Source organism: Mauremys reevesii, linkage group 6 (assembly GCF_016161935.1).
Source record: "Mauremys reevesii isolate NIE-2019 linkage group 6, ASM1616193v1, whole genome shotgun sequence".
In the NCBI taxonomy this organism is placed as follows: domain Eukaryota; kingdom Metazoa; phylum Chordata; order Testudines; family Geoemydidae; genus Mauremys; species Mauremys reevesii.
This window is the reverse complement of record NC_052628.1, coordinates 83393927-83682284: the sequence shown is the minus strand read 5'-3', so window position 1 is coordinate 83682284 and position 288358 is coordinate 83393927. Positions and strand designations below refer to the sequence as shown.

Sequence of the window (288358 nt, the reverse complement as noted above, 5' to 3'; positions counted from 1 at the left end):
TAGTCAAGTTCCCAAAATGTTACCCTATACATCGAATACACTTACTAATAAGTTTTACTATCACTACAGCAATATCTGCTATTTGATTACTTATGTACTTGATTAAAATCCTATCTAGGGTGGATCATAGGCTTTGGTCAATTTGCGTTGCTATGAAGGTTTCATTGAAAGATAATATTTCCTTGGCTTGATGTAGTTAAGTCTTCATTATTTTCCTCTGTCCTGGGTTATTTTTGGCGCAAGGATATGATCAACAACAGTTTAACAATGTCCTATCAGGAATTTTAAGTGTAAGTACACATTTTCTTTCTACTTGGGATATCCAACAAGACACTGAGTTTGTTTCTACATCTAAAATTTCTCCGTGGTTTGGCAGGCCCATAGCTTTTGGTGGCTATGAACCATATCTTAATTGGATAACCTTGTGGAAACTACACAGAACTTTCTCTAGATCTCATTTCCAATTTATGACTATCTCGCTTTCAGCAGTTAAGACTATACAAATACAAAAATGCTCTAATTCCTCTCTTTGCAATTCCTCAGTGGTATAAGGTGGAACATACATCCTATCTTTCATTGCTTTTTATGACCTCAATCCAAGTAAAGCACTTAAGTACATGCTTATGTTTAAGCACTTGAATAGTCCCATTGACTGGTCACATGTTTAAAGTTAAGCACTGGGACTCTAAGAACCACCCCAGTGCCAACTGGCAAAGGTTCATTGTTCCCTCAGCAACTCCTAACAGGCCTGACAAACTCACTATACATAAAATATTATGGAAATGGTGTGTTTAGCCAAAAAGTGTCTTATTAAGTACTGCATCACATGAAAGCCAGTGACACACTGGTCACTGATATCATTGTGAAATGTATAGAATCATAGGACTGGAAGACACCTTGAGAGGTCAGCTCATCTAGTCCATTCCCCTGCACTCATGGCAGGACTAAGTATTATCTAGACCATCCCTGACAGGTGTTTGTCTGACCTGCTCTTAAAAATCTCCAGTGATGGAGATTCCACAACCTCCCTAGGCAATTTATTCCAGTGCTTAACTTCCCTGATAGTAAGAAAGTTTTTCCTAATGTCCAACCTAAACAGCCCTTACTGCAATTTAACCCCATTGCTTCTTGTCCTATCCTCAGATGTTAAGGAGAACAATTTTTCTCCCTCCTCCTTGTAAGAACTCTTTATGTACTTGAAAACTGTTATCGTGTGCCCCCTCAGCCTTCTCTTCTTCAGAATAAACAAACCCAATTTTTTCAATCTTCCCTCATAGATCATGGTTTTTTTAGACCTATAATAATTTTTGTTGCTCTTCTCTGGTCTTTCTTCAATTTGTCCACATCTTTCCTGAAACGTGGCACCCAGAACTGGACACAATATTCCAGTTGAGGCCTAATCAGTGGAGAGTAGAGTGGAAGAATTACATCTTGTATCTTGCTTACAACTCTCCTGCTAATACATCCCCAGAATGTTGTTTGCTTTTTTTGCAATAGTGTTACACCTTTGACTCATATTTAGCTTGTGGTCTGCTATGACCCCCCAGATCTCTTTCTGCAGTACTCCTTCAGAGGCAGTCATTTCCCATTTTGTATGTGTGCAACTGATTGTTCCTTCTTAAGTGGAAGTACTTTGCGTTTGTCCATACTGAATTTCATCCTATTTACTTCAGACCATTTCTATTGTTTGTCTAGATCCTTTTGAGTTTTAATGCTATCCTCCAAAGCACTTGCAACCCCTCCCAGGTTGGTATTGTCTGCAAACTTTATGTATACTCTCTATGCCATTATCTAAATCACTGATATTGAACAGATATTGAACAGAACCAGACCCAGAACTGATCCGTGCTGGACCCCACTTGATATGTCCTACCAGCTTGACTGTGAACCACTGATAACTACCTTCTGGGAATGATTTTCCAACCAGGTATGCATCCATGTTGTAGTAGCTCCACCTGGATTGTATTTCCCTAGTTTGTTTACGAGAAGGTCACGTGAGACAGTATCAGAAGCCTTACTAAAGTCAAAATATACAACATCTACTGCTTATTCCCCTATCCACAAGGCTTCTTACCCTGTCAAAGAAAGCTACTAGGTTGGCTTGATACAATTTGTTCTTGACAAATACACATTGACTATTACTTATCACCTTGTCATCTAGGTGTCTGCAAATTATTTGCTCCGTTATCTTTCTGGGTACTGAAGTTAAGCTGAGTGGTCTGTAATTTCCCGGGTTGTCCTTATTTCCCTTTTATAGATTGGCACTATATACAGTATGCCCTTTCCAGTCTTCTGGAATCTCTCCCGTCGTCCATGACTTTTCAAAGATAATCGCTAATGGCTCAGATATTTCCTCAGTCAGCTCCTTGAGTATTCTAGGATGCACTTCATCATTATTTGTTTATATTCATCCTTTGTAATTTGACCTAGTTTCTAGTTTTTGTAGGACTTTTTTTTGAGTTTCAGATCATTGAAGATCTCGCGGTTAAGCCAGGGTGATTTCTTGCCATACTTCATATCTTTCCTACGTATGTATTACCACTGTATGAGGAATTATGTATACATACTGATATTGTGCTTTAAACTCTGTAGCAAAACAAAGGGATAAACGGGTTTCTTCCAGACTGGTGGCAAGGCAGTTATCTCTCTGTCATATATAAATTAAGCATCGTGAGCCAAAAAAGATGGAAGCTACATTTGCAGGTGAAGTAAACAGGAAAAACAAGTTAACACGCAGATGTGAAAGCAACATGGCATCAGCACACTGGAGAACAAATAACAGGCATGCATTTAAAAGGTTTCTTGTACTACAACAGATGGTGCTGTCCATCTCACTGAGGAGCATCTTTGGTGAGGGGTGTGTGATTTGTGAATGAATGCTTCCTGGATTGACCGAAAACTAGCAAACTCTGCAGACAGACTTTGAGGGTGAGAAACTGCTTTAGACAGGGATTGTAGCCTGTTAAGTCTCTAGAAAAGCATGTTATACTTTTGTTTTACTTGTAAGCAGTTCTGTTTCTATTATCCTTACTTAGTATCACTTAAATCTCTATCTTTACTAATAAACTTATTCTCATTTCATGGCGAATATATCTCAGTGTTATATGAGCAAAGTGTGAAACATCATTTGTGTGTATACCAGGGTTTCCCGCTTGTGTAGGGAAAGCCCCTGGCGGGCTGGGCCTGTGTGTTTACCTGCCCCGTCCGCAGGTCCGGCCGATCGCAGCTCCCACTGGCCCAGCTCCAGGCCAATGGGAGCTGCTGGAAGCAGAGGCCAGTAAGTCCCTCTGCCCGCACCGCTTCCAGCAGCTCCCATTGGCCCAGAGCAGTGATCCGCAGCCAGTGGGAGCCGTGATCAGCCGGACCTGCGGAAAGGGCAGGTAAACACACCGGCCCGGCCCGCCAGGGGCTTTCCCTACACAAGCGGCGACCCCTGTTTGAGAAACCCTGGTGTATGCTGTCTCTTTGGGAGGCAGTTTACCTGATCATTTCTCTGACTGTCTAGTGAAAGGGGCTGGATGCTACTGGGAGAACCTCTTCAAAGGGGGTTCAGAGTTTGGAATGCACCTCATGTTAACTTGCAAAGCAAAATAGAACTGGCAGAGTCTTGAGGAGAGTGTTAGAGTGGTTGAAAGGGTGGTGGTGTTCAGGAGCTGACACCCAAGTACAACAAGATAGACTCCCTCATGCTAGAGTCAGGGAGTAATGAAGTGACCCACAGTCCTGGGAGCCCCGAGAAAGCATCACAAGCACATATTGAACTGATTTTCCTGTTTCTGGTCCTGTATGCTCAAATTAGAGCAGTTGGTGCATGGGGAGTTAGATTTCTGAGGTGGAGTGGGGTGAAATGTATGCTTTTGGGAAGCTTATTTCTGCACTCAGATTACCCAGAAGGAATGGAGGTTGTGAAAACAATGCAGATAGACAGATGTTTGGATAAGCAGGATTTTTTAAAATACACATTGCACTTTTCAATGAACATCATCTCACTGTGTGGGTAAGAGTGTTTTTGGACAAACAAAAGTTTCACTGATAATTGTTTTTCCTTTTTAACCCAGTGAATGGTTGGGGTGGACATTTGTGTTGCTTTATTTGTGCATATAGCTGAGAAAATATGGAGCGAAATACTGAAGGAAATAAAGAAAATAATCAAGTTTTGACTCAGATGTCAATGACAATATGTCCTAGTTATCCACTTATTCTTACAGATTAGTTAATAGAGATGAGTAAATAGTGCAAAAATATTTCCACGTTTGCTCTAATGTTTAGACAAATTCATTCTACCATACTCACTCCTTTTTCTATTTTCTTTCTGTGACCGTTCATGCCATTCAGTTACACTGGCCCAAATGAGTGAATTTCAAAGGCTCATACTTCAGCATTCATAGAAACTAAGTCTTGAAATTAGAATTTATGAGGGTTCTTGCCAAAAATATTGTTGCACACTCATCAAATCAGAGAGAAACAATACTCCAGGAATTAGCTGACTGGTCTCAGCTAACCAACATAGCTGTAATAGCACAACTCGAAGAACATGTCATGTTAGTGAATGTCTAATACACTCAGCATTGTTCACAAGCAATCAATACTTGGAAAAAATTGCAGAGATAACTGAAATACTTTGAAATAAAAAAAGTCTGAGGAAATACAACGAATAAATATAACTATCTGGTACAGATATGCCAAAGAGAGACTAAATTAATCAACTAAGTATTCATGATAAATTGACTTGGCTCTAGCAATCAGTAGCAATAGTTCTAAGTTGAAATGTTCAGAAGGCCTCTATTTATTGAATATTTTAACTTTTTTGTTTAGTGTTGTCTAGCACAAGCCAGACATTCATTTACTCTTACTTTCTAATTTGCTGCATCGTTACAGTGTTTCTTAATTACAGTTTCACACTAATATAGTTCAACTACAACTTTTTTACATTTTTTTGCTAAATATTGTATAACATTTTTAGATTATGTTCATTTATTGAAAAATATCAGATTGTCTACAGAAATACATCATTTATCTGGTATTCTGTGTTCAAAGGCTGCTTTTTTTTTTAAACCCTTCTTTTTAATCTCAAATAACTTTTTTGACATATTTTTACCACATTTAAGGTCGATCATCTTGAAAATATCAGATAGCATTTATTAGTCTGCAAAGAGAACAGAAATATAGAAAGATTCATGCATTTGCATATGGATTTAAGTATGATTTTGGTCCTGTATTTTGCTTTTAGGAGTTGGAAGAGGAAAAAGGAGTATCAGTGAAAATTAATATTACAGCTGAACACAAGTAGACAGAATTACAAATAGTGAGTTTGGTATTTCCTGCACAAGTAGGCTTGCAATATTGAGAGACAATAAAATGACCATTTTGATTGCTCTCTTGCTTGCTTTTCCCACGAGCAACTTTGTAAGGGGCAGAATGGAGAAACCACACTTGGGAAGGACTCCATGTCAAAATTTGCAAAGCTATTAAATTATTCTCTTTTAAATTCTTCCTTAAAGTCTACCTTAGCTGTCATGCCCACAAATCACAACCATTGGTCCCTTGCTCAGCTGGCAGCCATTTGTTACTAAAGCTGCGTGACATTTTTCATGTGATCAGTTCTTTTTTGTTCTTTCTGAAAAATGCAAATTCATTCTGACAAACTATTTGTGAATTCAGATAAATTTTTGTGAATAATTTCGGTCAATTTTTTTTTAAATGTCACAATGATTCATTTCAGCATTTCCAAAACAGAATATTTTGACTTTTCATTCTGGAAAAATGTTTTGTTTTCAGAATTTCCCTAAGTTTTATTTTAAAAAACCAAACATTAAAATGTTTAAAAAAACACCACTCAGAACAAAATGAAATGTTTAGGTAGAAACAATTTATTTTTTACATTTTTTTTTGTTGGGGACAGAAAAAAAAATTTGTTTGACCCAAAACTATTTTTTTTTTCAATTTCTTTGGTTCAGCCACCAAACCAAAAAAATGGTTATTGGCCCAGCTCTGTTTAGGATTACTGTGGCCTTTGAGACCATTGTGACTACTAATTTATGCAAACACTCCTCACTTTACTATTATCTTGTTCTCTCACCCTCTTGTCTATTTACCTGTTGTATACTTGCAAAATCACCAGTAGCAAACTCTGTGGGACAGACACGAGGTGTTATTTGTTGGCACAGCCCTTAAAACAGTGGAGCCCTGAGCAGGGACCTCAGGTTCTATTGCATTAGAAATAATAGATTAAATGTATCAATATCATGAGAAAAGGAATCTCACATAATTTTACTTTATAAAACAGTATGGACAGGACCACCTAGTACCCTTTTGTTAAGGGAATTCCAAATGAGGAGTAGTGGTGGTGGGAATATAGCGGTTGTGGGTAGGCAAGAGTTAGAAAAGAAATCAGAAAGAAGATATGACCTGTATTGCCAAACTATTTTTCACCTAAATCAAGAAGAAACCCACCCTCCACTATTGATTAGTCCTCTATATGCTATTTCTTTTAAAAGGAAATGGAGATTTTAACATATTCAAGTTTTCTTCATTCATGTTTGTATTATGCTAAACAAAAGCAGTAGGGTCCCTTGGCAAATGCTAAAAAAGTACATAAAATAAAAGGACTCTAACAGTTACCACAGATAACACTGCCCCAACTGTACCAGAAATGTTAAAAATGATTTAATAACCCCCTGAAACCACATCACAACCAGACTTCCCCTTCAACCAGGCCCTGGTCTTACCAGCTCTCTCCCCCACACCCCAGGCCAGAAATAGATTCAATTCGTGTAATGACCCAGAGTTAATTAACTCTGGCCTAAACAAAGACTGGGAATGGTTGGGTCATTACACTAATTGAATCTATTTCCCTATGTTAAGTTCTCCTCACACCTTCTATTGGCCATCTTAATTACCACTTCAAAAAGTTTTTTTTTCCTCCTGCTGATAAGAGCTCATCTCAATTGATTAGACTTTTCCTGTTGTTATGCATACTTCCACCTTTTCATGTTCTCTGCATGTATAAATATCTCCTGTCTGTGTGTTCCATTCTATGCATCCGAAGAAGTGAGCTGTAGCTCACGAAAGCTCATGCTACAATAAATGTGTTAGTCTTTAAGGTGCCACAAGTACTCCTGTTCTTTTTGCATATATTATATGTATCTCACTCATTAGATTTGCTGTCTCTGCTGAAGAAAGGCTGCTTATTATTTGTAGCGCGGAAAGGTCATGCACTTCAACTGCAGTCTATAGTCCTGAACAGAAATTATGACTTAATGACATTTATTCTATTTACTCTTGACTGAATTTCTTGCATGGCATCTTAGCGTGGAATACCAAGGTTTTTTTCCATGGTTACACACAATTGCATATTTTTAGACTGAGTTAATTTCCTCTAATTGCTAAAATAAAAGGTTAATGAGAGACTATCGATTAGGCTTCAAACTAAAGATGAACTTTTGGGGCTCTTTTTTTTTTTCAAAAGAAGTGATTTCCCTGGTTCCTCTGGGAGTGTCCTGGCTCCCAGAATGTCATAAATGTAATCAAACTGTCATCCTGCTCCTTGTGGTAACAAACACAGAAAGTGAAATAGAGACAGCTTTGAATCACAGATTACTGGGGTCCATTTAGTCTGAAAGGCCATTTGTATAAATCCCAACTGCATGTGGGAAGTGTGTTTACAATGACCCTAGAATCCATTTTTCTGACTTATTGCAAAAAAACCAAATGAACTGTATGCTGTGGTAAATATGCTTCTTTGAAGAAGGGGGAGTTACTCTTCACTCAATCTGAAGAGTGGCATGGAAAGATCACTGTTATTATTTTTAATGTATTGCACATTTATAAGGTGTTTGCAGAGCCATATAGTTGTTGTACCCAGATACCCTATGTATAATTTAAATTAAAAAGGAAAATATTTTGACACAAATTGTAGCTCTGCCTAGGTCCTACTGCTGTGAATGACCACGAGAATAACAGATTAGCCAGACCCAGCTAATTTCCAAGACGATTCCTAGAACTCTGATTTATGGGCAACCTGAACAAAGGTAAATATTTTACATTGTGCTCTGAGCCAAATCCTGGTCTCACTGATGTCATCAGTAAAACTCCCACTGATCTCACTTGGACCAGAATGTGACTATGCTCAGGCTCTGACAGAAGTCAGCTGCAGCTGAATTCCAACATTGAAGGCCTGCTGCTGAAAATGCCTCGCTCTGCCTATCATGCTGGGGACAAGTGGCTAGTGTGTTCCTTCTGAATGCAAACACTATGACTAAACATGAGCGGGGAGCCTGGAACCAAACTGGGATTTTCTAATTGATAACCAGTTCCTTGAATTTCTCTTGGAGGTGAATTGGCAAAAAGTGAGGAGCACAGTTGTAACGTGCTCTTGTTGATCCTTCCTACTGAAATAATGGTTAGATGCATACTACACTAGCTGAAGCTTTGGCGTGTGGCCCAGGGATTTCCCTACACCCCCCCGGGGGGGGGTGTACACCCCCCCTGAATTTTCCCAACACCCCCCCCAAGTTTTGTGAGCTAGTTACATACCAATTTAGTGACTGTTTGGAAATCTGAATGTAAACTGAAACATTAATACACACTTTAAAAGCTTATACAGTGTATGATAAAATATGTCAAGTATCAGAGGGGTAGCCGTGTTAGTCTGGATCTGTAAAAGCAGCAAAGAATCCTGTGGCACCTTATAGACTAACAGACGTTTTGCAGCATGAGCTTTCGTGGGTGAATACCCACTTCTTCGGATCCAAGTAGTGGAAATTTCCAGGGGCAGGTATATATATGCAAGCAAGAAGCAAGCTAGAGATAACGAGGTTAGTTCAATCAGGGAGAATGAGGCTGTGAATGGCTTGCCAACTACAGAACCAGTTTCTCCTCCCTTGGTTTTCACACCTCTACTGCTAGAACAGGGCCTCATCCTCCCTGATTGAACTAACCTCGTTATCTCTAGCTTGCTTCTTGCTTGCTTATATATACCTGCCCCTGGAAATTTCCACTACTTGCATCCGAAGAAGTGGGTATTCACCCACGGAAGCTCATGCTGTAAAACGTCTGTTAGTCTATAAGGTGCCACAGGATTCTTTGCTGATAAAATATGTGTATCTGAAAAAGTATAATATATTTGAAAAGTATGAACATAGACTAGCTTCCTTGCTTCCTTATACAGCTGTTTTTTATGATGTCAGTGCATTCATTTAGTTGATGTTGACCAACCTAATAATTTCAAATGATGATTTGTAAGCAAAGTCTAAATGAGTTCTCCCTGACAGCTAGTGATGAGCTGGGGGCTAAGGCTTCAGGGCCAGATTATATTTACATTCACACCTAATCTACCTAGGTATCCAGCAAACAGAGCTGTGTTGTCCAAGTGATAGATTTTGACTGGGGTTGGGTTACAAATCACTTGAATGTGGGGGAAGGGGGGATGAAATGTTGTTCTTATTGTATGAGTAAAGGGCAGTAGAACTGTACATAGTCTGTGATAATTTGAAGGCATCAAGAGAGAGGGTGGGGACCTGCCCCTCTCCACTGTTTAAAGACAGAGCTGATTAGGCTCCATAGATAGTCTTTTGTTCTGTTAAGTGACCACTGCAGCTGAAATCAATGACAATCAGGTCTATGGGTATGGCTACACTTGCAAATTTGCAGCGCTGCAGCAGGGTGTGAAAAACCACCCTCTCCAGCGCTGCAAATTGCGGCGCTACAAAGCGCCAGTGTGGTCAAAGCCCCAGCGCTGGGAGCGCGGCTCCCAGCGCTGTACGTTATTCCCCACAGGGAGGTGGAGTACGGACAGCGCTGGGAGAGCTCTCTCCCAGCGCTGGCACTTTGACTACACTTAGCGCTTCAAAGCACTGCCGCGGGAGCGCTGCTGCGGCAGCGCTTTGAAGTGCTAATGTAGCCATAGCCTAAGTGCTTAGTCCTGTTGTGGGGACAGTGTTCCTGTGGGTACAGTGTTTTTGTGTAAGAGACATCCCAGACTGCACTAGCAGCGAGGTTCCCGCACTGAGAGCTCAGCTGAAATCACTGAGAGCTGGTGGAACCTCAAGAGACCAACTTGCAGAGGTCACAGTGATAGGTGACAGTAGAAGGTGACTGTGCAGGGCCATTGGCCAGTGGTGGAGTGAACCATGGGACAACAAACAGCCGTGGCCAGAGCGAACTGTGCCTTTTTGTCCCCCACCTGGAAGGTGAACTCACATGAAAGCACCTCTGAACTCTGAGTTTCCACTGACTAAGGACAACACCGGTGAGCGGAGTGCAGTGGAGGAAAAGCGAGGGGCATGTTAAATAAACATTTGTTTGTTGGACTATAATTTAGTCACTTTGCTCCAGAATGCTAGATTTGTGACTGGGAATGGAAACTTATATAAATATGTTTCCCAGTAGGCCAAGATTTTTAAAATGCAGTATTTGCCATGGTTGTTATCTCACATTGCTGCTATCTTGGGAGGTCATTATGTTGGGGAGTTTCTGTACTAAACATTTTTATTATAATTAATTTTTACATAAGAATGGTCATACTGGGTCAGACCCATGCTCCATATAGCCCAGTACCCTGTCTTACAACAGTGGTCAAGGCCAGGTGCTTCAGAGGGAATGAGTAGAACAGGGAATCATCAAGTGATCCATCCCCTGTTGCCCATTCCCAGCTTCTGGCAAACAGGCTAGGGACACTCAGAGCATGGCGTTGCATCCCTCTCGTCCTGGCTAATAGCCACAGATGGACCTGTTATCCAGGAATTTATCTAGTTCTTTTTAAAATCCTGTTATAGGTCTTCACAGCATCCCCTGGCAAAGAGTTCCCTGGGTTGACTTTATATTGTGTGAAGAAATACTTCCTTTTGTTTTTTTAAAATCTGCTGCCTATTAATTTCATTGGGTGACTGCTAGTTCTTGTGTTATGTGAAGGATTAAATAAAATTTCCTTATTCACTTTCTTCGCACCAGTCAAGATTTTGTAGACCTCAATCATATCCCCATTAGTCATCTCTTTTCTAAGCTGAAAATTCCCAGTCACTTTAATCTCTCCTCCTGTTTCATACCCCTCATCATTTTAGTTGCCCATCTCTGTACCTTTTCCAATTCCAATATATATATTTTTAGGATGGGTGACCAGATCTGCACACACTATACAACGTGTGCATGTACCATGGATTTATATAGAGGCAATATGATATTTTCTGTCTTATTATCTATCCCTTTCTTAATGACTCCCAACATGGTTTGCTTTTGTGACTGTTGCTGCACATGGAGTGGATGTTTTCAGAGATCTATCCACAATGACTCCAAGATCTCTTCCTTGAGTGTTAACAGCTAATTCAGATGCCATCATTTTGTATGTATAGTTGAGATTGCTTTCCAATGTGCATTACTTTGCATTTATCAACATTGAATTTAATTTGCCATTTTGTTGCCCAGTCACCCAGTTTTGTGAGATCCCTTTGTAGCTCTTCGCAGTCTGCCTGGGACTTAACTATCTTGAATAGTTTTGTATCATCTGCAAATTTTGCCACCTCACTGTTTACCCATTTTTCCAGATGAATATGTTGAATAGGACTGGTCCCAGTACTGACCCCTCAGGGATACCACTATTTATCTCTCTCTGTTCTGAAAACTGATAATTTATTCCTACCCTTTGTTTCCCATCTTTTAACCAGTTACTGATCCATGAGAGGATCTTCCCTCTTACCCCATGATGGCTTACTTTTCAAAAGTCAATTTAAATTAAATACTTTTTTTTAAAATGTATATTTTTTTTAGAAATCTAGACCTGTTATGTGTTTTGGTGTAACTTGCATTATTCTTATGTTATATTTGCATAATCCTAACAAAACATTTACTTTATTCATATCTCTTTTACATATCTCATTGGTCATGACACCCCCCCTGTAAATTCAAACACCCCCCCTAATTTCAATTCCTGGGGAAACCACTGGTGTGGCCTTTAAGTGTGAACTAAGGAAAAACATCCTGCAGCAGTCTAGCTTTGAGGTGACAAAGACACAAATAACCATGGCAAAGTTCATTGACCTGCAGCGTAATCTTGAACAAGTTGCATCATTTTTGTTTCCCCTCCCACTCTTTGTCTCTCTTGTCTGTTTATAAAGCTCTTCAGGGCAGGGATTTCCTCCGACTAAGAATATGTACAGTGCGGCCTACAACTGGGCCCCAAAATTGAATGGATCCTCTTGGAGCTAGTATAATACAAATAATCAATAATAATATTCTAAATGGTTCATCTGGAGTACAGCAGCTGCCATGTCTTTGGAGATCTGCAAACAATTAGGCCAAATTGAGCACTGATGCAAGTGGGCAGAAGGCCCATTTATTTGAGTTGTGTTTATTCTAGGGCCAAATTTGGTCCAATAATTTGTTCTCATTTTCATAAGAAAAATCAAATAGTTACAGCTTCTAAAGTTGCTGAATTTCATGGAGAAACTTTTTTATCTGAATTTTATATGTACTTCAAGTGTGACACTAGAAAATTACTTTAATAATGTAAATAACAGTAACAACAGCACTATAAGAGATTTATAGCCTCCCCTATTAGAACCTTCAGACTAGGGTTAAATTTCATATTTATGGGAACTTTTGAAATTTCATGATCATTTTCTATAGTTTATATGATGTTTGCACAATGGTTTCTGAAATAGAGATTAACATAAGAATGTAAGAATGGCCATACTGGCTCAGATCAAAGGTCCATCCAATCCAGCCCAGTATACTGTCTGTCGACAGTGGCCAATGCCAGGTACCCAAGAGGGAGTGAACCTAACAGGTAATGATCAAGTGATCTCTCTCCTGCCATCCATCTCCACCCTCTGACAAACAGAGGATAGGGACACCATTCCTTACCCATCCTGGCTAATAGCCATTAATGGACTTGACCTCCATGAATTTATCTAGTTCTCTTTTAAACCCTGTTATAGTCCTAGCCTTCACAACCTCCTCAGGCAAGGAGTTCCACAGGTTGACTGTGCGCTGTGTGAAGAAGAACTTCCTTTTATTTGTTTTAAACCTGCTGCCCATTAATTTCATTTGGTGGCCCCTAGTTCTTATATTATGGGAACAAGTAAATAACTTTTCCTTATTCACTTTCTCTGCATCACTCATGATTTTATATACCTCTATCATATCCCCCCTTAGTCTCCTCTTTTCCGTGCTGAAAATCCTAACCTCTTTAATCTCTCCTCATATGGGACCCGTTCCAAACCCCTAATCATTTTAGTTGCCCTTCTCTGAACCTTTTCTAATCCCAGTATATCTTTTTTGAGATGAGGAGACATCTGTACGCAGTATTCAAATCATTTTGGTCCATAAACATATTAATGAAACCACTCAGAACCAAGAACAATTGGAAGAATTTCTCTCTCAACTGGGCATGATTCCCTTGGATATGGTCAGTGCTCTGGAAGCACATACCATGATGTTATTGTTTGTCAGCCAGACCCATGAGCTTGTTTTGATCAAAATCTTAGGTTCTTTGTTGATTTTAGAATTTTTCAGTACTGATGATTTTGTGAGCAGCATTTGGAGTGGAGCACTTGGAACGAATTTGCTTAGATATGTCAATGGGCCAATGACTTTCCAAAAGGCCCTCGGGTTTTAAAATCTTTATGCCGGTGAAACATCTTTGATGTGAACATGGAAACAAGGAGAGACAGACATCACGATAAAGTTAATTGTGGAAGCTTCAACTTTGTTCAAAATTATTACCTAGCAAGGGTAATCACCCCAAACTACTTGCCAGGGTTGTTCCAGTGTGAACCTCAACTAGCACAAATGACCTGGGGGGACTATTAACCTGAAGGTGGTTGTGAAGGCCATTCTCTCTCTATGCCTTCAGGCCTGTCCAGGGACCCTGACTGGAAACCAGAGTATTCACTTATTCCTCTCCTTCATGCTGGAGGTAGGAGAGATAAGATGAGTGGAGCCACAAGTGGTGAGAGACATAGAGGTAACCCCTCCTCATCATGCATTACCCTGCTCAGGACCAATACCCAAGCAGCCTGCTGAGTAACAAACTTTGGTCTCTTTCAGTCCCTCCAACTGCACTGGAACCCACAAAAATTGCAGCAGTTATAATTTAATCTCCAAAAACCAGACCTCTGGGATGCTGGGTGGATGGTAAAAAACCCCACAAAGCAGTTGACCAATTTTGCTGTATGGAAGGAATCCCTTCCAGAAACCAAAACTAGTTTTCAACCTAGTCCCTGGCACTGCCAGAGATCTAGTCATTAGATTGGAGTGGAAAAGGTAAGACTGAAACACAATGGCTACCCTGCCTAGGCAGAAAACTATATCAATCCCCCTCACATTCACAATGGGAGCCAAATCACCCAGCCTCAGCATCACCCAATAGCAGCAATTGTAATGGAATGCTAAATTTTATTATACTGTTCAGCCACGAGACAGCACTGTGTGTACAATACCTTCTTTCATAGAATATCAGGGTTGGAAGGGACCTCAAGAGGTCATGTAGTCCAACCCCCTGCTCAAAGCAGGACCAATCCCCAGACAGATTTTTGCCCCAAATGGCCCCCTCAAGGATTGAACTCATAACCCTAGGTTTAGCAGGCCCAAACCACTGAGCTAACATCAGCCATACCTGGCAGAGCATTACAGGATCTTATGATAAAGGCATATGATGTGTATATAAGCAAGCCCTGCAGTCTGTTCATATCTGGTACAGAAGCACATGACAGCAGTGGTGGGTGGGAGACTCTCCCAGAGCCCAGGCTTAGAGGCAGCACGTGACCCTTCCTCATGCAGCAGAGCATGGGGAAGGAAGGGAGGTAAGGAAAAAAAGGAGAGGGGACATGTGGAATGCTGCCTTAGCTGAGTCCCCCCTGAGGGTGTCTCCACTTCTCCTGGTTCCACGAAGGCAGCCCTACAGCTAGCAGGGTGGGCATTCTGTATTCTGGGGAGCAAAATGGGTATAGGTGTTTTATTAACACAACTATAGATGTTGACCCTTCTCCTTTACATTCTGTCTTCAGATTATGAGCTCTTGTGGGCAGGAATCATACCTTCTCCCCCAATTTCTTTACACTGCCATCAGTGAGAATATTCTCTTTTCTATATTTAATTGTGACCCAATTATAATGTACTTTGTGGAAAAAGGCAAATTGGGAAAAGAATTAAAAGTGGTAAATTCTTCATGTCCTGACTTCAATGGAGTTGCACTAGGGATCAGTTTGGGCCTGTATATTTGAACATTGCTACTGCAAAGTGTACCTCAAACACGTGTCTGATGGACAATTGGAAAGACAGGCAGAAATGCCAGGGTGTTTTCTAATACCATAACAAGAAGCTCTTTGTACAGTGTGCCATGCACACAGAGTAAAATCCTGGCTCCACTGCAGTCAATGGGAGCTTTTCAATTGATGGCAGGGGGACTGGATTTCACCCATACTATTCACGTCTCAAAAATATAATTCATATTCAGCACTTAAATGATAAAAAGGAGCAGACACTAAAATGAGAAACCATATTTGAAAGACAGAAAGTTAATGAAAACTTCAAGGGCTGTTGATTTGAAACAAAAATGTAAAAGCATCCAAAGCAATATGGTGTTGTTACTTAACTATCTGGAACATTTCTTTGTTTCCCAAATGCATACCGGTACTAAATAATACTGAAGAAGACCGTGAAGGTTTTTTCCCATGGTGAATTGGGAACACCAGTTTCAGTTAGATTGAGTCCAAAGTTAGAATGGTTAGAAATAAACAGTCATTTTAGAAGTTTCTCTTTCAAAAATATATGAAATGTAACAAAGTCCTAACCTTCACCCTCACTGACAGCAGCTCTCTGTGGGAGGTATATTTGTAACCATCTAAAAATAACTCTACTGTTTTCTGTTGAATAGTTTTTGACCATGTGCAAATGCCAGATGCGCGACTTTGTGCACTGCAGAAAGGTCTGGATCATTTTTGTTGCACAGGGGCTTTTAGACATTGATATCATGCACAGAATATGACTCAATATTTCAATGTTTGATAGAAAAATGACCAGTGAAAAAGGAAGAGGCGACAAGGGGATGATGTGGAAGGTCTGCAAAATCATGTTTTATTCTTTATTTTAAAGAAGATTTATAAATGGGGATGGCTGAAAAGAGAGGTGTAGTTTGAATACCCAACTGGAAAACCAGGCATTTCTGAATTCTAATTCTAGCTCTGACACAGAGTTTCCTTGTGGCCTAGGCCAAGTTACTTAATCTCTCTGCTTCACTTTTAAAATGGGGATAATACTTATTTTACAGGATATGGAAGGATTAATTAGTTAATGGTTTAAAAGTGCTTTGAAGGTGAAGTGCTAAGTATTACTTTAAAAAAACTTGGATGTTTATTTCAGGTCAAGTAAGCCCTCAAAATCCTGATACTTTATCTAAATTTACCTCAGTCTTATTAAATCCTTCCTCCTACCCTGGCCCGTCTCCTTCCCAGTACAATTTCATCTGCTTTCTCTCACTTCCATTTTCTTCTCTTTCTTCCAAACTGGATATGGACACTGATCCCTGCTTTCTGGTCTGGGGCCATTTATTCTTTATTCAACCCCTATATATACTTTTATTCCCTGTCTCTCTCTTTCTCCTTCAACAGGCACCCTCTTCATCTCTGGTGATATTTCCATTGCCAAATCTTAGCAGGTTTGGTACTTTATACTTCACTCAGGGTGGATGTGATTTCAGGTTTTCTTCAGATCAGAGGTGGCCCAAATCTTTGTGCAGCCCTGATTCCGGGGAAGCTTTGATAATCCCACAGACAGCAATTGCCCTAGCAAAAACTGCCAGATTGCTTCAATTTCACAGGCACTCAGAAGGGACAGAGGATCTTAGAAGACAGACTTAAAATTGTGTGTGAGTGTGAGTGTGTGTAATAATTACTCCAATCAACATGAACTTTAAAAAAGTCAACTTTGATTTGAGGATAGGACTGAGGCTTGTTCTTGTACTGGTTTAGGAAAATAAGTTCACCTAACTGGACTTGTCAGGAAGGTTCTAGTGATCTGATGGTGTAGTTGCTCCATGAATTTGACTTTGACGGAATTCAGTGGGAGTTTCATAGACTAGAAACTAGATGACATCTTGAGGTCCCTTCCAGCCCTACATATGTGTGATTTCTATGTGCAGTGCCTGCAATACCTTATGAAGACAAATAGGTCAAGTGGCACTAAAGACTGAAAATTACAACATCCTGGTATACATGAATGAGAATGGAAAATGTTATGTATTAATCAGGCTTTCGTACAAGGTATCCTGTACTTCCCTGGAAATATCCTTTCTCAGGTGCAAAGAGTGCAGAAATATATGAACGTTATCAAAATCTACATTCAGGTCATGTCCTTACTACTTCCAAATCAATCGGAGTATCCCTGCTTAGTACTATCCCACCCAGACCTTTTTAACACTGTATAGTACTCCTCCAACTCAAAATGCCTTGAGCCTAAGAGTAGACGTGTAATGGAGAAGGAGATTAATTTTATTATAAACTACAAGGTAAGCACCAATGAATTACAGTAGTTTAAATATACTCAGATAGGGCCCTATTCAAATCAAACTTCCTTTTAACGTCAGTGGGAAGAAGATTTGAGCCACAGTTTCCCTTCTTGGCTAAAGAAAACAAACATTTTGGTTCATTTTTTTAAAATCAGTTTTTCATTTGCTCTTATTGATGTCTTCTTCCTATATAGAAAAATGATGATTCCTGTTTTAACATAGGGCCACATCTCAGTGGAATTCTGTTAAAAAAGGTATCAGCCAGAAATCCTTTCTAAAACATGGGCACAAAAGTTATTCAAGTCTGCTAAAACTTCTAGAGAACAAATTAACAAGTGGAAATGATTAAGACAGAAATGACCTGGTTCTCTAATTGAAGAAGTCATCCAGCATGATGTCATTCAGCGTTAGTATTTAATTGCTTTCAGGAGGGCTCACAGTGTGACACTCTTTCTCCACCCCTCTCCTCACCCCCACCCTCCCAAATTCTCCAAGTATTTAAAATGTATCACATTATAGAAGAATGTAGCTGTTTGCACACAGTTGGTCTGTTTTAGGTTCATTTAATTAAATTAGCTAAAATAAAAAACACAGTTGTTTATAGCCTCAGCTTTGGCTTTTTTATTTCATACACTGAAGTCTGACTCTGGCTGGGTTGGTGAGTGGTCACGTAGCCTACTTAAAGAACATTCATACCACATGACGGCACCTAGTGTCTAAGCTTGATATGGCCAATCAACTGTTTGAATGGCTATGGGCAAGGTGTATGTGGTGAAGTTGTTCTTTTATAATCCTATAAACACTGACTGGTAGGGCACTGTGTCCTTGTTACTTAAATACATGTACCAGGACCTGCGACTTTACTCCCTAGAGCATGAGTTCACTGTTCCTTCTGTTTTTCATGCACTGTTAGTAGTGTTTTGGATGCTCACAAAGGCAAGCCAGTATGTTTTCCTGGGGCTTCTTTAGATGCCTTCTCTTTCTCCTGTAGGACTCACCCTCAGGTGTGCTTATAACACATGATCTTCAGGTGGATGGTATGGCCGAAATAAGGAGTTCACAAGCTAATGAGATGGATACATAAACAAATTGTGCAGCTTCCATAATGAGAGCACAACTTATGTAACAGGGGAACTTAACACTCACCAAACATGGAATTTTCCAATTAGAGGCCACACTCAGGTGCATTTTTGGTTTCTGGATGGTTGGTTGGTTTCTTTTTAAAGAAAAATGGAAGGAAGAAGATATGCTTGTATAAGGTAAATGAAAAATTGTACCAAAAATGTAAGAGGAATTGTTCATCTATGTTGAGATATTATGTACATAAACATTCCGGCTCTCATTCAGCCATTTCCCTATTTGCTTCTTACTTGAGACCCAGGTATTCCATATTCAGCACTCGCTGAGTGTCATCTCTTGCATTTCTGTTGACTGGCATCAGTTCTACAAATCTTGTCTGTAGGAGCCTTGCCATACTTCATTTCCAGGCAAAATGCAGCACATAAAAAAGCCTCAGTGCCGACACATTTGTAATGTTTATAGCAAAAGCATCTATAGTTAATGTTTCAAGAACATTCCCATGCTAAGACTTCTTTTTTTCTTTGAGAAATACTTGTTTTGGCTTGAATTTTTTTAGTGTGAATGTGATACCTTATCCCCCTTTGTTGAGAATGTTTGAAAAAAAGTCAGTTAAATCCTTTTAGTTTAAATATTGATTTCTTCCCTCTGTTCTATAGTGCAGAGGGCTAGGCATAGTCTCTGAGGATTTATTTTTATACAAAGCTGTTTCCAATGGTCTAAAAGTTCACCATACTTAAAGTCTTAAATGGCATAATGGTGCAAATACTGATTTAATTAAGCGCTGCTTGCAGTAGTGAGCCTTATTGATATTTCATGTTTGGCATATGATGGAGACATTCTGTACTCTTTAACAGCAGGACTAAAAAAGATCAGCGCTACATTGGCTGTCCTGTTTCCTATCGCCATGAAAATGGACACTACAGGAACTGACTGAGGATGTGGTGTATCACTATTATGGGGAAGTTTTGTAGCATAATATACTATATATAATGAGAGACTAGAAGAGCTGGGTAAGAATGAGAAAAAGAGAATAGAATAAAAACAGCAGAAAGCATTTGGTTTTTCTTTTATATAGTAAAATGCCATTTTATGCTTTTTGCCACACCCTCGTTAAAAACTGGTTCAACAGTGTGGGAAAGATATATAACTGACAACATGAATTTAGTAGCAGAAGCTGGACATTACAGCCTAAGAAAGGAAGGCTGAAATCAGTGAATTAAGTAACAGTAAACCACTGTTCTCTCTCTTTTTTAAATTTATGAACACAGCAACAGTGCTTTTAGTGTAGTTACTTCAAGAAAAAAACATCTGACAGTCATTAAATTTCTACACAAGTACAGTATATTAACATATTCAGCCTTGATGGAAAAACTCCAGTGTGAGTGGGCATGTCCCAAGTCTTGGAGCCTATGCATAGACAAAGGCATTTTTCCCCCACAGGAGAGAAGCCATATACAGAGACTTCAAGGGACATTAAAACAACTATTTTTTCTGTCAACATTAGCCACTGGGAAACCAGAAATGTTGTGGGGGGAAAAGATGACATCTCTTATAAATACATGGACTAGATAGAGAGGATGTACTGTACACTCATCAAATTGATGATGAATCATGAGACAATAAGTACTTATGCCTGGAGTACAGCATTTAATTTTCTGCCAGTTCAAATGCATGCTCTTGAAGGGATGCCTTCCAACTTTCAGGCCACTAGTTCTTGCAGCTGTTCTTTCAACTTTTCCAGCGATGCGTGACCGTGCCCAAAGGATTGTGCCAACTTGTTGGCAAATGAGCCCATTAAAATTTATGGCAAGAATGAGGCATGAGGGTGTCTTGTATGACTGCATGCATTGCATGAGCCTAAAACCATATCTAGTTACTACATTTCCAAGATTGTGAAGGAAAAACTTGTAGTCCTTTAGGACAGACCAAGGAGACCATAGATCAACTAAATTCCACATACTTGTATATAATCAGTCATCCTAATTTACAACACATTTCCCCACCCCCCAAAAAATGATTAGTCTGCATGTGTAATCTTATGCATAAATGTATATAATAGCAAGGGCTTGCACAGTGATTTTATTTACAAGCATTATTATTTACACTATAAGAGTACTAAGGATTGATATCCACAACAGAACTAATGTCTTCCTCAAACTTATCCATCTTAGCCATTCATTCAGTTCAACATAACAGCCTACCCCTACCAATCCTTTCTGTATCCTGAATTCTCCACCCCTCGCTTCATGACAAACTTATTGCATGCCCTGAAGGTCCATACATCTGGGCTCTATCAGGCCAAGAATGGAGATGAAGTAGGGCCTTAATATCTATGGGCCTGTTGCTGGGACTCCTATGTGCTACCACAATACAAAAAAATAACAATAATATGAATCTAGGAACCCTTTACTTTTGACAGCCCTAAGAATGTAATCACCTGCTACAAAAAAGTGACAGTTTATGGGAACCCACTGAGGGTTAGACCCTAGATCCTAGTGATTGCAGATCCTACAACACTTGCATCCAAGTTCATGGTACACGGAGAAGACTACTAGACATCAGAGGGGGCTGTATCACAGCAGTCAGAGTGACATTCTGCAGTGGTGTTAGTTGAACACCTGCAGCGGGGAGGGAGGTTTGAATGCAGGAGACAGACCTGTCATGGGAATTGGCCCCAGATTATGGAACTCACTCCCACACAAGAGATATATGACAACAGACTTCACCACATTCAGAACTAAAGGTAAAACTCAATTCTTCAACTTGTTTTTCTTTCAGTAAGTTAATGGTACACCCACTTACACTCAAATATATAAACCAACAACAGTAAAGAACCCAGGATCCAACCAATCCTTCCTCCTGCTGGTTCACAAGGTTCCAAATGCAAACAGATGGACATCATACCAAAAGGACTAAAGGTAAAAAATCCATTACAATCTACATATCACACAGACTATGCTGAGAGACTGTGCCACACACTCTCAAAGAAACTGTGTGTGCCACAAGTACTCCTGTTCTTTTGCGGATACAGACTAACACGGCTGCTACTCTGAAAAAAGGAGGAGTGAGAGAGAGATCTTTATTTCTGTTTTTAAATAAACATCTGCCAGTAGATAGATATGTGGACTATTACAGCACACTTGTACTTGGGGAGAAAACTATTGTCAGAAGCTGAACTCAGTGGCCAGGGTTGTTGGCAAGAACAGGCTGATGTAAGCACACCACACAGTACTCCGCACACAGTATACTGGTGCACATTGCACTTACCATCCATTGAATATTAGATCAATTTTTTTCTGGTCTTTACTCTCAGTATCTTAATGGTTAGGCCTGAGCCATCTTTAAGCCAACTGCTCCCTTGTGACCAAGATCTCTTAAGATTCATTTTTGCTAATGAAACTAACAGGAGCTGAAGGTAGACTTAGTGGTAGCGAGCCCACCGCCATGAAACTCCCTCTGTTTCACAAAAGCTGAGGATGACTAAAAAGTTGATTGCTTTTAGGGGAAAAGTGTAAGGCCCATCTCCTTGCCACAGTCTTCCCACGGTATTAATGATAACTTAAAACAAAAATCATACTCAACTCTCACCTCCTCTGCCTGTATTCCCAAATGCTGTTGAGAAAAGCTGAAAGATTGGAGGCATTGCAGAAGGTTCTGCAAAGGGGAAGAGGAAAAAAAGAGTTCAGGTCTACAAATAGGACACCCATGTGGATTAATGTGATTGTGTTAGGTGCTCAGATACGTGACACGTGTGGCATAAATATTTAGCTAGTACTTTTGGCAGAAAATCCTTAGGATATTTATTTGGTATGTGTTCCCAGCATGTGACTGGTAGGAGCTCCCAGAAATTTAGAATTATAGGGATAGCTACTCCCTAAACGAACAGGTGGTAGTGTCAGGACTCCCGCCCAACCTCCACAGGAGTTAGGGTGACCAGATAGCAAATGTGAAAAATCGTGACGGGGGTAATAGGAGCCTATATAAGAAAAAGACCCAAAAATCAGGACTGTCCCTATAAAATCGGGACATCTGGTCACCCTAATAGGAGTACTCATGTGAATAACATTACTCACATGTGTAAATGTTTGTAGGAGCCAATGCATAAGTAGTACAATGAAATACTGAATTTATTTTATAGCCAAGGATTCCAAATTTTTTGAGGAGTAGTGGTTATTCCTTGGGTTATAACTGGTGACAAAAGAGGAGTTTCCACTGACCGCAGTGCTCTTGGTTACAAAATAAATTTAAAAGATGCTAACGTTTCCAGTTCCTCAGGACTTATATTAAATCTATGAACTTGTTCTGTAACCTCGTGTTCTAAAAGTTTAAGGGTGAGGAAAAATGACTTTTTTTATGCTGTCTGAGGCAGCAGATACCTCATGCAGCCTTAAATTACTTTTTCTGTTTTATAATTGTCTCCTGCTTAGCTTAATATTTCTATTCTCTCAGATTCCTTCAGGAATCATCTGAAATGAACAGTCTGTGCTCCACCCTATCACAAAGTCTTGATGTACTTTGTGATTTCTCTTGGTGGCTTACTGCCCAACCCAAGAGTATTCATCCCTGTATCATAGAAAGACTGCATTTTGCGACAGCATAATTAGATCATTCCTACCTTAAGAGAAGGTAGCAGAGTTTTCAGATTGATTGTGTCAGCACTGAATGACTTGCATTCTGACTGTACTATTTGAAGCAGAAGTGTTGGTCAGAGCCAGGTGATGCTTAGAAGCATATGGTCAGCTAGCAGAGCAGACCTCAAACTGAGGTACTGCCGGTGTGGGAACTTCAGGCTATAATGTGTGCACCGGATTCACTTCCCTTGTGGCTGCTTAAGGACAATGGGCAAGTATTTGGTCTGTTTATTGGTGAGGCTTGTCAGTATGGAGGCCAGAATAACATCAACATTAAATGTTGATGGAAATGATCTGACCAGCACTACTGCAACAGAGATTGAGCCACTCTCATACCCCCCAGAAAGCAATGCAAAGACTTAGTTATTGTTTATAGTTTCATTTATTATATAGAATAATGATTAGTTTAAAAAAGAACAGATTATTCTAGGACAAGGCTGCACCTTAATTATCAGATAAAACGATATGGAGCAGGAGTCAAATAACTGGCAGAGTCAAATCCTGGTCCCAGTGAAATAAATGAGCATTTTACGGGCAGATTCCTAGAAAGTGCAAAATTCTGAAAGCCTGTTGAAACTCTGACATTGCACCACAGGATTTGCTACTTAGCTGCCTACTTCCATGCAAAATACCCACTGGTTCAATACGATTCACAGGAGAGTATACTAATCCTCTGTGGACAACAGCAGAGATGTGCTTGATCATTAAAGTAGGTCTGATTTCATGTCAGAAGTGGGATGTCTCCTAATTGTGCCTACCAGCCAAGCATTATGTACAGGTGTTGAGGATGTGTGTTGTGAGCTTAGTTAAGACCCAGCCCACTTGTATCATTATCCTGCCAATGTTTTGTTAAGGACAATCTGCAAGCCCAGAAGATGTAGTATGGGGATTACAAACTGGAGCAGCTACAGAACAAATGGACTATCACAATGCAGGTGGGAGAACATTGCCAGCATATTAACAAGAAAGGATAAGTTTTTGCAGGATTATTGAGGCAGAAAAACATCGTGTCACTTGAGATGAGGTTTATGTCTTAATAAACACACACTGGACACTCAGAAAATACAGACCTAAAGTAAACAAACCACCATAGTGTTTCTAGATCAAGACAACATAGGAATTATAGCATGTTAATTCACCTGAGATAGACAGTGTTAGATTGTATGCTCATGCAGGACAAAGCAAGTAGAGGGAAGAGGGTGCAAAAAATCTTCCAATCTGCCTGCACAGAGTGCAGTTATAAACTTGGTCTTGTATTAGCTAACTGCAAAGACCCAGGTATCTCTGGCACTGTTAGAAATCCCCTTGGGATCGGGCAGGACCACAGCTTCACCTGCTCTTCTGCACAGGCTGGCAATACTGGGTTGGCATGGGAGTAATTCATGCTATACCATGTACACTCAGGACTCCTGGAGACATTGTGATTGCCTAAGGCATAATGCCTGCTGCACTACCTCCCAACGATAGCTGTGTCTTAGGGTGGAGGGTAGTGACATGAAAAGGGTAAATACCAGGGAGCGTGAAGAGCTATTTAAACTAAAGGACAATGTTGGCACAAGAACAAATGGGTGTAAACTAGTCATGAACAAATTCAGGCTGAACACTAAAAGAAGGTTTCTAACCATCAGGGGTGAGGTTCTGGAACAGAACTTCCCAATAGGAATTGTGGGAGCAAACAACTTAATTTTGAGACAGAGCTGGACAAATGTATGAGTGCAATTGCATGATGGGATTGCTTGTGATGGTAGAGGGCAGAGCTCTTATGTCTTTTATGTTCCTAAAGCTCATGTTTCAGGGTTTTAGCTGGCCATCAGCAGGGGTCAGGAAGGGATATTCCCCCATTGTATTCTGTGAGTTTTTTATCACCTTCCTCTGAAGCATCAGTAATGGCCACAGCTGGAGATGGAGTATTGGCCAGTACTCTGAGGTGGCACTGAGCATTCTCATTGTCAGGTGGTTGGCTGGCGGGTTCTTGCTCATGTGCTCAGGGTCTAGCTGATTGCCATATGTGGGGTTGAGAAGGAATTTTCTCCCAGGTTAGATTGGCGGTGACCTTGTGGGGTTTTTGCCTTCCTCTGCAGCATGTGGGTACAGGTTTTTTGCCAGGATTATCTGGGCATATCTCTTAATAATTTTCCTGCCATTGTATGGGGCTCGAGCACTGGTGCACCTGAATTTCTCTTAGCCTCTGCCTGTGACACAAAGAATAGTCTCCCAGGGTCTTATTTACTTTAGTCTCATTTAAGTTGTGGAGTTTAGTGTGTGGGTGCTGGGTGGTATTGGTGGCTTGTGATGCAGAGGAGGTCATACTAGATGATCTAGTGATCCCTTATGCCTCAAACTCTGACTATCAGTTTAGCCCAAAGCAAACCTCAGAACAGTATCTCCATGACTTTGGTGGGAGATTTGCCTGACTAAGGCGTTTGCTAGGAGTGCTGAATGGTGTCCATTTGTGGTTTCCGTTATGTTCTTTATATGTACATAGTAAGGAAAAAATTCTGTGTTTTTGGTATACTGTTGAAGTTTCTGTCTGAGAATATTATTACAAGACATTTTCTTTTTGAGGATTTGGATAGGTATGAGTAATATTTTGCAAGCTTATAAAATCCAACAAAAACAAAGTAAAAAAAAAACCAACAAAAGAAAACCCAACACCTAACCAGATCCCTGAAGAAGCCAAATCTATTTATAAAAATGAAAAAAAAAACCACCCCAATTTTGGGGAATTTTCCTCTGGGTCTCTGGATGCAGGACTGTGACCCTTAAAAAACATAATCTTCTGCTTGTGGTGGCTCTTCCTGCCAATCTCATGGGCCAACAGCCGTTATGGGCTTTCACTGACAGTAAATATTACTTTCCCATACTGTAAAGTCTTGTTCACTGCTTGGCTTTTAAGTGGGTTTAGCTGCTGTTCACCAATAAACAAGAATGTCAGTCTTGAGAAATCAGACCATGTCAGTGGGCATTGTGTGACATTGACCTGGAAAGGAAAATTTCCCTTTTATTAAGGAGTCCTCTGTCAGGAGCCAGAGCATAAAATGTAGATTGGGCAGGGGGAGGGCAGATTAAGTGGTCTGTGTTTGTGGGTGATGTCAGATTTGTGGGCAGAAAGAGACCAGATAATTGCAATAATCTCTGAATCATCTCACTTATATAGTAGAGGGTCAGACAAATTTCCAGTAGGTTATGGCACAAATACATCATATGCTTTTGAATTATATACTGCATGCAGCTTAAGGGTGTACCAGAAATGTATTCCTCTAAATTTTTATATTCCTTGGTCTGCTTCAATATTTCTAGCTAACTATATTCTGTAACTAACTACTGTAGTCTTGTAGTTTAAAATTATTTATTTTTTATGGACCAGACACCCACGTGATGTCTCTTATATCCAGACTGATACTTGTTTCTATCAATATTCATAATATTAATATTCATAATAAAAATAAATTAAACCCAGGCTGATGCTGCCTCCATGGCTCTCAGCACCTTAATGTATTTCTTTGTGACAAACTGAAACCATTGATACAAGGAGAGATCCATGGCTCAGTGCAGCCAATGGGAGTCTTTCCATTCACTTCAGTGGCCTTCGGAGCAGGAAAATAATGCACTTAAAATAATTTTTAAAAATGAGTGTGAAAATAATTAGCCCTGAATATAGACTCTATTGACTTCTATAAATGGGTGTTATAAATAGTACTGTTCAAAAGCTTCAGCACAAAACAATCAGCTCACCTGGCTTAAAGTTTGAGCCTGGTAGTTAAATTAGTCCAGGTTTGCCTAAACGTGCTCCAACTCCCACTTCCATCCTAAAACTTGTGTTGAATTATAAAATAGATTTTCTGAATAGGCATATACATTTTTTGAGAATGAGTCTTTTGAGTTTTTCTTTGGTTTCATAACAACATTTTTGTGACATTTGGCCACATCCTAGATCTTCTGGATTTGTAGCAGGACATGGCACAGATGCAACCTTTCTGGAGATGATGCACAACCTTCTTCTGGCCTTGGTCTGGGCAAAACCTCCGTGCTGAAATTGCTAGATTTCTCTTTGGCCTTTCACACCATTGATCATATGGTGTTGATAGTACATAGGTGATATTATGGGATTGAATGGGGCAGCCATCTGCTAGGTTCATTCATTCCTGCCACATAGATCTTAGACAGAAATGGAGGGTCATTTGCTCTTTATCACTGAAACCTCTATTTTGTGGAGTCTCACAAGGCTTAATACTCTTCTCTTATTATGTACATGAGACTGCATCAGGAGATTGTGAGACATCATAGGCTCTGGTGCCACCAATTTGCCAATGACACCCAGCTGTGCATCCCTTCTTCCACTGGTAGAGTTCTCAGTGGCAAGGGTCCAGCTATAGATCGTCTTGCTAGAACCCAAACTTGACTGTATATAGGTCTACCTTTTCAAAAAACGTAGACCTTTTGGCCCAGAGCAGCAATCTGCAGCCAGTGGGAGCCACGATCGGCTGGACCTGCGGACAGGGCAGGTAAACACACCACCCCAGCCTGCCAGGGGCTTTCCCTACATAAGTGGTGACCCCTGTTTGAGAAACCCTGATCTAGCCAAAGTATTTCCCATTAAATGAAGAAAATTACATTTTCTCTTTGCTGATGTCTATCTTTGAAGCCCATTTTCCTAAAAAACTCCACGAGAAGATTCAAAGAAGTGTCTTCTTTAGGCTTATCAGCTATGAAATTCTGGGTTTCTTTTTTGTTTTTGTTAAGTCTAATTCATCCCTTTTAAATCTCTCAAACAAGAGCCATTCCTTTTAAACACATGGTGGTAAGTTTCCTACAGCAAACCAATAATTGGTTTGGTTTGTCTTTGTTTAGGCAGATAATGTTGTAGTAGACCCCTTTTTGGGGAATCACTGCTAATATAAACAATAGGTTTATCACAGAAATACATACAAATTGCAGCTTTCCATTTAACTGCATCAAAAATTTTTTGTGGCCAATGCCATATGTTCAGACATGCAAAATTATCAGTAAGAAACTGAAAATCATAATTTCAGGGCCCTGATTTCTATTACTTTAATATCACACACATTCTTAGTTCATTGGCAGCTCTTCTACAGTATATGTTTCTGTGGGTGCTCTCCCTATTTTATGTTCTTTTTCTGATGTTTAACGTTGACATAAGGAGATGTGGGCAGGATATCATACCTGAGTAATTAGTAAGCAATTTTCAAATAGGGTCATCTGTTAACATGATCTACAGTATGACAGGTTGTTCATTATCGTGCTCACATGAAGATGATATACATGCATGGGAGAGGCCTGATTCTCCACTACCTTGTACTTTGTCATTTGCACGTATACAATGTGAATCACATCCACTCTGCCCAGGTTTGCAAGGCAATAGAAAGTAATGCCCAACTGAGTCTTAACTCTGAGTTTCATTACATGGTAGTCTTTCCACTGACTTCAGTTAGAGTTAGATAGGGCTCATGAAGAGTATTCAGATAGCATAAGAAAAACCTTCAGTGGTTAAACATTTCTTGTAATGGCCAATACAATCAAGGTTTGAACTCCAAGTATGTTTAATAACTACCTCTTCTGTACCTTGGGCGACTGGTCACTGCTGGACTTTGCAGAACAGTGTACGTGCCGACAAAAAGAAGCTAACATCTATCATTTCCTTATAAATCAAACAACACTTAAGCAACTAAGCATGAATTCAGACATTACAACATATACTGCAGAAATATTTTTTTTTTTTTGCTATAAACTATTTGGGCAACAATCGTGTAAGGTGAATGATAAATGCAGTGCAGTTTCTTTTAATTCTCAAAGCTGTATTAACATAAAATAAAAATCCTAATCATCATTATAGTGTCTGTTTTTGTATAGCCAAGGGTTACTGCAAAGAATAAGGACCCTGGCTTGAAGATGTAGATAGATAATGGAGAACGTGAAAGGCCTTGATTTAATGTCTTTATAATCCTGTCACCTTTGGCCATTCTAAACGGCCAGATTTATATTCTTTCTTCCACTAAACATACACAGAAATTGCATTCTTCTATGACTAAGACTTTATAATAGCATGATATAATTCCCCATGGCAAAGTTATCATAATAAAACTACAGTCTCACAGAATTAATGACAAGCAGCTCAATGCTCCAGGGATGGAGTATAATTTATTCTCATGATAACCCACACCCTCTGTTTGCTTTGTTCCTTCTGTCTCTCATCTAAATTGTATTTTCACTAAGGACTATTCAGTCTATCATTAAAACATGAAGGTTTACAGAAGAACTTTGAAAAGGCTTAAACTTAATTGATGTCCAAAAACACTCAGCCTGCAAATCAAACACAAAAGACATTTTACCTCCTTTTTGCAAACAGAAAGATGTCTAAGTAAAATATCACCTCTGGAACAGAAGCAACTGACTTTTATGTTCTCAACACAAAAATGGAAGATCTCCATTGGTGGCCTTTCTTATTTACACCACACACATGGCAGTCTTTGACATTCAGTTCCCTTAATATAAACAGAAAAGAGAGTCTTTCTCCTGAAGTTAAGAATTGAACGATAAGGCCTTTCTATATACCACCACAATCCAAATGCCTAATGGCTCTACAATAGTTGCACAGATCTGAAGAGTAGATGGATTATAATTTAATTTTAGATTTTAGTCCAAAATAAAAGGTTGCTGAAACACTACAGATCTGCATTTAATAAGATGCCCTGTCTACATGGAGCCTTTGGCCAAATTAGATAAACCAAATTTAATAATGGCTTAAAACTGGATTTAAATTGATTAAAGGCCAATTGTAAATGGGGTTTTGGGGATGGGGTAAATAAAGCTTTTGCAATTGATCTACTATTCCCTTTAGTATTAATAAGATGCCAAACAAAGGAGCATGAATGTTACCAGTCCTTCAACGGGTTTCTAATTAATACTAAAAGGTACTAGATAAAAGCCTTCACAATCTGTATGGCATATCAATTCAGTGGGTTGCTGCTCAGAAGATGCTATTTGATTTGTATAAGTGAATTAGTGATTTTGTGTTTTCCCCTCACTCCCAATATTTGATTTGGCACCTGCTGTAATAAAGATTTGAGAGCTGAAGCAAGAATGCAAACTGAGGGTGTTTTTGCTAAAACAAATATCAGTAACAAACTTAGTGTATTTTATTTTCAGTTTTAATTTGTCATGTGAATATAATGCTTGAGAAAGCATTTCACCCTTAAGGCTGTTGTCTGTTTAGCCACAGAGCAAAGATAAAGTAGGTATGAGTGCAAACTTCTCCATGCTGCCTCATCAGATTGCAAGTCTGTTTTTACATGGGCCACCTAGCGACAGAGCACAGTAGGTCAGTTTCTCAGGCATTCCTTGGCTACTTGCTGAGACTTCCAACAAGGGTGCCAGTTGATTTTTGTAATACTTGTTTGATAGAAACTAGAAAAAGTCCAGCAACTCACTACTCACATATACACACAGTAGTAAGAACTTTCAGTTGCTCCAAGCAATTGGAATTTGAACTTGGGATGGCTCTGTAACCTATTGCCAGTCCCCAGTTAAAGCCATTTCATCCTCCTTACTTACCTATCTTTTTAAAAGAAATTCTAAAATCAATCAAACTTGAATTTCAAAATATCAGAAAATAAAAATCTACCATTGACAATCCTGCCATTTCACATTTCAGGCAAGTTTTCACTTCCAAAAAAAAGTCTGTCTCCAGGCTGCATACAACTTTATCAGATTGTTCAGAAGATGTGGACTTGAAATTCTATGCCCTGTGTTATGCAGGAGGACAGACTGGATGGTCATAAGAATCTCCTCTGGCCTTGAAATGTATAATGCATTGAACTATACAGTGGAACAGGCTGGTCAGGGACTGGAAGCAGACATAGTTTCTGCTGAGTTCCTGTGCACCAGTCAATGAATATCCTTTTCTGGAATATTTATTCAAAAGTCTTAGCACTTTTGCAATGTCTTAACACTTAAAGGTGTGGACTATATACTTATCAATAAGGCCAAAAGAAAGATGAAGAAGCTAGACAAAGTGAACTTCATACAGGCATGTAGTACTCTAGGTCAGGGTTTCTCAAACAGGGGTCGCCGCTTGTGTAGGGAAAGCCTCTGGCGGGCCGGGCCGGTGTGTTTACCTGCCCTGTCTGCAGGTCTGGCCGATCACAGCTCCTACTGGCCACGGATAGCTGCTCTGGGCCAATGGGAGCTGCTAGAAGCGGCGCGGGCTGAGGGACTTACTGGCCGCCGCTTCCAGCAACTCCCATTGGTCCGGAGCAGCGATCTGCGGCCAGTGGGAGCCGCGATCGGCCGGACCTGTGGACGGGGCGGGTAAACACACCAGCCCGGCCCACCAGGGGCTTTCCCTACACAAGCGGCGACCCCTGTTTGAGAAACCCTGCACTAGGTAGTCAGCCAGACAACAAAGAAGAGGCAGTCGCCTTAGTCTCCATGTGTAATCTCTTGGCATGACCAAGCACTGAAAAATCTACCACAGGCACTTAATCAGAAAAATACAAAATAATCTAAATGAAGAATGTCAAGGATTAGAAACAAAAATTGGTTTACTCACTTCCTAGCTAAATAGTTTACATGGGAAAAATGGATAAGGGGCTGAAGCAAGTGGAAAAGAAAGAAGAATCCTAAGATTGAAATAAAAGTCAGTTTTGTGGAACTAGAGCAGGGGTGACCAACCTGTGGCTCTGGAGCCACATGAGGCTCTTCAGAAGTTAATATGCGACTCCTTGTATAGGCACCAACTCCAGGGCTGGAGCTACAGGCCCCAACTTTCCAATGTGCCAGGGAGTGCTCACTGCTCAACCCCTGGCTCTGCCACAGGCCCTACCCCCACTCCATCCCTTCCCGCCCCCTCCCCTGAGCCTGCTGTGCCCTCGCTCCTCCCCCTCTGCCTCCCCGCCCCAGCCTCCTGCATGCCATGAAACGACTGATCAGGAGGTGTGGGGCGGGAGGCGCTGATCAGCGGGGCTGCCGGTGGGTGGGAGGCGCTGGAAGCAGGGTGAGGGAGCTGATGGGGGGCTGCTGACATATTACTATGGCTCTTTGGCGATGTACATTGTTAAATTCTGGCTCCTTCTCAGACTCAGGTTGTCCACCCCTGAACTAGAGAAAGTACTGAGGACACAATACTTGAGAACCAATCAAAGGCTGGAGAACATGGAGACAGGCTATAGGTGGAAATAGTAAGAATATTGGGAATGCCACCAGGTAAAGTATGCTCTAAAGTGAGATAATATTGCATCTCATTTAGAAGAAGCCATAAGCAACCTAATGTTGATGCTGTCTCAGGAACTCAGGACAAAGAATGGGTTTTGTTTTTAGCCTGGAATAAAGATGGATTTTGCTTTTCCTGGACTTCAGTCCAGCAACTCATCTGAGAAGGAAAGAAATTAATGTCAAGGGGGAAAAAGCTTATCAATAGAGAACTGCAATTCTATAATTCATTCAAAATTCAGTGTAATTTTATAGTGACAAAAGAAAGGTTCTTATAAACAAGCTGACAAAATTCAGAGGCAAAAATGAAGTCTGTCTCAAATAATGTGATAATTTGCATTTATCTGAGACACTAATTGTACAAGACACTGCTAAAAATAGATCATTTGCTCCTCCTGATATTTTGTAAAGCTATTGAGTTAACTTCTTACAAATCCTTAGACGTTTAATTGTTCTTTGCAGCTGAGTGCAATTTTCAGCTGTGGCTTGGGGCTTACTGCCCTCTTGACAATATTCTCCTTCTCAGCAATGACAAGATTGGTAATACAGAGAGCTTCCCAATTTATTCCATGGAGCCAGGGTTGTGTGTATTGGATTGTTGTCAATATCTGCACTAGAATTGGGACTTCAGTGAGTTGCATGTTGTAAAATGGGAATTTAATGGGCTTTAAGATCTCAGTGAGGTTGTTAGATTACAGGAGAATGGGAGTGGAGGAAAGAGAGAACAAATAATGAGGTCTTTTGTCATTTTTTAAAATGTTGTCATACTAGTATATAGCAGTAAAAATAATTAGATAAATACCTACCACAATGTAAATTTTCCAGCAATATCTGCCCACCCAACGCACAAAGTGTGAAGTTCATATGATACTTCTCTCTATTTTCCTTTCATATTAACAATCCAAGGATGGAAAATTAAGACTATTGAACCATGTGGTGTTAACAATAGGTTATACCCAAACTTTTAAAAGTGGCCATTGATTTTAGTTACCAAATTTATGACATGTGAATCTGAATCTCAGAATTGCTGAGCACTCGGAGCTCCCATTGACCTCACTTGGAGCTGTGGATTGATGGATCCAGAATCAGTGGCCACTTCTGAAAGTTTTTGGCTTTAAGCTTCATACACAAACAATTTGCAAGCAGCCCTTAACCCTAATTTTACCAGAGACTTCTAGGCAATCTAATGGGTTTTATAAACATTTCTTTTTCAGCTCAGTTGGTGTTTCAGAGAATGTGTGCTTATTAATTTTTTGTACTTAAAAGGAAATGTTTGAGTAATTGAGTTTTCATGTATTTTTATCCTTTACTTGTCAATGTTGTGTAAACTCTTCTCCAGATGGCATTATTTATACAGTTATATACACTATGTCTAGGCTTCATTTCACAAGTAGATGTTCTGATGCAGATGATAAAACTGGCAACAAAAAAAAATCCACCCAACTGGTACAGATCTCTCTTGTGATTTCCTGAATACCATAGAGTATTTTTACTACACTTATAATACAATCTAGGCTCTCCACAGAAAACCACCTCCCTGTCACCACAACCTTCATAGCCTCCTGGCCCCTCTCCTCTTTAAGCCACAGATTTTGCTATGCATTATGGGTTGTGCTCCAAACACCCTCCTGCCTTTCCTATTAGTGGCATCTAATAGATATGTCAACAAAGCATGGATTCTTTATTGCTATGTTTCATGTAATTTGAAAGCCAAGCACCCTTTTAGGAAAATGAAACCAACCATGCTTCCCTGTGTAATGCACCTCTTTTCTATATATCCCACCTCATCAAACCTTCTGTATATAGGATTACCATCTTAAAACAACACGAGTTAGTCCAGGGACAATGCAGGAGAAAGGTCAACTGGAGGTGGGGCCCAATAGCCGCTCGCACTAACACCAATAACCATGTCATATGTCTTTGGATCACCTTGTTTGTCTTCATTTTCTGGAGAAAATTATAAGAGTAATGCGGTTCATTTGGAGAATTTAAAACAGTGCTTTAGTCAGTGTTCAGATTTCTTGAATTGCCAGAAAGTCAGAAAATAGAGACTCTGACTGGACAATTAGAGGGTGCAGTTAAAGAGAAGTGAGTACAAGGCTGGAAAATGAAAAAGGGACGTAGAACAGATATTCAAAACATTAGGCTGTATGTTTGACACTCATTCCTTGTCAGAACTAAAACAGAAGTTTTTCTCCAGGGTACAAAGTCCAACAGCAAGACCAAGGGAAAACACATTGAGACTACATGAGGATTTTTGAGCAATAGAAAAGTTAGAACTGTACGATACCCAAGATACTGATAAAATGCAGAAAGACAAATTCATTGAGGGGTTATATGATGATATTTTACCTAGTGAATTAAGGCTATTGAACATCATAAATAAATGAACATGACAAGAATCAAAGTGCAATGCAACATGGGAAAAACTAAGACCTAACAAAAGGTGTACTATAATAAAACAGCTGGTGCAGATCCTTGGATAGTTGGGGGAAGTATCTTGTTGGAATGCACAAAGAGTGGGAAATTAGATAAAACATGGATTCCTGAGCCTCTGAAAATGTATCTGTGTACAAGATTCAAATGGAATCTGATGAGCAAGTGACTAAAGTCATACACAGGAATCTGTTGATCCCTTGCAGGTTCAAAGCAAATATCCCAGTGAATACTGCAAGTCACAATCCTGATATTGTGAGTGAGAGGTAGGGTCATACTCCTGAAGAAGAGAGATTATCTAGAACAATGGGTTTGATACCAAGGGAGACACCTAGAAGCAAAAATAGGGTGGTATCGGACATGGAGACCCCAGGTGATCTATGAGGTCAAATTGCGGTATCCCTCCCAAAAGATTGATTCAAGAGGTGTTTGGGGTAGAAATGCTGGAGCCATAGGAGTGGTGGAATCAGTTAAACATATTATTATAGAAAAATATAAATAGTTACATTCTTAACCATTGTATATATTTATGGGGCATACATCATAGAATCATAGATTCATAGAATTCAAGATCAGAAGGGACCATTATGATCATCTAGTCTGACCTCCTGCAAGATGCAGGCCACATAAGCCGATCCACCCACTCCTTAAGCAAGCGACCCCTGCCCCATGCTTCGGAGGAAGGCGAAAAACCTCCAGGGCCACTGCCAATCTACCCTGGAGGAAAATTCCTTCCGACCCCAAATATGGCGGTCAGCTGAACCCCGAGCATGTGGGCAAGACTCTCCAGCCATACCCTCTGGAAAAAGGCTAACAATATCCTATCATTGACCCATTGTACTAATTACCAGTGTGGCACTTAATTGACCTATTGACTAAGCCCGTTATCCTATCATACTATCTCCTCCATAAACTTATCTAGCTTAATCTTAAAGTCATGGAGGTCCTTCGCCCCACTGTTTCCCTTCGGAAGGCTGTTCCAGAATTGCACTCCTCTGATGGTTAGAAACCTTCGTCTAATTTCAAGCCTAAATTTCCTGACTGACAATTTATATCCGTTTGTCCTCGTGTCCACATCAGCACTGAGCTGAAATAATTCCTCTCCTTCCCTGGTATTTATCCCTCTGATATATTTAAAGAGTGTAATCATATCTCCTCTTATCCTTCTTTTGGTTAAGGAAAACAAACCGAGCTCCTCAAGTCTCCTTTCATACGACAGGCTTTCCATTCCTCGGATCATTCTAGTGGCCCTTCTTTGTACCCGTTCCAGTTTGAATTCATCCTTCTTAAACATGGGAGACCAAAACTGCACACAATACTCCAAATGAGGTCTTACCAACGCCTTATATAACGGGACTAGCACCTCCTTATCCCTACTAGAAATACCTCGCCTAATGCATCCCAAGACTGCATTAGCTTTTTTAACGGCCACATCACATTGCCTACTCATAGTCATCCTACGATCAACCAGGCCTCCTAGGTCCTTCTCCTCCTCTGTTACTTCCAACTGGTGCGTCCCCAGCTTATAACTAAAGTTCTTGTTAGTCATCCCTAAATGCATAACCTTACACTTCTCACTATTGAATTTCATCCTGTTACTAATACTCCAGTTTACAAGGTCATCCAAATCTCCTGGAGGATATCCCGATTCTTTTCCAAATTTGCAATACCTCCCAACTTGGTGTCATCCGCAAACTTTATCAGCCCACTCCTACTCTTGGTTCCCAGGTCAGCGATAAATAGATTGAATAAAATCGGACCCAAAACCAAACCTTGAGGAACTCCACTGGTAACCCCCCTCCAACCCGACAGTTCCCCCTTCAATACGACCCTCTGCAGTCTCCCCTTTAACCAGCTCCTTATCCACCTCTGGATTTTCATTTCGATCCCCATCTTTTCCAATTTAACCAGTAATTCCTCATGCGGTACCGTATCAAACGCCTTACTGAAATCAAGATATATTAGATCCACCGCATTTCCCTTGTCTAAAAAATCTGTTACTTTCTCAAAGAAGGAGATCAGGTTGGTTTGGCACGATCTACCTTTCGTAAATCCATGCTGTAATTTGTCCCAGTTGCCATCGGCCTCATGCTCCGTAACCACTCTCTCCTTTAAAAATTTTTCCATGACTTTGCATACTACAGATGTTAAACTAACAGGCCTGTAGTTACCTGGGTCACTTTTTTTCCCCTTCTTGAATATAGGAACTATATTAGCTAATCTCCAGTCCAATGGTACAACCCTTGAGTTTAGAGATTTATTAAAAATCATTGCTAATGGGCTTGCAATTTCACTCGCCAATTCCCTTAATATTCTAGGATGTAGATTATCCGGGCCCCCCGATTTACTTCCATTTAGCTGTTCAAGTTTGGCTTCTACCTCAGATACTGTAATGTCTACCCCCATATCTTCATTCCCATCAGTCCCTCTATCACTATTCCTTAGCCCTTCATTAGCCTCATTAAAGACCGAGGCAAATTATTCGTTCAGATATTGTGCCATTCCAAGATTATCCCTAATCTCCACTCCGTTTAAAGTTTTAAGCAGTCCCACTTCTTCCTTCTTGGTTTTCTTCCTATTTATATGGCTAAAAAACCTTTTGCTATTGGTTTTAATCCCCTTCGCTAGGTCCATCTCCACCCGGCTCTTTGCCTTTCTCACTGCTTCCCTACACCCTCTGACCTCAATAAGGTAGGTTTCTTTGCTGATCCCTCCCATTTTCCACTCCTTGTACGCTTTCTGTTTTTTCTTAATCACCCCTCTAAGACGCTTGCTCATCCAGCTCGGTCTAAAACTGCTACGTACGAGCCGTTTTCCCTTTCTCGGGATACATGCCTCTGACAACTCCTGCAACTTCAACCTGAAGTAACCCCAGGCGTCATCTACCTTTAGATCCCTAAATATGTTAGTCCAATCCACTTCCCTAACTAGTCGCCTTAATTTAGTAAAGTTAGCCCTTTTGAAATTGTATACCTTAGTCTCAGATGCAATTTTGATTATCCTCCCATTTATTTTGAAATGAATTAGCTCATGATCACTCGAGCCAAGGTTGTCCCCTACAACTATTTCCTCAACAAGGTCCTCGTGACTCACCAAAATCAGATCTAAAATGGCATCCCCCCTCGTTGGTTCAGCAACTACTTGATGAAGGAATTCATCAGCTATCACGTCTAGGAAAAGCTGAGCCCTATTATTATTACTAGCATTTGTTTCCCAATCTATATCCGGGAAGTTAAAGTCCCCCATGATCAAACAGTTCCTATTAGTATTTACCTCCTTAAAAACATTAAAGAGCTCTCTATCCATATCCAGGCTAGATCCCGGCGGTCTATAGCACACCCCAATCACTATCCCAGGGGAGGCTCTAGTAGTTTTCTTCCCCAATGTCACCATTGCCCAAACAGACTCCGTATTATCCATTGCATTGCTAGTTATTTCGTTACATTTCACCTCATTATTGATATACAATGCTACTCCCACACCTTTACCTTTGCATCGGTCTTTCCTAAACAGCACATACCCTTCCATACCTGTACTCCAGTCATGGCTACCGTTCCACCATGTTTCAGTTATTCCTACGATATCCGGTTTCAATTCCCGGACCAGGAGCTCCAGTTCCTCCATTTTGTAACCTAAGTTTCTCGCATTGGTGAACAAACATCCTAATTTTTGCTGTTTGGCTCCTCTCACCCAACTTGGTAGGGACACAGTACTACCAGTATGACCTGTCGATCTAGTATCCGTCCCCCCCCCCTTCCTTACACCTAACCTTCCCCCTCTGGCTATATCTGTTGTTATCCTGTTGTTCTCACTCCCAATGTATAAATTTGGCATGGAGAGCACCTGGACCCCTCCCAACCGTCTCCCCCCAGTGTCTAGTTTAAAGCTCTTTTAATCAGATGAGCCAGCCTCCCTCCTAGAAGTCTACTTCCTTCCCTACTTAGGTGGAGCCCATCCCGTGAGAACAGTCGTCTGTCCCCAAAAGCCTCCCAGTGCCCATACATCCCAAAGCCCTCCTTGTAACACCACTCTCTCAGCCAACTATTAATCGTCACGATCCTGTCACCCCTTTGGCGCCCTTCCCTAGGGACAGGTAGGATCCCACTGAAGATCACCTGAGCCTCAATTTCCTTGAGCGTCTTACCCAACCTGGCATAGTCTCCCTTGATCCTCTCTAGCGAGAATCTAGCTGTGTCATTCATTCCTACATGAAGGATGATCAACGGGTTCTTACCTGCTCCTCTTAGGATCCTTTTCAACCTCAGGTCCACATCCCGTATTTTAGCGCCCGGTAGACAGCACACCCTTCTGTTCTCCGGATCAGCCCTGGTCACAGGCCTGTCCAACCTTCTCAGTATGGAATCCCCAATCACGTAGACCTGCCTTTGCCTGGGGACAGTGCGGTCCTCTAACCTATCCTCCGTCCCCCCTGGTTGCAAGCTCCTTCCATTCCTATCATTCCTTGTGGTTCCCGTTAAGCCATCCTGTATCCTCCCTTGGCCCACACTTGGTGCTGCCTCCATAGACTCCTCCCCTCTTTCTATTGGACTAGCCGCTTTTCTCTTTTTCCTTGGCCTCCCACCGTCAGCTACCACCTGCTTTACCCCTTCCTCATTCTCCAGACCTTCGAACCTGTTCCTTAGCTCTATTTTTCCCTCACTGGCTCTCCTTTTTCTCGGCCTGCTTCTCACAGTCACATGCTTCCACCGCCCATCTTCCTCATCCGGCGGTCCCCCCTCACTGGCCTTAGCCCCTGCTTCCCCCTGTACCCCTGGGCATTCCCCTTCGGTCACTGCTTGCCATTGCTCCATCAGCTGCTCGAACCCCCTTCTATGCTCTACCAAGGTTTCTACCTGCAGCTCTAGGCCTTGGATCTTTTCCTCCAGCAGCTCATGGGTATATGCATCATTAAGGGAGGATGAGTATAGTAACCCTGGTCCCAGTACTAGCACCGCTGCAGTTGTGAGTTCCTGAGTTGCTATCAGCGCTGTGATGTGGCATCATGGAATGCTGTTCTGGGAAGGGAACAGCCGATGGGAGAATAGCTTGAGCCAGGGAGGGGTTCGGATGATGAAAGGGGAGGCAGGGGTGTGTGTGTGGGGGGAGCTATTGGAGGAGGAGAAGGAGAAGGCTCTAGATGCTGAGGTAGGGGATGAACCCAAGCCAGAATAGGAGGTGAGGTGATAGAATAAAAGAATAGGAGAATGAAAGTAGGGGACTGGAAAATGAGAAGAAAGAAGGAAATTAGGAGAGGTTTTAGGTCAGGAGAAGCAAAGATATTGAACTGGGTATCTGAGTAGATGTTACTGGAGAAGGGAAGTAGAGGGAAATAAAATCTAGAGACATCCTGGAGAGACAGTATCAAGGGAGAAAACTGAAAGGAAATATAACTGGTGAAAAGGAATTGATTGAAAGGCTGTTAGATGAAAATAGGCCCTTAGAACAGTAAATAAGAAGCCGAACTACCAAGGACCTAAAGTAAATGAATAGCTATTGATGGAATACAGTTCAAAGGTACCTAACGGACAAGTGAGGGCCATTAGATGAAGAAACCCTTGTGAATAAACTTGGTAACAAGAAATGCAGTCACAGGAACATCAAATCTAGGACAAACAGTATCAGGAGAGGCAAAGGATAAGCCAGCAAGAGTGGAGCTGGGCTGACAACCAAGGAAAGGAAAGGTTTATCCTCCTCTGAAATGACATGGTATACTCTTGAGTAATTTCTTTTATTCTTGTTAATAACGATGCATTTGGTGTTTACTGTTCCTTACTTTGTGCAGTTGTGTGAACAAGCTCACCAAGGTTAATGTGTTGGTAACTTATCGTTTACCATATAAGTAGCAAGTACTTAATTTAAAAGTTTAAAATGATACTTTTTGTTTTGGGTTGCCTCTGCCTCGCCTCACAGTTAGCATAGCCTAACCTAGCCTGGGTCACTGCATCTACACATCTTATTTTTTACGTCTTCCATGCCCACCTGGCTAGTCCTTTGTGTCCCTTCCTCTCCCAGGCAGAGGGAGATTCTGGTGTAGTTCTTCATGATGATATTTCATTTAATCCTTTCAGAGGTGCTCTGTGCTGTGAAATAATTAATGTTGACATTTAAAAATACCAAAATTGGCTTCTGAGTTATCACCAATTGAAATGAATGAGGGCAGTGCAGACTCCTCAGAGAGATTGTTTCAGGTTCTCTGCAAACTCCAGCAGTTGTCTTTCAGTTGTTCTATTCATTTCATGTTTTCTAAGCAATCTTAACAGAGAGAAACTTAATTTCTTTTTTTTTTAAATGAGATGTTTAGAGAACAAGTGCACTGTTGCTAACTCTCATGATTGCATTGTGTGTCTCGTGATGTTTATTGATTTTTTTTCCTTACAGTCCCTGCTCCTAAAGGCTTGTGATTAGGAGTTAGGCATCCTTAATGTAGGTGCTGTTGTTCCAACTATAATTGCAGATTACATCAATACAATGAAACCATGGTGGTTCTGCTATGCTGGAGGTGGGTAGTGCTTAACTGCTGGCCCAGATAGGGATAATTTCCTGAATCAAGACCTAATATATGTGAGGCATTTGCCTACTGAGATGTCGAGCACCCTAGAAAAGTCCATGAAGAAACACAAATATTCCTATTCAGTGCATGATTTGGATGTCATACGGGAAAGGGCTATTTTGATGAGGCTAAAAAGAAATACTGACAGGTGCTGTGCTCCCTGAGCACTGTCCATCCTGTGCACTGAATGAGTCAGGGATCCAGTGGAAAATAGTGTGTGATCATATCATTTATGCTTAGACACAAGAGGCTAGAACTAAGATTTTACAAGCTACTTTAATTCTGGCATTTACTAATTTGAGCATCTGACTCTGTAATCTTAAGAAAAATATCTGTGTTAAAATATTATGGAATATTGCATAAAATGTTACTACTGACACAGAGTATATGTGTAAGATGAAATTGAAAAATTGTATTTCATTGTAAATGTGTCATGTGAAACTAAAAGATGTTGCTCAAGATGTTAGTAGAGTATATTCTGAAGACATTCTTGGCAAGTATTTAGCCTTAGTAACTTTGTAAATTACATTCCAAGCTTGTGTGTTTTAATAAATAAAATGGGAGACCAGAACGCATAAGGGTAATACTGGGACTGAGGCATAACCTATATGGCATCTACAAATAGGCTTTAGTTTGTGGAAAACTACCCAAACAGCTGTCTATTGACGTTTACAGTAAGTATAAAATATTCAAGTGTGAGCAGTGGAATCCTGCTTTTATGTGGTTTCTGAGGCTAAAAGATTCCTTCTGGCATGCTATTCTAGTCTGCAATTTTAGAAACGTACACAGGCAGGAACACTGAACAATGTTTACTGTCATTTATTCCTCCACTGATGGGGCTGGTTGCAACCAAAAGTGGAAGACTGGAAAATACAGAAGGCCAAATTTGGAAGTGCTGTTTGAAAGTTTTCAATGTACATAAAATGGTAACAGAATATTTAAACAGATTCATGTAATTATTTCAAGTTACAAGAGTGCATTCGAGGATCCCAAATAAATTGTTTTGATTACAGGAAGCTCTGCTTTACTCTATACATTAACCCTTTTGCTGCAGGCTGCTTTCAAAATAAAGAAGGTTCGCCTTTGCTTGCTCTTCTGTACAGAGAGGCTTATTTCTAGCTCAGTCAAATGGCATGTGTGGCCAAAACATTTCCAGAAAAACAATTGGACTTGTGGAATTTACTGAAGTCCTTTTTCATACCTAGATGTCCAGGCATGTAGACAGTCAGTCAGACTCATTCTACTTAAAATGAGGCTCTCATCCTAGGAGTGGTGGCATGACCACTCCTTTCCCATGTTTCTGAATGGAAAGGGAGTCCTGCCTAGAACCTGGCCAGATGGGAGAGGGTGCTGCTATGGAAAAAGTTGATAACCACTGCTGTATAGTCACATATTTTACAGTCTGTAAAATCCTCTATCACTTCACTGTTCATTTCGATTTTAAAAAATGATCTTTACACTTGCTTTGCAGTTTAACATGCATGGTGGTAGTTCTAGCTCTCCTATAAACCTTTGAAAACAAGTTTGTTTGTCTTGTGTAGGCGGAAATGGTGAGTCTTCCCAGACATGGGACATGTTACAACAGTGTGCAGAGCGAAAGGAGATCGAGGAAAGTCGTCACTTGGGCACCTCCTTAAGGGATGCAGTGACTGGGCTTTTTTCCTCAGTCCCTCAGGCCTGCAGAAAAGGCAGCAGAGGAGCTCCCCCAAAATAGAACTGGTTAGAAATTTTCTGACAAAACAGGTTTTCACTGGAAACTGCCAATTTGTCAAAACCCAAATGTTTTATGGAAATATGTCTGCTTCAGTGAACTTCCTGATAAATCACAGGCAGGGTTCTGGCAAGTTCCAGCCAGTTCACCTGGCAGTCTGTGGGAAAGCCCAGATTTCTGGGGTCTGGAGCTCCAGGATAGTCATGCCATGCTGACCACCTTTGAGTTGAGGCCGGAAGGCTCAGGATTTCCAAGTTCTTTGCCACTGTGCAGTGGTAGGCTGCAATGAAATGGACAAGAACATGTCAATTTACAGCAGCTGTCAGGAGCAGTAGAGTAGTTAGGTGAATGGAATTTTATTTGTGGAATATGAAGGTTGCCACTGCCAGGGAGAATATTGCATTTTGGAAACACCATGTTTCAGTGTTTCCAAGACGTATTGTGGAAATTTCAGTTCTGCAAAAATTTGAGATTTTGCTTTTTGTCCTGAATTGGGAGTGAAAGTCTTTCTAAAAACTCCAAAATTGTCCCGGAATAGATAATCATCTATCCAGGAACTCTTGCCATCAGTGCTCCTCTTTTAAGGCAAGTTAATTCCTGGCAGCTATGAGGAAACAAATGAGATCAGAGTGCCACAGACACTGTACAGGGTTTTCTCCTGTGAGCAGTCGTTTGCAAGACTGGACTATTAGGCTTTGTCTACACTGCACTGTAATCCCAGGGTCTGTGGGACTCAAGCCCCCAAACTTGGTGGCGGGGCTTGAGCAGCTACACTGAACATTGACCCTAGGTTTAGAATTTCTGGATTTGGGTATCACCCCTTTGTTCAAGTGCCTACACTGCACTAGGGAGACCAAATCAAACCAGCCGATCCCAGGCTTCCTAGTGCTCTTCCCAGCTGTCGCCACTCTAGCCATTTGTTCATGGTGTACTGTGGGAAAACTTGACTGTCAATCCCATGGCACTTTATGGAACGTTGTCACAGCCCACCAACACATCCTGCCAACCTGTCTTTTGGTTCTGCATATTCCCAGCAACTGGATCAAGCAACATGGAGGAGTCACCGTTTGAAAAACTTGTCCTGCATGGGCTTTCACTCCAGTTTCAGAAAACTGGCAGAGCATCCATGAGACACTGGTGACATTTTGGCAACATTTTATGACCTATCGAAGGCACCTGTCAGAGGAGGATGAGGATGATACCGAAATGGCAGACTCAAACTGGCTGCTGCTGCTGCTGCTCAGTACACTTGGAATAGCAGCTGATGGCCCCTATGTAGCTCAGCATTTCTGGAGCAAGGCCACAAGCCCAGACTGGTGGAATCACATTGTCCTGCAGATCTGGGATGACCAGCAGTGGCTTCAGAACTTTCACATGAAGAAAGCTACATTTCTGGAGCTTTGTGGGCAGCTTACCCCGACCCTCTATCATCATGATGTATGCAGGCAGGCAGCCACACCAGTCCAGAAGCAGGCTTGGGGCGGCAAGCCGCGGGGGGCGCTCTGCCAGTCGCCGCGAGGGCGGCAGGCAGGCTGCCTTTGGTGGCTTGCCTGCGGAGGGTCTGCTGGTCCCGCGGCTTCAGAGGACCCTCTGTAGGCAAGCCGCCGAAGGCAGTCTGCCTGCCGTGCTTGGGGCAGCAAAATTCCTAGAGCCGCCCCTGGTGGAGAGGACTCAGGACATGGTATGAGTGTAGCAGGAGCTCTGAAGTGTTTCAGCTATTAGTGTAAGCAGCATCTCAAACAAGTCTTGCTGCTGTGCTCTGTCTCATCCCTCAAGAAATGTTCCTGTTCCAGAAACTATGCTGGAAGTCTTTCTTTGCATGCTGCAATTCTCTCCTTGAGTTCTGCTGCCTGTCTGTTTCTGTCCACTTGCTGTGAATTCTTTTCCCATTGGTATTGTCCCTACTTGCTGGCCCTGTCCAGGATATCCACCATAATTTCATCGCAGAAATGCTTCCTCTTTTCACCAGTCTGTGACAGTTCAAAATCCCAGGTTCCTGCTGGAGTGTGGCGGGGCTGCTGAAGCAGATGGGTCTGCGGAGTTGGAAGGGCCTGAAAGTAGACAAACAACAGTACATTGTCTCTATACTTCAAAAAGAGTTCAGTGCATCCTCAGAGAAAACATACAGCATTTGTAGACTATTGTGTTTGGGGGCAGCGAAAAGCTGTGTGATTTCCTACTTAAGGATTGTCAGTCCTTTCAGTCATTGCATATTTATGGAGGACATAATGATTTGTGAGGTTCCTGAATGGCAAAGGGACATTCTATTCCAAGCTACTGGTGATAAGCCAGCCATGTATGCCACAGAGGTTTTCAAGCATATGGTGACTGAGCAACACATCTACAAGCGCTGTAGTTGGTCTCCTATAGAGGCGGGCTCAGAAAATACTTATCACTTATCTGGAGTTCCAACTATGGAAAGAGTCTGCAGCTATCAGCACCTGAGACTGGGTCAAAATTCATGCTGGAATCAACAGGATTCTGCATTAGTGTCCACATGAATTACTGTCTCCCTACAGTTAAGATACAGTCAGAGCAGGCTCTATTCTATCTATGGACTACATGCAAACACACACAATAATATAGACTCTCAAAGAACTGCAAAGCCAGACCCCCTTCCCCTGGCACATTTCTGGACTGCCTACAAACCTCCCTGGTCATATTTTGGACATGGATTGTATCACCCATGAACTACATTCCTCTGCCCATCTGGTACAGTTTACTGTTTACAGGTGGCTCGTAATGCTGTGGCATGACAGATTTTTCCGGTGTGGCATACTAAAAAAGGGAAGGCAATATATGGTTCTTACTAGTGACACCCCAGAACATCTTTGTGAGCACGTGTAAGTATCTATTAAAAACAAATAACGTTAAGTGCTTGTTTAACTGTTGTTTGTGCTTCCTGGTCTCCATTTTGGATTCCATCCGGGGGTGTATGACACCAAAGCACTAGTGTGCATTCCACAATTAGTGGATACATGCTGCTATCTGTGGCTTGTAATCAAAATTGCACTGGGTCATACATCAAAAATCCCTCCCCTTTTGTATATTAACAGCAATAAATGTGGACCCAAACACTTACCAGGATCCCAGGGCAACTTCTGCCTCCCCTGTTTCAGGGAGGGAGGGATAGCTCAGTGGTTTGAGCATTGGCCTGCTAAACCCAGGGTTGTGAGCCCAATCCTTGATGGGGCCACATAGGGATCTGGGGCAAAATCAGTACTTAGTCCTGCTAGTGAAGGCAGGGGGCTGGACTTGATGACCTTTCAGGGTTCCTTCCAGTTCTATGAGACAGGACCTATCTGATAGGTAAATCTCCATATTTAAAAAAAAAACCACCATTTTGGCTGACTAGGCTGTTATCATTAACCACTGGGGGTTCAGGACTCTGCACACCACCCAGAAGCTGGTCAAAGTCCTCATAAAAGAAACAGGTTGACAGGGAGTTCCCAGAGGTGTGGTTCTCATCCCTAGCTTTCAAATAGTTATTCCCAAGGTGCTCAATCCATTCCCTGCACTTGTCACCAGTCCATTGAATCCTCAAGACTACTATTTCTTGGTACACATGGTCCTTTTTGATACTCTGAAGTTGAACATATTGCTTGCCTCACACCACAGATTTACCAGAATCTGACTGTGGTTCTGTGACCAGGTAGAAACACCCCTGGCAAAGAGCTTCTTGTCAATGGCCATAGCTAATGCAGGAGACAGTTAACTTTGCATATAAAGTTTCTTCCTAAACCCCATTAGTTAGAGGCAGGTTTATACCTGAAGCATAAGAGTTTAGATCCTTTCCTGCAGCCAGCTAACTCATTTCACTTGTGCACTATACCACACTGAACTTCTGAAGATGAAGGGCAAAAGCAATGAACTAACCACGTCTGCCTATGCCACCCTATCATTCCTGCTGTATATATTATTAAAACCTAATGGTATGTTTGAATTTTGGACAATTCTGGAATGCCCATGTATTTAAACATCTTATGTTTAAAAATACTCCATGAATCACTTTGAGTAAACTGTTCAATTTTTTTAAAATATGGGTTTTGATAATTCTGAACTTTTAACCCTTCCAAATGCTGTTAGCAGTCCAGAAAGACACTCCAGCTGTAACTGGGGTAGAACTTTACACAAACAGACAACACAGGCTGATAATCTAAATTGGAGACTTTTACGATATCTTCGTATGTGGGCACAGGCCTTAAGAACAAGGAGACCACACATGCACAAACAGAGGCTCCCATAATTGCCCAGCATTTTCACCACCTGTTCTAAAGCCATGTTATCAGATGTGAAAGAACCAGTAATGAACAGTTTATAAGCTATAAATGGAAGTAGCTATGTCAGGAAGCTGATAAACATTTTGGTGTAAATTATTTGTGCAGCAGACTCTGTAATTTACACTACACTCAATGCTTTAAAGTATTGGTTTCAAGTTACAGGATGTCAAAATTACTGTTTGGGGTATATGTGTGTGTGGGGGGAGGGGTGGAGAATGCATTTAGGTAATATTTCTGGTTTAACTGATTCTGTCAGAGATAATGATATATTTTCTTTGCACTTTCTGCTTCATCTGTACCACAATCTGCTGCCTGAATAATGTGAATGCTTTCCTTTAGTTTAGAAAAGTTCAATGGAGCCCACCCTGTTGAACAATTTCACAGACTTCAAAAGTCTTCATTTAATCTTGAAATACTGACACCTCAGCTTCATTGCAGTTGTAAGTCAATGAACTCTTAATAAAATTAGCCCCTAATATACCCCATTTGTTTAGATTTCCACAAGCTGAAGGACCAGGACACATTCAAATTAAGGCCCCGCTTCTCCAAACAGTTATGCACATGAACGGTCCCACTGACTTAGAAAATTCTTAATGTAGAACTGTGAGTCTGGAGAAATATGCATATGGAAAACATTTTTGGATGTACAGCTGTAAGGCAATTTTTTTTTCCACATAAGGATCTATCTGAACTACCATTTAAAGGATAACACTGCTGGAAATTATTAACAAATAGGCAAAGTGTAGGTTAAATGAATGAGAGGATTTTCTTAGGTAAGAAGTGCTTGGGATTGACTTTCCCCCACTGTATTGTTAAAATCTTTCTAACGTGGATTTCCGTGTGGGAAATGACCTGACCAATTTTTGGATTATCAATACATTAATCCTAGACTCACATGTTAATAGTGTTTCTTCTTCACATACACTTACCTGAACCAATGTCTGCATTTAGGGTCTGGAAGGAAATTCTGTGGTGACTTGACAATGGTTAGGCTGCTAGTGTGCCAACAGCACTGCCTGTTGTGCTGATCAGTATTGACTCGTTGTCTTGTATGCTCCCATTGATCTGTATTGTATCATATGTTGTTTCATGTTAAAGCTAGATGGTAAGCTATTTGGGGGCAGGGACCATCTCCATAAGATGGAGACCTGGATTCTATTCCCTGGCTCCACCACTGACCAGCAGGTTGACCAATGGCAAATCATGTCACCACATGTGCCTCGGTTTCCCCATCTGTAAAAGGGGAATAAGGACATTGATCTCCTCTTGTAAAGAGCTTTGAGATTCCTGGATGAAAAAAGCTAGGTATTTTTGCTGGCTGTTTGTACAGCACCTAGCATAATCAGGCCATGGTTCATGAATAGGAGCCCCTCGTGCTATGGTAATACAAATATTATTTTTGGAGAGGTGAGTGAGTGGAGCATTAAGAAATGGATCAGCCATTCAGCTCAAGGGTGCATGCCCACATGATTATTTTCAGGAAACATCAGTTATTCTCAATGAAACAAACATAACAATAACTTCACAATATTCCTTAACTGATGGGCCCACTTAGTTTATATTGTACTTTGATAGTGAGAGCGTTGTCATTGGCTTGACAAATACTAAAGGATAGATTTAGTAAAATTCAGTCACCTCTTAAGCTTAGGGATTTTTGAAGGTCTTAAGGTAGGTGAGAGAAAGGCAAGAGGCCAGATCCCACACAGTGCATATGGAATAGCTCCATTGGCACTATATATACTTCTATTCAAGCTCCATTTTTATTGTAATGAATGTAGCTATATCAATTTACACCAGCTGAGGATTTGGCCCTGTGTGTGTGTGTGTGTGTGTGTGTGTCTGGGGGAGGGGAGGAAATCATTCCCACTGTAGTACTAACAATATCTGTTAGGTAGTCCTAGCATGTAGTGTGAAAGTACTGTCTTAAGGTGGTGATTTGGAGATATCACCACATCAATGTAGCAGCGTGTTCCTGGGTGGCAGCTGCTAGGAACAAAACTGCTATATGAGGTGGTGGTCAGATTTATCGGTCCTGAAATCATGCAGTTGATCACCAAAGTACAGTTTAGTTTAATACCCAGTCTCCAGAAATGACCAATACCCTTTTCCTGGGAGAAAGACACATCAAAATGAATGTCCTATTAATGCAATACTGTATCACGTAGGAAAACTCGTGACCTGATCCCACTTGGTGATCAGTTTATTCCCTGAAGCATGAGGACTGTTAGCCTTCATAATGTTATCCTGAAGCACGTAATTGCTGATGCTTTTCTTTATCCTAAGGCCAACAAGTGATTCTCTGCCTCACTAGGACATCAGAGCAAAAACTTTGTCACTTTCTGTTTGGAGCTTTCACCTGATTGAAATGCTGTGGAATTTAAGCATTCTTTTAATCTGTTTGTCGGAGGAAATAATAAAATACATTTATTTGCCAACGAAGACTGACCAAGCGTAAAATATAGTTAAAGCTTTCCCCACCACAAAAAAAGATAAGCCTATCTCTATCCCAAATTAACAGTTTTAAAAGTTTCAGCACTCTGAAAGAAAAAAACTCTAATTATAAACTGGATTGTTAAGAATCCAGACTTCTGTCCAGTTTTACATGTTACTACTGTACTAGAAAAGGAGAAAGAAGAGCTTTCCAGGCTTTTCTCTTGCTTACTTTGTTTGATCACATAAGAACTAGATATCTACAAAGTAGTTTCTCTGCCACTGCCTGCCATGTACCTGTTCTTTGTGGACAGTCTGTCAGTACAAGCATACATGTTCTTATTGAGCCTGATCCCAATGTCCTTAATTAGTTATTACTCACTCAAGCAAAGCTCCCGTTAATTTCAGTGGGAGTTTAGCCTGAGTAAGGACTTCAGGATGGGGCCTTTTGTTTACCTTACAAATAGGAAACCAAAAAAGTCACCAGTTATGGAATTAATACTTAATAATTATTATTAATAATAAAATAATTAATTAGGGCATTTAGCCATTTTCAGAAAGACACACAGAACATAGACTTTTTATAAAATTAAATACACATTTTTAATGTTTCATATATTTTTAAATGAAAGGCAGATCCCATTCACATGGAACACATGCACTTAAGCAAGTGTGAATTTGTTTGCCTAGTTGTTGAACTCAGCCAGCCAGCCAAATGTTATCTTCCACTTGGCAAACTGTAACCTGCCAAGTTTTGGGTAGGTTTGTGCTCTTATATTTTTAAGAACCACTTAGCTGGCTCTGCTATCGCTGAGATGGCACAGGAGAAATACTGTATTAGGGAGTTCCACAGACACTGTGAACACCAGTGCCTTAACCCACAATGCCAGTGACACTGTGAATTCTTTTCTTGTTTCAAGATGTGCTTCCTCTTAGCTTATACGCAGTGAGATGCATAGTTATCCTGTCCGTGTGATTAAATAAGCAAAAAATATAAACATAGTCATTCGTTTGTAATTGGTCTGTTGGTCATACGCTGTGGCCAAGATTTTCAAGTAACTAGTGATTTTTCTGTGCACCCATTCTTTTGAGCACCCAACTTGAGACACCTTCAAGTGGGCTAGATTCTCAAAGTGCTGAGCACCTGCTTTCTGGGAATCAGGGCCCTTTAAAGTGTGTCAAGCTGGATACCCCAAAATTGAGGTCCCCCCAATCATTAGCTACTTTTGGGAATTGTGACCTGTGTACATGTCTAGATTTTTATTTTTAGTATTAATTTGTTTTCTAAATGCATTTCATGGACTATGAAGTGGGTTGTACTATTCTCTTCAGAAAGCATCATAGGATGAATGTTTGTAAGATTAATCTTATGTGTAGTCATAGCAGAGCAAAGAAATTTAAGATTCTGTCACACATGTGCATGCGCTAAATGAACTTGATGGCTCATGACTAGGCATTGTGTTAACTTCCTGTTCAACATCCAGCCAGCAGGGGACTCCATAAGCGACAAGAAAGGGATGGGACCCATATGCAGAGAATGTGACAGCAGGATCAGCAGGCTGGTAGCTGGCTGTGGAGGGAAGGCCAAATAACAGGTAGTCTGGGAGGTGGAGGTAGAAGGCCTGAGAGCTAGATAAAGATGTATACTGCTACTAGCTGGGGCCAGCAAGAGGACAGTATATTTTTTTAAAAATTGGGTTTTATTCTCATTTTTTTGTTTTCGGACTTTTTCCCCCCCATTTTGCTTCTTAAAAGGGAAATGGGGAGGAGGAAAATGAAAAAAAACAAAAGGAAACAGATTGTTCAGTTTTGGGTTTTGTTTAAAAAAAATACTTTTGGTAGAAACTTTCATTTTTGAAAAAGTGTCATTCCTTGATAAAAATAGCTTTCATTTGAAAAATGATGGCCAGCTCTAATTACTGTCATGCCACTTGTTACCTAGCTCTTGATTCATGCTGCAGCACCCACAATGGCAAAACAGCAAAGTCTAGCAACCAAAACTCTATCTTCTTCGAGGAGTGTGCCTGTGAATGCTCTGCTTTAGGTAAATATGTTAACGCTGTGCTTGTAATAGAAGAATTTCAGTAGCAGTGCCAGGCTGGGTCGCACATGCACTGTCCCTGTCTCGCGCCGCTTCTAGCGGTTACATAGTACTGTGCGATCAAACACCACCTCCACCCTCCAAGTTCCTTCTCTACAGCCCTTACCTTGAGATAGAGCAATAAGGCTAAAGATAAAACTCAGAGGTGCTGCCAAGTTTTAACTTTAGAGTACTACATTTAAAACCCAGTTAGTTAGTTCTTGGTAGTCCATCGATCTGAGCAGATCATCTATTGTTGGTCTCATGGTGTGCCCTCTGATGGCTATACAAGACAATTCTAGAGGTGCACATTTTGCTGCAGATGGTGCATGGGAAGTTCACAGTCAATGGGTTGTGCGCTGCTGGTGCTCTGTGATGTCATTCACGTGCCTCTTGTAGATGCCGGCAGTGGTCTTCCTCAAAGGCGATGCAGGTATTTCTGACTGTTGCACACCACTGTGTTCGCCAAGTTTTAACTTTAGAGTACTACATTTAAAACCCAGTTAGTTAGTTGTTAGTTAACTACCTGTAAACGAGCGGTACTCACCCCTGCCGCGCCTCCTGCTGGTCGGTCCCGGAATGTCCCTCGGTCCGGCCCTGGAGCGCCCCCGGCAGGCTGGTGACCCGCCTGTTCTCTGGCCCCGGCGTCCCTCCCTGGACCCGGTGCCCGCTATCTATAATTGGGTCTCCCCCTCCCAGGGGAACCCCACGCTACTATCCCCGCCTTGCCTCAGTAGTGGCTACTGACAGTCATGGTCTAGCCCCACACCCTGGGGCAGACTGCAGTATCAGCCCACTCATCACAGGCAAAGGGGGTTTGGACCTGCTGCTTCGTCCTACCCCTGGGCTGCCCTCTGCGACCCACAGTACCTATGGCCCTTCGCTAGGCCGCAGCCTGGGGCTGTCCTGGCTAGAGCTTCCCCGGCTCCTCAGCCTATTCCCCAGCACTGCTTCCCTCAGGTATCTAGCCTCCAGCTAAGCAGCCAGGCCCATCCCTCTCTGCAGCAGAGAGAGACTCTCTGTGCTCCTAGCTTCCCTGCCTTTTATAAGGCCCTGCTCCTCAGTTTGGGGCGTGGCTCCCAGCTGCAGCCACTTCCCTAATCAGCTCAGCTCTGTCAGGCCACATTTTAAACCCCGGAGCAGGGTCCACCCTGCTACACTACCCTACCTCTTCCCAATTTTTTTCTGTTTCTAAAAAACAAGAACAAACAACAACAACAACAACACACACAGAAAAAAATCCCCACCTCAAACCCTTTTTTCTCCTCTTAGGAATTTGTTTCAATTATTAGTATACCCCTTAATGTAGTATAGGTACCCTCTGTAATGGGGCAGTCACCAGGGGCGGCTCTAGACATTTCGCTGCCCCAAGCACAACGTCATGCTGCGGGGGGTGCTCTGCTGGTCGCTGGTCCCACGGCTCCAGTGGACCTCCCGCAGGCACGCCTGTGGAGGGTTCGCTGGTCCCGTGGCTCCACTCTGCCTGCCTGCTGCCCTCCCGGTGACCGGCAGAGTGCCCCTCGCGGCATGCCGCCCCAAGCATGCGCTTGGCGTGCTGTGGCCTGGAGCCGCCCCGGCAGTCACCCCGCTCCCTGGCTAAGAGGGGTTAAAACAGCCCTGGGAAAAGTCTGCTCCGGTAGCAGGTAGGCTAATTGGGGAAACAGCCACAGCTGGGGCCATGCCCCAATCAGGCCACAGCTGGCCCTATAAAAAGGCTGTGAGACTGCAGCTCAGGCAGGCTCTCTCTAGTGGTGGAGAGAGAAGGACTTGGCTGCCTGGGAGCTGAGCAGGGTGCCTGAGGTAAGGCAGGGCTGGGGAAAGGCAAAGGAGTGGGGGGAGCTCCTGCCTGGCAATTTCCCAGGCTGCAGGCCTGGCTAAAGGCCCAAAGCAGGTACTGGGGTTGCAGAGGTGCAGCCCAGGGTTAGGAAAGGCAGCAGGTCCAAACGCCCCTTGCCAATGATGAGTGGTTTATAGACTGTAGTCTGCCCCAGTGAGCAGGGGCTAGACAATGACTGGCAGTAGCCACTGAGGCAAGGTGGGGATAGAGGGTTGGGGGTTCCCTGGGGACAGGAGACCCAGAGGCCGCAGAGGGTAGACCCCCAAGGTAAGGGGCACCGGGGTCCATGAGGGACATGGCAGGGCGGGGGGGGGGGGGGCTGAGGCAAGCAGGACATTGGCCAGCAGAGGGCTCTCTGGAGCTGGAGCGCTAATTCCCAGGATGACCAGCAGGAGGCGCCACGTGGGTGAGTCCGTCGCCTCGCTACACCCTCTCTCACGGGAGAAACCCTACATAAAAGTGGCAATTCTTCAACAAAAGAACTTTAAAAACAGACTCAAACATGAAACTGCAGAACTGGAATTAATTTGCAAACTGGATACTATCAAATTAGGCCTGAATAAAGACTGGGAGTGGATGGGTCGTTACAAAAAAATAATGTTCCCATACTAATTTCCGCCTACTGTTACTCACACCTTCTTGTCAATTGTTTGAAATGGGCCACCCTCATTATCACTACAAAAATGATTTTTTCCTCCCTTGGTATTCTACTGTTAATTGAATTGTCTCGTTAGACTGACCCCCCACTTGGTAAGGCAACTCCCATCTTTTCATGTACTATGTATTTATACCTGCTACTGTATTTTCCACTCAATGCATCTGATTAAGTGGGCTGTAGCCCATGAAAGCTTATGCTCAGATAAATTTGTTAGTCTCTAAGGTGCCACAAGGACTCCTCGTTGTTTTTGCTGATACAGACTAACACGGCTACCACTCTGAAACCTATTGTAAGGGGCATACCCAGCTCCCCAGGTTTTAAATGGTTGTCAATCCCAGTTTCTGACAGACATTTACGGTGTGTCTGTTGCCTTGGCGAGACACACACCCCTCAAAAGTGCTCCCACTGCTATAATCTGAAGCTTGTGCCAGGAAAGTGAGGGATTTAGTTATAAATCCTCACGTTGGAGAAGTTTCTGCACCAATTCAGATCACTGACTCCTCTTGGGCACCATTCTGCAATTGTGGCATTTGACATAGGTTCCCCATTAACCTCTCAGAGGGAAGAGCACTCCTCCAAAAAGACGACAAAAACAAAGAAACAGGCTCCAACCTCCCCTTCTTGGGAACCTGCCAAAAAGAAGCATTACCCAAGCCATCAGACCTTTTCGGTACCAACTGCACTGAGACTGTCCACCTATCTGAGGCAGTGGGACCATTGGATACCATGTGAGCCAAAGACTGTAAGTGGGTGGACTCAGACAAAGGCACAAAAGGGAAACCTACAATCCCAGTCTCGGTATGGCTGGAGCTACTCAAACATGCGGCACCGAGCAGCTTGGCAGCACTACAACCTATGGCACCACCTCCTGCCTCCACAGTTCATGACCCTTGGGATCGACAATTGTGGTAAAGGCATCAGAACCACCACCAGCACCTTCTTTAATACCAATGCTCTCCATATTGCTGCAGTTTCTCTGGCATAAAGACCTTTGTACTTTTGTCGGCACTGGCATCTCCACTCCTCGGTACCTACATCACTCCAGCGCTCTCGGTACCATGCCAACTCACAATGCCAACAGATCAGTTTCTCCTTTATCCAGCATTGAGGAGGAGGAGGATGAAGTGGAAATCTACTCCTCCCATCACTCCTCACCTATACAGACAGCCACCGGACTGTGTCCACTAGAACTATATTGGTACCACCTCAGACCTGAAACTCAAGGATGGGACAGACCCAAGGATGCTGCCCCCAATACTATTCCCACCACAGTGGTCCTACTGGGAACCATGGGTAGCATACTGTCAACACTACCCTAAGCCTCCCAGCCCACACAGGGAGAAGTTGAGGCACTCTCCATCACCCTCGGTGCCTGGCCCCTCTGAATCCCCAGAAGAGGCAATCGAGGAACTGGAGGAGACTTTGGATCAGAAAAGCACCGCGGCTGCCAATTTTTGATTCTCCTCTCTAGATGAAGCTGTCATGTACCCACCACCCATGATGGGGGATGAATTTAAACAGGTCCAAGAACTTTTAAGGAGGATTGCAGACTTCTAAGGATGATTGAGATACCACTGGAAGAAATTGTGGAGTCCCAACATAAGTTGTTGGACATCCTCCAGATTTCAACCTTTTCCAAGATTGTCCTCCCAGTAAATGAGGATCTCATGGACCCAGACAACACCATCTGGTGGACGCCAGCAACAATTCCACCCACTTGCAAAAGAGCAGATAAAAAATACTAAGTCCCTTCCAAGGGAATGGAATTTTTATTTTCACACCCTATGCCAAACTCTTTGGTGGTAGCTACCGTGAATGAGCAGGGCAGACAACACCACTCCAGATCCACCTTGTACAACAGGGACTGAAAGAGATTGGATCTTTTTGAGCTCACTCCTCAGAGACCTTACAGTTCAGGATCACAAACTATGAAGCATTAATGGCCAAATACAATCACTCTAACTTTTCAAAAATGTTTGAATTTATTGAACATATACCAGAGGACAAAAAAGGAACAATTTAAAGCCATCATATCTGAGGGTGAACTCTTCACCCACACAGCATTACAAGCCTCATTGGACTCTGGAGACACGGTGGCACATTCTGTTGCCATGGCCATAGTCATGCAACAAGCTTATTGGCTCCATCTCTCTGGTTTTCTCAGAGAGGTACAATCTCCTGCAAGGATCTCTTGTCCGAAGGCCCCAAGCTGTTCCCAACCAAAACGGATGAGCTCCTTCACACATTGAAGGACTCTAGGGTGACTCTGAGATCCTTGAGCATATACAAGCCTACACAAAAGAAGAAACAGGGGAAGTATTACTCGGCACAAAGAACAAGATCCGCACCCTACACCCAGCCTCAGAGGCAATAGTACCTGAAAAGGTGGAGGCAGAGACCCACAAGACAGAGACCACTCCCTTTTTAGCCCTCGATGTCCCAACAACCTCCCTCTAAACAACAATTTTGAGGGTTTGGTTGAGGACCAGAGACACTTCCCACACTTTCTGTTGCTGGACTCATCTGACACCCACCATCCATTCTGAGAGCATCTGACTCCATTCTATCCAGCATGGTGAAACATCACATCAGACAGATGTGTATAGCCAGTCATGATGATTTCTAGTACCAACCAATTTACCTCCATCCCCCTACCCACCTTCCCTCCCTGTCCCTCTTCAAGGACCCTTCTCATGAACACCTATTGCAACAGGATTTAAACCATCTTATATGCTTCAGTGCAGTGGAACCAGTATCAACACAACACAGAGGGAAGGGTTTCTACTCCCATTATTTTTTAACCCAGAAAAAACCTGGAGCATGGAGGCCCATTCTTGACCTAAGAAGACTCAACAAATTCACGAAAACCCAATTATTCAGGATGGTCATGCTGATAATGATAATGATGCAATTATAATTCCAGCACTAGAATGAGGGGACTGTTTCTCGGCCCTTGACCTCCAGGATGCATATTTCCACATAATGATTCCTCCCTCACAGAGGAGGTTTCTCAGATTTGTTCTGGGAACAGATCATTTCCAATGCAAAGTACTCCCTTTCGGCTTGTCTATAGCTCCATAGATATTCTCAAAAGTCCTTGTGGTGGTAGTAGCTCACCTCTGCAGACAAGGGGAATATTATAACCCCTTATCTGGACAATTGCTTACTCAAAGCTTCGACTTGAAAAGAGGCACTAGAAGCTACCCAAGAGACAGTAGCTCTCTTCACAGAGCTGGGTCTACAAATAAATGAACAAAAATCAACATTCACACCTGTGCAGAAATTGGAGTTTGTCAGGGCCTGCTTCGAGTGTCTGAAAGCTACAGCCTCTCTGCCTGCTCACAGATTTACCACTCTAGTCAATTGGATCGCTATAACGCAAGCCAGGCCAATGACATCAGCCAGGACCTGCATCCAACTCTTAGGCTATCTGTCAGCAATGACATTTGTCTGGCTGGCTCAGGACAGTGTATAACTTTGGGCATCCTTTTGGGTATTTTTCCAGATGCCAATTCTGAAGGATGTCCTTTGGGATGCGCCCATCATTCATTCGGCACACATGCCCAAGCCAGCGGAGGCCTCTCTGTTTGAGGAGTGTTTTGCATGCTGGGTATGCTGGCCCGTTTGAGAACCTCAGTGCTGGTGACTGTCCCTCTAGGAGATTCCAAAGATTTGACGATGGTGATGCATATGAAAGCTGTTGAGCCTCTTTTCCTGATGAGAGTATAAGGGCCAAAAGTGTGCTGATAACACATGCGCGCTACACACAGATCTTTGTGTGTTCTGTCAATTTGTTGTTTTTCCATACCCTCTTATTCAGTTTAGACATTGTAATGAGAGGACAAAGTCTTTCAGAAAGTCACCAAAGTTATTTCTTTCCATCATGGAATGATCTAAGGGCCCAATGATCAATATCCAATCAAAGACTGTCTAATGGATCTCCGACTGTATTGACCTATGCAGGGGTGGCTCTAGACATTTCACCGCCACAAGCACGGCGGCATGCCGCAGGGGGCGCTCTGCCGGTCGCCGGTCCCGCGGCTCTGGTGGACCTCCCGCAGGCACGCCTGCGGAGGGTCCACTGGTTCCGCAGCTCCACCGAAGCTGCGGGACCAGCGGACCCTCCGCAGACATGCCGCCGAAGGCTGCCTGCCTGCCGCCCTCCCGGCGCCCGGCAGAGCGCCCCCGCGACATGCCGCCCCAAGCACGCGCTTGGCGTGCTGGGGCCTGGAGCCGCCCCTGGACCTATGCCATCAACAGCTGCAATCCCCACTGGGGACATGTGCACACACTCCACCAGAGCACTCTCTGCCTTGATAGCCTTCCTCAACAATGTGCCCATTATGGACATCTGCAAAGCAACAACCTGGGTGTCAGCCCATACGTTCACACAGCATTATGCCATAGAACAGCACTTGTCATCAGATGCTCTGTTTGAACTTATGGTTTTATCATCTGCCATGACTGCAATTCTGAAGCCCCTCCCTTCCACCAAGGCGGGAGTTAGTCCACCATGTCAGTTAGTCCTGTATAACTGTAATCAGACATGCAGATGGCTTTTATGAAGAATTTTTGAAGAAAGAAATCTGATTTGCAAATAAAACTGATGAAGCTTCCAAAGAAAAGCTTGATATGCTCAGCGCAAGCAGGTGCTATGGGATCTTCCTATGTGCAGCTTCTGGTATATACGTAGGGCCCTACCAAATTCACGGCCATGAAAAATGCGTCACGGATCATGAAATCTGGTGTCTCCCTTGGTGAAATCTGGTCTTTTGTGTATTTTTACCCTATACTTTACAGATTTCATGGGGAGACCAGTGTTTCTCAAATTGGGGGTCCTGAGCCAAAGGGAGTTGCATGGGCGATTATTTTAGGGGGGTTGCAGTATTGCCACCCTTACTTCTGCACTTTCTTCAGAGCTGGGTGGCTGAAGAGTGGCGGCTGCTGACTGAGGGCCCAGCTCTGCAGGCAGCAGCACAGAAGAAGTAAGGGTGGCAATATCATACCATGCCATACTTACTTCTGTGCTGCTGCTGGCGGCAGCTCTGCCTTCAGCCTGGGCTCCCAACCAACAGCTGCCGCTCTCCAGCTGCCCAGCTCTGAAGGCAACACCACCGCTAGCAGCAGCTGTGTAGAAGAAAGGTAGAAATACCGCAACCCCTCCACATATGACCCCACACACACACATACAAATTCCTTTTTGGGACAGGATCCCTACAATTACAGCATCATGAAATTTCAGATTTAAATAGCTGAAATAATGATGTTTATGATTTTTAAAATCCTATGACCGTGAAATTGACCAAAATGGATTGTGAATTTGGTAGGGCCCTATATGTAGCTCAACCCTTGTATTCAGTCTAGAGAGCAGATGTTTCCGCTATATTTCATTGTGCAGTTACCAAATGTGTCCAAACAAAGAGATTCTTTTTGCCATATAAAATAGGGTTTGCTGTGTAAACCAGACAGCCAACAAAAAATTATTATACATTCGTTTCTTATAAAGTATGCCAGTCCACTTCCCTCTCTTCTTTCCAAAACATCTGAAAGCCCACCTGTTCACAAAGCATTTCCTGTACAAACATAACCTAGGATATTCTTGCTGTTCATAACACTTCTCCTGTTTGTGCTTTTAGATTTAAAAGATCTTGTTCTTTGTGTTACGTCTATGGTGCTGTCTGAATAAATAATGGAGAAGGTTCTAAAGAATCCTCTGGCACTGTGAGTAAAGCTGAGATATGAGATGTTTGCTGAAAGACAGGCGGCGCAAAGGATTTGTTTTTGCCACTATTTGTGTGTCTGAATGCATGATATCTGTGTGTGGCCTCACTGTGTGAATATAAGTGTCATTTACCCTGAATACTTTCCAAACCACCCTCTTGCTGTGTAAAAAAACCATCTCTCTGTATTGTAACTAAGGAGAAATAGGACAGGCAGAATAATTTTGTCATTTTTTTTCTTCTCTATACTTCCATTCCTGAGACTTTGTAAACATCCTTTCCAGTATCAGTGTATATTTCTCACAGCAGTGCCCCAAAGTCTCCTAATGCAATGGTGTATGCAAGGGAGGGACATTCTTCCTTATCTGTTTTCACCCTCAACTCATGATGCAATAGCCACTTCAAAGACCTTTTTCCTTTTCTCCCATTTTATCCACAGATGGGCTTGGTTGTGTAACAGACACTTGCTGTAGCTGTGTTTACTACTTAGCTGCTATTCTTTCTTGCATCTTCCCCTCAGCTGTATATTATTGTGTCTGCCAGTTGTGGTGCTCTTTACCTGGCACTTTTCAGTGCTTTTGTAAAGGCTCCCTCAAGCCCTGTGTGTGTGAACTTTTCACAGAATCGAATGGGAGCTCAGCATACATGGACATTGCAGGATTGGGCCCAGGCAACATGCTACATTCCATCAAGCTGCTCCTTCTTAAAGACTTTAAATAAAACCATCACACTGCCCTCCTGTGGTCTACTGGATGGAGCAACAGGAGACATGGATTATATTCCCAGTTCTCCCACTGGTATGCTGGGAGACCTTGGGCAAGTTACTTCAACTCCCCGTGCCTCAGTTTCCCCAGGTGCAAAATGGACATAATGATAATGACCTCCTTTGTAAAGCACTACAATACACAGATGATAAGAGCTAGGTAATAGCATCTCACAGATCCTGCCTCTTTGCATAACTGCTATCAGACTATTGAACTGAGTGGTTTCATTTCTCTTTCTTTATCATGAACACTGGTTGCTAGCAAATGAGCCCTCGGATTTAATTAGTGCAGGTGTTGCATTGTACCCCAAACATAGCTGCGCATCCTTTCTTGGGTAAGTGTGTGAAATTATCTTTCTTTCCCTCCAGTTTGTTTGAAAAGTGCTTTGTGAGCTTTTTTTGAATGACAGGGCTATACGACTGCAAGACATTCTCATTATCTAAGCAAGTACTTACAACTGAAGCATAAAAATCAATATACCTATTTTAAAAACTTTTTCAGTTTGCTTTTTGTTAAAACACTTCCCATCCTGTCCTTGCCAGCTCCCCCAAATTGACAGTGCCAGGTCCTGAGACATCTCAGAGCCTATCAGTCACTTGCATAGCATATTTATTGATAGCTTTGAATTCCTGAGCCAGGAATAAACATTAGAGCTCTGATCTTCCTCGTTCTACCCAACTGAATTGGAACATGTGTTCCCAAGTTCTCTTCTGCTTTTTTCCCATTTGAAAAATGTAGACAAACCATTGTCATATTGAGGCCAGTTTATAGTGTTGTCAACGATCTAGCTCTGTTAAACAAACACAAATTAGGAACCCACCCTTGGTTTACTTTGCTGTCAGTTTGAATATAAGTTTATGGGAACTAAATTCTTGTACTGAAACTCTTTTGATTGCCTATGCTCTGACCAACAATAGTAATGCAGCAAAGGCAAAGAAAGATAAATCAGTGTGCTAAGCGGTGCATGTGCAAACTTGGATGGAATTTACACGAAAACTATGCTGGTTTTACCGTAAAATATGGAGAAAATTGGTAACCCTTGTTGGTTTCCAGTGCCATTGCTAGCAGAGGCTGGGTACATCGAAAACATGAAAGGAAGGTGCCAAGTACAGCACGCATCTTCACACTTTGATGTAGGATTCATGCAATAACATGGCTTTCCTTCAAAAAGTAGTACTTAAGTTACTTTTATATTACTGGAATAGAAGCTTCAGTTAATGTTGTTGAGTAAGAATGGAATCTATCACAGAATAATAATTCTGCAAAGTGATGTTATTTCATTATATTAATATCAGATCATATGGAATTGTTCCCTTACTATTTGGTTTGTATAAACTGGAGTGCAAATTCTGTAACTCAGTGGATCTCTAAGTCCCATTTTCATTTGCCATTGACTTAGGAGTTTTACTTTTGAAAAATGGATGTTGGCTCCTAAGTCACTTAAGCCCAAATCCTCAAAGGCAGTTACGCACCTAACTCTCATTGAATTCAATGGGAGTTAGGCACCTAAAAACCTTTGAGATCTGGGCCTTAGGTGCTTTGGAAAATTTTACTGAAAGTTTTTAAAAATGTGTGCCTATGGTAAGCCTTCTAAATCTATATTGTGACCTAAATAAGGCAAAATATTGGGCATAGCTATGGACCTAACTATTCAAATCCAAATCTCTCTCTCAAAATTAGTAGAGTTAGAATCAAGGTTTTGGTTTTGATGCATCTACAGTTATCAAACTGAAGTATAACTAAATGACTCCCCCAGATTTGGGTCTTGTGAGGAGTCATAATTTGACTATGAGTTCAAACTCTCTAACTTGTACTTTTTGGAAGGGGAAAGAGATTTAAAGAATATTTTTAGAAGCAGGTATTTTCTCAGTTTATATGTTAGAAGTATACAGAACACGTGTGTCTCTGATAAGAAGATGAAACTGGTGAGCTCCTACCCAGAGTTACCTTTTAATAAAACTGCAAAGCAATTTGATGCCAATGAGGCTTCTTGCTTAATCATAAAGGCCCTAGTACCATTTAAGTCTATGGCAAAACTTCCATTGCTGATGATGCATGGAGAGTTGGGGCCCCTATTTCATTTATATCTGAGAGCTTGTCCATTAGATACCAGTAAGTACCTCACTGTAGCAGTACAAACTCAGCATTCTCATCAGCACTGAGACTGATCATATTACTGTAAAATCGTGTGCTTTGAAAGCAGTATGTATATACATATCATAGAATCATAGAATCTCAGGGTTGGAAGGGACCTCAGGAGGGATCTAGTCCAACCCCCTGCTCAAAGCAGGACCAAACCCAACTAAATCATCCCAGCCAGGGCTTTGTCAAGCCTGACTTTAAAAACCTCTAAGGAAGGAGATTCCACCACCTCCCTAGGTAACACATTCCAGTTCTTCACCACCCTACTAGTGAAAAAGTTTTTCCTAATGTCCAACCTAAACCTCCCCCTCTGCAACTTGAGACCATTACTCCTTGTTCTGTCATCTTCTACCACTGAGAACAGTCTAGATCCATCCTCTTTGGAACCCCCTTTCAGGTAGTTGAAAGCAGCTATCAAATCCCCCCTCATTCTTCTCTTCTGCAGACTAAACAATCCCAGTTCCCTCAGCCTCTCCTCATAAGTCATGTGCTCCAGCCCCCTAATCATTTTTGTTGCCCTCCGCTGGACTCTCTCCAATTTATCCACATCCTTCTTGTAGTGTGGGGCCCAAAACTGGACACAGTACTCCAAATGAGGCCTTACCAGTGCTGAATAGAGGGGAATGATCACATCCCTCGATCTGCTGGAAATGCCCCTACTTATACAACTTATACAACCCAAAATGCCATTAGCCTTCTTGGCAACAAGGGCACACTGTTGACTCATATTCAGCTTTTCGTCCACCGTAACCCCTAGGTCCTTTTCTGCTGAACTGCTGCCCAGCCATTCGGTCCCTAGTCTGTAGCAGTGCATGGGATTCTTCCGTCCTAAGTGCAGAACTCTGCACTTGTCCTTGTTGAACCTCATCATATTTCTTTTGGCCCAATCCTCTGATATGTCAGATTTGCTTTCTCCGTACAGTACTTTCCACATTAAATTCTCCATCCCATTGGTTCACTGCAAATGAATAGCTTTCTCTTTTCTTTTTTTAACCTGATCATAAAATGAATTGTTTGACTATAAACACAGGGCCACCTTTCTCTCAAAATGTGCAAATTACTACTGTACTGTATTTATTATTGATTGTAGCAATGCAATTAGTTAATTTAGTTTATAGTTAAACTATAAACTTTATATATATAAAAAACCCCATAAAGATATGCAAGTAACTAAAGCAACTACATGGTCTAATTAGTTAACTCTTCCCCTCCTCTGTTTAACACGCATCCTGTTACATGTGTTACATGTGTGTCTTTAGACAAGAGCTACTTTGGGGCAAGGAGTGTTTTATGTATCTCTGAAGTGCCATATAAAAATAATTATTGAATTAGTCTGATTGCTTTAATTTAAACATTAACTAGGTGGTGAATTGTGACTAGAGAACTCATTTTTCACATCTGCCCTTTCCAGTGTGCTTCTGCAATACTGAGGGGAAGGCAGACCAGTGAGCACCAGAAAGTTGCACAAAGTCTCAAGATTTGAGATGTTATCTCAGGAAATTTGGGGCTTATGTGAAACTTTCTGCTCCTCAAAATGGCTGCAAAATCCTCTCCCTTCCCAGTGGGGGGAAAAGACTCTGGAATGGGAGAGTTTTTAGTTTATTTTTCCTTCTCTCATGGGCTTGTCCCTGGGAAATTGAGAGAATATAGTTTGTCTCCGCTTGAAAAAGCATGCCACAGAAAAAGGAATATGAGGACAGAAGATCCAGAAAAAAAATGCAACAAAAGCTGCAAAGTCCCTTTTAATAATACCAAGAATAATTTTATTTTACTCCACAGCTTCAAGGTATTAGAATGTTTAACCTGGGTGGGACACATCCGTCATTTTAAAAAAATGGATGGTGGGTTTTACAGTCAAGAAAGAGATGCTATAATTTCAAGTAAAATCAAACTCCATTTAATGTAGAGGCCAAAAGGAGTGACTATGTGAAGGCTGCATGGTGGACCATAGGAGTGTTTGCAGTCCAATTTCTCATGAACAGTTGTCCAGGTTAGAAAAACCACTACTACTTTTGGCACTCCTGTTGGCAATATGAGCGGAGAACAGCATGGATGATGAGACTGAACTCTCCTCTTGCCAATAGGTTTGGATCCTACAGGCCAGAGTTGAGGCACAGTAGGGGTGCAGAGGAAGCTTGCTCTTGTTCTGCCCCTGCTCTTACCTGCTCAGCATATGGACACGCTCAGTCTCCATGGCTCTCAAGATGGTCTCTTTCACTCATGAATATTAAGTTCATTTTTAAAGAACCACACAAGGTAGTCAGTTAAAACAGAGCAGAGTTCTCTTGAAATGCATTTGCAACAGTATTAACTACCCAAAAGATTTCCATCAGCTTTACCTTACATTGAAGTTTGCCTAATTGAATAGGAACCAATCCTTCTTTGTATACTCAAATTTAATTTCTGAGGGGTCAACAAGAGGTTGTAACCTCTGCTTTAAACTACATAGGAAATTGCCTTATTCCATTCAGATGGATGTCAGATGTTCAGATTATACTGAAAGTCAAGGGAACCCCTACTATGGGAAAGTCAATGCTTTGCTGCAGCAAGGTACTTCGGAAAATTTGTCATTAGTGCTATACAAGCTGGTAGGTGGCTTTTCCAGCCAAGAAATCGAAGCAAAGCTCCAACTTTTACTCCTTTTAAAGCCTGTTCCTCAGGACTTATTTTATTATCCACAAAATGGTCACAGAAGAATTAAAACACTGGGCAGTAAGTCCCAGAGGCTTTCCCCACTTTAGCCAGCCAAGAGGAAAGAATACATACTCGCACTTAGTTCTCCAAGGCCTCCCACCAAGGATGAACTCATCCCAACCCTTGACTTCCTCAGACTGAACCAGGAGAATTATTTTATATAGTCTCCAGTAGGCATTCACATGATGCTTAGTTAGCAGACCCCTCCATTCTGTGCCTCTCTCTGGAGATTACAACTCCCAGCAGTCACTGGACCCCGTAACTGACATTCTGGCTGCACCTGTGCTTACAGGCAAGTTTTCTGTTGCACAATCAATGAAAACCAGAATAAGAGTTTGGCTTGCAGCCATGACATCTTGAGCAATGAACCAGTCAGACTTCACAAGTTAAGCCGGGGTGGACTACATCAGTATGTAGAATGGAGATTAAGGTTACTGCAGGAAGTACTGCTGCAGATTCAGTAGATGCTACTATTCTCTCTGGGTTAATACTGAAACATTCTACCAGAAGGTTGCTACTGTAGGTGCTCTCTTAGAGAGGTTGATTGCTGTATTTTGCCATAGAAGGGTTACTCCTCACTGGTGGCTAAAGTGATTTCTGTATAGTGAAGTTCAATGCCTCCTACTCCTCTGAAAGACTGAGTGGCCTCTGTTTAAAAGTCAACGTTTTACCAACAGAAGTGTAGAAGTGTAGGAAAATAAATGTAGTATGTCTGAGATGTAACAGTTGGTAAATGCTGGCTTAATGGTAACCACTGTACTAAAATATCACATGAAGATGTGTTGATAATTCTTAATTTTACTTTGAACAGGTTCTACATGGAAGCCAATTTCTTAGGAAAAACTTGAAAATGTGTTTACATAAGAAATGCCTACAGTTTTCAGTATTAAAGGGCATATTTCTTTTACAGACTACACATTTAGACTTAGATGAAGTATAGCTAAAACCCTGAAGAAGCACAACCTGAAAAGTGTTTAGAAAGTGTGCACTGATGCAGCAAAATATCCTGTGATACCAAGGAAGGATTTCAGTTCAACTGGATTTGAGCTTTCAGAGGCTGTAACCAGATTAGATGCTAAACATGAGCTCCTGACACTTGCAGCCATCCTGCTCATCATGGTGTGGTCAGACTAGGTAAATCCATTTGCCAGTAGCAAATAAGAAGCCCGCCCAGGTGAGTGAATTCTGCAGAAACTGATGCATAAGCCAACTATTATTGAAAACCAATTCTTAGCACTTGCAAAGGTAACCTCATGAATGTGCAGTCCCAAATGTAAACAGATGCATTGTTCTCTATTGGTATTTATTTGGCCTTTGTTACCATTACATCTGAGTGTTTCTAAATCATTAATGGGTTTTATCCTCCCAAGACCAGGTAGGCATCATCCACAATTTTACAGATGGGCAACTGTGGCAGATTAAGTAATTTTGGCCAGAGTTACATAGGAAGTTTGAGACTGTCAGAAATTGAACCCAGGGTCTCCTGACTCCCACCCAGTGCCCATCCTTCCTAACTTGTTGTCTTATTGAATGTGCTTACAGACAGCCTGAAACAATGAGTGTGGGACTTACTTATGGCCTCAAATGCCCTAATTTATATACTGAGCAGCCATGCTAGACGCTGAGGCATTCTGCTGGGGTTGGAGGAAGGAATTCTTCCTTCCCGCTTCTTCCCTGTATCAGCAGAGCAGCACTATGGCTGTTCTCTAGTCTCAGAACTTGATTAGGTTTAGTGCCCCTTATGTGCTTACTACCTGGAGATATTATCCAGGGGATCCACCTGCCCAGTGCTCAAATAATAGATGTGCAGTGGCTCTCTGAGAGACAATCTCGAAGAGATGGGCTCTGTCATGAAGAGGCGCATACCCCTGAACAGATACTGCATTAGCACCACTTCTGCTAGAAGATGACCTATGGCTGCGGAGATGGGGACAGGATTTTGCCCTTTGCTGTGAACTGCCTCTGTTCTCAACAGATATTAACACTGAAGGCTCTTGTCTTAGGCCTATCCCTAGTTTTGAGGGGTAAAACTGTCTGTTCTCTCACCCATATGAAACTGATGTAGCTCCATTTACTTTAGTAGAGTTAGTCCTGATTTACAGAGTGTGGGTCAGAGCAGAGTCGAGCTCAATGTCTGCAAATTCCAGAGGCTTTAACCATGCATCTCCAACAAATCCAGAGTCCTGGGTGCACTTCGGTCTGTCTGTCTGTCTGTCTGTCACACACACACACACACACACACACACACACACACGTCCCCCTGTAGTTAGGCCCGTCCTTAACTGAAGAAGAGTAGTCTATGTGCTTGCAGAATCAGAGCCTTTGAACATCAGGGAAGTAGAATAAGGTTTCCAGCCCTCTTGTATTTGTCAGTGGCGGGCATAGGTATAGTTAATTTATATTCCAGGAAATTTTAAATGCCCCATTACTTCTTACAACTCTAAAATGTCTTCAGCTGCTATTGTCCACTATGGAGTAACATAGTAAAGAGATTTGGACTTTTCAAAAATGTTCCTTTGGCTGCGGAAATAAACCAGGTATGGTATTCACTGTACTTTCTTTCTGCCCCCTTCCATTACCCAGTGCCAAAAATTAGGGGTGGGAAAGGAGGAGGGGAGCAAAACATTTTGAAATAAACATTTCATGAGCAGTTTTATATTAGCATGACCTCTAGAATAAACTGAACATAGCGTGTCTGAGTCCAGATTCTTGTGAAGGATATTAATTCATATGTATAGAATTCTATCCAGTTTCAACTGCTACTGTAGCTTAGCTGCAGCCAAAAGAGATTCAAAAGCCTTTCATGAAGAGACAGATGAAACAGACAGTTATACTCTCTGGCTGGCATGCTCACTTTGTCTCTGCTGCTAAACAAAAGGTCTCTGTACTAGGTCACTGTATAATGAGCCACAGTTCAGCTGTAAATACATTTTCAATGTTTCCGTCCCAGTGCAGAACAAAGAGAAGTGTCCCAATTCAGGTCAACACTTTGCAACATCATCATTTGATGAGAAAAATAATTTTTGTCATCAGTTGTCTGCTAAGCATCCTAGTTTCATGGGAAGCAGGCTTCCTGAAACATTTGACACTGGCTCTGATGTCAAATGCCTGTCACTGCCCTCTTTAATCTTAATTGGGGATCTCTGCTTTAAGAGTTGTTGCATTTCTGCACCCTCAATATATGTGAATCAATCCTGTTTTGTCTTCCTTTGTCCTTAAAAAAAAAAAAATCCCCAATCTAAGTTCTTTGTTTTTATGGATTTGTTTACCTTGCTTGAGAGAAAGAAAATAACATTTGAGATGCTAAACATCAACAAAAGTTTCCCTGGGTTAGGAACAGAAAGATTGCTTCACTGTCCTGCAGCAAGATGGCCTTCTATGCTAATCAATATACAGAATTTCAGACCCTACCTGTATAGGATCAAGGAACTTTTAACTGTTCCAGTTCTGCAACCTCTTAAGATGGTACATTTTCACTGATGCTGTCTTGGTAGATAATAAATTTTAGATTTTGAAGCTAGCCCAAAGTACTGTATTATGTGTTTTATAATTATTCTCTAGGATGATTTTCAGGTTCAGCTGGATTTGAACTATATAATGCTAACTTTTGCTCAATGGTACCCAATATACAGTATTAAAATAGTGTGTGAGTAATCCAAACACTTAATGGTATCTCTTTTAAAGCATTAGGATGGTGATCACAACACAAGCCTTTTGTGTTCTGTGTTAAGACATGTCTCCACTGTGTTGAAGAGGTCCACATCCTTTTTATTTAGTGGTGTTGGCTCCATAGTAAACCATCTTTACAAGACAATTGAAATAAAGCTGGGTGAAAGAGCGAGGGTAAGAAGGAGAGAGGGAAATAAAATCCCAACTTTCTTTTTCCATCTGTATATTTTTCCTTTCATATACAATGTTGGAGTGAAAGTACATTAGGCTAATATTTGTTCTTAAAGATCTGTGTGTTTGCCAGTTTTGTTTGTTAGTTATGTTTATCCAAGCCTCATTTTCAAGAGATTTCCTACTTTACAGATCTGAATTAACTGGAAAGAAATACTCAAATGGGCAAAACATGGTATTTGAGGCACAACCAAAAAGCTATCGTAGTTCCAAAGTAAACAAACAAAATCAGTACCAAAAGTTTTGCTTTCCATTAAACCTATTTATTTTGTAAGTTGTTTGTGCATGTTGTATATTTTAAAAAAATAGAATTTCTTTTTTAAATAAGAAAACAAAGTAAAGCATTTAGTGCAGGCTTGATTCATCTTACCCTTAAGAACTTAAGAAGTCAACCTTTAGGATAGCTTTTCTTGGGGAAACTGATGATAAGAAAAATGTTCTCTATGCTTTCTCATAATTTAAATTTTTGTTGCAACTCTGTATATGCTTTTCTAGAACTTTACATTTGAGTGAGTGAGTGTGTGTGTGTGTGTTGTACTTGGAGGAAGTATACGTGGGAGAGGGGAAGAAAGAGGGTGAGGATAATTTCATGAACCGATATAGCCATTTGGTGGCATTTATTTATCACTTTAAAATTGTCTTTTTAAATATATATTGAGCCAAATACTGCTCTTGGATATAACTGAGTAAAATGGACTAATTCCATTGATGTCAACGGGTTTCCTATAGATTTACAGGTGTGTTTGCAAGTTGTATTCAGTAGTACTGTATTAAAAAACTTCAAATATATGTTTGTACGATCAGCTTTGTCCCTTCAAATGTAATTTGTATAGGTCTATTACTAACATTTATAAATTACCAACAAGTAAAGAAAAAAATACAACATCCCCTCTGAACAGCTCTATGCTTATTCTTTTTTCCTTATTTTAGCCCTGACTTTATCCTGAGCAAGGCAATTTGTGAGATTCCCTCTTAATATTATTTGTTGTTGAGGCTTTTTGTCTTATGTTGAGGGGATCTTATGTTTCTGCTAAAGCTCTTTTAAAAACTCTTCTTATTTTTCAAAAATCATCCAACCTGTTCTTCATTCCACATGTGACTGTTTTCCTCTACCCTGTAAAAATTCTGGTGCTAACAGTCATCATATATCGAACAGTACACTGAAACTTGGATTATCAATGGTTTCTGTCTAATATTGTGTAAAGTTAGTAGCGAGGCATTAATCATTTCTTAACTGGGGCCTTAACACTTACATGGGGAAAATCTGCTATATTATGTTACACATCTGTTTACTTGGAAAAGGCTTTAAATGTGAACATAAGAACATAAGAACAGCTGTACTGGGTCAGACCAAAGGTGCATCTAGCCCAGTATCCTGTCTACCGACAGTAGCCAATGCCAGGTGCCCCAGAGGGAATGAATCTAACAGGTAATGAGCAAGTGATCTCTCTCCTGCCATCCATCTCCACCCTCTGACAAACAGAGGCTAGGGACACCATTCCTTACCCATCCTGGCTAATAGCCATTAATGGACTTAACCTCCATGAATTTATCTAGTTCTCTTTTTAACCTTGTTATAGTCCTAGCCTTCACAACCTCCTCAGGTAAGGAGTTCCAACAAGTTGACTGTGCGCTGTGTGAAGAAGAACTTCCTTTTATTTGTTTTAAACCCGCTGCCCATTAATTTCATTTGGTGGCCCCTAGTTCTTGTATTATGGGAATAAGTAAATAACTTTTCCTTATCTAATTTCTCCACATCACTCATGATTTTATATACCTGTATCATATCCCCCCTTAGTCTCCTCTTTTCCAAGCTGAAAAGTCCCAGCCTCTTTAATCTCTCCTCATATAGGACCCGTTCCAAACCCCTAATCATTTTAGTTTCACTTCTCTGAACCTTTTCTAGTGCCAGTATATCTTTTTTGAGATGAGGAGACCACATCTGTATGCAGTACTCAAGATGTGGGTGTACCATCGATTTATATAAGGGCAATAATATATTCTCCGTCTTATTCTCTATCCCCTTTTTAATGATTCTTAACATCCTGTTTGCTTTTTTCACTGCCTCTGCACACTGGACGTCTTCAGAGAACTATCCACGATGACTCCAAGATCTTTTTCCTGACTCATTGTAGCTAAATTAGCCCCCATTATATTGTATGTATAGTTGGGGTTAGTTTTTCCAATGTGCATTACTTTACATTTATCCACATTAAATTTAATTTGCCATTTTGTTGCCCAATCACTTCGTTTTGTGAGATCTTTTTGAAGTTCTTCACAGTCTGCTTTGGTCTTAACTATCTTGAACAGTTTAGTATCATCTGCAAACTTTGCCACCTCACTTTTTACCCCTTTCTGCAGATCATTTATGAATAAGTTGAATAGGATTGGTCCTAGGACTGACCCTTGGGGAACACCACTAGTTACCCCTCTCCATTCTGAGAATTTACCATTTATTCCTAACCTCTGTTCCCTGTCTTTTAACCAGCTCTCAATCCATGAAAGGGACCTTCCCTTTTATTCCATGACAACTTAATTTACGTAAAAGCAGCAAAGAGTCTTGTGGCACCATATAGACTAACAGACGTTTGGGAGCATGAACTTTCGTGGGTGAATACCCACTTCGTCGGATGCTCATACTCCCAAACGTCTGTTAGTCTATAAGGTGCCACAAGACTCTCTGCTGCTTTTACAGATCCAGACTAACACGGCTACCCCTCTGATACTTAATTTACGTAATATCCTTTGGTGAGGGACCTTGTCAAAGGCCTTCTGGAAATCTAAGTATACTATGTCTACTGGATCCCCCTTGTCCACATGTTTGTTGACCTTTCAAAGAACTCTAAAAGATTAGTAAGACACAATTTCCCTTTACAGAAACCATGTTGACTTTTGCCCAACAATTTATGTTCTTCTATGTGTCTGACAATTTTATTCTTTACTATTGTTTCAACTAATTTGCCTGGTACTGATGTTAGACTTACCGGTCTGTAATTGCTGGGATCACCTCTAGAGCCCTTTTTAAATATTGGCGTTACATTAGCTATCTTCCAGTCATTGGGTACAGAAGCCTATTTAAATGATAGGTTACAAACCATAGTTAATAGTTCCTCAACTTCACATTTGAGTTCTTTCAGAACTCTTGGGTGAATGCCATCTGGTCCCGGTGACTTGTTAACATTAAGTTTATCAATTAATTCCCAAACCTCCTCTAGTGACACTTCAATCTGTGACAGTTCCTCAGATTTGTCACCTACAAAAGCCAGCTCAGGTTTGGGAATCTCCCTAACATCTTCAGCCCTGAAGACTGAAGCAAAGACTCCATTTAGTTTCTCCGTAATGACTTTATCGTCTTTAAGTGCTCCTTTTGTATCTTGATCATCCAGGGGCCCCAATGGTTGTTTAGCAGGCTTCCTGCTTCTGATGTACTTAAAAACATTTTGTTATTACCTTTTGAGTTTTTGGCTAGCTGTTCTTCAAACTCCTCTTTGGCTTTTCTTATTACATTTTTACACTTAATTTTGCAGTTTTTATTCTCCTTTCTATTTACCTCACTAGGATTTGACTTCCACTTTTTAAAAGATTCCTTTTTATTTGTTACTGCTTCTTTTACATGGTTGTTAAGCCATGGTGGCTCTTTTTTAGTTCTTTTACTGTGTTTCTTAATTTGGGGTATACATTTAAGTTGGGCCTCTATTATGGTGTCTTTGAAAAGCATCCATGCAGCTTGCAGGGATTTCACTTTAGTCACTGTACCTTTTAATTTACATTTAACTAACCCTCTCATTTTTGCATAGTTCCCCTTTTTTAAATTAAATGCCACACTATTGGGCTGTTGAGATGTTCTTCCCACCACCGGGATGTTAAATGTTATTATATTATGGTCACTATTTCCAAGCAGTTCTGTTATAGTTACCTCTTGGACCAGCTCCTGTGCTCCACTCAGGACTAAATCGAGAGTTGCATCTCCCGTTGTGGGTTCCCGTAGCAGTTGCTCCAAGAAGCAGTCATTTAAAGTATCGAGAAATTTTGTTTCTGCATTTTGTCCTGAAGTGACAAAAGTGTTCCCAGTCAATATGAAGATAATTGAAATCCACCACTATTATTGAGTTCTTAATTTTGATAGCCTTTCTAATTTCCCTTAGCATTTCATCATCACTATCGCTGTTCTGGTCAGGTGGTCAGTAATCAATCCCTAATGTTATATTCTTAGTAGAGCATGAAATTACTATCCATAGAGATTCTATGGAACATGTGGATTCACTTAAGATTTTTACTTCATTTGATTCTACATTTTCTTTCACATATAGTGCCACTACCCCCCCTCCCTGCACAACTTGTTCTTTCCTTCCGATATATTTTATACCCCAGAATGATTGTGTCCCATTGATTGTCCTCAGTCCACCAGGTTTCTGTGATGCCTATTATACCAATATCCTCCTTTATCACAAGGCACTCTAGTTCACCCATCTTATTATTTAGACCAGGGCCGCCCGGGGGGTGGTCAAGTGGGGCAATTTGCCCCAGGCCCTGCAGGGGCTCCCACGAGAGTTGTTTGGGGAACGGGGTCCTTCACTTGCTCCGGGGACCCCGGAAAACTCTCGCGGGGCCCGGGCCCCTGGAGCTTCTTCCGCTCCGGGTCTTTGGCGGCAATTTGGTGGCGGGGGGTCCTTCCGCTCCGGGACCCACCGCCAAAGACTGCAGGCCCCCTGAATCCTCTGGGCGGCCCTGATTTAGATTTCTAGCATTTGTGTACAAGCACTTTAAAAACTTGTCTCTATTTATTTGTCTGCCCTTTTCTGATGTGTGATCCGGCCCTTACATTATCCTCTGCTCCTGACTATAACCTAGAGAATCTCTATCAATAGAATCTCCTCTAAGAGAAGTCTCCGTCCGATTCACGTGCTCCTCTGCAGCAGTCGACTTTCCCCCATCTCCTAGTTTAAAAACTGCTCTGCAACCTTTTTAATGTTAAGTGCCTGCAGTCTCACAACAGGGATACCATTACAGATAAGTACATCTGTTGTACAAAGGAAAGACTGAAAGGGAAGATCTACAATGAAGTACTGGCAATGGAGAGAATGGTGGGAAAATTATTTATTAGAATAATTCTCTGCTGTGCTGATATAGAGCCCAGGGGCAGAAGAGAGAGGGAGATGGCAGGAAGACAGCTGCAAGAGCAACAAAGAGTCCTGTGGCACCTTATAGACTAACAAATGTATTGGAGCATAAGCTTTCATGGGTGAATACCCACTTTGTCAGACGCATGTAATGGAAAGTATGGAAAGTATGGCATACTTGCCATGCAAGAGGGCAGCTTTAACTTATACTGCTGGTGGAAGACCTTCTCCCAGCAGCGAATCAGAGGTAGTGATTAGTCCTCCTTTCCTCTTGCCCTTCTCTCTCTCCCCAGCCTCACTTCTCCATCTTCTGCATGCCCCTTCCCACCATTATCTTGGGAGCCATTCTGGTCCAGGAGGGAGCAGCAATTGAGTCACAACTCCCAGCTGTACTCTGCCAGAGATTTCCCCTACCTTTCCTGGCGGTGTAAGTGCCCCTTGTGATGAATTTACTGGGCTGGATTTTCTGGCCCACTGTCTGCTCCAGACCACCTGAGCTGGAGCAGAATGAGAATGAAACATTCTCGGAGTATTTCTTGGGGTACTTGGAACCACAGAATACTATATTCATGGAGCATTTTAACTTCCCAGAAATCAAGAATTTACTAATACACCTCTACTTCAATATAACACTGTCCTTGGGAGCCAAAAAATCTTACCACATTATAGGTGAAACGGTGTTATAGTGAACTTGGTTTGATCCACCGGAGTGCGCAGCCCTGCCCCCACCCCCCGGAGCACTGCTTTACCGCGTTATATCCAAATTCCTGTTATATCGGGTGGCATTATATCGAGGTAGCGGTGTACAGGAAAACAAGCATCACAAAAGAGATTCCCAGTTAAATTTATTATCCAAAAACTAGAAACTCCCACTAGAGGAAAAGCTATTGTTCCCATTCTTATCAACAGAGAGGAACTGAGTGAGAACAAGAGACACACTTGGAACAGTGAAAGTAGCTGATGGTCCATAGATTGTAGCAGTCAGTACAAGTACAGTATGTTAGATTTCAGGAAAGCATATTTTGAGGAATCAAAAATCTCTAGTGAATAATCCTTGTAAAACAGTACAACACTTTTCTGTAATAATGGTCCTGGGCAACATATCTTGCAATAGTGATACTGCAGTATATTGAGTAATTGTGGGTGTATTTACTTGTCAAAGGGCAGAAGTATTAAAAGCACTGGTGTGGAAGAAGGTTGGGGAATCCTAAAAGATTTTGCTTTCCTGACTCTCAGACTGACGTCAGTGCAACTACTTGCGTAGTAAGGTACTACTCAAGATGAGTACAGGTGGCAAAATCTGTCCAATACTAATTATAGTGCAACAGAGTAAAAAGTCTGCATTGAGGGGCCACTTGCTGCCCAGGGAAGCCATATATGTGTTGTATGCCATTCCCCTCAGCAAAACACAGCACAGAAGATATGCACAGTGGTTGTTCCTGAACTTTTTGTAGGAGGTAAAATCCAGGCAGCCAGTTTCCACACTTTGCTGCTGTAGCTGCCCAATTTTTCTAGTCTGTACATATATGCAATAATCTGAATTTGCCTTTAAGGATTTTATCCAGTATCACTAGTTTATTTTCATTGCTGTAAAATATTACAATATAAAGTATTAGTGCCCTAAGAAGAAGATTCCTGTTTCAGAAAGTTGTCCCTAAGGCAGTAAATGGAGTACTTAGTTCAGCATTTGTCATCATCACAAGTTCTGTATATATCTCTTTGCATGTCAGAAACAAGTTAACTGGTAGTTTTATTTCAACTTTATTGCAATCAATATTTTTGACATTCAGCTTGTTTTTAGTTAACTCTTTGCTGATGTTAAATCTAGTCAAATTGGGCTTAGTCAGATTGCTGACATCTAATTTAATATTTTGGTTGTGTCAGTGTGATAGAAAAAAGGGAAGAATTACTTTTACAGTTGTATTATCAAAACCTATGATATTTTTCTTGGCTTACTCCCTTGGAGTATTTTGATAGTTTAGGGAAGAACAAATATTGCTGAACTGGTTGTCAATCACACACTATGCCAGTAGACATAAGACAGATCTGGAAAATTGGCATATAGAGATTTCTAGTGTCATTTGAACAGTTCAGTACTGCACATGTAATCTTTGTATTCTCATGTATTCCTTTAGGGAAATCAAAGTCTGACAGTCTCCTTAGAAGTGTAATTCTGGCAGGCCATTTTGCTATAGGTTTTATTCAAATATAACAGCATCCACAAGTCAACATGATCTCAGTTTTGCCTTAAAAATAGTTTTGCTGTTAGACTAATATAAAAAATGTTTATGCTTGTAAAGGAAAGATTAAAATGTAAACTCTAGCACAATCACTAGTTTGTGCAATATAATGCTTTTTCCAATTTAATTCCAATTTCCTGATAAATGACTTAAGAGCTATTAATGACTAAAATTAAAGAACAAAATCTTCTTAAAAACTGATTATAAGGCTGGTTCCTAAATGAAAGTAGATTTAGAGAAACAGAGAAGCTTTAAGTGATATGCCATTTTATACATGCATCTCTCCTATCCTTATCCCAATCTTCCACTAATCCCACCACCCCAACCCCCACCCCAAAATCCCAATGTACTGTAAATTGCTATGAGCCTTAAACTAACTTGTCATATTTGGCATTAGTTTAATTAGTTTTGGCAAATGCTTTTTAGTGACTCATGGGAGAGTTCCTTTAGTCTCTTTATTAACAGATGTACCATTTCCTGTGCTAAAAGCAATGGCAACAATGTCACATGGCTATAAAATTGTAGGAATTTGCTGCCCATAGTCCAATAAAAACAAACTTACGTAAAAAGGAGATGTGAGCAGATAAAACAAAATATATATTTAGCAGAAATGGTTGGTCGTAAAAGATTTGATCCTTTGTCACTTATTTGAACTACCAGCTGAAATAGAAATCTGTGTTATGTATGATATTAACTTGCTGACTTCTGAGGGGGGAAACTGTTGCATAGGAGCTGTGCTGGTAGGAGGCAGAAAATCAGTCCTCTGTAGCTGTGACCCTTTCTGGATGATGCTGTCGACTCTTGACAATGCTCTGCTCCTTGACAGCCTTCCCACAGCATAAACTGGCATAGGCTCTGGCATGACTATGAGCTGCTTATTATTATTTATATAGCACAAGAAATGTGCACAGCACCCCAAAAAGAAATTGCAAGAATTAATTAGAGGGGCAGTCTGAAGAGAGAAATAAGAATTAGAAATAAGATTGAAGGGTACGTGTATATGGTTATATGCATTTATTTTAAGGTTAAAAAGTAACACTGTTGTTACTGCCCATTTTGGCCTTTTAACCTATTTTTGAACATATTTCCTTTCTTTCCATTACATCCACCACATTTTAACTTGTTCCCACTTCCCCGTTGCCAGTCCTCATACATAACCCTCTTGATAAAATTCATCGCTTGTTTTATTTATTATTTCAAGCAAGTGATCTGATTTAAGGCCCTATCCTGCAATATTTAATCAGGCAAAACTCACATTGACTTATGCATCTCTCTCACTTAAATACATGGGAACACTATTGATGTTGTGTGTCACAATTCACAATACTTTTAGCACATGAGGACACAGTTATACTGGAGGTAAGTCAACCTCAGTAACAAAGGGAAATGTTTTTCAAAAATAGGTAGATGTTCAACAGCTAGATTTCCAAAAGAACATAAATGATTTAGAAACACAAGCCCAATTGATGTCAGAGCACATAAATATGGAGTTAAGGCTCCTTTTTTAACATTTTGGCCATAGTCTGTAACTCCTAGACTGAATTTGTTAATGAAAATGTAAATGGAAAAACTATGCTTTGATAAGTTGTATAGTGTACAAAGAATGATGTTAAGATTAATTTAAACCCATAAATGTTGGGTTGATATAGTAGGTTCTTCCTAGCTGCAAAAACCGGGGGGTGGGAGAGAGAAGAGAGTTCTTTCCAATATGAAAACTCTGCATTTAATGGAAGCAGCAAGTCAAAAATTGACTTCTACTCCATGGAATTTTGGTCTTGTAAATGGCTGTAAATAGGATTCTAATATAATACCTTATAGTTCTACTGTGCCTTATGTCAAGGCTTGCAAAGCACTTTACAAAAAAGTAATGACTAAAGCTTCACAACACTGTATTAGGTAGAGAAATATCTTATCTCCCTCTGAGATGGAGAAATTTATTCAGAGGGAGGTTATGATCCTTATTTTCCAAAGTGCCCACTAGGGTTAGATGCTGTCATAAACAGATAGTTAAGGGTTAATGCCTCTTTTACCTGTAAAGGGTTAAGATGTTCACCTAGCCTAGCTGACACCTGACCAGAGGAACCAATGGGGGCACAAGATGTTTCAAAAGAAAGGAGGGAAGTTTTCCTTTGTTTAGAGTTTCAGTTTCAGCCGGAGTGAAAAAGATCAAGGAACCAGCCTCTTATCAGAGTAGTAAGTTTTAGAAAGGGATAAATAGGTTTATGTTTATTTTCTTTGTAACTTGTCTTGGTACCGTTAAGAAAATTATCAAATTTGGGTATTCTTGTGTGTATTAAGATTTTTGCCCAGGGGAACATCCTCTGTGTTTTGAATCTGTTGTCTGTGAGAGTAGCTGGTATGCTAATCTCTCCCAGAGGGTTTTCTTTTACCTTTCTTTTCTTTAATTAAAAGCCTTCTTTTTAAATACCTGATTGATTTTTTCCTTGTTTTTAGATCCAAGGGGGTTGGATCTGGATCCACCAGGAGTTGGTGGGAGAAAGGAGGGGGGATGGTTAATTTCTCCTTGTTTTAAGATCCAAGGGTTTGGATCTGTGTTCACCAGGAAATTGGTGAAGTCTCTCAAGAGTACCCAGGGAAGAAAAGTAGTGCTTGTGAGGGGTGGCAGCGAAACCAGATCTAAGCTGGTAATTAAGCTTAGAAGTGTCCATGCAGGTCCCCACATCTGTACCCTAAAGTTCAGAGTGGGGAAGGAACCTTGACAGATGCCTCTGGTTTTTTTTTTTCACTTAATTTGGAGCTGTGAATGCTCAGCTCTTCTGAAAAAGAAATTCAAGGTATCTTAAATTGGCAACCCTTAAAATAAGATGCCCCAAAACAGTAGACACTTTGGGAAATGTTGATCTAAATGACTTGTCTCACAGCAAGTCTGTGACCGAGCCAGAAACAGCAATCTCTTGACTCCTACTCTTGTGCTTTAGGCATAAGACCATGTTTCCTCCCTTATAGGGCTGAGCTATGCTTTTTTTTATAAAAAATTGTAATTTTGCCTTAAATAGATTACAAGACATTTGCTTTTTGTGACATGGGAATGCAGAGAGATGTTACTTTTCCCATCATATTTACAAACCACATAACATTACAATAATTCCACTGGAAACGATACCAACCATGCGGTCATTCATTTTACCACTGTCTTTTGATAGCCTGAGAAGATGGCCAATATAGTAACTCTTCTTGCTGTTGTATAGAGAAATGGAATTAAAAGGGGGACTTGATCCAATGGAAAAACTCCCTTTCACTTGAATGATGCAGAATCAAGTCCATAGAGAACAGGTGCATACTTATTTGCCTTAAATAGATTACAAGACATTTGCTTTTTGTGACATGGGAATGCAGAGAGATGTTACTTTTCCCATCATATTTACAAACCACATAACATTACAATAATTCCACTGGAAACGATACCAACCATGCGGTCATTCATTTTACCACTGTCTTTTGATAGCCTGAGAAGATGGCCAATATAGTAACTCTTCTTGCTGTTGTATAGAGAAATGGAATTAAAAGGGGGACTTGATCCAATGGAAAAACTCCCTTTCACTTGAATGATGCAGAATCAAGTCCATAGAGAACAGGTGCATACTTATTTCATCTGCACAGTTTGAATGTACAGTCAGTCTGCTACTTCTTTAGACTATATTCATAGCCTAATCCTAGTGGGAATTTCTTCTCTTTTCTCTTCTGCCTTTACACTTCAAATTCACTCACTGCAAGAGTAGATACTAGTCATACAAAAGGCAGTGTAATCCTAGATTTAGTAGAATAATGTGCCAGCATAATTTGCATGTACGCAAGTATTTTTACCTTGTATATTTATCATAGTGTGTGTGTGTGTATATATATGTGTGTATATCTATATATCTTAAGAGGCTTTATTCCTCAGCAGTTTTCTGGAAGATATGTATAAAATATATAATTTAAATTTTCTTAGATTAGTCTTGTTTACAATGTTATACTGTTGGCAATGTTGAGACATGCTCAGAATGACTGGCTGTAGTTGTGCATAAAATTAAACAAGTTAATACAACCATAACACATGATGGTGGGATTCAAAATTGCCACCCACAGTGCATCATGATTTTTGTTTGCAATGCACTATAATCTTCCTTTCAACTTCAGTTCTTGTATTAAGAATGATCACCCTGTTATCTTATGCATATTGGGCCAAATTCAGTCCTCTGTTACACTAGTGCAATGCTCAGTGAACTTAATGAGAATTACTCTAGTGTAACCGAAAGCAGATCTTATGTATGTTTTCAATCCTATAGGTTCTTTTGTGCCAGTCTACCATTGACTTCCATGGGGGATTGGAACACAGAATGAGAACAGAATAGTATACTATTGATTCTAGAACATACTATTGTTATTCACTTAAGAATATCTTTATTTTAAACTTGAAAGTTCTGGAGAAAAACTATGATATTTGTTCAGTGCAAAGAATAAAAAGATCTACTGTAGACAAAGTTTATTGATCATGATACTTTTTTTTAATTGTTATAGTGGTTTGCTATAGACAGAACAATTTTTAGTGCAATATATGAGCCATAGAAAAGTAACTAGTCTGGCCTTTCTAGATGACCATATAAAGACAGGGCTTTTAATTATATTTTGTAAAGAAGTCAAAAATTGGATATTCCAATATACACATGTATATAAACATGTACAGTAGACAAACATTTTAATTCATCCTGCAGTTGTCCTGCACCCAGATGTCCAGAAGCCTTAATGTTTACCAATTCAATTGCCATTGAAGAAGAGAAAAGAAGTGACACTGAAAATGGAAGTCCACATTTAACCTAACAGTCGTGTTGTGCATTCATTTAGAATGCATATGACTATAATACACAGATAACATTAAGGTGTGGTGCAAAGCTTTTAGTGGTATGAATTTGGGATGTATGAGTAATAAAAGTGGAGTGTTTTATAAAAACCACAACAAAAGAATTAAAACTTTATACCACCATCATGCATTTTGTTTACATCACAGATTTTAATGTTAAACTATTTCAGAAATCAGAGGGGTAGCCGTGTTAGTCTGGATCTGTAAAAATCTATTTCAGAAATGTTTTAGAGAGCTTACAGATTTTATTGGTACTCATTTTGATATCTCCCTGGTGTAAAGCTAATCTGTTGTCGTACCATGAGTCTAATTGTATGGGTGGCGGGGGGGGAGATAAGTGTGTCAGATACTTCATTATGCTGGGAAAGTCCAATGACAGACATGAAGCACTACTAAAATGAATGGTCCTGAGTCTTGATTGTAGTCGAGGAATGTACAGCCCAAATGGGGGGAGAGGGTAAGGGTGTGTGAAGCGGGGAAGGATTTTGTGGGTAGGGCACTTACCTAAGATAAACTAGAGCCAGTGGATTACAGGAGTGTGGGGAAACCCTGACTACAATCCTATCGTGGGGTTGTGGTAGCATAGGACTCTCTAGATGAGCTCTGTTTTACCATAAGATCCACCTACTCTGGAATACCTGTTCCATACCTGGTTAACACTCCTTTAGGGCCACATTGTGCCTGTGGTGTGACACAAAATGCTAAGAGTTCAGCCAAAGATTGAATCCAATGTTTTTAACTGTATAAAACATTGCTTCAAGCTTTCAGTGCTTTCCATACCTCAAGTCACTGGAGCTCCAGCTTCTTATAACATATCACAACAAAAAATCTCCCCGATCTCTATTGTTACGTGTACCCTTTTACTGCTGGTTACTAGCAGAGTTACTAGAGATTGGCTTTGCAAGATGCATTACACATCATAGGAGTATGTCAGTTGATTTTTAAATAGCCTAGGAGTAACTGACTATTGTACATGCTTGTTCCCATTGAGTTATCCACCAATACTGAGATGTACTGGAGCAGGAAGCACTGCTACTGTATGAAAAAGTTCTGAGAAGCCAGGAACATTGTTACTGAAGTTTTTGCCAAGGTATCCTGGTTATCAGCACACAATCAGATGTTTAAGTCATGGCCGTCCAATTCTGATTGGCCACTTGCTACATATGATGTAATTATGGGATTAATTTATAATGGTTTATTTATATTAACATTTTTTTCAATAATTTGACTATGCTACAAAATACAGCAGAAGAAGATACATTGAAAATTATGGACAAACATGTTCATTGAATAAAAGGTCTTCTGAATCCTCAAAATAAGAGTTCATTCCTGCAGAGTTCAGGAGGTGCACTCCAGCTCTCCTCATGGAAAGCCCTGCTACAAGTCATTTGTACAAAATTTGACACATGTATATTGTAAAACAGTGAGTTGCTGGAGATTCCATTTTTCATGTGAGACAAAAACCTGCGAAATGACCACTTATGGTAATTAAAGATCCCATTGCACTTTTTGCAAGAGTTGGGGTGACTGCCCTTGTCTTCTGGCCAAAATCCAATAAAAGGTATTTAATTATGTTGCATCTACTTACATTTTATAGTTCTTACAATGAAAAAAGTATTCTTTACTTCTTGTCCTAGATATTCAGGGAGTATACCGTATACAGCTTAAGAGGAGAATGTGAAAATGTGGCCTTGGTTCTCTGCTGATCCTGGGCTGGTTCCCTGAAAACAGCTGTGTTATGTCACCTGCCAATGGCCTCAGGGGGCCAGTACAGCAACTGGGAATCAGCAGAGAATAAGGAAATCTGTCTGTGTCCCCTTTCTCCAGCCATGCACACATCCTGGAAATAAGGAAAGGAGTGACTTAAATAGCCCATGTACTTTGTGGCAATCTTTCTGTGGCCAGCTATGCTGGATTTATAGCCAAAATCTGCCAGCAGTGCCTCACAAAGCAACTACACTGTACCAAGCAATCTGGACCCCTTTCTCTAAGCTATTGAATGGGGTTAATGGTGAAATTATAATATTTGCCACATCCAACTCCAGTAGTGGCTGGATTTCAGTGGTGGGCAAATTAATTCTTGTATTGTTTTAATTCTGTAAAGCACTTTGAAACTCAGTAAAGGCAATATATAGATTCATAACATTATTAGAGCAAACTCTTCTTGAAAAAGTAGATGTAAGGAAACAATCAGAAGCAGTGGCTGAAATGGAAATTCTGTACAATAGCATAGGTAGAATTTTTCTCTGATTTCCAGAGGGAGCCAAAAAGGAAAATAGAATCTGAGTGATAAGTGGTTGAATTTTCTACTTGTATTTCCCCTTCATACTGTGATTAACCATATTTTAAAATATAAACAATGTGGGATTTCCCTCTTATTTTTTTCATGTGGTAAAACAAAGGTAAACCCATGAGAATATAGTCTTGACCCAAAGATCTCAACATCTTCTTCCTCTGCTATGGTACACAGCTTCTATTTTAGCTATTGCCTCTTCTGATTTATCCCTGTTTTCATCTACCTTTTCTGGCATTTTGCTTTTCTGATAATTTTATTATTTATATGGTACCTTTCACAAGTCTCAAAAGGGCATGGAATAGAGCAGATTGACTAAAGTTCTATTGGAGATTTACAAGACTAAATTCTCTTCATAATTAATTTATATTTCCATGATAATTCACTGGGACTAGGATGCTTCCTTTTTGATCCAAAGCTTGTGCTTGAGATGGCTGTTCTTCCAAAGGGGTGGAGGAAAACTGACTGACCAGAAGGAGCAGACATCTCAAACTGAAATTAAGCAGTTGCTTGACAAAAAACAGAAAGGGACACAGGATCAGATGTGCACATTCTCTCTGGTGGTTCTAGCTAAATGGGGAGCTGCTGTTCCCTCTCACTCGGCACCTAAGTTGTCAGCCCAGTTATTGGTGTTATATGTCTGGCAAGTGCAGAGTGATTTCTTTTGGCTGCTGACTGGGATTCTTCTGGAGGCTGTGTAGCTTGGGATCTACAAGAATCTTTCTTTGTAGAAATAAAACTGTGTGGCTGTAAAGTTCCAGATCCAAAAACATAGCAATAATTACCTGAAATACTCCAGTTGTTTTTCATAATTATAAGTTTATGCAGCCATCTTGATTCTGACCTGACATGTAGGGTATCCCTGGGAAGCTCAGTTCTAGATCCTGATGAGATTCTTGATGATGTGCCAAGAGATCCTAGGGCCTGATCCAAAGTCCTTTGAAGTCAATGGGAATCTGCCCAATGATTTCAATGGCTCTGCATCAGATTCCTAGAATCTACTCTTTTTGGCTATTGCAGAAGCTAAGGGCGGATGGAGCCCATCTGACATTAACTTGGCATTGGATCAGATGGTTTCCAACAATTAGTTGCACTTCTCAGGCTAGCTGCTATTACTGTTAATAGTTTTTGTACTCCAGTAGCACTTGGCATCTTCAGCCCTATTATGCTAGGTGCTCTACACACACATAACAAAAAAGACTGCCCCCCAAAAAGCCTAAAGTCTGAGTCTGAGATGAGAGACCAGAGGATACAACAAACAGACAGGGCGAGCCCAAAGTAACAACGAGACAGTTATCATAAGCTGACTAAGCAAAAGTCACAGTACGCCAGCTATCCAGTCAAGTAGCACAGAACCTGTCAAGTATTTAGTAGGCATCACAGAAAAGATGAGTTTTATGGAGGGATTTGAAAAAGGACAATATGGTGGCATTGCAGATATTTGTAAGACATGCCTTCCATGTGTAAGAGTGACATGGAAGAGGGTGCATTGGTGCTTCTCTGTGCTGTGGGTGATTGCAGAGTGTCTTCATGAAGACTGGCCTTGAAATTGCAAAAGATGGGTGACTGTTGAGGGCATGTTCCAATTATCATGTATACCTCCTCATTACTTTCTAGCATGTCATTACATTACAAATACAATACATGTTGCTATCTTTTCTTTTGCTTTGCTTTTGCCTTTTTATTTATAGCTAGTTTTATGGTGTGATGAGCTGATGATGTGATGTTAAATGTTAGTAAGAAATGGAGATGGGGGATCAGAAATCAGACCAATCCAGCCTCCTGTCTTCCCTGTCCTCCAGCTCAGCCAATGCCCCAGAGAGGAAGAGGGAATGAAGATAATCATCAATCATCCCATCCTCCCATCCCCCCCAGCACCCATTCCCAGCTCAGAGGAACAGAGGCTTCTCATTCTCTCACTCTAAAAAAAAATAAAAAAAAAATCATTGCTATCAGTCACCTCCTTCTGAACCCCATGCTCTGGGATTGGATGGGACCTCCAATGCAGGTTCTTCACTTGGCTGCTGCCGCTTTCCCCACTGTAGTCTGCATGCTCAGGAAAGGATTCTTGAGATGATATGAACCTTCTGCTCAACTGACTACTCTCAGGGTGGAGGATTGTAAGTTCAGCACTTCAGGGCCTGCAGCCCATCACCCCTTCTCCCTTTTCAGTTGCCTCTCTAAAAAATACACCCAGAAAGAGAGGTGTTCTAGAGTAAATTACTGTTATGCGGCAATCTGTCAAGCAAATTGCTTAGCTGCCAAAAGTGGCAGTTTGTAATTTGATCTGCATTAAAATAAAAACCTGCCTCATAATCTGCTAGTTAGACATCAGAAAAAATGGGCCAAATTCTTCCCTTCAGTTACAATGGTTTCAAACCCATTGAAATCGATAATGTTGCTTTGGTGTAAAAGAGATGAGAATGTGTATCTGTTACACATTTTACAGTTTATATATATATAATATAGATAAAGATTTGAAAAGAAACCAAGAGAAGGTCAGTAGAAAATCATTAAGCGCAGAGCAGAAATCACAGAAACTGCATTTGAATTATGCTGTGCTTTTGGGACAGCAAATGTATTCCTGGTCCATTCCATTTCTGAGTAGGAAATTCAAGCCCCCAAATTCCACACAAAGTATGTTTGGATTTTGTTTTGCTAGGGATCCAGAGAGAGGAAGCTGTAGGTATTTATTTAGGTGTGGTCATGGCATGGCACTTCAGGGAGATAAAAGCACTTTTTAGAGTGTCGGGGGAATTTGAACAAAAAGTAAAATTGGGCCGTGTAAGGCCGCAAGCTCTCGGACAATGGTGTCCTTTTTCTGCTAGCTGTTGTTTCAGTGCTCTGTTGTAGACTCAGTCCAGAGGTGCTGGATCATTCATGATTTTGGGAACATGATTAGGAGCGTTTCACTGCTCAGTGGTCAATCTGAGTCTGGCACAAGTTGGTAGTGACAAAAGTTATTACCATCTAAGAGCTGATAAATATCCTGTGGAAATGAGATGGTGACTTTGGGTCACTTTCTAGAAGAGAAGTAACCACACTGAACTAGTTCAATTAAGCTAGTTAAGTAATTTAGGCCACTGGTGTTGTTCGCCAGAATAAAGTTTTGCAGGATTGGGTTCTTTATTTCTGTTGTCTTTGTGTGGCCTCTGTCCATGGTGCCAACTGATGTACAGTACTCTCTTATCCACTGTCTGTGCATGTTGGGTAGGTGACAGAGCACAGGACTGGAAATGTTGAATATTTTTAGGTAAGGCATTTGAACAATTCAACAGTTACAGTTAACTGATTTTTCTTAGAAAATAAAAGTGAATAATCTGACGTTAATCAAATTACAGATAGCTGTTTCTCCAGTGAAACAAATACATCTTAAAATTATTTACTCACCATTTGTCTAATGCCACATGTGCAGAGAAGGGCCTTGGCCCCTAAACCATATAATCTAAACACAATCTGCAGAGCAAAGATGGGGGAAGGGATGCAACAATAACAAAATGACTAAATGGTGAAACTGAACACATCTTGTTCAGCCTATGAGTCTGATAGATCTTTATTCTCTGTTTTCCCCTCTTTGTAGATTAGTTATCACATATTTGAAGGAAGGATTAGGCTAAAGGAGTTAATGCTAAATGGGAAGAAAATGCAACTCAAACCAAAAAGCCATTTTTCTGTATAAAATAAAATGTGACCTGGCAGCAGTTGTACCAACTTCCCTAGAAAATATTTATTAAAATAAAACTGAACTAGATTTAAGAACACAAGTTACGGTATTTCAACAAGAAACTCCTTTGTTGGAGGGCTTCTCCTCCTTTGCTGTGAAAGAAAGCCAATCCGTACAAACTGCATTCTAGCTCCATCTATAGGAAGCAAGGAGACACACTATTTTGCAAGTCAGCAGATGAATACAAGGCTACACTTCCAGCTTCAGTCTATTTTGCCTCCTCTTCTTTGGAAGCTTGGAGTCCATGCCTGAGCTCTCCAGTTCCTCTCGAGCTCTAAATCTTCTTCCTCAAGTTAAAAGGAAGGAAAAGAAAGAGCTGTAAGAAGGAAGATAACAATGAACTTCTTCATTGTATTCAATCAGGTTGTTTTATATTATTAAAATAAATAAGCAACAATAAATTCTGATCTAAATCAGCCTCTGCGGAAATGAATTTGATCTGTGTTCCATTTGTATCAGTAAGACTGTAAGGGAGCTAAGAACCTCTCAGTTTTAGGGACTGAACCCTTACTCCCACCTCTTTCCCCCCTCAGTTAATTTTCTCCTGATTTTGGAGGAAATGTATTCAAATAGTAGCCAACTGAAACCAGGCTGGGACTCAGCTCAGTCGGAATATGCACATTTTCCCAGAAATTGTCACATTTGAGAAAGAAAATGATTAAAATGAGGTGTTCTGGAGGCCTCCCACACTGCCACATTTCTTTGTAACAGCCCGAATGCCCCTGCTCTGACTGACTGAGTGGAGCCATGCCAGTGCTGTGCAGGACATACTAACATGCCCAGTAAGATCACTTAATATAAAGACTAGTCTGGAAAGTGTGCAGGTATAACTATACTGGCAAGCCCTTCTAGAGCTAGTGCAACATAAACTGTCTGTTTAATCCCCCAACCCCAACCTCTAAGAAGTTAAAAACCAAAAAATTCCTCTTTTTTTTTTTTTTTTTTACTTTTTACAGCTAATTGTTGATAAAATGTCACGAAAACCACACAATTTAAGTTTATTTTTCTCTTTAGAATTCCTTTGTCATTAACTTTAGAGCAGCTTTTTTTTATTTTAGCTATTGAGAAGGAATTCAAAGTAGTGAGATCTTTTGCTTTGCCAGTGCAATTTGGCAGCACATTGTCATGCACTCTGATCTTTCAGTATACTGTAATTTTAGACCTAACGTGCAGGAATTGCCCTCTGGTGAGTAAGGTGAAAGCATTTCATTTCTTAGGAACCTTAATTTTTGGTCTTTTAAAAAGTAGGACCGATATGCCAAATATGATAGATGATACAGATTATAGTCCTAGAGGGACTTGCCTGATTTATTTTGCTTAGAACCTTTAAAAGACCTCTGATCACAATTAACTGTATTTGTTGTGGTGAGAGCTAAATGATGGTTCATAGCTGAAAGATTAGTGACATTCATTGAACTGTGCTGACCTTTCCTTTATTTTTATATTGCATTATGTTGTATTATGGATTGGATATCCTTTCATTCAACCCAAATTAGTTTTCCATGTTACCTTGCAAATTGACCAGAGTCAAGTATCGTTTGCTTTAGTGATAAACTTCAGAAACTCAGAAAGTTAAATCAGGCTTGAATTTGCAATTTTATTTTTCTCACTCAAGGAGTGGAGTTTTATTTAATAAAGAACAGCTTCAACAGACAGATATCATCCAAGAAACATGCACACCGCTAGCTCATACTAAAGAGCTTTAATAGCATAACTATATCAATATAAAAAACGATATATTAATAACCTGTAAAGTGTCAAATTTTACTTAGACTAAGCTTCAGTTTATTTCTAAAGGCCAATTTTTACCTCAGATTTTCATGCATGCATTTTCCATGAATTTGGGACCTGCTCCTCAATCCTAACTCACATGAGTAGTCCTTACATGATGGCCACCATCTTGGGTGACATACCATAGAATAAACTGCGGACCTTCAGAGATAAGGTATGAACTGTTACAGCTAAAGCTGCCTAACTGGGGCTGTAACACTCATATTCTGTGGGGATTGGCACAAAGAGGACCTGTAGCATTTACTCACCAGCAGGGACACTGGAACTAGGGAGGCTGGGAGTGCAGCAGCGCTTCCCGGCTTGAAGTAATAATGGCAAACAAATACATGGCTTCCATCATATATAGGGTTTACAGTTTTGTTCCACAGTGTTCAGCATCTCCATTATAAAAATTGTTCCAGAGCCACTGCTCACCAGTGGGTTACACTGGCTCTCTTCAGTGGTAACACAAGTCGGATCCAGTCCATGGAGAGCTACATGTGGCCTGAGGACTCTCTTCTATTCAGGGCTGCATGTACTCGATGACAAGCTGATCTAAATTCTGTAGTAAGACCCTGTATTCCATAGCACACAAGCTATGACAGCTTAAATAAAAATATATATATATTTACATTTCTTTGAACTGAATATGAGAACAGTATTGTTTCTTATTTAATTTAATACTGTATTCAGTTTTACACTGTCCGTATACCTTGAATTGTTCATATACTGCATAATTTTATATGGAAATGCATAATTGTATTACATAGCATTGCAAGGGAGAAGTTAGAGCTATTGACAGCTAGGGCTACAGTTGGGGCTTTTGGCACCTGAGAAAATGTGAGATAAACATGTTTTGGTCGATAATAAAATGAGTAGCAGGGAAATAGTTAATGTTGATACTGAAATTTACATAGCTAATTTTGAATTTAACCCTGCCTTCAACTGACAAACATTTTAAAAAGGCAGAAAATTAATCTCTCCTCAAGTCAATGATTTTAGTGTGAATAAAAAAATGGTATAAATATAATCCATTCTTATTACAGCTTAAAGACTGTAAACTTGTAGACCTCTCTGAGTGTCCCATTATGGCAAGAAAATATATAATGCTTTAATGAGTTGGAAGCAAGTTGTTTAGTACAGGAAAACAAAAACAATTTTGAAACTGTTTAATGTGCATATATTAATGGGGAAAGGTAAACTAATAACTGATTACATCAAGAAGGTTAAGGTGTTTAATGCCTATTTTGCTTCAGCCTTCACTTAGAATGCTAATGGTAACCAGATACTCAACACAGTTAATATTAACAAGAGGCAAGGAACACAAGCCAAAATAGGGAAAGGACAGGTTAAAGAATACATCTAACTTATCTAAATATTCAAGTTGGCAGGGCCTGATGCAATTCATCCTAGGGATACTTAAGGAAGTAGCTGAAGCAATCTCGGAACTGTTAGCTATTATCTTCAAGAACTCATAGAGAATGAGTAAGGTCCTAGAGGACTGGAGAAGGGAAAACATAATACCTATTTTTAAAAAGGGGAATAATGAGGATCTGGGGAATTATAGATCAATTAGCTTAACTTTGATACCTGGAAAGATACTGGAACAAATTATTATTCAATTTGTAAGCACCTAAAGGATAATAGGGTTGCATGGAATAGCCAGCATGGATTTGTCAAGAACAAATCATGCCAAAGTACTTCACTTAGGAAGGAAAAATCAAATGCACAACAACAAAATGGGACTGGGTGATGGTATTGCTGAAAATGATCTGGGGATTATAGCAGATCACAAATTCAATGAGTCAACTCGCAGTTGCAAAAAAAGGCCAATACTATTCTGGGGTGTATTAATGGGAATTTTGTATGCAAGACATGGGAGGTAATTGTCCCACTCTATTTGGCACCGGTGAGGCCTCAGCTGGACTACTACATTCGATTCTGGAGCCACACTTTGGGAAAGATGTGGATAAATTGGAGAGAGTCCAGAGGAGAGTAACAAAAAGGGTGAAAGGTGTAGAAAACCTGACCCTTGAGGAAAGATTGAAACAACTGGGCATGTTTAGTCTTGAGAAATAAAGACTAGTTAAATTCTGGAGCAGGCTTCCAAGGGAATTTGTAGAATCCCCATCACTGGAGGTTTTTAAGAACCACGTGGACAAACTCCTGTCAGGCATAACCTAGGTTTATTTGGTCCTGCCTCAGTGCAGGGGGTTGGACTTGACCTCTTGAGGTACCTTCCAACCCTACATTTCTACGATTGATAAAAGTCTTTGATAGAGTGCAAATCATCAAAAGCCTAAATTAGTGAATGTAGTCTTCTACTCACATTAGGTGCATCAATAGAGTTAAAATAAATGCTTGAGAAAAAAGCAAGGGGATTAGATATAACTTGTTTTACAGCTTGATTTCAACCATATTAAATTGCTTGTAAGCCTGTGAACATAAATGAAAAAAGTCTAACACCCCATAAATAAATCTATTTGTACAGTTAAAAGCTTAGATTTGAACCACTAGGCTAAATCAGTCAGACATAAGTGTGGCAACTATGGTATCTGCATATCCATATGGGGTTCAGTAATACTGAGCAATCCATCTTCAGTGTAAATTCTTGAGGGTGAGCAACATCAAAGCTGCAAACTATTTCAAGGATTCAATAATACAGATTGATTTCTTCTTATTATTATTCAGATTTGGGGGTTTATTTAACTGACAAATTGGATTTTATTTCCTAGTTAACTATATCTTTCAAAGACCGATCATCATCCAACCTTGAAATAAATGTTACCTGATTAAAGTAGTAAAGGTTAAAACATTTAAAACACATGCTGTAGATCTAAAAAATCAAGTCAAGATGTGTGAGGGTAAGAATTATTAGAGGATTTATGAAATCTGCCCTGAACAAATTAATTCATCAGTTTAGCCAAAGGTCTGTCAATGAATTCAAGAGCCTTTCAAAAAAAGGAACATCTGTTGCATATTTAAAGGTTCTGTTTATATGTGAATGTAGTGGATTATTCTTTCTGAGAGAGGATACACAGTTTACATGAATGTATTTGGAAGTTAATTTGGAATTGCTCTTGCATCTTTGAGGATGAGGGGTAATCCATGGGGGATTCCAAACTTGCTCAGTGATTGAGGAGAATTAGATCTTGTTTGAAAATGATAGGTACATTCATAAACCAGGATAATAACATGGTAAGAACAAGCCATTATTGAATAAGACCCAGTACTGGCCTTCCTTCCATTATTTTAATACGAAGAATTAAGACTATATAATATAAAGGCATTTTAGGAAGGAGAAGGTGGAAGTCTCTCTGCCTTCCTTTGGGCTTTCTGGTATGATTTAGTAATTCAGGCCCTAATTCAGCAAAGCAATGCTTACATGCCATTGAAGCCAATAGAATGTAAGCCTGTGTTTAAGTGTCTTGCTCTATAAGGATGGGATTACTCATGTACTTAAGATTCTGCTTAGCTTTAAGTGTTTTGCAAAACTAAGGCCTTAGTTTTGAAGTGACATATTTGTATACTAAAGCACTTCACAACGAACACCCCAGATTCAGTAGAAAACGGACATTTTTGGGCATGCCATCAGGCCACCTGTAGAGAGGGAAGTCATTCTGCCTCACTACAGGCAGATAGCAAGTAACAGTCTATAGGGGACACTCTGGCTCTGGGCGGGGCAGAACACAGTGTATGGCTCCACAGCCTTCTGACTGGGGGTGAGCCTACAACACAGCCCAGGCCTTCTGGCCAAAAACAGGGGCGGCGAGAGGGTCAGTGGTAGGGGACTGGTCACAGCCCAGGGCCCCAACAGTGGTGGATGGGTCTGCCACTGGGTCAGTGGGGATCCTCCCAAAACAAGCTGACTCATTCTCCAGCAGCAGAACTGGACTAAACTCTGGTTCCCCTGGGCTACATCTTACCACAGTCCATGTATAGGGCTCCATAGTCCAAAGGTCCTCTATCTCCTCAGGATACTTGCCTGCTGGCAGTCCCTACAGCTCCTTGTGGCATTCTTCTGACGGCGATCCTGGCAGGTCCTCAGGATACTCGCTCGTATCCTCTGACCACAGGGCACAGCTCCACTCGGGGGCTAGTCTGCCCCCCTTGCTCTCAGTTTGGAGGGAGGCCACTCCACCTCATTATACTGCCATATTGTAGTCACCCAGTTAAGACTTCTTAGAGTTTTGTACCTTAATTAAAGGGTATTTAATCATATATCACATGAAATTAAACTGTAAATACTAATTCATACTATATAGAAGATATTAAAGCCCAAGCTTATACTCTTCCTTCCTAAGCCCTCTGTAGTACCTCCATTTTCCATTAAGGTTGATAACATTCATTTATTTATATGGCTTCTGTTGCTGTTGTACTGAGATTGAAATGCCTCATACACAAACGAAGTTATCCTCACAATAACTTTGTAAAGGTATGGAACAGGGGTTGGCAACCTCTGGCAAACGGCTCACCAGGGTAAGCACCCTGGCAGGCCGGGCCAGTTTGTTTATCTGCCGCATCGGCAGGTTCAGCCGATCGCGGCTCCCACTGGCCACAGTTCACCGTCCCAGGCCAATAGGGGAGGCGGGAAGCCGCAGCCAGCACATCCCTCGGCTTGTGCCGCTTCCCGCCGCCCCCATTGGCTTAGGATGGCGAACCGTGGCCAATGGGAGCCGCGATCGGCCGAACCTGCCGACGCGGCAGATAAACAAACTGGCCCGGCCCGCCAGGGTGCTTACCCTGGTGAGCCGTTTGCCAGAGGTTGCCAACCCCTGGCCTAATTTATCAGAGATGTTGAGCATTCATTGCTCCTACTGACTTCAGCTGGTATAGTGAGTGCTCAGTACCTCTGAAAAATCAAGCTCTAAGTGACTTGCCTATGATCAAACAGGAATTCTCTGGCAGAGTCCCACTTCCAGTACTTTAACCACAGCATCAGTCTTCCTGGTTTATAACCTGAGGATCATCTTTGATTTCTCTCTCTCCTCCCTCAATTCAGGCTTTAACTAAGTCTGGTTGTTTCTTTCTCCACATTTCAAAAATGTACCCATTTTTGAAGGCCAAATTGCTCATCCATTTCCTCATCTCCTGACTCAGTTACTGCAATCTCCTCTTCTCATGTCTTTTTTTTTTTAATATATATACTACCCTGCCTCCTACCCATACTTTCCAATCTATCCCAAATATGAGTCGCTTCACTGGCTTCCCATAAAGTTTATTTTTTTCTCCTCCTCACGTTCAAAGCCCTATATCACACAGCTACTGCCCACTGTACCTCTCTGAACCAGCCTATTTTTTAGTTTCCTTTGCCCTTTCCACTCCAGCAATCATGGTAGTCTCAAATTCTGTCATCTCCTGTCACAAAGATCTCTCTTTCTTTCTCCTTGCTGCCCCATAGTGCTTTAAGCACCCTTCCAAATTTGTTTGCCAAGCCTTCAACTTAAGACCCATTTCTGCACCATTGCCACAAAAACACAAGTGTTTTTACACTTAAAAATAATGGAAGTAAGCCTTGAAGTTTGTTTCCCTGAACTGAACAGTCACTTAATCATATCCATTACTGATTTCACTATTTGCCTGTCCCCTTCCTGGTGTATGTTACATCCTCACCAGGGGCGGCTCCAGACCCCAGCACGCCAAGCGCGTGCTTGGGGCGGCATGCTGCGGGGGCCGCTCTGCCAGTCCCTGGGAGGGCGGCAGGCAGGGCTCCGGTGGACCTCCCGCAGGCGTGCCTGCGGAGGGTCCGCTGGTCCCGCGGCTCCACCGAAGCTGCGGGACCAGTGGACCCTCCGCAGGCACGCCTGCGGGAGGTCCACCAGAGCCGCGGGACTGGGGATCGGTAGAGCGCCCCCTGCGGCATGCCGCCCTGCTTGGGGCGGCAAAATGTCTAGAGCCGCCCCTGATCCTCACATGTCTGTCAAGTCCATCAATTAGATTGTAAACTCTTTGGAGTAAGGACTGGTCTCTTCTGTGCTTTCTTTAAAGCAATTAGCATGTTTGTGGACTCTCTGAAGTAATAAATAATAGTAATAGTTTACTATAAACAGCATTACATTCTGCCCATCAGTGGAGTTTCATCAGTGTAAAAGAGGGCAGAACTAAGCCCATCACCTCTATTTCAAGAGTACAACATCTTTTATAATGGCTATTACTGGAAACAGTCTGGCTACGCTGCATAATTTTGAACTAGTTATAGCAGTGTCTGTTCCAGGATATTAGAAAGACAAGTTGGGTGAGGTGATATCTGTTATTGGACCTACTTCTGTTGGTGAGAGAGACAAGCTTTCAAGCCCCAGAGGTCTGGGAAAGGTACTCCCAGCGTCACAGCAAAATGCAAGATGGAACAGATTATTTAACACAAGTAGTTAGTGCATCTTGTGATGCTCGGAGTATCTTTCTCAGATATGAAGAAGAGCTCTGTGTGGATCAAAAGCTTGTCTTTCTCACCAACATAAGTTAGTCCAATAAAAGATACTACCTCACCCACCTTGTCTTTTTAGTTTAAAATCAGTCTTGCCTCCATTCATTTCCTTTTTAACACACTCTGCATATATTTTGGACTTTTCTCCTTTTGATACCAATCAACTATGGATGATTCTTGGAATTTTATAGGGCTTTACATTCTGTAAAGTGATTGCAGTGACTTACAAGAGCTGCAGGCAGGAATACTGCAGCTGGAAACAATGTCATCTAACTTAAATCATTTTCTTTCCACTGATGACTTTTGTTCAGTTCCTTAAAATTAAAACCATCCCTTCACAAGGTTAATGCTGCTCTTATTACACTGAAGTTCACAGATTGCATCCATCAGTAAAAAGACATTATCACAGCAAATATATTCAAGATCATAATCCTGGAATGCTTGGTGGCTTAACAGACTTGGGACATTGATTAAATTATTGTCTGAAGTGGAGTATTTTGTGAAATGACTGTGGTGGACTTGGATGAACTTTTAGAGGATATATATCACTTAGCAAACTCTACATGTGCTATTTCTACACAGAAATTCATAAAACTGTAGTTTATGACATGGTGAAATGCTGTATGCAGTGTAATGGTACTCCCAGTGCAACAGCAAAATGCAAGGTGGAACAGATTGTTTATTGTAAGTACTTAGCATATATTGTAATGGAGAAAAGTTGTAAGCTGTGATTTTTTGCTGGAAGCTCCAAAACTACTGCACTAGAGCACTGAAATTGAATTGCCATTTTTGAGAGAATGGATTTGGGAGAGATGGGATTATTGCTAGAAAATAAGTTATAGACCTCCACCAAAACTTATAAACATTGAGGATATATACAATATCTTTGTTCTCTCTGTGTAAATATATACAATGTATATTCACACATAATTACCTACATACACTGGAAAATACATACTTGGTAGTTCTTTTCATACATTTGAAAGAGGAATATAGCGTTTAAATGAAATGAAATGTGTACACTTGATCATATTTTCTTGGTATATAATGAGCAGAAATAAATATAGTAAATTGCAATAGTTTAAAATTGAAAAATATGCACTCAGATTCAGATCTGAATTTTGGAATTATTAAATCTTGGTTTTGTTTTATGCTCATCTCTTTTATGCATGCCCCCTAACTACTTTACTTATAAACAAATTCAGACTAGAAATAAGGTGAACATTTTTTACATTGTGGGCAATGAACCATTGGAATAAACTACCTATGGATGTAAGGAGTTCTTCATCACTGAAGTATTTAAATCAAGACTAGATGCCTTCTAAACTTTATTCAGTAGCTCAAGAAGAAGGTATGGATCGAATGCAGAGTAAGTTCTCTGCCCTGTGTTATACTGGTCAGATTAAGTGATCATAATGGCCCTTCTGGTCTTAAAATCTAATTGTAGAAAATATAATTAATAAATACTGAATTATTTTGACATAGAAAATGTTTTAAATTGATATTTTGCATATGTGTAGACACACATCTGATTTAGAGTAAGGGGTTAGGGTGCATTGTGGTTGGTTATATGCTGGAAGTGCAAAGTAGTTTGTGGCCTTGAGGAATCAGAGAGTGTATTTGGCTTGGATAGTATACTTGGGAATTGAGGCATATGAATGAAGATGGTATTACCTGATGATTTCCTTAACTTTTAGTGATTGTGTGATGCTATTTGCATCTGAACAACCTTAATGTCAACTAGCAAAGGGTGTTTGTTGTTTGAGTGACGGTATATAAATTACACCTTTTTTTGAATGAAAACTAAAGTAGCTGTATTTCCCATAATCCTGTTCTTTTTTCATGTATTGATGAAGAGAATGTGTATGGAATATCAACTTCAATCTAATAAAAGGAACCCACAACTTATTTTTTATTAAAATTAATAGAATGTCACTCTGATATGTTTTTGAACTAAATTTCCCTTTACTGTAATTGGTTTAATAATTCCTTTGATTATCTGGAAGATCAGCCTGTATGATATCCTATTATTTCTCTTATTTTCCTTTTTTCTTCATTTTGATCCTATACTGAGGACTTTAAAAGCAAAGCAATTGGCAAGTTTAGTATTATTTTGGACCTACCTACATCTGGTCTCACATTTCATAAATTGGCATTAGGCTTAGAAGTTCAAGTTTTAATCAAAAGTTGTATTTTCAAATGCATTTTACATTTTTCTGGAAAATATCCCTGTGTGTAGTGTTTGTGTTACTGCTTTGATACATTAATTACCCTGATGCATCAGAAATAATCTCTGACCTGGTCCCAGAAGTCTGTGGCTTCTGATTCCATGGAAGTCTTATCATTCTAGTAATAAAGCTCAGCCTGCTAAAAACAAAACAAAATAAACCCTACAAGAACAAAATTATCCCCTTTCCTCCATAAACACATAGTCATCCTGGGCGTTTTGCAGGTCCCAGGTGATGAATTATTTATTTGACTAGCCACTGTTTGACTAGTTCTAGTGTTTATACCCTTAATATATTTTAGATAGTTAGCATGTCTCTCCCGAGCAGACACTTAACCAAGCTACATGTATTTTGTTACATGCATTGTGTGCATAATGGCTCAAAAGAAATACAGTGGAGATATAAATTGTATAAAACATTTTTATTCGAAATGTTTGAGTCAGACTTTGCATTTAAACAACCAAGAAACTTTTAACTAAAATCAGAGGAGGCTATATATTAGTGTGTGTGTGTGGGAGAGGGAGAGAGAAAAGCATTCACATCTTGATTTATTTTAAAATGACACAAGCACATTATGGCTGGCACAGCTAACAAGGTAAACTTTCGAAAAGAAGTAAAAATGAAATGAAAAATATACATCTTGAGGTTGATGATTCTCTCTTTTTAGTGGCATATGTGTTCACTGCAGCAAAAGCCAAATAGCAACAGACCCACACAGAAACAATGCAGCCTTTGGTGGGGTTATCCAATTAGAGTGATGTCTCTCTGGCTGGAATTCTCATTTACAATCTATTTAGATGGCTAGCCATAATAAATAAATAAATAAAATCTGGTACAACTACCGAATTAGATGTCTGTTCAAGATTGGGTGATTTTGAGTGAGGAAGGTATGCAGGAGAATCAAAACATGTCTCCTCCTCCCGTATCAGACCACGTTTGCATCTCATCTGATCTTGGGGAGGCTTTTGAACAGTGTTTTCTACCAGCTAATATAGGCAACTTGACATCAATTAAAAGGGAAGAATTAATATAAATCACAAATTCTTCAGATAGTACTTCTTTTTCTTCTTTTTGCATCAACTTTATTTTTTATTTCCTTTCATGTGTGTTGGTGTCAGTAAAATTCAAATAAGTGGATAGCTGAGAAGAGAGGTAGAAAAAACTTCTTGTCTTTGGTTGCCTGGAATCCTTTTTTGTCCATAAAAAAACAAACTGGGCTGTAATCTCCATAAACCATTTTTAAGACTACTATTCCTGATGGAAAGCTCTGTGCCATTTCTGAAACATTTTGTTTTTGTAAGGTAAAGTGAGTAACACATAATAAAAGATTCAATGAAGAATAATTACATTGATTCAGTTTAACGAGGCCCATAGTACGACTGTGACTGGTCAACCAGTCTTCCGAGTATTCATTTGCCTTTTTGAAACATATAGTACCATTCTACACAAGTATCTGTTTCAAATGTAATAGAAGCAACAAGCCTTATTACCCAGTCCCCACTCTGAGCAACCATGAAAGCAGAGTGTTGCTGACATGATCCATTTATGAACAATATTTATTTAAGGATGAAACTTCAGATTTTCCTCAAATCCTTTAACCAGACACATTGGGGAAATGAATCTACTTCATAACACTTGTGGAATCAGTCTCTCAAGATTAGTCAGGCTAGGCAACCATCATCTGGAAGACTAACTTTAAAGGACAGTTTAGCAACCAGTAATTATAATAATACCATCCTGGCTTCTGAGTGGTTAGGAATATTTGGACTCCAGGAGTGGGTTAGTTCCTTGTTAAGAGAGCATGAGTTGACACAATATGATGGATAGCTATATCTGATTTATTAATATTAATTTAAACTTCTGAAATGTTATATTTTCTGTATGGAAGTCTTGTCTAAACAGCTCCCATGGGGTGCCTAGCTAGTATGTCCAGACTTGTATTTTCAATTCTGTGAATTTGTGGAATTGTACAGAATAAGGTGGATTGTCAGGGCTATTTACTATGCATGTGAGGTTGGAAGTGTATATTTGATAAAGATATTATTTATTGTGCATATCTTTTTTGTGCTGGGCCAAAGGGTGAATCAGACTCAATTTGGCTTTAGGAGATGATTTAACTGGGGTAGCCAGACCTCTGAATTTTTTTCAGAATAGATAATATAGTTGTGTGTTTATACCAGGACTGAGTTTCTACCACAGGCTTCCTGGGAGTTGAGACATACACTTTCGTAAGTGGGGAATGTATGACAATATGCCCATGTGACAAACTACATACTTGAGATACAAAAGGACTTTCTGATATATGAGGTGTTCATTTTGTTTAATTCAGATCCCACAACTAAATTCTGAGCCCAGGTTAGTGACACTTTTTGTGGCGCCAACCCATGCCTAATTTTCATTGTAGTTCCCAGTGACTGGAGTGGGACTTGTGGATGGTCAGCACTTCTGAAAAACAGTCATTTGCTTTTATTTCAAACTGAAATAGAGATGGTCACAATCCTAGCTAGCTCCTCTTTGTAGACACTTACCAGACAGCTGTATTTGGACCTACACACTGGATCTGTGTGATTTTTAAGCTCCTCTGGCTCTGGAAAGGCTCCAGTCACAGGCTCTGGCCTCTCAGGCTCTCTTCCCCTGGCAGACTCTGTCTAATTCCACTCTGAGGGAATGGGGCTTATAGTCTAGATGCCCTCGGCCCCCAGGACCAGTACTGACACTCCAACCACTCAAGCACAGCCTTCCCAGAACTCCACCCTCATTGATGCTCCAGTTCATAGTGTAACCCTGCTGAGACACTTGATAGCTGAAGCAAGGAAGACACAGACTTTGCAGAGGAATGTCTTTTATTTATAAACAAAGCACAGGAGATACTTAGATATAAGCAAAATAAAAACACTTGTACATAATTTCCTCACCACTGGAGAGTGTGCTTTGGGTTTTGGTCTGTACCTTCAGGGGTCTGAGATCCCTTCTCCTGGACTCCTGGCTGCGGCCATGTCTACACTATGAGCACTACAGCAACACAGCTACAGCACCGCAGCTGTGCTGCTGTAGTGTCGTAGCAGAGATGCTTCCTACAGCAAATGAAGGGTTTTTTTGTTGTTGTTTTTTGTCAACGTAGGTAATTCACTTCCTGAAGCAATGGTAGCTAGGTTGATGGCTAGGTTGATGAAATAATTATTTTGTGTCTACATCAGGAGTTAGATTGGTTTAATTACGACTATTGGGGAGCTGAGGGTATGTGAATTTTGTTTTGTTCCCTGAACCTCCCAGAACCTCCCAGAGTCTATTTTTTTAAAAGCCAATTCTAACACCTTGTTTCTTTGTTCCTTCTTTTCTGCTGGGCATTTTCAACTGCTCCAACCCCTGCTCCTACAGACAGTCTGGGTAGAACTGGTTTTCCCCTATGCTGCAGCTATCCCATTGTTCCAAGGTGCCTCTAGACCCTGGACCCAGCCTTATGGCAATGATCTTCTTTCCTGTTGATCTCCTCTCTCTGACTCAGAAGAGTTGACATGAAGTGCAATCATGTTACATGTGAAATGATTTCTGTTGGTAGAATGCATCTGTAAAAGAGCACTTATCCTACCCTTCTCCTCCCTTCGGCTGTAACACTTGTACTGTGTCTTAAGAAATCTAAACCAAAATAAAATTAAATATGAATAGAGTTCATATTTAGGTACAGAATTTGAATAAATATTTGAGTACTGAAGAACTATTAACTGAAAACTGGAAGTCCTTTTACAATATTTTCCAGACAGCAAATATTGTATGAGATGTTTTAGGAAGCATAGCAAATAATTTCTAGCTTGAGCTGGAAAGAGCAGATTTCCGGAAAACTTTTAAAGGTACAAACAAATGGAAATCCACCCATTGGCTTTTCAAAAAATGTTCATTATGGGCCTGATCCTAAAAGGGGTTTGCACAGCAAATTCCTATTCTCAGTGGGCCAGAGTCTCTATTGTGCTCCAGTCCTTTTGCATCATTCAGGTGGTATGGGGACAGGTCATGGTTGTAAATTTCTCTGGCAGAGATGAACTCCTGCATGGAATAAATTTGGCAGAGTCAGCTCCTGTGCCATCCACCATAGTGCAAGGGGGTACTGGAAGAGACAGGTGGCCTGGATGTAAAGGAGAGTTCTGTATTTGGGCTCTAATTCTGCTCCTCTTTAAGATGACAGTTTTTTCATTGACTTAAATGGAAGCAGGCTCAGGCCTTTGGAGTACTTGCAGGATTGGGTCCCCTGTTCACTCATTAACAAAGTTAGTGTATTTAAGCAACAGCTTTAGCATAGTGCGCTTTCTCTTTGTACAAGATTTGGTGCAACTATAGGATCTTGGTTGCAACAATGATCTACATAGTCACAGTCATGTCAATAACGTCACGGAGGCCACTCTTGTTAGCTCAGTAGAGTAGACCTGCATTTCAAATTCCATGAAGTAATTAGTTTAATTGCTTGTTTAGTTCCATAATGTTTTCTAAAAAAAATATGCTTTTAAATCCCCTTTTCACTATTGATTCTTCTACAAATGGCAGCTGCATTGGGAGGAAGTGCAATTACTATACATCCAGCTACCATACCAGCTATCTTTTGCTCCATTCGCAAACAGCCGTCTGTATTTCAGGCTAGAGTACAGATTGGTGTAGAAGAAGAAAAAAAATAAAAAATAATTGGGTAAATTGGAAGCTTAACAAAGAATACGGGCCAAAAAAACTGGCAAGCAACACTACCCAATAAATTAAAAAGGAAGACATGTTTTCTGAGTCAACTCTAATATTTAAGTGGATACTTATCACTAGGATCCTTAAAAAATATGTGGGGGAAAAGGGAGAAGTCTGATCTTGTTGCCAAATACAGAACCAAGGTTAATTTATTTTGGGCACACAGACATTATTTCAAGGGAATAATATTGTATATACCAGTGGTTGGCAACCTTTCAGAAGTGGTGTGCCGAGTCTTCATTTATTCACTATAATTTAAGGTTTCACATGCCAGTAATACATTTCAACATTTTTAGAAGGTCTCTTTCTATAAGTCTATAATATATAACTAAACTATTATTGTATGTAAAGTAAATAAGGTTTTTAAAATGTTTAAGAAGCTTCATTTAAAATTAAATTAAAATGCAGAGCCCCCCCACCCCCAGACCAGTGGCCAGGACCCGGGCATTGTAAGTGCCACTGAAAATCAGCTCATGTGCTGCCTTTGGCATGTGTGCCATAGGTTGCCTACCCCTGGTATATACTTAGATGGTTTCAGTTATTCATGTGCAGGAGAAAAAAGACATCAAGTAGGTTGACAGTGTTATTTCTCAAACTGATTCGAAGTTACAGAAATGATACATAGAGATGTCAATGAAAGAGCTGCAGTCCATAGAAAGCAGTGTATAACAACATTCTCTATTTTTCAGAACCTGAAGCCAGCAGGATCACATTAGTCAATAACCAGGTCAGGATATGGCAGGAGGAAATGTAGACAGTCTAATATATGTAGTTTAGTAATTTAAGCAGGTAAAGGACATTCTATCTATTGTATTATCTTGTAATGATAAAGTTTTCTTGAAAGAAACTACTGATTATTTTAGTTAATGAACTCAACGTTGTTTTGTGGATGGAATAAAGATGGTATTTTGTTTAATTCTCTATTCCTTGGATATGGGTTTGAAATTTGTTTTTTGAGGGTTTGGAGATTTTTGGGTGGGGAGAACTCCACACTATGTCACTTTCATTTCTCACTGTAAAAATTGGAGGAAGAGGTATTGATTTTTTTCCCCAGAGTTATCTTTTAGGATTTGATTGAAGATTTTTAGGACCAAATTCAGAGGTGTGTGTAAATGGTATAAATCAGCCCTCACTAGACTCAGACTCTTTTACATATTGTAGCAATAGCAAGAGAGTCTAAAATGGTGTAATTTCCACATCAAGGAGATTAAAGTAAGAATCATCCAGTCATTAGCTCACTGGAATAGGAGTTAGAAGACCTGGGGTGAAATCCTGATCCCATTGAAGTCAATGAGAATTTTGCCACTGACTTCAGTGCAGCTAGGATTTCAATTCTGTGCTCTATTTCTGCCTCTGCTGCTTACCTGCTTTGTGTCATTAGGCAAGTCATTTATTATTAATTTGTATTACCATAGTGCCTAGGAGTCCAAGTCACGGATCAGGACCCCATCTTACCAGGTGCTGAATAAATGCAGAACAAAAGACTTTCCTTGCCCCCGAAGACCTTACAGTCCACTACTAGGTGCTAACTGCTGGGAAAAGTAATATATATTTAAGATGATTCTGGAAGTCATGAGATGAGACATGATTGTTTCTCTCTTGCTAATTTGGAATTTGCTGTATTAACAAACAGCTCTTCTAACCTCCAGTTCTAGAGAACAATACTTGTATACAGCGTTACACACCTTACATGTAACTTGTCATGGAATCTAATTCTGTGTTCATTAAAAGATGGCATCCTTCTTGACTGACCTTTTGCTTATTTGGTGGGTTTAGGAAGGCCACAGTTCATAAAAGTACACTGACCCCAAAATGCTGGTGATTTAGGGCTAAAATTGGGTTTCACAGTCAATGGAAATTTTGTCATTGACTTTACCAACTTGGCACTTAGGAAACTATTGCACAACTTAATATGTTTAAAATAGACCTGTCATATGATCTTAAAAAATTGCAATTAATCACAAGATTTAAAACTCACTATTAACCACAGTTTAAATTACACTAATAGAATACCAATTTAAATTTATTACAAATATTTTGGATGTTTTTCTGCATTTTCAAATATCTTGATTTAAATTATAACACAGAATACAAAGTGTACAGTGCTCACTTTATATTATTTTTATTACAAATATTTGCACTGTAAAGATAAACAAGAGTATTTTTCAGTTCACCTCAAAAAAGTACTGTAGTGCACTCTATCATGAAAGTGCAACTTACAAACGTAGAAATATTTTTTTTAATATAACTGCACTCAAAACCAAAATAATGTAAAACTGTAGTGCATACAAGTCAAAGCATGAAGGAGCATACAAATGTTTAGCACATCTGGCACATAAATACCTTACAATGCCAACTACAAAAGTGTCATGGGAACTCCTGTTCATGTGACATTGTAAATAGGAAGTGGGCATCATTATCTCCTGTAAATGTAAAACTTGTTTGTCAGAGATTGGCTGAACAAGAAGTAGGCCTGAGTGGACTTGTAGGCCTGAGGTGGATTTAAAAATATTATATTTTTATCTTTACAGTGCAAATATTTGCAATAAAAATATTAGTACTGTACTTTGTATTCTGTGTTGTAACTGAAATCAAGATATTTGAAAATGCAGAAAAACATTGTAAGTGTGATTAAAACTTGTTTAATGGTGACTTTTAAAATTTAATTTGTTTTGCATTAATTGCATGCATTAACTGCGACTGACAGCCCTAGTTTAAAATAATTTGAGGCGGCTTGCTATCCTGGTAGCGATAGTTATATGAAGGTTGTTAATGCTGGAGTCGCCTAGCTAAATTCCAATTTGAGTAGCGCTACCCTGCTTGGGTACATTGCTGCTGTATTCCAGATTCTGTCTTCACTGCCTGTCTTAAATTGTGTAGTAGTACTGTCACATGTGCAGTGCTACTATAATACACTACCTGTCTGGCCGTGAAATCTCCAGCTATCAATGTATTTTTATTCTGTACTTTCAGTGTTACTTTAACTGTAAGTGCTGTGAGCAAATGGGAATACCGGAGTTAATACATTCTTATAGCACTATCCTTTTAGCCACTACCCTAAAATTTACACCGGCCCCCTCCTGCAAAGTGGTGTCTGGGACAGTGCACGTGGCTACTCCCTGATAGAGTCCACCTGGCTGTCAGGGACCCCGCTCAGAGCAGGAGCAACGTGCTTTAGGGTTAGGCCCTGCACGTTAGTAACCTGTCAGTAACAGCCCCTGGCTGGAGGGGGTTCACCGGGCCGGCCGCATCCCTGCAGCGGGAGAGGGACGGACTGGAGGGAGCCCAGCCCTGCGTCGGCACAACAACGCCCCACAGCCCTTCCAGAGAGAGCCGGGCGCATAGCGCGAGAGTTGAAAACATCACGTTATTTGCGCCGGACCCCAACAGCCCATCTACCGGCCTTGCGGCGCCTTTAAGAGAAAATCCCGTAGCGCCTCCTCCACATCTCGCGATATTTGGCTGTAGAGCCTGCCTCTCGGAGGCGCAGGCTGGAGTGGAGCAGCCGCAGCGCCCGGTGCAGCCCAGGCAAGGAGCAGGGAGGCGCGAGGCGGGTGTCTGTCCCCCCGAGCTGGGAGAGGGGAGCTGCCCGGGGTCCAGCCCCCCACCCCCGTCCTGTTCTCATGCAGCGTCCGCCCCCCTCGGGAATCCCGCTGCGGGGACAAGGGAATGGGGGGGATTGCAACTGACCAGCGCCAGCCACACCCCCGCACGGGGCGGGCGGGTACGGGGGTGTTTGCAAACGCTGCCCCTTGAACTATTCCCTCCTCATCAACATATTCCAACCAATCTCCAGTGCCAGGGGTGTTTTAATAGTCTCTGAAACACACTCATGGCAGCGAATATGTGATCTTTTCCGCACCCTCTTTTGCAAGAAAGTGAGAGAGCTTTGGGGCTTAAGCAGAACGTCTCTACTTAGCTGTAAATGGAATCACGATGTACTTTGGAGGATTGGGGTGAGGACTGAGGAGGTGTTACGCTGTCAATGAACATTGTGTTACTTCCTAAACACGTCTGATTTCGTGATAAAAGGTCATGGGGAGGAGTGGGAAGAAGCATGGGATCTTAACTAGGGGAAATACTGAAATAATTTAATAGAATAGATTTATATATAATGTAATAAAAGATCCCAGTCCTGCATTATTTGTGTAACTGGAGTTGTGCATGCACAAGGAGTGCAAGACTTGACCCCCAATGTGTGTCTAGGTTAAGGGAGATATTCCCAGGTCTATTATATTGATTTCCCTTCAAATTTTAAATACAATTGTGACACAAGCTGTTTTATTTTCACCAGATTTTAATACTATCAACGTTTTTATTTTGAAACTGATCATGCTACCTCAGTTAAATTTTAATGGAGGGCAAGGACAAGGTAAGTGTTGGTTAATATGAAGAGATTACTTGTCCAGCTTTTTATTTATTTGGTTTTCTTCAATGTCTCTATTTGCCCTGTTCTCTCTAGTCTTTTTATTTTATCTTATGTTAAAGTCTAGTTAAAACCAGGTATATGGTTTGTAAGAACAATTAGAGGTGAATTGGAAAGTTTGTATATGTTTAATTCACAGTTTGAGTCGCCTATTTGTCAGATAGTCTGTCCAGAAGAGGTGTGTGTAGTCTGTTGGATAACATGAGTTTATTTCCTCTGGTATTTATTAAAAAGTTGGCACTTAAGTATATATTAAAAGATGATTGAAACATTATATTGTGTAAGAAAAAAAACCTGTGAAGTACAAGAGTAGAGGTTTTTAGTAAATTATGTGCTCTGGTATTTGGTATCGTATAGGAAAAGGTGATAAGAGATGATTGGCATGAACATTGTTGATCATTGGTAAGATTTAACTTATTAATGTTAAGCTCTCTAAAAATCTAGCCAGTTACTCAGTATGTTATAGCAGGGTAAAAATGCTTGCCTGGTCAGTGGATGTCATAAATCCATTTCAGCCCATGCATTTTGCTCACCAGGGGCAGCTTATTAGGATCCAAAGCATAGGCCATTGAATGTGTAGGGAGTAAGAACATCACAACAGGCTCTCTGAGTCCCATCTTGATTGGTGTTAACCTTCAAAGTTGAGTGATTGGCTCCTTTTCCTTCCATCTCTGTTAGCATAAGGAATGGGCTCACTGACTTCTCTTGTTATCGTGGATATCTGGATGTATTAATTCATGGATGTTGCAAGTGCATATGTGGTTATAAATTGAAATGTGCGACGATATCAGAGGTAAGTTATTACTTATTTGCTTTTCAAGGGTAGTTTGGATTAATATCTGTACAGTGCTTTGAAGATGTAAAATGTAATACTGTGTTAAGTGACAGTTTCTGTAAGGGGTTGCATAAATGTTCTACTGGTATAGTAAAGTAGTACAACTCCCCAAGTATGGATGCAGTTAAATGGGTATAAAAGTGCTTATAATGGTATCGCTTATTCTCATACAGGAAAGGGATATAAGCACTTTGATATTGATATAGCTGTGCCCACTAGGGAAAGTACCAGTATAACTTTTTAGTGGTTTAAAAAAAATAATCATCACACTCCTCCTGATAGAAATAGTTATATTAGTACATAAACTGTGTGTGGACCAGATATGAGTGAATCTGCAATGATTGTTGCATTTTTTACAACACTGCCACCTTGGATTTTGTCAAGATGATGGTCTCATTGCTGTTACTCTTGGCTTCCATCTCCTTTCTTTATAATGGTTATGTTTGCTTGTTTCATGTTAGATTTGAAGTTCTTTGTGGGAAGGACTGTATCTTCCAGAACATTGCTTTTCACAGCAGAGTGTTGATCCGGACTAGGAACTGGAGTTTTACCACAGTATATATAATGAATATTACTATTAATAAAAAGTAATCCTATTCTGTAGGCAGAATTTCTTCATTCACGCTTGACTACTGACAATCTTCTGGCTTTCCATTCTTTTCCTGTAATTGGAAAAAGTTGATTTGCTGGCTTAAAAGTAAGGGCTGTGTCATCTCAAATCACATTAACAGCAAATTTTTAGATTTATTTTTGTTACATGGTACACCTAAGATTACTGTAACTGAAAGATTACAGGATTTCACACCCCCTCCCTTTTTCAGTTTTTGTGGCTTTTTAACAGCATGTTGTATATAGTGAGTTTCACTTCTTTGTTAGTTAGATTCACTTCTAATTTTGCACACTAGTATGAAGATTCATACATTTTTTTTGTGGGGGAGTTTACCTGCATGCTCTTCCTTAGATATTCCAAGCACATGTATGCAACATTAGTGATGAGATAAAGATTCTAATCTTTCAGAGATTTGATGTATTCTTCTATGTTAATATTTTTCATTTAATTAAACAAACTTGTCATCTATTTCTAATTAAGAATTGTCCTGAAAATATATAGATCTCATAGGAGCCAGGGAGGAGAGCAAGGGAGTGTAGGTAGGAGAGTATTACCTCTCCCATGGATTCCTGCGTTGAACCCTAAGAGGGGACCAGTGGACAGGTTTCTCCCCTCCCTCAGGACCCCTTCATGAAGCCATTTAAGAGAGCGCAGAAGCAAATGGATGGGTGTTTTCATTTCTCTGGAACCTTTGCATTGGAATCAGGATGAGGACAGGTGCCCAGGAAGATGCCTTCCTATTCCTCATTGCTGTACCTCACTGCTAGTCTCTCTACTTTTTGGGTGCTCCTTCCCCACAAATAGTTCAGGTGCCTGTCTCTAGCTCTCATAGCAGCAGTAGAATGACATTTAACATTGTTGTCTACATCTGCATAGTATCAATGAAACTAATCAGTCTTAATTTCACTGCTACTGTTCTGGAGAACTGTGAGCACCAGAGGCACAATATTGTGCAGCAATATTAGCTAAGTTGTGCAGGACTCAGTAATTTGCTTATGCTCTTGACCATGATAGTGTTTCCCCTGGCTTCTGCTGCAGTTTTGTAATACTGTGCAGATTTGTGCTTTAAAAAAAGGCATGTATGGCTGCTGGGCACTATTATGCGTAGGGACTTGACATGTGGAAACCTATTATGTTAGGCACATATAAGCTTACATGCATTTTGGATTCAGAGCAGCAGCAAGGAGGTGGAGATGGGAGAAGAGCCTTTTTGTTTGGATGATGATCAAAATTTGTACCACGTTTCAACACATCTTGTACATAATGGATTGTCTTTGGCATCATAGCCATTTAGGGAAAAATTTTTTTTACAACAAAACATGTTTTTGCTTTGAACCAAGAAATTCAATGTTGATAAGTGCAAAGTAATGCACATTGGAAAAAAAAATCCCAGCTGTACATACAGAATGATGGGGTCTAAATTAGCTGTTACCACTCAAGAAAAGATCTTGGAATCATCATAGAATCATAGAAATGTAGAACTGGAAGGGACCTCGAGAGGTCATCAAGTCCAGTCCCCTGCACTCAAGGCAGGACTACCTAATAGGCCATTCCTGACAAGTGTTTGTCTGACGTGTTCTTAATAACCTCCAATGACAGAGATTCCACAACCTCCCTAGCAAATTTATTCCAGTGCTTAACTACCCTGACAGGAAGCTTTTCCTGATGTCCAACCTAAACCTCCCTTGCTGCAATTTAAGCCCATTGCTTCTTGTCCTACCCACAGAGGTTAATGAGAACAATTTTTCTCCGTCCTCCTTATAACAATATTTTATGTACTTAAACTGTTATGTCCCCCCTCAGTCGTCTCTTCTCCAGACTAAACAAACCCATTTTTTTCCCCAATCTTTCCTAATAGGTCATGTTTTCTAGACCTTTAATAATTTTTGTTGTTCTTCTCTGGACTTTCTCCAATTTGTCCACAACATTCCTGAAATGTGGCACCCGGAACTCGGCACATTACTCCAATTGAGGCCTTATCAGTGCAGAGTAGAATGGAAGAATTACTCCCCGTGTCTTGCTTATAACACTCTTGTGATTGGCTGAACAAGAAGTAGGACTGAGTGGACTTGTAGGCTCTAAAGTTTTACATTGTTTTGTTTTTGAGTGAAGTTACGTAACAAATCTGCATTTGGAGGGTCCACTTTCACAATAAAGAGATTGCACTACAGTACTTGTATGAGGTGAATTGAAAAATATTATTTCTTTTATCATTTTTACAGTGCAAAATATTTGTAATAAAAAAAATTGAGCACTATACACTTCGTATTCTGTTGTAATTGAAATCAACATATTTGAAAATGTAGAAATATTTAAATGGTATTATATTGTTTAACAGTGCAATTAAAACTGATTAATTGTGATTTTTTTTTTAATCTTGTGATTAATCACAATTTTTTTAATTATTTGACAACCATAATTAGAATGAAAGAAGTTACAGAGAAGGGCAACAAAAATGATTAGGGGTATGGAACAGCTTCCATATAAGGAGAGACTAAAAAGACAAGGATTATTGATCTTAGAAAAGAGACAGCTAAAGGGGGATATGATAGAGGTCTATAAAGTTGTGAATAGTATGGAGAAAGTTAATAGGGAAGTGTTATTTACCTCTTTGCATAACACAAGAACTAGGGATCAACTGATTTAAATTATTAGGCAGCAGGTTTAAAACAAACCTGAGGAAATTCTTCAAACATCACACAGTCAATCTATGGAACTCATTGCCAGGTGATGTTGTGAAGACCAAAAGTATAACTGGGTTCAAAAAAGTATTAGATAAGTTCGTGGGGGATAGATCCATTAATGGCTATTAGCCAAGATGGCCAGAGAGGCAAGCTGTGTTCCAGGTGTCCCTAAACCTCCAACTGCCAGAAACTGGGACTGGACGACAGGGGATAGATCACTTAGAATTGTCCTGTTCTGTTCATTCCCTCGGAAGCATTGGCCACTGTCAGAAAACAGACTACTGGGCTACGTGGACCATTGGTCTGATCTGAATATTGAACGTTGATCTGCAGCCGTTCTTATTAGGCAATGAAACTGACTGTCCAAAAATTCAGATTTGTAAAGCTTTCTTTACAATCATGATTGCTAAATATTTCTTTTAAAAAAAAGTTTGAATTCTATGGAAATTGATGGTTTTAGGACTTCTTCTTACCCAATTGGAAGTAGATTCTTCAAGTCCTGCTATACTGTTTCCTTCTGTTCTTTCCACCCTCAATTAACAGTATAGACATTTTAAAAGTTACCTCTGTACATGAAATCTAAAAATGAGTGTCATGGGGCTGATATACCCAGTCATCCTTTGGGTGCAGGGGGACAGATGTGTTACAGCCCCACGGTTGAGTCTGTAGGGCTGCCCCTGGTCTTGGGGCTGCGTGGCCCTGTGGCCTTAGAAGCAGTGCGGCCCAGCTGGCCAGCGTCAATAGTGCTGCTGAGCTGGGCCACTACCCCAGGGCTCCGAGCCCACACTCTACGTTGGGTCCCCACACAGGGCACTGTCGGTGGCAGGGTTGCCCACCACCAAGTTGGCAGAGATCCTACCAAAATATGCCGAGCCTGTCTACAGTTCTACAACCTCTTTCTCACAAAGTTTTCCTGGGTTTCTTCCTACCCAATTCTCTGCAGTTTGATTTCTCCAGGTTTCTGCCTGTGTTTTGGGGTCCATCTCCATCTGGCTGGCCTCCACATCCTGAAGTGCGGGCAGTTCTCCTTTATATCCTGTCTCCAGCTAGAGCATGCCCAGCAGAGTCAAGGGAGCATGGCCTGCTCGGCCCAGAGAGAAGGATTAATCCCCGCTGCACTAGTGCGGGGCTGATACATCCTGTCACAATGAGAGAGCTGAAAATTAGTTAAGTTGAACAGCTCTGTCGACATTGAGGTTGTATGTTGAATATAGAAAGTGGGACACATGCAGTTGTGTAAATGGGCCTTGTATAAATTCATTGAGAACTTGACCAGCGTGGTGACTAAGAAAAGAAAGGTGTCGGCAACACCACACTGCTGTACATTTTTTAAATTCATGCACTGAATTTATTTGCGTTGGTCCTAAACAAGAGCTTCTTTTCCTTTTGACTTCATGTTGAGAAACAAGGTGGGTAAGGTAATACCTCTTATTGGACCAACTTCTGTTGGTGAGAGAGATGAGATTTCTCTCTCACCAACAGAAGTTGGTCCAATAAAATATATTATCTCACCCACCTTGTGTCTCAAATCCTGAGACTGACATGGTTACAATTACAGTTCATGTTGAGAGGCAAGATGATTTATGCACTTTCATTTATGAAATAAATCATTAATTATATTTACAGTGGTAAATGTAAAGAGTAGATGGATTCCTGTTATCAATAGATCAGACTAAATTATATTTAGCAGAATGTCTTTCTAACCATGCCATCCTGTCTAATCCCAAACCTGTTGGTTGTTACATATCAGTGGTCCCCTGTACCTGCATGGAGTTCCACTGAAGTTGTAATGGAACAAGTTGTAGGATTAAGGCTTTAGTCTTTATATTTTTTCATATATGTTTCATTGTTCAGTACTAAATAGCCAGTAAAAACATACTGTATATACTCGTTCATAAGCCGAATATTTTTGGTAAAAAAGTGACGCATCAAAGAGTGGGGATCGGCTTATAAATGGGTCTACACCAAAATTTGATGATTTTAAACTCTGTGGAATCACTGAATTGAATATCTAATACATTGTCATTTTGTTTATCTGGTGCGTCTGCAGGCACGGAGCCCCTCAGCTCTCTGTGGCCACGGTTCGCCGTTCCCAGCCAACGAGAGCTGACAGGCTTTGTGCCTGTGAATGCTCCAGGTAAACAAAACATCTCGACCCGCTAGCGGCTTACCCTGATGGGCTGGGAGCCAGAGTTTTCCAACCCCTGAAATATAGGGTCAGTTTATGAAAGGGTCATAAAGTTTTTGCTATTTTTACTTATCCATCTTGGGGGTGGGGAGGTTGGCTTATAAACGAACGGGCTAATGAACGAGTATACACAGTAATTCTAGTGTGACTTTCATCCTAACCTCCTACCTTATGTTATATGTAAGGCCCTTTGTTATTGGTATTTACTGATTTTTTTTTTCCCCTGAAAAATTCACAGGTTTTTAAATAAAGCCAGTATATAGGATTTTACAGGGGTGTGTGGGGGTCTCATCTGAATTTTGGCTTTTTTGGGACTTGGGAATTTTTCACAGGGCAAGTGGCCGGGGCTGCTCCGAACAGCTGGCGGGGACAGGAGGGTGCTTTCTTTGTCAAGGGTGTCAGTACTCATGTGGTGCAGCTTTCTGCTCGACTGGTCCTTCAGCATAGCGCCATTCTGCTTCCTCTGTGCTGTGGGGGAGTGAGATGGGCAGGGAGCTGGCTCCAAGCAACCGAGACTGCCCAACCACTGCAGTGACAGGCCCGCAGGGAGCGGAGCGCAGCACCTTGTGAGTACTGGCCCCTGCCAGACAGAGCCCTCTCCTTCAGTGTGAGAGTGGATGGGGCCACGTTGAAGGGCTTGGATCAGGAGGGGACAGTGTCCACCATCGGAAGCAGGGGGGACTCTGTGCCGGAAGTCTTGGCTGTTCGGGCTAGGCTTCCTGCCCTTCTTGCTCCCCCACCATGCAGCTGTAGCAGCTTGCCCCAGGGCACAGAGCCCCGTCCACTTCCCCTGCCAAACAGAGTCTGCACAAGGGAAGCAGAGGGGGCTGTGCTGAAGGGCTGGTGGCATCAGGAGGACACTCTGTTTGGCAGGGAGACCAGTATTCATGGATGGCAGCCTTTTGCTCCTCTGCTGATCACATCTTCAGCACCCCTGTTGGCTTCCTCTGTGTCAGGGGCACAGAAAGAGAGGGTAGGGAGCAAGGTCCTGGCAGCCAAGACCTCCTGACCACTGTAGGGTGTGGAAGGTTTCCTCAAGTGCTACATGGTGAGTTCCATCCCCATGAGTACTGGCTATCCCTCCCCAGCTCTCGCTGCCCTTTGTTTTTGGTTTTTCCAGATTTTCTCACATTTGTAAAATGTTAAGAGAAAACCAGATAAATTCCCAGGAAACTTATATAAATAAAAACCAAAAACAAGGGGCCTTATTTATATGTATTTTCTCAGAACAGTGTTGATACAATACTTTGAACAGTATTAACAAAGCATAACAAGCGTAGCACTTTTTTCACACAGTTTGCAACATCATCTTTGTGTGTGTGTGTTTGTTTTTAGACAGGTGGCATGCTGGAGAGAAGTGTCTTGCCCCATCTCCTGAAAGTGGGAAACTTTGTGAAGCCACAATAAAGTCAGTTGAAACAGACAAGAATGGGAAATCATTTGCGATTGTATCATTTTGGGGATCTGAAGAAAAGAACATATTAATAACAAAACTCTGTAAAGCCAGAGCTGGTAAAGATCCCCGGAATAGCTTAATATTTGATGATGAAGATTTGGAAAAGCCGTATTTCCCCGACCGAAGGCTTCCGTCTCCTGCAGTTCCTTTTGAGTTATCTGTAGATGGGGACTGTATCCCTTATACAATTAATAGGTATCTGCGTGATTATCAAAGGGACGGGGTTCAGTTTCTCTATGGACACTATGCTCGTAAAAGAGGATGTATTCTTGGAGATGACATGGGACTTGGAAAAACAATACAGGTATTTTGTCATCTTAAACTATTGGTTCAGCTATGACTATGCTTTATGAAATAGATTACATATAAGGGATAATGATTTTTAAAAGGCACCTATTTAAGAAGTTATAATTGTATATCGAGCTAGAGTCCCAATGTTTGTCTTTATATTTTAGGTATATTGAGAGTTACTCTCTGTGCATCATAAGAATGGTTATAAATGGGGCTTTATGCTTTTAACATGCACAGAGTGGCTAAAATTGTTTTTCATTCATTGTCTAGACAGTAACTTTTGTGCTGCTCTTGAAAAGTACTTCAAGTATACGCCAAACTTTGGAGACCCTAGCCAAATTAATTTTGTAAGATCCAAAATGTTTCATTCCATTGTTGTCTCCCAGTCAGAAATGCAAGTGATTTAGGCTACTATTATAAGTAAAGATGACAGCTAATGTTAATGCAAAAGATACACAGTATAATAGCATTTTTTCTTATCTGTTTTGAATCGTCAGGGTTGAATGATTCAGTCAAAATTCGGACATTTTTAATCTGGAAGGAGGTTCTTACCCCTCCACTTCTTTTATTTAGTTAGTGGGTTGAATCCTAAAGTATCTAATATATGATGCCCTCTTCTCTCCACCCACCCCCCTCTGACTTCCCCATTGTCTAATTCCTGCCGGAGCCCCACTGATCCATCAACTCCAGTGTAAAATTCTCCCCACCCCCACTTCTGGAAATATTAACTGAGAATTTTCCTTACAGTGTGAGACAATGCTAAAGTGAGTAACATAATGAACCTTTTCTCTTTAAAAAGAGAGAATAAATTAAGCGTACATTTGGCAGAGTGTCTCTCTTGGGGGGAGTATTTATAGGTGTACCACACAATGTGTGTCTTCTTCATGGTGCTGTAACATTCTCAGTTTGAATAAAACTGAACTGCTTCTGTTTGCATAATGCTGCACCTGATCATGCTTAGGTTTCTTGTTAGCATGCGGTTGAGAGCAAAGGAAACTAATCAGATGCACTCAAATACAGTACATGTAGAAGTATTTTTGTATTCTAAACTGCAAGTATCTCATACAATCTAATAAAAAACATGTATCCAAAGATATTTGGCAGTCAATTTCAATACCACTAATATTTAAATAACCATTTTGGGTTTCTGCAATGTATCATATTTCAGTAGACTTGTGTCAACGTTATGTTGGTAACATTCTTTGACATTCTGCTCACTCTAAAAATCCCTCTTGGAGGAGAAGGAATACAAGTAATAACACATGTTCACTATATTTATTGTGTTTACTTTTAAAATATAACCTACAAAGTTCTTAAACTTTTTTCTTAATCTTGATCAACCTGTTTAGCTAATGCTCTATAATACCATCTAAGCTATGAAAATCTAATTCTAAAAGTGCAATGTCATTGATAATTATAATGAAAAGTACTTTCATCGAGCTGAATTTAAAATTTTACCTCCACATGTAAATTGCGAGACTGTCCCTTCAGATATACAAGGCATAGACTATTTTAGAGAGCAGGATTCTTAGAAGTTTGAATATCAAGCAGTTTGCCCACAAGAATGGCGCACATAGATGATGCTGGGTGATAGTGAGTCACGTGCGTGCTGTGCCATATAACTGTATGGAATAATTTAATTATTATGAAGGGATAGATGGGAGATAAGCAAGCTCAGCATGTTGCAACAACTGATTTTATGTAGTTGTTTGGAATTGCAATGTGAAACTTTCTAATTGCTACACCAACTTTGAAAAAGAATTCATCATTAAATGATTATCTTATATTTCCCCCCCCCCCCCCCAAAGTCAGTCTTTATCCTCTGCACTTTGAGTTGCAGGAGGGGCAGTGAGGTGCATATGAAAGTACAAAAGAGGCAGGAGTCTCACTTATTTGTGTAGAAAACATTACTGTGTTGAAACAAGTATTATGTATATTAAGTCACTTTAATTAACCAATTAGCACATATCAGAAAACCTAATTTACTGTGCTGTAAAAATCTCCTTCTCCTCCTCATGCTTGTTTACATGATGAACTTCCCATCCCTGGCTCAAATTACAGTGTGATTCTGGAAGATGCCTGGGATGCGTTTAGGATATACTAATGCACACAGCGACTGAGATTTTTTTTTCCCCCACTTCTGAAGACTTTTGTTTTATTATAATGAGGACATGTTCAAAAACATTAGTGCAAATTTTATATCCAAGTCTGATTTTCCCCTTGCCCCTTCACATTGGCCAGTGGGAAATGCTATTGCACTGTTTCCCAGACCCTGGTATATAGTGTATATTGCTAACTGACTGTGTAAGGAAAGAATCTGTACATGTTTCCTTGTAAGCATGGGGAAAGATGCCTTTCCCAGAATGATAATTTGGTCTGTCATTTCGGAGATGAAATACCATTCTATCCTATGACTGATTCAGAGATTAGATTGCAGATTTTATTCTTTTGGGATTTCTTTGAGGCTTACTTTAAACTTTGTTCCATAATGGATAACTTGGTTTCTGTAAATGATTTCTTAAATGTCTGTTCAATACAGTTTATTTTAGCAACCCCCCCTCGGTGCTGCTATAGCTTAGAAACTCCTGACATTTTCTCAACTTCCCTTTTCAAAAAAGTGTGTAATTCAGCCTAAAATCTCACTTTCAATGTAACGTTGCATACAAATTCTCAAGATGACAATTCATTTCTCAACTAAATTTTGTTTAAATCAGTTGGGCTCAGTTTTATTTTCAAAGTCAGAGTTTGGATATGGAGTATTTTATTAACCCTGGGAAAATAATGTTGGTTTCTAATATCACAAGAACATGGAGGAGGCACTGTATGAGGTTAAATTAGTATATTAAAGCTCCAGACCTGCAAACTATTCTGAATAGGTGAACCTCTGCTCTTATGTAGATCTTCACAAAAATCAGTGGGGCTCTGGGCAGACCCCTGTTGAAGTCAATGGGACTCCATGGGTATAGAGGTCTGCCCATGTGCAGCAGTTTGCAGGATTTGGTTTTAGGAGTGTAATGTTTAAACCTGATGAAGTCCTGAATTTCTGAACTACTGTTTAAACTCCTCCTTCCCCCTCCCCAAACATATTATCCTACATGGAGGCTGGTGTGTCTGATGTAAATTAAAGAAATTCATATTTCAGGCAGCTACTTCCTTAATCCTTATGGCATGCAGAATTACCTTCTGTTACACCATAGTCATAGTGGGGTGGGTTATTGGCAAAGTGCAGGCTTAATTTTAAATTTCCTTACATTTGTCCATTTAATGTTAAAATAACATTGTTTTAACTAGGGCTGTCAAGGGATTAAAAAAATCAATCGTGATTAATCGTGCTGTTAATAATAGAATACTATTTATTTAAATATTTTTGAATGTTTTCTACATTTTCAAATATATTGATTTCAGTTACAACACAGAATACAAGTGTACAGTGCTTATTTTTTACTACAAATATTTGCACTGTAAAAAGAGAGTATTTTTCAGTTCACCTCATACAAGTACTGTAGTGCAATCTCTTTATCATGAAAGTTGAACTTACATATGTATAATCATGTACAAAAAAAACTGCACTCAAAAAATAAAACAATGTAAAACTTGAACCTATAAGTCTACTCAGTCCTACTTCTTGTTCAACCAATCGCTCAGACAAACAAGTTTGTTTACATTTGCAGGTGATAATGCTGCCCGCTTCTTGTTTACAGTGTCACCTGAAAGTGAGAACAGGCGTTCACATGGCACTGTTGTAGCTGGCGTTGCAAGATATTTATGTGCCAGATGCGCTAAACGTTCATGTGTCCCTTTATACTTCAACCACCATTCCATAGGACATGTGTCCATGCTGATGACCGGTTCTGCTTGATAACAATCCAAACCAGTGTGGCCTGATGCACGTTCATTTTCATCATCTGAGTTAGATGCTGCCAGCAGAATGTTGATTTTCTTTTTTTGCTGATTCAGGTTCTGTGGCTTCCGGATCAGTGTGTTGCTCTTTTAAGACTTCTGAAAGCATACTTCACACCTTGTCCCTCTCAAATTTTGGAAGGCACTTCAGATTCTTAAACGTTGGGTTGAGTGCTGTACTTTGCGTTTTGTTAAATCTGCAGTGAAAGTGTTCTTAAAACAGACATGCGCTGGGTCATCATGCAATACTGCTAGAACATGAAATATATGGCAGAATATGGGTAAAACAGTGCAGGAGACATAGTTTTCCCCCAAGGAGTTCAGTCACAAATTTAATTAACACATTATTTTTTAACGAACATCATCAGCATGGAAGCATGTCCTCTGGAATGGTGGCTGAAGCATGAAGGGTCATATGAATATTTAGCATATCTGGCACGTAAATACCTTGCAACGTTGGCTACAAAAGTGCCATTTGAACGCATGTTCTCACTTTCAGGTGACACTGTAAACAAGAAGCGGGCAGCATTATCACCTGCAAATGTAAACAAACTTGTTTGTCTGAGCGATTGGTTGAAGAAGAAGTAGGACTGAGTAGACTTATAGGTTCAAGTTTTACATTGTTTTATTTTTGAGTGCAGTTATGTAACAAAAAAAATACATTTGTAAGTTCAACTTTCATGATAAAGAGATTGCACTACAGTACTTGTATGAAGTGAATTGAAAAATACTATTTCTTTTATCATTTTACAGTGCAAATATTTGTAAACCAAAATAATATAACGTAAGCACTGTACACTTTGTATTCTGTGTTGTAATTGAAATCCATATATTTGAAAATGTAGAAAAACATTGAAAATATTAATTGTGTGATTTAACTGCGATTAATCGATATCCCTAGTTTTAACTTATCTTGGTGGCGTCCCCAGGTATGAAGAAATAATCTTACTTACTGATTTTCTTTATGGAAGCCGGGGTGGTGCTGGTGGATAATGGTGAGTAGCAGGAAGATCTCTATTCCTTTTCCAGCACACCTTGAAAAGAGGCTAAAAACAAACTTTATTCAGTCTTCAGGCCTTTAACTTTGAAGTCTTTATTTTTTCCTAATTATTTTCTTAAACTTGTGACCACCTAAGTAGTTGTGCTGTAAAATAGTTATTAGAGAACATTCTGAGAAATGGCTGTGTCTGTTGTAGCAGGATGGATTTACAAAATAATTTATGTATGTTTATTTTACAGAGTTCAAACTATATTGTTTCTGGAGGTTCTGTCTCCCCTATCTATCTGTTATGAGGTGTCTCAGAGAAAAGTGAAATGTTTCTGGCTTCAGTTCCCCCTCCTTATGTGCCTATTCTCCAGTTTGCTTCCTGCTTCAGTTGAAGGAGCAGCAGATTTCTCTGGCAGATTGTCGTTTTTTCAGGCCTTTGCCAGAATTACCAAAATGTGAAAGCTTGATGGGGATAATTCTTCAAATAAATGAAGAGTCTGGAAGCCACTAGAGGTTGTTACTATTTTCTGGGGAATTTCAGTTTATGCTTGAAAGGGTTTTAAAAAAAAAAAAAAATTCTCACCACCATTGCCACCCAAAACCTGTTATTAAAATTCACTGATATGCGTACAAACTTCCAGAACCACCTTGCTCCCTCAGTTTATATGAAGAATTGTGCCTAAAATTTTGTTGCCTCCTATGGTAGCTTTCCACTCTCCTGCCCCACATGGTGGCTTCCCCCTCTTCTGCCCCACCCACCTCTATCCTTTGCAGGTTTTTTTTTCCTGGCAGCTCCGCATTCCTTGCTGTCTCTCCCTCCACCATTCCCTGTTGGCTACCTCCTTCTCTGTGGTGCTGACAGCTTTAGCTCTGTCCTGCTATGAACAGCTGTGAGGCAGCTGCAGAGGAAAGGGACAGGAGCTGGCTGCTGCTGTGAGCAATAGAAAAACTGCCGAACTTCTAAAAGATGAGCACTGCAGTGGCAGAACAGCTGCTTCTTGCTGCTGCACAGTTCCTGGGACACCATACCTGGGTGATTTTTACAAATGTGACTGTTGTGGCCAAACTGTGTCTGCCAATAGCTGTGCTTTTTGCCTTCTGTTTCTTCTGGATGACAGCTGAAGTGTAGCCCAAAATAGCTCAGGCTGTGGGCCTCTATCCTACTATAGAATATTGCAGTGTATATATATACCCATATTACCCCAAGCCACCCACATTCCAAGCTGACAGATAAGCTGAAGTCAGCAGCGAATGCATTGCAATTGGGGCTTAACAAGGTGACCTTGCTGTAGTTCAGCCCCTGAATCCAATGGAGAAAGATAATCCTGGTGCTAGCCTCAGAGAATTGGAGGAGCAAGGACTGTATCCTGGGAAGCAGTGACTGAAAAAGACTTTGGGTCCATTTTGGATAATCAGTTGAATGTGAGCTGCCAGTGCAATGCTGGCCCAAAGCACTAATATGATACTTGGATGCATGAACAAGGAAATATCAAGTAGGAGTAGGGAGGTTATATTACCGCTGTATTTGGCACTAGTGCAACTGCTACTGGAATACTATGTCCAATTCAGATGTTCACAATTCAAGAAGGATGATGCTAAAGTGGAGAGGGCTCAAAGTGGTTCTTAATCTGTGGTCTGTGGCCCTCTGGGGGTCAGTGATCTATGTCTAAGAGGGCCACGAAAGGTGGTTGTTAGCATAAACAGTGGTTTTCAATCTGTGGTCCATGGCCCCCTGGGGGATCGCAGACTATGTCTAAGATTTCCAAAGGGGTCCACACTTCCATTCAAAAAATTTTTAGGGAATCTGCGAATGAAAAAAGGTTGAAAACTGCTAGATTAAAAGATTTGAAAACATGCCTTTGTAGTGATTTGAGCTCCTTGCTTCAGTCTATCTAGTTTAACAAAGAGAAGGTTAAGAGGTGACTTGATTTTAGTCTATAAGTAAGTACATGGGGCCCCAAAATTTGATATTGGGCTCTTCAATCTAGCAAAGATAGATATAACAAGATCCAGTGGCTGTAAATTGAAGCTAGGTAAAGGTAGGCTGGAAATACGGTGCACATTTTTAACATTGAGGGTAATTAACCACTGGAACAATTTATCAAGTTGTGATGGATTCTTTGTCACTGGCAATTTTTAAATCAAGATTGAATGTTTTTCTAGTTTAATTCAGGAAAGTCCTATGGCCTGTGAATACAGGAGGTCAGACTAGCAGGTAATAGTGGTCTCTTCCGGCCTTATCTATGAAATATATAAGAAATACATATTAATAGGATTGGGCAACCATCACTTTAAAACCCTTCCCCAGAGGAAACTTTGGACTGAAGTTTCAGGTGGACTAACCACATCTATGCTACTTCTGTTTTCCCATTCAAGGACCCTATTTCCTCCCTTCTTTACTCCCTTTCCTAGGCATGGCCCTTTCCATCATTTCTCCCTATCCTCCTGCACTACATCATCTGTATTTTTCAGGGCTCTGTTTTTTTTTCTTCATTCATTAGCAAACATTCTAGCCTTGTAGGAGAGTTGAGCTCATATCTCAAGGATGAAGTCAGCAAACGCTGAGGATGCTTAGCACTTCCAGGATCGTGCCCTGAATGTCTGCTGTCTGAAGGATATATTCATGTTTTGTTGAATTTCTGCATATTCACTGTAAATTGCATTCTTTCTCTAGGTCATTTCATTTCTGGCTGCACTACTATGCAAAAAGGGAACACGTGAAGATATTGAAAACAATATGCCAGAGTTTTTGTTGAGGACTGTGAAAAAAGAACCACCATGTATCCCCAAAAAGGTACAGATTTTAATTGATAGACTTTTTTTTGATAACATAAAAGCTGATGCTGTTTTATTAATAATAGCTTACTTTCACTGCAAAAGATATGTTTGCGTATACCAGGTTTTGGGGTGTTATATAGTTTGCATATGGAAATACAGATGTTCATGGATTTTAGATAATGCAAGTCAACCTCCTGTTTTTTTGTTTTTGTTTTTTTTTAACAGAGACAATGAAGTATGTAGATCTAGCATTTATTTAACTATACCCAAATGTGAAAATTCAATAGGAAAATTCAGCAGGATGAAGCTAATGTAGGTAGTGAAGCCATTGTCCTGAAAGGAGAATTAAATGTTTGATTATGCTTTAATACATAGTATATTGCATACTGAAACTGTTAAATAATGTTTTTTAAGTTGCAAAGTCAAGCACTGGAAAGTTAGGAAATGCTAGTGGAACCTTAACTCTTCCATGTGTGTCCTTTTCTGTACACTGAGTGAGGCAGGTGTCCTGTGAAAAACTGCATGTGATCGTGTAATTAAGATCTATGAGCAATGGAAGCAAGAAAAGGAAAATGGTTCATATCAGGAGAACCTGAGTGTAATTTCATGAGACAAAGAAAAAGTATTTCTCCAGCCTAAGGGCTTTCCGTTTGATGAATTTCAAAATCCTGCTACAAACGATGGAGGTTTTAGTGTGTCTCAAAAAACATGGGAAGGATTTTTATAATAGAAAGTGCTAGGCAACCTAAATGTAGGGATAGCTATTGGCTCCCTTTATAATGACTGTTACAAGTCGATAGGTCTTTTGGTGGCTCAAAATGACATTATTGTATCGGTGAAGTGTCCATAAGCTATAAAATATTGAATGGTAGACAGATGATGATTTTAGAAGTGAGGCTATATGATTTCCTGTATAATCTGTTATAATGTTAGCAAATGGATAAATTATCTAAAAGTTTATTTTAAATGTAAGACCTTCAGATGCCTACATTGAAAGACCCAGGTGATTTTCATTTGATTGAGTTGCAGGAACCATATTAAACCTTTTATTTAAATTCTTAACACTTACATATTTGTAATGGTTGGTTTGTGGCTCCATCTTCCTTTCAGGACTAAATCAGCTGCAACTTAATATTGTTGATTTAATGGGCCCCATGTTTTAAGACTGCACCAGCAAGTTTGCCACTGTTTTAAAGTAATGGCACTTACAATGATAATTTATATATTATTCTGTAGCAGGTGTCTTTTTTGATATTTTATTTGTATCAATGTGTATGGAACCAAAATAATGAGTAGAATTTGGATAATATTTTCAGTTTCACAGTTCATGAGTTGAGGGAGTAAAATCTCTACAGAAAGAAAACTTTTAAGACACGTAACTAATATTACGTGATATAGTTGAACATCTCTTCAGCTATAAGTAAAATTACTTTTGAATTGCCTCTTTTAGTCTTACTTGATTTTTGCCACAATGAATTTGTATATTACTTAAAAATCAATGTTTTGGAAACCTATTGTATGCAGTAGTTTAGACAAGGTGGATTTCAAGAAACTTTCCTTTGTGGTTCAATTCCCTGAAAAGAGAGGAAAAAATGATGACAAAAGTGTCAATGGTGTACAATACGCACGTAACCCTTATTTCTCTTTTGGGTGGTGTAAACAAGTAATAAGGATTGTTGCTTGAAATAGGATTCTGAGATACAGACTTTTATTCGTAAAGTTCTGATTAGGTCCTTTACCCAAAGTAATGTGCTAAATGGAAGCTTTTCAGTATCTTGCCCATGAGTTGGTCCCACAATCCTTTGAACGAGCATTTGTAATAGGACAAGGATTATAAAAGATTTTGGTATTATTAATAATATTTATATAGTGCTTTTTATCTATGTATTTTTAAACGAGTTCTCAAATGTGGTTAATTTAGTATTGTTCCCATTGTACAGATGAGAGAGAACTGAGGCACAGAAGTTAAGTGCCTTTCCAAGGTGTCACAACCAGGAATAGAACCTAATCTCCTGTTTCCCAGTCCTGTGTCCTATTCAATGGCATGTACCAATTAGCAGTCATATGTTTCTTTTTAGGAAAGCCATGAAAACATCCTAATACAAACACTTACTAAATACAAAACAGTAGAGCGTCTTAAAGGTAAATTTGAAATACTTTTTATTAAACAAAAATTCACAATTGAATCCAGAGAATATCTACTGTATTGGAATATATACATAGAACTAAAATACATGTTGTAAAAAAGTTGAAATCAGCTAACTGTATCTACCACGAACAATTTTAGTGTTTTGCATTTTTCTGGCAAGGGTTAATATCGCTAATACCTAAAATACATTTTATAAAACAAATAAAATGTGAATCAATATTGGCCTTTTGAGGCTAGTTGTAGCACTAATGGACTAATTATATAATTCAATTGAAGGTGTCTTTTGGAAGACAAAAAATCATCTGTATTCTATTCTTTGCTCTGCCATTAACTAGCTTTCTGACATCGAACAAGTTACTGAATCACTCTGTGCCTCTGTTTTCCCATCTGTAAAACATTTTGTGATCCGTGGATGCAAATTCTATAGAAAGAGAAAACACAAACCATCACTTTCTACATCAGTCTACAGTCATAATTTTTCTACATGTCTTGCATGTCATCAGTTTTACTTTCACTGTACATATGAAGTAGATTTTTTGGTAAAGCTTTACAGTATAACTTGAGTAACTACCATTATTGCTTTGAAGGAGTACTCCTTCTGGAGACCATTTTACTATATGTTTCCTCTGATGATAACACACTGTAAATAAACTTAGATTGCTTTACTTTTATGAGTTTGTCCTCTAATCTTCTTCTTTCCAGATTCTTCTCTTCTCTGTTCAGTTCATATAACTCTAAGTAAATAATAGATATCATTCATGGAAAATGATTAAATAAAATTCAGACTTTTAAATACTAAAACAATGCTCATTATTTTAACTTTTGCATGACAGCTCTTGATACAATGTTTTTGACATGGGTTCTGCAGCAGTATAATGACAGCTGTTTGTTTTTAGACTTTCCTAATAGTGGCCCCTCTTTCTGTGCTTTATAACTGGAAGGATGAGTTGGACACTTGGGGCTATTTCAGGGTCGCTATTTTACATGGCAGTAGAAAGGACAATGAACTGAGTCGCATCAAGCAGGGAAAGTGTGAGGTTGCTCTAACAACATACGAGACGCTTCGCCTGTGTTTGGATGAACTTAACAGGTAATGTAACATTTTCTAACTTTCATTTGTGCAAACATTGTTTTTGTAACAGTCTATTGTGTTTTGGTTTTAAATTTCTTTTTTGACAACTATTTAAATCCTGTGAATCTAACTCCTTACGGGGAGGTGGAATGAGGAGATACAGTATATCTATATCCAGTGAACTTGCCAAACAGAATCTCTCTTTCTAAAGGGTAACCCCCAAGCAGGTAGCTATTGGAATGATAGCTGTATTGACTGTTGAAATGTTAGGCAAACTAGTCTCTGTTTCTCCCATTCTGCCCCCCCACAACGACCACTAAAATATATGGGATGGCAGAGGCTTGATACCCTGAGAATCCCTGCCCTAGTCACATTTTTTCATTTGTATAATAAGATTCCAGGATTGTCGATTTGTATAGAATCAATGTGAAGTGATGAAAACAGCTTCAAGCATGGTTGTGAGCTCTTTTTTGTTCAGAATATCACAAGGTTGAATCATCAGCGTGATTTGCAGTCCAGTTTTTAAGTTTTCAGCCATTTTGACTTTGCGAATTACACCCATGTGGTGTACAGCCAACATCAGGCAAAGAGTCCTAGGCCATTGTCGTATAAGAGTTAATATCTACACCTAATTAGCTTGCAACAATTTTATTGGTTGTATGAGGGAGACTGTCCAGATAGTTAGTTAATTACTGGGTCCAACTGCCGCAGTTCTTCAAAACCACCAACAACCCTGCCCACACAGTAACTCCAAACACACGTAGCCCCCACCGTAGCACACATCCCTCACTTGCCACCTGCACAAAGCTCCCATCACCACACAACCCACATGCAAATCAACACGAATCTCCCAGTACTACACACACATTTCCTCCAGTCTCGCTCATATTCCCTGTGAGAACCAGGTGGAATGTTGGAGTCCAAAGGTTCTGTGGTGGTTGGAATGTGACAGTTGATCAGAGGAGGTGGGAGTGACGGCTGTGTGGGGTAACAAAGAGGTGGTGGCCACAAACTTTGGGGAACCATGTATTTTTAAGTTCTCAGCCATTTTGACTTTACAAATTGCACAATGCAAAATAGCAAACATAATATCCTCACACAAATGAACTCAACTAGCCGTCATTCACCACCCAGTCTCCCAGTGCACACTCCTTAGACACAACTCATCACAAATCTCCCAGAACATACAATAGCCCCAAACGCAGATAGCTCCTCACTGCAGCATTCGCCACTTGCACAAATCAACACAAGATTTCCCAGCACAGTACACATACTCTCCCACCCCCATACTTGCCATAAACTTGAATGGCAAAGCTGCAGGTCATCACTAGTAGTACAAGGTGCATCTCGGTTACATATCCCTGTTGCATGACAGAGGTCAGTATCCACTGTTAGTGGACCATGCTTTAATCATCTCATAGACAAGCTACTCTCTCATCTGTTGCCCCACAGACAACCTCACCGCCCATTCATGATGATATATTATTTTTGTGGCAACATGGAAAAGTAATGATAGAAAATGATTCAATATTTATTTATTTAGCTGTCTTTCAATGCATTTTAGCATAGAACTCTCCATAGCGCCCTCACCCCCCAACAAGTCCTCATAGAAGATGAACTTCTGGTGTACTGTGCAAATAGTTGACACAGTGCAGTTCTTTTTGCCAGGTTGTGTTGGTCCCTCAATTCAGGAAACTTTAAGTAAAGAGAGATATTGTAATATTTATGTTTCTTAATACCCCAAAGGACTTTATAGAATTTGAGGTCTTCCTGCTTTCCAATTTCTCTGCTGTAGTTTATGACCTTGAGTACAATCAATCGAGCAAGTCAGCATTGACTGTTTAAATACTAGAGAACTCACAGTACAAACTTGCTGACAGCTTGACATGGTCTTGTAGTTTAAACAGCTGGGTTCACCTTCAGGACTTGATAACAATTTAGATTGAATCGTAGCTGAAGAGATTCCTATAGCTATCTCTGTTAACCTAGTCTTATGGTCTCTTGAGAGGATCTGACTTTTCTTACAGTAGATTTTTGAAATGTAGGAGGCTGACATGGGCTACTTGATTCAGAGTATTTCAGTAGCACTGAATGAAGGTTCAGTCTTAAAAGTAAATTAATCTAAAACAGGGTGTTTTTAAAACAGGGGGAAAAAAGTGATACTTTAAAATATGCCTGCTCCTACTTGCAGCTGCTTGATTGTATTAAAGGAGCATCAGACTTGAAGTGAATGTATTTTGAAATTGCTCAAAATATCATTATTTTAGAACTAATCTTCTACCTGGTTTATAATTTGAATTTAAATAAATCTCTCTGGGGGCTGGATGACTCAGGATTAGCAATGTGATTATGAATCATTTCACCTTTAGGTCATGGGGTTTTATTGTGTTAGTGACCAAAAGTTGTTACCATGTAATGGCTGCTGATGTTCAAATTCCTTTTGGAATAGTTGTCCATAATTCCCTTGCTGCTAGATATGCAGCTTTCCCTTCCACATCCCTCCAACCCCTTAACCAACCCTCCCAATATCATTGGCAGTAGAGGTTCATAGATTTTAGGGCTGGAAGGGACCTTGAGAGGTCATCGAGTCCAGTCCCCTGCCCTCATGGCAGGAACAAATACTGTCTGGACCATCGCTGGTAGACATTTATCTAACCTATGAGAATGAACAATCCTGTCATCCATAGAAGTTGATCCCTTCAAGTCATATTTCAGACTCATTGATAAGGATGTTTTCCGTACTGCTGCTACCCATGCTGTACCTGTTATGTGGAGAAAATGGAAGATTTCAGTAAACAGGATTCTCAATCTGCTACCTTTTTTATAATTGTTAAATTAACTTTAAAAAAAAAATCTTTAAAAAGTGGAGTTAGTGGTATTCAAAGCTGCTGGATTCATCGCCCTGGAGACAGTCTTTCTCTTTCACAGAATTGGTATAGCATGACTGTCAATAGTTCATATTTTTGGCCACAAAGCCTTGTCAATGTGCTACATTTAATTTTTTAAAAGATAAGTCTAATCATAGGAAAGGCAGTAGCCTATGAAAGCAATGCTATAGTTAGGGCCTTACCAAATTCACGGTCCATTTTGGTCAATTTCATGGACATAGGATTTTTAAAATAATAAATGTCATGATTTCAGCTATTTAAATCTGAAACTTCATGGTGTTATAATTGTAGGGATCCTGACCCAAAAAGGAATTGTGTGTGTTAAAGGGGGGGAGAGTTACTGCTACCTTTTACTTCTTCGCTAATGCTTGCAGCGCCGCTGCCTTCAGGGCTGGGCAGAGCTGGAAAGCAGCGGCTGCCGGCCAGGAGCCCAGCTCTGAAGGCAGAGCTGCTGCCAGCAGCAGCACAGAAGTAAGGGGACAATGGTATGGTATTGCCACCCTTACTTCTGCAATGCTGCAGCTGGGCGCCCGCCCAACAGCTGCCACTCTCTGACCACGCAGCTCTGAAGGCAGCACAGAAGTAAGGGCAGCAATACCGCAACCCCCTCTAAAATAACCTTGACCCCCCAGCAACACCCTTTTGGGTCAGGACCCTCAGTTTAAGAAATGCTGGTCTCCCCCGTGAAATCTGTATAGTATAGGGTAAAAACAAACAAGACCAGATTTCACAGGGGGAGACCGGATTTCACAGTCCAACACGTGATTTTCATAGCCATGAGTTTGCTTCGGCCCTAGCTATAGTGGGTGGCTCAGCTAGTTGCCGGGTTGGAACCAGCCTAATTTCTAGTTGTAGCAAAGTAAAAATAAACTACATGTGAATAACAGGTGGATGAACATAATCAAATTCTCCTCGTGCAAGCTTAAAAAAAACTTGATTAGTACAATTCTCTGATGCTTATTTTTCATTGCACAGTTGATTTAATGTTCAAGAAAGGGAGCCAGATGCCTCTTAAACTACAGTTTAAGGGACACTGCCATCTTGAAAACTGAGGATTTTTTTTTTAAAGAGAAGTTTAAAAATCTCTACACCTAAGTCCCATTGTATGTGATGGTAAAATCAAATTTTTCTGTCTCCTGAAACATTAATTCTCTTACATTTATCTGTGAAGGATCTGAACAAATTGACTATAGTGAAACTGAGTACGCATGACAGGATGTAAAATGCATAAAGTTAGCTGAAAAAATAGGTGATATGTTTTTTTCAGTTGCAGTAATATTAAGTGTTACTTGTTACATTTGAACTTGTCTTTGAATTTTTTTTAAGTTGATGGCATTTCTTTTAAGTCACTTGTTTTAGTCAACAATTGTGAGGAAGCACAGCTAATTCTACGTACATATTTGTGAGATAATGCAAGTGACAGCTACATGAAACTGTATTTCCTCTTGATCCACAGCCTAGAATGGTCAGCTGTCATTGTAGATGAAGCACACAGAATCAAGAATCCGAAGGCTCAAATAACCCAAACTATGAAGGCTTTAAAATGCAGTGTTCGTATAGGTCTTACTGGAACCATTCTTCAGAACAACATGAAAGAACTATGGTGTGTCATGGACTGGTAAGTAAGAAGTTAATTTTTTAATTGAGACTTATCCAGAGAAGTGACAGGGTAGTGATGGTATGGGGCTCAGCAATGTCCAGAAACAGGGCCATAGTGGGAATCCCATCACACTTTTGCTTTATGTCTGCTGGAAGTACATGTGGTTTCCCACCAGGGCACTGGCTCCAAACTGTTGGAATAACCCATCTTTTACATTAGTCTTAGCTTGTATCTGGTCTTCCTTGTCCCCTCATTCTTTTGGGTACTGGTAAGCAGGGGAGGAGTTCTTTTCTCTTACTGTTACCCCTCCTAATTTCCTTCTCTCTGGGTACATCTACACTACGGGACTATTCCGAATTTGCATAAACCGGTTTTGTAAAACAGATTGTATAAAATTGAGTGCGCGCGGCCACACTAAACACATTAAATCGGTGGTGTGCGTCCACGGTCCGAGGCTAGCATCGACTTCTGGAGCGTTGCACTGTGGGTAGCTATTCCGTAGCTATCCCATAGTTCCCGCAGCCTCCCCCGCCCCTTGGAATTTCCGGGTTGAGATCCCAGTGCCTGATGGGGCAAAAATCATTGTCGCGGGTGGTTCTGGGTACAGCCTCACCCCTCCCTCCCTGAAAGCAGCAGACAACCGTTTCGCGCCTTTTTTGCTTGGTGAACTGTGCAGACGCCATAGCACAGCAAGCATGGACCCTGCTCAGCTCAATACCGCAATCGTGGATGTTTTAAACACCTCGCGCACACTCGTGCAGTATATGGTGAACCAGGACCTTCAAACCGAGGCGAGGAGGAGACGGATACGGCAGCACGGCGATGACAGTGATGAGGACGTAGACACAGAATTCTCTCAAACCGCGGGCCCCTGCGCTTTGGAGATCCTGATGGTAATGGGGCAGATTCTATCCATTGAACGCCGATTTTGGGCCCGGGAAACAAGCACTGACTGGTGGGACCGCATTGTGTTGCAGGTGTGGGACGATTCCCAGTGGCTGCGAAACTTTTGCATGCGTAAGGGCACTTTCATGGAACTTTGTGACTTGCTTGCCCCTGCCCTGAAACGCCATAATACCAAGATGAGAGCAGCCCTCACAGTAGAGAAGCGAGTGGCGATAGCCCTGTGGAAGCTTGCAACGCCAGACAGCTACCGGTCAGTCGGGAATCAATTTGGAGTTGGAAAACCTACTGTGGGGGCTGCTGTGATGCAAGTAGCCAAAGCAATCACTAAGCTGCTGCTACGAAAGGTTGTGACTCTGGGAAACGTGCAGGCCATAGTGGATGGCTTTGCTGCACTGGGATTCCCTAACTGTGGGGGAGGGCGATAGATGGAACCCATATCCCTATCTTGGCACTGGAGCGCCAGGGCACCCAGTACGTAAACCGGAAGGGGTACTTCTCAATGGTGCTGCAAGCACTGGTGGATCACAAGGGACGTTTCACTAACATCCACGTGGGATGGCCAGGGAGGGTTCATGATGCTCGCGTATTCAGAAGCACTACTCTGTTTAAATGGCTGCAGCAAGGGAATTACTTCCCAGACCAGAAAATAACAGTTGGGGATGTTGAAATGCCTGTCGTTATCCTGGGGGACCCAGCCTACCCCTTGATGCCATGGCTCATGAAGCCATACACAGGCAGCCTGGACAGTGGTCAGGATCTGTTCAATTACAGGCTGAGCAAGTGCAGAATGGTGGTGGAATGTGCATTTGGCCGTTTAAAGGTGCGCTGGCGCACATTACTGACTCGCTCAGACCTCAGCCAAACCAATGTCCCCTATGTTATTGCTGCTTGCTGTATTCTCCACAATCTCTGTGAGAGTAAGGGGGAGACCTTTATGGCGGGGTGGGAGGCTGAGACAAATCACCTGGCCGCTGATTACGCGCAGCCAGACACCAGGGAGATTAGAAGAGCACACCAGGAAGCGGTGCGCATCAGAGAAGCTTTGAAAATGAGCTTCATCAATGGCCAGGGTACAGTGTGACTGCTGTGTTTGTTGATGAACACCCAACCCCCTTCATTGACTCATTCCCTGTAAGCAACTCACCCTCCCCCTTCGAGTACAGCTTACTTATGCAAATAAAGTCACTCTCATTTAAAAATCATGAATTCTTTATTAATTCATTATAAAAAGAGGGAGAGAAGTAAGGGTGTGGTTTGGGAGGAGGATAGGAGGGATGGAGAAGGCCATTTAAAAAAATTTCACAGTAACGACAGCCTTCTGGTTGGGCTGTCCACGGGGGTGGAGTGGGCGGGTGCACGGAGCCTCCCCCCACGCGTTCTTACACGTCTGGGTGAGGAGGATGTGGAACATGGTGAGGGTTGAGGGTGGTTATACAGGGGCTGCAGCGGCACTCTGTGATCCTGCTGCTGTTCCTGAAGCTCCACCAGACGCCGGAGCATGTCAGTTTGATCACGCAGCAGCCCCAGAGTTGCATCCTGCCACCGCTGATCTTCCTGCCGCCACCGCTGATTTTCCTGCCGGTCTTCCTGCCGCCACCTCTCTGGGTGTCCCTCCTGTCCTCATGTTCACTGGCATCTTTCCTGTAATTTGATACCACGTCCTTCCACTCATTCAGATGAGCTCTTTCATTGCGTGTAACTTCCATAATATCCGAGAACATTTCATCTCGCGTCTTCTTTTTCCTCTGCCTTATCTGTGCTAGCCTTTGGGATGGAGGAGGGACGCTTGAAAAATTTGCAGCTGCATGAGGGAGAGAAATATTTTAAAAGATACATTTTACAGAACAATGGTTATACTCTTTCACAGTGAAAAGCACTATTCACCTTACATAGCACATGCGATTTCCCTACAAGGTCGCATTTTTCATCTTAATACTGAGTGCCTGCAGCTCTGGAGTTACAGATCTCACAGACACAGGTCCAGGCATCATAATTCAGCTTGCATGCGGCCATGTGGCCATGGTAAGCCACTGTCTTTCGGCTTCTGTAGTGATTTACCCCTTCCCCCAACCCATGGCTAATACCACGCTAGCTCCCTGCTAATCAACACCCTTCCCACCCCCCCACCCACTGCGTGGCTGGTAGCTTGGGGAAGATCCCCGCTGGCCAAACACAAAAAAGATCATCGGCATTTCACTCCTCCCCTCCCCGGCAGCTACGTGCAGGAAAGGATTTTTAAGCTGCTGCAGTCCTCGAACCCAGTAGGAAAATGGCCATCCCCCTTACTTAAATTCCTGATTTTTAACCAGGTTATCCTGAACGATATCACTTTGCTGAGGATAACACAGCGAGATAAAGAACGGATGCTTCTTGAATGCCAGCAATCTCCGGGACCATACGCTGCTATGCTTTGCCATGCAATGATACCTGATTACTTGCTACATGCATGGCGTGGTAAAGTGTCCTACCATGGTGGGCGGAACAAGGCTGCCTTGCCCAGAAACCTTCTGCAAAGGCTTCTGGAGTACCTACAGGAGCGCTTCATCGAGATGTCCCTGGAGGATTTCCTCTCAATCCCCGGACATGTTAACAAACTTTTCTAAGTAACTATACTGTCTGCGAATGCATCCCAAGTCCTCAGGGCAAATCAATCATTAAAAAACGCTTGCTTAAAAAACAATGTTTGCTATTTGCAAAGGTACACTCACCAGAGGTCCCTTCCATGGCGTCATTGTCTGGGATAGTTGCTTGGGAGGGCTGGGAGGAGGGTAATTCCGTCAGGGTGAGAAAAAGCTCCTGGCTGCTGGGGCTCACGGAGTGCTGTGTGCTCTCTGCTAGGTCGTCCTCCTCTTCTTCATCTTCATCTTCCCCGTCTGCGTAATCCTCAGACGTGGCAGAGATTACAACCCCCACCTCGGAATCCACGGTCAGGGGTGGGGTACTTGTGGCGCAGCCCCCTAAAATTGCATGCAGCTCAGCATAGAAGCGGCATGTTTTTCGACCTGCCCCGGACCTTCCGTTTGCTGCTTTGGTTTTCTGGTAGGCTTGTCTGAGCTCCTTAACTTTCACTCTGCACTGCACTGAGTCCCTGCTATGGCCTTTATCCGTCATAGCCTTAGAAATTCTTTCAAATACTTTTTCATTTCGTCTTTTGGAACGCAGTTCTGTTAGCACTGAATCCTCTCCCCATATAGCGATCAGATCCAGTACCTCCCGTGCAGTCCATGCTGGGGCTCTTTTTCGATTCTCAGGAGACTTCATTGTTACCTGTGCAGATGAGCTGTGCATGGTCACCTGTGCTGATGAGCTCTCCACGCTGGGGAAGCAGGAAATGAATTTCAAAAGTTCACGGGGCTTTTCCTGTCTACCTGGCCAGTGCATCAGAGTTCAGAATGCTGTCCAGAGCGGTCACAGTGGTGCACTGTGGGATACCGCCCGGAGGCCAATACCGTCAATTTGCGACCACACTAACCCTATTCCGATATGTTAATCCCGATATTAGCGCTACTCCTCTCGTCGGGGAGGAGTACAGAAACCGATTTAAAGAGCCTTTAAAATCGATATAAGGTGCCTCCTAGTGTGGAGGGGTGTGGCGTTAAATCGGTTTTACGCTCCTAAAACTGGTTTAAACGCCTAGTGTAGACCAGGCTTCTCTCTCTCTTCCCCCCCCCCTCCCCTTGCTTGTGGTGTGGTGCCCCCAATTCACCCCACACATAACAGGATAAGAATAATTATTTAGCTCCTAGTCTCAGGCACTCTGCTCCCTGCTTTGTTTAAAGTGTACAACTCACATTCGTGTACCTAGGAGTGTTGTGTGTCCTCATGATGATTAATTATATATTCATTTCAGTAGTGCCCACAATGTGCTAGGTGTTGTGCAAATATATAGGAAGGGACAGTCCCTGCCCAAAAGAGGAAAAAAGACCCCAGCTGAGGGAATGGAAAGTGCAAACAAAGTAATCTTTTATTAGTTACAATTTTAAAAATCTTAAATAGTAAACAATTGTGGGCTGAGGTGAAATGTCAGGAAAGGGATGAGTTAGTACTGAAGAGCCTGTATAGGGATTTAGGTGCCTAAACTTAGGCTGACAGTGAGTACATGGAAAGGCTGACTGTCTGGAAGTAGAATGATACATTTCTGTTATATATAGGAATCATATTTATTCATTTCACTGCTGATGATCGATTTAAGATCTGTCACTGTTAGTATTTCATATGCTTTTAGTCAATGGAAGCGGATATTCTGCATTGGTGTTCAGCAAATGACTGCTGTTCTTTTATTTCTTTTAGGGCTATACCTGGACTTTTGGGTAGTAGAACACATTTCAAGAAGGAATTTTCTGATCCAGTGGAGCATGGCCAGAGGCACACTGCAACTAAGAGAGAGCTAGCAACATGTCGAAAGGCCATGCAGAAGCTAGCAAGAAAAATGTCTGGCTGGTTCTTGAGACGTACTAAGGCTTTTATTAGTGATCAGTTGCCAAAGAAGGAAGACAGAGTAAGAGTGACTATTTTTACTAAATACTAATAAATATATCATATTTTGGTTGCTATCATATATATCATAGTGTTGTTTTGTATAGTGTATCTAGTAGTTCATGGTTCTGTGGTCAGATTTTTCAAGAGTTCAGAGGTCCAGGGCAGTGAGCAAAAATGCACATGCAATAGCACACTTAATTTGTTCACATAATTACTATGATTGCATGTTCAGATTGAGTTATTTGAGCATGGAAATGCCCAGCAGGGCATTTGACTGACCATTAACGCGTCCAGATGCTTAATTTATATGCACAGTTGTAATTATGTGTCCAATATCAACTACACATTTCTGTGTGCAGCCTTGATCTCTTGAAAGCCTATGCAGGATGTGAAGTCTGATAATAAATAAATTAAGACTTGCTAAAAGCCAATAACTCTGTTCTCCCCCTTTTTGGTATTCATTTTAATAGAATACTTGAAAATGGCTTTTATTTTATTTTTTTTAAAGTTAATTGTGACTAATTGTGGCTGTTTCTTTAGTGCTGGTATAAATATAATTTAAGAATTCATACTTTTTAAAATCATAATGACTAGAATGTTTTGATGAATATGAGAATTTATCCAGCCGGCAAGCACAAATACATTTAATAAATTAAATACATTAGCATGCAGCTGTTTTTCTAGATTTTTGTTTTGCCCTTCATACAGCGCCTGTAATAATGTCATCCAAACCATGTCTTCTAAAGGAAAGATTAACACAAATGTCAGTCAGATGCTTTTCTAAATCTAGCAGGTTTTATTTCTTTTCATTCTCTTGTTAATGTGAGTATATGTTCAAGTTACTGTTGTATTATTATAGCACAGCATGGTGCTGTTGCTATGTGGGTGGCCTAGGTTCAGAAGTGATCTTGGGATTTTGTGTCTCCTGCTGGTTAAGACCAAAGATGTCATGGAGATGCCACCCATGGTCTTTTGGGAGGAGGGATAAGAGTTTTGGACACACCACTGTACAGATCTGCACCCCCCCCCCCCCCACCCATTCCTGTGACTCTCAGTATCAATGGCTCCCTTAGATTTGACTGTTTTATCTTCCCTGACTGTAGTGTTCTACAATAGTTAGTGCCACAGGGGAGTGAAAGGAAAAGGCAAATAAACCATTCTGACTAAGTGGGTGAGAACCTTTAGGGCTAGGCCTTTTAAACCTTTCACTCACCCCCTCCTTCCTTCTCTCTTCTCCCCCCCCTCCCCCCCCAAAAAAGCCTAAAGAAAATGTAGTGGAAGTAAAACTGCAGAATGATTGATGTAGTTTGATTTTAATACTGCTAATAGAATTGTTTTTTTTTTTTTAAAGTATTAAAATTACCACAGTTACCTGTTGACCATATTTTCATACTTTTTCTCCAGCACATCAGCCTCCAGTTCTTTACTGGGAGCAGAAAAATGCCCTTTTACTGCTTTTACATTTACCAGTTTATTTTCCATTTTCTGTAATTTTAACATTTTAACATTTTTGTTTTATATTTTTATTGTGGTCTTTGTTGTTTTTTCCTGTATGCTGCATAAAATTGTATTTTGGGGTTCTATCTTGGCAGATGGTATACTGTTCCCTGACAGAGTTCCAGAAACAAGTATATCAAGCTGTGTTGGCAACAGAAGATGTGAGCTTAGTACTGCGAGCACGGGAGCCCTGTAGTTGCAGCAGTGGCCGTAAAAGGAAGAATTGTTGTTACAAAGTAAGTATTTTCACAGTCTAGATTTCAGGAGTGCAGTAACTTGCATCGCTCCACCTGCTGGTTTGGACAATATGAAGGAGCATGCTTCAGAGAATGACTGTCCCTACCTATTTTGCAGGTCTTATTCCTAATAGATCACCAAAAGAGGGGTTGCAGAGTGGAGCATTCCCCAAAACCACTATTACTCTCTGTCCCAAAAACCACTATTCCCCTAGACACACAGGCTGTCTCTCACCTTTGCTCTCACAACTTTTGTAGCAGTTGAGGGCAGAATAGAAATTATTTGATCCTTTTCTATATTGGATTAATAATCCAAGGTGAGAGATGAAAGGTTGGTATATTACTTGGTCATTGCCATTAAATAGCTAATATTTGCTGATAGTTATGACACGGTGCTGAGATTCTCACATTCTCTGTCTCTAATTAGGATAAGAGATAGCGGTAGTCACTATTCACAAATGATTATTTCTGCTAAGAAGGGGCTGTCTTAATCTGTATGTAACAGTTCGCAAGGGGAAGTGGAACAAAAGATAAATGTATATAAATACACTGGCAACAAAATCTATTAAACAATAAAAATTTGTTTTGAAAAATAGGGAAATCAATTTAAAGAACAAACCAAGGAAAATATACATTACATACAGGAAAACTATTAAAATACTGAACTTCAGGAAAAAAATGCCATTAAGCTCCAGTTATAAATATAAATATAGTGTTAGTTAATTGGAGGTCATGGGGAAGAAACTTTAAAGTTAGTTATAGTTTAACTTAACTGCATAATTTCAAATTAACTCAGGGTAGGTCTATACTTACCGCGTGGGTTGACGCGGAGAGTTCGACTTCTCGGAGTTCGAACTATCGCGTCTAATCAAGACGCGATAGTTCAAACTCCCCACGCGCTCCGGTCGACTCCGGAACTCCACCACCGCGAACGGCGGTGGCGGAGTCGACCTTGGAGCCGCGGACTCCGATCCCGCGGCATCAGGACGGGTAAGTCAGTCGAACTAAGGTAGTTAGACTTCAGCTACGCTATTCGCGTAGCTGAAGTCGCGTACCTTAGTTCGACCCCACCCCCACCCCCCGTAGTGTAGACCAGGCCTTAGACTTAACTGTACCCACTGACCTCTTGTGATCTTCCACTCAGTACATCCGTTGCACTTCGCATGCAAGGAGAAGATATTCAGAAGGAGGCTTTGATAAGAATTTGTTCTGTCAGTTTAAACTCAAGAACTGCATCCTGGATGGTTACTTCAGCAAACCCATAACCTTGCCCTTTAAAATGTCCTGGGAGTGGTGATGCTGCTTATTCTATGGTTACATTTGAAATAAAATCATATAACTTCAGGCCGCTTGTTAACTTAAAAACCTAGACAAAATAAACCAAACTGATTGAGACACAAGTCATCTGTAAACTATTGATGGAATTGCTGTGCTGGAAGTTGCCTCAAGCTCCACTGGTCTTGCTGTTCCCTGAAGTAGCAATTACTGAAGACTTCTTGTAGTCTTTTGTCTGCTTTGAATGTATTCTTTTTTTATGATTCTCAAAATAATAAACTGCACTCTTTTTGGCTGGTTGGTATTCTTACCAGTCTTTACTTCTCCAATTTAAGCAATGCATTTTTTTCTAAATTCCCATGTATTCTGTCATTACATTAATATTCTGTTGTTTTGTCAACTTCCCTGTTACTTTTAACTTATTGAAGTCTCTCACGTTTTCTTCCATGTACCCCCTCGCCCTTTATTGTCTAGGCATATCTTTGTCTCCAGGTCACTCAGTTTGTTCTGCTCTTGACACCCATATTTTAAGAGCTATTACAGTCTGGGTTGAGAGCATTATGGACAGTTTCTCTCAACCAACTGGTTCATATTTTAAGAATGGAAAAATTTAGATTGGATAGCAAGAATAACTTCCTTACTTGAGCTGTATTAGGTTGTGGAATAGCCTTCTTAGAGCTGTGGTAAAACATTAGAAAAGATACCGTAGAGAACAACCTGCATGCGACAGGGAGATGGACTGAATGACCTATTAGCTCTTTTCCAGCTCTAACTAATAGTAATAGATTCAAATTATAAGCATACATTTGTAATTACTCTGCAGAAGTTGTCCTGTAATGGAAAATCATTATTCAAATACATACTTTACAATAATAGTCAAATGAGCATATAATACTGGCCAGTGATACACTTTTATATAGTGTATTTATTCCTCGTGTACATTATAAATGTTTTTCAGCTTTGCTTTAGTGTGAAGACCCTATCTATTTTATCTCTTGTTGAAATGCTTTTTTCAGTAAGGCAGCGTTTGGATTGTTTTATTAATGCATTTTACATCATGAAGGTATGCTGCTGGTTTTTCATTAATTTTAACATTAGCTCTTTCCATGCTTCTGTGTCTCATGATGTTTTGTAGAGAAAAGTGACGCTCCATTTCATTCAGTTCGCTAATGACACCTGAAACTACTGGAAGCCCTTGGCCACATCCTGGATGCTTAAGTGTACAATAGATTGCTGTAGAGTAACTTCCTGAAGTTACCCATGAAATCTAGCAATTTTTGAGAGGGAGAGGGGGAAACGTGATTGGGCACTAGTTAAAATGTTATGGTATGCATTTAAGAATAATATTGCAAATCGAGTGCAATTGCTAAAGCTATCATTTTTAATATTTGTCAGCTAATGACTTCAGTGATATGCACTGACTGTTATTTTTGGCATGTTTACATGTTTTAAGTTGGTCAGCTATAACCAGGAAAATACAATTATCTGATGTCATTGCTGATGCAGTAGAAAACCTTGCATAAATATTTCAAGTCATTTTAATTGTTTTTATTATTATGTTGGTAAAATATTGTTGAGTTTCTTTTCAGAAAGAAAACTATTAGCTGTTGTTGGGTAAGATGCCATTAAAACAGCTGTGTTTTAAAATTGAATTTAAATTGATTGTAACATTTCTATTTTTCATATGATGTATTACATGGCCTCTTGGTCACCCTAGCTTTCTATAAATTACATGTTCTGTAATATGTAAGAACAAATATAAACAACATTGTTGTCTTGAAGCAGAGGCGGTGCTAGCAGGAATATTTTTGGAATTACCCCCCCCCCCCCACACACACACACAACCCATACCAATAATTAATAGGGGGCCCCCTTGAGCTGCTCAGGGCCCTAAGCAATTGCTTAGCTTGCCTATGCCTGGCGTCAGCTCTAAAGAAATCTTTTCCGTTAGTACTTTTTGTTACAAAATGCAGGAAAATTGTAGGTATTCTGTCGTGCTGCATTTTTTAATAAAATCAATAAGGTTCCTTTATTAATCTGTGTAAAAAATACTTAGAAATTGCAAATACACTCTCTGCTGAAAATGGTAGTTCTCATCTTAGAGTTCTAGAACCCTGATTCTGCCAGTTGCCAATAAATATGGTTAGAATATCTATAATTTTTGGATATTTTCATTTTTTTAGGTTGTTTGTACTTTTAGGAAGCATTATTGGTTTTTTTGTTTTCTTTGTTTCTACAGACAAATGCCCATGGTGAAACAATGAGGGCACTGTATTTCAGTTACCTGACAATCCTTCGGAAGGTTGCTAATCATACTGCTCTACTACAGACCGAGAATACCAGCAAACATCAGGTTGGTTTGGGTCTCCCTGAAGAGCAAAGTCTTGAAACAAAGGGAGAAACTTTTTAGGAAAAAGTCTTATTGTAGCAACTAGCTATAATTGTGCCTGGCCACTTCTTTTCAACTTTATTTACCCTCATCTCTTTGTCTAGCTAGCTGGAACTGAAGTCTTTTGGTTAGTGCTTGGTGTCTGATCCTGTTCCCATAAAATTGGATGGCATAACTGCCATTGACGTTTATAGTGCCGGATCAACCCTCATTCAATAGTTTTCAACAGTAGCAGTATTTTTCATTTAGTCATGAGTAATTTTAAAAAAAATTGAATTCTGGTGATGTTGGGGGAACAGTAATTATTGAGATAAGTAGGCATTTTAGTGTTCAAATAATGTCAGAAGCAACTACTTGTAACTTTTTTGTTTATCAAAAGAATTTCTCCCAGGTGAGCTTCTTTGTAAAAATAGAAAATATTTTAGGGCATTTGCTTTCCAAAAGAATTCTATTCTTTTGAGAGCGCTGAATTGCTTTAAACAACACAAGAAGAAATACTTTGGTAAAAGTAAGGGCAAGGAGAAGACGGTGTCAGCTTGAATTGTTAGAATGGCAAGGGGGAATTTGTGAATCTAAACTGATTTTGGCACAGAGATATTTTCTTGGAATTCACTTCTTTCCTCAAGTGAAGACAGAGGCAGCATAGAAACTTTTTAAAGTGTTGCAATATACCTCTAAGCTTGCAAATGAGTAAAAGAGAAAGGGATGTTATCACCTTCATTTAGAGGCCTCGGGGATAAAAGTGCAGAATTCCTGGCTTAATCTGGCAATTTGCTTCCTCAAAAAGGGGATCCCTCTTTGAAAAGTGTTACACCTCGCAGTCCAGGACTTTATGCTTACATCTATCACCATAGTAAGTGCCTAAATGTCACTTTAAATATTGTTTCTGTTGGATGTGCTTTGGAAGAATAATGTTTTTTGTTATGACAAAAAATTAAGAGTTCAAATGGTTTATGGAAATTACAGTATGCTGCAGTGCTTGAAATAGTTACTGGTATATAGTAGGCTAGAATTGCAGTATTATTTAATGGTGAATTCATTTCCCATGATTATTTACTGTATGTGTGCGAGTTGATACCTGTCTGATTACATCTGTACACAAAAGACTGATTTAAAATATTGACAATTAGAGCCAGTAAGCAAACCGGAAAATGTAAGATAGTAGGAAACTTGGGCTCTAGTTCCATCAGTCAGTAGTTTTGAGCCTGGACCTGCAAGGTACCTAGCACCCTCACTCCCATTGAACTCAGTATCTCAGGATCAGTCTTAATGCCTTATTGTCATCTCCTCCCATTCCTGCCCATTTCTCCCCCCCCCCCCCCCCGCCCCAATGATCTTGACCTCCCAGTCTGTTTGCCCTCTCCTTACTGATATTGTTCCTAAAGAATCAACTCTTCTTTGGAGCCAGCAAGAAGTGAGGTTATAGTATAAATACTGATTTTAAAAACCTTTCTTAATCTTCCCTCTGTATTTTTCAGTGTCTTTTTGTCTGTCCTTTAGACTGTAAATTCTTTGGGACAGGATATTTGTGTTTTGACCAGCTCCAGCTTTGTTTATACTAAACAAATAATAAGGGTGGGAGGGGGAGGGAGGAGGGTTTGCGAGGCAGTCTGCTGCCATATCTTCTGTTGTGGCACTTGAGATCAGAAAATTAATGATCCTCATAATCTTGAGAGGTTGGGAACTTCTCCATTAGGGAATGAAAATTTTGCAATGCTCTCTTTAATATATGCCAAAGTCCACCACTGGTATTTTTCCAAGTGAGGCAATGCACTTTTATTTTCTTTAATATGGGAGAGAGGACTATCTTGTGTTTTGGGCAGACTCTAGTTACTAGAATTCCCATATTTAACTATGTAGCCTCTTATCCTTTATGCTAAAACCTCAATTTTTTTTATTCTTCTCAGATGTTTTTGTACTGAGCACTTTTATAAATTCCAGTGTCATCAAGAATGTGTTCTTTTAGCCTGTTTCACTCTTTCACAGATTAATGCTGGACTAAACTATCTCTAATATTGAACTCCATTTTTCTTGTTTGTGGTGATCAAATTTTTCTGCTTTTTTTTATAGGAAGAACATATCAAAAGAGTATGCAACCAGGTATTTTCTAAGTTTCCAGATTTTGTCCAGCTGAGCAAAGATGCAGCCTTTGAAACAATTTCTGATCCAAAGTACAGTGGGAAAATGAAGGTAAACATATTTGGAAAAAACTGTTACATAATTTTGGAGATTGTAATATAGATGTGTTAGAAAATCCGCATCTACCATTTACCTAACCACTTTATAACTAATCCTTGTACCTTTTCTGGATCATGAAAGTTAGAGATATAAAAGACCTAACTCACCGATACCATTCCCTGGCAATGAAGGATTATTCCCGATTAAAACATTTTCTAGTGCTTTGTCCATTCTACTTCTTTGCAATGGTGCATTCAGTACTTCTCTTGGAAGACCCTGTAGTCAGGAAGCTTCCCTCCATCCCAATAGAAGTCTAAATTTTTACTTTTCATTCCATTACTCATAAATATAGTCACTAGTTATATCTTCATAAATAATGTCACCACTTACTAGCGTTCAGTCTTTAAATATATCCATTTTTTGTCTCCTGCCTATTGCCTTCTCTTACCCTAGGTATACATATTTAGCTCTTAAGACCTTTCCTCAGCACTCAATTTTTCTAGCCTACTGATTGCCTGAGTTACTCTTTTTTTTTTTTTTTGAATCTTTCTGAAAATGTATTGCCCAGAACTGAACTGATGTCTTATCAAACTAGAGTTGCATAGAGAAGGACCACTACCACCCTCCCCTTGATGCACTTGCCTGTGCAATCCAGAAATGCATTGGCCTTTTTGCAGCTATATGTACTGCAAAGTCATATTGACTTTGTTTTAACTATCATCCTTAATTCTCTTCAGCATTACTGCTTCCCACGGTTCTCCTTTTGTTTGAGCATCATTGTTTTCAGATTTTTTTTTTCCAGATTGCTTACATTTTTCTAAGTTGAATTTCATTTTGTTTTCTATATGTTTCTAATTTCTCTGGGCTTGTTGGGGTTCCCATCTCCTTTCATTTTAATATCAACTCCGGAGTTCATTAGAATGCTGATTAATACCTCTTTCAGATGATTAAATCAGTTCTAACACTGATTCTGAGGGTACCCCTCTGGGTATATCTTCCTCACCTGATAATTTTAATTTATTACCTTTTTGTTTTTCTTCAGGTAGTGTCACTATGGATGCTCCATTTTGTGTGTGTGTGTGCCCTGTGCATTTGGAGATTTTTAGGTAGCAGTGCCTGTTCAACTTGCGCATATGCTCTGCTCAGCCTTCTGCTCTTTACTGTAGTATATACAGCTGTGTGAGCGAACTGCCCTCAGTTCCTTCTCAACCATTTTGCTGGAGATGGAGCCTCAGCAGTGTCAGAGTTGAGCTTTCCTTCACTGTAGTTTCTCTCTCCCCATAGTTTCACTTAGCTTAGTTAGGTTTCAGAGTAGCAGCCGTGTTAGTCTGTATCCGCAAAAAAAACAGGAGTACTTGTGGCACCTTAAAGACTAACAAATTTATTTTAGCATGAGCTTTCGTGAGCTAAAGCTCACTTCTTCGGATGCATCTTCTCACCCAAGCCATAGAGACATCCCCCACCCTGCCATACATCCGTCTCTGAGTAAATAGAGCTCCTAAACCATTTCCACACAACTCTCCCATAGAGTGTCTAAGAGGAAAACTCAAATACTTTCAAAAAGTCATTAGGGAGCAAAGCTCAGTTCCCCAGTCAGGGAATCTACCTCAAAGAAACCCTGGTCGTGAATTGAGGCTGCTACTTCAGTATCTCCCCTCTACCCTCACCTCCCCCCAGTTCCTGACTCAGTACCCACAAAGCTGTAGGTCCTCAGGTACCATAAGCAGCACTAACCCCAAAGAATGTAAGGGTTCTAGCTCCAGAAGTTCATTAACATTGTCAGGGGATCATGGCAACAAGGAGAAGAAGAGTACCTCTTCTAAGTCAGTACCAATAGAGTCAGCCAGGCTCTCAGTATCTACCATTGCAACATTGCAGAAGATCAGAGTGTCATCTAGTGGACACACCTTGGAGCACGTAAAGCTTGCAGTACTGTCCACTTCCTCTGCCACAGTCATGGCTGCCACCTCGGTCAGTACCACAGGAGTTAAATTTTCATGAGATGTCACAGTGAGAGATGCCTGACACCCCTTTGATAGAGACTACTACTTCTCTAGATATTTACCTAGTACTGATGGCATCACCATCTTTTTCTACTGATGCTCCACTTCTACAAAGCTGCCTTATGAGATATCCCTTTGAGCCAACGGTGACCTCTTCTCTACTTGACACATCTATGAAAACAGCTTCGTGGTAGCCATTACTTATGTTTGAAGACCTGGGGAGATAGGGACTCTGATGGCAAATCCCCCCTTCACATTATTCTTCAGGGACAAGGTCACATTGTGACCACATCCTAAATTCTTACTGAAGGTGTTGTCTGACTTCCACATTAGCCAATCTATTCCTCTTGTTGTTTTCCCCCCTAAACCACACCTGAATAATAAGGATATGGTAATACATACACTCAGGTGGGCATTAGCTGTTTACTTGGACAGGACTAAGACATTTTAGAAAATCTTCCAGGTTGTTTGTGTCTTCTGTGGACAGATCTAATGGATATCCAGTTTCCAAACAAAGATTCTCTAGATGGATTTCAGGCTGCATTACCTTTTTGTTATCAGTCTAATGGTCTCAAACCTCCTTCTAGAGTACTAAACCATTCAATGGATCTCTTTCTGCTTCAGTAGCCTTTCTTAAGAATGTTTCCATTGCTGAGATCTGTGGAGCTTCAACTTGGGGCCTCCATGCACACCTTTTCTGAACATTATACAGTAATTCATGACTCAGCTTCTGATGCTGTATTTGGCTCTACTGTACTATCTTCGATCTTGTATCCAACTCAGAAACCCCTTCCCCCCCCCCCCCACCTCCTTAGAGTGTGCAGCTCAGTCCTAAGTGAAGTGGAGCACCCATAGGAATAGTACTCAAAGTAGAGGTTATTTTGCCTGTGCAGTAACTGTAGTTCTTCAAGATGTGTGTCCCTATGGATGCTCCGGTACCCAATCACCTTCCCCTTTGCTTCAGAGTTCTCTGCTATGAAGCTCTGTGATAGAGAAGAAACTGAGGGTGGTTTGCCTGTGCAGTTCTGTATAGCCAGAGCAGAGCATGAGGTGGAGTAGAGTGCGTATGCAGCTGAATGGGCACTGTTAACTAAGATCTCCAATCAAAGGCACATGGGGTGCATGTGTACCTCAAGTGGAGCATCCATAGCGACACACATCCTGAAAAACTAGTTACTTCACAGGATGAGTAACCTCTCCTTTCAATTCACATTGGTTGTTCCTACATAGATATGCAGTAGCATAGTAGAACAGTATGTCCTGAACAACATTCATTCTAAAACTTTAGGTTTAAATGTTCCGATGAAATGGAAAGTAGCTTGAAATAGATCATTACTATATTTTGAATACTATACATAGGATTTATGTAGATTTGTTTGAGGTGCTGGGCAAAAACTAATTCACTCCTTGGCATAAATATTAAGGAGGTCGTGTCTTGTGGTGAGTGTTAATGGAAGAATAGATCCTTGCGGATTAGGTAGCATTCAGAATCCTGGGAGTCATGAGCTGTGATTCTAATAAATATTGGGCTTTTCTGTTATATGTGGAAGTAGATGTGTAGTGGGTGTAGCTGTTTTTCTCAAGTATGGCTGTGAACCAAAATAAATGTTTGCTTTTTAGAGTGTCAAAATGAGACGGTAATTTTTGCTCTTGCTGAGCTGTCTAAATCTTTTTTGCTCTTTTTAAAGCAGGTTTTTCTCCTCCTTTAATTTTTCTAGAATGTTAGGTTGGCATGGCAAGACAGACGTGCCTAGTCTCAATGCTTTTAAGATAGGATAGTACTGTATATTAGAGGGAATGAGGGAAGTAGGTCACGCTCTAGTGCTCCTGGAGGCTAGCAATATTAATGATAAAACAATGCAATGACAATAGTCTGGAATGCTAATTCTGGAAGATAATGACTAATAGCAGGGAACTGAACATGCTGCAAGTAGATGGTGTATAATATTACCCTCACAGTTCTGCACACCTGATTTGTAACTTTTCTTAATCCTGAACCTCTTTTTAGCAGAGACTCCTAGTTGTTCCATTATCTGTGGACATGGGTGAGGCCATGGAATTTATTTTCATTTATGAACAAATTCAGGATTTGAAGCCAGGTTTACAGAAGGAAGAGGCTAAAGCATAACCCCATTGTGTTTTCAAGCTCCCTAATTCCCATTTTTAATATGACGATCTGAGCATCTCAAATGATTGCTAACCTTTTCCCTGAAATAGCTTTATATTGTGGATGAATATTTTGTCACTATACATTTTGGGCAATACTTGAAAAGAGAGTAGTAATATAATAGCCAGTTAAATATAGGTGGTTAGATTATGCAGTGGATTTGAGTGTGGAATTTAATTCACACTCACTTAGGATGCAAATAAAAAAAAAAAAAATTCTGTTCTCATTCTAATGTCTGATATTTCAATCTGACCACATTGCAACATTGTCAAACCTGCCATTTATCACACCAGGTGAAATTGAGTTGTGTTGTGATAAGTATGTGTGAGTAAGCTTACATAAGCTATCTTTCTAGGTGGTCCATTCCTGTAAATCCCTTACTTTCATGAGTAACAAATCCACTTGCACACGTAGTAGAAGGGAAAGATTATTTATTGAAAATACTGTTTATGGAATGATTTTCTCATTCCTATTTTTCTCCACTAATGCATCATAACAATAGAAAACCCATTTCAGTGAGTCTTATTGCTTATTTGCTTGTGAATTGTGTCTTGGTTGGACCATAAGGCATTTTTATATTTAGAAACTTAGTTAAAAAAGTGAAGATCAAATAATAAATGAACTTTTAGCACATCCTATGTTAGTCTTCAGTTTGGAGTCCATACGGTATGAGAAATGTAGGTTTATATTAATGTAGTCTGCAATATTGTGTGTACACTTGATTTCATTAATGTGTGTAAAAATGTAAAGAAAGGAGAATTAATTTTTAAAAATATATTGGAATCGTGACATGCTCTGCCCCCTCTTTCATTTCAGCAGGAAAACTACTTTTTTTTCCCCCAAAGTACCAAGAACACTGCATAACACACAAGAATGAGATCAGGACAAGATGTCTAATTAAAGATTTATAGGTGGGAAAGGACTTGAAAGCTTTTTATTTTGGTTACTAAGAAACTTCAAGCCTTTGATGAAAATTAGATTTGCTTTCTAATCCCTTTCAAACTAAGGAGCAGGGCATTGCCATTAAAACTATGATTCTTACGGATATTAAAAGATATTAAAATGTAATAGTATTCTTTTACATTAAAGATCTTAAATTACTAATATTGTAATGAATATGAAATAAAATACATTTAATAAAATGTATAATGCTGCATGAGGAATTTGTGAAAACAAGGACCACAACACTGATTTGAAAGAGAAGCGGCTAGTTTGAAAAGCCATTAAGTTTCTTTTTGAGTAAACAAAACTGAAGATTTCAAATATTAATAGAGGATCTAATATTCATATAATTAGAATCTTAAAAGACAACACTAGTATACAGGAGTTTTGGACCTTATCACTTATTGCAGAGACGAGATAGTGATGTTGGGTTTGAGTTGGGGATGGCCAGCTGGTGTTGCCAATATCATCAAAGGAAAACAAATAACCAGAATATTTATTGTGAAAATGTAGAAGAAATTTAAGATAAGGAATCTTTCTATTCAGAAAGTAGGTAACTACAGAAATCAGACTTCCAAAACAAGCAGATATTCTTGTAAACTCACTTTAATGTGAAGAACCTCGTTAAAAGAGGAGAGTGGAATATATTTTATGACTAATAACAAGAATGATACCACTTCTCTGTCTGGCACCCGGTGAAACTTCCATTTATGTTGAAAAAATAACACTTCTCTGAGAGATGTGAGTTAAATATTCCTTCTTTAAAAGCTGACTGAAGAAATCCTAATTTTAAGATTACTTTCACAGATAGAAAGTCATGAATTCATTACTTTAAGATATAATCAGTTTGAAAAGCTCCTTTGGATCCTTAAACTTAAAGATTTTTTTTTAAATTGTTATCCATGGAAAATAATTCCTTTGCAAAGTGAGAAATCTGCCCTTCACTTTGACTGGTTCTCTAAGTCAGAAAGTTTGAGTGATTTTTGGCTGTTTTAACTTACATTTTTGGCTTCAATTTTTCTTAGTAAAATAAAGCATAATTAATGTGCCCTTTTGTTAAAGTGTATCATAAGGCAAGCTGGGGAGTTGGGTCTATGGTACAAGCACATTTTGTCAGTAGTCACTTGAAACCTAGTAGTTTTCTTCCCCTCTGCCCATTAGAGGGAAAGTATGAAAAACAGTGATCTTGTATTAGTTCAGTGTTTCTCAAACTGGGATCTCCGCTTGTGTAGGGAAAGCCCCTGGCGGGCCAGGCTAGTGTGTTTACCTGCCCCGTCCACAGGTCTGGCCGATCGCGGCTCCCACTGCAGCGGCGAACCACGGCCAGTGGGAGCCGCAATCGGCCAGACCTGTGGACGGGGCAGGTAAACACACCGGCCCAGCCTGCCAGGGGCTTTCCCTACACAAGCGGCGACCCCAGTTTGAGAAACACTGTATTAGTTTTTGCTTTGCTTGACTGTTTCATAGAATTTTTCCTTTGTTTTGTTTTACTGCTACCTTATTAGGCAGTTGTGCTAAAACATGTTTTGAAGACATCCCAGTAGATTACTGTTATGAAGTCCTCCATCATGCCTGGTTGTTTCTGATGCTAATAATCTGACATCACTGGAGAAACCTGCTTAATGACTGTTTTCATTTTAACCCACTTAAACGCATGGTTGCAATATCTAATCTTAAAGTATATCTAAGTGTCAGTGGAATGAAATACCTGATTAAATGGAAAATAACTACTTCCTTTCTTAAAGAGACCTCAGATTTTGTATCACTTCAGGAAATGCATCTCACTGTACAACAACATTTCCAAAAGTGTGTAATGCCATTCCTATCCCCATGGAAGAGGGAGATGGGACTATATATAAAAGATAAAAAATTAAGATGGGTGGGTCTTTAATAACATATGTTGGTCTTGTGCGATTGGTTTTATTTATAAAAAGTGAGGGTTCAGCTTTCAAACTTGGAAATTCTGCTGTAGAAGATGACAAAATTTAATTGACATGGATTATAGAAATACACTTTATTATCCTTGCAAGTTTAATATTTTAAATGTTGCTATTTCAGTTCTAAAAATAAAAATACTTTCAAATGCATCAATACTGTATCTGACTTCATTGCTATAGTGGGTTAAATTGGCATAACTGAAAAATAACATTTGTGTTAAGTTCATTAAGTTAAAAATGTTTGACAGTAATTTTTAAATGCCACTATGCCTTTTTTTAATGTCTGGTGTACTACTGTATATACTCATTCATAAATCAAATATTTTTGGTTAAAAAAAAAAAGTGATGCATCAAAGAGCGGGGGTAGGCTTATAAACAGGTCACACCTACATTTGATGATTTTAAACTCTATGAAATCCTTGAATTGAATATCTAATAGATTGTCATTTTGTTTACCTGGAGCATCTGCAGGCATGGAGCCCCTCAGCTCCCTGTGGCCACAGTTTGCCGTTCCCAGCCAGTGGGAGCTCCCGCAGCTCCCATTGGCTAGGAACGGTGAACTGTGACCACAGGGAGCTGAGGGGCACCATGCCTGCAGACCCTCCAGGTGAACAAAGCATCCTGACCCGCCAGCGACTTACCCTAATGGGCTGGGAGCCAAAGTTTGCCAACCCCTGAAATATAGGGTCGTCTTATGAAAGAGTCATACAGTTTTTTTCGATTTTTACCTAACCATCTTGGGGGGTCGGCTTATAAAAGAACAGACTAATGAACAAGTATATACGGTATATATTTAAAATAGTGGAGACTTCAATGGATGTTAACCTTTTTGAGAACAGATTAGCTAATCTGTTTTCTATTCTGAATAGGTTCAAGAAATTTTCTGAATGTGTGATCTTGGGTGATAGCTTTTGTCTGTGAACTGAATAATCACAATAAATTAAACCTATACTTCCTGTTCTTCTAGATCTCAAATGTACAGTATTTTCAAATAAATTGTTTTGACAAGGCTGCTTCAAATAATATTGTGAACGTTCTTCTTGATCAGATTCTCTCTGATTATGTCCCTGTATGTGTTGCATTCTCAAAAGAACTATAGATCTAGTATACTGATGGGCTTTTATTATGATAGGAAAGGTATCCAGACGATCTCTGGTTCTCATGGGAAGCCTCAAAAATGCACAGCGATGTCACCATAAATTAAGACTCAGAAGATATTTCATAAACACTTTTTTAAAATCAATAATGAAACAAAAAATATATGTGGGGAAATAAATATGACCAAATGTTATAAAACTTGCAGAAATGTAGCTATTAAAGATTTTCTTGTAGTAAATAACAAGAGGTGGAAGGTATTTGCTTGCATGTGTGGTTGTTTAATAGCTCCCCTCCCCCTTTTAATAGCATTCTGTTTTCAATTCGGACTGTTTTGTCCATAAATGTAATACAAAAGCACTTGTTTAGATGTGGTGTAATTGAACATGCAAGAAATAATGCCTGACAATATTCATTGTGAAAATCCAGTACACCTCAGTTGTGAAGTGAGAATTGTGTAATGAAAAGACAAATAACTCATCACTTTTGAAGTACAGTGCTTGTAGATTGCATGCCCTTGAGCATTATTCTACACAAAAATATCATTGACTTTTTGGAGGGGGAGTAGCAGTGATGAAACAGAATGGTTACATAGCTTGCTGAGTCACGTACTAGTTGCCCCATAATCACATGGGCCAAAACCTTCACTTGTGTGATTACTCCTTCAGTTTTCCTCAGATTTTGGGTAACAGTCTACCAATGTTCACTGTGTATATGACTTTTTTAAATAAAAATATATATTAAATACCTGGCTGTTAGAAATAAAATGTAGTTTTAGAACTTCTTTTATAATACTTCCATAAAAATCCATTGGTTGCACCTTTTTGAAAGCTTCTGTTTAGTACGTATATATCTCCTGGGAATATACATGTCTGATTAAGACATTGATTTTACTGGCTTCATAAATAATGAAGAAAATAAGTAGGAAAATGCAAGTATCTCTGTGGGAGTACCATGTAAATATAAACAAAAAAACTTGCCTAGTTTAGGGTGAGGGATGAATTATAAAAACCGGTATTTTACTTAGTCCTGCCATGAATGCAGGGAACTGGACTAAATGACTTCTTGAGGTCCCTTCCAGTCTTACGATCCTGTGATTCTATCTTTAAAACATCAAAAGCAGGATTGACAGCTGTACACTATATAATTTGTAGTGGAAATCTAAGCAGTAAATATCAATATGGTGTAAAGTGATTTCACTGCAGGACTTCTAATAATCCTGATGAGAGTTAAATCCATGCACACCATATTGAAAAACCATATTTTAATTGTAACGTTATGTTTTTGTTTGAGTATGCTCACCCAGTTTGTGTTTTTTCAAAACACCTACCTTTTAGAATAGCATTCCAGTGTGGGAACGTATACTTTGTTTCTCTTCAGCACAAAACCATTTACTTTTATTGGTTTGTCAAAGTCACTGCTATTGTATTTCAGAATACCTAAAATCCAAGCAGACATGACATTAATTCACTTTGTTTAAACAAACTGAGTGAGTGTATTTGTTTGCACTGTCTCCTATGGAGAATTATGTGATCATATTTATTACTCTGATCATATTATTACAGGAGACAAACTCCTTTTACAACTTAAACATGCTGCTAATTTTTCTTAATGCAATTACATGAAATGCAAATGTAGAACTTCTAACACAGTATATTTTGTTTTCCCAGTAAAATAAAGTCAATTTTGTCCATTGTATAACTTACAAATTATAGCTACGCATGGAAAACATGCAACCTTATCTGATTTGTGCCTCTTATTTACCCAGTAATTGAATGACACAACAATACAGAAAATGTTATGACTGTGATATTAGTATTTTGTGTTCAAGATTTTATCCAGAACTGTAAAATTAATACAGGCATTCCTCTATTATTTGAGTGGTTACACTTTTAGTGAAATTTGTGTAGATGTAACAGTTTAAGTAGTTATCACCGAATAAATAAAATAATTTTAAATATTTATTGCCCAGTGGGAGAAGGCTCCAGACATGGTGCAGAAAATTCCTTTTCCCCTTTGTGTATTGCTTCTGCATGGTACTCTTGAACTGCCATTGCCAGATGTGGACATGCTTCTTTTGAAAATAACTGTATCACTATTATACGCAAGGCTCTGGATTATTTGCTTCCCTACCAGAAGAACATTGTGTGTGGGCGGATTATTGGCATTTCAAGGTCTGTGCAGAGTCTGGGAAGCTGAGGCCTACAGTAAACAAAGCAATAGAAAAGAGGGGGAGCAGGGAGGGGCATACATCTGACTGATTATTTTAAGAAGACAAGTTCCAAGAAATTTTGAACTCCGAGGTAGTGCAGCAAACTAAATAAGGTTAGCTCTGTTCAGAGTGGATGTGTGGATTCATTAATTAAAAACAAAAACCCCAAACCCAGGGCAGTACAGTAGATAGGTAGTGTTTGTTACAGCTTTGTAGACTAACTTCCCTTAAAGGACAACTTGAAAGATACAAATAGCTCCTTTAGAACTTAACTTTTGTTAGTGTGATACTTTAAAACTGCCCGTTCAGAATGCGTTCAGAGAAGGAGTTTATTAAAATGTGTGTGTTTATTTAGAATCTCCTTTATTATTGTAGTGACATTTATGATACTAGGAAACTATTAGGCTTGCAAAGCCTCCCGTTTTCCTTAGAAAATTATATGAAAAACTGCAGCTTACTCTTTTTAAAGTTAGCAAATGTAAGTGTGTGTGTGTGTATATATATGTGTGTATATATATGTGTGTATATATATGTGTGTATATATATGTGTGTATATATATGTATATATGTATATATATATGTATATATATATGTATATATATAAAATATGCTGTACTTGGGATGAAGTCAGTTAATTACTGCTCTGTGGTTCATTTCCAGGTCCTTCAACAGCTTTTAAATCACTTCAGAAAAAACAAAGATAAAGTTCTTCTCTTCTCCTTTTCCACCAAGGTGAGCTCTATATGACTTACATCATGACTGACCTCAGCAATAAGTCCTGAGGCATAAAGCACAGGGGACAGCAGCAGCTGTCAACCACATTTTCTTTCTCAAATGCACTATGGGAAATAGTGTTGATATGGACAATGTGCAGTACTAAAGAAAACATCTTGAAAACTTATGTTATCTCAAGGACAGTGGCAAGGACAAATGTAATAATCGCCTTTCTTCTTTGGACTTGTCTTCACTGGAGTGTTAGCTGGAGTTGTCTCCAGTCATTAATAGGGCCCTACCAAATTCATGGTCCATTTTGGTCAATTTCACGGTCAGAGGATTTTTAAAATAGTAAATGTCATGATTTCAGCTATTTAAATCTGAAATTTCACACTGTTGTAATTGTAGGGGTCCTGACCCAAAAAGGTGGGTGTGTGTGTGGTGGGGAGGGGGTTGCACAGTTAGTATAGTGGGGGTTGCAGTACTGCTACCCTTACTTATGTGCTGTTGCTTGTGGCGGCACTGCCTTCAGAGCTAGGCAGCTGGAGAGCGGCAGCTGCTAGATGGGAGCCCAACTCTGTAGGCAAAGCTGGGCCCAGAGTCAGCAGCTCCCACTCTCTGGCAGCCCAGCTCTGAAGGCAGCAGCGCAGAAGTAAGGGTGGCATGGTATGGTTTTGCCACCCTTACTTCTGTGCTGCGGCTGGCAGGGCGCTGCCTTCAGAGCTGGGCATCCGGTCACCAGCTGCTGTTCTCCGGCCACCCAGCTTTGAAGGCAGCGCAGAAGTAAGGGCGGCAATACCACGGCCCCCCTAAAATAACCTTATGATCCCCCTGCAACTCCCTTTTGGGTCAGGACCCCCAATTTGAGAAATGCTGGTCTCCCCAGTGAAATCTGTATAGTGTAGGGTAAAAGCACACAAAAGACAAGATTTAATGGTCCATGATGCATTTTTATGGCTGTGAATTTGGTAGGGCCCTACTCATTAGCCTAGCTCGAGTGCAAAACGTGAGCTACACAGAATATTTGTATTAGCAGTACAGAGTAGTGGAGTCTCCACTGCGCTGGCATCACGCATCAGCACCACTGAAGCATCAACCCACAGCCTCCAATGGAACAGCTAGCTTGAAAGTAACACAACTTAAATTGAGCTAAACACTTTGTGGGGGCGGGGCGGGAAGGGGAAGGGAAGGGGATGTGTTAGCAACAACAGTCAAGTTATACATCAAGCTAACAATTCAGTGAAGCCAAAGCCCTAAATGAGGTATTCTTGTTAGTGACTAATGTGCTTTCTGAAGTGATGCAAACTATAACTCAGGATTATCTAACTAAATACTTGGCATGCCAGCATAGAAGATTACTGTCAATGACAGTTCAAGATCTCTGCTTTAATTTTATATCTTTTGTTGCTTTCAATAAAAGAAATTGTAAAAGATTTAAGTAGAAAACCAATTGTGTCGTAGAGAATAAGCAGATAAGAATGTTAAATACCAATAGAGAGAAACATTTATGCTCTCAAATGGTCTGTGGGCTATTAGAAATGATATTCAGGATACCTAATCTTTGTGGTTATTATGGTGCTTATTTTAAAAGATACTAATAATGCTTTATCTCCCCATCTCTTTTTATCAGTTGCTAGATGTGCTGGAACAATACTGTATGGCATCTGGGCTAGATTACCGAAGACTTGATGGAAATACAAAGTCAGAGGACCGGGTCAGGATAGTGAGAGAGTTCAATAGCATGCAAGATGTTAACATTTGCCTTGTTTCTACAATGTAAGAGAATTTAATTTGTAGTGTGTGTCTGCCTTCAGCTACGTATTTAGAGGCTTGTAGTAAAGTTACTGTGCGTTCACTTGATTGATCTTGCATGGTGTTTCCTCCTTGAGGAGGAGCAATAGCATTACTGTCAGCTGTTACAAGACTGTGGTGTCAGCTACATCCATTATGGGTTAAAATTACTACACTAGAAATGGGTCATAACACTTAATTTTTGTTCTTCACATTCCTTCATTTCTGTCGTTTCTGAGATCGTTGAGATTTGAAACTGGTGAGTGATAGTTTTAAATCCCAGGCTAGCCAAAGACAGTGGGGAATCACCAATTGTTCCTAATAGTCTAGTGCACCACTGCAGTCTTTATTTCTGTTCTGCTGTGCCCATTAAGAAACAAACTTTCAAAAACTAGGTTCTTAAGTTGTGTGTGCAAAACCAGCAATAGCATGTGAGTTATTTTATGTGTGCATAGTGGACCCATATAGAAAGCCATATTTTTATCAGTTAAACTTTACGCCTGTGAATGATTTTTATATGTGCAGTTTGAGCTCAGTTTCCGAACATTTGTCCCTTAAAGCACTTATTTCTAACAAGCTATAAAATCTTACACATTCTATATGCTTGAAAGGAATCTTTTCATCAGTTTATGATGAATAGTGAATTCTACTGGAATAGGCTAATTAGATGTACATGTTCAGCCAAAAATTATGAAAATAGTATATCAACCCATTCCTGGCTTTCTGCTTAGTTACATAATCCTTTAACTTTTAGCTCAGATGATTACTATTCCCAGGCAGTGATGCAAAAGGAGCAGATACTGCCTGTTTATCCCTGGCTGTGGGGAGACTCCAGTGGGTATAGAGCCAGTATAATGGTCTCCTTTGCTGTTCCTTCCACAGTCCCAGCACAGGGTGCATGTTGGGAGCAGAGAGGTGGAGAGGCCAGAGCATAAGTTCTGGCTGTGCTCGGCCATCATAGCTCCCTTAAGACCACTGTCAGCTGGCACACATTAGAACAGCCCACATGCATGAGTCTGGCATATAAGCAGAGAATCAAGGCTCTAGAGATGTACTCTTGCTTTCCTGAGCATAACCTCAGTAATCAGAATATCTGGCCGGGGACTTCTTGAATAAGAAATAAGCAGTTTTTGGCCCTTCTAGGTGAACAGAAAATTAAAATGAAAACATACTATTACAGGAGCTACCTCTTCTGGGAGTTACTGTATCTGTACTGTTCTAAAAGGCTTTCTACTTATAGTGAATGTTCTGTCACCTTATTTGTTTTAAACACTTTAGGATTAGTTTCATCCCCATAATCTCATACATTTGGTGTTATGAAATAGAGAACTCAATTAAATGGAAATGGAATCCTGCTTCATTAGTGGTTTCTTCTCCCTTACCCTTTTGAGTAGTAAGGGTTGTAAGGGAGGCCATGCTCGCCAGTGTTGCTTCATGACAGCCACCTTAACTTATGATGATCTTGTCTATACAGAACTGTATATAATGTTTCACATTTCAGTGAGTAAATTAGTGAAAAACATGCCTAGGATAATATGCAGCATAGTGTATGTTCCAAGAGAAACAAAATGGTACTCTCTGTAATTCTTAGTGTAGTTCAACACACACACTATACAACAAAAATGAATGTGTTTCTGCTTTCCTGAGATAAAGTAATCAAAGAGACTACAAGAGTCTTTTGTAACTCTCTGGAAATCTGAAGGTGCTATATCCTAGTAGCACTCCCCAGGGGTTTCTGGTCTCCTCTAAATCAGAGTTCAGGCACATCAAACCAAGATCTTTTGTGCAGTCATCTGGTTGATGGAACTTTTCAGTATCTTATTTATTTCTAAACACATAATAAGTTGACAGAATTGGGTCATACTTTTCTGTCTATAGTTTCTCGCAAAGTTTTTGGCTGACTGCTCTATGCAGTCAGCTTGTATGTGTTCTGAAAGTCTCATCTTTCAAAGTGCCAAATGTTAATTTCTGACAAATCTACTTACGCTTTATTTTGGCTGCAAAAATGCATCTAAAAAAGGGTGACTTCTCAATACAGTGCATTTGTTTTTTGTCATTTTATTCCAGTGGCACAATCACTATACAACTTCAAAAAGAAGCACCAGCCTATACAATTACTGAATTATGAAGCAATAATAATGACTTCATTGTTAAAACAGTGACCTTTCCAAATTTGTATTCTACCTTACGTTCTGGGGAAATAAATCCATTCTGCCTGAAACTTCTCCTGCATAGCCTTTAGCCAAAAAGTACCGGTATCTTTAGAAACATAAACTTTAATGGAATAATATGGTTTTGAGAAAAGGAGCTTTCAAAAACAGCTTTTCAATAAATATCACTTTATTTGTAAAGGCATATTTCCAGAACACCTTGATCTTAAATCCTCAAATTTGTTTTAGATACTAGTATTGACCATAAGCTTGTGGATAGTCTAACTGTCAAAAATGTACTGGACAAGTTATAAGTAATATGGATGATTCCTACCAATCTTATAAATTTCTGGAGACAATAAATAGATTGTTAAAGATTACAAGGTCAGACACTTGTATGTTCTATGGAAGAAATAGGTTTATGGCACATATGCCCATGTCCTATCTGTTGTCACTTTTAAAGCTCCATGACAGAAATATCTCTTTCATTAAGCCTGTGCTGGCAGAAGAATCTGTCTTGGAAGAAGAATAAATATGGTCCATAATGCTTAGAGTTATTGCTGGTTCTGGCAGCAAACAAGTTCAAGTTGTAAATCTCATGAGAAGTAGGGCTATGATTTGCAGGAGTTACAAATTCAACTGGTAGAGCTGTCAGAGCTTGTAATGTCTGTGACACAACTTAATTTAAGGAGAGGGAACTACAGCACTTGGACATTGGGCAGCCTTGTTCCAGTGTTCCAATATATCATGCTGGAAGAAATAAAAACTGCTAATATCCCCTCCTTCAGAGCCAAATATTAAATCCAATGCTCTACCCTGTCTTTCCCACGCTAATCTCCATATGCTCAGAAATCCATTCATTTAAAAAAATATCCTAATTCTGCTTCTCGATGACAGCTAAGGAAGAGAGAAAACAATGTCATTTTTTTAAGTAATGGGAGACCCGCAGATACTATAGTAATGAGGGCCATGTAAAATACCTAGATACATAAACATACCAAAAATAGTTAATATATATCCCAGTATTCTGTATGTTCTTACAGACATGCCCCATTACTTTAAACTTCTGCAAGGCCTCATGTAATTTAGAATCTTTGCAGCCAGGCTGGTTGAACTAAAATGTCCTGAGTCATTCTTTTCAGGACTCTCAGATTCACACATGAGTGGCTAGTGGATCATATAACAGTCATGATCTTCAGGTTTTTTATCTTTGAGTCCTTCATACGTGAGGCTTATTCCATCAATTTCCCTGCAGAGCTTGAAAATTCCAAGGGGATAGACGTGAAGGATTTGTATATCAGTGGTCTTGGCAGTGCTGCTTGCAAGTGCCATGAAATCTGAAAGGAATGTCTCAAGAAGGTTGTAACTTCTTTTTGCATCCCTACAAAGCCTAAAAGTTTCAATAGATCAACTGGAAATGCACAACATGCAAATATATGCATTCCAGTGCAGACTTTGGGCTTCTCTGTAGATTTTTTTTGGTATTTCTAATATTTTTTTCAGCTTAAGATTTCTTTTAAAATGCAATTTTCTGATCCTTTTGGTAATGAAAATAACCTTTTCTAATGTGAACCAGTGCAGTGATGTCTTCCTGAGTCTGCATACAGACCTGAAACAATAGCTAGTAGAGCCATGAGCTACTCTTTATTGAAGTGGAATATTAATCCAGATATGAAGCCAGAAAATTAGGCAATGATGGGAGATGAGATAAATTGCAACGTGATATGCACTAGAAAGAATTTTAACTAAACTCACCTATTAGTGGCTACAATATTTTCTTGAGTTTATATACACTTAATTTAGAAAAGTGTGCATCAGCAGTTCAAAAGCAAAAAAAGATGTTAAGTTGTATAAAGGAAGGGACAGAGAAGAATACTGAAACTATTATAATGTTATAATATACATTGTTGATTTGTCCTTACCTTCAGTAGTATATACAATTCTGGTTGTGTACAATTCTGGTCACTCATCTCAAAAAGGAAGTGGCAAGAGGGGAAGAAAAAAATCCAGAGAGGGGCAATGAGATGGCTAATCATGTAAAGATGTAAATAGTTCTGATATTTAAATCTCTCCTATTAAACGTTTGATATTAGACAAATAAGAGTGCACAAGATAGAAGTGTGTAAAATTATTCGGTTGATCAGGTGCTCTTACAGTATTTGCTTTTTCTTGTCATACAAGAAAAAAGGAGCATCTAATTAAGATGACAAATTTTAAAATTACAAAAGAATTTTTTATGTACTCCGTAATCTTGTTTGTGGAACTCTGAGCCACAAAGTGATTTTGAGACACAAAGGGTAGGATCAGACAGTTCTGTGAATAGAACTAATTACTAACTGCTTCCATAGAAACTTCCCTCTGGCATGTTGTTTTGTAACTTCTGAAGACTGTGGTACTGAGCACAGAGACAGGACACAAAAGTAAATAGACCATTAGTCTGATCCAATATGCAGTCCTACAATACCATGAACTCTGGAAAAATAATGGTTTATTATAAGGCAGTGTTGCAAGATCCTTAAAAGAAATGAATGTAGCAGGCTGAGCCATCTGAGTTCTCTTCTAATTCAGTGTGATTTAAACTTTACTTGCTTAAATGACACTTAGAATATTAACCATTTTAATTAATTATTTATAACGCACCAACTCATTTCTAGGTACATTCTGTTTATGAAGAAGTCATAGAGGTCTTGTCTTCTTAAACATTGTAGTATACCTAATAATTTTATAAACCTTCTGCCCCTTTTAATTTTTTTTAAAACATCCTGTTTGGTCTTGTCTCTCCTCATACTCAGTCTGTTATGTCCATTAATGAAATCTGAAGTATACTTCATATTTCAGCTTTCAAATATTTGGATTTTTTATTAGAAACCAATTGGAAAAACATGTTGACTTATATTTTGGTCTGACTACAGGGTTTGGTAAGAGAAGCTGAATTCCATCCTCTCTAATAAGAAATATTCCAAAATACAGTGGAGGATTGTATTAAAAAAATTTTATTTAGTATCTCAGACTTTGAGAGAGCTCATCTTCCGGAAACCTCCATTAATATTGGCAAGTTCCCACATCCTCTCCTTTTCTGAATTTAATTAAGCCAGCACTACACCACATTTGGAGGGAAAAGACCACAACTTTATTTATATTAACAAGGATTCCACTAAGACCATAAGGTGGTGGCTCCAACTAATTTCTTTTTTTTTTTAAATAAGGAAATTAATTAATGGAGGTAACTCAACCCTTTCCGATCACCTTAAACTAGCTTAATAGAATCCAAAATAAACTATTTTATATATACACTTAAAAAAATTGGATAAACTTTTTCCATATTTTGGTAGTGTCTCATTGAGAACATGTAGTGGCTTGCCTCCACTTTCTTCTAAAATCTTTGGAGAAACCATCATTGTCCATAAGATACCACTATAAACCTTATGGAAGGGATAGATCTCGTCAAGAAAAAGACATTTGTGAATTAAGAATGGTATCCACTCAAATTGTGATGACCAGTCTGCCACTCTTGCTTGTCATATCAGCCAAAGATGTATGCCAGATACTTGATTAACTGGTGCTGCTTCTAATTATTTAAACTCTATATCTACCTTCTACATCCCCAGCAAGGGATACTGTTAGAGAGAGATTCTTGAAACCCCTTAGCATTTCCGCTGGATCCAGTCTAATTGACTACCAGCCATCTGATCACATCATACACAGGATGTGCTGAAGTGCTTTCTGGATCTGAAAAAAAACAAAAAAATAAAACCCAAATCAAACACATGGCATGTTTGAAATCAAAGGCCACCTAAAACAGTCTCTCAGATATGAGCACATTGGATACAAGCATTTTGCTTCCAGGCGCTTTCCAGAAATTTTCCTATCTTTTTGGGAGGGATTAGAAGGAATGTGACTAAGCCGATACTAAAGAGATTTCCAAGAGCCAGTCCTGCAACTTGACTACTCCTCTCTTTGGCCCCACTCCAGTAAACCACTTAAGCATATGTCCAACTTTAAGCAAGTGAGTAATCCTTTAGCTTCAATAGGGAAATTGTTCAACTGCTTAAAATTAAGCACATGCTTAATGGGTTTGCTATATTGGGGCCTTTATAGTCTGAACAACATTTTGAGTTAAGATGTTCTTGGAAGATGCAACCAACACATTGAGTCTAACTGTTCCCCAAAAGTCCAATATATACATGTTTAATAGGACTTTCTTATAATGACCCTCACAAATATTGTCCCTATCCACTAGGCCTGGTCTGCACTGGGGCGGGGAGGGGATCGATCTAAGGGCTGGTCCACACTAAGAAGCGGGGTCGAACTAGGGTACGCAAATTCAGCTATGTGAATAGCGTAGCTGAATTCAAAGTACCCTAGTTCGAACTACTCACCCGTCCAGACGCCGCGGAATCGAAGTCCGCGGCTGCAAGGTCGACTCCGCCACCGCCGTTTGCAGTGGTGGAGTACCGGAGTCGACCGCGGCGCTTCTGGAGTTCGAACTATTGCGTCCAGATTAGACGCGATAGTTCGAACTCCGAGAAGTCGAACTCACCGCGTCGACCTGGCTGGTAAGTGTAGACTAGCCCTAAGTTACGCAACTTCAGCTACATGAATAACGTAGCTGAAGTCGACGTACTTAGATCTGCTTACTGTGGTGTCTTCACTACAGTGAGTCTACTGCTGACGCTCCTCCGTCGACTCTGCCTGCGCCTCTCACTGAGCTGGAGTACTGGAGTCGACGGGAGAGCGCTCGGGGATCGATTTATCACGATAAATCAATCCCCACTGGATCGATCGCTGTCCACTGATGACATACCCTAATAGGACTGCATCAGAAATGAGTGTTTTCTTTTATCATTCACTTTTCTGTGCTTTTACTTAGCCCTCTCAATAGTTTGATTCAAAAACAGGCACCACTGCACTCTAGTACTTGTTTACCCTGCCAGGACTGCTGTACCAAGAATAGCTGGGAGAGGCATTACAAACTATACCATGTTTTGGTGTAAGTAATGTAGCAAGTATCCTGCCAAAATCCATCTCCCTGTGATTCAAGAAACAAAACTGGTGCAAACTCTGTAGTAAGTCTCTCTTTACATAAAGTCTCTTCTAGCTGTCTCAAATGGCTAGAATCATAGCTGATATAAATTGGCATAGATCTGTTGAAGTCAATGGAGCTATGTAGATTTACATCAGCTGAGGATTTGGCTTATATTGTTCACTTTGAGTGTTAAGGGAATGCAGCAGGTAGTTGGGCAGCACTTCTGTTATATCAAGGTGAAAGCAGCTGTTTGTATTTGGGCAGGTTATATAGTCTGCCCGCAATTTGAGGTATTGTTGTGATTTGCTACAATAATCATGATTGTTAGGATAGTAATGGCGCCAGCCCATTACTACCAATGTTGGTATAATGCTGTTTAATTATGTTTGGAATAGGGAAAAAATGTGAGCCTACTACTAGTAAGCCTAATTGTGGTTAAATAGATCCAGAGCTAGAAATCATTTAATTTGAGTTTAAAAAATGGTACTACCTAACTCCTTTTCTTGCAGTCTAAGAACTAACTAACTTTTTTTAAAGGGCTGGTGGATTGGGTCTCAATTTTGTTGGAGCCAATGTCGTTATATTGTTTGATCCAACATGGAATCCAGCAAATGATCTTCAAGCCATTGACAGGTATAGTCTCAATATTAAAACTTAGATAGACATAGTGCTCTTTTTGTGTTCATTTTGGAAATTGATTTTCTCATGCAAATTTTCCTAGAGAATAGGATATTCTTAAACACAATCTGATTTTGGCTGTATCAGATTTAGAAATGCCTGTTAATAATTTTTTTAGCGTTAACGTACTCTGCATACTGTTTAAAAAGTGAGTGAGAATTTCCCCAGCTCCTTTACCTCTGAATTTTAACTTTTTTTTAATTTCCTACTTTTCAAATTGTGACATCGTTGGAAGAGAGAGGAATAGGACAATGCTGTCATTATGATAGTGTTTCATTTTAAAAAATAAGTGGACATACAGCCTGATGGCATTTTTCCTGAGCCTGGAACCATCATTGCTAGCCTGTTTAAAAGTAGAGAGTATTAAAAAACAAAAAAAACCCCACAGTTACTGATCCAGCTCAAGATTGATGTTGAGAAACATAGAATCCCTTAAGAAAAATAGTTGTGTTCTTATTTTCAAGCCTATGTAATGTAGAGATGTCCCTTTTCAGCATTCAGTTTGTCTGATAGCTTGCTCTGGTGACACATGCAAGATTCTTATTTTATAAGTGTTTTATCCAAGACATTCTAAATCATAGATTAGCATTTCACATGCAGCTGATGAAAATACTTTTAGATAACTAAGGAAACACTCCAAGGAGCCTTTAAAGTGTACAAAGCAACTGAGTTTTGATGAGTAAAAATACATTCTTTGGTCCATCCTATTTTATATTTTAGCTTTTAAGATCCTCCGTTATTTTGTCATTTCTAACAATGTAGAGAGGATTTTTTTCTATTTTCAGATACCTCCAGGAAGACTTCTCTTTCTTCCCTTCCCACTGCAGAAGTGGAAAAATGTTATGATGTTGCAGAAATGTGTGTCCTTGCAAGACCTTCATGGTATCACCTCTGTGAAATTCACATTTCTCTGATGTCTTGACATTCAGTAAATCTCTTCTGTGGTTTCTGAAAATAATCTGTTGGTAGTTTGAGTTATGGAGAAGAGAAGTGAGGGCCCTAAAGAGAGAAAATGTGAGCTTGGTAAAAACACTTAATTTCTAAACTTGTCTTTTAGGGAAGTTCTATTTAAGTTTATAGTATTTCCCTTTTATTGGAATTAGGATTTTACTTATCTCCAAAGGAACTCATGTTAGCTAATAACCTAGTATTCTTCAAAATCACTGTCTTTGCAGAGCCTATAGGATTGGCCAGTGCAGAGATGTGAAAGTGTTTAGATTGATATCCTTGGGGACAGTGGAGGAGATGATGTACTTACGGCAGGTTTACAAACAGGTAAAGTTCACAGTGTCATGGTACATGTAAAACAATAACTATTTTCAGCCAGCTGGCTGACTGAGTGAAAGCTGACCTACAGGAAAGTTGATTCTGTGTTGGATTTATGACTTGCAATGTTAATTTATGCACTCGGCAAGGAAGAACTACCCAATTTCTTTCAGTGGGTGCTAACTCAGGCCAGTGATGGTACTTTAGATGCCAATGTTGTTCCTTATTTCAGCACTCAAAGCATGTGAGAAAGGAGATTAAGTACCTTTTATGGAGATCTGAGACATCCAATATTAAATGTCATTCCTTAAAATAAAAATGTAAGAGCAAGTTTTAAATTTCAGTTAAATATTGGTGGGCCTGTATGAGAAATTAAACTGAAATTTAAATACATGATGGGATTGAAGGTGGGCACAATTGATTTTCATTTTCCGGAAGGGTGGTGCTTACTTTTCAAAAGTTTGGGAAATGCTGGGCTAAATGAACTTAAGAAGTGTCCATTACTCTGAACACTACCTTATTTGCGAGAGCCAGTCTCTCCTGTGAACTCCATGATCATCCAGTGCCTCATTTTGAGGGCGGGAGGAGTAAGGAGTAGGAGTAGAGCTGAAGTGGGGCAATCCCCATTGCCAGTATAGTAACTTGGACAGTAATGGCTGCTTGATGACCTCCTACTTCTGAGGAAGCCCACTGACTTCCTCTTCCCTCCTATGGATTGTGATGACTGGCAGGGTCATGAGAATTCGTAAGAAAGGCTTTCCCTTCTCCTAGTTCAACTTGTCCTAGTTTTGTTGCGGGACAGTTTATTGAAATCATCTGGGCAAGAGTAAGGGTTGTGCCTATCATGTGACACTTCTGAATAGAAAGTCTGAGGAATGAAATCACATGTGTGGATTGTGTCCATCCCTAGAACAGCAGCAGAAAGTCACTAGTTGCTCACTTCATTTTTTCCCCAGTGTTTACTTTTACTTAATTGAAAATGTTCTGGTAAATGTACTGTGAATGAACTAGCAGAGTTCTGCTATATACTGGTAATCTAATTTTAAAAAGGAAATCACTGTGTTTTTAAGCGTCAATAATTAATTAGCATTTATTTAAGGACTAACATCTGCTGCTTTTTGTGCTCTTTTCTGGAAAGTCTTACCATGTTTTTTTTCCTCAAATGTACACAACTTTCTGAAAAACTTTTACATTCCTTGTTAATATCAGTATGTGTGTGTGCTACTTTCTTGACTGTTACTTTCACAATGTCACATTGTTTTATTGTGTATAGGGGTTTTCTTCTTACTGGCAATGGTGATCAATCTGAAAAATAAACAGATGGAAAGATCTGGAAGCCAAGACCTTTCAGTGGAGAACACTGTCAAAATAAGTCAATTTTTAGACCTACCAACTTTGACAACCTTTTAAACATCAGTAAACCTATTTTTAAACATTATATATTCCTTTCTCCATTTCAATAATTATCTGGTATCCTAATTAAATGCATGTTTGAGAAACCTTAATTGAAAGCACCATGAAGAAAATTATGTGCTGTTTATGTACAAAATTTTCAGAAGACTTTACAAAGACATTAGTACAATATAAGGCATTCTTTCTACCAGCTTTGTAAAGTTCTCACAAAGCATTACATTTTAATTTTAGCAGGAATGTTTAGGACCAGACTTGTACAGGTCTGTGCATGAATTTGTGTACATACATATGCATGTTACTACTGAATGCAAAAAACTGATGTATTTGGAAGGGACAGGCTGTTTACACAACTCTGACCAATCAGGTACCTATTCACATTGCTGAGCTTATATGTATGCATACAGCTGTATGCATATAACTTTGAACATCTGTCTCTTAACTGTAAGAATGGTCAGTTAAGATGAAAATCTGAGCCTTAGAGTTGAACATTACGTCTCCACTAATTAGGGTGACCAGATGTCCCATTTTTAAAGGGACAATCCTGTTTTTTGGGACTTTTTCTTATATAGGTTCCTATTGCCCCCCACCCCGTCCTGTCCCGTTTTTTTCACAGTTGCTATCTGGTAACCCTACTACTAATGCACCCTTAGAATCAACAGACACGTTGATCTGCAAACACCTGTATATCTGTACGAACAGGTAAACTGGTACCTAACTGTGAATTGCATGTGCAGTTACCTAATTTGTCTGCCCATGTGGAAGTGAGGAACCTACAAATCTTATGTCTGCATTGATAGAAACCTGCTCAAAATTTTGACCTGATTATCCAGAGCTTGCTGAAATTTTTTTGTCTAATTGGCCAAGTATGTTTTACCTAGAATTAGTCTACAGACAAAATCATTGGAAATCCAAGGCTGGTTTTTACATCTAGATTTGAATTGCATTGACAGTTGAGCACCTAATTGGGCACACAATTTCCAGATATTTTCAACAAGTGTTGATAAAGAGTATAAAAACCTATTGTTACCATTAATGAGAACACAGAAACATGACAGCACCTGAACATGTGGCTTTCTCTATGTTCGATTGCATCCTCAAATAGCTCTATAAACTAGGTTGTCTGCTCTGTATTTAGTCAATGTTTTAATATGTGTAAGTAATAGACTGCTTTTCAAAAAATCAATCTGCAATGCTTTGTGTTGTATTGTCTAAAGATGAAATTATTGAAGGATGCATTTGATTTTGAAATTATGTTGGCATTTTTTAGTTTTTATTAGTGGAACAGTGAGGGGGGGGGGAAAACATGTACAACCAATAGTAATTCAGAATCTAGAATTAGAAGACTAGAATCTAAAACAAGTAGAACAAAAATATAAAATTAAGTAAACAATAAAAACTAGTTAATCCGAAATCTGTGGTGCAGCCTTAACTATGAGCATGATTGCTACTATGTTCTTAGAGAAAAATGTACATTGCACCTAGCAAAGTTAGGGGTCAATCCAGCTATAGTTTGCCTTTGTGACTGATGACTATTTCAGAGGGGTACTTCTCCCTTGAAAGCAATTGCATAGTCCTAGAATGACCATTAAGTAGCCCTCAAAGGCTACCAACTTCCTAGGGACAGAGCTACAGAAAAATTGTATAGGTCTAGTAAAAACCATCATTTCTTCCTGCTTTTCGTGCAAAGGATGTCAGTTACATTTGTACTGAACACGTGACATCACTTGAAGCAGAGCTCAACCTGCCTGATTTCAAGAATGGTTAAATTTTATCTGATGCACTATTTACTTAACTGTTTCCAACACAGTGGTGGTTCTTATTAGTCATTTGTACATTTCATTTAATCAGAGTGGATCAGAATTTAAATTTTTCCAGATTATTTGTGATTCTGTCACCATACTCTTTTTCACTCTGGGTGTACTTTAAATTATTGTTCAGTCTTTAAATATTTTTTATAAATTATTTGTAAACAGGCACAATGCAGTGAAGTACTGATACCCAAGAACAGGGGTCTCAAACTCAAATGACCACGAGGGCCACGTTAAGGACTAGTACATTGGCCCGAGGGCCGCATTTACTGACACCTCCCCCCCCCCACACGCCGCCCTCGGCCCTGCCCCCTCTCCACCCCTTCCATGAGGCCCCGCCCATGCCCCATCTCTTCCCACCCATTCCCTGCCCCCATTCCAACCACTTCCCCGAAATCCCCACCCCAACTCCGTCTCCTCCCTGCCCCCAGGGGGTGCAGGAGGGGTGTGGCAGGGGGTCAGGCCAGGGGGTTGCAGTGCAGGAGGGGCGCGGCAGGGGGCTCAGGGCAGTGAGTTGGGGTGCAGGTGGGGTGTGGGGTGCGGCAGGAGGTTCAGGGCAGGGGGTCGGTGCAGGGTGCAGCCGGCGGCTTAGGGATGCAGGTTGGGGTGCAGGAGCAGTGTGGGGTGCAGCAGGGGGCTCAGGGCATGAGGGCAGGGTGCAGGGTATGGCAGGGGATTGGGGTGCAGCGGGGGCTCAGGACAGTGGGTTGGGGTGCAGGAATGGTGTGGCAGGAGGTCAGGCTGCGTCAAGGGGCTCAAGGCAGGGGGTTCGACTGCAGGAAGGGTTCGGGGGGGCGGGCTCCGGCCCGGCGTGCACCGGGGGTAGGGCAGGCTCTCTGTCTGCCTTCCCTGCCCCCGCACCGCTCCAAGAAGCGGCTGGAACATGGGGGAGCAGAGGCACAGGGGTGTGTGTGTGTTGGTGTTGCTTCAGGCACTGCCCCCAGCATCTCCCATTGGCCAGGAATGGGGAACCGCAGCCAATGCGGGGGGGCCACGAGGAGCTCGCGGGCCTCAGAAAATAACCTCATGTGCCACATGCGGCCCATGGGCCACGTGTTTGAGACCCCTGCTCAAGAATAAGTTATCAAGTTTCCAGTGTTAGGCATAGAACAATGAAGTAGGAGGCTTAGAACTTTTTTTTTGTTTTTGTTTTTTGCTTTCCTATTCAGTAAAACTAGTCAGATTAATATTATACCACAGTGGCAACATCTGCCAGGTAAATAAAAACAAAATATCCTTCCTTAGGAATTTCTGCCTCCTTTAACTAAAGCTGCGTATATACTGTGAATGCCAGGAAATTCTGACATATGATTGGAGCAAACATTTCTGAAATCTCTTGCATTATTCTGTTTTAGCAACTTCACTGTGCGGTAGTTGGAAGTGAAAATGCCAAGCGATATTTTGAGGCAGTGCAAGGATCAAAGGAACATCAAGGAGAGCTTTTTGGGATCCATAACCTCTTCAAGCTTCGAACCCAGGGGTCCTGCCTTACAAAAGACATCCTGGAGGTGTGAAGCTTTCCTTCTGATTTTTGGATATTAGCATTACATATTATTTCCTCTTGAAGCATTTTACCATAGATATGAATGTAGTGCCAGGCAAAGCAGTATGGTGAAACTTGAAACAACAAATGCCTACATTATGCTTTAATTTAGGGCTGTTAGTTTCTCACTTTCTGGCACACCAAAATAATTCTTCTAAAATAAACAAAAATATGGAAAATGTGGTCTTACTGAAACTTGCCAAGAGCTCAACGAAATTCATTTCTGTTCCTAATAAAAATACCACAACTGATTTTGTGATACTTCCACATTTATTCATCTGTGTATACAGATTTATTTTATTTATCAGATAAAGTATTTGTCCTTCAAATCAAATTTAAAATACTTTTTTACTATGAAGGAAGTGTCCTTCTGTATAATGGCTATTATACATGGATAGACATGTTTCATATCACAGAATTGTTGCATTTATGTGTCATATGCATACATTATTTAAAAATACAGCCTTGAAAAGGTTGAGTGGATCATTCCATTCTTAAATCTCTGTTTTGGTTGTTCTCAAACACTGTATTGAGCCAGATTCAGAGGGTGGTGTTGAGTGAGGTAAAGTATGCATAACATGCATGTCTTTATGTCCACAGTATGTATGTTTTACCAAATAAGATTCCCTGAAACTATTTTTCTTTTTCATATCCGACACCTCCACCCTTATATATCACTCCTCAATCTGGTGGAGGAGGTTAGGAGCTAAGCTGGTATAAGTCATGCTATGGACTAAAAAGTTAGTGTAGCAAATAAACAAAATCTTTAATATGAAGATGCAAGACTATGTAAGGTAATGTAAGCCACTGTGCACTTTCACACAACTTGTTATACCTGCTTTGGCTTCTTAATGAGTAAGATACCCTGATTTAAAATTCTTTACCCTTACGTGTGGATAAAGGAGTCTAATTTTATAATATCGGATGCATTGCCTCTGAAGTTGGCCCATTGTGTTAAGAATTCTTTTAAACTGCGGAAGCCAGGACCCCATCACAAGCATTCTTAGTAATTTAACTTTGAAGATAAAGCTTCTTAGGCACAGTCTCTGCCAGAGGTGGATGTTTCTAGAAAGTTTATAAACAAAATCTGCCTAGCCATATTTTGGGAAAGATACCTGTTTTGCACTTTGGGATACTTCAACTCAAATCTGTTTTGCTAGGAGAAAAACAATTCTGTCTTGGTATGTGCTTTAAATAGTCTTTAGTGATGAAAATACTATGTGTCTGAAAAAAAATGTTTTAAAAATAGTAAAATTTTGGATGTGTGTAGAATCCGCTCAACATGTATAATATGTCAGTTTTCTTACTCATTAGAGGCCTGATCTAACTGCCATTGAGTCTTTCCATCAACTAAAGTGTGGCAATTTGTTTGGGCCTTAAGTGTGAGAGGCCATTTTACTCTTGAAACGTGCACTTCCAGATAAAGACAGAAAAATTTAAGCTTTGCCCTGTCTGCCCATCTTACCTTGAAGACCACACATGCTGCCTTATTGTGTTGGTAATTTTTATTATAAAGCTTGCCTTGCTTGCATCTTTTCTCTTTTAGAGGGAGGGTCAAGTGGAAGCAGGAGTCAAGACAGCCACTACATGGCTAAAGGAGGAGCCACCATCATGCAGATTAGAAATGGTGAGTTGTCTTTGTGCATGTCTACAACATGGAATGTGGGTGCTCTTTTTTTCCTCTCGTTCCAGCTAGTGTGTTGAGCAAACATCTTTGACGATAACTAGACACTATATTTTTAAAAGATACAGTATGTAAGGGATATTATCAGAAAGAGAGAACATTGCTGTAACATGATGGTCTTTTGCTGCCTTTGGTTAGAATCTGCAACAAGATAATGAATATCAGGCAAACTTCTGTTAATATGTTTAGTCTGTGGTAATGTCCCATCATAAATACCATCATACTGCTGTGCGTGTATATATTTTGTTAATGGATACTGTTGATGTAGAGGGACAGTTGCTCACTGAGCTATTGTTGAATTGCTGTATTTTGAATGGCTTATTTGGCAAATGATTTGTTGGACCAGAACCTCAATTGATGCAAGTCGGCCTAGCCCCAGTGACTTTAGTGTTTGTCCACACCAGCTGAGGAGCTGCCTCCTACTGTACTTTGGACAGAGAATTTGAAGTAAAATTCACTCCTTTGCACAAAGCCCAAATAATTGGTCCTTGGGTGTGCGTGCGTGTGTGTGTCAGAGACTGGGTTGTGCAGTGTGATTAGGCTGGGTGCCAGCCCTCGTAATTAGAACTGAAGTCAGGACCGGGTTACCTGGAAAGAGGCATGGCTGGGGCCAAGGCAGGAACAGATCTGGAACAAGCTGGCACAGAAGCTATCACGGTTGTGAGCAAATGCTTTGAGCAGCCCCTGAATGCTGCTGCTGGGCTTAAGAGCCAGTCTGCTGACTTTTCCAACACTTGGGTGGTTTGGCCAATCAGAGGCATAACTATTAACAATAGTCAGTATGCTGTAGCCTAGTAACTGATACAGTGGTCAGATCCCCTGTGCAAGGGGTTTGGGCCGCTTGATCCATATAATTGCAGATCCAGTAACCCCTCCAACAGTCCATCTTAATAACTTGTTCCTTACTGGCTTTTGGAGAACTGGTTTGGAACCCGCATTTTGCAACATGTAGGAGTGCATTAGTTCAGCTGCGTTGTCTTTTGGCCAGCACCGCTTCCTGTGAAGAGTTTACAGGCCTTCTGCACTTGGGTGAATTTTGCTCTTTATAAATAAGAGAACTTCCTTTTATCTGAATAGTTTTTTCAACTTTGCCAATAAAAGTGCACATACATATTACTGTGGTGTTAGTTATAATGGAGTCCATTTTGGAGTTATACTGGATTTTAAATTGCAATAAAATAAACTGTGTCTGTCTGTATCATAATTTTAATCTTTGAATTCATGAATTTTGTATCTATTTGGCTATGAAGGATTATTTTTGTTTTATATTTGTGGTGCGCAGTTAGGGAGTGGGGTAGAGGGATTAAATATAGCTATAAATTAGGCAAAAAATACATATAAACTTACTGTGTGTTTATGCCTCACTGAGTTGACTTGTACTGTAAATTGGCCACAATCTCTTAAGCCGGGTCTTCATAGGAAAATGTTGTCTTGTTGGTTGGGGTTTTTTGTGTAACCAGAGAGATGAATTTACAGTGATATTGTATATACCAGTATAACCTCCGTGTGGATTCTCTTATTCTGATGGTTGAGTGGCCTTTTGCAGTTTAGTTTGTCATTTGGGAAGGGGGTTTAAGCTAAATGAAAAAAGCTACTTTTATACCAGAATAAGCATGTCGAGACACTGAGTTATACCAGCATAACTATATTGGTGTAGCTAGTAAAACTTTCCTATGCAGATAAGGCCGTAATAATTTACCCTTCTGTAGTTACCTGCCACGTATATTTTGAAATATTTATATACTTAGTGTACATAGTTTTGTTCCTGTTTTCTGAACTACTTTAGTTTTGTACTTGGCTAGATGATGTGTGCTTGGCAACAATAGTCCTTAAGTGATTCTAGAGTAGACGGTTATGTGCACACAGCTCTTTAAAGCATTATAAATGGGAGCATTGGCCCCCAAATCCTAAAAGGTTGGCCACCCTATTATGTGTTTTCCTTATAAATGATCTGATTAGGTAGTGTTTTGGTTTGGACTGTTGAGTTGCTTTTTCAACTTAAACAACTTGAAAGTTGCACCAAAATGAGTTCAAACTGTAAATCTAACAGTATGTTTACTGGACAAATGCAGGGTGTTCCCAAACAAGCAAACAATAGATAGTATTGTTATTGTCCCAAACATTTAACACAGTTTACTAATATTGCTGGGGGGCGGGGGGGATTGTCATAGTACACATGCTATTATTTGGTTAAATATTGTATTGCATACCAAAGCTTCCTATCTGTGTATTGAATATATACTTATTTTTATATTGTTTGGGTTTTATAATTTAGTAAAAATCCATTTTCTATATTAGAGAGTCAAAGTTAGACATTGTTGTTCCAAATGTGTATATGTTTTAAATAGCTTTTTTGTTTTGTTGTAATGTTAACTTCTGTGACAGTGATTTTCAGTATCTTTTTTTTTTTTTTTTTAAGCATTCAGAGCCAGGTTGTGAAGAAGATAAAGCTCCCCTCAAATCTAGAGAACAACTGGAGAAAGAGGAATTTGATTTTTATAGTGACTTTAGTGATGATGATGAACTTGTGGGAAGCTCAAGAACAAAAAAAAGCAGATTTTGCAATGCAAATGACATGCTAATTTCAAAGAAACAGCTTACCTTAATGCAGTGTGGTTTTCCTAAACTGTTAGAGAGAGAAACTAAAGCTACTGAGGTCATTGATAGTAATGCTGTATCTGATCAAGAAAGCACAGATGCCTTGTCTGTGGGCCAAAGATCAAATGTAGATGTCAAGTGCATTGGTCTTCAGAAAAGTAGAAGCCATAATAGTATTTTGAGACATCGGAGAACCACTGAGTCACCAAATAGAACTGAAAAACAAGATATGCATTGTGTGATTGTAGCCCCAGATTGGCCTGTTTCATCTGACTCTGGGATAAAAAAGGACATTGAAAATAAAAATAAAGATCAGTGCATTTCAAAGGAAATTGGTGTAGTCATGGAGACTGAAGGCAGCTCAGAAGAGAGTGATGATATCATCTTTCCTTCCCAAGTTCCAGCTCACCAAGAAACTGCTCCTGCTAAAAATGTTAAAAGATATGAGGCTGTATCAGAAAAATTGGAAGAGTCAGATACAGAAATGACCACTAAATGTACACCTAAGGGAGACGCTTTGACCTGTAAACAATCTCTGTTCTGTAATAGTGGGTCAATCTTCACCAAAACAAAGTCTTGGAAAAATGCCCAAAAACCCACAACATATGTGAAAGGCACTAGTGATATAAGTGATGAGTCTGATGATCTTGAAATACCGCTGTGGTCCAAATCAAGAAACCAGAAAGCCTTCACTGCTCTTAGGTTGAAACAAAAATGTGACCGAAATAAGGAGTTCTGTAACTCTTCCAAAACTGTGCTGCAGGCGAACAAGCCAAACAATGGAGAAAAGGAAACGGATTCACAGAATATAGGTGAATTTTCATCCTCTGAAGATGATTCACCAGTCAAGAAAATTCACTTAAGTAAGCAAAGCCATAAGCACAAAAAACAGAGTCGCAGAATTCAGTTTGACCCCAAATCACCCTGCCGTGTTAGAGGTGCCTCAGTTATAGTGTCGACACCCAGTCACTCTCATGTGCACAAGACCTCTATAAGTAAGAGAGCATGTGTCAATCAAGAAGAAAATGTGGGATCACTGGACAATTTTTTAGGTAATTGTAAAACTAATTGAGTTTTTGTTCAGTAATTTAGTGGTACAAATTTAATATGGAGAAGTTTTTTGTGGGTATATTAAAGGTGTCACTATGTGCTTGTTTATATCTGATTTATTAAGAGTTCTTTAATATTGTCCTTCCCTGTTTATAGGCCTCTTGTTGATTTTACTGATTATTTTTATCCTTGTCTCTTCTGATTTGGTGGGCCACTCTGCAATACAGTGGATGCTGCTTAATAGCAAAATTTGCTGGGAACCAATCCCATGCCATTGACATTAATGTTAATGGGATTCAGATTGTTAATGGGATTGGCAACGGCATGATGCTTTGAGTTTTTTTGGAATAAAGACCCCAGCCATAGGCAGGCAGGTTTGTACGGTTGCATCCTGGGAAGAAAATGCAGGGAAATGCCTTCCTTTGCTGCAGCCTTGCAGACTGCTTGCACCTGCAGCCCTGCCCAATGGGGGACCTCTACTGGAGTCCTGGCACTGCATGCTGGGAGGGGAGGCTGTGGGTGGGGCAGCACTGTGGAGTTGGGGGCTGCAGCCTCCATGCCAAGGCTTTCCACAGGGAGTGGGGGGTGCTGAGATCCTGCAGAGCAGCAAGGTACTTCTCACCACTGCTTTCCTCCCATACCAGCCCACAAGGGGAGGTACTCTGTAGCTCTGCAAGCTCCCAGCACCCCTGTTCTCCTGACACTGTCCTACCCGCAACTTCCCCTCCCCTCGGAAAGCCCCAGCATCCAAGCTGCAGCCACTGTCTCCATTGCTGCCCATCCCTGTGCACATTTGGCGGGGGTACAGCTAGAGAAAGCTCATCCCAGCACTTCCTTCTCTGGCTGCAGCCCCACAAACTTGCCTTTCTGCTTATTGGCAACTGCCAGATAATGGCAAAATCCAGGGGTTGCTAATAAGCAGAATCTACTGTATGTATATATTTCTGTGTTGCTAAACATTTGCAATCACTACAAAAAGGTGCATTAATGTCTGATACAACTACATTTTCTGATTTGGGAATGAATAAATCAGTTCTCACCATGTTAACTTTTTCCTGTTATCAGTAACTGGGAATATTATCACAGAATATTATTTGAAATATGTACTGTGGTATTGGTAGTATGTATAATATGGAGGAGTTGGGGCAACTAATCCTTAACTTTGAGCATTCATCTTTTTAAAACTTTGGGTGCCTTGGAGCAAAATTTGTCGTTTCTCGGTATGCAAAAGGAAATTTACTAAAATGGTTGCAGCATTTAAATGGATTTTAGCACAACGGAAGGATCTAAGGACAAAGCCCTAGATTTTTGAAGGTATTTAGGCTCCTAAATCCCTTTTGAAAATGAGACTTAAGCTCCTAAAGCGGTTAGCCATTGCAACGCTGAGTGCAGCAATGCCTAAATACCTTTAAAAATCTGAGCCTAAGTTACAGCCTAACAAAATTTAGGATTTCCATGTTAACTTTATTTTAACTTTTCTTTTAAAATTGCAATACATATCTATAATAGAGCTGATATATCCATGCAGTATTTTGGAATGGCCAAAAGCGTTTGATTATACCTTTCTTCTCATGTATTAGGTGGTGTTCAAGAAGTGGCTTATATTCATTCAAACCAGAATGTGGTTGGATCAAGCAAGGCTGAGAATCAGATGAGTAACTGGGCAGTGAGAGATGTGTTTGAGTTGAAGCAGTTTTCCCAGCTCCCTGCTAATATAGCAGTCTACTGTGCCAAGGTAAAGAGGAGGATTTGAGAAATGTTGTTTTGTTCTATTTTTATCCTCCTCATTCTCTTTCTTCAAACTTGGTTTTCTGTTAATGGCCACCATGAATGATCAAAGCCACTGATGGTGGGAGGAGGAGGAGTTTCAAGTGGAGGCCTAATAAAATCACATACTGTGGCTATTTCTGTATTGGTCAGCCTTGAAAGTGTTGGGAACTGAGTTGAACAGCACCCTCTGCTGGATTCTCTAAGACTGTCTCAGAAGTAATATGCTTATCTGTTTTAGAACAGAGATTGGGTACCTGAAATCTAATCCTGTGCCACATTTTCTCTGGTAATAGGACTTGATTTGGTGCCTGGAATCTTCAGTTTGTCATTGGTCTAATTAATAAAGTAGCAGGTTACCAGAAGAGAAGGTTAACCTTCATGATATCCTTCACTAGGGCTGAAAAGTGTTTGACTTTGTAAGTGATTCTAACTAAAATATAAGTTTTCAGAAAGAGCTTATTATGTCAAAATGTCTACTGTGATTAATTCAACTTTATGGGTTAGTGTAGTCTTCATTAATGTAAGTTTGAAGTTGAAAATTGAACGCAAGCTTATTGGGAGCATTTCTAACATCTGCTTAATTTGTAGCGATGACTATGTTTTTATGCTTTACAGCCATTATGTTCATGTTAAATTACATTTGGAATAGAGGTAGGCCTGAGCCTAAACTCGGATAAAGCTTCAAGTTTATATTTCAAACCTATTCTTTATTGGTTTTAATCTGCATTCCTAAATGCTAGGGGCATTCTGATTTGGATCCAGATTTCAGACACTTAACCTGGATGTGAACATTCCCACTTTTTGGTTGGGGGGTTCATGTTTAATTTGGATTTAGATGGACACCATCAATTTATCTATTTGTAAATATTAATCTGACCATTCCCCAGTCATTTTATTCCATACTACAAATATCTGTAATTCCCCTAGACTGATCCCCAGGATGAACCACAAATGTTTATAGCCTAGAGCAAATGCTTGGGTCTACATTCAGTTTAGTCTTCACAGATGTGTTTAACTACCATTAATAGACTAACAATCATTTAACTCAAGGCAAAAATTCTAGTCTGGATCAACCTATATTAGGTAATTCCTGTGCATTTCCTCATTAAGAGGTGTGCTTCCAGTACTACTGATGAACGGTAATTAATTGTTCTATTAACAAGGGGTGTTGCAGCAATATTATGCTGGGAAGATCCAACTAAGCCAATCAGCAATAAGTGAGATCTTTTCTGTAGTAAAAGTATTTACATTGGAATCTCTCCCCTAAATAGACCATCAGGTAAAAATACTCAAGAATACCACAGAAAGACCCCAGCCCCTAATAGCCAGGATTGACAACATGACTAGAATGCAGAATAAATGAAAGAAAAAATTGAGGAGAGTACTGGGGCTTAATGACTTTAATGCCAGCTGTATCTCTGATATTAGGCTACGGGCGTTTAGAGGCTTTCCTGTTGTTCATATGATTTGTTTCTCATTACATCCAAGTTCAGAATTTTTATGCCCACAGGTGTTACAAATTAATTTCTCTCTGATTAGCATGTCAATCGATACGTTTCTAGGGTATCTGGTTTCTTAAACCAGAAGCAACAGTAACATCAATTAACTTGGAGATCTAAATAGGAAGGAAAACATCAATAATGGTGGGAAAAACTGCCAGTTAACTTCATTTCCTATTTTTACTCTGCCGTAAAGGCATTAATTTAGCAGTAATTGCTAGATGGATGTCTCCTAAAATGTAGAGCTCTGAGTTTCACATGCTCTTCTTAAAGCCTCATAGAAAACTTTGAAAAATGATCTACTTTTAGAAACAACTCTGCTGCTACTTTTTCTGTTTTCTCCTTTCCTTGTTTCTTTATTTTTATTTCAAGGACTTTGTATGAAAAACAAATTATGGTTGCTCTGGTGTTCATCTGCTGTTGCTATTTATTTTTCACTTATTCAGTCAGTTTAGGACATTGTAATATTACAGTTAGGTGCCGTGACAAATACTGCAAAGAAAATTGTGAGGAATCAAATAAGGAATAGTCAAGAAAAGAAACATGCAGATTACTCTAGTGTTGTATCTGAAGTTGTCCATATAGAAACTCAACTTAGGAGGTTCTTTTTCATGTCCAACCAGGTTGTCTTTTGATTGGCCATATTAACAAACAGTAGAATTTGATACTCGGTCAATAGAAAATGTTACCCCTTGCATCTTCAAAAAGATAACTTTATGTTAAAAACCACTTCCACAAATCTCAACAGCTTGTTATGCTGTGTACTTCCCAAAACTTCAGTGTTCCATGCCCCTGAGCAAAGTGCTTTAAAATATAGAGATCACTAAGGTTTATGGAAAGGCTTTGGCTTTGCTCCCTTCCTCCCTCCCCAGTAGTGGATACAAAAATGTTCCCAGCTCTCTGATAGGACAATGATGTAAGGCATAGATGGGAAAATCTCGCCAGGCTTCAGGATTCTAACCACTTGATCCACAGTCTCCTGGGTTCAAAGGTCATCTAGCAAAAGAAAAATCCACAGCTGCCCCTTGCGCCAATGTTCATATCTTCGCAAAATAAACTGTCATTTATTTAACAATAGATGCAATTTAAGGTTGGAGGGTTTCCCTGTCCATAGAACCAGCCTGAGTGAAGAAGGTTCCTCTTGAAGTAAATAGTCCTTGTTAATTTTTCCACACCTTACTGTGCTTTGCCCATTCTCAACTAATTTAATGAGATCCAGAGGGCCCATCATCTTCAGCATTTGTTTACATAAAAATGATTCATACTTCTGTTGTCAATGCACAAACAACCACAAACTTGCTTAAACTACTGACATTATTACAAGAGGAATTTACCTCCATTAACAATGTGTCGCCATACATTACAAAGAAAACCTATGTTCGTATTCTCTGCCAAGGGGTGAAATCAGATGGAAAGGAAGTATATTCAAATGGCAAAAGTTTCTGAAGGGGGAAAAATATTCAGTGCAAATGAAGCAGTAGATTGAATGGTGTGGTCTTTTGTAGCCATCATTTTAGTAAAGATGAAGAACCCAAGTCAGACCGTCATTAACCCTCACTGATTTCAGCCTTACTAAAGACAAGGACCAAAAGTCATGACAGCTATGCAAATAACGAAACCAAGCTTTTACACATTCCTCCTGGAGTGAGGTAAATAGTAGGGAGAAAATATAGGTGTTCACATATTTCTTCAAAGCTGTCATGCCCACTAAATATTTGCACAGTTTGCATTTCCATTCCTCTTATGTGCAGGGTGACTAAAGACTGTAGCAACCTGGCTGATTTTCAGTGGTGGGTGTTCATGATTTATTTCCCTTAATATTCTTTTGCTTTTTTGGATAACTTGCACTCACAGAGCCAAGATGAAATATCCTCTTCTGCTGTTTCCAGTTTATTCTGAACTGAATGTCTGGATTCCATAATTAATTCCCTAATTAATTTCTGTGTTAATTGGCAAAAACAGTCTACATGAAAATTCAAAAGTACAGGGGTTTGGGATGGTCTTTCTTTAGCTCTTTTAAAGCTGATTTTTTTTTATAATTTTTTCTGAAGGGATTTTTTTTAAAGTGGGGGGGAGAATTTGAAGAAGAGGGAAAATGTACTTCACAAAACAATTATAAAAACAGGGACAGGGTACACTTAAGTATTTTGAAAAACTGATAATATCCTACATTAGAGCTAATTTGCTCTCAATAAATGGAAATGCTTTAGTCACAAAACTTGTACTGTACCTGTGGGTTATATGGAGCCTTCGGGTTGTGTGTATTTTTTTTTTCCAGTCAACTGCATGTTTTCAACTTAAGTTTACTTAAAGTTTTACTGAAAAGAAATGTACAAAGACAGCCATTCAATTGAGGATTAATTACTATGGCAACTGAAATGTGGTGACTGAAAAGGGGGAGGATGTATTCTCCCCTCAGCTTCCTGCCAGCTGTCATATTCAACCTCTGCGGCATGAATCCTGGCCAAAATATAGAGTGTGACCAGCCCTAAGAAACTATATCTGTATTTTTATAAATTGGTACAAGTATCACACTATAAAAGAAGACTTAATCCCCTGAATTGGATGACAGACACTTGGCACTCTTGCCAGTGTTTGACAGAGAAATAACTGGATGCTTTGTAGTAAAACCTGGATTAATGGTAAACCCCTCTTTATGTTATTGCAGTGTGGTGTAAATGAGAGAACTAAGCATGCTGTCAGTCTAGAAAAAAATGTGCCCTTTGTATACCCAATGCAGGTTTACGTGCTGCTCAGAATACTGTAAATACAAAAGCTATGTTATTAAGAACTCCTCTTTATCGTATTTGTATTATATTGGCATTTTTTAGATTGCTTAAACAAAGGATTTCCATCAGCTATAGTAGATTTGATTGCAGTGTGTTTATACAGCTTTTTCGTCCAGCCAGGAAAGATAGGTTGTTTACAGTGAGTAGACTTTGGGGAGATAACATTCCATTATCCTGCTCTTTCAGGATAGAGAAGGCTATTCTGCTTTAAAATAATTGTTCCCAAATGATTGGCCTGTAATGTTGTTTCATTAAGGTTACTATTTCAGCATATTATGGAATTAACCCTTTCAGTGTAATTTTTAATGTACTATGCACAAAATTTTATAAAGCTTATAGCTGTTGGTCAGATGTTGTTCTGAGCTATCTGCAATAATCAGGAGATGGAGTTGTTTTGAGGTCTTCTGTTTTCTAATAGAATAAGCAGTTACCAACTGGTCTTGAGTTGTGAGACAAGCTAGTGGTTCTTTCCCCTTTTCAGCAACAATAATGATGATGATTGATTTGTGGTTAGGTTTCCTGATGCACTAAGGCGATATGTCACTTGGATAAATTAATCCCGTTAACCAGCTAAAAACGGAAAAGAAATTGCTGCTGCCCCTGGAAATATCTTCTCTCCATCTGACTGGAGAAGAGGCAGTGAGAAGTAGAAGATTGTGCAGAGCAGAGAGACATCTGTCCGTGGTTGACCTGGTAGCCTATTATCAGCACTTTCCCGTTCCAAGCTTGAGATCACAATTTCAGGAATGGTGTCTCAGTCTGTGGCTGATCTGAAGTTGAGCATGTCAGAAAGGCAGAGTGTTGAGTGTTGCATGGAAGGGGAGGAAATAGAAAAGCTGTGCTCTGAGGACTTCTGCCTCATCTGGACTAGTTTGGGCTGTTTCCTGTCCTGACTAAAGAATGTTTCATCTCTGTAGTTGATGGGAGCATTCTTGTTGGACAGTTACAGGTAAGTCTAATTGAGGAGTAGTGATTCTTTTTTTAACAGATGAAAATACAAAGTAGTTGAATGCTGGCCCCTGTATAAACTGGTCTGGTGAAAATGGAGCGCATGGCTGAATACAGACTGATACCATGATGTCTGCCTTGGATGTTGGCAGAATCTGTTGATATCTTGACTGTAGCCATATAAAAAGGAACTGGGGCTAATATTGTAAATGGAATCAAACCCAGTCCCTTCACAGAGAGCCACTTGCTTTCATTGGTTTTTACCAGAGGTGTTCCCAAAGAGTTAAATATGAACGTTTCAGAGGACTTCAGTTAACAACCAAAATTTCTGCATCACTCACTATCTTCCCAATCAGTTAGAAGGCTTCAAAGGTGACTGTTTATCACCAGTGTGCCCCACTGGTCCCTGCAGCAACCAGAGGCTGGCTCAAGTTCCAGCACAAGTTAGAGTAGCCTCAGCGATGTTGTAATATGCACCATTTGATAATTGCTCCCAAGGTGCTGTTACACTTGCTGGGTGATCACTTGAGCAACAAAGCATTCCAGCCCCATCCACACCCTCAACCATTTTCCTGAAATGTCTTCTACAGTGTGGGGCAAGTGGTGGGGACGTAAAGCTGGCTATACTAGCCCTTTGACATCTAAAGAATCCTTATCGGCTCAGTAAGGGCAGCTTTCTGACTGCTTTGCACCCCAGAAGGGCTGAAATAATGCCAGGGTCAGGTCCTTACTGTTGTTGTTTTATTATTATTATTATTATTTATCATTAAATCTTTAAGGAAGTCATGGAAGTAATTTAGTCCCCCAGTTCATTGTAATTTAGAGTTCTGTTGGTTTCTTCATTGTGTGCAGAATATACTTCTATTAAAAGAATTCCAATGATTGAACTGTATGGTGTTATGAAATATTAATTATATGGGGACAGACTCAGAACCCCTTGCTCACATTAGTGAGCAAGTGCTCTAATTGACTTCAAAAAGTGTACCACAGAATTAGGACTGATAATGGATGTGAAATTGCAGGGAGCTGATTTCCTTTTGGAAGAAGTTAAGTTGAGGAATTGAATATTGGGGTTTGTAATTACATTAAGAACCTTCCTAATATTCTCTATTACAAGTACAACAGATCAAAACAATTTTAGCAGCTTTATTTTTACATGTAATTTTAGTCTCCCTTAAAGGCAATGTTAACTTCAGGAGCCATTTTAAAACATAATCCTTACAGTTTGTATCTTAAATATTGTGGTGACAGACACCTTAGATTAGATAGACACTAACACTTGTAATTATCTTCATTATTTGAGCTATAGATAAAAGAACAATTCTGCTTTCAGACTAGCAGATGTGAGGCAAGTGTATTATGGTATAACAGTAGCTGTCCCATGGTTAGCTATTTTGTGGTCTTGCATGTATGGGTATCATGTTGAAGAGGGACTAGATAATGTATATGATCCCTAAGGAAGAGTGATGCTGACTACGTTACTCTTTGAGCAGCTTCTTGCTTGCAGAGTAGTGGAGAGAGAGAGAGAGAGCCTTGCTCCATGCTTATCTGTCTGGAAGTGGATGGTAGAAGAAACCAAAAATGAAGTGAACAAGAGCAATCTCAAGTTGCAGATTTTATATGCTCTAGCAAATACAGAAAACATACCCAGATACAATGAAAACTGGATGAGAAAGTTTCTAAAAAAGTATAATGAAAGATGGCAACAGCTCATATGTAATGTGAGAAAATCCATTGGAAAGAAAAGCAGAGGAAGTTTTTAAGGAGAGAAGGGGGGAAAAAAGGAAGTAAACAGACTATTTGGGACTGTGAATGAGCCCCAATGGGAAATTCAGTCGTCCAAAGTCTGTGGACCTTCAGGACATGGTGCAGACTCCATCTGTTCTCTCAGCTTTTGAAGGGATTGAGGCATGAGGCAGAATGGGTATTTGCTTGTTGTTTTATTGTGAGTAGATGTTAAGGAGACAGTCCGACTGGATTTCTCTACTATATTTCATAATTTGTATGACTGATGGCAGGACATCTAGAAATTTGAATAGTTAGTTTTGTTTGTTTTTAGAAATGAAAATAATTAGATAATGAAACTGTACAAGGAAAGGCATCCCTTTGATTATCAGCAGGTAAGTATGCCCAGTGGTCTGTGATGGGATGTTAGATGGGATGGGATCTGAGTTACTACAGAGAATTCTTTCCTGGGTGCTGGCTGGTGAGTCTTGCCCACATGCTCAGGGTTTAACTGATCGTCATATTTGGGGTCGAGAAGGAATTTTCCTCCAGGGCAGATTGGCAGAGGTCCTGGAGGTTTTTCGCCTTCCTCTGCAGCATGGGGCATGGGTCACTTGCTGGAGGATTCTCTGCAGCTTAAGGTCTTCAAACCACAATTTGAGGACTTCAATAACTCAGACATAGGTTAGGGGTTTGTTATAGAAGTGGATGGGTGAGATTGTGTGGCCTGCATTGTGCAGGAGGTCAGACTAGATGATCATAATGGTCCCTTCTGACCTTAAAGTCTATGAGTCTATCCTACATATCTGGCGGTGATTTCATGTATCCTTGAAGGGAGAAGCTAGTTAACACTGCTAGGGCCATGATGGGGGGGAAAGATGCACAGGGGAAATGATGGCTGGAAGCCTGTATGTTGCAAGAAAACTGCTGCAGGGTGATAATTTGGGTGGGTGAGCAGGCAATAAGTTAGAGAGAGAGAGTCCCAGACAGTATATTTATGCTGAAATACTTTAACATGTGAAGTCCCACAGGTTTTTGAAGGAAATTCATTGTCATTGAAGCAGCCTGGAGAAATGAGGAATTGCCACAGGGTTCGGAACTATCTAGAAAAAATTCCCATTGCACAATCACCCATGTAGCTGAATGCGAGACATGCTCATGCAGAGTACCATCCCTGATGCCCCCATTTATAGTCTGTTCTGACTCCAGCACTAGCAAAAATCCATAGCAGCAATTCGTTTTGCAGCCAGATTGACTCAGTCATAGGTGAGGAGGGAGCTGAATGGGCCCCTACACTTATTTGCCTGAGGTTCCATAACATGTAGGGCCAGCCCTGCTTGGTATACAGTAGCATGCCCCTTGCAGGAAGCAAGTATATGAAAGTTGTATACCTTCAAAAGTGGACATGGATATGATCACAGAAAATAATTGTATTTACTATAGGCCTGTTATACATTTTGAAAGATCCCTCTCACTTTGGAGTGAGGGTATTTAGATTATCACACATTACTAAAAGATGTCTGAGTTTCATTGAGAATTGAAGATAGAATGTCAAGCTGGAAGCAATGACTGTCAAGTCACCCCCTTTGTATCTTGGACATGCCCCAGTTTCACTCATTCTTACCTTCAGTTCTGAAAGTACATGTGAACGTAAGGATTGAGTGAGGGCTGTGGGACTTGAAATATGCAGATGCTGCCATTTTTACTGGACCTTTTGAGAGTTTTCATAACATACATATACACACACACATCTACTTATATCTTCCTATCACAAAAGACAGTTTTCTCTATTCATTCTTCATTTTCTATGTATGTCTCTTCTTCTCAAACTTATAAGCAGGGGTTTGGTCTTTGGAAAACTGATGTATGTTTTGAATACTCTGTGCATAAGAAGTGGAATATGAAGAGGTCAAAATAACTGCTTTCTCAGGAAGTATTTTTAATCAATGACGTAGTCTAAAGGTTGTAGAGCACTTAACATAATTCTCCCTGACCTTCCCCAGTCTGTCTTTGCTGGTGCAGCACAGGGAAGTCTCTTTACAGCAGGTACTGTTGCACAGTCATGGAAGAGATAGTGAAACAAGATGAAGGTGAGGAGGGAGGAATGACTGAGTTGCCACATGCACCTTTCCCCACATTTAACTGGGGCCTCGCAATGTCATTTAATTGGGCATACAGCAGCTCTCAGTTTGAGATGTCTGTCTAAACTCAGTTTCTTATCCTTAACCCTCACATTTTTCTAGCACATGGCTGATACTGTCCAGTTCTTCTTCGAGTGATTGCTCCTATGCATTCCATGTAGGTGTGCGCGCCGTGCGTGCACGGCTCCTCGGAACATTTTTATCCTAGCAACTCCGGCGGGCCGGCTGGGCGCCCCCTGGAGTGGCGCTGCTATAGCGCTGGATATATACCCCAGCCGGCCCGTCTGCTCCTCAGTTCCTTCTTACCGCCCGTGATGGCCAGTTGGAACAGTGGAGTGCTCCGTTTACCTCCACAACCCTAGTGTTCTCCGTTTGCTAAGTGTATATAGTTGGTTAAGTTGGTTAAGTAGTTTAATTAGATATAGTGTAGTACGGGAATTAGGGGGGTTCGCCCCTCTTCTTCCACAGCCGGTGCGGGCTCATGCCCAAGGCACCGGGGTTCAAGCCCTGTTTGGCTTGCCAGCGGCACATGCCGATCGGGGACCCGCACGACTCCTGCCTGCGCTGCCTCAGGGAGTCCCAGCGGCCAGACAAGTGCCCGATCTGTACGGTGTTTAAGCCACGGACTAGAAAGGAGTGGGACTCTCGGCTGAAGCAGCTCCTTATGGAGTTGGCGCTTCGCCCTGCCGCGCCGACCCCGGCGGCGCCGAAGTCTTCCTCGGCGCGCAGCGCACCAGCGGGTCCGAGCCGGTCCGGTACCGAGACTGTTCGAGCTCCACAGCCGGCACCGGCGTCTCGGCACCGTTCCCTCTCTCCGGCGAGGAAACGGAAGACGGCGCAGACGGCCTCTCAGCCTCCTGCACCGGGACTGCTCACCCAGCCACCGCCGGCACCTCCGGCACCGACTGTGGTGTTGCACAAGCCGTGCACGGTTCCGTCGACTCCGGCACCCCAAGAAAAGCCGTTGAGTCCGGTACCTCCCTGCTCCCCGGTGCCAACCGCGGTCGAGCTACCTCTCTCGTCAACACCCGAGACCTTGTCGACGGCGAGAGAGCTCACTGAGCTCACAGAGGCACCGAGCCTCCGGCCCCCGGCACCACCGGTGCGGGCTGTTCAGTCAGCAGGCAAGCTGGCTATGATGCGGCCCCCGTCCCCTGACAGACGGGATAGACGGCGCTCCGGGTCTCGGTCCCAATCCCGATCCTGGAGACGGTCGCCGTCACGCCGATCCCGGTCCCGGCACCGATCACCATCGCGGTACCGCTCCCCGTCTCGGCGCCAGTCGCAGTCCTGGTACCGCTCAGCATCGCGGTACTGGTTGCACTCCCGGAGACGCTCCCGGTCACCTGACCACCGATACTGCAGGAGGTCCGGCTCCCGGTACCGTTCCCGGCACCGTGACTCTCGAAGCTGCTCCCGCCGCCGTCAGTCGAGATCGCGGTCGAGCTCCCGGCACCGACACAGTTGATGGTCCCGCTCTCGCTCCCGGCACCGATCTCTGGCACCATCCAGGGACAGACTGGCAGCATTGACAGCGCAATCTCTGGGCGCCTCTGCCCCCCATGGCCCTCTCGCCAGCCCTCGGTCGCCTCTCAGGCGGGCAGCGGTGGAGATCTCCGGGCCGACCCCCAAGGCCAGGACCACGGACCACAGCAGTGGGGCTTTTGGGCCCCCTGGGCCTACCACCAGGCTCAAGGGCTCCCCTTCCCCGCGGGCTCCGAATGTAGGATGCCGGAAGCCACGGTTGGCAGGCCTCCCCCACCGCCACCTGTTACGGTGGAGCATGCTGTGGCTGAAGCGGCTTTCCACCCCCTGGAAGATCCACCTCCAGAGGCCGTGGTCCAGGGTCTGTTCTCGTCTTCGTCGCCAGACGAGGCGGTGGCGGGGGCTTCTATGGCAGATCCCCCTCCAATTGACTTGCAGGCCCACCAGGACCTTCTTCGCCGGGTAGCGAAGGCTATTGACCTCCCCGTGGCGGAGGTCGCTGAGGATGATGACCCAGTGACCAATGTGATTGGAGCTGAGGCCCCACTGCGGGTGGCCCTCCCATTCATCCGCACTATACAAAAGAATGCCACTACCATCTGGCAGTCGCCGGCGTCCGTCCCTCCCACCGCTCGCGGAGTCGAACGCAAGTACTCGGTTCCTCGCACCGGCTACGAGTACTTATATACGCACCCGACTCCGGACTCCCTCGTGGTGCAGTCCGTCAATGACCGGGAGAGACATGGGCAACCAGCTCCGGCGCCAAAATCTAAAGACGCTCGGCGCATGGATCTGTTGGGCCGGAAGGTCTATTCGGCAGGGAGTCTCCAGCTCCAGATTGCTAACCAGATGGCTCTCCTCGCTCGCTACACCTTTGATATTTTGGTGTCCCTGTCTAAGTTTTCAGAGCTGATCCCAACAGCCTCCCGACAGGAGTTCTCGGCCCTCCTTGAGGAGGGCAGGACAGCCTCCCGGTCCTCCATCCAGGCCGCTTTGGACTCGGCGGACTCAGGAGCCAGAACCCTGGCCTCGGGAGTAACCATGAGGCGCATCTCCTGGCTGCAGTCCTCCACCTTGCTGCCCGAGGTGCAGTACACCCTGCAGGACCTCCCCTTCGACACTCAAGGTCTCTTTTCGGAGAAAACGGACTCCAGGATTCAGACCCTCAAAGATGGTCAAATCGCTATTCGCACCCTGGGTATGCACACAACGGCTACCCAGCGGAGGTCGTTCCGGCAGCAGCCCTACCGGCCCTTTACTCAGGCCAGGTCGCGGCCGTATAATAGTCGAAGAGGCAGTCTAAACCGCCGCAGACCGTCGGGTAACAGGCGCAACCAGGCCCAGGCGCCTTCCAAGGCCCCTCAAGGGCCCAAGCAGGCATTTTGATGGGACGCCCGAGGGCGGCCCATCAGTCTCTTTACCGGATCCTTCCCCCTTATTTTGCAACCGCCTTTCCCACTTCCTCCTGGCGTGGTCCCAAATAACAACGGATAACTGGGTACTTCGTACAATCCAATCTGGTTACCGCCTTCAGTTTGTTTCGCCCCCTCCTTCCCACCCACCTTCCCCGTCCCTCTTCAGGGACCCCTCTCACGAGCATTTCCTCTTGCAAGAGGTCGAGACTCTGAGCTTGGGTGCCATAGAGGAGGTGCCGCACGACATGTGGGGCAGGGGATTTTATTCCCGATATTTTCTCATCCCCAAGGCGAAGGGAGGTCTACGACCTATACTAGACCTCCGGGAGCTCAACAGCTACCTGCTCAAGCTCAAATTTCGCATGGTCACCTTGGGGACCATCATTCCCTCCCTGGATCCGGGAGACTGGTTTGCCGCCCTCGATATGAAGGACGCGTACTTCCATATCGCGATTTACCCTCCCCATCGACGCTACCTGCGCTTCGTGGTCAACACCGTGCACTACCAGTTTGCGGTGCTACCCTTCGGCCTTTCCACCGCGCCGAGGGTCTTTACCAAGTGCATGGCAGTGGTTGCCGCAGCCCTCCGCCGTCGTCGCATACACGTCTACCCGTATCTCGACGACTGGCTGATTCGTGGGCCATCCTGACAGCTGGTAGCAGATCAAATGGCTGAGATACTGACCCTGTTTCGCTTCCTGGGCCTTCTCATCAATTCCGAGAAGTCCATTTTAACTCCATCACAACGAGTGGAGTTCATCGGAGCAGTTCTAGACTCCGGGGGCTCACCTGGGCGACCTCCACACCCAGGGCCTCTGGTCGCCCCAGGAGCTCTCCCTCCACATCAACGTCCGGGAGCTGCGAGCGATCCGCTTGGCGTGTCACACCTTCCGCGCCCATCTGCAAGGGCGCTGTGGTGTCCACGGACAACACGACGGCGATGTTCTATGTGAACAAACAGGGCGGAGCCCGCTCCTCCCTACTTTGCACAGAGGCGCTGCGCCTGTGGGACTTCTGTGTAACGCACTTGATTCACCTGTCAGCGTCCTTTCTTCCAGGAGTGCAGAACACGCTAGCAGACCATCTCAGCAGGTCATTCATCTCCCACGAGTGGTCCCTTCGTCCGGATGTGGTGCTCACAATTTTCCAAAGGTGGGGGTTTCCCCAGATAGACCTGTTTGCCTCCAAGGAGAACAGGAAATGCCACCGGTTTTGTTCCTACCAAGGTCGCTCCCCGGGCTCCCTGTCGGACGCATTCCTCTGCTGCTGGACGGATCGCCTCCTCTACGCCTTCCCTCCGTTCCCGCTCATACACCGGGTGCTACTCAAGCTTCGGAGGGACAGGGCCCGCCTAATACTCGTCGCTCCGGCCTGGCCGAGGCAGCACTGGTACACCCTGCTGCTCGAGCTCTCCGTTCGGGATCCCATCCCCCTTCCGTTATGGCCGGATCTCATCACGCAGGACTTCGGCAGACTCCACCACCCGGACCTACAGTCCCTCCATCTTACAGCTTGGTACCTACGTGGTTAACCAACGCGGAGCGGGACTGTTCGGCGGCGGTGCAGCAAGTCCTGCTTGAAAGCAGAAAGCCTTCCACTCGCTCCACCTACCTCGCGAAATGGAAGCGTTTCGCGCTTTGGTGCGATCACCGCAGACTTAATCCCTTCCTAGTCCCTATCCCTACAATCCTGGACTACCTCTGGTACCTTAAGGAACAAGGACTCGTGATCTCCTCCTTGAAGGTACACCTGGCAGCCGTGTCCGCCTTTCGTCCATCCATGGGAGGCCGGTCCATCTTTTCCAACCAGATGGTTTTCCGCTTCCTTAAGGGCCTGGACCGCTTGTACCCGCCGATACGGCGTCCTACCCTGGCCTGGGATTTAAACCTCGTTCTGGCCAAGCTTATGGGAGCACCCTTCGAGCCCCTGGCCACGTGCTCCCTGCTCTATCTCTCCTGGAAGACGGCTTTTCTCGTTGCTATAACGTTGGCAAGACGAGTTTCCGAGCTCCATGCCCTAACGGTGGGTCCACCATATACTGCCTTCCACGGAGTCAAGGTGCAGCTTCGACCACACCCGGCCTTCCTTCCTAAGGTGGTGTCGGCCTTCCACCTCAACCAGGAAATCTTCCTTCCGGTCTTCTTCCCGAAGCCGCACGCCTCACCTCGTGAGCAACAGCTTCACACCCTGGACGTCCGCAGGGCCCTCGCTTTTTATATCGACCGGACGAAGCCCTTCCGGCGTTCGCCCCAGCTGTTTGTAGCGGTTGCGGATCGCATGAAAGGCGAGCCGGTCTCCTCTCAGCGGATTTCCGCCTGGGTGATGGCATGTATCCGGACATGCTACGAGCTTGCTCGCGTGCCAGCATCCCGCCTCACCGCTCACTCTACGAGAGCGCAAGCCTCGTCTGCCGCCTTCCTCGCCCATGTTCCCATCCAGGACATCTGTAGAGCGGCCACCTGGTCTTCTGTCCACACCTTCGCTTCCCACTACGCGTTGGTGCAGCAATCCAGAGACGATGCAGCCTTTGGCTCAGCAGTCTTACACTCTGCCACGTCTCACTCTGACCCCACCGCCTAGGTAAGGCTTGGGAGTCACCTACATGGAATGCATAGGAGCAATCACTTGAAGAAGAAAAGACGGTTACTCACCGTTGTAACTGTTGTTCTTCGAGATGTGTTGCTCCTATCCATTCCAGACCCGCCCTCCTTCCCCACTGTTGGAGTAGCCAGCAAGAAGGAACTGAGGAGCGGACGGGCCGGCTGGGGTATATATCCAGCGCTATAGCGGCGCCACTCCAGGGGGCGCCCAGCCGGCCCGTCGGAGTTGCTAGGGTAAAAATGTTCCGAGGAGCCGTGCACGTGCGGCGCGCACACCTACATGGAATGGATAGGAGCAACACATCTCGAAGAACAACAGTTACAATGGTGAGTAACCGTCTTTTCCTTAATGTTTATTTTGTTAAGTTAACTTTATACGATGCAAAAATATTGCTTGATACTTGAATTGGTAGATGAAGGACTTTCATCTCTGACACTGACTTTACCCTGTAGGGTTTTGTTTGAAAATATATTGTCAATCTTTAGTGATTCAGTTTAGACTACATTTGGCAGATTTTCCTCTGACAGAGTGTGGACAACTGTGATGGACTAGATTGAATCTAGTCAGTTGCATGTAAATAATTTCTTGCTTTCAGTGCTACACAGGGAACATTACTTTGCTATGGCACTGGACCTTTCTCCTAATATATTGGTTTGAGAGGAAGGAAACTGTGAGAAATGTAATAAAAAAAGAGAGTTTCAAATTATTTAGCACGAGTGCAATGAATTTGTTGAAGGACGAATAAGCCTGTGGTCATTTATTTAGGGGAGGCTTTAACCTCTTGGATGGTAATGTAGTTACATGCCCTGCAAATACATGTTGCAGCAAACTTATTGACCTCATCAGAATAGTGTCAATTTGCCACTCTCCTGGTTGCTTTCTTTTTCAAAAATATGTATTGGATTGAGAGCCAAAGTAAATACATTTAAGCAGGCTAATTAGAAAATGTGGTAAACTACATAGGGAAACTTTTTACCATGGAAGTATCATATCTCTGAATGATAGTGTATTGATTGACCAGAGTCCTCATGGGTTTCCTCATTCTGTCTTCAGATGTGTTTCAAAATATTTTGCACATCATCATGTATTTGGAATTTTTAAGCATATGCATTTTCTTTCAATTAAATTGGGAGAAAATGGTTGAACACATTACTTCATATCCAGGTGTTGTCTGGAATCCTAATCCTGGGGAAAAGAACCCAGGCTGTGTTTGGCAAAACATTTGAAAATTTGTAGATAATATATTAACTCTTGCTTCTGGTTTAATGCAATAGAGTGCCACTTCACATTTCATTATACCACACTACCCAAAATTCACATGCACAAGTCAGCAGTACTCTTCCCACTTTTCAGCAAAGATCTAAAAGATGGGGAAGTGAGGATTTTATCACTAAAATTTTGTTACTCTTTCAAAATATCCAGCAGTATATTTACTAGTTTTATTATACAGTAGTATTAAAAAAATCAGAACTAAACTACATGCACAAAATATGACTTGTGATACAGGATTCTGGCTTTTTTATTGTTTTGTTCATTTCTTCACTTGGTCACAGAATTCAGTAATGCATAATGGGTCTCCCATTCACTAATGTGAATTGGTACAGTTCTACTGGTTTTTATAAGGTTTTAATATAGTGTTATAAATTATGCTTTCCTATATAAGAATCTGCTAGCCCATTTAAAAGATTTTTCTCATGTGGGCTTACATAAGAATGGCTGTACTGGAACAAACCAATGGTCCATCTAGCCCAGTATCCTGTCTTCTGACAGTGGCCAGTGCCATGTGCTTCAGAGGGAGTCAATAGAACAAGGCAATTTATCAAGTGATCCATCCCCTGTCATCTACTCCTAGCTTCTAGCAGTCAGAGGTTTTAGGGACACCCAGAGCATGGAATTGCATCCCTGACTATCTTAGCTAATAGGAACGTATGTAATTCTTTTTTTAACCCAGTTATACTTTTGGACTTCACAACATCCCCTGGCAATAAGTTTCACCGGTTGACTGTGCATTGTATGAAGAAGTACCTCCTCATGTTTGTTTTAAACCTGCTGCCTATTAATTTCACTGAGTGACCCATGCTTCTTGTGTTATGTGAAATAAATAACACTTCCCTGTTCATGTTCTCCACACCATTCATGATTTTATAGACCTTTATCATATCCCTCCTTTTTTGTCTCTTTTCCAAGCTGAACAGTCTGTCTTTTTAATCTCTCCTCATATGGAAAATTACATACCCCTAATGATTTTTGTTGCCTTTCTCTGTACTTTTTCAATTCTAATCTCTCTGCTTCTGAGATAAGGCAACCAGAATTGCATGCAATATTCAAGATGTGGGCATACCATGGACTTGTATGTGGCATTATGATATTTTCTGTCTTAGCATCTGTCACTTTCCTAATGGTTCCTAACATTGTTAGCTTTTTTTTTTTTACTTCTGCTGCACATTGAGCAGATATCTTCAGAGAACTGTCCACGATGACTCCAAGATCTCATTCTTGAGTGGTGACAGCTAATTTAGACCCTGTCATTTTTGTATGTATGATTGGGATGATGTTTTCCATTGTGCGTTATTTTGCATTTATCATATCATTGAATTTCATCTGCCATTTTGTGGCCCATTTTTTGTGAGATCCCTTTGTAATTCTTCTCAGTCAGCTTTGGGCTTAACTGTCTTGAGTAATTTTGTATCATCTGCAAACTTTGCCACCCCCTTTTCCAAATCATTTATGACTGTTGAACTGCACTAGTCCCAGTACAGATCCTTGGGGGATGACTCTATTTACCTCTCTCTCCGATGTGAAAACGGACCCTTTATTCCTATCTTTTAACCAGTTACTGATCCATGAGAGGACCTTCCCTCTTATTATATAATCTCTTTATCCCATGACTGCTTACTTTGCTTATAAGAGCCTTTGGTGAGGGATCGTGTCAAAGGTTTTCTGAAAGTCCAAGTACTCCATATCACCTTGGTCCACATGCTTGTTGACCCTCTTAAAGAATTCTAATAGATTTTGTGAGGTATGATTTCCCTTTACAAAAGCCATGTTGACTCTTCCCCAACATCTTGTATTCATCTAGGTATCTGATAATTCTTTTTGTTGTTATAGTTTCATCCAATGTCCCTGATACTGAAGTTAGACTTACTGGCCTGTAATTGTCAGGCTCACCTCTGGAGCCTTTTTTTAAAATGATCATTGCATTAGCTATCTTCCAGTCAGCTGGTACAGATGCTGATTTAAGTGATAGATTACATGGCACAGTTAGTAGGTCTGTAATTTCATATTTGAGTTCCTTCAGAACATCTGGTCCTGGTGACTTATTACTTTTTAATTTATAAATTTGTTCCAAAATCTCTATTAACCCCTCAATCTGAGACAGTTCCTCAGATGTGTCTCTGAAAAAGAATGGCTTAGGTGTGGGAATCTCCTGTTGTTGTTTTTTTTTTTAAACATAAATCTTATTCCAAAGTCAGAGTATTCTATGGAGTACTTGTAAGTGAGCATGGCATTTTACAAACATGATGGTCTCTGTACCAAGGAGTTTGCAATCTTAAGGTCCAATCCTATAAAAGGATATGATTGTATCAAGTCCCATGCAGTTCAATCAGTCTTTGCAAAAATGGTGCCTAATTCAGATGTATACAATATATGAGATAATACAAATGAAAGAGGCCAATGGTGTAATGTCAGCATGGAATTTGGTGCAGGAGGGCTTATAACAAATTATGTGGGTTTGAAAGTGGAGCGGAAAGGCCCTTGAGGAACAAGAAAAGGGCAGCTGTTGAAAGGAAGTTGCTGGGATGAAATAGGCTTGAAGCAGAGGGTAAGAGAAGAAGCCAAGCAGCCATGAAGAGAGAGGACTGGAAAGAACATCAGCAATGTGAGAGTGAAAAGGAAATGAGAGTAGGCTTGATGAGAGTAGTACATAGAAATCCAATTCAAAGCACAAACAAAACAAGAAAGGAGCAGCCAAAATATTCCTGTGACGTTTTTGGTTATTTTAACAGTAATTCTAATATGAAAAATTGATATTTGAAAGTAAACAAACAACAAAAGAATTTTTCAAATTGTGTCAAATGATTCATGGAATATTTTCACTTCCCTACATGCAAAACATATTGCTGCATTTAAGCCTTATCCCAGCTATAATAGAAGTCAATGGTCTTTGGATAAGGCACTGAGAGAGTTTGAAGGTTTCTTAAGAAAAGCTACACTATAACCCTCTATTCTTGCCTAAAAGTTAATGTTTGTCATTTTTGAAAAGTGTTATTTGGGTTTAGACTTGGATTTGAATTTGATAAAATTATGAACATTTTCACAAATTCAAATAATGCCAGTAGTTCTATATCAACATAAGTTGGTGGTGGGTCCATTTTACCAGTTGGCTTTTGTCCAGAAGACTGAATTAAGACATTCAAAGGTAATTCATAGTTGCTTTAGGCTTCCACTAGCATTAGCGCTTGGGAAACTGTGTTTACAGTAACTTTTTCTACCTCCATGCAGAAACCATGACCAGTTAGTTTGGGCAGGATAAGAGTTTCACAGACTTTTGTAAACACATTTAAAAGTTTTTGTCCTTTTAGAATTACAGATGCCATTTGTGAGAGTTTATTTACAGTAAGCAGTATGTTTTTACAGTAATTCTGGTTCTTTGCAAAGACTAGCAAGTTTATGACTTTCAGTGTGTTTACAAGATTTGGCTTTTTCCCAAAGAGAGAGAGTTTTAATCTTTTGTGTTTGAACAGATGTGTAAACCAAAGCATTGCTGCCTCATCTATTCCATGCTCTCTAATGAAAGGAAATAAATGGATGAAAAATTAGGGAGTTATAAAGTACTTTTAAGGAAGACATTGACATGACTAGACTAGTACTGAACACCAGCTATGTTTGTTTGCGTTAATTAAATTATATAATTTTAATATAACTCCTGATTCCCTGAGGAAGAAAGATGAATACTAGACATTTACTGAGAGCATTCTTTCTACTGCAAATATTTTGCATTTAAATATCTGACCCATCAAAATAAATTATTTTGAAGCCAACCTTTAGGCTTTCTCTTAAAATGTATTACACCTTTTAAATTAAAACTCTATATCCATTTGTATTCAAACAATAATTATACAATATGTAAATATTTAAACATATACACAATAATATTTTTAAAATATTTAGAATATATTAGGTGTTATTTATAACTTGTCTGTTTGCTGAGTAATATCATTATAAAATTCCTTTTGAGAACTGAAGACCTTGTTTTTTTAACTTAGAGCCTTGACTTCAATATTGGTAGTCTATGTAAGAGTTCACTGCAGCATTGATGATGATTGGAGTTGTGCACTTACCTTGCCAAAGTAAAAGTTTAAATCTTTGGTCTCTTAATTTGTTTATTTTCATTGTCAGAGCCTCCCCATCCATGCAAGTTGGGTCTGTATTTTGCCAAAGTAATATAATGAGAACAGATGTGAGATCCTAGGGTCTAAGAACATTGCAAACAGTCCAATGGAAGTCAGGAAATGGGCATGCATCAAATAAAAATTGATTGAGGAAAATATCATAGATTAAAAATCAAACTTGGATATTAAGTAACTGAAAATTCTGCACAGGGCAAGTATACATGTAACAAAACCATTAATAAACAGAAACTAAATAGAAATTTAGATGGCCCATGTAATCTTGCTAAATGAAGCCAGGAAGAAATGAGGATGTTTTTGAGTCACTACAATAATTTTAATGTGTGAATAGGTTCTTCGTATTATGATGCAGGTTCCAACTGAGATTGGGGCCCCATTTTGCCAGGCATTGTACTAGCATTTAGTGAAAGATTCTACTATCTGCTATTGCTAAGTGCTATTATCCCAGTTTTACAGGTGGGGAACTGAGACAGTGACTTGCTCAAAGTCACACAGGAAGTTTGTGACATGTCAGGGAATTGATGTTGAGTCTCCTGAGTCCCAGGCTAGCAAACTAACTGCTACACCATGGCTAATTGTGAAATTAGAGTGATCAGAACAGAATTACTACATATTGGAAAAAAGCCCTATGAAATATGGACAAATAATGTTTTCTATTTCTCTTTTTGTTAGAGAGAGACGGAAACCCAAGAAGCCATATCAGCAAAAAAGAACATTAAGAGAGAACAGCAAATAAGTGACAACAGTAAGCAGTCTCACCTTTGTATTGTACATCCTGCAATTCAGAAGAAAAAAAAGGTACACAGAATAGGTGCAACCACCTTCTTGATTGGAGAGACCCCCAAAAGCATTCGCAGGTGAGACTCGTAAGGTGGGAGGATGAGGAAGAAGTAGAGATTACAGAGAACTTTACTTTAGGAAGTCGTGTAATTTTTTTGTTTTGTCAAGTAAACTTAAGTCAGACACAGGTGGGCAAAAGGCAGGGCTGGGTTATTGATGACATTCTGTGACGAGCAGAAGTAATTGGAAACTTTGCCTTTATACAGTAGCTTATACAGCACTACACTTTTGCCATACTTGCTGAATTAAAATATAGACGTGAATTACTTAAAACAGCACACATGTTGTTTTTGTGTTTCAGTTAATATTGTGGAAGTTGACAATTTTGATAAATTTCAAATTGAGGTAGTTTGAGGACCTCCAACTGGATTTATAGGGCCAAAATAATTCCACCGTAACTTGTGTAAAGTCAATAGCTTCACATCAGGAAAGGATTTTGGTCCATTTTGCTTTGGTTTAGAGCAGTGGTTCTCAATCTGCAGCCAGCAGGCTGCTTGTGGCCCAGTCAGCATACAGTTGCAGCCCATGTGACATCCTCAGGGCCATAAAGATATTACATATATTGTGTGGGTGTGGCCCACATAACATATAGTGAGCAGCATATGTGGCCTACTGTGGTAAATAGGTTGAGAACCACAGTTTAGACACTGTGCAGTATGTGCAATTAGAATCTTGTTTTTTATGGGTCCAGTTGTGCAGTTGTTAGTCAGAACTCTCAGCAATTTAAATGGGAGTTTTGCCTGATTAAGGACTACAGATGTGGCCCCTCAAGTCATGTGGCCATACACAACTGTATTTTCCTTAATCTGAAAAAAGCAGATCAGTACCCTCCTACCTTCCTCACAAGGGTCTTAAGATTCAGTGAATATTCTCAGATAAAAACTATTAATGTGGAGTTGAGGATGAAAGTGCTTATTAGTACATTTAAAATTTAAACAATTCCTGGATTTAATTAATCTCAAAACAAACATTTTAAACCCATGAAATTAAGAGTTAAGGTTAGATTTAAAAGAAATCCAAACATTGTTAAAGGATGGGAAAGCAATATCTATGCAATTATAATTGATACATGTTTTGTGCCGGGTGTCTCAGATTAGAAGAAACTGACTTTTAAAATGTATTTGATTTTTTTTTCATATTTTTAATGCTGTCACTACTAGGTAGATTTAAGATTGTTTGGGTACTTCTACGCATTTAGATTCTCTGACGTTTTAACTCAGACTAAGTGCTTCGGGAGGATGCAATATATTCTTCATACATTACAAAAAAGTTGAATCCCTGCTTTAAGTGCAAAGCTCACCTCTTCCATAACTATGGAAACACTCCTAGTGCATCCAGAATTTGTGAAGTAGTTTGAAATCTTAGGTAGTAGGTTTTATATAAATTGTTTACTTAAAGAACACACAGTTTGTCTTGCTTTTAAATCGACAAAGAGGGTAGTAACTTGTTGATATGTGAAAAGTTGGTCTTTACTAGCAAAAATTGTATTGAAATGATATTTTTAGCAGTCTTTAACTTTGAAAAGTCTGAATTTCACTTATTCCAAAATAGAGATGAAATGTTTAAAGATTTTACTTATTACAGTGCCCTAGCTAGGACTGTAACTCTTTAAATAAGTAAACACTTATTTTTTAAAAACTCATTATGGAACAAACAGTCATGTTGACAAGAGATTGAAGTTCTAATTTTTGGAAAATGCAGTGTTACCTGTTACCTATTTTAGGGAAGTGAATATTTAAAACCATTCAAAAATGTGCAAGGTGTTGTGATTTGCTGTCTGTCAGGTGTAGTTTATGACTTGGCTGTGAAAATGTACTTAAGGAAAAATTCATTCCGTTTTTTTAATCAGATACAGGAAGTTCTTTTTTTAAATTTTTTATTTAAATCTGAACAGTGTTTATTTTACAAATGGAATTTTGGCAAGTGATGAATCTATAATGTGTTTAACAGCAGGTGCCAGCGTGTGGGAGGGAAGGAAGGTGTAGTCTTCTCCTTGAGGGGGTGAGGCTTTGAAAGATTTCCCTTTTCCTGCTAATTTGAGAATGTACCCAGACAGTAGTCTATTTCACTGCCAATCAGGATGTATAAAATAAATGACTTGCTGAAAATCAAAATTTTGGACTTTAAACAAATCTGATATTCCAGTTCTTGTTGAAACTTAAATGGGAATTTACAGCCATCAGTCTTGAGGCTGAGCTCAAATGGAACCACCCGCAAACCATTTCAACACGTTGAATCAACATGTCATGCATTACATATCTCTGCAGATGTCATCCTAGCAGGATTCATGGTATGTGCACTGTACAGTACTGCAGCTTATTTTATTAAATTGTATAAAATGAGATTTTATAGCGTGGATTGAAGACTGGCTAGTGGTATTATCCAGATTTAGTCTTTCACCTGAGGGATTGTACAGGGACTAAAAAGTTTGTTTTTTGTTGTTTTTTTAAACACAGATTCAAGTTTTCAAAACAGGATATTTTTCTTTACTACTTCTTCCCCACCCTCCCACATCTCGCTCCCCTGCAAATCCCCAGTTTGGAAAAAGACTCATTCTTGTTCATTCTCTCTCTCTCTTCCCCCCCCCCATCCCCCACTCCACTCCACCCTGTCCCTCCTCACTATTTAATACTAATTAGCAACATTTAAATTATAATAGTGCAGAGAAAGAGGAACATTGTAGCAGATGGCAAGAACTGCAGAGGAGAAAGTTCTCATAGTAACAATGGTCAAAGAGCATGCAGGAATGGAAAGGAATTAGGCCACTGCTAACTAAGCAAGGCGCTGAGAGAGATTTTATGAAATCAGCTGAAGCAAGTGCATTTTAGAAACAAGGAGGTCAATATCAGATTGGATCCTGAAATAAGTGGGGAGCCAGTAAAATTGTTTGAGGATGTACAAACTGTTTTCTCCATGGAAGAAGGGATGCAGCATCCTTCTGTAAATGTTGGAGTCTGGATAGCTGCTACTGGGAGAGGCCCATGACATATTCCTAACGATATTAAAACAGAGATGCTGTTGTAGATGTTCAAAATATGTTAACTTCTGAATTCTGTTTTTAACAGAAACAGACTGGTTCACTGTCCACACTGAATAGTAGATTATCTACATAGTGGTTAAAACAAAACACAAACACCCTGCTGACCTGAAATTGGAAGCTTGGTCTGAATTATTTAAAGGTCTTTCCCAATAATTTGAAAATGAGCCTACGTGCATTGACATTTTTTAAATATATTTGATAAATGTATAGTGAATTTTTAAATATACCCTACCCATGGGATTCTTTGCAGTTATATGCAAAATGTGCAGTGTATGTAACTCTTAAGAATATTTTAATACAGATTTTTTTCACTAAATCTCTTATTAGTTTTGTACTTCTAAAAATTGATCGTTTTTTGTGTGTGTGAGAGGGGAGAGGAAAAAGTGGAGCAGCTGAATATTTGGATAAACTATTTAGATTGGGAAAGCTCTATCTTTTTTAGAGAGTTAAAGTGAAGTGTCAGAGTATCACTTATATAGTCTCGCCTGATAGTGATACTACATCTTCAGATTTTTGAAAGCCTTGAAAATGGATTTAGAAATGATTAATAAGCAAAACAGCCTTATTTCATGTAAAATTAGAGCCAGGGCCTCTTAGGGCTTGTTAGTTCCTGTGTTTTAACCTTCCATTTAGAATGGTGCCAATATCTGTGGACAGAAATCTGAAAATATGAAATTGTGCAGCCAAATATTCAACCGAAGCTGAGAGTGGCTGGAAATAATCTTGGGGAAAACAGTAGCTGGTTGCAAACAGACTTGTGTGAGATGCTGGAGCTACATGCTGGAAACTCTCAAGCTTTTATTGAAAAGAGGCCCAACTGTGGGGATGGGGAAGGGAAAACAGGAGTGTTGGCTGCATTTAGTACTCAGCTAGGAGAAAAGATGACCTCTTTACAAACCTGCTGCATTTTATAGAAAGTGTTTAGTCTAAAAGAACCAACAGCAATATGTTTGAGACTCAAGGTCTAGTCTGGTACAATCATATTCTTGAAGATTGTTTTCAGTTTTAAATGGCTGGAGATTTCAACTTTCTAAAGGTATACACCAAAGTGACTGACTTGCCAATGAGTTAGATATAGGTAATGCAGTGGACATATGCTCATTTATGACTCCCTCACAATCTAGGCCATTAGAACGTATTCTGTGTGATGTTTTTATTGTTAAGATAAATTTGGCTGAGAAGTCAGGGTTAAATGCTATCTTTCTTTTAAAATTGCCCACAGGACCGCTGACTTCAACATGAATAGCCATCAAAGACTGGGCAAAGGAAGCTTAGTATGTATTCTGAAGGATGGCGATCTTGATAGTTCTGCACTTTGCTAGAAGCATGCTCTGGCCAACCGACGTGGGGGGGGGAAGGAGAGAGAGAAGAGAGGGCAATTGCCCAGGGGCCCAGGTGGTTTAAAAGGCCCCGGGGCCCCCAGGAAACCACCACCTGCAGCGCAGCAAAGCTAAGGCAGGCTTCCTGCCCACCCTTGCTCCGCACTGCTCCTGGAAGTGGCCGGTGGCACATCCGTGCAGCCCCTTGGGAGGAGGGTCTCCGTGCACTGTCCCCAGCCTGAGCGCTGACTCCACAGCTCCCATTGGCCGGGAACTGCAGCTAATGGGAGCTGTGGGAGCGGTGCCTGCAGGCAGCAGCACGCAGAGACCTCCTGGGCTCCCTGCCTAGGAGCCGCTGCTAGAGAGGTGTGCTGGCCACTTTCGGGAGCTACCTGAGGTAAGCACTGACCCCTTGGCCCCTTCCTGCACCCCAACCCCCTGCCCCAGCCTAGAGCCTGCACCCCACACCTCCTTCTGCACCCAAACTCCTTCCCAGAGCCTGCACTCTGCACCCCCACCCTCACCCAAACTCCCTCCCAGAGCCCGCACCCCCCCCGCACCCAAACTCCTTCCCAGAGCCTGCACCCTGCATCCCCTGCCGCACGCAAACTCCCTCCCATAACCTGCACACACACCCCCGCACCCACACTCTCTCCCAGAGCCCGAACCCTTAAACCCTCCACCACCACCACCACCACCACCCAAACTCACCCAATCCTACTGGGCAGGCATGTGGAAGCCCTGGCCGTGCCAGAAGAGTGCACCAGCAGCACAGCCTGCAGATCACTGGGCACCAGCCAGCACAGGCGCAGCACTGCCCAAATGTCAGGTGGCCCGTATCCACACGGGCGCAGCTTGTGCATGGATGTGGGCCCATTGACTGTTCTGCTCTGCAGCCTGGAATTGCCGTCAGCAGGTCTGACCACACTGCAGCTGCAGTATTAAGTATGCTAGTTTAAGGTTTAACCCTCCCATTTTCTGAGCCTCATTTTAGAAAATTAAGATGGGGAAGGTTTAATGGCATGGAGAATCTTAGGGAATTCCCAAGGCAAAATAGTTTACGTGGGGTGGGGTGGGGAGAAGGAATGTTTCAGGAGAAAAAAATAGTTGGGTCCCATGGGCTTTAAAGTACATTGGAAGAGTGGATATCAGAATTTAAAGCTGAATTGACTAAAATATAGCTATATTAGTGAATAAAAATATTCAAGATGTCTGATGCTTTGGATTTCTAAATAATACTTAGGAGACTGAATGGATAGGGGATTGGAAGTAGAATAATGGAGTTTTTCACCTCATTCTTTTGCTTCAAGTTCAATGCAGAGTGGTACTGACAGTAAGTTACTTTCTATTATACAATCTACATGAAATGGACTAATGATCTCCTTGCAGTGCCAAAAGAGTCAAGTATCCATGTCCCCAAAATACTCTGATTGGCACCCTTGTGGGCAGTCTCAGTGGATAGGCCGAAGATTGAATGGTGGGTATGGGCACTGTACTGTTTGTCATTCGTAAAGATGGTCCCTCCAGTTTAGGGTTGATACACAGTGTTTGAGCAGCCTGTGGAAAGCATGCAATGTTGCTGTCTGTGGAAAATATTACGTGTTCAACCAGACTAAGTATAAACCTTAGAAAATACATGTAAACTCTCTCTACTTTGTGTGTATGCTACCACTCAAACCATTTTCACTATTCCCACCACTCAAGCTTGAGCTGTCTATTGTCTAACAATAGAGGGATAGAAGGAAGAAAATGAGTATGACATCATACTCATCATGCCTGTGAATCTTTCATAGGTATCAGCAAACTAGATTACTAGATAAGCCTAGAAAAATCCTTGTTGCTACTTTGCACTATAGTACTTTGGGAGAACTATTTTATCAGTAAGTGTTTCTTACTTCAGAATCCCTACTGTAGTTTTAGAAATAAAATAAAAAAGCATGTAAGAACAATAAGTCGTGGCAGATGTAACTTCCTAGATAGAATGCGCCCAGCTTTTTGTTGTGCCTCACAAATTATGTAAGGCATGTTAATACCTGCTCGCCTGAAGTTTTCTGTTGAATTCATAACATGTTTTAACTTGACTGCAGGATATTTAGCTTAAAATATTTTATATGCAGCTTTCCTTCCAAAATAGCTTGTTGTCTTGAAACATTATATATACTTTTTAATTAATGTTCCTGTTGCACACAACTTGGTCATCAGCAGCCGCTTAGATTGCAGAGGAGATTGAATCCCGTGGCTTTTCCTTATGGTTTCTGTAAATACAAGATTTTAAAGTTTCTCTATTCCTCCACTGTCTAAGGTGGTAAAACTGTGTGAAAGTATAGACAAGTGTTGGTGAGAATAGGAAGTTCCTTACCAAAAAAAATTACTTATTTTTTACAAGACATTAATAGCCAAGTTGTTACTGTAGCCAGGTAAGCTCAGAGTTCAGCAGTCCATAAATACTACATTAATTCTTTGCATTAATTAATTTCTTTGTGTCCATTATTACCATGATTTAGGATTTCCATGGCCTTTGGTACTTATAGGTTTATTTAAGTCAAATTGTTTAAAGTATTGTATCCAAAACAAACATAGGCTGGCCTTAAAGGTTCACAATGTTCTAAGATAACTTAATTTTGAAAAAATATTTTGTTTATAACATCAATTTTTATGTCTGAAAATTCAGTATAAAGATTTTGTCTTATATTCTCAATACATACTTCTAATAGCATGGATGGTTTTTGTTCTAATTTGGTAAGATCTTTCACCCAAGCTCCCCTCCATCAGACCAGATAGCATTTCAGTGTGAATTACTGAGTGCACAAATGGGTTTATCTCTTTCTATTGTTCTTTAAATGAGTAAAAATAAATATCCAGTTTAGGATACTTTTCACTTTTAGAGCTCTGTTAATGAATTGCCCAAACATTGGACTTAGTGTTTTGTTTTTAGAACTATATGTATGTCTCCTGCCTTATCACCATACAGTATATTTTATCAAATTATAATCTAGTTTTAGTTCTCTCTCCTTCGCTCTCATGAGGGGAGGAATTTAAGTAAGGTAGATATCAAACCATAAACTATTTATACCCTTACCAGTATCTAGCAAAATGTTATCCCACTTCCTCTCCCAAATTAACTGTGAATGTTAAAATCCAAGCATTGAAAGGAACTCATTGCTAAAGGAACATTTCAGTAATTTCTGGATAGCCCAATGATTCTCCATGAGCTGCAGCCCAACATTTTAAGAGTTGTGAGAAGTTCCTAATGGGCCTCTGTATCTGAGCTTGCTCTCTGTTCCCAGAGCTGAACTCTCTCAGAAGCCTGCAAAAATGGCTGCTTACCATCTGCACCCAAAGGAGTTGAGCTAGTTTCAAGCTTTAGTTCCAAGGATCAAATCTATAGCAAATGTATTGCATGTGTCCAGTTTAGTCAGAGACCTTTTTAATATTCGAGATTTTAAGTTACTCTCTGTTCTGGAATTGGGCGGAAGAACATAGCAGTGTGTTATTGTAGCACTTGATATCTGAGCCATTGGCAGTGTAGTATTAGAACTCTCATCTGTACATGTTAAGAGCCTGCCAGGAACATTTTACTCCCAAGTTTAATGTGACACATAGTGGTATGCCATAAATTATGCCTTCAACTTTTCAAGTGAGATTATTTTTTTTAAATGATTTTGGTTCAGTGGGTGTTAGGCACTTTTGAAAATCCCACTAGGTGCCTTTATGAATCTTCAGTGTCTAAATACCTTTAAAAATCTGGCCCTTACGTGCCTAAAAGTAAGTCTATGCTACAAGCACTACAGTGACATAGCTGCAGCAGTGTGGTGTGGACACTTGCTTCAGTGGCAGAAGGAGTTTTTCCAGCAGTGTAATAAATCCACCCCCTTGAGAGGCAGTAGCTAGGTTGACAGAAGGATTCTTCTGGCAACCTTGTGATGTGGACACTGTGTCTTAGGCTGGCTTAACAACATCTCTCAAGGATGTGCATTTTTCATACCCTTGAATGATTTAGTTAGGTCGATCTACATTTTAGATATAGGACTGGGCCTCAGTCCCATTGCCTTTCAATAAAGGTTAGGCTCCTGAGTGCCTAAGTCACTTTTTAAAATTGGACTACTAAGGGCTTGTCTGCACGTGGGGGAAATGTTCTCTCCAGCATTGTGATTTCTAAAATGCACTAATGTGTTGTGCATTAATTGGTCCCTGTAGACCCTGTAGCATGCTGGTGCATGCTAAAGTTTCCATAGTGTGGTTTCACCTAGAGCTGTTTAAAACAGTGCTGAGTTAAGGCACACCAGCAGGGTCTACGGGACCTATTAATCAGCAACACGTTAGTGCACTTTGGAAAGCACGCCCATGTAGAGCTTATTACCCCACCATGATGTAGACAAGACCTGTGTCACTTTGGCAACTTTGAATATTTTGCTCTTGGTCTTTTCCTTGTGATTGAAATCAGAACTAGTACTATTACCAATAAGGGTATGACTTTCAGTTCTCTTCTAGGTTTGTGTTATATAAGCCAATTAAACTGAATGAATTGATTGTAGCTTTATTTTATACTCTGTGCCTTTTAAAAAAAAATTTAAGACAAGATAATTGTTTTTCTTTATTGTTGGCTATAGGAAACAGTTTGAAGAAATGGTATCCCACTTTAACATGGCTTCAGTTGAAGAACTTGCAGAATATATTGCAAAAGCCACTTCAGAAGCACGACAGAAAATGTTGAGAGATTTTTATGCTGGAAAGTATCCAGAGTTAGAGGACCTATTTCCAGTCACAGTTCCAGTACATGTTTCAGATGGGTGTGAGGAAGAAGAGGTGTATACAAGTCGTCGTAGAAAGAGAAGAGCCATGATAAAATGTGGACAATCAAGGTCTGGTCCTTCAGCTAAAGATCCTCCCTTCGTGACTGCAGAAATATGTAGCCAAAAAAGACACAAAGGAGAAGCAAAACAGTTTCACAATGATTTCTGCATACAAGATGCTGTGTGCCTTAATTCAAAAGATAAACAGTTGTCCACTGTCAATACCCAAAATAGCATCAGTGGGAGAAACAGTCAACCATTCAAAGATTTTATGGTAACTGACTCAGTAAGCAGTAAATCAGAAATAATTGAAGTGTGCTCTGTAAATATCACTAAAGGACAGCAGGACTCAGAGGGGACAGAATCTCCAAGAAAAAGATCCCTGTCTCAGTCAGAAAACAGAGAGAGAGAAACTCAGACTTACAAGAAAAACTCTTTTGTAGACTTACTAGGAGACACCTCTGTTCTCAATGACCTCTTCAAAAGTAATGGAAACAGGCCTACAGAGCTGCCAAGATCTCTTTCAGGGCCTGCAGAAAAAGCAAAAGAACGACCAAAAGACTTCTGGGATGTGCTGGATGAGCAGAATGATGAGAGTCTCAGAAAGCTCACAGACATGGCAGTCATAGAGGAGTTGTGTGAAAGAGCACCTCCTGTTGCTTTGACAAAAAAGAAAGAAGTTCATGAAAGTTCTCTTTGGAAACAAAATGATAATTTTTTATGGAAAAAATATAATCTAAGTGATTCAGATGAGTCTACATCTGGTGCACACACCTTTTGATGTCTAGATATGAAAGACTGATCTTAAAGCTCAGGTAATAAATTAATCAGTTGCACAAATACAGCTTAGGAAAATTTACTGGTGTTAGTAGTATACATTATGGGACAGCATTCCATTATATCTTATTATGACCATTGGCCTTGGGGCATACTGTAAGATATTCTAACCTATGTTTTTGTGCAATAAGGAAGACGGAAATAGTGGTGGTGTAAATGTAGGATCTTAGTGTAATTTAAACCCTGGCCTTGTTTGTAATCATAAGGGGGCCCATATTTGTTGCGACTTCAGTGGACTCATACTAGGGATTCTGCTGTGATCATAGAGGCATAAAACCAAACAAGATATGTGTTACTTCAATAGTACAGCACTGCAGGGCATGACTTACGGTTTACTAATCCATATCTTTAAGTCAAATGCTGTCTTCACAGCTACTGCAATCCATGAGTATAGGTACACATTAGCTCTGTCACATCCTACTGTGATTTAACTCATGCTAATTTTAAATAGATTTTTTAATCACTTGAGTTGTTTTCTTTTGGATTCTGATGTGCCTAAAGTTAAATGTAGCTCTGGGTATTTTTCCATCTTGTTGAAATATGGAAGGCTCAGGCGGTCACTCTGCCAGCAGTCCCTCTAATGCTGAGTGGGTGGATCCCAGCAATCTCAAATAAGACTACTATTAAACAAGGTTGTTTTTAATCAGAGAATATGTATCTTTTTAATCAGAGCTTCGCATATATGTTTTAAATTATAATTAGAGAATTTTTGAGGACTGAATAACTAAGATAATGGAATTTGAAGCCTTTCACTCTTGCATGTCATTTATTGAAACTAGTCACTCACCCGTGCAAAATAAGTTGGAGGCCTCGCTTATGATTCCTCGTATTTCTCTGGTGGGCAAGTACCCATATCACAAAAACCTTCTTCATCGCCGTGGTCTCCAGGTAGTTAAGATAGTCAGCTAATATCACAAGCGGGGATACTTTTTTTTTTCACTCAAGTTTTTTTCAGCCCATTTCATAATGAAGTTCAAGACAAATCGTTGCATCCGACGAAGTGAGTATTCACCCATGAAAGCTCATGCTCCAGTACGTCTGTTAGCCTATAAGGTGCCACAAGACTCTTTGCTGCTTTTAAAGACAAATCCAGTTATTTTCAATATCCCAGGTTTAGTGTTGTCTCTTAGTTTATTCTAACATTTGAGTGTCTAATATGAAAATTAATTGATGGGAAAATAACTTAGATCAAATATGGATATTTTATAATGCAGGGGTGGGGGGAGAGTTCTTTCAATCCAAAAAATAATTTGGTTTACATTTTTGTAAGAATTGTGCTCTGAAAAGAATAAATGTTTCATATACAATACTAAGTTGTACACATTTATGTATAACATGAACAAGATATTTAGAAAAGGGGACATGCAATTATATGTGCAGCTGGCTTGTTCGAGGTGTACTTTGTTACTTGCATGTGCAGTTACTGTGATTGCACTCGTAATGAGTGTATGCATATTGCAGCATGTGCAATTGCCTGTACCTATTTATAAAAATGTGGCCCTAAAAACTGGTATCAATATTCACACTTAAAACACAGTTGTGGTTACTTTTACTGTAGAACTTAAAATTCTGCTGATGTAGTTCGGTTATTGAAATGAAGTCACTGCCTATAGCACAGTAGCTTGATCCAAAATGGCTGTTAACAAAGCAGTTTAATTGCACTCAAGCCTCAATAGATGAGCTGAAGAATTACATAGTCTAGAGGCTCCTGGAAAGAATTTATGGTATTGTAGTAGCGACACAGGAGTGGGATTCAGATGTGATTGCTGTTTTCATGTCTGCCACACATTCTGTGACAACTTGGGCAAGTCACTGAATCTCTGCACTTCAGTTTTCACATCTCTAAAACAGAGATCTACCTGTGTAATAAATTGTGTTACGTGGGCATGCAGGTCTTTGTTTCCTCACTTAACCATCTCACGCGGATCAGAATTACAAAAGCTTACTAACTCTGTCACATGGGTCAGTAATATGGATTGGAGTCGCTGTTGTTACACCTTCCCTTATTTTGAAAATCAAATGCTAATAAAACATGATACCAACTAGAAAAAACCTATCAACTAATACAACCAATTATAAGAAAAACAAAACAATGTCTTGTATGGAGATCAAGGTAGATGACAAAAGTTGGAATTATTTTGCCTTTTAGTGGTATCTATTGGGGCTGTCAAGCGATTAAATAAATGGTATTCTAGTATTGTTTAACAGTGTGATCAAGCACGGTTCGTTTTTTAAATTGTGCGATTCATTTTTAAAAATATTTTGGATGTTTTCTACATTTTCAAATATACTGATTTCAATTACAACACAGAATACAAAATGTACAGTACTCTATTTTTATTACAAATATTTGCACTGTAAAAATGATAAACAAAAGAAATAGTATTTTTCAATTCACCTCATACAGGTACTGTAGTGTGATCTCTTTATCATGAAAGTTGAACTTACAAATATAGAATTATGTACAAAAACCCCTGCATTCAAAAATAAAACAATGTAAAACTTTAAAGCCTACTAGTCCAATCAGTCCTATTTCTTGTTCAGCCAGTTACTCAGGCAAACAAGTTTGTTTACATTTGCAGAAGATAATGCTGCATGCTTCTTGTTTACATTGTCATCTGAAAGTGAGAGCAAGTGTTTGCATGGCACTGTTGTGCCTGGGGTCGCAAGATATTTACATGCCAGATGCACTAAAGATTCATATGTCCCTTCATGCTTCACCCCCATTCCAGGGGACATGCGTCCATACTGATGACAGATTCTGCTTGATAACCATCCAAAGCAGTGTAGACCGACGCATGTTCATTTTCATCATCATGAGTCAGATGTCACCAGCTGAAGGTTGATTTACTGTTTGGTGGTTTGGGTTCTGTAGTTTCCACATCAGTGTGTTGCTCTTTTAAGATTTCTGAAAGCATGCTCCACACCTCATTCCTCTCAAATTTTGGAAGGCACTTTAGATTCTTAAATCTTGAGTTGAGTGCTGTAGCTATCATTAGAAGTTTCACATTGGTATCTTCTTTGCATTTTGTCAAATTTGCAGTGAAAGTGTTCTTAAAATAAACATGTGCTGGGTCATCATCTGAGACTGCTATAACATGAAATATATGGCCAGAATGCGGGTAAAACAGCAGGAGACATACAAGTCTCTCCCAAGGAGTTCAGTCACAAATTTGGTTAACACATTATTTTTTTAACAAGCGTCATCAGCATAGAAGCATGTCCTCTGGAATGATGGCTAAAGCATGAAGAGCCATATGAATCTTTAGCGCATCTGGCACATAAATATCTTGCAATGTCAAGTACAACAGTGCCATGTGAATGCCTGTTCTCACTTTCAGGTGACATTGTAATGAAGAAGTGGGCAGCATTATCTCCAATAAATGTAAACAAACATTTCTCTTAGCGATTGGCTGAACAAGAAATAGACGGAGTGGACTTGTAGGCTCTAAAGTTTTACATTGTTTTCTTTTTGAGTGCAGTTACCTAACAAAAAGCCTACATTTGTAAGTTGCGCTTTCATGATAGAGCTTGCACTACAGTACTTGTATGAGGTGAGTTGAAAAATACTATTTCTTTTATCATTTTTACAGTGCAAGTATTTGTAATAAAAAATAATATAAAGTGAGCACTGTAGACTTTGTATTCTGTGTCGTAATTGAAATAGATACATTTGAAAATGTAGAAAACATCAAAAATATTTAATAAATTTCAGTTGGTATTTTATTGTTTAACAGTGCGATTAATCTAATCGCGATTAATTCTTTTGAGTTAATCAAGCGAGTTAACTGCGATTAATCAACAACCCTAGTATCTATTGATAGCTGTTATTTCTGAATGACTGTGGCTTTCTGATTGTACAGCTGCTGCTACTTCTGAAAACAGCTACTTATATGGTGGCGTGTTTGCTGCTCCTCATAGTTGTCATTATTGCTCACAAAGCAGACTTGTGTTTCTTCTGTGCACAAGCGCTGTCAACAGTATTTTGGATGTTATCAAGAAACTGAGCCAGTGTTCTCCTTTGTGATCTACTTATGAAAAGTGCTATGTAAGTGCTAGACAGTGGTATTATTTTGTTTGGCTGTCTCTGTTCCTTGTGTTGGACTGACCCCCAGATATGGATAGATATAGCAATTTCCTGCAATATCTTTGGGAGATCTTCCTATATTAAGTGTATGTATCATTGTGGGCCAGGGATGATGTGTAATTCCATGGGAGAGGGTGACGACAGCTCCTCCAGGAACTAAGAACAGCGTGGGATGATTGGGAAAATTCACTCAGGCTTTAACACGTTCAAAGAAGGGCTGCCACCTGGAGAGGCTCACATGTGCTGGTTCAAACTGGATTCTCCAGAGACCAACAGACGAAGGACTTTTGGATAGATGACCTATGTTTAAGGACTCAGGGCCTTCTGTCTGATCCAGTAAGTGGACAGGACCCTCTGTCCAAGGGAGTCCCCAATCCTTCCTTGGAAGGGTTGGAAGGACTTTGGCCCTCCATAAGAGTGATGAGTGACCTCTGGTCATCTTTTAGCATGTGTATAGGAAACTTTAGTTTTATATGTTTTCTCTGTAATGCTTTCATCTTCAGAATAAATGTTCTTGCTTATAAAGAGCTGTGAGGTAGCTCATAACTGCTGGCAATTATGTTGTTCATAGCCTTTACAGAGAAAGCAAAGCACACACACTGGCTTGTTTAGGCAGCCTGGCTTGCTGGAGATAAGTGTAGGCAGGGAACTGTACAGTGTGGAAAATCCCCAGAGGGGAGAGGGAGAGACGGATCTCCACCCAAAAGAGGTGATGGCTTAGGAGCCAGGGACCACAGAGGGGGAATACAAGTGCAATTGCCCCGAACTGTGACAGTTATGACACATGACCTTGGTGAGAATGGTATAGCTGTTGCTGTGGCATATTCTCAGCTCTTTTCTGTTTGGAATTTAATATTCTCTTCCCCTTGCAATGGGGATAACTGTTTTATGCTGTCATAGGGTTTTGGTTTTGGATATTGCTGTTCTAGTTTCCTGACACTTAGCTGTGTCGTAACTACTTCAGGGTTCTGTTTTACTTCAGAAGTTTATTAAATGTTAGCAGTAAGGGGTTTTGTCCTTCACCTCAGGAACTTCTCAACTGGTGAGTCCCATAACACATTGTGAGCTGTTACAATATGCTACGAATGCTAAGTATGGCATAAACCAGCAAGATCAAGCTGTGGCAGTGGAAAATCTGTTTGGTGGGAGAGTACAGTGCACAAGCCACCTACAACTTCAGCTCAGCTAGCTGAGCTGTAGCCAGCTGGCACTGCCCAGGAAGTGGGTTGGGTCAAGACAGTGGTGAAACAAACTTATTCAATACATACCACATTCAGTCTCCATCAGCGGGGTTTCTGTGGAGCTCTGGATAAAGTGCAATAGTGGGGGGAGAGTAATGTGGTACTGCCACCTGCTGCCTAAGAATAAATCCTCTCTGGGGCAGGTGCCTGCATTGGAGTAGGATATGCAGTTTGCCTCTTGCAACCTGAGCCTGTCCAGATTCTCGTTTATGGCAGTATACACCCATATGCCTTTCTGACATGCCACAGGCCGAATATTATGCATAGTTCAGATCCATCTTAGAAGGCTGTGTATTTAAATAGATCTAGTCAGAGCAAAGCCCTATAAATTTCCTGACAATTTTTTATAAAATAATTACATCCAGTTTCTATGACTTCAGTGACTAGCACTTTACATGCAAAATAGCTTCAAATCTCTAACACCCAAATTATCTTCTTAATAATCTGTGCTTAAATGATTCAGAGCAGATGACTGCAGGGAATTATGATTAAATGTCAGAATGTGATGCTTCACAATCTAAAGAAAATTGTATATGACCATCATTCATATATATATTATACCACACTAGGGACATAGTGGTACTCCAAATTTTGTTTTCATTTAAAGTAAACACTCAAAATGTATGTTTTAAATATCTTCTGAATGCTAGTAACATAGTTCTTGAAATCATAGAATATCAGGGTTGGAAGGGACCTCAGGAGGCCATCTAGTCCAACCCCCTGCTCAAAGCAGGACCAATCCCCAGACAGACTTTTGCCCCAGATCCCTAAATGGCCCCCTCAAGGATTGAACTCACAACCCTGGGTTTAGCAGGCCAATGTTCAAACCACTGAGCTATCCCCTCCCCCAATCCAACAACTCCCGCAGGATGCAAATAAATCAGATCTAAAGTATTGACATGATTGTGATGAACTTTTTGATCGGCCGGTAGTGCTAATGTAAGAACATTTTGAGATGTTACTAATATACATGTATTCCAGGTGTACACTTAAAATCATGAGAAACAGAAAATGAAAAATTATTCTTTCATTTATATTCCTGTTAGTTCCCAAAGAAGATATGTGAATCTTTGCACTAATGGCTCCATCACCCAGGAGTCGCATTCATTAGATTCTAGGTAAAACATAAAGGTATCTATGATGCTTATTGCACACTGGCCTCCATTGAGGGGGGGCAGGGTACAGCAGGACCAGCCCTGGAGGAACTCTGGCAAGCATTTTGCCTTCATGATGATGAATAGCTACTAGTCTATGGATGTAGAATACCTTCGGGAACTCTCTAATGCACGTGAGGACATCATACTCCTAGTACAGTGTAAGCCCTATTGCATGTTTGTCCCACTATGTGGGCCAGTGAGAAGGGAGTTTGGGGCCATGTGAGTCCCCTGCCTGGAGTGCATTGAGACAAGTCCCTGCAGTCCCCAACCTGCATTCTGACAGGTCCCTGTGCTGGGGCGGAGGGTCCTTGTGCGCTCCCCCCACCTTTATGCTAGTAAGGATGGCTGTATGCTCGTGAGAATCTGCCCCATAGGTGTTTCAGCCAAAAGAAGTAGCAAATACAGGATCTGAATACAAATGTCCCACAACAGGTAGCTATGGCCTTCTACATTATTGCCATACTAAGGCTGCAAAATCAAGCTGTCAAAATCAAGGAATGTATAATTAAGATAGTGTTTAACCATAACTCTGCACCTTTGTGCATGTGTCACACACATAGACTATGTTTTAGATCACTTATATTGTTAAATACCATGAGAGGTCATATAAACTGTAATTTCTTATTTAGTCATATCTGAAATACATATTCGAAGTACCCTGCCTTACTATTCTGTACTAGAGCCTCTGCACCTTAGCTAATATAACCTAATAGAACTAAATAAATTGGAGATGAAAACATGATATAAGATTCCTTGCTGGGTTTTTTGCATGTAAAACAAATGTGCATGTATGCCTATGTCTGTATGCGATGCATGTCTTCGTGTGTAATAAATGTAAATAAATAAATACTGGATCTGACCATTGGTCCATGTGTAGTCCCCTGCCCATGTTGCAGAAAAGATTTCAATACACTATATATGGGGTGGGGGAATTCTTTCTTACCCACAAGTAATCGTCTTACACTCGGAAACACATTGACTGAAATTAAATCTAGTGAAAAATTATTTCTCCGGGAGTAGAAAAATTGCTGTATGATAAGCATGTGTCTCAGAGCCCAGTGCTATGGGGTCATGTAATGGAAGACTTTATCATAACGTGTAGCTACAGGAGGCCAGGGTATAAGGCTGCCAAGGGAACCTTAACCCTGAATTTTCTGATGCTTGTAGGCTTTGAAATTTTAAAATTAACACTGTTTTAATAATACCAGGATTTTGCTTTGAATATAGTGTATAAATTGTTTTATGTGAAGAGTAAATGTTATGAAACTGTAAAACCTTGGACACTGAAGCTACACAGCAGCAGTCTGAACTGTGGTGGTTTTTGTGGTCTGGATGAGTGCCCACTGGAAAATAAGCTTAAATTTGATCTGGAGCAGATTCCACTTTAGGTCATGGGAAGCTGTTATAGGCTTCACTTTGTCTCTGTGTTAGCCATTATGCACTTACTGTAACTGGATGCCATCTGAAAACTAAAATGGGAAATCTGACTTAAGCACAGCAGCTTCCTTGCTCCAGGTACTTAACAAATATGATGAAATAGTAACACGTTTAGGCTTTACAAGAAATAGGCATAAGCATAAGTGTCTGATGTGTTTCCATCACCTTTCTGAAACTGCATGCTGTTGCCATTTTTATTGTATCCCCTGGTGTTTTAGATGCAATCTTGAAGGCTTTGAGTTGCTTAGAATTATGATAGCCAATTGGGACACTTGAAGGAGGAGGATTCCCTTACACAGGAAAACAAAAGTAGCCTCAACAGAGGGATATAAGAAAACTTGAATATTCTGTGATTTTGACTTATGCGGGCTTATGGGAAGCAATATTCATCTGTGAGATGGACCCAGGCCCCCCATTTCTCCTCTCATAGTCATAGATTCCAAGCCCAGAAGGGATCATTGTGATCATCTAGTCTGACATCCTGTATAAAACACAAGCCATAGAGCCTTCCCCAAAATAATTCCTAGAGCAGATCTTTTTAGGAAAATATCCAATATTGATTTAAAAATTGTCAGTGATGGAAAATCCTCTACGACCCTTGATAAATTGCCCCGAAGTTTAATTTTTGTCAGCATTAAAAAATTATACCTTATTTCCAGTCTGAATATGCCTAGATTCAACTGCCAGCCATTGGATCGTGTTAACCTTCCTCTACTTAAATTGAAGAGCCTGTTGTTAAATATTTGTTCCCCATGTAGATATTTATATACTGTAATCAAGTCATCCCTTTTCTTCCTCTTTGTTAGATTAGGAGCTCACTCTATTTAGCTTATCAATGTGAGGCAGGTTTTCTAATCCTTTAATCATTCTCATGGCTCTTCTCTGAACCCTCTCCAATTTATCAACATCCTTCTTGAATTGTGGGCACCAGAACCGGGCACAGCAGGCCAACAGCACTGACAGCAGTGCCAAATACAGACATAAAATAACCTCTCTCTCAAGTAAGAATAGAGTCACCTATTTATGCATCCTAGGATCACATTGGTTCTTTTGGCTACAACAGGGGGCAGCAACCTTTGAGAAGTGGCGTGCCAAGTCTTCAGTAATCTAAGATTTCACGTGCTGGTGATAAATTTTACATTTACAGAGGCCCCACGACAGAACCCCAGACTGGCAGCTGGCTGAGTGGGGCCGGCGGCAGGGACCCTGGCTGGCATGGGCCGGCGGACAGAACCGCAGACCCGCAGTGGGCTGAGTGGCCACCCGCGCTGCCAGTCTGGGGTTCCGTCTGCCACCCGCGCTGCCAGTCTGGGGTTCTGTCGGCCAGCCCCTGCCAGCTGGGGTCCCGGGTCCCAGCCGCCAGCCCCACTCAGCCCGCGGCTGGCCCAGGGTTCCGTCCATCCAGGCCAGCAGCGAGGGGAGTGAGGCCAGCATCCGGGACCCAACCCCAGACTGGCAGCGCACTGAGCCACTCAGCCTGCCACCGGTCTGGGGTTCCATCGGCCGACCCCACTCAGCCCTCTGCCAGCCCGGGGTCTGTTCATCCAGGCCGGCAGCGGGATGAGCGGGGCCGAGACCCCGGCTGACAAGGGGCCAGCAGCCAGAACCCCAGACCAGCAGCGAGCTGAGCTGGGCTGCCGGTCTGAGCTTCTGTCCACTGGCTCCTGCCAGCCGGGATCATGGCCATTGGCCCTGTTCCGCCCGCTGCCGGCCTGGGGTTCCATTCACCCAGGCCAGCAGTGGGATGAGCAGCGCCGGCGTCCAGGATCCCAGACTGGCAGCACAGGCGGCAGATGGAACCCCAGACCAGTAGCTCACCGAGCCACAGCCCACTGCCAGTCTGGGGTTCCGTCCCCTGCCAGCTGGGGTCCCGGCTGCCGGCCCTGCTCAGCCCGCTGCCAGTCGGGGGTTACGTCCATTCAGGCCAGCAGCGGGCTGAGCGGGGCCAGGACCCCGGCTGGCAAGGGGCCGGCAGACGGAACCCCAGAACGGCAGTGGGGGTCCTGGCCGTCAGACCCCTCAGCCCACTGCCGGTCTAGGTTTCTGTTCACCCAGGCAGGCAGCGGGCTGAGTGGCGCCGGCAGCCAGGACCCTGGTTGGCAGCAGTGTGCCAGTAAAAATCGGCTCGCGTGCTGCCTTTGGCATGCGTGCCGTAGGTTGCCGACTCCTGGCCTACAGCATCACACTGGGAGTTTGTGTTCAGCTGATTATCCACTATGATCCCTGAATCTTTTTCAGTCACTGCTTCCTTGGGTAGAGTCTGCATCATGTAAGTGTGGTCTGCATTCTTTGCTTCTAGATGAATACATTTACTTTTAGCTGTACTAAAACACACATTATTCGCTTGCACCTAGCTTACCAGACGATCCAGATCACTCTGAATCAGTGACCTGTCATAGAATCATAGAAAATTAGGGTTGGAAGAGGCCTCAGGTCGTCATCTAGTCCAATCCCCTGCTCTAAGCAGGACCAGCCCCAACTAAATCATCCCAGCCAGGCCTTAGTCAAGCTGGGCCTTAAAAACCTGTAAGGATGGCGATTTCACAACCTCCCTAGGTAACCCATTCCAGTGCTTCACCAACCTCCTAGCGAAAGTGTTTCCTAATATCCAACCTAGACCTCCCCCACTGCAACTTGAGCCCACTGCTCCTTGTTCTGTAATCTGCCACCACTGAGAACAGCCTAGCTCCATCTTCTTTGGAACCCCCCTTGAGGTAGTTGAAGGCTGCTATCAAATCCCCCCTCACTCTTCTCCAGACTAAATAAGCCCAGTTCCCTCAGCCTCTCCTCTTAAATCATATGCCCCAATCCCCTAATCATTTTTGTTGTCCTCAGCTGGACTCTCTCCAGTTTGTCCACATCATTTCTGTAGTGGGGAGGGGAGGCCAAAACTGGACACAATACTCCAATACTGTCCTCTTCATTATTTACCACTCCCCCAGTTTGTGTCTCATCGGTGATGTTTTTTTTCTTCCACACACCCCGCCCCCCATTCATAGTGCCTGGGTCCTTTATTGATAGAATTTGTCATCATTTCCCTAATGGCAAGCAAGCTGCTGGCAAATCTTAAAAATGATGTGGTTCTTACTCAAAAAAGTGTTTGACTTTAACAACCTTGTTACTTACAGCCCTTTCTGGAGGTAGGGAGTTTTTTGATCAAATGATAGCAAGCCAACTCAAGTAGCATTTGACATTCTTCATTGCTCAGACATAAATCAGTTGGACATCAGACCAGGATGTGGTGTGGAGATGGTGTTGGTCTCATTGGTCCCTGATAGCATCAGGGCAATTGACATCGGCGTCCACATGAACACCATTAGATTTAACAGAGACTGATACCGTTAGACATAAGGTACTTGCTGATAGGAGCAGGTGGACTTGGTACATGGTAGCTCACCTTATTCCTTTTAGATTGTTCTTACACCCTTGCATCCACATGGAGTAATATCTGCATGCAGTCAATTACATGATCAGGGCCCAAATAGAGAGACTTCACTGGCACAAACCAGCTCTTGTTTTAATGAGCAGAGCTATCTGAAGCAATCAGAATGAGGGTGCAGACCCATTTGTTTTTGTAGGTGGGCATATACATAAATAAATCCAAACTTCCATAGATGCATAAAAATAATTTATTCACTGATACACTGATTCTCATTTATTTGTAGGAGCGCATTAGTTGTCTTAACCTACACCACAAGAAAATGTCTTAAAGTAGGATTATCCCTGTGTGTATTTTCCTGTTAGAGTACGACATATTATACCGAGGGGTATTATATAAAGCAGTAAATAATATTAGTTCCAGTGCACTGAGGATATGTATATACATTTTTTGTCATGAATAAGATTTGTATATATAAAAGCTGGAATCTAAACTGGCTGAAAAGGAAGAGCTTGATCGTCACAGAAACTACTACTACTATTTATAACCTTCAAATATTACAAATTGGTACCCTTTGTCTTGGAAATCTGTGATTATCATCTGGGCAGGTTTGGAAGTAAAGAGCAACTTGGGGATTTAGTGTTTACAGGATTATGGCAGAGTGGAATGTGGGCAGCTTCCACTGGTACGTTCCTGCATGATTGCAATTGAGGTATTGATTATGTGGAATCTGTAATAGCATCACTGTAAAAGGAAATGGTTTCATGGTGGTTATCACCTCATCTCCTTAATACAGATCAACTGTGAGGAGGAGGATGGCTCTTTTCATAATTGCTTTCAGGTGAAAAGTTTTCACAGTTACTTATTTCTCAACTAATTTGGTCACTGTGGGTATGCAGGTTCTCTCCCCTTCCCCCTTCAATATAATATAATAATAATTGGAGATAGGTATATCTCCTAGAACTGGAAGGGACCTTGAAAGGTCATTGAGTCCAGCCCCCTGCCTTCACTAGCAGGACCAAGTACTGATTTTTGCCCCAAATCCCTAAGTGGCCCCCTCAAGGATTGAACTCAGAATTCTGGGTTTAGCAGGCCAATGCTCAAACCACTGAGCTATCCCTCCCCCCAAAAGATACCAATAATCCCCATCGATTTATAGTTGTATCCTGATTGGGAAGACTAGGACTCTGGTGAACTAATAAGAAATCTGACCCTGCCTACACTACAAATACAGCTGTGCAGGGAACCTGTTTACAACCATGTTGTCACTGACCCCTGTTACGAATATAATGTGTTTAAATCTGATGATGTTCTAAGCTTGATTTGTAGTATAAACTGGATCTTAACCATGTTTTGCAAACTGAACCCATTCTTGTAAACAGATTTGGGAGCAACCATGTTGTAAGCAGATTCTTTGAGTATTCTCATATGTGGTTAAAAGAAAGGGAAAGGGGAAAAAACAGTAGGGAAGCATTACTGCAGAGAGGACTTGTGCTTTCTGTTACTCCTGATGATTGGAAATGATAGAACTGTCAGTAGTAATGCAGAAAGGGCAGAAGTGTTCAATAAATACTTCCATCTTTAGGTAAAAGCCAAGTGATGATGAAGTATTTTCCATTTCAACAGTCACTCAGGAGGATGTTAAACAGGAGCTACAGACATTTGTAGACCAGCAGATCTGAATAACTTGTAGCCAAGAGTTTTAAAAGAACAGGCTGAGGCACTCAGGGGGGAGACGGCTGGGAGAGGTCCAGGTACTCTCCACGCCAAATTTATACGTTGAGAGTGAGAACAACAGTATAACAGATATAGCCAGAGGGGGACGGTTAGGTATAAGGAAGAAGGGGGGGACGGATACTAGACCGACAGGTCATACTGGTAGTACTGTGTCCCTACCAAGTTGGGTGAGAGGAGCCAAACAGCAAAAATTAGGATGTTTGTTCACCAATGCGAGCAGCTTAGGTAACAAAATGGAGGAACTAGAGCTCCTGGTCCGAGAATTGAAACCGGATATCGTAGGAATAACCGAAACATGGTGAAATGGTAGCCATGACTGGAGTACAGGTATGGAAGGGTATGTGCTGTTTAGGAGAGACCGATACAAAGGTAAAGGTGGGGGAGTAGCATTGTATATCAATAATGAGGTGAAAAGTAACAAAATAACTAGCAATGCAATGGATAATACGGAGTCTGTTAGGGCAATGGTCACATTGGGGAAGAAAACTACTAGAGCGTCCCCTGGGATAGTGATTGGGGTGTGCTATAGACCGCCGGGATCTAGCCTGGATATGGATAGAGAGCTCTTTAATGTTTTTAAGGAGGTAAATACTAATAGGAACTGTATGATCATGGGAGATTTTAACTTCCCGGATATAGATTGGGAAACAAATGCTAGTAATAATAATAGGGCTCAGCTTTTCCTAGACGTGATAGCTGATGAATTCCTTCATCAAGTAGTTGCTGAACCGACGGGGGGGGATGCCATTTTAGATCTGATTTTGGTAAGTAACGAGGACCTTGTTGAGGAAATAGTTGTAGGGGACAACCTTGGCTCGAGTAATCATGAGCTAATTCGTTTCAAAATAAATGGAAGGATAAACAAAATTGCATCTGAGACTAAGGTTTATGATTTCAAAAGGGCTAACTTTACTAAATTGAGGCGACTAGTTAGGGAAGTGGATTGGACTAACATATTTAGGGATCTAAAGGCGGATGACGCCTGGGGTTATTTCAGGTTGAAGTTGCAGGAGCTGTCAGAGGCATGTATCCTAAGAAAGGGAAAATGGTTCGTAGGTAGCAGTTTTAGACCGAGCTGGATGAGCAAGCGTCAGCTCATGCTGCAAAACATCTGTTAGTCTATAAGGTGCCACAGGATTCTTTGCTGCGTCTTAGAGGAGTGATTAAGAAAAAACAGAAAGCGTACAAGGAGTGGAAAATGGGAGGGATCAGCAAAGAAACCTACCTTATTGAGGTCAGAGGGTGTAGGGAAGCAGTGAGAAAGGCAAAGAGCCGGGTGGAGATGGACCTAGTGAAGGGGATTAAAACCAGTAGCAAAAGGTTTTTTAGCCATAGGAAGAAAACCAAGAAGGAAGAAGTGGGACCACTTAAAACTTTAAACGGAGTGGAGATTAGGGATAATCTTGGCATGGCACAATATCTGAACGAATATTTTGCCTCGCTCTTTAATGAGGCTAATGAAGGGCTAAGGAATAGTGATAGCGGGACTGATGGGAATGAAGATATGGGGGTAGACATTACGGTATCTGAAGTGGAAACCAAACTTGAACAGCTTAACGGAAGTAAATCGGGGGGCCTGGATAATCTTCATCCTAGAATATTAAGGGAATTGGCAAGTGAAATTGCAAGCCCGTTAGCGATGATTTTTAATAAATCTCTAAACTCGGGGGTTGTACCGTTTGACTGGAGATTAGCTAATATAGTTCCTATATTCAAGAAGGGGGAAAAAAAGTGACCCGGGTAACTACAGGCCTGTTAGTTTAACATCTGTAGTATGCAAAGTCATGGAAAAAAAATTTAAAGGAGAGAGTGGTTATGGACCTTGAGGCCGATGGCAACTGGGACAAATTACAGCATGGTTTTACAAAAGGTAGATTGTGCCAAACCAACCTGATCTCCTTCTTTGAGAAAGTAACAGATTTTTTTAGACAAGGGAAATGTGGTGGATCTAATATCTTGATTTCAGTAAGGCGTTTGATACGGTACCGCATGAGGAATTACTGGTTAAATTGGAAAAGATGGGGATCGAAATGAAAATCCAGAGGTGGATAAGGAGCTGGTTAAAGGGGAGATTGCAGAGGGTCGTATTGAAGGGTGATCTGTCGGGTTGGAGGGGGGTTACCAGTGGAGTTCCTCAAGGTTCGGTTTTGGGTCCGATTTTATTCAATCTATTTATCGCTGACCTCGGAACCAAAAGTAGGAGTGGGCTGATAAAGTTTGCGGATGACACAAAGTTGGGAGGTATTGCCAATTCGGAAAAGGATCGGGATATCCTCCAGGGAGATTTGGATGACCTTGTAAACTGGAGTATTAGTAACAGGATGAAATACAATAGTGAGAAGTGTAAGGTTATGCATTTAGGGATGACTAACAAGAATTTTAGTTATAAGCTGGGGACGCACCAGTTGGAAGTAACGGAGGAGGAGAAGGACCTAGGAGTCCTGGTTGATTGTTGGATGACTGAGTAGGCAATGTGATGTGGCCGCTAAAAAAGCTAATGCGGTCTTGGGATGCATTAGGCGAGGTATTTCTAGTAGAGATAAGGAGGTGCTAGTCCCGTTATATAAGGCATTGGTGAGACCTCATTTGGAGTATTGTGTGCAGTTTTGGTCTCCCGTGTTTAAGAAGGATGAATTCAAACTGGAACGGGTACAAAGAAGGGCCACTAGAATGATCCGAGGAATGGAAAGCCTGTCGTATGAAAGGAGACTTGAGGAGCTCGGTTTGTTTTCCTTAACCAAAAGAAGGATAAGAGGAGATATGATTGCACTCTTTAAATATATCAGAGGGATAAATACCAGGGAAGGAGAGGAATTATTTCAGCTCAGTGCTAATGTGGACACGAGGACAAACGGATATAAATTGTCAGTCAGGAAATTTAGGTTTGAAATTAGACGAAGGTTTCTAACCATCAGAGGAGTGCAATTCTGGAACAGCCTACCAAGGGAAATAGTGGGGGTGAAGGACCTCCATGACTTTAAGATTAAGCTAGATAAGTTTATGGAGGGGATGGTATGATAGGATAACGGGTTTAGTCAATAGGTCAATAACGTGCCACAATGGTAATTAGTACAAAGGGTCAATGATAGGATATTGTTAGCCTTTTTCCAGAGGGTCTGGCTGGAGAGTCTTGCCCGCATGCTCGGGGTTCAGCTGATCACCATATTTGGGGTCGGGAAGGAATTTTCCTCCAGGGTAGATTGGCAGTGGCCCTGGAGGTTTTTCGCCTTCCTCCGAAGCATGGGGCAGGAGTCGCTTGCTGGTGGATTATCTGCTACTAGAAGTCTTTAAATCACGATTTGGAGCATTCAACAGCAGAGTCAAGGGAGAGAATTATTTCAGGAGTGGGTGGATCGGCTTATGTGGCCTGCATTTTGCAGGAGGTCAGACTAGATGATCATAATGGTCCCTTCTGATCTTGAATTCTATGATTCACTCTTTGTACTATTAGTGTTGATAAATCTTGGAATGCTGGGCAAGTTCCCGAGGACTGCAGGAAAGTGAATGTTGTGTTAATATTTTAAAAGGGTAAATGAGATGACTTGGGTAGTTATAGGCTTGACCTGATACTGATCCCAGGTCCTAGAAGAGCTGATGTAGGACTCAAAGAATTAAAGGAGGATAATCTGCTTGATGCCAATCAGCATGGGTTTATGAAAAGTAGGTCCTATAAAACTAACTTAATGTGTTTTTGATGAGTTTACAAATTTGATTGATAAAGGTATTAGTGTTTATGTAATAAACTTCTGTAAGGCATTTGACTTGGTGCTACATGATATCCTGATTTGAGAAACTACAATGATACAAATCTATGCAGCATAAATTAAATAGATTAAAAACTTTCTAATGATAAGTTTCAAAGTTTAATTATAAACAGAGAATCATCAAGATAGGTGTATTTCTAGTGGGGGAACCACAGGAATCGGTTCTTGGTCCTACACCATTTAACATTTTTATCAATGACTTGGAAGAGAAAACAAAATCATTATTGACAAAGTTTGCAACTATCTAGGAGACTGGGGAATGGTAAATAATTAAGAGGACAGATCACTGCTCCTGAGCAATGTAGATTACTGGGTAAGCTGGACGTATGCAAACAACATGTGTTTCAATAAGGCCAAATGTAGAGTCATTAATCTAGGAACCAAGAATGTGGTCCATACTTACACAATGGGGGACTGTACCCTTGGATATATAAACAAAGGAATATCAAGTACTAGTAGAGGCTATATTTCCTCTGTATTGGTACTGGTGAGACTGCTACTGTGGAAAACTGTAACCAGCACTGGTGTACTAATGTACACAATTCAAGAAGGATGTTCAGAAATTTGAGAGGTTTCAGAGAAGGGCCATGAAAATGATTGAAGGACTGGAAAACATGCTGTATAATCAAAGATTCAAGGAGCTCTATTTAGCTTATCAAAGAGAAGGCTAATGGATGACTTACGTTTATAGTACACACTGAATCCCTAGAGAAAACTGATAATAGCAGGTTTGTCAGTCTGGCAGAGGGCAGTATAACAAGATCCAATGGCTGGAAGCAGAAGTCAGGCTAGAAATAAGCACATTTTTTACTGTAAGGGTAATTACCCATTGGACCAATTTACCCATGGACTGTTGTGGATTCTCCATCACTGGATATTTTTAAATCACAGTTGGATGAAGACCTGGGATCCTGAGATTTCAGATACAGGAATCCTGAGCTCTAGTCCAAGTTCTAGAAGCATGTGCTCTAGTGGCTACTGACCATTCTGCCTTGTTTCTGCCAGCCTGTGTTTGTCCCCCTCTTCTCTTAACTCCCAGCCTGTCCCACTCTTCCTTTGTTCCTCTTGGCCTCAAACTGTACCCTCTATCCTGCCTCTGTCTCACCCTTTTGTATTCAAGCTAGTCAGGTCGCTTTCTCCATTTCTTCTGCCTTCTTTCTGTGTTGCCCAAAGATCTGTGAGCACTGGGGATGTAGAACAGAGAGTTTCCCTGCTTTCAATTCTGGTGTCACAGCAACTCTTGACTGCCAAGAGGAAAAATTTCCGGAAAAGTCCTTCACAGCCCCTGGATTGGAGGAGTATGCTCATTTGCTCTGTGGGAATGGTTTATGTGCAGTTTGGTCAGCACAGCAGAGTTGTGTGGGGATAGAGCACAATCAGTGCAGATGGAATTTTCAGAGAATTTAGCTGCCAGCCTCTAACAACCCTCTACTAAGCACATGCAGCCTGAAATTATTAAAGGTTTATAACTTGGCCAAATTTGGGCAACTTTTCACAAGGATAGCAAAAGGCACATTCCTTGAGAGGAGGGTACCCACTTGCCAATTTTCAAATCCTGCTCTGAAGCATAGAGGCACTATAGGTCCTCAGTGAAATGGTTGCATGAAATTTTATCAAGGCAAGAACAAGGTAGCTCTACTTTAACTTCATATTTGGCAACAGCTGGCCTGTTTTCACTGAAATTGCCCAGAAAAATTCAACCAAGCATGGAAAATTTCAGTGTTAACGATTGGAGTTTCTCAAAGTTATAAGCAACAGAAGGCAGGGTCTTATCATGGAAAGTGTTAAGCAACCTTAACTATAGCTGGAGGTCCTGGCACTCATTATCTGGGTTTGTGTGTGTATATTTTTATATACACTTCTATATGTATGCATAATTATATATGGTGTCATGTGGTAGCATACATATCATTTGCTGAGTTTGGGATGGTCTTATTACTGATCCGTGACAAACAATTCTGATGCATGAGACTTCCTCCCCTGCTGAACGCTATGAAGCTAGCACTTTGCATAGGCCAGCACAAAGAATATGTTGGGGGTTAGCTAAGACAGGAGCAAGGACTTGACCTGCTCAACAAATAAGTGGCATCCATTGGCCACAAACCCCTAAGTAAGGAATCACAGGTGTTAAATCCTGAAGCTGGAATTATAGATGTGGAATAGCAGCTATGGAAAAGGTTGTTGTGTGTGTGTGAGAGAGTGAGTGAGTGTGTGTGTGTGTGTGTGTGTAATCGATCTTCACCAATCATACCACTCGCTTTGGAGAGAAAGGGATGTGAATTTTGTGTGTAATATACTTATGATCATTCTGTTTTATTTCATTGTATTACTCTGGGAAATAAATTTTGAAGTATTCGTTTGATTTTATTTTAACTAAACAAGTTGCAACAGAACCAACATTATTGTCAGAGGGGAAAAAATTGTCTCCCCTCATCACCCCTACACTAAAGGAAGCTTTAACAATTACATTTGGACTAGCAGCTTCTCCTCTTAAAAGCTGTGTTTAGATGGTGAAGGCCTTTTGTGATTTCTCTTCAGCATGGTATGTACATACTGTAGTAATCCATTTTTTCATCGGCTTGTTGCTAACAATGAGCCACCTAAGCTCTGAAAACCTCCCTCTGCTGTTAGTTATAGAAGAATGCTTAAAGGATTTAAAGATGTCAGTCTTCATCTTGTTTTTTAGGAGGAGGGTGTGTGTGTGTGTGTGTGTGTGTGTGTCTGTGTGTGTGTCTGTGTCTCAGAGAGAGAGAGAGAGAGAGATGGAGTTCAGCTATTACACTGTGTGTGGTCTGAGGTTATTTCTCATTTCATGAAATGCACGCTTCATTCCTGGCTCAAGCAAAACTTGTGCGTCACTGAATAAGTCCCTTATCCACTTTCCAAAACACTGAAGAGATTTGAAAGGGCTCTGTGGGTGGACTGCTACTATCAGCAAAAGCAAATAAGCCAACTTATTTAGCTAGGCATTTTTAATACTTAAACATAATAACCTTCACTGACACTAGAACAGTTGTGGCTGGGAAAGAAGAGGGGGAAAACCCTAATGTTAATTAAGGTATGACTGCTTAAACTTTAAAGGCCACATTATAGTTCTTAACTATATAAAGGTGCTGTCTGATCATAGCTCAGGGGGAAAAAGCAGGGGGAATGATTAAATGAACTGACTGTACTGTGAGTCCCCTGTGGTGCTCTAGCTGTAGTTTATTCAGGAATTCACCTTCCTTTAATCAGATGTGGTGGAAAGCAATTACAGTCCAAAAAAAGATATATCCAAGCACTCCTTGTATCAAAAATGTTTTGATGTTCAATATAATTAAATGGTGCTGTCCTGAAAAACTGTGGGTGTTCAATGGCAAAGAGCAGGTATAGTAAATACTGGCTGTGTGCTAAATCCCAGCTCTGAAAATAAATCATGGCATACTTAATGGAAGTAAAAACCAGAATTCAGTCAGGATGCTAATAGACCAAACCAGCTGCTGTGGGGGGGTAGAAACCTCAATGGACAGGATGGCACAAGAAAGCTTTGAACAAGGTTTGCATGAAAACAGCTGGAAATGGGTTTAGGCCAGAATAAAGTCATGTAGACGAAATTCTGCTTTCAATAGCATGGGTGTAAATCCAGCATAATGTCACTGAACTCAATAGAGTAGGGTTTGAGGTGGTTTAACTGAACAGAATTTAGTCCATATGGTATGAGCTGAAAATACACATAAGTGAAGCAGACTATCTCCATTATCTCCCTGAAATGAACAGACTTGCAAAAAGCTCATTCAAGTGAATGAGACTAGCAAAAAGCTCATTCAAGATGAATCTGAGTTTGACGGATCAGAACCAAATTTCCCTGTGCAAGATAGTCCAGTACAAAGTTCATTAATATACACATGAACAAGGCATTCTGTGTCTGGGTCCCTGGTCAGTCTCTCCTTGAGCTGGACTGTATAAAATAGGTAATCTTGGAGAATATTATGTTTTGCCTTAGTACAATTCTGATGGACTTGTCCAGAAGGAAGACTCCATTTAGACCTGATGCTTCTAGACCACAAAAGCTTTTGTTTGAGTATTGGATGTGGTCCTATAGAGGTACATAGGACAAAAAAAATTGGATTTCAGGGGAGGGGTAAGTTCAACCTCCACCCCAAACCTTTACAATGAACTTGGACCCTGCCCAGCTCCCAACTGCTATATTCTTACCTTTATTCTTTGTACTACAGTAGCCGCTAAGGGACACCTCCACAATCGGAGCTCTATTGTTCTGGATGCTGAGCCAACCTATACAAGGAAATAATACCTCCCGCAAAGATCTTGCCCTCTAAATAGACCAGATAGTCAGACAAACAGTGAGAGAAAGGAGATATTATTTCCCTCTGTTAATGACATGGACTGAGATTCAGAGAGATTAAATGGTGTGTCCTAGATCACACAGGAAGTCCTTGGCACAGCCTCAACTTGAACTCAGCTCTCCTGAGTCCTATTCTTTTACTTTAACCACAAGACCAGCCTTCCTTTCTGGGGAGCCGCTGGATTTCTGGTATGGATCCTTGCAACTCTCCTCCTCTCTGTTGGGCCTGGTTGGTGGAGTTGTTCAAATGGTGAGCACTTGTGGGCCTCTGTAATCAGGAATGTTTTGCACTTTGGCTGTAGTGGGGAAGCACAGAAAGTGGAGGTTGGACAGATCAGTCAGCTCAGGCCCAGAAAAGATAAGTCATACCGGGTTGTGCCATTCAGTCATTTTAAGTGTAAAGGACTCTGGAAATGGGAAGCAAGTTGCAGAGTTGGGGGACTAAGAGAGGCATGTAGGATTTACAGGGGTAGGCAAAATAATCAGAACCCAAATGTATCTGACATTGATGTTCTAGAACAGAATTCCAATTAGCACAATATCCATGCTATGCATTCCTCATTATCTGTTTCCCCATCCCATGGACCATCGGAGTTGATTGCCGAGTGGTCCACACTCTCACTAGGGGTGAGGTTGAAGGGTTATTTGTCACTGTCACAGGCTCTGGATGAGGTGTTTGTTTTTCTCCAGGTTCAATTGTGCACATACTCAACACACAGCAAGTCCAGAGGCCGAATATGGAACTTCATTCATGGGTGTCTGCTTTAATGTCTGGCTACTAGGAGCCAGACTCAACTGCCAGACCACCATGACTCTGTCCAGACAAGGCTTTTCCAGAGTTGGATGGCCCCAAATAGAGTCTCTTAATAAAATCAAAGCCAGTTTCAAATACCACAATATAAAATGGTTCACCTTCTGAAACCAGCAATTATAAAACCTTTCCCAGGAAGCAATTCCTATTATAATAGCTGCAGCTGAGCTAAGGGTGGTAAATGACCACAGTATTCCTTGGGGGCTCTGGGTGTCAGAGGAAAGATGCATGTGAGAAAAATGCATTGGCTGAAGGTAGAGCATGTTTTTGAACATTAGCGGTAGTTTAGTAATCCAAGCATGTTTCTGATTAACATCAGAGTCCTTCAGATGAATGGAATGTAAACCACATACCAATTATTGGAATCCCATGAAGTAAACTCCCTTTTCCGTCTGTCTGTCTATCCATCTCTCTGCCCACCCACACGACCACAGTGTCTCAGAAATATTCCTCCTTAGAAACTGTGGAAAATTCTACTTCTCTTTGTTCGTTCACTTTATCCTTGATTCTGTGGTACTGTACTAAAATTGAATAAATGAAACTACAATGGAGGCACTTGGACACTATCAGAGAAATAACCTGCTAATTAAAAGGCTAATATTTTCTAGTACCAAACCAAAACACACAGGGGCAAGTCCTGAGATCTTTATTCAGGCAAACTTCTGAGGATATGACCCATAGAGTAAAACCTATTAAAAACTTAAGTCCAGTGCATAGAAAGGAAAAGAAAATGTATCTCCCTAAAAATTAATTGATCAATTAAATGAATATATATACTGTGTGCCAAATCACTAATTACTTTGTACTTTTATAACATCCTTTATTTAAGGTTCTCAACCTATTAATTCTATTAGCTAAGCTTCCCATCCCTTTTGGCAGGCAAGTAAGTATGTCTGTTTTGCAAATGGGGAAATTGAGACACAGCGAAGTTTAGTGACAACTTATTAATGCCACAGGAATACAACCCAGAAATGTAGTCTCCTGCTGTAACCACTAGACAACACTGTCTCTCCTAAATATATACTAATCTTAACCATAAACCAGCAGATCCCTCCTACAGGAAAGAAGTAATATATCTGATTTAATTAGTCCTGTCTACTTCTAACATCTGAGCCTACCTACTCAAGGAATGTAGACCTATGATAAAGGTAACGTTGTGGCATGGGGTGGGTTTTTTTTGTTTGTTTGTTTCCACTCTAATTGCAATACAAGTCAGCCTGAATATAATAGTATGGCAGCCGTTGGAAAGCTGGAAGAAAACTTTAATCATAATAGTACTGTAAGAGTTGGTCCTATGGCAGCATCATGTCCTATTTCACTGTAGCTGTTTTCAGATGCTTTGCTGGCCTCTAGAGGGACAAGCTGTAAATACTCTGGAGTACAAACTGGAAATAAACTTTAAGTACCACATTCTGTTCTTATATCCCTCTCCCCAGGCATCTCTTTCCTATCTATAATGCTAGTGAATTCTGTGAAAGAGGGATGCTTTGTAGATCCTTGAGAATAATTTTCTTTATTTGTATATCTCCCTTTCTTTACTGGCCTTATGTTGAGGACACCATCCTTCTGTTTGAGGAGGACTGGATAGGAGTTCCTTGGGATCCCATCAGTTCTACCCCTTAGTCCGAAAAGGGAAGAAGTTCTGCTGACAGAGCAGTGGAAAGGAAGTGTGTGAGAGACAGAGAGAGATTCTCTAGGCTCCTACTGGGAGACAGGAGAACCCCTTTGAATAGAAGTGCAGAAAAGAGAACAGTGTATTTTATGTATAATGTTTATTGAGATCATTTTAACTTTTAAAGCTTAGAACACCACTATTGAATACTCTCATTCTCAGTGAAAAGCATTACTACACTGTGAAAAGGAGCGGTGGTTTTAAATCTCTCAGCAAGCAATATGCCTCCCCTTTCTCTTCCTATTCTCTGCCTCACTGCTTGCTGAACTAGTTTGCTACATTCCCTTACCCCACTCCTTGGCTCCCACTTTCTCCTTTTATCCAGAAAAACCTTAACTACACGTTTTAAATTTGCTGCACGTAGCAGAGAATAATGCCCTGAGTAGTGGGGCCTTGGGAACTTCATGGGTTTGTTTAATATTAAATGTACATACTCCTTAAATGTCAATGTACCTTTCTGAAATTTCATGACATAGCCATGCGTCTTGGCACATTTTTTAAGGCCCTAGTTATTCTTCTTCCAAAACCAACAGCACACATCCTCCAGTTCCCCAGCTCCTTTCCTTCCCCCTTGTCTCCACTCCCGCCTGCCAATTCCCTCCCAAATGAAATGTTCATATCTCCTGATGATATCTCCATTCCCACTCTGTTCCTACTTGCCAGTTCCCTTCCACTTCAAGCGAGGTCCCCTGTTCCCATTTGTTTGGCCCCAAACCAAACTAATTAGTAATTCCTCTGCCTACTGATATGATAAACACAGGGTATGCTTGTATTGGCCTCTCTTTCTTCCTTTGAAGTGAAGCGATTGTCAAAAGCTTTCATTATGTTAGCGAGAATCCCTGCTAATACCTCTCCCATCTCATAGGGCACTAGTCACCAGTGTGCAAAAGACTCAAGCAAGGCCCTATGCACTACTGAAGCTCTTATGGCAAGGATTACATGGTGCCAGAAAGCTTGGGGGTAGGCCTCTGAACCCAATCCTGCAATCCTTCCTCAAGCAGAACTCCAGTTTAAATCAATCACTAAGAATAGCATTAACTTCAAATAGAATCTAAGGTTCTATTTGAAGTTAATGCTCAAGGTCTAGCTGGGACTGTGACTAAACTACTCATTCAAGGGGAAAGGGGTTAAAAATGTCTGGGGGAAATGATTGCTCAGTAGAGCTAGCTAGTTGATAGCTCAGAGAGGACTGGCCTGCCTATATCAACAGCCTGGAATGGTATATAACTGCTCCTGGTATAACTGATGAGAAAAGGGTGATGGTTTTACTGTGTGTAGTGGGAGCTAAAATTTATAACCTTCTGCATAGTCTAACAGCGCCTATTAAACCAGCGGACAAAACATTGTGCAGATTGTGGAAATCTTGCAAAATTGCCTATCCTCAAAGTCACCAGTGATTGCAGAGTATTTCTGCTTTTATAATCCGAATTTAAAGGAAAATAGAGGAATTTCTGAATTATGTGGCTGAATTAAAAAATTTACAGAGCATTGGGGAGTTTAAATTGTTCATTAAGGGACTGGTTATGTGTGGTATGCAAAATGAAGCAATTCAAAATCATCTGTTGACTGAGGCTGATTTGATCCTAAAATGTGCCCTAGAAATTGCTCTGTTAATGGAGGCAGCAGCAAAAGATGCCAGGGAGCTGCAACTGCATCATGTAATCAGTGCAACAAATAAACTGGGGTCAAACAGAAAGTACAGTGAGAGCAATGCTGTGTGCTTTCCTTGTGGGAAACAATCTCACAATGCAAATGATTATTGGTTCAAGGACAAACCCTGTAGAAACAGCAAGAAACTGGGGCACACAAAAATATCTAGGTGAGTAGAACTACTTATCGAGGGCAAAACCAGAGAATTTCTAATTCATCAGCATGCAGGTGACAACATGGCGTCCACTGAGAATGTTATAGCATCTCTACAACAGTTTAATTTAGAAAACAATGACTGCAGTGTTGTTTAGATTTCTTTACAAGTGGAAGATGTAGAACTTAAATGAAGCTTGCTATAGGTGCTGCTGTTTCTGCAATTTCACAGCAGGATTATCAAAGACCACCTAAAGAAGTGAAGTTGCAGAAAACCTCAGTGCTACTAAAGATATATATATATACAGGGGAAATCCTCATTCCTGTCGGTGTTGTTACAATGGAGGTAACATATATAACTATAAACTGCATATGTTAAATCTCTATGTTGTGAAGTAAGAGGATCCTGTATTATTTGATAAAGAGTGGCTAAGAGAGATTCAGCAGGACTGGCTGCAGATTTTAAAAAATTATCAACTCTGGCCTAAATTTAAAAATTTTCTGCGCTTTTGGACATTACAGTGTAACATCATCTATACAAAGTGATACACAATGGACAGATAGGGTATTAGTCCCCACATTGGATCAAGACATTTGGTGAGCCCAAGAAGCTTCTAGCATCTGAACAGGTTCTTACATGCTACAGTGCATCTCTACCTGAAAAGTTAGCTTGTGACATTTCCCCATATAGAATAGGAGAAATAATTTCACATGTGATGGAAGATCATTTTGAAAGGCCTATTGCCTTTGTCCTTTAGATCTCTAAGGCCCTGTGTTTTCAGTTTTTACCAATTTTTTTTTAAACAGAAAAGTTTCAGGGTTTTACAAAAGCCATGATTTGTTTTTTAACCAATTTACACCCATATTTTGGAAGTGCTGGAACTCCCTGGACCTGGCTCCCCACTCCAGAAGGGATAGAATCCAGTTCTTACAGGCAGCATCCAGTTGCTCTAACCATGAGACCATCCTTTTCTTACCTGCAATCTCCTGGCTCATTCATTACTCTCCTTCCAACTATTGCAGCAAATGAGGCAGGGGTCGTACAGACAACAGCCTCCTTCACTATGTGCACTGAATGAGGCAATGCTCTTCTACTCTTTGAACACTTCTTCACCCGACCGTTCTCAGTGGATTTCTTTCTTTTTCTGAATTCTCTCTAAAAAATTATCAAAGTGTAATCTGAGCCCAGTCATGTGAAAGGGTGAAATCCTGGCTCCACTGACTTCAGTGAGGCAGGGTTTCACCCCAGATTTCAAACCTACTGTGTTAGAGTGGGTACAAAATTAGGCAAAATGATTATACATATGCCTGCTCCCAATCAACAGTTTTGCTGTTGATCTATCGGAGACCATTTTTTACTCACCATGTGGGTGGCTGACTAGTAATGGGCCATGTTTCACCTGTAATGTGGTGTGCTTGCCATGCAACAAAATATGGAGAAATTACACTGGCACAGTAGGATTCCAAATAATTGTGTTTACTAATTATAAACAAACACGTAAGATTTAACTTAAGTTTAAATTTTACATATTGCTGTGGCTGGTTTCTAAAACACAGCACACAGTCAACAACACTAAAGGTCTCTGAAACTGTTTAAAGGGATGTTATCCAATTCCTATATGCCGCATATTCCCACCCCTCTAATGTAAAATGCAATATGGGTTAACTGGTAAAAGTTTCTGGCCTGTGTTATTCAAGAGATCAGACAATCTGGTGTAATCGTCCTTTCTGGCCTTAAAAATCTATGAATCTATGAAAAGGCTATTTAAAAAAAAAGTTACAAATGCAAGTCACTTAAACCAAACTTTTCACAGGTGGTCACTGATTGTGTGTCTGTGTCTGACTAAAGACCTTGGGATCTGATTTGCAGAAGTACTGAGCCCTCAGAGATGTAACTGAAGTCAGTGGGCGCCTCAGCACTATAAGGCCCAGAACCATTTAAAAGTGGTATATAGGGCATGTATCGATAAGGGTCTTCCATCCCAATCAGCCTAATTTGTTTTCCTTCTTCCATAACCTGAGAGTCTCAGAACCATCACTTTCTCTGCTTTTCATTGTGGTTTACTTGCACATTATGTAGTATAAGTAGTTTAATAATTTAATCACAGTCAATGCTTTCTGAGCATTTGAACTAGTTGTGTTGTAGCCCTACCCATACTCATCTAACAAATGCTAAATTGTGTCTACACTGAAGTTAAAGGTGGTGTTCAGTCAATTTAACTTGTTAGTGCTAAATAGATTGCAAAATGTACCTTTTTTGTCTATGTATTCAGGACCTAAATTTAACTCCTCACTTTTGACATGGGACTTTACTTTGATCTCAAATTGGTGTAAATCAGGATTATCTCAATTGAAGTCACTGGAATTATATCACTGAAAAGCAGGGGTAAATGTGATGGGTATGAGGTCCATAATTTGATTTTTGAGTACACTCAAATGTTAAATTTAAGAAATGAGTCATATGGTATGAACCTTTGAGTGAAATGGAAATAAATTATTTGCACAAACTCTAGCCAAGCAAAAGTGTTGAGTTTCAATCAACTCTAATTTAGAGCTTAACTTTACTAAACAGTTAGCATTTATTTAAAAATCCCTGCCTAGGTCGGATCTATTGAAGATTGTTGACGTGGATTTATTTCAGACTGGTATCGGGAAAGGGGGAAAGAATACATTTTATGGAAAAGTTTAAAGGAGAAGTTCATGACAGGCAATATGTTATCCATTACATCTTGTAAATATGATTACTGCATTTACATTGGATCACATCAAAAGCCAAATGTTGTGTGACATACTCACCATCGTAAACTTTAAAGAACCCTTTTTTTAACGTAGCTATCCATCTCTGAAACTGGATGCCTGCTGTCAGTATTGATAGCAGCAGCTCTCTGATCTTAAGGACCCGGAGCAGAGGGCACAAATGCCAAACTGTCTGAGGTGTGGGTATTGTAATGAAGAAGCAGTGGTTCACTGTCACCTGCTCCAGTTATAGTTACATAGTTTGGCGCTTCTCTAGCTGTGCTGTTATGAAATCACTAAGGGTGTTTAACAGTCTGTGGGTTACAGTCTGTGTTTAACCACTGTATCCCTCTACCTTTTTTACAATCTTTCATGTCATCTTTTTTATGTATTTGTTTAATTTTTTACACCAAGTATGGATTTTTTTAAAAAAAAAATAAAGGCAGCAAAAAAACAAGTGTTTCTCAGTAATTACTGGGCAAGCCGGTCTGAACAAAGAAGAACCAACTGAATTTTCATTCAGAAGTCAGATAAATCTGAACCTAATCTATTTTTAATTTTTTCATTTTTGCATACCCCTATTGCAATACACTGTGTTCACATGGGCCTCTAGCTTTTTTGTAAGGAAAGACAGAGGCTTCAGGGTGTGTTGATAATGATGAAGTATACTTTATTTTTCACTCACCAGACACACACCCAATTTCCTGTTAAAGGTTCTGGTTAGTGTAGTCTAACAGATCACCTCCTTCTTATCTGGCATCTCCATTTATGAAGGTTTACAAACATGGCGTCCCATTCTGTATAATCTTTGGCTAACTTCTCTGTGGATGAATAGTCCTTTTGATCCACCCAGGATACCACATTATCCATCTAAGATAATCTTTTTCTGCATTGAGTTTTTCTGCCATCAACTTTCCCTTCCAATGCTCATAAACATCCATTGCTTCCTGAAACTCTGAAAATGTGCCCTGGAAATTGATTCTTTCTTTTCATAAGATCTTGATTAGTGTTAGCTGAGTTCCAATCATGTCCAATACTTTGTTATTGGTTACCTGTTCTAGCCATGTCTTCTATAATAGTGTCATTAAAGGATTGTAGTTTCTTTATTATCAATTGTTTGAATGTCTGTGTTTCACAGATGTAATTTCACACAGACCAAATGTAAGTTTTTAAGAGTCAGAATTCAGTCTTCAGCTTTATGTCCCTTCTCATCAGATATTGATTCTTCCAGATTGTCTTTCAGTCTTGCTATTCTGGTGCTGACTTCAGTATCTGATCTTCTATCTTCTGTAATGATGCTTCCTAAGTAGCAATAAAGAATCCTGTGGCACCTTATAGACTAACAGACGTTTTGCAGCATGAGCTTTCGTGGGTGAATGCCCACGTCGTCGGATGCAAGAGTGGAAATTTCCAGGGGCAGGTAAATATAAGCAAGCCAGAAGCAAGCTAGAGATAACGAGGTTAGATCAATCAGGGAGGATGAGGCCCTGTTCTAGCAGCTGAGGTGTGAAAACCAAGGGAGGAGAAACTGGTTCTGTAGTTGGCAAGCCATTCACAGTCTTTGTTTAATCCTAAACTGATGGTGTCAAATTTGCAAATGAACTGAAGCTCAGCAGTTTCTCTTAGAAGTCTGGTCCTAAAGTTTTTTTGCTGGAGGATGGCCACCTTAACATCTGCTATTGTGTGGCCAGGGAGGTTGAAGTGTTCTCCTACAGGTTTTTGTATATTGCCATTCCTAATATCTAATTTGTGTCCATTTATCCTTTTCCTTAGAGACTGTCCAGTTTGGCTTATGTACATAGCAGAAGGGCATTGCTGGCATATGATGGCATATATTACATTGGTGGATGTGCAGGTGATCCATCAACCTCATGAAGAAACTTGCACAAATACAGACAGATATCATCTTCCTTTCCAAATGCAAACGGATGGACATCACACCTAATGGACTAAAGGTAAAAAATCCACTGCTATCTACATACTACACAGACCACAGTGAGAGATTATGCCATACTCTATCAAAGAAACTGAGGAACCACCTGATCAGCATCCTATACAGCAAACAGGAAAACATCAAAAAAGAGCTCTCCAACCTGGAGACTCTCATCTATAACCAAACTTCCATACAAACGGACTTCACTAAAATAAGACAGGAGATCTACATTACTCACTTCACCTCTCTACAAAGGAAAAAGGACTGTAAGCTGTCTAAACTCCTACCTGCCACATGGGGCCACAACCGTGGTACCCCTAACCCACCCAGCAATATCGTCAATCTATCCAACCACACACTCAGCCCAGAAGAACAGTCTGTCCTATCTCGGGGACTCTCCTTCTGCCCTGCCACCCCCACCAACATGATACAATTCTGCGGCGATCTGGAAGCCTACTTTCGCCGTCTCCGACTCAAAGAATACTTTCAGGACAACCCTGAACAGCGCACTGATACACAGTTACCCTCCCACCAACAGCACAAAAAGAAGAACTCCACATGGACTCCTCCTGAGGGTCGAAATGACAATCTGGACCTATACATTGATTGCTTCCGCCGACATGCACAGGCAGAAATTGTGGAAAAACAACATTGCTTGCCTCACAACCTAAGTCGTGCAGAACGCAATGCCATCCATAGCCTCAGAAACCATCCTGACATTATAATCAAAGAGGCTGATAAAGGAGGTGCTGTTGTCATCATGAACAGGTCTGACTACCAAAAGGAGGCCGCCAGACAACTCTCCAATACCAAATTTTACAGGCTACTTCCCTCAGATCCCACTGAGGAATACACTAAGAAACTGCACCATCTACTCAGGACACTCCCTACACTAACACCAGAACAAATCAACATACCCTTAGAGCCCCGACCAGGGTTATTCTATCTACTACCCAAGATCCACAAACCCGGAAATCCTGGACGCCCCATCATCTCGGGCATTGGCACTCTCACTGAAGGACTGTCTGGATATGTAGACTCTCTGCTCAGACCCTATGCTACCAGCACTCCCAGCTATCTCCGTGACACTACTGATTTCCTGAGGAAACTACAATGCATTGGTGACCTTCCAGAAAACACCATCCTAGCCACCATGGATGTAGAGGCTCTCTACACAAACATCCCACACGCTGATGGAATACAAGCTGTCAGGAACAGTATCCCTGATGATGCCACAGCACAACTGGTTGCTGAGCTCTGTGCCTTTATCCTCACACACAACTATTTCAAATTTGATGACAATATATATCTCCAGATCAGTGGCACCGCTATGGGCACCCGCATGGCCCCACAATATGCCAATATTTTTATGGCCGACCTGGAACAACGCTTCCTCAGCTCCCGTCCACTCATACCCCTTCTCTACCTACGCTACATTGATGACATCTTCATCATCTGGACCCATGGGAAGGAGACTCTGGAAAAATTCCACCACGATTTCAACAGCTTCCACCCCTCCATCAACCTCAGCCTGGACCAATCTACACGGGAGGTCTACTTCCTAGACACCACGGTGCTAATAAGTGATGGTCACATTAACACCACCCTATACTGAAAACCTACCGACCGCTATGCCTACCTTCATGCCTCCAGCTTCCATCCCGGACACACCACAAGATCCATTGTCTACAGCCAAGCACTGAGGTACAACCGTATCTGCTCTAACCCCGCAGACAGAGACCAACACCTAGAAAATCTCCACCAAGCATTCTCAAAACTACAGTACCCGCATGAGGAAATAAGGAAACAGATCAACAGAGCCAGACGTGTACCCAGAAGCCTCCTACTGCAAGACAAACCCAAGAAAGAAACCAACAGGACTCCACTGGCCATCACATACAGTCCCCAGCTAAAGCCCCTCCAACGCATCATCAGGGATCTACAACCCATCCTGGACAATGATCCCATATTTTCACAGGCCTTGGGTGGCAGGCCAGTCCTCGCCCACAGACAACCTGCCAACCTGAAGCATATTCTCACCAGTAACTGCACACCACACCATAGTAACTCTAGCTCAGGAACCAATCCATGCAACAAACCTCGATGCCAACTCTGCCCACATATCTACACCAGCAACACCATCACAGGACCTAACCAGATCAGCCACACCATCACCGGTTCATTCACCTGCACATCCACCAATGTAATATATGCAATCATATGCCAGCAATGCCCTTCTGCTATGTACATCGGCCAAACTGGACAGTCTCTAAGGAAAAGGATAAATGGACACAAATCAGATATTAGGAATGGCAATATACAAAAACCTGTAGGAGAACACTTCAACCTCCCTGGCCACACAATAGCAGATGTTAAGGTGGCCATCTTCCAGCAAAAAAACTTTAGGACCAGACTTCTAAGAGAAACTGCTGAGCTTCAGTTCATTTGCAAATTTGACACCATCAGTTTAGGATTAAACAAAGACTGTGAATGGCTTGCCAACTACAGAACCAGTTTCTCCTCCCTTGGTTTTCACACCTCAACTGCTAGAACAGGGCCTCATCCTCCCTGATTGCTCTAACCTCGTTATCTCCAGCTTGCTTCTTGCTCGCTTATATTTACCTGCCCCTGGAAATTTCCACTCTTGCATCCGACGAAGTGGGTATTCACCCACGAAAGCTCATGCTGCAAAACATCTGTTAGTCTTTAAACTGCCACAGGATTCTTTGCTGCTTTTACAGAACCAGACTAACACAGCTACCTCTCTGATACTAAGTAGCAATAATTTCTCACATGCTGTACAACTGTCATTCAGTGGAATCTTGCATGTTTTCCCAGGATCCTTGCATCACACCATAGTTTTGTCCGCATTCCACTTTTGACCCTATTCTTTGCCATATGCATATATAATCTCCACTAACTTCATCAGAAATAGTACTAAATGGCATTTATAATGTTCTGGGGCAGATCCTGCTGTAGTGAGCTCCAGGCACAGTGAATCCAGTGCAGTGCAGTTCTGCTATGCATGGAAGTCAGGCTTTGTATTGTCTGAGCACATGGCCTGCTACTCTACAACAGCTTCCTAGGCAAACCCCCACAGAAGGGCTCATAGAGATGGAACAGAGACATGCAGTGGGACAGGAGCTGGGTTGGCACATGGAGCTCCTTACTTACAGGGGCGGCTCTAGAAAATAGGCTGCCCCAGGCAGCGCGGTGTGCTGCGCCGCCCTTCCTCGGTCCCGCGGCAGGTCCCCTCTTCCCGCGGCTCCGGTTGAGCTCCCGCGGCAGGTCCACCGGAGCCCCGGGACGAGCGGACCTGCCGCAGGCATGACTGCGGGAGCTCCACCGGAGCCGCGGGAACAGCGGACCTCCCGCGGGCACGGCTGCGGACGGTTCGCGGGTCCGGCGGCTCCGCTTGAACTGCCGCAGTCATGCCTGCGGGAGGTCCAGCCGAGCCGCGGGACGAGCGCCCCCTCCGCAGTCGTGCCTGCGGCAGGTCCGGTCATCCGCGGCTCCGGTGGACCTCCCGCAGGCATGACTGCGGCAGGTCCACCGGCCCAGCCTGCCGCCCCCTAGATTTGGCCGCCCTAGGCAACAGCTTGGTTTGCTGGTGCCTAGAGCCGCCCCTGCTTACTTAGCATCCCTGGAGCTAGGGTACAGACACAAAGAGGATAGGGCTGGTCAGGAATCAGAATTTCCATTCCACAGAAATTTCCAACATTTCATTTTGAATTGGAACAAAAAGACAATTTCAAAATTTCCCAGGAAACAGTTCAGAAAAACTTTGAATTGGAGCCATTGTTTTGATAGTGCTGAAATGTTTAGTTTCAATTTTTGTATTGATTAATTTTGTTTTATATTACAATATATTTACTATTTCAATATATTACATATACATAAAATATAATATATATTAATGTAATAATACAAAGTTTATGTAATATAAAGGTCAAAAGCAAATTACTCAAAATGATAGTCAAAGTAAGTTTTTTACTTTATGCCAAAGAAAACTTTATCAAAATTAACACATTCCCATAAATGCTTTAATATCAGCAAAACTATATTTGTTGACCTGTTCTGAATGGGGACTATAGCAATCTCCTTGTTACGGACGTGGCCCCAGAGCATCAATGCTGCCACTGTGGCATGGTCTGAGAGGAATATTCCTTTCCCACCACCCCACAAAACACTGCTGCACCAAGCCCACTTACTCAGCTTGGGGTCAGGATTTAGCATATCTCTACATCACAATCACAGTTCTAGCTTTGGTAGTGGAAATGCTGTACACCACAAGAAATGCTGTTTTCATGACATTTCTGGCTTAATTGAATTCTAATGAGTGAGCTATTCTCATAAAATTTCCATCTCATGTCTGCATACTCACAATTTTGGAGGTTTGAGGTAAGCCTCCAATGAGCGTGCAGAGTTCTGAGATCAGCAAGTTGGATATAAGGCAGATGGCTGAAAATAACTCTTGAGAAAGGCCAGAAGCAAAGTTGGTGGGAAGAGGGAGGCATTTTGAACAGCTATTGAAGGCGTTCAGAAGCAAATAGTCAACTCATTTCATAGCCTTGGAATTCTGTTGGAATTGTCACTATTTCTTGATAGCCAAATAGCAATAACTGAGGGGAAAAAAATACTGCCTTCCACCTTGTGGCTGGGAAAGAAATCTTTGCCTATCCCCTTTTACTTCCATTTGATGTCCTAGCCAGAGTGATCTGTGTCTTATTGACTTTTAGGCTGGATTGCTGTGAATCAAAGTACTTGAGAAAGACTGTTCCAAAAATTTCTAGCTGATCCAACGTGCAGCAGCCTTCGTCCAGAGCAACATTGGCTGCTTGACAGCCTCACCATCCCAGTGCTCCACACATGGGCGCCAACTTATATGGGCTCCTGGGGCTTTAGCCCCAGGAATATTCACAGACAGCAATATTTGGAGCTAGGTTTCTCCCCTGCTCTGCGCTGCTGGCAGCCTAGAGCCTTTTAAATCCCAGCCGCGGCCGGGAATCAGAGGGCTCTGGGCTGCCCGCTGCGGCGGGGAGCCCAGAGCCCTTTAAATCTCAGCCGCGGCCGGGAATCAGAGGGCTCTGGGCTGCCTGCAACCGCGGGGAGCCCAGAGCCTTTTAATTCCCGGCCGCAGCTGGGATTTAAAAGGCTCTGAGCTCCCCGCGGTTGCAGGCAGGGAGGCTCTGGGCTGCCCGCTTCAGGATTTAAAGGGCTCTGGGATCCCCGCGGCTGCCAGCAGCCCAGAGCCCTTTGAATCCCAGCCCCTGGCCGCTGATTGCCCCCTCCCCAGACTCCTGCCCCAACTGCCCCCCCAGGACCTCCACCCCCTATATAAGCACCACTGGTCCTTGTTCCCCGATTACCCCCTCCCGAGACCCCTGCCCCTAACTGCCCCTTAGGATCTCAGCCCCTATCTAAGCCTCCCTTCTCCTTGTCCCCAACTGCCCCCTCCTGAGACCCCACCCAACTTCCCCAGGACCGCACCCCCTACCTGTCCCCTGATAAACCTCCTGGACTCCCATGCCTATCCAATTGCTGCCTGTCCCCTGACTGCCCCTTCGAACCTCTGCCCCATCCAACCCCCCCTGCTCCTTGTCCCTTGACTGCCCCCCGGAACTCCCTACCTCTTCTCCAACCCCCAAACCGCTTACTGTGCCACTCAGACCAGCGTGTCTGGCTCTGTGCAGCTCCAGACAGTTGCTGCCATGCTCCCCCATGGAGCCCACAGCCCTCTCCCACCCCCAGCACCTGCCTTCTGGATTTGAACACCTCAAAATTCAGGAGTGCTCAAGCTCGGTTTGGGCAGCTTTTACTTCATTTCTCCCAAATCAGTTTCCCCTGCAAGGTACCAACTGAAGGTGTTGGAGAACAGAGAGATCGGGTGGCCTCCTAATGCCTGGAAAAGAGACAAAGGCCGGAGGAGGGAGTGTCAGTGCTTGTGCGGACTTCTGGGAAGTGCACGGTGTGGAAGGGGATGCTGTGATGCTTTGGAACAACTCCATACAAAGCCAGTCAGGACTCTGGGGGAGCCTCCTCTCTTGGAGCAGACTGTCTCCAGGGCAAGAAGCTTACACCTTCCTGGGTCTGACCTCAGAGCATTCAGCATGCCCTTCCACATCATGCACTTTCCACAGCGAGTCTGCCCAGGCTGGTCCTGGGGCAACCAGAGGGCCCTGCACCCCAACTCCGCAGTCAGATGTGACTCTCAGCCAGACAGTAAAACAGAAGGTTTATTAGATGACGGGAACACAGTTTAAACAGAGCTTGTTGGTACAGAAAACAGAACCCCTCTGTCAGGTCCATCTTGGGGGGTGGGGAGCCCAGAACCAAGTTCTGGGTCTCTCCCCATTTCCCCAGCCAGCTCCAAACTGACACTCCCTCCTCTGGCCTCTGTGTCTCTTCCGGACAAGGAGGCCACCTGATCTCTTTGTCCCCAACACCTTCAGTTGGCATCTTGCAGGGGAAACTGAGGCACCCACACAGTATTCAGAGAAAATATTAAGAACATTCCCACTTCATCACAACAGGTGCAACAAAATATAATACTGTATAATGAAGTAGGCAAGTGCTGCTTCTGACTTTCCACTTTTAATTGACCCTTGTAATCTTGTGGCACTGACGCGTTGTAGCTTCATTTTATATCGGCTTACAGGGCGGGAGTAGGGGGGCACCACCATTTTGGGCCCCACCAAAAATTATACAAACCTGCCGCCTATGGCTCCACATGCTATGCTGGTTCCCTGAGGAAAAAAAAACAAACAAAACAAAACAAAAAAAAACCACTGGGTAAGTTTTCAAGGTACTCATCCTCATCTTTAAAGCCATCCATGGCTCTGGATTAAGACTCTTTCCTTTGGACCTCTCTCAATGGTTACATTCCACAGGAGCAATGGTATCGTCAAACTCAAGGATCAAGCTTGTGAGAGTTGGGGACAGAACTTTCTTGGCAGCTAGCCCAATATTGTGGATCTTGTAAGAGGTGAGGATGACCACAGACCTCATCACCTTCAGAACAAAGTGCAAAACTCAGTTCTTTAGCCTTGCTACAGCAACTGGAATTTCAAGTAAGGAAAAGAAGATAAATGGAGAAAGAGAAGCTCTCTCACACACATTCCAGTAATTTTCTTGGTACAAGGGGAAAATTTAGCAAGGTTCTTGGTTTATTTAGTTTCGGTAAGTGGCTGGATACTATGGTGACAGGCTGGAGAAAGGAACCCAGACATATAGATATGAACAGAAACATTTACTACGCAATCAAAACTGAATAGAAGTTTGAAGAGATATTGGCAATTCTTCATCAATTCCAGTGTCAGTCACAGCCCTGTATTTGATATGCTCCCTACAGTCCTCCCAGTAGGACTGGTGGAAAGGTTTCTACTGAAATGTTTTTCAACAAAAAATTGGGTTTTCAATTAAATTACATTTTTGTGAACTCATACGCTCAGGGTGGCCCATTTACTCTAGGGCATGAGGACGCAATTCCTGTGTCTTTTCATGAGTACAAGTATAATAATAATTAAGGCTATGTTTTAGTCATGGGTATTTTTAGTAAAAGTCATGGACAGGTCGTGGGCAGTAAACAAAAATTCATGGCCCATCACCTGTCCATGACTTTTATTATATACCCCTGACTAAAACTTGTGGGGGCAGCTCAGTGGGGTGGTCCTGGGGGCATTGAGGGTGCTGGGGGGGGATTGTGGCCCAGGGGGCACTGCAGGTGCTAGTTAGGGAGGGTTGGCAGGGCTGTGGCAGGTTCCCTATTCCTACCCGGATCCTGGGAAGCGGTGACCACCAGCTCCTAGCTCCATGTGCTGCCTCCACTCCACCCCAAGCCCCAGTTCTGCAGCTCCCATTAGCTGGGAACTGCAAGCAATGGGAGCTGTGGGGGCAGTGCCTGTGGGTGGAGGCAGCACATGGAGCTACGAGCTGAGAGAGGGAGAGTTCCTGTTGTCCTTCCAGGGAGCCTCCCCGCCCCCAGGTAAGCATCCCAATCACCAGACCTGAGCCCATCTCACACCCAAATTCCTGCTGCTGCAAGGCAGGGGAGTCCGAGACTGCTCCAGCAGCAGCCCATGTGACTGGCCCAGGGACTGCCCAAGCTGCTCAGGCAGCTCCTGGGCCAGGCACATGGGTTGCTGCAGAAGTCACGCAGGTCATGGAAAGTCATGGAACATGTGACTTCCATGACAAACATGGGAGCCTTAATTAAAATCTATTAACAATCAAAACATAAACAAGCAAAAGCAACAAAGCTCAGTAGGTGGAATTATGGATAAGCAACAACATAATTCATGTAAATGAAGCTGGCCAAAGCTGGATTTTCCCCCCCTTCTCTACAATTTGAGCAAAGAATTCCAGCTCTAAGTCTCCTGGCCTTGGGGCTTATATTTAGAATAATCTCCCTGTCTTCACCTACAGAGAGACCCTTTTATATCCCTCCTTAAAACCCATCACTTCAAGCAATGCCCACTCCCTTCTTATCATTAATAATCATTCCTCTTAACACCATTCCTTTCCTGAACAGTGGTCCTGCATCACATCTTCTGTTTAGTACATCTTATTTAGACTTCAAGACAGGTAAAATATCTTTGTTTATAAATGCCATGTCAATGTATAGTGCTGTATGATTTTACGAATGTAAGCGCAGGACTGTGAGGGGGCATCTGCCCCACATTGGCCTGAAAGAGGTTAATGAAGCCCTAGGGAGGCTGTGTGAATAGGTGCAGGGCTGTGAGGAGCAGCCAATCGGCCTGGCAGCCCCATATAAGAGCTGTAGGGCCGAGCAGGGTCAGTTGGTCCCTGCAGCTCAAGGAGGGAGGACTGGCTGCCTTGCAGGTGGTAGATAGCTAGCATCCTGGACAGAGCATCCTGGACAGAGTCCCCTCCCCTGGGCAGGAACAGGGGAGTGAGAGAAAGAGCTCCTGGCTGGCTGCCAAGACTGGCTTCCTGAAGCCCTGAGGTAAGGATGAAGAAGGTGCTGGGGCTGTGGGGAAGTAGCCCAGGAAAATGTACTGAGAAGTTGGAGGGGACACAGCATGTGGGTGTCATCTACAGGGTCCCTGGGCCAGGACCCAAAATAGGCCAGACCCAGGTTCCCTCCAGCCACTCGCCCCTGAGGAAGTGGATGGACAGTTGAACTGCAGTACTGGTACCCAGAAGGAGGGAGCACAGAGTGTGGCACGGATGGAGGGCTGTGTCACAAAGAGGACGCTGTAGTCCTTGGAGTGACGTGGGTCTGAGAGAAGAAGTGACAGCAGCCAAGACACCACCTGGAGATGGCATACCAACCTGCAGAGTTGATCCCCAAGATGACCAGCAGGAGGTGCTAGCATGGTAAGTGGAACCCCATCACAAGGACATATTTGAAATTGTCTTTCCAAGTCATAAATACAGTACTTATGACCATGTGCTTGAACATTTCATTTTAACATGTTTTTTCTCAAATGTTTATTTCCAAGATGTTGAAATATTGGAACAGTTTTGGGAAACCCCAGATCCTCTCTTTTTGCTTCTTTAGGCAGTATTGAGGGACCAATGACCTCTCTACTGGCAGAAAAGGTATATTTTACCATACTCAGTGGGGTATACTGTATTCTGTGCCACCATGGAAGAGCGAACAATGACAATTGCAACTAACAATGGCTTCAGAAAGGGCTAACAATGACCCTTCAAAAGCAGTTGTGAACTGATATACGTAGGTATTATTTTGATACAGCAATGAATGAGTATGAATGTTCATCTCAAGAAAATATTTGAGCACAGCTGTTGGTCTCTTGTCCCATATGGTTGTTTTTAAGCATGGCTTAAACTTGAAGCAGTTTCCATTTATAAAAATTCTTTAGCAAAATCCTCTTTTCAATAATTATATTCATGTGTGTCTTTGCTTCTGATATTTTTCTAATTAGTTAATATCTTGAAAATAGTTCCCTTGTCTCCTTGCTCCGTTGTATGCACATTTTATACTCCACAGCTCTGAAATCCTCTTAACTGGTGCAAGAGTGTGGAAAGGTTAGGTTACCTTGTTTTATTCCAGAGAATCTTAACTTACATTATTATGACAGTGTGTAACATGTCACATGCCAGATGTGCTGTCTCTTCATTACATACTCAAACATATCCTCATATTTTTAATGTACTCACTGAAAGAGCTTCCTGCTATGTTTGTCCCTGCGAGGCTGTTCTAAACTCATAGATCAAAATGGCCAGATAATTAGTTAATGTATCACTTATGCAGCAAAAAAAAGAAAATATTCCATTAAACATGAGAGTGTGTTCAGGTGGTAACATTCTCATTTCTGGGACACCTGGTTATTGGGGTCAAATTCCACATTAGGACTTGGGATCTACCTATACTGATGTTGAAGCACAGTTCCATACAGTATTTTTCCTTTTAAGGTGACATCCTAGGGTGGAACATGAAACAGATGTCCTTTCCAGCAACTGCTCAGGTAGAAGTGAAAATCGCATGTGCCTTCTTAAGAAGATTAGTGCACCCCAGCAATGCACCAAAATCAAATGTCATTTATTAAATGACCCACAGAGCAATCCTATGTATTTTGATGATGTTTCTATGAATAAATGTAAGCTTGTTTTTCCACGTTGGCCCTATTATTGTCAGAGAGAGAGGGCTTAATTTTGATTTGATTTACACTAGGGGACTTTAAGAGGAGCTACTCTTACTTTATATCAGTGTAACTATGATCAGAACTGGGCCCATTATGTTACTGGGGAATAAGGAACTCTGAACATACACTGACACACAATTGTGAAATAGGCACAAGACCTGAATTCTTTATCCCCCTTGAAAATGTGATCTATCCACTGAACTAGAGAATAGACATTGCTTTTTCCTGTGTATCTTTTATAGATCTTCTGTGACAATATAATACACCCAAGTAACAACAGTAACACTCCCCTATCAGCTCCTCCTAATCTTTAATCACATGCATCCGACGAGGTGGGTATTCACCCACAAAAGCTCATGCTCCAATACGTCTGTTAGTCTATAAGGTGCCACAGGACTCTCTGCTGCTTTTACAGATCCAGACTAACACGGCTACCCCTCTGATCCTAATCTTTAGATACCCCATACTGCATTGAGATTCTGACAACACACACAAACACTTAAAATAACTTTTGTCTTTTACAAATGTAAAGTATATAAAAAAAAATCTACAGCTGCAAGGCAGCTACTGGAGTTTATTACATTTCCAAACCATTTTCTAGTTTTCTTTTCTTTTTCCACTATATCAGTTTGAAATCCGTTACTGAAACAGATGCACTTTGAGATACCATTTTTCACAACTTTTTGATTCCTATACTTCGTGTCACCTATACAGCAAATACAGGTCACAGTAATGAGCCCTAGAGTAACAAGTGCTTCCTGAGAGATACTGAGCAGATCTGAGAAGACATCAACAAGAGCTGAAGGTGCACACTACATCACAGAAGCAATAAGCGTCATCCAAGTTTAGGCCCAATATCCTCAGTATTTAATGAAAAACTGCTGTAATTATTACTATAGATGGCTACAAAGAATGTAAATTAAAAGAGGAAATTATAGTACTACCAACCATAGGCATTAAGAAATCATGGGTCAAGCTTCAAAAAACCATGAGACTGGCTTAAAAGCGGGGGCGGGGGGGTTAAAAAACATCATAAATGTTGGGTTCTTTCTATTTGACTTCTGGTGTCACTGTGTGAGCCTTTCAGGTCACATTTTTAAACTTTTCTCCACAATCATGTGGAGCTTTTTAATGAAAATTGAGATTCTCATGAAATGTCATGATTCCAGGAACTGCGGCCTCAAGAAAGACACCAAATATCATGAAACTCCCAATAAAATCATGAGAATGGCAACACTGAAATTACAAAGCAGCTTCTTTAAATACCTAAAAATGCTTCAAAATCTCCATTGATATGAACTGGCCAGTTCTGTGACCTCTGATCCTGCCACTTTAGGCATGTTCCAAAGCCTGTGGAAAAACAATGGAATGACTGCAATGGCTTCAGATCAGGCCTTGAATGAGGATTTACAGAGAGAACTCAGTAATATATATCCTGGACTATTTTAAAAAATAATAATATAAAAAAAAAGGTAGGGTGAAGGCACATGAGGCCTTACAATTCTGGATTCCTGAGTTCAAGTAAAAAGAGGTTGATCTTACACCACACACTAATATTTTGGTGTACATCACAAATACTAAAACACAGTTAGGCACACTAGCAGTTTCTAGCCCAGGGAAATCAGATGCCTACAACCCCACTTGATTGTGCTCTTTTTTTTCGCCACATGGCCTTGGGGAAGCCAAACTAATGGGCAGCTCTGGGCAGGTCCTCTCTAGCTGGCTGGGTTTGCAAAGCAGTTTGACTTTATTTTGAGTGCATTCTGAATTCCACGAACCCAAATCTCAGTAAACCACTGAGGAGATAATCAACCTTTGAATTACAGAGCAGTTCAGTTAACCATGGTTTTAGTGTCTATAACCAGTTCTGTCAACTTTCTAGATACGCTAGTTGTGCTGAACAGATCTCAAAGAAAATTTATTTTTCAGCATGTCCTGTGAACTCTGGCTTGTGATTAGTGTGACCAGAAGTCCCTATTTGATAGGGACAGTCCTGATTTTGGGGTCTTTTTCTTATATAGGCTCCTATTACCCCCACCCCATCCCGATTTTTCACATTTGCTGTCTGGTCACCCTACTTGTGATCTAACTTGCAGCTATTGATCACACTTTCCTCACACCTGTCCTAGCTGATTTCAACAGTCAGTACTAATGGATATTAATAAAATCTTATATTCTTGCATCTTTTGTATGACTCTCTCCTTTCTGCATTTTTGCATGTACAATTACACTAATTACCTAGCAAATTAGGCAGCTGAATGTAAAAAGGATATTTAGGTGCTAGATAGAGACCAATTTTCACTTTCAAGAGTGGTAACTTCATGCATAAACGTGGTTATGCATGTATGTATATATTTTAATGTCCGGACTTCCTTATTTTAAAATTTGAACATTTTTTTTTTAAAATACACATTAATTAGAACTGATAGAATAGGGGATAGATTTTTTCCCCCTTCCTATCTATTCAGATTCCAACTGAGTTTCTGTCTGAGAGTGTCTTGTAATCCTTTTGCATTTTGCTTTCTGCAAACACTGAATGCTCAAGCTTAGCTACAGCAAATACTTAGGAAAAACTTTTATTCAATGTTTGAATATTCACTGAAAAAAATGCAGTTTGTAAAATTTGCATTTCAAAATTCATACTAACCAATACAGCATGAATTACGAATTTTATATTTGAATTCTCAGTTACACTGTGTATTCCCCTTGGAAAAGCACTAAAGCACTGTATGCCACAGCTACAACCTGAGGGATCTTGTAAGAGCATCCTCATATTGCAGACAGGTTTAACAGCTGGCAGACACACTCCCTCAGAAAGGGATAGAATCACCAGCTCTGAAAGGTGCTTCTCCAAACAAACATTATCACTTCAGTCTTGTCTGGGATGGGCCTCAATCAGTTAGTCAACATTGAAGACCCAGTCGCATTCAGGCTCTCAACTGCAGCAGCCAGTCATGTGAGAAGGAGACAGAGAGTATGATCTGACTACTGAAGGTACCATAACCTATGTCTCTTCACTAACCATCCTAACAGCTTTGCATTTGTGCAACACAGAGTTCCATGGGTGGTCCGCTACTCTGTCAGCAGCTCTTGTGAGGCCTGATGTACTCACTATACCCAACACGTTGTTGTTATGATATGATATATACTCAAAGCTGGTATGTAAAATATCATTGGAAAACTAATAACTCACTAATCATTAATATTCCTGTGGGATGCGTATACAATGTGAGTGCAAAGAATTATAGACATGCTAGAATCATGCTCTTAAAAGCAAACAATGCATAAGCCCTGCCGGCCCTAGACAATGGAATGTGTACTTGGTCATCAGGCAGAAACAATGAAGGTGCATTTACATGAGAGGTAAACAGAGCCATCAAGCTAACAAGGGGAGGAGGTAATGACTCAACTATCACTAGCAAATGCCACCGATGAAATTAAGCAAAATTTGGCTCAAAACAATGGAAACCCCATTTACATACATATCAGCAGAGGGATCAGACACCCACAGGCAGGGAAGAACAGCATGAAGTCATCTGAGTCTGGGGACAAAATAGTGAGTTTGGGAAGATATAAGGAGAGAGAAGAAGCTGTCATGGCATCCATCACTGAACAGACAAAAAGGGCCAGAGATCTTGCAAGCTGAGAAAGATGGGTTCTCCAGCCAAGGGGGTTGAAGTCTCTGGGAACTGAATATAGTGAGAAACCTGCTTAGACAAAGATATTTCACCTAGGAAGACCAGGGAAGTCAGTACTTTGACCTTCTGACTTCTTGACTGAAAGAAGGTCAGCCATGGCTATAAAGAAGAAAGATTGGCAAGAAATCTTCCTTGAACACAGACAGTAGCTTGTTAAGTCTTAGCCACTAGAAGGCATATTATACTTTCATTTGCTTGTAACCACTTCTGTTTTTATCCTACCTCTTTTTGAATAAATAAATTTGTTTTACATTTAATCCAAACCAGTCCAGTGCTTTGTTTGAATTGAAGTGATGAACACTAGTAAAATTAATACGCTGTGCTTTTCTCTCTTAAAGGAGCAAAAAACCTTATTTACTTCTCTGCATGTTCTGGTAGAGGGCTGGACACTTCACAGCAGATGCTTGTGGTGACATTTGGGGTTGGGAGTGTGTTAGAGTCACCGTTCAAGTAGTAACCCAGGCTTGTGGAGACCAAGGTGGGGTTGTTGTGTAGTAGGCAGGCTTCTGAGGACAGAGTGCTGAACCCAGGCTGCACAGCACACACATACTCCAGGAACTGCATGCTTGGCTGCTGGGTGTTGGTGGCCGCGCTGTGAGCCATAGCAGCAGAGCATTTAATGCATGCGGGATTACAGGGCAGGCAGTGACACAACCTCTCACTGGTCTGACTTGCACCTGAAGGACTGAAACATAGAACCCCGGGATATCCTATAAGCCTTTGGGGGTAGAAAAGCACTTACTGGGATTTCTCACAGAGAAAGCAGAGAAGCCACTTGAGAGAAAAGATATCAAGAGGCACCTGATAACTCTAAAAGAATAAAGCATTCACTTTCTTCCCCAACCAGGAGATCAGCCCACCACTACCACCAGCACCACATCAAGACCTTTGAACCAGGTTGTTTTGGAGTCAAAGAAATCTTACTATTTCATATACCATCAGAATTCTATTGCAAGACTGTTAGGTCAAGATATGGGATGAGATGGGATGACTGCAATATTTTGTGTTCTGCTTTTCAGATGATGATATTCTATTTGGAGGAATGTGCCTCTGCAGTCTTTATTTCTACCACACCAGTAGAGACTAAACCACATCTGGTACTCAAATAATGTAATGCAAAGTGGTATGAGGCCTGGTTTTTGTTTTTATTTTGTTTTTTGCTCATTAGCTAAAACTAGAGAGAGAATTGTTCCCTGCTTCTCTGTAGAAGTTATTTTTCACATTAATTTTATAAGTGGAGGAGAGAGCGGTTCTTCAGTCACACCCAGAAGGCAAAAGTTAATCTGATGCTCATTATCATTCTTACAATTTCTCAGCCAGTAATCAATAACAGAGAATATAATTATTGGCCAGTTCCAGGACCCTCATCTTTTCATTCATTACAAGCAAACTTGATTCTTATTTCAAGCTTTACGTTAGCTCTTGATTTATTTATTTTTAAATATTTTGCTTCTTCTGGTATCTTCCTATAAAGTATCATTTACAGTGTAGTAGCTTAGATCCTATGACTGCCTTCTTTGGGTCTCTGGGAATACTGCACAGTGAAAGACCAGAGGAGACATTCATACAGAGTGTCTCCCAAAGAGGAATGTACTAAAAATGAGCATGCACCACCTTATGAAACTCCTAAATGAGATGCTCCTGGACTCTCCTGGACTTTCAGGCATTGGTCAGTCATACAGCCCTATCCTTTGCCCTCCAGCACACACTTTTTTCCTGGGGACGCTGAGTGAGATTCAACACGTCTCCAGTGCCTCAGTGACTGATTTGGGACTATTAATAAACTGTTTATTCTTGGGCCTAAGTTACTTTTACACCCTCCATGGGGTTTTGTGCTGCTCTATTCCCTCTTGCCTCTCTACATTTGTGAGGACTCCGAAGTGCTTCAGCATTGGACCGGCAGTTCTCTGTTTCCAAGTGCAACCTTTGTTCAGCTGATGAACATTTTACACATCTACCTCTTCTGTTTGTAAGCCTAGTTTCTACTTTTCAAATTCAGGGAAGATTCCCTTACAGAGATCCTTTGTCCTTATTTAGTCCACAACTCTTGTTACAGTCAGTGAGAGTTTTGCCTAAGAACTGAGTAAAAGCTCCATGATTTGACACTAAATCTGTTTAAAAGTAAGATTCAGACAACTTTTCTTAATATTGCTTTTAGTTGAACGCATTCCAGTTGTTACATTATAATTGTGTTGTTTAAATATATTATTTATCTCTTCCCCTTATAGTACATAGGAATTTCCATACTATATCAGGCTCTTGGGCAACCTAGTCCTGATATCCTGTCCCAGACAGCGGACAATAACAGTTACTTCAGAAGAAAGTACAATAAACATTGTAGTGGGTTTCACGCTGTCTGGAGTGGCTCAGGACCATGAGTGCCAACTTTAGGGCAAGTATCAGAGGGGTAGCCATGTTAGTCTGGATCTGTAAAAGTAGCAAAGAGTCTTGTGGCACCTTATAGACTAACAGACGTTTCGAAGCATGAGCTTTTGTGGGTGAATATCCACTTCGTCAGATGCATGACTGTCAAAAAGCAAGGCAGGAACCCCAGACTGGTTGTAAATTTTATAATTAGATTTCACCAAGCCAGTAACAACAGTGAACACCAATAGTATTGTAACAGTCTTACCATGGGGTCACGGCAATTCCCTTGGGCAGTCCAGTCTATCTTTGCTGCCCAGGGAAGCTGGACTATGTGATGGATGGCCACTTTACACCAAAACTCGCAACAATACTCAGATTACTCCCTGTCCCAAAGGACCAGTCACTTACTCCAGGTCATTTATACTCTAATTTCAAACCAAGACAACACCTGTAGCCAATCCTGTAATAAACTAAAGATTTAATTACTAAGAAATTAAATGTGTTATTGATGAGATTAAAACAGGAAACACACACAAGTTACAGACTTAGATTTACAAAAGGTAATATAAGCTTCTGTAACAAGCAGCTTTATGTGCCCCTTAGGGCTGACCCAGGCCAAGCAGCATGGGGATCTCTTGCTTATGTTTAGGAATCTTTGCCCCTCAGAATCCAGACAGCATAAAGACATCTCAATTCCTTCTGGTCAGGCATTTTTATTCCCTTCACCCCAGAATCCAAGATGAAGCGATGAGTTCATGAGACGGCCTCCCCTTCCTGGTGGGGGGAGAGTGAGGAACACAGTCAATAAGATCTCTGTCCTTTTGATGCTACACAATGCCTCATTTACCTTCAATGAACCATCTTGTGTGCAGAACGAGCACTTTACCTTAATTATTGTTTCTTTTCCTGTTTGGTGAGTTATACAATCACAGCAGTTTACAATGCAAACACTCAATCTAACTTTATACCATGGGATACAGATATAAGTAAGATTACTACACGCAGCATCCTAAAAGCATTCCATAAAGTCTAAATATATTCTTATAACAATGTCTATTTTAACTGTGCCAACACACAGGCGAGACACACTGGTTTCCAGTTGTGCATTTGTTGGTGTTCAGTGAGGCCCTGGGCCTTGGCATGAGCTTGCACCTCGTCTGCCAGGTTCACAGAGGGCATTTATGGAACTTCTTGCCTATAGCAGATGTTTCTTCCTAGCCCTAGGCATTTAATGGGTGGCTTTTTCCCTGAAGAGTGAGAGTTTATACATAATTCTATGGTGTTTGCCTGATGAGAAACTTACTCCTCAGAGGCACTGAGTGCCTTCAATTCACAGTGAAGCACATAGAAGTTGAGGGCATTCATCATCTTATAGGATCGATTCTGGAGTGGTTTATACATAAAGCTCTTGGAAATCAATTTGCTCTTCATAAATGTCATATTTAGAACACTAGACCTAATTTCCTGGGGGGGATGCGGGGGGAGAAGAGTGTGTGTGCTTGTGTGAGAGAGAGTGTGAGTCCTTATGGAGAAATGGTATCTTTGCAGAAGCAAGAAAAGCTCACAAGGTCACTTGTGCTCCCTCTCCTTGTTGCGACCCTCACTTCTAGTGTCTCTTAGTGTCTCCTCTCAGACATTCCAAGTATGATGACAGCCACAAAAATTAGGCTTGTTAAGTGACGGGAAAGATCACAGGCTTTCATTCTTGTTGAGTGCCTCTAACAACAGCTGCCATCTGGCTCACCATCACTGTCTAATATGGAATCTGATTTATGAAGCAGCTCAGATCAGAAAGTGGGACACATGTATTGTCCTTTTCCACAAATAATGCAGTGTGACAGGGACTCTGAAAGGGCTATTTTGGGCCATCACTAAATCCTAAAGCTAAAAATATACAACGGTTATTAAAACTCACTTTAGATAAAGACGTCCAGTAATTCACAGGAACAGCTGTAATCTTATACATAGTTCAAAGATGCAGGAACACTAATGCACTTCACTAGCTAGTAAAAAGCACTGTAGAATATTTTTTATTTGAAATCCACAGTGCTTGTGAATTACAGGGATAATAGCTACATAGCTGCTGTGAAGCAATGCTGTCTAACATGGAGTATTTACTCCTGGAAACAAATTAGCCATGATAATATCTAGCTTTTATATAGAGCTATTTATCAGTAGTTATGTAAGTGCTTTACAAAGGAGGGTCAGTGTCATTATCCCCAATTTACAGGTGGGGAAACTGAGACACAGGGCAGTGAAGTGACTTGTTTCTGGTCACCAGCTGCCAGGGACACAGCTGGGACCATAACTCAGGTCTCCTGAGTCCCAGTCTACTAGGTCACATTGACTCCCACACTAAATTAAATAAAATTAGACATTTGATTTTCAAAATGGGGGGAACTGCATGTGTGTGGAAAATAATATCTTAACTTTTTTGAGTCAAAAATCTTTTAGTGTGTGACTTTACTGAAGTGGCTGTTGAGCTCTGCGTGATGAGGGAGCAGTGGGGAGACGCATATTTAAAATTAAATGAAAGCAGAATATCACTCTGCCTTTCCCTGTATTATAGGACTTTCTGAAAATGTAGATTAATTTTGTGTGTCTCCTCCCATTTCCATTTGAAAGCTCTGAGCTGCCTAAAATGTCAGATGCTAGTTTATTTTGCTGCCATTTGGTTCAGATGGATGTAGAGAACACCCTTATTTTTCTGTACATTGCTATTTCTTCTTTGTTGTACTGTACTTAGTTTTCCAGCTGTTGTCACTGATTCAGTGCACTGGGTCCTGTCCTGACTCTTAGGGCAATGGCTGTTTTTTTTCTTGTTAACTTCTCTCATCACAGTATGATGGTTTCTTTTCTGTGTGTGGTCTCTTCTTTGCCCCTGCAGAAGGCACTTCATAAAATACAGGAGAGGGGCACTCATCGTCCCAGGGTCTGTGGTTCACCCTCCCACATTACTGTTACTTCAGATGCTACTGCAGCTGCTGTTGCCCTTTCCCACCCCCTTCTCCTGTGGCGGTACTACACACTAAATAATATCCATTAGGAAGCGGAAGGGCTCTTTCTTTCAGGTCTCTGTTTTAGTCAGATTGCTATGTGATGAACAGGGAGACATTTGAATACCCACCTCAGGTGCCAGTCATATGGGTGATGGTTGTTCCTTTTGGTCCTGCTATAGCTGTTGTTCCTCACTAGTATTATGCTGCCAACATTTTAACTCCATCAATTCCATGCTTCTCTGCTCCTCTGCAAAAAATCCATTGTTTCCATACTCTTCCATCCCTCCTTCCATCCCCCCAACTCCATCAATCCAGCCACCACTCCCACACCTAACCCTTACCTCTTCACCCACCTATTTTCCCTCTCTTCATTATCTCATTAAGGCCCTAGGTATCAGGTGTTCCTCACAGCAGCAGCAGCGGTGGTGGCAGGCAGGTTTCTGGCTGGCTGCTTGGTTGGTTGTGAAGCAGGTCACTTCTGGCGATGGGCTTATGTAGTCAGTTGAGGAAGGGGTCTCGTTTGGTTCCTGAAGAAGGCAAGTCTTCCCTGACTGTTTAAGGTCTCCCTCAACTGCTCTGGAAAGGAAAGAGGGAGTACAGCACCCCAAATTGGTTAGGTAGATCGCCACTAGCTGGTGGTTAGTGGGGCAACTGGACCTCCAAGCTGAGGCTAGGCAGTGAGGCACTGTCCTAAAGACAGCCAGGCTGCATCATGCTTATCTGTCTGGAAGTGGGGGATAAAAGAAACCAAGAATGAAGATGTGACTAATAGACATCTCAAGCTTTTATATGTCCTAGCACAGAGAAAAGTCACCGAGATGCCATGAAAGTTGTGGATAGGCAAAGAGTAAGGTTCAAAAACAGCATAAAGGAAGTTGGTGCTAACATGAAAAAAGCCATTGGGAAGAAAAGCAGATAAATTAAAGGAGGTGAGGGAGGAAGGCAGGCAAACACAGAGTGCAAGTATTTTGGATAGTGAATGGGCTGATATCCCAATTCATTGGGATTGCAGTCAGTGAATAACAAAGATGGTCCAAAATGTCTTGAATCTGTTGACCTTCGGGACATGCTGCAAGGTCCATCTGTTTTCTCAGCTGCAGGTTGGCCCCTTCTTTCCTCAGATAGTACTGGAGAGCAGGGGCGGCTCTAGAAATTCCGCCACCCCAAGCAGGGCGGCGCGCTGCGCCGCTCGCGCCGCCCTTCCCCGGTCCCGCGGCCGGGGCAGAAGGGGCTGCGGACGGTCCCGTGGTCCCGCGGCTCCGGTGGAGCATCCGCAGGCATGCCTGCTTGTCCCGGGGCTCCGGTGGACCTCCCGCAGGCATGACTGCGGAAGGTCCGCTGGAGACAAATGCCGCTCTGCCCCGACAATGCCGCCCCACGCACCTGCTTGGCGCGCTGGGGTCTGGAGCCGGCCCTGCTGGAGAGGGATAGGGGCTGCTGGAACTACTTGGTTGCTTCCCCAGGCACACTGGGAGGCACTGGTGAAAGATGCAAGAAGAGAGGGTTAACATTTTTAATAGGCAGAGCTGGCCATAGTCATTTTGGAGTAGGTTGCCAAACAGTTTTTGCCATCTCCGTCCTGAATGTAAGAGATTCTAGACTGCCATGGTCACAAACCATGAATAGGCCTAGCCTAAGGATTCAAGGATCGCTAACACCATGATACTTTGGGATACACCCAGAACTTAACGTATTCATTTTATTTAAGGATTGTGTGGGTATGTTTGTACAGAGGCAGGTAGGAAATTTAAGGGCCTTCCTGCTGCAGAACAGAACAGGAGCTCAGCTGCATATTCCTTTCAGTTTTGGCAATCAGTTTACATGTTCAAAGCTATCTCCTCAAGAAAATGGTCTGGAGAGGTACTTTATTTAAAAATACCAAAAAAAAGCTATGATTCTCATTTACAGGGCCCAGGGACTGGTTCTGTTAACAAGGACCTCATGGTCACACTAGCAACCTCCCCAAACTTCCCCACTCTGATCATTTCTTTAATTTTCTTCTCTTCTGTACTCTGTCTCCTGATATTTCCCCAGTCATCTCACTTCTCTTCCAAATTAAAGTAATAAAGGGACCAACTTATGCCAAAACAGTTACTCAATATGGATGCATATATATGTGTGTGTGTGTTTGGATGGGTCCATTATTTTTGTCATTTAAGGCACCAGTAATTTTAATAGCACTTTATCTGATGTTTTCTCTACAGGTTGTAAATTATTTTTGTGACATTTCTTGCATGTGACTCTTTCCAGATATAGGGTCTTATTCATGACGGTATTGCTCTGGTTATATATCAGTGTAACTCCATTGGTATCAGTGGACCTATGCTGCTGTAAAAAAGGTGTAACAGTGTGGAAAGTTTAATCATTTGCTGTTGTAAAAGCAAGCCTGGCTTAGAAGGGAAAAAGCATTTGTAAGGTTTTTTTTCTTTACACATCAGATAAAATAAATTATCTTTAAATACTTATAAAATACAAGTTTGTAGCAAACTGTCAAATTATGATATTGAGTCTCTAAAAGCATCATTACTGAGGTAACAAATAATAGTGAGTGTTAAAAGATTGATTGTAGTCGTATTTTTTTTTAAACACAGCTTCAGTTACTAATGGGTCTTTATCATTTTCATTTCATGTGCTTTGAAGCAACTGTATCTGTCCCTGGATGAACAATGGCATAGTGGAGAACTGCAATTTTCTGAGAAATTGAATTCAAAATCATTTTCAAATTAATATTAATCTTCCCCCTCTCACTCTCTTTTGCGTGTTCACTGGAATTTTGCTTTGACTGGGAACCAAAAGTTGATGAAAAAATCTTCACTTCTCATGTTTGCATCCCGCAAATGTTATGTCTTAAATACTACTTTTTTCCACATGACTTCATGTGCTAGCAATTTGACTTAATGAGTAGCTGCAATAAATGTACAGTATGGAAATATTGTTACAAGTCTGCTAGAGCATTCCCATGCTTAAGCAAAGCATTGCGTTGAAAGAGATGTAAAATATATAATTACTCTGAGGCCTTGAACAAAATCCTGGTTCTTAGTTCACTCTTACCCTTTTTGGACAGTGTGAGTAAACCTTAATTATGCCTTGTTTTTAAAGAGAATTGCTGGGCCTGTACATCTGGACTTTGCTTTCCTTATCATCATCTATGGATATGTTCAAGCTATTAAAATGAACACAATTCACTGCATATTGTTTATTTTAGTTGACACCCTGCCAAGTTCCTTACCTAATGATGTATTTAAAAGATCTCATATAAGCATATTGGCAATTTTATTTGGAAATTCAATTTAGTGGATGCAGCAAACAAGATGAATCCAGAATTAAACGTGATTAGATTTCCTCTCCTGAATATTTACAAATATTAGATGTTAAATCTGCCTTCCAATCCCCTTCAATGCCAGCCTGTTGCCAATTTGTTCCTTATTGCTTAGAAGAGCAGAAAATCAGGGGTGTGACTTAAATGTGGATTTTGCAGTTATTGTTGCTTTTTTCAGAACTGAAGCATTCGGGTTTTTTTTAAATGGTTAATGAATACATTCTGTGCTGACTTATACCCTATACAGTTTGTTAGTTTCTTAGTTCTTTTGAATGTCTGAAGCAGTCTTCATAGTGTAAACTGATGCACTGGTACTCAGTACCCCTTATTGAAAAGAATCCATAGTGTCTAGTGATGGACAGAAGTAAATCCACAGGTTAGTGGTGGTTGAACTTTAAATGGTTTTCAAGTTAAGGGTCCAATCCTACAACTCTATCAAGTCAACAGAAGGGGGCCAGCAAAGAAGGAAGTGCATGCACCACTTTTCAAAGGTGTGACAGGGCCACTCTGCTTGGTACTCCCAGAGCATTGCACTGTCTGATGCAGTCAGGTACCACCGTGATGGGTGTGATATAAATGCTTGGGTAGATGGATGGATAGACACGCTGACTTCAGCAGCTCTCAGTGGTGCAGTGCCACCACTGAGAGATTAAATCTATCTGCTCTTCAATTTAAGACCTGGTCCCAGGAGGGCTCAATTTTGTTTAGATGACATGTTGCTGAACATGATCTGGCCTTACAAATGAAATGGTTATGATACATTAACAGTGCCCCAAAACTGAGCTGAGTGGAAAATACTTTTGTTCCTGCAGAATTTTTTTACTTTTCTGTTTTCTGTTTAAAAAAAAAAAAATGATGGGGCTGGGGTGGGAATCTGGCCACAATCTTTAGGTTAAAATTGAAATTTTCAGTTTGGAAATACTTCACTGAGCCTCACTGAAGTTGTAGTTCAGGTGCCTCATGCTCCATTCTCCTCTATGGGCCAGGCTCCCTGGATGAGCTATAGCTTCCCTGATGCATTAGAGTTTCTCCTCTTGCTGAGCATTGAGAACCCCTGGCTGCAGCACTGTGGGAGATATAGTCTGGCTGGGGAACCCAGCTCATAGAGGAGAATGGAGGCATGAGGCAGCCAAACAACAACTCACCATGTAGCAACAGAGCTGCATTTCCAATTTGAAATATTTTAGTTTTTGACTTAAATGGTTTGGTTTTTTAGGTGTTCAGCTTTTTAATGAAAAGTCAAAGTTTTCCATGCAAAGCAAACACTTTCTGTGGGAAAAGACTGAGTCAAAAACCCAATTTTTTATCCAAAAATAAATTCAACAGAAAATTTTCAATCAGTCCTACCCAAAAACATTGTGTCTCTTTCTCCCATTAGAGTCATGACTAACATTTGATCTGAGAAATCATGAATTTAGGGTAAGTTCAGATCTGAGCTCTGCAACTCAAGCCCTTGTTATTAACTTAATGTATTTCAAATTCAAACAAAATGACTCCTCTTCATAGTTGTTGTACTGAAAGATGATGGGCAGATGACCGAAAGCTGGGTACTACACTTTTTAGTTTGAAGCAGGACTTGAAGATGCTTATTTAAGCCTTCCCTGATCTATCCAAACCATTTTATCCCTCAGAACAGGGTTGAAACATTATGAAAGTAGCCTCGTGGCTCTTCTGTTTCCTGTTTTGCCTGCAACCATGAGTTACAGATATGAGTAAAGCTGAAAATATAATGAAAAAGGCTAACAGGCTAGAGTTTGTCTCAGGTCACAGGAGTCAGATCAGTGGAGAGCCATTTTATTAGAATCTGTTCCTGGTTGTACTGTTATTCTGGAGAAATTCTGCCCTACTTTGCTCCATATCACAGGTTTAGATGGTTCTTTCACTTGACAAATTACTGAGAATATTTTTTTTAATTATTTAAAATTCTATTTTTTAAACAATTGTAGCAGAAGAGCCGCAATAACACTGCCACACTGTTTTACAAGGCCATAATTCAGTCCCCTGGTTGGCATAACCCATGAGGGCTTTGGTCTCATAGTTTCTCCATTTGGTGACTGGATTACTGCCTTGTAAAACAGCATGACAGTACTATTACTACTAAAAGAAGGGACAGCCATCCAGACAGCCAATTGGCTGACACCTTTTTTTCTTTTGGCCATAATATTTTTGTTCTTGGAAGTAGCATATAAAACAAAATGTTTGCAACTCTAACACCTAATAATTTACTTTTTTCCCTGCAATATGAAGTCTATTTTATATAGTTTGCTTAATTTATTACCAACTTGCTGATAGTATTATTCATTATTTATATAGCACTGTGAATGTACGAGGCATGTCACAATAAGTAAAATGTCTAAGTATGTATCTGGCTCCTTCACAAATATTATTAATTTACCCTCCCAAGACTTCTGTGCAGTAGGGAAATATTATCCCCATTTTACATATCAGGAGCTGAGGCTTGGAAAGATTAAAGATTAGATTGTGCGTCAAGTGCTCAAATTGGTGAGCACTTACATACAGTGTCTTAATGAAGTAATCAATGTGAAGAAGGGGTGCATAATTTAGCCCTGGGTCACAGCAAAAGTCAGGATGGAACCCATATCTCCTAAATTCCAAGCCAGTAGCCTTAACCACAAAATCATTCTCCCGTTTCTGTGAGAAGTAAAGGACACAATGCCTGCCCAAAGAGATTACACTTTAAAGGCACGAGTGGGACCAGTGCACACAACAATATGGCCTGGTATCATGTAGACAAACAGAGATCATCGTGTTGTCACTGTAGCTGCAGCGTTTCCACAATTTAGGTGGGTTTGCAGAGACTTCTGAAGGAGGACAGAACAGGAATTTAGAACAACCTCCCAATTTTTTCACACATTCACAAGGGGAGGGCGGAGAGAAAGAGTAGTGGATAAAAGTCCTCAGAAGAATGTTTTCTGCTGCTAGAGCAAAGCAAAGGACCATTGCCAGCTGGATAAAATAGAGTAACCCCCAGGCTGTTCTATTCTGTGCCAGATCTAAGGAAGGGAATCAGGGAGCCAGCTTTTCCCTCTTTGCTGCACCCAGGATCTGGCTTTGTGCCTTTGATAAATACACTACTGCTAATTATCCAACTAGATGAGCAATATTTTTTCTTTTCAAATACATAATTGTCTGCCTGAATCCAAAATTGCCAAATTTCATCTGTAGCCACATTTTTATTCAAATTCACTCTGAACAATACCAGAAAGCTGCTTCCATGTTAGGGCTTGTCTTCACTGCAGAGTGGAGTTATAACTAAAGTCCCATCCACACATAAAACCCCTTAACTTGAGAGTGGTGGTGCTTTCAACTCAAGTTGGCTGAGCCATCGGGGGAGATGTTATAAGCTCCAGCTCCAGTTAGCACAAGTGATCAGCGACTACCACAATCACTCTGTGCAGTAATCCAATCACCTTGGGGTATGTCTACATTTAAAACACTACGGTGGCACAGCTTCACTGTAGACACTAGCTCTGCCAATGGGAGGGGTTCTCCCATCATTGTAAGTAAGCCACCTCCCCAAGAGATGGTAGCTAGGTTGATGGAAGAATTCTTCTACATGAGCCCTTGGGTCAGGTTACTTACACAGTTCAGGAGTGTGGATTTTTCACACCCTTGACTGACATAGGTAAATCAATATAATTTTCTAGTGTATACCAGGCCTCAGTGTTATTTTGCAGTGTGACTGCTCTCACTCAAGTGAAGCTAACACAAGAAGAGTTAACACAAATGTGGATAACTTGAGCTAACGCTGCAGTGAAGACATAGCCTTAGAAAATAGAGTGCTGGTGCATTTCAGCCAGACAGAAATCAGTGTATGGGTAAAAGTCATTTCTAAAATAATCATTCATTCATAAATATCTTGGTTGCTACACAACAGAAGCTTAAATTCTTTACAGACTTCATCAGTAAGCTTTCCTGGAACAATTACATGGAGCACAGGTAAACCCTGATTATCCAAATCTTTATTCATTTAGAACTTACATAAGACATGAACAACATAATTTTTAAAAAGGAGGGAGGAGGAGCCAGGATTGCAAAGCATATTGTTTCCAGAAGCATTAAACATCATGCAATTCACTGCCTTTCATAAATATATAACTGGCTTGCGTACTGAATTGCATGTGAGTCCACCCATACAACTCCCCCACTGAAAGACCCAAGATCAGTTACTGTGACCAACGTTGAGAATGGTGTTGGCAGATGACAGAGGGAGCCATACCTAGCCCACCATCAGAGTGGTTGTTGTGACACAGAGCATTTAAGGGTAAATGGGAGGATTCTGGGATATGGTCTCAATGTAAATGTTTTTACAAGTATATGGAACTTTGTTATTTAAATTGTGGAATCAGTTGCTCCAAGGGAAAGTATGGAAAAAATGATGTAAGTCCACAGATCAAAATCTAACAAGTTTATTCAAATACCAGATTGCTTTTTTAATTGAAAAGAAAAGCATTCTGTACTAAAAAGACAGTCTAGTTCCCAGTTGGTAGCATGCTCTGCTTGCCTTCAGGCTGTCTCTCAGACAGCCCTCTTCACAGCTCTGCTGACAGAATTCAGAGCTTGCCAAGGGTGCTAGTCTAAGAGTAAGGCCCAACACCAACAGCCAACGGGGCTGTCTGTGTTTGCCTTGCATGGTAAATGAGACCTCAATTATCATCTTCAGGGCAGCAAATCCCAGTGGATCACAATTTGATGAATACCACTTCAGTCCTTGAGGAAATGTTGTGTATATAGTTCTGTCCAAATGGTCTCGAGGAGAATTGACCCGAGATTGTAACACGGGAACATTCCTGGCCAAGTTGTCAACACTTCAGAGAGTTTCTTGCTTTCATGTAAATGCTTGAAGGTGAGCCTTTCTGGTTACCAAAAATCTCATTTGAGTTCATTTGCTGCCACCTTTTAGCATTTTAAAGCTACAAAACTAACTTAAAAATCACAACCGCTCATTTTATTAGTGCTCTGTATTTACACTTAGAGATTTTACACCTGGAGATTTTTATAGGATTTCAGTTTTGATTTTGTTCCAATGGCTTTTTTGTCCATCTCTATAACAATAATCAAAATAGCTTACATTTTTATGCCATGCCTTTCCTCCCAAAGGATCCTAAACCCATTTACAATCTATAAAAGCTGCCTTTTCTGTATACAGAAATGCCTTTACCCATCAGAGAAGTGCAGCCACCTGTGGGGTGGAGCACAGCAGCTGTTTAACAGCATACAACATTGTTGCATTTTAAAGTGGAAAGTGAAGAATACTGTATCCAATTGAAACTACAGAGAGGCTTTAATTAGGCAGAATGTAATTATTCAAATAGTAATCTGACCTGGGCAACACCCCAACTCTTGCAAAAAGTGCCAAAGGGCCCTTTAATTTTAGCATGCTGTCAGGACATCAATTTTATGACTTCTTCAGAAAAACCAAACCTCCAGCATGGTGGCCCCCGATTCTATGCAGAAGGGAAGGGAGGAACCAAGTGAATAATCTACTTCCAAGCTGCACTCTGTATTTTTCTTAAAAGTCTCTCCTCTAAGTGCTGAGCAGGTCTCACTCTGCTTTGTTTGTGAGATTTGAGAAAATTATAGCCCAAGGTGGTACAGCTGCAGTAAATCTCTTGATTGTGCTCACAGAAATCATGTTCTTCATAATAAAAGAAAAATAATAATTGTTGGTGATGATGGAAGTAAAACTAAGCTTGCGTGAACACACTGGGGGATGTTTTTGTTTGTTTTCAAACAGATTTCTTTATGATGACTCAGTATGAATAATAAGCTCTGTTATGACAAGTTGTATACTTGGCAAACTTTAAAAGTACCTACAGCAAACTAAGCTCATGCTTAGCATTAAGCACTTGCTGGAGTGCCCTTCCTGAATAAAGATGCTTCTTGAATCAGGGCCTATATGCTGAAGATATTTTAAAATGTGCTGGCAATGTGAAGATTTGAAAGTAATGACTTTACTGGAATATCTGAGGTGCAAACCCCAGAAGAGGATAATATACACTGCAGCTACAGCTTTTGTGTCCATGACAGTAACAGTAATTGGTGCTTATATAGTTTTTTTCATCTAAGGATCACAAAGCATCTTCTGAAGAAAGTGCCATTTTTAAGTACCCCTATGTCACTGAAGGGGGAACTGAGTTACAGAGACAGCGCTTGCTTAAACTAAAATTATAATGAAGTGCTATCCACGATTTAATACATAGATTTTTAAAGCCATAATGGGCCTTTTGGTCATAGTATGACCTGATTAACACAGACCAGAGAATTTCATCCAGTTACTCCAATAGTGAGCCTAATAATGTGTGTTTGACTAAAGCATGCTTTTCTTTTTCCTTCTCCTTTTTTTTTCTTTTATTGAAATTTTCCTCCCCCAAAATAAGGGGAGAACAGAAAACTAAACAGAAGAATGGGAAGGAAAGGAAAGGGGGGGCAGAGAGGGGAAAGGAGAGAGACATTTTTTATTAATTCCTAGGGGATGGAAACTAAGATTTCTAAAAAGTCAGACTAAATTTCTTCAAATTTAGAGTTCCCTCTTCTCCAAAATGTTACCCACTCTTGGTCCTGCCATGAGGGCAGGGGGACTGGACTTGATGACCTCTCGAGGTCCCTTCCAGTCCTAGAGTCTATGCATCTATGAATTTAGCTGCCAGATCAGCCAAGATGCTTCATGTGCCAATATATATGTATGCCTGTATCTGTAATTTTTCACTCCACGCATCTGAAGAAGTGGGTATTTACCCACAAAAGCTTATGCCCAAATAAATCTGTTAGTCTTTAAGGTGCCACTGGACTCCTTGTTGTTTTTGTGGATTCAGCCTAACACGGCTACCCCTCTGATATAAGATGCTGTGCTAATTTCTGTCCTGGAGGCAAGCTGCTCTCCCTTTGATGCAATATGAGTCATTTGGTTACAAGCATTGCTCTAGAACCCAGCTTTCCATGAGTTTCCAAGCTGATGGGGTAAACCCCAAAACACAGTTCCCGGAAGCCATTTTTAAGGCTGTATCCATTAATATATTATCTCTCCTACCTAGTTCTAGCCAAAAGGTTTGTATCCTGGGACAGTCCCAAAACATGTGGGTGACCCTTATCTGCAGCCTCAAGTCTTTGGCAAGGCCCATGGACTGTAATCTACGTGAGGACCATTCTGAATAAAATAGATTTTTCTGATGGATTAGCCTTAATCATAGGTCAACAGTAGAGTTTTTAATATTTTGCAAGACATTTTCCCATTGGCTTGGGAAGGATCTAGACAAATCTTTGTTCCAAGCCTGAGGCAGGCAATCTAATTAGGGACGGTCTTTTGGGCCAGGAAGTTGTAGCAGGCTACAGTTAGTTGGGTGCCCTATAGAGCTCCTTCCACATCAACAACAATCCTGGAGTCTCTGGTACTCCCAGTACCTCAGGACCAAATATGTCCGTCAAGAAATGTTTAAGCTGAAAATAACTCCCTGACGCAGGACCAAGTAGGTAGTATTGCTTCTGGAGGGCTTGACTAACACTTCTTCCTGAGAGGCATCTCATCTTGGTATGAAGACTTCAAGAGATGGAGAATCTACTGCTTCCCTTGGTGAATTTCTTTTATATTTGGAATTGGAAAAGGTTCAGAAAAGAGTAACAAAAATGATTAGGGATATAGAACAGCTTCCTTATGAGGAGCAATTAATAAGACTGGGACTTTTCAGCTTGGAAAAGAGGCGCCTAAGGGGGGATGTGATAGCGGTCTATAAAATCATTATGGCTTTAAAAATCATAATACAAGAACAAGGGGCCACCAAATGCAATTAACAGGTAGCAGGTTTAAAACAAACACAAGAAAGTATTTTTTTTTATGCAACGCACTGTCAACCTCTGGAACTCCTTGCCAGAGGATGTTGTGAAGGCCAATACTATAACGAGATTCAAAAGGGAGCTAGATAGATTCATGGAAGATAGGTCCATCAATGGCTATTAGCCAGGATGGGCAGGAATGGTGTCTCTAGCCTCTGTTTGCCAGAAGCTGGGATTGGGTGACAGGGCATGGATCACTTGATGATAACCTGTCTGTTCATTCCCTTTGGGGCACCTGCCATTGGCCACTGTCAGAGGACAGGATACTGGGCTTGATGGACCTTTGGTCTGACCCAATATGGCTGTTCTTATGTTCTTTTTTTTCCCTAAAACAAGATAGCATTAAAACACAGCCATCCAATGAAATCTCTGCACATAGATACGAAAAGGAGGCACTAAGGACCAGACCTGCAAAGGTTAATAGTTAAGGACCTAAAAACCTTTGAGGATCTGGGCCTGCTGTAAAGCCCATTTAAATCAATGAAAAGACTCTCATTGACTTTAGTGGATCATGAATCCAATGCTAAGTGAGCAAAATGAAGCATACAGTATATGCACAAGTCAGTCCAGGGTGGCTCTCTATTACACAACTAGCTAATAGTTTAAGGGGGCCTAAGCCCTAAATCAGATCAGTGTCCTCACATGCATCCAGGTCGAGGAAGAACCCCACATAATAGTGCATTTTGAGCTGGATGCTTATTATTGTTGTCTTAGAACTACAGCTGCTTTGTACTTTACCTATCAAGTGACATTGCAAATGGAACAAGAGAATTTGCATTAAAGGGAAAATGTCAGTTTAAAAACTCATATGCAAGTTAAAAGAAAAATATTTTCTTTCCTGACTGACTAATATACCACAGATTGTAAAAATGAAAGGAATTTTAAAAATCAAATTTACTGTTCACTGTGTTCATGTATTTATTCGTTTCACTACATTCGGTAAATGAAAATAGTCCAGTCAGCTTTAGTTTTTACTAGTGAATGTTATTCTGTAATTGAACTGTAATATTACAAAAGAATATTTAAATCCAAACCCAAAATGAGAAATGTTTCAATGATCTGATTTGATTTTATTCAATTTATTTTAAGATTAACCTACATTTTGAGGCTAATTGTCCCTAGGAATTCAGACTTTTATTCCAAAGTGAATTCAGAATTATGAGGCCTTCTTCAGGAAAACTGTAGAGTTAAAATTCTCTTTCTTGTCCAGCATAGTGGATTTCTAAAAGAAAAACCCAAAACACATTGATGGATATAGCTAATGCTACCTTTATTTTCTTTTATTAGCATGAACTGAAGATAACCCATTTAATTCTATTTGCTCACCACATGCTGTTTCCATGTTAGAAAGTCATTCATAAAGAATAAGTCATAGCCAGGTTCCTTCTTTGAGAGAAGACAGAGCATGTAATTCTTGCAGGAAGCTAAACTGATATTTCATCTCACAACAATAAGAGTCCATAGCAGGGTGAAGATAACATCAGGGTCATGGAGGAAAAGGGTAATCATACCTGAAAAGTACATCATGATCAAACCCGTAAAGTATGTCTGCAGGAAATCTATAAAAGCAGGGGGAAATGATTACGGAATTTCAGTGCATTACAGTATTATTTACAAGGCTGCGAGTCAATAGGTGGTATATCATAGATGACTTTGGCCCACAGTGTTTTTAAAGGGTAAATGCACCCAAAGCCTATGTGAGGGGCATATCTTTAAAGTATAAGGCCGCAGTCCTACAAAGATTTACACACATGCTTAACTTTACACACTGTAACTAGTTCCATTGAGTTCAACAGGATTATTCCTGTTGTGTAAAATTAAGCACGTGAATTGGAGCCTAAAAAGGTAGGGTGGACTGAGGAGATGGTGTACAGATTTTTGATTAGGGTTAGGATTGTGTTCAAGGCAAAATCAGGGCCTGGATTCATGTTCAGATTCAAGGTCACAGTGAAATCTTTCACTGCACAGCAGTGTAGAATGCTTGAGATTACTGATCTTGCAAGATTTCTGCAACTTCTAATAGTGGAAATCTCATGCAAGATAGTTGTTCTTGTGAGATTTCCATTGCCTTGGGCCAGAATATCACAAGTATAGCCATCATCAGGGAATGTTCTCTATATCCTAACCCCAAAGAAAAAAATAGGCCCCTTCAGGTTTTGGATGTGACCCAGAACCATGAGTCAGATTCAGATCTAGGGATTCATCCCACTCTCTCTACCCCTCAGACCAATCCAACTCTTATGGAAAAGTCCTATAGATTTCAGTAGGAATGAAAGCAGTACGGTTCTATGTCAATTTGATATAGTCCTATGGGAAAGTTTGATCTCCTTCTATAGTGTTTTGAACCATCCTATTCTGTAGCAGGGATACAATTCACTATTAAGTTTTACAGGATGATTTAAAAATCCTGTATTACTTTCTAGACACCTTTTCCACAAGGGCATGTTTTTTCCACTCCCTTCCCAAGATGACATTCAATAGGGTGCATATTCAGGCTTGCAGTTTAAGCCCACATCTAATAATAACCTAACATTTCATAAATAGAGAGGATGGGTCAGATGCTCTGCATACATGTATGCAGAATATAGAGCTTTTGTTTAAATCTGATTTAGGTTAGTAGTGAGTGCCCTTACATATCCGAGTTTCTCCATAGATCTCAAAGCACTGTAAAAAGTTGTGTAAGTATCAATATCCTCATTTTACAGATGTGGAAACTGACTCATGGAGAGGTTAAGTGACCTGCCCAAAGTCACACAGCATGTCAGTGACTGAACCAGGAACACAACTTGGATCTATTCATTCCCCGATGCCTTATCCACGGTGCAGCTCAGGAGTTAGCTAAAGTTGATTCACTGGTAAAGAACACGTCTGAGTCGTACACAGGTAGAAATAAGATTTCAGATTACAAATGAAAATGTGTAGTGGTGGGTCTCCTGACTTGTCGCCTGATTCAAGAAACAGATCATAAATTGGTGTGTTTATAGACCACAAAGTATTTGTTGTTCTTTGTTTCAGGGTGTCCTAAGATGTTAACCATCTGATTTAAATTTGTTCCTGCAGATGCAAAATGGATACTAAATTTTCCTCTCTTTTTAAGGAAATTGAAAAACAAAGATGCTGGGCTTCCTCTCTATTTGAGAGAAACCATGTATATCTGTAGGCAAACCTGTTTCATATTTCATGCTCTGTTGGCGCTTTGCATTGTTTAAAATTAATTTCAGATCACAGACTGCTGTTGAGTTCTGATATCGTTTTACTGAGCTCATTCTACAAATTACTGGTGAGATATTGGGCCAGATTAGTCTATGTAGCATGATCATTTTATGCTACATCATCAACATGACATGGCCCAAAAGGGCCACATCCAGCCCAAAGAAGATCATTCCAGTGCAATGAAAATCCTCTGGAAAATCCTACAGGCAATTCCATTATTTCTTTTCCCTGATGTCTGCATAGATGGAAAAGGTTGCAGAGCCAGAAGAAAGGGGGCTAGGTCAGGATGCCCCCATACCATGCGGATCTGTAGCTGCAATTTTAACCCCTTGGGATTGTTAGCAGCAGTAGGAGAACTGGCTCTGCATACAACTGCAGTGGGGGCTGTGAGCAGTTCAACCATAGCTGAGGATCTGACTGCATGTGTTTTACTCTTTTTACATTAATCCTTTTTGCTATGTAATACACATGATGATGGGGACTATTAAAACTAAGGGAACACTTGCAAGCTATCATAGGAGGTGGAATCACTCCTACAACTGAAAGGGAAACATTGCTGTTTCTCAGGATATTTATAGAAAGGTAACTCCAGCACCATTTGTGCTTTCAAGGAGGTCCTTCTCCTGATACTGATAGTGTGTACTTTAGCCATGTGTGTGTCTGTTACAGCTGTCCCCCTGCTGCATTCCTTTTTCCCCTCTCCTTTCTGTTTGTCCTGTGTGGCCGCCCCTCCCAGCCATTGTGCTAACTAAGTCACAGCCTGGCCCTGCTCATGGGGATGGCCTGTGCAGACTGACTGGAGCCATTACTCTGCTCAGGGAGGGGGGCTTCTTCTTTGTTCAGACCCGGCTCGGTGTAGGGTGCTCTGCCCAGGAATGCAAGACCTGAAGTAGCCAAATAGCTGAGCATATGAGTCATACCTGTGGCTCAAAACTTGCCCAGACATGTTCTGTGCTCACCTGCAGTCTCCTCTCCTCCCCTGTAACAAGGGGAACCAATCAAAGTTACTGGCGGGAGACTGCCTGAGTTTGCCTTTAAAACCAGACATTTTCTGATCAGACCTCGGAGAAGGTCCTTGCTTTGCCACCTGGTCTGATCAGCTAGGGGTCTTTGGGGGGCCCTCTCCCTGCTCTCGTTTGTTTTTGAGCGTACCCCCGTTTTTAAACTCCCCTCCCACGAACAACGAATTTTGCCTGGAGATCTCCTGATTATTGTAAGCGAATCAAGTCCTCTCTCCATCCTCCGATGCTACTGCTGTTCCTGTCTCTGTGCTTGCTGCTGTCCTGGGGATTGGTAAGAACTCCCTCTTGCAAACTCCCCCTGTCCTAGCTGCTGGCCTTGTTTCCCCAGCAGACAGACCCAAGCTAACTCCTTGGTCTGTATCTGTAATCTGTTTCTTGCTCCGCAGCGCCTTTGCTGCTAAAAATAAGCCTGTGCCGCTGCTAAGCTGTGCCTCCCTGGACTCTATCCTGGGCAGCCTACTTGCAGTCGTCCCACTGCTGCAACTACCACCTTAACCCTCCCCCGCCCCCCTTGGAGCTGTATCCTGGGCATACACCACTCTGCCCTCTGGAACTACCCCTAGTATAAGGTGCACCCATTAGGTTAGGTTTAGCCTGTAGTCTAGATAAATTGTAGTTTCATTTTGCATAGCTGTGGTTAAGTTAGGTTTAGAAAATTGTTTGCATTGTACTCTGTAAGTTAGGCTTAGAGAATTGTTGTATTGTGTTTTGTTACTTGCTAATTTGTGTAGTCTTGGTTAAGTTAAATCATAGATAAAGACCTTGCTGTGTTCTGTATAATTGTGTTTCCCCCGTTCTCCCCGTGCCCGCCCCCCCCGGGCTTCCCCAGTCACTTGCTGCTTAAACTTACAGCCTGTCTGTTCTCTGTGTCTCCCTTGCAGTCTCTTTGCTGCTTAAACTTGCAGCCTGTCTGCCCTCTGCGTCTCCCTGAGTTTAAATCTCCCTCCGCAGTGCCTCTGCCTTTGGTCTCCGCTTCACCACGTGCTTCTCTTCCCCTATCTCTCTCTCTCTCTCTCTCTCTTTTTTTAATCCCTTTCCCCACGGGTTCACCCCACTCCTACTGCTGCCAAACCTCAATTGTATTGCTGAAATCTAGCATAAAACCCCATTGGTTACCCTTTTTCTCTGGTTATTTAACACATTTTACCCTTAACTGTTAGTTGGTTATATGCTGCTGTGACACACCCTTTACATAGACATTGTTAGCTACTTGTTACATTTATACTTCAGTGTTAATTGGTTACCAACTGTATTGTACCCCGCTATTGAAACCCCCTATACTATTTACTAAAAGAAACCCCTCCCCAGTTGTCTACCTTGACACCCCCCATACCCCTAACTATTGAATTTTCCCTGTTTTTGCATTTTTCTTAATAAAGTTTATTTTGCACCCCACCAGTGCAGTAGTTGTCCCCCAAGATCCCCTACCTGCTGGTTGGGTCAGTGTGGTGCAGCATATTGGGCACAACACTGAGATTCACAGTTCTCTGAACCCAGAGCTTCCCTTTGAACTTTGCAGTCCTACACAGTAAAGCTATGTGCATTGTTGGGCAGCCCACGCAGAGAGCTGGATGCTTCTTGGGCACTATCCTGCACTTCTCCATGGTAAGCTACTTTTAAAATGCGATGGTAATATCCATCTTTGTGTCAATACTGTTTTCTTCTCAATCCACTCCCACTCCCACTCCAACCTACCCACTGAAGGTGGACTAGGAACATCATAGTCTGATATGTCATATATAAATACACGTATAACTGTATGCTGTGTCTGAGTTGTAATCATTGAAAAATGATTCCATGCTTCTGATAGTTGATTCACTGACCATTACTTTAATTGCTACCTTATCACAGAAATTAGAGATGGAAAAGACTGATTAGGTCAACTGGACTATTCCCAGGGATCAGTGCAGGATTGTTCACTATGGTATAATATCTTAATCTCTAAAAGCAGCAAAGAGTCCTGTGGCACCTTATAGACTAACAGACGTCTTTGCTCTTTTACAGATCCAGACTAACAGGGCTACCCCTCTGATACTATCTTAATCTGGGACCAGGTTTTGCCACCAGAAGGACGGGGCAGGATAATCAATTATTCTGTCCAAGAGTATTGTCACTTAACCAAATATTATCAGGCTTTCAGACAGATTCAATCTGAATTTCACAAGGTGGTTCTGGGAGGTCCTGACTTCACCCAAATTGGTTTGCTCATCTATGATAGGGTTCATACCTCACCAAGACTAAAGGGGTGAGGGAGCAGTGCTGAGCCAAGAAGCAGCAGAGTCTTGTGGCACCTTATAGACTAACAGACGTTTTGGAGCATGAGCTTTCGTGGGTGAATACCCACTTCGTCGGATGCATGTGAGCCAAGAAGGTCCATCCCTCAGCAGCTGCAAAGCATGCTCCAAAGGGAGGACCTGCTTAAAATAGTAGTCTGGCAATCAAGTGGGGGGAGAGTGAAGGAGAGGATGTCTACGGGAAGGAAGCCAGTTAGTACCTTCTGGGACAGAGGAATCCACGGGGAAAGGACCTAGACTGTGGGTAAGGCTTACTTTGTTTCTCTTTCCTTCTCCCCGACAAGGGAGAAATCACTGTGAAGGGAGCTGGGAAGCCCCAGTGGACTGTCTGAATCACTGAAACTGCTTGAACAATCCCTCTGCAACGAAGCAGAGGGCTGTTACCATACCTCAAATGGAAGAGAACACAGCGGGAGGGCAGGTAGGAAGTGGCTCAGAGGAGGCTGGTCTGTGGAATCAGCTAGAGGTAACAGAAGCATTCCCCACACATTCCATCTTGGGCTGCTACATCATCTCAAAATACTAGCACCATGAATGTTAGTGCTGTTTATTTAGCACTTGTATGTATGATATGTGTTCCACAGATAACATTGTGGGTATACATTTTTACTTTGTAATTTTAAAAGAAAAGAAATGTACAATCAATACTTTAACATTATGGGTAGCAAAATATCCTCTTAACTGCAAAATGTCATCAGACGTTGATTTCTTGCTAGAAAGAAGTGGATGATACAGATAAGTCTTGCCAATGAGAAGGAAAAAAAACTAGTGTTGGTGGCTTTAAAAAACAGTCATCAAATCCACCCTCTTTACATAAACAAAGCTGGATGTAAAAGGTAAATATTTTGGGGGAACACTAAAGCCAGATGCAAAAAGTTTCAAATTAACAAGTCCATGCTGTGTATGAATAGGATAAGGCAACTATATGTATTTTTTAAATTTTATTGCAGCCCTTGGAGTGTTGAGAGACTTCATTCTCCAGTGAATACTAAGTGCTTTGAGCTTCTCAGATGAAAGGTGGTGTATATGCAAAGTATTATAATTGGAAGAAACAACTGTTTAGCAGCAAGAAGTGCTACTGTTTAACACTGAAACAGTGTCTGTGCCACATTGTGATAGAGAATAAAGCTCGGAGAAACCTGCCCTCCTAATTAAACAGAAGTCAAGGGCTGCAATAAAATTTAAAAAATACATATAGTTGCCTTATCCTATTCATACACAGCATGGACTTGTTAATTTGAAACTTTTTGCATCTGGCTTTAGTGTTCCCCCAAAATATTTACCTTTTACATCCAGCTTTGTTTATGTAAAGAGGGTGGATCTTTCCCATGTTAAAAGTGCTCCCTCTGATCAGAGTCCTGGGTGCATTAATGCTATCTGCACATCTAATGGATCTATTTGTTGAATATGTTTTACTATAGTTTCCCAGAGCTCTCTGAAGGAGAACAGATTTACAGAATTTTTTAGACCTGGCACAATCAGATGGGGGGGGAGAACCTGGAACCCCAAAATACTGTGAGATATTGCCTTCCCATCTGCTCAAATTGGTAAATTCAGGGAATGCACTGCATCACCATTAGAGCTTTTTGGTGTCATCCTGGTGAAATAATTTCCCGCATTTCCAGGCTCTGGAAAATGCTGGAACAATTTCTGCTCTTGCAATCACACTGACTATGGTTAGTACTTCATCCTCTGTCACTCATAATCTACAAAGAACAGGAGCACGTTTGTTATGTGGACGAGTCATATTTGTCATGCACAAAAATCTTGAGTTTGGCACTTGGTAATCAAACCCATTTCCAATGACTACTGTTCTGATACACAGTTGGGGAATGTAATCTCTGATCTTCTCTATTTCATTGGTGCCCTGTGTAGCCGTCTCTTGTGGATTTCCTGTCTCTTTAAGAGCACTTGTCAACTGTCATAAGTGCCCAGCTCCTGCCTGTGCCATAGGCTGTCACATTAAGCACTTTATAACCTAAGCAAATTGGAACATTGTACATCTGCCTAAAGTCTACTACCTCTCAGATGATATCACCCTGTAAATTAAAACCTGCAGTTGTATACAGGCAATTTAAGGTTTCGTTTATGTTGGGCTTTTGGCCTTGAGGATTTAATTCTGTTTTTAATTTCTTTAACATTTTTGTATGGATAGTTGCTCTAATGACTGATAGTGCTGAGGACTGAACTTTATTTAAGAACACAGCAGGTACAGCCTGGGCAGCAGGAGTGTGTGAGGCATAAACACAAAATATAGACACAACTGATTCTCGTTTACCCTGCTCTGGAGGCATAAAAGGTCTTTAAAGCGAGTGTAAATATAATTTGCTTCCACCTTAAAGCTCCTTTACTCTGCCAGAATAGTGTTAAGGGGGCTTAGTGTAAATGAAAATAAAGCTCACAGTCTCTGCCCCAAGGAGTATAAAATGTATAAAAGGCAGACAAAAGAAGAAAAAAAAACACTAAATGACCCAGAGGACTGAATGATTGCAACACTTGTTCATCATCACCATCATCATCATGGCAAACCCCAAAGGGATGTGGCCTTCTTATAGATCAAGTGCCACCTGGATCAATCTCTGGCTAGGTCCTTAAGATGCTCTGGCTAGATATTCAGTTTACGTCCATCAATGGCTATTTTATAGCACCACCAAAGTTTTTGGCACCCATGTGATCACTGGCTGTGTAGCTTCATTCCGTGGTAAACATGTTTCAGAATTCATGGGTTGTTCAGTCTAATAATGTGTCCAAACCAAGAAACATCAAAACCAAACTAGTGCTGATTGAGGTGGTTTCTGGGTTCAGCTTCGAATATCTTCATTTCTGGTTTAGCCCTGCTACTTGATGTGGAGCAGCTGCTGAAAATTATGAAAATCAGAAACATCAATCTGGTATTCTTCAGTCTGCTTCAGCAGCCACATTTCACTTCTGTACAATACTTGGTATAACTCTTGTTCAATAGATCTGCAGCTTCCTATCAAGCTTGATGGCACAACTTCCTTATGGAGGCCACTGAAGAGACCAAAACATGACAATAGCTGCTGCTGTACAAGTGTCCACATCTTTTGAGTCCCCTTCAGAACTGTCTTTTACACTGCCCAAATACTGTACCGTTACCACCTGCTTGATGGCCCCGTGCGGACAGGTTAATACTGATCTGATTGTAATCTGGAGCTGAAGGCTGCTTGATGGTGATGGTGAAGGCAGAGGTGAAAGTAAGCTGGTATGGGCCGGTACGGAGGACCGGTAAGAAAAGGAGACTGACTGAGGGAGGGAGAGAGAAGCCTGCTCTCTGCATAAGAATAGTTTAAACTCAGCTGTTCCCTGATGGTTCAGCCCCCAGGGCTAGGTTTCTGGCATCTTTGTTAATTTCACTCACAGTAGCTGGGGGGAGGGGGTCGAGGGGAGGGTGTGTTTGACCATGGCAGGGGCAGTCCTTTTCTGCCCCCAGGATGAGGGGATCTCTCCAATATACACAACAAATGCAAGCATTTGGCTGCACAGCTTAAATCCAGAGCTAATAAAAGCAGGTGGAAGGGGAAAACTCACTGTCACATTGGTTTCTCGTCTCCTTCCTCTCCCTCCTCCAGCCAGGCTGCAGACAAGGCTCTGCATTCCTCCCCCTACCCCAGCAGGGGTTTTCCTCTAGGCTCTAGCTTGTAATAGGAAGACTGGCTGAGATGCCTGCTGCTGCTGCCTGCAAAAGAACAGTTTACTCAGCTGTTCCCTGTGCAGTTCAGTGCCCAGAGTTAGGCGCCGTTTCTGGCATCCTTGTTAATTTCACTCCCAGTTGTTGTTGGGTGTGTGTGACCATGGCAGGGGCAGTTCTTTTCTGCCCCTGGGATGAGGGGATCTCCTAAACACAGTCAAAATCAGGAACCATTTTCAAGTTCAAATCTATCCCATTTCCTCCCCAGCAGAGGATCATGATTGTGATGTCCAAACTGCTTGCAGATCCTCTTTGAAATGTTACTGTTTAAAAAAAACACAAAAAACATGGAGAACATGTTGGAAAGATGTCATGATGATTAGGGTTTATTTTGGGCAAAGCAATTTTGCTAAAGCAACTAAAGATTCACACAGAAAGCAAATAGCCCCCATAGACAAAACCACAAAGGGATTAGAGGGGAAAACTGAATATTCAGGGAAATTATTGTGCCTCCTTTGAAAGAAATAGTAGTTTTCATTGCAATCCACCCTCTTTATATATTGATTTAAACACCTGAAATGTCCTTAGGACATCGGGTGCAATCCCAGATCTCTTTTTGTTTTGTCCTGCCTGCAGAGTGCAGAGGCTGAAATTGACAAAACTTTCTCTAAATATCTTGTATATTTCATGAAGGCTATTCCAGTTGTCCTTCATTCACCCCGACTTCCTCCCCCTCCCCCCCCCCCCCGTGCTCCCTCCCTGGCTGGCTGGCTGGCTGTGGTTTTTGCCTTGGTTACTTACTCCTTGGCAGACCCAGCCCAGCGGCACCTGATGGCTCTCTGCAGGCAGCAGCCCACAGGGGCCGGTTGCTGGGGTCGCTGCTGGTCGGTGGCAGGCTGCAGCTGCATTGTTTGTGACACATTCATACACATACACATACATACAGTATGTATTACTATCCCATGGGGAGGGCGCCAGTGCCCTTTTGAGGGGTGGGGGGACAGGGGAGACATTATTTCTGCTGCTCCAGAGGTGAAAGTAAGCCGATCCGGTCCAGTAGGCGTACCGACAAGAGCCAGTACGCCGTGCTGGACCGCATTGACTTCCATGGTGGGGATTGAAAGGGCTCTGGGCTGCCCGCGGCTGCAGGCAGCCCAGAGCCCTTTTAATCCCGGCCGCGGCTCCGGTGGCTGGGCTGGGGCGGGGATTTAAAGGGCTCAAACTCCCCAGGGCTGCGGGCAGCCCAGAGCCCTTTAAATCCTGGCCACGGCTGAGATTTTAAGTTAAATCCTGGCCGCGGCTGAGATTTAAAGGGCTCAGAGCTACCCAAGGCTGTGGGCAGCCCAGAGCCCTTTAAATCCCGGCCACGGCTCTGGCGGCTGGGCTGGGACCAGGATTTAAAGGGCTCCGGGCTTCCCTCAGCGGCAGGAGCTCTGGTCCCTTTAAATCCCTGCCCCAGCCCCGCAAAGCTCGGGGTTCCCCCCTGGTGGCTGGAGCACTGGGCCCTTTAATTTGCCCCTGAGCTCCAGAGGGCTCCTAGCCACTTCTGCAGCTGGGAGCTCCTGGTTGATTTAAAGGCTCTGGGTCTCCCAGCCACAGCTGGTTCCCCAGGGCCTTTAAATCTTGAGAGGCCACACCTCTTCCGAATGAGGCCACGCCCTCTCAGGTCTCCGGCAATACCAGTGAGTCCTGTAAATTACTTTCACCCCTGGGTGAAGGACTTAGTTTTATCCAGATTAATAAGCAGACTAATACACACTGCTTCTTGCCTGACCATGTCTGCCATCAGCTGCAGTGATTCACCAAACTGAGCTAACAAGACAATGTAATCAGTGGATTTGAGAACTCAAAGCAGCTTAACTCCACCAGCAGCTGCCTCTTCTAGCTTATCCATCAACCAATCGATGACTGTATTGAACGACAATGGTGACAGAAGACAACCTTGCTGAGCTCCCATGGAGAAACCATGCTGTGAATCTATCATGACTTGAATAGAGCTCTTTTGTCAATGACACTCTCTTCCTAGAGATGCTGAGTCATCTTATCAGACCTCACAAGCTTCCTCATTGCACTGAATGAAAGGCCTGAGGGAAGTCTACAAAAAGTGTTGTGCATGGTTTTATTAAATTTAGCTACCTTGTCAAAAAAGCTGTCCCAAGGTAAAGATCTGGTCAACAGTAGAACAACCAGGTCTAACACCACAGTCAGTATCCTGACCTTTGCCATGAAGTATATAGTTGGTTTGAGACATTGATATGGAGACAAAGGCTTTCCCTTGGACTGATAACATCATAATACATCTATAATTGCTACATTTGCCCTTCTCACCTGTTTTGAACAGAGACAGAATAACTCCCATCTTCCAGTCATCGGGGATGATATTGGGGGCACCAGATGGTCTGGAAAAGCCTACGCAGCTGCAGTACAAGAGTGCTCTCACCTGTCTTCAGCAACTCAGATGTCATGTTAGAAACCCCTCCTGCCATCCCAGACTTCAGTTTATGGATTATGACCTGGATCTTTTCTTGGTTGAAGGAAGATGGTTCTACTGGAACTTCTTGCCCCTTTTCAAATGCAAGAGGGACTCCAGCTGACAGACAACTGAGGAGCATCTTGAAATGATGTTCCCATCGATGCGACTGATCTTGCAGACTCTGCCTGATTCTGCCATCCTAATTCTTTATTAGATAAATTGATGCCACTCTCCCCCCGCCAAAACAGCAATGTTGAAAATAGGGCCTAAATATGAAAGGTACTACAGGCTATTACTAGTCTCGGTTCATCTAGTTTCCCGGGATTTTGTCTAATCAAAATTGAACCAGAACTTTATATATAACAAAACACACTGAGTCAGAATGGGAGATCTGCAAAAACTCCCCAGGTTCTGCTCAGATAAGTACCCAATGGTTCAGTTGTTTATCCAGATCTTATTAAATTAATGTTTGTGTCTAAAATATCAGTCTGTAAATCTCATCGAAACAGGCTGACAAAAAAAAGTTTTCAGTTTCTTCCTTCCACTCCCAACAAGAAGTACGTCTCTTCTCATCTCTTCTCTTCTCTTTATAGAAATCAAAAGAGGTTCAGGTTTGATTCTGGGGTTGAATATAGACATAAATTAGTTCTTATTTTACCATAAATAGCTCTCAGACCCCCACAAAGTTAGTTGGCACAATTTATACAAGTAGAGGTGATATAATGTTAATATGAGAATGACTATGTTCATTGGTCTCGTAAGCCTTTAAGCAGGCCCAATTAGACAGAGATGTTACCAGACGCCTGAGTAGACTCAGACTGATCTATGTGTTCAAGGAGTTAATACAAATAAAGTGCTGTTCCTGACAAACCTGATTCTTGAGTGTCTGCTAAATATTATAATTCCTAACATGGAAATCCATTTGACATCTAAATACAGTATGGTTTTGCTTGAGTTGTTAATGGTTCAAAATATGCAAGAGATCTGCCGTATGAATCAGAGAGGAGAATTTACCCACTAGGGCTAGACAGTGCAGCTTGTAAGAACATACAAAGCACCTAGTGCAATGAGGTTCTGGTCCGTGAGTAGGGCTAAGAAGTACTATGGTAATACAAATAACCCATATGGTTATTATTTATTTATGAACTTTGCATTCAAGAGTCTTTCATTCAGAGCTCTTTAAATGCTTTTACTATTGTTGTTATTTTATTATTTAGATTTATATTACAACATCCTAAGGCCCCAGTCTGAGGCCCCAGTCAGACCGCAGACCCCATTGTGCTCAATGCTGTACAAGCACATATAATGACACAGTCCCAGCTCTGAAGAGTTTAAAATCTGAGAAAAGATCTGACAATGTTAAAAGCAAGTCAGAGAGGAGGATCTGGTTCCTTCCCCAAGAAGCTTCCTACCTAAATGAGGAATTTGAAAGCTAAGTAAGTCAAACTCACTTTGTCATGGAATAACTTTGAAAGAAATGAATGATTATCAAGCAAGACAGGCTTTTAAAAAAGCCATTTTCAACCCACAATTCCAGGCATTCACAGTAAAAGCCAAATGTCAATTCTGAGTTAGTGCAAACTTCTACTGATTGTTTCTCAAAAATCAGATCTCAATAGCTGTATGAGATCCTGGAAGCTCTGGATTTTTTCTTTGTCCTGCAATGGCATTGTCTGCTAGATTACAGTATGATAATGGTTAGCTCTAAATATCAGTTTTGATCGATAATAGGCAAATCCATGCTTGATCTACATTATTTTGCTATTGTTTAGTAGAATGTAGACTAGAAGAGTTAAGTCACCCAAACATGATTCACATTCTACAGCCCTGATCTAAAGCCCACTGAAGTCAATGAATATCAAGTGTCCGCTCACTTCCTTTCCTGTAAATGAGCTATTAGCATGTTTCCTACAATACATTTCACACACTATATACAATACGTGTGCACGTACTGTGTACAAGGCATTTTTTTCCATATAGGTTTTCTGTTTCCCTGTGGTCTTCTGATGTGAATGAAAATTTACTTATGCCAAAGAACAACTACTATAAAACAAGGATTTTATAGTGGAGTTCCCTTTAGCCTGAGCCACTGTAGAAGGGGAAATAACATCTCGTAGACTCAACAAGACTGGTAATGGGCGTGACGGTGACTCAACACTTGACCACATTCCAGGATTCCTGTAGATTATTGAACATGAATGTTAGAAGTCAGCTTGGTAGCCCACCAAATACGTAAAATATCAGGAAAAAAAATATTTGAAGAGAGATCTATTAGAATGAGAAACAGCCTTCAAAGGGAAGCCTCATTAATTAAACTGAACAGGATATTATACTGCCAGGATCAATCCAACTTTTGTGGAGAGGAGGGAAATAGGGGGTTGATGGGGAGTAAGCAACTAGCCTTCCTAATAGGGCTCTTCCATCTTTAATGTCTCCATATTGTATAATTCTATTCAAACATATACTTTTTGTTTATAAAAAATAATATCCCCTGTGACAAATGCATAAAAATGACTCTATTAGCCTGGGCACCAAGTTTAATATATGTTAATAATTTGTAAGGTTTTAGCAAGAGATGTTAACATCTAGACCACAGCCAAAAATGTATAGAAATGCATGCCATTGCTATCACCTGTCATAATATCCTGTAGTGTTGTAGGTCTAGATGAAAGTGCCTCAATGTGATTGGCTTATTTATTGCAAGAATTCAAAGGCTGTTTATCTCGATTAGTTAAAGACCTATAATTACAGCAGTTTGACCTCGAGGAAGGTAATTACTCCACAAAAGCTCTCTACAGGAAACCAGACATTACCCTTGGCTAATTAGGCTGACATTCACAAGCTGCCCTTATCAGAATGCAGATGGATTGGCAATAGCAGCGTGTGAAGAGCTTCTACAAGTACTGCATGAGTTCCCCACAGAATGCGTCTGCCAGTCAATGATGTCTAGGAGTGGAATTATTTTTTGCTGTCTTTTATACGTTTCTTTAAGAAAGGCCCCTTCCCAGAGACCATTTCTTATGAAGAAAGATGGAAGTTGATGGCAGTCTGGGGGACAGAATCAGTTTATTATGGGAAAAAACTGTATGAGCCTGGTTCTGTAAGTGCTTCAGTCATTCCTTGCCCTTATGACAGTGGTTAGTCATCTCATCCTTATTGGCACATTCTTCAATCTTCCCCCGTTTGACAATTTATATTGCATTAATCTCTCTGAGGGGTTTATATTTAGGCTCTCTGTATATGATCCCAATGAGCTCCAGCAATGAAGCTGATCAAAGAAAAAAATGACATTTAATTTGTGCTAAAAGTTGCATCATTTGCATACGAAGTACAACTTTTTATGGTTTGAATTTACATCTCAGTCATTTATGTAAGAGCGAATAATGATTCAATTAAGCCATGTGGAATTGTTTTTAAAGAGACTAAGAATGTAGCTCTGTTTAAAGAGTTTACACTTTCAAAGTGAATTTAGTATTTTTTTAAAGCAGCTGGACTGTCACTAACAGCAGAGCAATAGCAGTTGGTCCAATAAAAGCTATTACCTCACCCACCTTGTCTCTCACAAACAGCTGCCATGTTTTGAGTTTATCCCAGTGGGACAGACACCTCCACTGTGCTTTCATATTGTCCATGTTGTGAGATTATGATCCAACATCTTTCTACTGAGAGACAGTGTAATGATACTGAGACAAAATGGTATTATGTTGTAGCACAAGGATGTTCCATGGGCATGGAAAGTGAATTTTAGACTTGTTAGTATTCCTCAAGCAGTGCTTACAGGACATAGGGTTTCCCCAGTGCAATCATGCCGATTCTGCAAATGATGAACCTGTGAATTTCAAGATGGGTGGTAACCCAAGTGAGCCTATAAGAGAGTTTATCCACCCCACCCCACCAGAATGTCTCAACCCTGAGTTGTAAGGACCACCTCAAGAGATGAGAGGGTAATTTAGTCCCTTGCATACTCAGTCACTGGCTTCTGCTGAGACTGTGAGCAGTAGGGGTGTCAAAATGCTGTCAGTTGTGGTGATGTGCACTTCAGTCCCTGTATGTATTAGACTGAGACAATCAACTTATTTCACTTATACAGCCAAACAGCCTTCAGATAATAAGTACAGCCTGCTACAAAGTCATACCAATCAGGGCCAGTTTAAAATAGGCAATTTACCAATGGAAGGCTCTAATCCCTGTACATATCTCTTCAACCAACCATTCCCTTTAGATTGGTTTTCATGGAAGGTATATCTACTTTATATATATGAATGAGAGTTTTGTCCTCTATACATATATATGTGTATAGAGGACAAAACTCTCATTCATATATATAAAGTAGATATACCTTCCATGAAAACCAATATATATACACATATATATGTATAGAGGACAAAACTGTCATTGAAGTGAATTGTGCAAAAGCAAGCTCCGAGAGAGGTTAAATTATTTTTTTCATAATAGCCAAGTGTGTGGGGTTTTTCCTGCTTTTCTGCACATGGTTTGGGGCCCTATTAGACAGAAGTGAGTATGTAAAATCCCACTCCATCTTCACACCAGAGAACAGTAGATGTGCTAGTTGTGGTCCAATACCACAGTTACTGTTATTTATATAACTAAATATACCTGTTTCCAAGTTATTTTCTTTTTCTTAACAAAAGACAGATGCAAGCCCTTGGAAAGAGGCCCCTTCAAATGTTTGAATTAAAAAGTTTTATTAAATGTCAGTTTGTTTTATTAGTTCATATGAGATTTTAAAGGCAAAATGATGCAATGTATCAGTTAGTTCATCCTACCACAAATATTCATGATGAATGCAGGCATGCTTTCTGAGTGAGGAGGAGAACTGGGATGAAGATGAGTCAAGAATAAGGAGGGAGCTCTTAATGTCCCCATACATAAGTGCTCATGCATGTCACTTGGATGTAGGTTTCTTCCAGCTCCTCCCTCCAACTTCTGAACAATACAGTATTTGACCCTCCACCAGCCTAGCTGCTCTTGCTTTTCTCCCTGCAATAGTCTCTAAATTTAATAAAAGAAGAGCCTAGAGTATCTTGCGCTTTTTTTAATGAGATACAGCTGAAATGTGGAATAAGCGTGAATAAATCCTCCCCAGCAGAGCGAACATTTTCTACAAGTGTTTTAGATTAACTTTCTCACCCATCCTTGCAATAGATGAGATGGGGGACTAAAGGAGGGCTGGAGCAAGTGTTAATAAATCACTTACTTCTGTTTTTGTTTATCTTCCGTTTACTTCCCAGTCACAGCACAGGTTGTATTTTATTGCTGAAACAGAGGGTAACATGTAAATATTAATTGTTTGAGCCTCCTGGATAGTTTCCTTTGTTTTGTACTATCTTGCATTGAAAAATGTCAACTAGTCCTTTAGAAGAATGTAGTAAACTAATGAAGGTTTGCACAATACTTACAGAATCATTTGGTGGAGAAAATGAATGAAGTTCCTCCATCTAATTGCAACACTTGCTCACACAGAGCAATAGGGAAACTTCAGAAATGTCTTCGGAGTGTCTGTTATATTCACAATTGCTCTCCATTATAATCAGCCTAAAATGTTTTGAATTTTACACTTTTCCAACAAAGGCCAGATCCTCAGCTGATGTAAACTGATATAATTCCGTTGAAGTCTTTGTAGCTATGCTGATTGCACACTGGGGAGCGGGCCCTTGGTTTGGGACATCTGCATTTCTCTGCTAAAACTGATTGTCCATTGTAACAGTGTGTTTACTGTAAGTGAAGTGCACTGTGCCTTGGTCATAGCCAATTATTGTAAACACTTAATTTTCTGCTTGGAAAAGTGTTTGGAACTGTATGTTAATAAGAGAGAGTAAGTAGATTGGCGTGTTTATACTTTGGGTCAAGCACAACGCATTGCCAGTTCCTGAGGTTTTTTAAAAATTAATTCTATTATAATAACACACACACACACACACACATAATTGGCCTGTCAGTAGTCTCACTTCCTGTCCCCCCACCACTGCACTGGTGTAAGCCCCACTTCGGGTCAGCACAGTGTATCTGCTTTGGGGGTTTGCCCTAGTACAGTGGCTCCCAACCTTTTTCTTTCTGAGCCCCTCCCCCCCCAACATGCTATAAAAACTCCACAGACCACCTGTGCCACAACAACTGTTTTCCTGCATATAAAAGCCAGGGCTAGCATTAGGGAGTAGCAAGCAGGGCAGTTGCCTGTGGCCCT

The 288358-nt window shown here is 41.0% G+C and overlaps 1 protein-coding gene and 1 long non-coding RNA gene across 10 annotated transcripts; one reads left to right on the top strand and one right to left on the bottom strand.

The window, feature by feature from the left end:
• Nucleotides 1–106833: 106833 nt before the first annotated feature.
• Nucleotides 106834–249159, top strand: ERCC6L2 (ERCC excision repair 6 like 2). Of its 7 annotated transcripts, none has more exons than XR_005600313.1 (22): nt 106835–106979; nt 107318–107395; nt 108128–108242; nt 115102–115526; nt 123076–123195; nt 126225–126418; nt 130745–130906; nt 136085–136292; nt 137866–138006; nt 141521–141634; nt 143741–143860; nt 154865–154936; nt 156549–156694; nt 164423–164518; nt 165739–165838; nt 170406–170558; nt 172140–172220; nt 174697–175927; nt 177506–177660; nt 198382–198566; nt 200695–200839; nt 207519–207546. XR_005600313.1 is itself a non-coding variant. In XM_039544200.1 (22 exons), exons 3-21 carry the CDS (start codon nt 108224–108226, stop codon nt 208480–208482), a joined length of 4686 nt encoding a protein of 1561 aa, XP_039400134.1. In that variant the 5' UTR covers nt 106835–106979; nt 107318–107395; nt 108128–108223; the 3' UTR covers nt 208483–208516; nt 249039–249159. The 7 variants fall into 7 exon arrangements, 6 of the variants coding, with proteins under 6 accessions (XP_039400137.1, XP_039400134.1, XP_039400133.1 ...); XM_039544200.1 differs by lacking the exon at nt 200695–200839 and adding an exon at nt 249039–249159 and having other exon boundaries at nt 207519–208516; XM_039544203.1 differs by lacking the exon at nt 200695–200839 and having other exon boundaries at nt 106834–106979; nt 126270–126418; nt 207519–209511.
• LOC120407900 lies at nt 125387–127316 on the bottom strand. Of its 3 annotated transcripts, none has more exons than XR_005600314.1 (3): nt 127267–127316; nt 125995–126062; nt 125387–125749 (listed from the first exon to the last, which is right to left on the bottom strand). It is a non-coding gene; the product is annotated as an uncharacterized LOC120407900 (long non-coding RNA). The 3 variants fall into 3 exon arrangements; XR_005600316.1 differs by having other exon boundaries at nt 127230–127285; XR_005600315.1 differs by lacking the exon at nt 127267–127316 and adding an exon at nt 127094–127221.
• Nucleotides 249160–288358: the final 39199 nt, after the last annotated feature.

Excerpts from the sequence above, each read along its gene's own strand:
- ERCC6L2 (XM_039544200.1), top strand. Across the intron at positions 136,293-137,865 it reads TGCCAAAGAAGGAAGACAGA|ATGGTATACTGTTCCCTGAC; the intron begins GTAAGAGTGACT and ends CTATCTTGGCAG. Across the intron at positions 170,559-172,139 it reads TTACAAAAGACATCCTGGAG|AGGGAGGGTCAAGTGGAAGC; the intron begins GTGTGAAGCTTT and ends TTTCTCTTTTAG.